The sequence below is a fragment of the Microcebus murinus genome, chromosome X (assembly GCF_040939455.1).
Source record: "Microcebus murinus isolate Inina chromosome X, M.murinus_Inina_mat1.0, whole genome shotgun sequence".
NCBI lineage: Eukaryota > Metazoa > Chordata > Mammalia > Primates > Cheirogaleidae > Microcebus > Microcebus murinus.
This window is the reverse complement of record NC_134136.1, coordinates 6297544-6585901: the sequence shown is the minus strand read 5'-3', so window position 1 is coordinate 6585901 and position 288358 is coordinate 6297544. Positions and strand designations below refer to the sequence as shown.

The 288358-nt window shown below is 40.6% G+C and overlaps 3 protein-coding genes and 1 non-coding gene across 6 annotated transcripts; 3 read left to right on the top strand and 1 right to left on the bottom strand.

Annotated features, from left to right (window-relative positions):
* The first annotated feature begins 3411 nt into the window (after window positions 1-3411).
* LOC142865840 (doublesex- and mab-3-related transcription factor C1-like) lies at window positions 3412-8495 on the top strand. The gene is made up of 7 exons (XM_075999253.1): window positions 3412-3758; window positions 3840-3997; window positions 4303-4361; window positions 4671-4807; window positions 5614-5674; window positions 5852-5999; window positions 6961-8495. Exons 1-7 carry the CDS (start codon window positions 3538-3540, stop codon window positions 7071-7073), a joined length of 897 nt encoding a protein of 298 aa, XP_075855368.1. The 5' UTR covers window positions 3412-3537; the 3' UTR covers window positions 7074-8495.
* Window positions 8496-74345: 65850 nt separating this feature from the next.
* On the bottom strand, window positions 74346-124654 carry LOC105882195 (doublesex- and mab-3-related transcription factor C1). 2 transcript variants are annotated; one of them, XM_075999232.1, is made up of 8 exons: window positions 124440-124654; window positions 78086-78310; window positions 77847-78004; window positions 77484-77542; window positions 77038-77174; window positions 76171-76231; window positions 75846-75993; window positions 74346-74884 (listed from the first exon to the last, which is right to left on the bottom strand). In XM_075999232.1, exons 2-8 carry the CDS (start codon window positions 78304-78306, stop codon window positions 74772-74774), a joined length of 897 nt encoding a protein of 298 aa, XP_075855347.1. In that variant the 5' UTR covers window positions 78307-78310; window positions 124440-124654; the 3' UTR covers window positions 74346-74771. The 2 variants fall into 2 exon arrangements, 1 of the variants encoding a protein (XP_075855347.1); XR_012915937.1 differs by lacking the exons at window positions 74346-74884; window positions 75846-75993; window positions 76171-76231; ... (2 more) ...; window positions 77847-78004; window positions 78086-78310 and adding an exon at window positions 122642-123766.
* A 40844-nt stretch (window positions 124655-165498) lies between these two features.
* Window positions 165499-286766, top strand: PHKA1 (phosphorylase kinase regulatory subunit alpha 1). 2 transcript variants are annotated; one of them, XM_012784356.3, is made up of 33 exons: window positions 165499-165969; window positions 167337-167495; window positions 171981-172028; window positions 174541-174709; window positions 191049-191131; window positions 194834-194914; window positions 204779-204877; window positions 205826-205972; window positions 210901-210954; window positions 212289-212411; window positions 214489-214584; window positions 215688-215795; window positions 217844-217922; window positions 224864-224998; window positions 227967-228076; window positions 233228-233372; window positions 240934-241012; window positions 245093-245259; window positions 247649-247825; window positions 249313-249404; window positions 250172-250311; window positions 258250-258406; window positions 259690-259769; window positions 263875-263953; window positions 264094-264223; window positions 266258-266359; window positions 267260-267375; window positions 267500-267538; window positions 270480-270530; window positions 277286-277456; window positions 279772-279825; window positions 282111-282311; window positions 284411-286766. In XM_012784356.3, exons 1-33 carry the CDS (start codon window positions 165892-165894, stop codon window positions 284582-284584), a joined length of 3723 nt encoding a protein of 1240 aa, XP_012639810.1. In that variant the 5' UTR covers window positions 165499-165891; the 3' UTR covers window positions 284585-286766. The 2 variants fall into 2 exon arrangements, with proteins under 2 accessions (XP_012639810.1, XP_012639812.1); XM_012784358.3 differs by lacking the exon at window positions 247649-247825 and having other exon boundaries at window positions 165518-165969.
* LOC142866115 (small nucleolar RNA SNORA1) lies at window positions 216799-216931 on the top strand. Its single transcript, XR_012916175.1, has one exon. It is a non-coding gene; the product is annotated as a small nucleolar RNA SNORA1 (small nucleolar RNA).
* Window positions 286767-288358: the final 1592 nt, after the last annotated feature.

The following is a 288358-nucleotide window of genomic DNA, read 5'->3' as shown; positions in this document are numbered from 1 at the left end:
TTCAACGTTGTGTGTTTTCAAAATAGAAAGCTAGGGAGAAAATGGATTTCTCATACTTTGGAATTACAAACTGAAATATTTACAAATCAAATAAGATCAATTAAGATGTACAAGTTTTGTACTTTTTTGATATTTGCTTGAAAATAATCTAGAGGTGGGGGAGGGAGAGGATATGTATAAACTGAGATTGGCCAGGAGTGGTTAACGGCCGCAGATGTATAATTCGGTGTTCCTTATGCGCTCCTCTCTTGTGCAGTGGTTCTCAAAGTGTGGTCCCTCCCTCCCACCAGCAGTGTCGGCATCATCAGGGAATTTGTTAGAAAAGCAAACTCTGGGTTCCACTTAAAATCCTGTAATCGGATATGGAGCTCAGCAGTCTGTGTTTCACCAAGCTCTCTGGGTGATTCTGATGCAACCTAATATTCCCGTGTACATTTGTACACCACTGTAATGTACACAAAGAACATGCCATGGCTAAGCTACCATTATCTCAGGAGAGGAACGCTGACTTAACATTAGAAAAAGTATAGGTGGAAGGGGGCATGAAAGAGGTTTTTGTGTTGCTAATATATTTTGTGGCTTGCTCTAGATGCTATCAATAATTGCATGTGTATGCTTAACTTTAAAAGAAAATCATTAATGATTTTTGTACCTCTTTGATTATAAGTTAAATTTTGGTAAAGGTTTTGGAAAAACCTATCCATGACAGCCATTGTATTCACAGATTAAATAAATACAGTCCTGATGATTTCCTTGTAGACAAAAAGGAAAATTCAACATCTATTCCCAATGTTTAAGGCAACATTTGAAATTAGGAATGTAAGGATACGTTTCTTAATCTGGTAAAGGGAAAGAAAGACAGGAAGGAAGGAAGGAAGGAAGGAAGGAAGGAAGGAAGGAAGGAAGGAAGGAAGGAAGGAAGGAAGGAAGGAAGGAAGGGAGGGAGGAAGGAAGGGAAAGGAAGGAAAGGGAAGGGAAGAGAAGGAGGGAAGGACAGGAAAACACAGGGAGACCATTGTAATAGGAAAACACTGGCGGCATTCTATTTACAATCAGGAACAACTCAAAGCAGTCCAATTTCGCCATCGCTATTAGATCTTGTGCTGGTTTTGCCAGCCAGCACAGTAAGAAACCCAGAGGTCTGATTCTATTTCCACTACTCATAGATTCACAGAAACCTCCAGAATGCCTACAGAAAATTTCTTAGGTATAACGAGACTTTAGTATGGTGGTGGACTTTAAGATCAACATACTTTTTAACACGTCAAATGCATTTGTGTAAATTAGACCCAAATAGAAACTGTCATTTTAAACAGACATCAAATACAAGAGCACCAACACTCTACATTGTCTTGGGATAAATACAAGAAATGATGTCCAAGATCTGACTGTACAGAAGATAAAACTAAAGCTAAACTGAACGATTAGAGAGTTAAAGAGCCTGGTAAATGGAGACATCCCAAGTTGGTAACCAGGAGGGCTGACTAGGGGGAGATAGTCAATTCTCCCCCCACTGATTCCTAGATTCAGCAAAGCGGCATTCCAAATCTGTTACAACTGAGTTTTCAGGAAACTTGACACTGCAGGCTCTAATATGTATATGGAAGGGCAAAAGGCAAAGAATAGCAAAGATATATTTGGAGATGATGGATAAGATGTAGGGACTTGACCTAGCAGACGTCACGATGTATTGTGAAGTGATGAAAATTCAGATAATGTAGTATTGGCCCAGGAATAGACAAATGTGTCTACGGAACATAACGGGGAGGTCAGAAACAGAGACACACAAATATGGACGAAAATGCCTCCAGACGTTGGCAAATGTCCCCTGGGGGTGCTAAGTCACCCCAATCGAGAATCCCTCCCACAGGAATACAGATCGATTTTAACAACACACACTGAATTTTTAAAAGGTAAATTACAGAATACCAAGAACATGACTGAAAAAGGCACGCACACGAAATATTTCACATCTAAAGAGGGACGAGTCCGGGAAACAAGCCGTGAGGAGCTGAAAGCTCAACTTCACTTGAGGTGCTCCTGGCGGGCCCAGGGACTCTCTTCACTGGCAGGCGGCACGGAGAGGCGAAGGGGGCGTGGCCAGAGCGCGAGGGCGTGAGGGCATCTCGAAGCTCATTGGTGGCCAGGCGCCGGCGGTGGGAGGTGGAAGGCAGCGCTGCAGCTGATTGGCCTTTGTCGGAGGGCGGGAAGGGGAGCCGAAGCGGGGTCTTCCCTCAGACCTCCAGTCTCAGCTGATTGATCCCAACCTGCTGAAGGCTGTGATAACCACAGGCTGGCGTCAGGAGTATGATCCTCATTTTCCATGCCTTTTATTTCCTCCCAGGCTCCGGCTCTGCCTCCCCAACCCCTTCCCCTCTCCTCCACCTCAGCAGGGTGCCGCCACCCGCCCCTGATGTCCCCTTCCACCCCAACCGCTCTCCTCCGAACCCCTGTCGGGAGGACCCCTGGCCCCAGGCCCCTGAGCTCCCGGCCTCTGGCCGCTGGACGGGACTGGTCCGCTTGCGTTTGATCCAGAAGTGGGCAGGTGGCGAGTGGGGGGTAGCGAAGGGTCCGGCTTCCTGGGGAACTGAGGCACTCAAGGTGGCGGGTGGGGGCTGTTGGTGACGGGAGGGGAGCGGGTGTGCTCGAGCACAATTGCGAGGTGTGGGGAGGAGTGTGGAAGCTTGTTGGGAGGCTGTGGAGGCCAAGCCGGGGTTCGTGAGGGCGACAGGGGCGGGCCAGGAGAAAGTCACAGCGCTGAGGAGGTGCGTGGTGGCTGGATGGGAGCCTGGCACCCACAGGGCGCTCAAGGAGTGTCTATCGGCCCAAGGAAGAATCCAGGGACTGAACGGCGGGATCCGTGAAAATAATAACTGAGAGGGCCGGGGATCGGGGGCCAATATGATTTCATGGGGCACAGGAGGGAAATCAGCTTAAAGGGGGAAAAGAGGATGACTAAACTAAAGCGGCGGGGGGGGGCGAGGAAACCCCGGAATGGGCCGTGAGGGGACTGAACGTAGGGCGTGGCCGCGACGAGTAACGGAGCCGGCGCAGGGAGCAGGGGCCGTGTGGGCCGTGGATGAACGCGGGAGGGGCGGGGGAGACGAGTGAGGGGGATTCCGGGAGTAACAGCTGGGTTGGGCAGGGTACGGGACGACACACAAGAAGGGGTGCGGTACTGTTGAAGCGGGCATGGGTGCGTGTGTGCGACTGAAAATGGGGTCTGTGGGGGGGGAAGGTAGCGAGGAGAGTGAGGAATGGACGGAGTGCGACCGGGCCCGCGACGCCGAGGTCTCCTGGGAGGGGCTGTGCGTGAGTGGGGCTTCCTGGGCAGGAGGCAGCTTGGGCGGGGAGGTCGGGGTGAAGGCTGGAGAAAGCCATGGGAGAGGAAGGGAGGGCCAATCTCATTCCAGCAGTGAGCAGGCTAGAGAAGAAGAACCCAGCCGCCCCAGACAGGGCTTTCCAAGGGCAGAGGAAGTACAGTTGGGGGCAGGGGATCATGTGGCCTTTCTGACCTCCGCTCCTGACCCTAGAACCATGGAACCCAAAGAAATACCTGCTGCGCCCTGCTGCCCCTCTGACTCCGAATGCACCACAGGGCGTGAGACTGGAGCCCCGTGGGGGATTGAACTTGGCCCCAGAAGAGCTATAGGTCGCTGTGACCGCTGCCACAACCATGGCATCACTACCCAAATCAGGGGCCACAAGCATTTCTGCCTCTTCCAGGCCTGCAAGTGTCACAATTGTACCCTCTTCTCGTGAGTATGGTGTCTCAGACGGGGAGGGGCCAGGCCTCCTCTAAATGTGACTAACCTTAGACGTGCAATCCCCCACTTTAGGGAGCACCGCAGGATCCTGCCTGCTGTGAGTGCCTTGAAGAGGGAGCAGCGGGCTCGGCTAAAGAGGCACCTGGCTCGAGGACTGATAAAGACTATGGCTGTCCCTGCCAGAGCTCACACCCGTGTCAAGAATTTGGCCGTGGAAGCAGGAGCCCTCAGTGAGTGTCCCTGGCCAGGGAGGGAGCCTGAGTTTGGGTGGAGGACGCATGGGTAGTTCTGTCACCAGTCCTGTCACCAAAGTTCGGTGCGGCCTGGGGCAAGTTACTCCCTGGACCTTAACTTGCCCAAGCATAAAACGTCGTCAATGTTATCCGCCAAGTGTTTGTCCGAAGGAGAGATCTGGGGGGTTGAGAAGGTTCACGGTGAGGTGAGACCTGAGACTAGGGGTGGGTAAAGTGGGGTGGGGCCTGTGGGAGGGACGGGGAAGGAAAGGCTCAGCAGAGCCGTCCCTGGTCTTTCACAGCTGGGAAGGAGAGCAACGTGCTGCAGCCTGAGGCCCACGCCCGCGAAACCCCGGAGCAGGTAAGTAGAGTCCGTGGCCAGCGGGGGAGGCTCCCACCATCCACTGCCCAGACCCCTTGCACTGTGCCCCCAAAAGACAGGGTTCCATCTGCGCCCCTACCACCAACTTGCCTTGTGATCTTGGGAAAAGACTCTTCCCCCTGGGCCTCAATTTCCCCAGTTGCAAAATGAAAGCTGAGACTGGCTGGTCTTCAACATCCTCAGACTCCAACGGCCTGGGCTCCTATCTTCATCCCAGAACCTGGCCACACCTTCTCTTTCCATGGATGGCCTGGTCGTGACTCCAACCTATGTTCTCTGCCTCTGCAGGAGAGCTCCCCAGGGGCTCTGCTGCTCGGCAAGCCCCCAGAACCTTTGTCTCTGCCCTGCACTCCGGCGACCTTGGAGCAGCAACTGATGGTTTCTTTTTCCGGGGAGCCCCACGGGCCCCCTGCCCAGCCCAGCACGTGAGTGGAGTGAGGACCATGGAACTGGCTGTGTCTTGGGTGCCCAACCTTGTGCTTGGTGCCATGGGAGACAGGAGGAGGAACAGGGGGGAGGAGAAGGAGGAGGAAAAAGGGAAGGAGAAGGCAGCTTCTAAGACTAATGGGCAATGACAGGGCTCTCCTAGCTTTGCCATTTCCTATTTGTGAGACTTTGGACAGGTGACTTTATGTGTCCGAACCTCCGTTTCCTTGTGGGTATACTGGGGGCAATATTCTATATCTATAGCACTGAAAAGAGGACTGACACAGGCCCGCCACATAGTAGGCCTCCAACAAATGAGAGCCGTCACTCCACATGAAGCAGACAGACAGGATAGAAGGCCCTGCTGACAAGTGGAGGCCATGATGGTGAAGGCCATTAGAGAAAGCTTCCTGGAGATGAGCCAGACTTGTCCTTCAAGACGCATGGGGATTGGGCAATATGGAGGCGAGAACCAGTCCCTGAACAGGGACAGTAATCACATCTCTCCAGGTGCTTTGCGGATTAAAACGCAGACACCTGTGGTTTCCCGTAATCTTCTCCATGGCCCTGGGAGGAAAATGCTGGCAGGAATATGTGTCTCGGGAAAGAAATAGAAATCAGAGGTATGGAAAAGAAAACAGGCCAACCAGGACAAGGGACTTGCCCTAGCTACAAGGAGTAATGGTCCAGCAGGCATTGGGATTTCGACATCCAGCTATTGCAAAATCCTGCCCCTCTCTGTCTACTGGTAGTATGTGTCTGTCAGAGGGTTTAATCCCCTGGCCTCTCCTCTCCTTGTTTCTAGATGCTCAACTCTGATCCTCCAGCCCTGTGCCACCCTTGACCCTCTTCTACTGCAGCCACAGGTCCTGGGAAAGTAGTGGGGTCCAGAACCCTGGGAGGGGCGGAGCTTAGCGGATGGGAAGAGCAGAAGGCCTTGGGGGGCGGGGGGCTCCAGGGAACTCAGGGCTGAAGGGGCACTTGTCACATTGGGAGGAGGTGTGGTTTCCAGTGCCCATTCTCTCACGCCCTTTGCTTTGCAGGCCCCCAAAGACTCGGACCAGGCTGCGCTCTCTGCCTCCTTAGAGTGGCAGCGGAAGCTGGAGGCCGCCGAGGCTCTGCTGACTCTGAGAGGCTCTTTCCAGGCCCCTTCTGACTCCATCTCCCTGCACCAGCCCTGTGTGCCACCAGGTAGCCTGCTCCTTGGAGGGAGAATGTGGGGCGGGGAGAATTGGGAACAGGGTGGCGGGGGCAGAGTGCCTCATGGTAAGCAGGTTCTAACAGGGAAATCAGGGGCAGTAGGTTCAACTTCCTTGGGGCCAGGCACCCAAGCTCCTCAGTCCGACTCTTGAAATGGCAGCTGAGGGCTGTTCAGTGAATCTGCAGTTTGTTGAGCTGTGTGCTGAACAGCAAATGTGCGGTGCCCTGATGTCAAGAAACAAGGAAACTGAGGTCCGGAGAGTGGCAGGGACTTGCCTTAGAGCATGCAGCATCTCAAGTGGAGGAACCAGGTGTGCTGACTCCCAGCCCAGGCTCTCCACCCAGACCCCTGCGGTCTGCTGCAGTCTGGGGGGCACATACAGAGGTGGTAAGGGTCTGGTCTGGAAGGAGGTCTGGTCCCTGTCTGCAGGGAGCTTCCAGTCTAGACGTGAAGCATGGATGCCTTGGCAAGCAAGCTGTGTTTTCTGGCTACATGTCCATGATGGAGGAGCTGGGAGGAGGGATAAACACCTGGGGAGGCTAAGAGGGAAGGCTAGGCATTCCCAGACCCAAATGATCTGTGAGTGAAGAACCAAGCCTGGAGGAAACACTGGGATAGAAGGGGACGAGGCTGGAGAGGCTACAAATCACAGAGGTCTGGCCGGCCAGGCTTAGGAGGCTAGACCAGCAATTGTGGGCAGTGAGCAGCCAGAGAACCTTCCAGAGCTAGGGAGGAGAATTTTCAGAGACCCTGGGCCTGACAGAAAGACAGGTGGTGGTTGTGATGGAGGGATGGGGGGACCCAGGCCTCAAGATGGGGAAATCAGAGAGGAAGAGGTCTGCACAGTAGTCCAGGTGACAATCTTTGGTTGGGTGGGACACACAGAAAAGGGGAGAGCCGGGAGGGGACATGGATGTGACCTGGCTCTGGCCCCTTCCTTTCTGTCTACAGCTCCTGCTGGAGATAAAGGACTCCAGCCTCCCAGCCCCTCTCTCCGCCCCAGGCCAGCCAGCTCCGTCTCGCTGCCTATTGGCCACCTGGGGTGCATCTCCCTCTTGAGCTAGGAGCCCAGAGGAGGAGGCCTCCATAGAGCACTGCCTATTTGGAATCCTGTTTCTGAATGTGCAAAATGGTTAATGTCCAAAATGCTTAACATCATTTTTTATGCCTTAAGTGTTTTATAAGCTTTCAGACCCTTTTTCTTATATAGGGCAATTCCTTGGCTGAAGGTGGATATTCTTGTACCTGTATCCCTTACTCCTTTGGATGCTGGGGCATTTTGATGTCTCCTATCATAGCAGGATTGTGCAATCTAAGTTGATCAGTCTCTAAATGGGGTTCTGTGTGAATTCATATGCCAGAGTTTTCATTTGTCTTGTGATTGCAGACACACCTGTGCACTCATGTACGTATCCATGCATTAGAATGTTTTCACTTTGTCTCTAGGTTTGTGTGCGTGAACAAATAATAAACCCTTGTTGTTGTAAGGCACTGTGATATATGGGTTGTTTGTTACCACGGTCTAACACAGTAAGACTATAGATTATCCTGACTCTAACGGACTTGTCCAATTCATGTCTCAAAGTGAGAATCACCCCACACAATAACTGAGATTTCTTGTTAACATGGCTAGAGAAGAAAATGGTAGAGAAAAAAGGGTAGAATATTTGTTCATTCAGTAATTAAGCACTTACCCTCTGCCTGGCATGGGCTGTTTTCAGTCGTCCAGAGGGCCACAAATTGCAACACCTACAGGATCAAACATGTCATGTAAACAAGTTGAGCAGGCCTCATGGGCTCTGGCCAAAGTGACAGTGCACACTCTACCTAAGGCGGCAGCTGGTGCTTGGCTCAGTTGTTGCCATGCAGGAATGTGGACTCACGGTTGCCAGATCGGCTGCCTTTTAGGAAGATGGCATTCCAGAACTCTATGTAAAATTATTCAACTTATAAACCTTGGCTCAGGTTCCTTTTTGAAGCCCCATACGTGGGCCAAAGCAAACGTCAATGAAGGATGATTCTGGTGAATGGAATGCCAGTTTTATTGTAGTCCAATGTGAACTTTACAGTGGCGGAAACTGAGACCAGTCAGGACAACAAGAATCAAAAAGAAGGGAGATAAATAAGGCTTAGATCTTACTTTGGAAGGACCCATGAAACATGAGGAAGGGTCACTACCTTTTATTTATTCAGTGTTCACCTACTGACACATACAGCCTCGCAGCAGCTCTGCAAGCTAAGCATTATCATTGCCATTTTACCTATGAGGAAATGCACTCAAGGCGTGAAAGTGACTTGCAAAAGTGTTTTGGGGAATATTTTAGCCAAAGATCAGGGAAAATTCCTTTGTCTTTACCAGGCCCTGAATTAGCTGATAATTAAATTTTTTATAAAACACTGAATAAAAGGTTTAAAACTCAAAGCACCAGACATCAGTCAGAAGGGTTTCTTTTCTTACTCAAGGTAGTGATCAATCAGATCTTTCTTACATGCACTGGTTTCTCAGTCCTCTGTTGATGTTTTAGACAAATGAAGACCTAGAGACCCTCAGCAGGCAGAGAGAGCTCAATTGTACATGCCTGGATATGGACTGCTTCTCATGCTGTCATCTCCCTCCTTCCTTCCTTCCTCCTTCCTTCCTTCCTCCTTCCTTCCCTTCCCTTCCCTTCCCTTCCCTTCCCTTCCCTTCCCTTCCCTTCCCTTCCCTTCCCTTCCCTTCCCTTCCCTTCCCTTCCCTTCCCTTCCCTTCTCTTCCCTTCCCTTCCCTTCCTCTCCCTTCCCCTCCCCTCCCCTCCCCTCCCCTCCCTCCCTTCCCTCCCTCCCTCCCTCCTTCCTTCCCTCCTTCCTTCCTTCCTTCCCTCCCTCTATTGTACCCAAGGTGATTGATTGTGATGACATCCAGTTACAAATTCTCATTTCTTTTTTGAGGTCATGAGAAGTTAGGGTTCTTATATTCCCAATCTGATGGCTGAGAGCAAGACTGAAGTCCATCTCATGCCTTCTTTCCTTCCCTGGCTTGGTACTTGAATAAATGGTTCCTCTTCTCCCAGTAACAGATGAACAAATCCACATATTCCTGGAGGTAGGAAGCAGGGGTACCTGGAAAGGGATTAATACCTTGCTATGCAATTGTTTCCTAGGCACACCACAGTCCCACAGCTGAGTTGGGTAAAAGAGGAAAAATATTTTGGTTAAGGATGCAGCATGACAGAGGGAGATAAAAAGAAATAAACTGACGGATGTTGGGGGAAGGAATGAGACCCTTTTCCCTGGGCCCTTTCATTTTCCTGATGCCCACTGCCATTTCCATGCAGGGCTTTTCAGACCTGACACTGGTGCCAGACACACACACATACACACACACACTCACATGCACACACACACACACACAAACAAATACATTGTCCTGTAAACTTTTTCAAAAGTCTCATAACGATTTATTTCGTGTCATATTAGGACATCTTTGTAAATGTTAAATATCAAACCTTTTTGTGTACTTCCCTTTGTCATGTACTACCTCAGTACACAGATTTAAAACATCATTGTATAGAGTACTGTGAGTTAGGTCTTGACTCTTGTATGTTATGTAACAAGATTGATCAGATCTGAGCATATGCACCACATCAGAGCATCTGTAGAGTGGATCCATTTCCACCAGTAGTGTGCAGCTAAAGGTATAACTGGATCTCGGGGTGGGGTTGGGGAGGGAGTTTGGAAGAAATGCCCCAAGTTGTCACATTTGCTGATTTCTAGATACCAACCTAACATCAATGCATGCAGAGTTGGGAAAAGGTGTGTTTTCACCATTCAGGTACAATAAATGTCAATAACCACAAGAACATACATAACAGCAAAATTTGGAAAATTAATTAGGATTGATCACTTTTGAGCACGTGTTATATCTGTTTTCAATTTAATGAATGTGATTTTTAGTTTATGCAATGTAGTTTTCAGTAATGGCTGTATTTAACAACTGGCTCAAAGAAGCCCTGAAAATCTAACAGTCAGCCGTCATGCTCCAGTGAGTGCTGGCTCCAGCACCCCACTGCTTTCAGCCCTTGCCCAGAAAGGCCCCTCTTCCAAAGTAGATCCTGCTCATGCTGTGGGGCCATAATGGACTGCTACTGCTGGTTTCTGACGAAGAAGGGTCTAAAGTGTATGGAAAAGTGTTATTTTTCAATGAAGAATGGAAAGATCTGGGACAAGTATTGAGCAGAAAGAATAGTCAAAACCGTTTATGTGGTGATGTGCATTCTTGGAGGGGGCCAAGGCTGGTTAGAGGTGAGTGGTAGGGACGTCAGAATTAGCAGAGCCTATACAGAGCTGTATTTATCAGATTTCTTAAAGGCTAAAGGAATGTGCGCAACTGGCGTTACCTAGTCTTTGGACCTGTATCTCTCGTTAGGGAGATGGACACTCATTGTACTCTGTCCTCCTGCTTAGATACATGCTGCATAATCTACATAAACGTCTCCACCTTGCCTATTTTTAACCTAAAAATGTATCCTTAGGCTACTTGCTCACCAAGTTGAGGATGATGTTATTTCAGGGAATAGATGTAATGACCACACTATAATGTATCATAAAGCCACGTGTATAAAATGTTTCCAAAAGCACTACTTGCTCCCCATGTTGAGAACTCTGTTATTTTAGTGGAGGGATGTAGTAGCCACAATGTAATCTATGTAGCCGAATGGTTAAAGACACATAAATAAAATAAGTTACTAAAAGTGAAACAAAAAGTCCTTGAGATCACTCCATAGTGCTCTGTAGAGACATCCCTCATTCCTCTCCACCGCTAGAGAGTTCTGGGATGGACCTACCATACTTTGCTCAACCAGTCTTCTATTAATGGACACTTTGGTTGTTTCTATTCTTGCTCTTACAAATATGGCTGCAACGGCTAGGTGTGTGACATAGTCTTTGGTAATTTTTATCACTATGTCTTTGAGATTGATTCCTAGGGCATGCTAATGCTGCTTAAAAGGTAAAAACACAAGTTCTCTTGCTCATTACTGTCAAATCCCTCTTCCAAGCGCATGTACCATTTACCACGTACCATTTCCCTATGAATATCTGAGAGAGGAAGTTTCCGCAGAGTCTCACCAGGACTCTTACCGGATTGTTTAATTTTCCCATCTGATAGCTGATAAATGATATATTAGTGTATATTTTAAGTTGCATTTCCCTTGCTATGTGCAAGGTTGCACATCTTTTTCATATGGTTAAGAGCCTTTCCTGTTTTCTTTTCCTCTTATGTACTATTAGTTCATACTTTTGCCAAGTTTACACAGGGACTCTGGATTTTTTTCCCAAAAAGTTCTTTATATCTTAGGGATGTATTAGGAAATTTACCTGTTTCTTATGATATAAGTTGCAAATATTTTTTCCTGTTTGTCATGAATATTTGTACCTTGTTGATGAGGTATTTTTTCCATTGCTTTTGCCACACAAAAGCATTTTATATTTATTTAGTCAACAGAGACACAGAGCACTTCAGCAATGATAGCGAAATACACAATTTTCTCAAGTGCCCGTGGAACTTCGTCCAGAAATGACCATATATTGGGACAGAAGACAAGTCTTAACAAATTCACGGGGCTTTTTTTAAATTTCAGCATATTATGGGGGTACAGATGTCATGGTTACGTATATTGCCCTTGCTCCCCTTCGCTCCTGGAGTCAGAGCTTCAAGTGTGTCCATCCACTGATGGTGCTCATCACACTCATTATGTATGTAGATACCCATTCCCTCCTCCCTACTCCTACCTGCCCAACACCCGATGAATGTTATTCCTTTATGTCCATTTAAGTAGCTTTTCTGATCACAGTGGAATAAATCTAGAAAAACTTGAAACTTTGCAGAAATGTGAAAATTCAGCAACACATTCTCATACAACCTATATGGGTCAAAGAAGATGTTGCAAGGTAACTTACAAAATACTTTGAGACGAATGAAAATGAAAACATATGTAGACAAACGTATGGAATGCAGCAAAAGCCATGCTAAGGGGTAACTTTATAGCTACAAAAGCATACACAAAAATGGGAAACATTTTAAATCAATGAATTAACTTTACACTTCAAGAAAATAGATAAAGAAGGACAAACTAAATTGAAAACTATCGAAAGGAAGAAAATAACAGAGAATAGAGTTAAGAAAAATGAATCGTGGAATAGAAAAACAATAGCCAAAAACAACCTTGAAAGACAAGAACATATTTGGAGGACTCACACTTCCTCATTTTGAAACATATTATTATACAACGTCATAATAATGACAACAGTGTGGCACAGGTAGAAAGACAGAGAAATAGACCAAAGGAACAAAATAGACAGCTCAGAAATAAACCCTCACCTATAGGGTCAAATGATCTTTGACAAGGGTGGCAAGCCCACTTAATGGGGAAAGAACCATCTCTTCAACAGATGGCAGATGGTGTCGGGAAAACCAGATATCCACATGTATTAGAATGAAGATGGACCCTTACTTCATATCATATATAAAATCTTACTTCAAATGGGTTAAAGACCTAAACATAAATCCTAAAACATTAAAACTCCTATAAGAACACATAGGGGTAAATTGCAAGACATTGGACTTGGCAATGATTTCTTGGATATAAGACCAAAAGCGCAGGCAACGAAAGCAAAAATTGGCAAATGGGAGGGACTACGTCAAACTTCAAAACTTTTGTGCATCGAAGGATGCATGAACAGAGAGAAAAGGCAATGTACATAATGGGAGGAAATATTTGCAAATCATATAGCTGATAAGGGGTTAATATCCAGAAGACATAAAAACTCCTGAAACTCAACATCGAAAAATTTCTAACATGATTAAAAAAAAGGGAAAAGGAATTTCTCTCCAAAGATGGTATGCAAATGGCCAATAAATCCAGGAAGAGATGCTCCACACCACTAATCATCAGAGTTAAAGGATTGTACAGTAACTTTCCAAATCCCCTGTACCTTCTTGATGACATCACATACTAGTATGGCATTTGTGCCACAGTTACACCAATTTTGATACATTTACAGCTACAAGTTTTAATCACCCTGCTAGCAATCCTTGGATTTATTTCAAACTGTGAAGGACAAATCCACATTGTTTCCAAATGTAAGGACATTTTTTTAAATTATCATTTTGATACGTAATGAAAACAAAGAGTAACAAAGAGAATAATGTATGTAACACTACACTATGAGGGTTAAAATACACACATTTCAGAAAACAATGTCCATTTTGCAAGAACACATCCAAAAAAAGAAAATAAACAGTAGACATGAAACTCCTGAGACTGTTACAGATCTATGAGAGGAGAATAGTAATGTGAATAAAAGGGAACCAATGAATGGCTAAAATAACATAGGGACCTTGCAAAGATCAAAGATGACAATGCAGTACAAACCAAGGATTCTGTTTAATTCAGTCGTCAACTTTTGCAGCCATGGAATGATACCAAAAAAACAATAGAAAAATATTGAATTGGACTTCTTCCTCTAGCAATGGTGGATTATGTAATTTCCATTATCCTTCCCATTGAGACAACCTAGAAAATAGGTACACACGAAGGCAGCAAAATATCTCAAATTTCTACCCAGGTAGTGAAAACTTACCTGGGTGACACCATGGAGAGATCCAAACAGACTGGTGTTTTGGGAAGAGAAAGTTGGGTGCCAAACAGTTCTTCCCATGGCCTCCGGAGGCTAGGATGAGAAAGTAAAATCCAGAGCTGACCAAGGGTAATGGTCCTATACTCTAGGTGCAGCAGTGAACAGGAAGTAACATAGTCCACTCAAGAAATGTGGGTAAGCACTAGGGATTCTCAGAAGTCCATAAAGTCTTAATGTTTGCTATTGGATTAAGGTTATTACAGAATGATAATACCCTAAATCTTCAGGAAGTAGCAACGGAAAATCTTCCCTTGGAGAATATAAAAATAGCCACAACTTGAAATGATATTTACAAGTGATTTTCCAAGTAAAATACCTAACATACACTTGTGTAGATTTAAGAAGAGGTGAGAAAAGAATGAGAAAGATAAGTAATGACAGACCATAAACCCACAAAAGGTCCAGGTGTTGGAATTCGAGAATGTATGTATAACACACAAACACACAGATAAACGGGCAGACAGACAGAAAGACACACACACACACACACACACACCCATACATTTAAGTTTACTATTGCCAAGGACATAAAACAAAAGAATGACAATATTGACCGAAAACAAATTCATTAAAATGATGGAAGAAATTTGAAAAAGAACAAGCTACAAATTTTGGAACTGGAAAAATGGAATAGCAAATATCAGTAAATCCAAAGATAGATTGAACCGTAGACTAGCATGTACAAAGGAAATAACTATACATTCTTGTATTAGAGTTCTTCAAATAAACAGAACCAATTGTAGATAGGCAGATATAGATCATAGATAGGTATATAGATGATAGATAGATAGATAGATAGATAGATAGATAGATAGATAGATAGACGATTCCTTATAAGATATTGGCTCATGTGATTATGGAGAGTGAGAAGTCTTATGATCTGCCCTCTGAGAGCTGCAGACCTAGGAAAGATGGGGTGTAGGTGGAAGGCCTCAGAGCTGGAGAGTCAGAGGTACAGATTCCAGAGTCTGAAGGCCTGAGAACCAGCAGCACAGAAGGCAGGAGAAGACATACATTTCCAGCTCACACCATCAGGCAGAGAACAGGCAAATCCAACATCTCTCTACCTTGGCTTTTATCCATGTCCTCAAGGGATTGATTGGTTGATGCTCACCCACATTGGTGGGGAGATAATCTGCTTTACTTGTTCAACTCATTCAAATGCTAATCTCTTTTGGAAACACCCTCACGGACACCCCAAAATAATGTATTGCCAGATATCTGGGCAGCCAGTGATCTGGTCAGGTGGACACATGAAATGAACTCTCACAGTCCAGTGGACTAGAAAGTACAAAAGAGTGAAATTAACAACAGGCAAAATAAAACATCTGGAATGAAGCATGGAGACACAAAGGAAAGGAATAAACAGAAGGGAGGGTGGAGGATTCCAGTATAAGGTCTAACTTACAGTCATCAGTGTCTCATAAGGACAGGAGAGAGAGAAGCAATATTTGAAATCATAGTGGAGGAAGAATTTTCCAAAACTGATCAAAGTCATGAAGCCAAAAGTTTCAGAAGTTCTCTGAACTCTAGCAGGTTAAGAAAATCATGCCTGGGCATATCATCATGGGACCATAGAATATCAGAGACAAAGTGAAATCTGAAAAGCGACTAAGGAAAAAGGCACATCATCTTCAAAGAAGCAACAATTAGACCTATAGGGGACTTCTCGATAGAAGCTATGGAAACCAAAAAAATGGGACAATAGCATCATAGGGCTTAAAGGAACTGCTAGCTTAGATTTCTATATGGAGGAAAGTATTCTCAAAACTTAAAGTGCAATAAGAATATTTTCACTTCTGTGCCTCAAAGGACACTATCAATAGAGTGAAGAGGCAACCCACAGAATGGAAGAACATCCACTAGCAAATCATACATCTGATAAGGGATTGATGTCCAGAACATGCAAAGACCTCTTAAAACTCAACATCTGAAAGGTAAACAATCCAATTCAAAAATGGAAAAGGGACTTGAATAGACATTTTTTAAGAAAGCTACACAGATGTCTAATAAGTACATGAAAAGATGCTCAACAGCACTAGTCATTAGGAAAATGTAAATGAAAATTAAAATGGCTACTATTTCACACCACTTGGAATGACAATTATCAAAAATCCCAAACCCGAACCAAAAACCAAATGGAAAATAACAAGTGTTGGTGAGAATGTAGACAAATGGGAACCTTTGTACATTGCTGGTGGGAATGTAACAAGGTGCAGCCACTGTGAGGCATACTAGAGAAGACCCTGAAAAAACTAAATAGAGCTACCATACGATGCAGCAATTCCACTACCAGGTGTAGATAGCCCCAAAGACTTGAAAGCAAGGACTCAAGCAGATCGTTGTACAGCCATATTCAAGGCAGCATTATTCACAGCAGCCAAAAGGCGGAACGACGCCAATGTCCATTGACAAATGAGTGGATAAACAGACTGCGACATATACATTCAATGGAATATAAATTATTCAGCGTTAAAAAGGGATGAGCTCTGTAGAGGAATGAAATGGTTCAGGGGCCTACCCTAGTCTCAACTGCTTCTCTCCCTCTTCTCCTCATGTTCTTCCCCCAGTTTCTACACAACAGCTAGAGAAAACTCCTTAGCACCGCCCACATCCCATAAGAGATTCTGACCCTGCCTCCCTCAGCCACCTCACTTCCATTGCTACCCCCCTGTGCTCGTGTATTCTCCAGCCATGTGGTCTTTCTCCTATTCCTCGAATTCACTCAACCAGTTACTGCCTTGGGGAGCAAGTTTCTGCACTTGCTGCTCCTTTTTTCCAGAATGCTCCTCCTCTAGTCATTGCCATGACTGGCTTCTTCTCCCCTATCAGGATCCCCTCCAAGAGAGCTCCAGGACCATCCTACCTAAAGTATCCAACTGCAACCCTTTGTAGTCACTCTAACACAGTATCTTATTTTATCATCTTTCTAAAATTTATTTCTACTCTATTTTTTTTCTTGGTGTTTATCTGTCTCCCCTATATAGAAAGCAGCACAAAATCAGGGACCCTGTCTATCTTGTTCATCACTTACCTCAACACCTGGTACAATGCTTGGCACCTTAGGCAGGTGTTTAATAAATATTTGTTGAATCATGGGATGCATGCATGCATGAATCAAACACGTGCTGTTCTTGCTGGGCGTGGTAGCTCACACCTCTAATGCTAGCACTCTGGGAGGCCAAAGCAGGAGGATTGCTTGGGCTCAGAAGTTCAAGACCAGCCTGAGCAAGAGTGAGACCCCGTCTCTAAAAAATAAAATAAAGAAAGAAAACAAATTTTAAAAGAAGGGATGAACTCTTAACACATGCTGCAATATAGATCAATCTTGAAGACATTATGTTAATTGAAATAAGCCAATCAAGAAAGGACAAACATTATATTAATAGAATTCACTTATATGAGTTACACAGAATAGCCAAAGTCATACAGAACATAGAATGAATGTTAGATGCCAGAGGATGGGGAGTGGGAGGGATGCGGCCCACCTGGTTATCTGAATGAGTGCATGGAGCAATAACCTTCCCCTTCACTGTCTCTTGATAGACTGAGTAAGGAAGTCGCTAGTATTTCCCACTTTGGTTTCCAGGAGTACTCTGTATATTCTAACAGGAGTCCTTTTCCTATGTGTGTTTTCGTCGCTTCTCCTTGTTTAAAGTAAATGGTGGATTCTTTAATTCAGATGTGTATTCTTGCTGTTTTCTTAAATTCTCACAAAAGTTTCATGAGATTGGTCATAGCAACCCAACTCTGCAGTTTAAGCAACTGAAGCTCAAAGAGGTGAGTTGCCGCAGAATTCCAATGTGGGATCCTGGCCCAGATACGTAGGGCTGTAAAGCCAGTGGCATTTCTCTTGTTCCTCTTTGCAGGCAGGAGGGTGCTACTCCCCGGGGAGTGCAGACAGAGGGGCCTATTGGGCAATGAGAACAACTAAGAGTGTCTCTAGCACTGACTGCCTTGTGGAGACAGTGGAGTGTGACCTGTCCCTGAAGGCAGGGGCAGATTCCGTTCTTGCTCACCATGGTATTTCCCCAGCACCTAGAGCAGAGCCTGGCCCAGAGTAAGTATGTGCTCAGTGAAGCCCCGCTCAAGAGTTTGTGAAGTTCTCTTCCTGATGAGCAAGCACCTAGAAGGAGTCCCTGCTCTCAAGCATCCTTGGGTCACTGGGAGGGGAGCCCTGGAGACTGATCCTCACACTGGAGTCGTAGGGAAGCTCAGTCCCCAGTGTAAGCGGTGAAGGCGGGGGTGGGTCAGCCTCTTGTGGGCCTGGGTCCTCAGGAGTCTGCTCTCCCTGGGCAGACTTACAAAGTAGAGCCACCCTCCCTGTGAGGCTGAGGACCCCGCTTGGGCCCAGGGACCAGAACACGCCTCTGCCTCTCCTCCACAAAGTTGCAAAAATACAGTCGTATTGTGATTTTTTGGTGCGCCCAATGAAGTCCCCTCAGCTGTCATTCTGGTCTGAAAACCCACCGTGAGATCCACTCCTTTGGGTCTTACCAATAATCTGTCCTTCTCCTTCACAAACCCCACTATCATCTCAGAGACATGAAGGACCTGCCAAACCCTCAAAGTGCCTCTACATTTCGAATGAGAAAAGCCCCACTGCAGCATTATCTGTAATTGCACACCGTATTTCCCTTCTGTGCATTGGTTGAAGTAAAGAACAGCCACACTATTTATGCCCGAGGTAAAAACATTTTTGCCTCACAGAAACCTTGAGTTGTTTTGCTTCAGGTTAGTCTACTCAGGGAACAGCCTCGTGACTATCTCCTTGCCGTCTTGATAGACCAAGTGTCTATCACCGCCTATATGTCATGACCTGATTTAGGCTCCTCTAGTCCTTTTGTGAATTTAGCAGAATGCGATGAACTTCACTGTCCTAACTTCCGGGTCCCTTGGCTGGGAATATCCCAGTATTTGGATCCCATGTCTTCATTTACTCAGGGGAAACCAAGGCTCGTAAAAGGGAGAAAACTTGGCCAAGAGTCTCCATCAGATTGAGAGCACATGGATATTAATGTGGAAATAGTCAATTCTTTCCTCTCAAGTGAACTCTCGGATGCTGCAGAGTATATCTCGGCCAGGTAGAAAGTTTCTGATACTTGTGGTGCAATGTAAAGCTCTTGACATATTCCTCTTTCTCTCCTCCCCAGCCTGGGGCTCTGTGCTAGAAAACTGACAATTTGCAGCCAAACCACTTCCTTTGACCTTAGGGGAAACTGGGACCTGGAAAAGAAAAAGGGCTTGGCCAGGAATACACAAAGACATAATATCCACCCTAGGCTGAGGGAGGACGGATGTTTGTGGAGAAGCAATCAGTAGGGACCAGGGCTGGCAGCGAGGGCTTGTGCACTGGAAGTTGAGTATATACAGACCAGTGGCCAAATCAAGCAGAGCCTGAGGTGGGTGATGACTGCTAGCATCCAAATCAAGGGCGGAGATATTCCACTCAAGGGATATGGGGTGTGTGTGTGTGTGTGTGTGTGTGTGTGTGCTGTGTGTGTGTGTGTGTGTGCATGAAGAGAGGAGAGGAGAGGAAAGAAGAGGAGAGGAGAGGAGAGGAGAGGAGAGGAGAGGAGAGGAGAGGAGAGGAGAGGCGAGGCGAGGCGAGGCGAAGCAGACTGGAAGAGAATCACAGGCTGGTGAGTGGTAGACAGATAGGTCTAGACCTGGAGGACTGAGACAATGTGGAAGGCAGAGGGGAAAATCCTGGTCAGGAGTACCGTGAGGAGGAGTGAAGTCAATATTCCTGAGCAGCCCTGGTCTGTGTCCAGGGGTGAGGGCTCCTTGTTAGCAAGGCCTTCTCTATAGTTACCAAGTATTTACTGCGTGGAGGTCCCTGTGCTTGGGCATGAGAGGCCCTGATTAGGCCCCTAGCTGCTCCCAGTGTGGAGTCCTGGAGCATTTATTCCAGCACTGAGCCACTGCATCTGAAGCCAGAATTCCTGAAACATCAAAGAAAAAGTACTGAGCACTGACCAGGTGGCTCTGAGCACCCTCTCTGCAAAGCTTATCAACTACTCACTTGTCCACAGTAACCCCAGAGAGAGCCCTTATAGCCCCAGGGAGGGCTCTACCTCCACATCTCCCAGGCCTTGCTTTGCCTGGAGTGCAACTCTCCCATCTCCCGGACTCTCTCAACCAGAAAGCAGCTGGTTGAGATCTTTTCTGGTTGAGAACTAAATGAAGTTGATGACCAAAAGGACAGACAGGCCTAGGTACATACTCAAACCCTCAACAACTTGTTTCTTGCAATCCTCAGAGGTGCCTGTGAGAATATATAGTATGTCTTGGGATACCCAGTGAAGGGGCATGACCCTATGTGGCACTCCATCACCCTGAATGATTGAATAGGTGCCTCAATCAGTGGGGAAATGAGGTCAGGGTAAGACATGGACAGTGCTCCTGGTAACTATCCTGAGTGTGACCTTAGGGAAGCCCCCATGTTTTCCTGAGACGAACATCTAGGAGGTGATGCAGATGCTGTGGGTCCATCTTGTGAAGCAGAACTTCACTTATCAGAGCTAGAGGTCCTCAACAATAAAGCTTTTGTGCAGCAGAAGCACCTGGAATGATAGAGTGTTATTGAGATACTGTTCAGAGTTTACCTAAGGCTAGTTAAACTGTAATCCAGGGCTGAGATGTGGGTGCCTATGAAATGAGTGCAAATGGGATGCTTTAGGGTACCTGTGTAGGTGGATCAATGCTGGTGCTGGAGACATGCTCAGTGTAAGTAGAAGTGACAGCTAGCAAAAGCATCTATAACAATACCATGTCCCCTCTCAGGGAGAGCAGCCACTTCTGCTACGAGAAATGTATGAGGATGATTGGTCAGTTTATGTTTGCAGGGGTCTGTTAAAAGGGACCCAAACAAATGGACACTGGGATGGGGATTTATAAGAAGTGTAGGAGAAAGATTGTAGAGGAACATGTTTCCTGCTGTATTTTTATCCAATTCTACAACTGTTACATGGTGATTTAGCTTTCCACCCGATTACCTTAGATGCTATTGCAATGTTTTGTAACATTTTAATAGTCTGTTGTGTTGAGTTTGGAATATAAGTTAATCAGTGAAATTGGTCCAACAAATTTTAATTGTTTCCTCTATGAAATTAAGGATTAGAATATTTGCTGAGTTTTAAAAGATGCTGAGAAATTATGTACTTATTAACTATCAGTGACTTCTTGCACAGTATTGTAATTGATTGTTCCTTGAAAGCTTAGTGACCAAAAAAAAGGGGAAAGACAAGAAAAGAAAAACTGTTGGGCTTAGTTTTGTATTTAAGTCTGTCATTTACTTGGATTCATTGTGTACCTAAGAATATAGGAGAAAAGAAAGGCCTACAGCATGCTTGTCAACTTGTTTAACCCATGTACATTAAATTATGTGAATTGTCATGGGGCTTGGGGGCAGGAGGATGAAAAATACACATAGAGTCTGTTCTAGAGATGGGAGTGGGAGTGAACAGAGGGGCACTGGGGAAAGGCATGGAAGGTAACCAATTAGCAGTAATACTCCAGTATGTTGGGACTCGGGGTGGTTAGGGAAAAGCGAGATCCCTTGTTATAAGATGCAGTCAGAGACTGGAGGGGAAGTGTAAAGGATATTGGGGATATAGTGGGTCCAAAGCATAGAAACAAGCAAAAAGGCCCTGTTGGTGGACCAGCTTGGTATATCTGGAAATGAATTTTCTTCCTTGGGCCTGAAAGATAAAATAAGCAAAGATTACAGTGAAATATGCAGTTGTGGGAGGGGTGAGCAGGGGGCAGATCTTCACAGTATAAGTCTTAGGGAGGAGAGACTAAAACTTGGAATGGAAAAGAGCTCTAAGGTTAATCCCAGAAGTTATTTCTAGAGACGAAGCCAGAGAAGAAACTGTGAGTTTAACCAGATCCACAAATATTAATATAAAGAAACTCTTCCACTCATCAAGCTGACCAGCTTCCATCTTCATGAGGCAGTGAGTTAGCTGCAATAGAAGTATGTGTGCAAACAGAGGGATAGTGCAGTGGATAAGGTATGACTGGTACCACCTACCCATGAGAGTTATGGGCTCATGTGAAAGTTGGATGTGTTTGTGTATATTAAAGCCTCGGGCACAGATTAATGCCAGTATAGACAGGTTTTGCCAAATTCTCATAAGCTCCTCCAAGAAAGGAAAGGTGAGTGGCCATTGCTATTTTCTGAGCACTAACAACATAACTAGCTCTTATTTTTGTTTTTTCAACTGCTTTCAAAATTGTCTTACATATACAAATATTCTCTGCATGTAGTCTCACAGAAAACAATTTTAAAATATAGATAAAATAATAGCCTTCCATTGACCAACCCCTCCATCACTAGCCCTCCAGCCAGGGGGAAGCACAATTACCAGTTCGTCGGCATGTTTCCTTTAAGACTTTTGTCAATGTACTTTCATACATACATTCACACCTATAGAACCACATTTTTTTTGGTTTCAGAGTATTTCATAGCCTGTACCTATCATTTAGATGCATGGGAAAATGTGATTTGCTCACAATGTTTATGAGCTGACTGGAAACAATGGGGAAAGTTTTTCAAGGATAGTACAGACAGGGGGAAGAAAAATGGCAAAGTAAAGGCAACTTCCTGGATTCCTGCTCCCAGAATAAGAGGTGTAGATCTCAGTCTGCTACACATAAGTGGATTGCTCTCCTGCAAGAACAGCATTGTGAATTGGCAGAGAATCAGCGTGGGACACACAAAACAGGAAAAAAAAGGCAAACGGGAGATAGGATCACAAAATCTGGAGAGTGCGAGACAGCTGCACCTGCCTGGCCAGTGAGTGAAGTGGGATCAGACCCACAGGAGAACTTGATTCTCCACTGACCTCCACACCCACTCAGACAGGGACCCGCCTGCAGTCAGTGTAAAGTCACCACAGGAGACGTGGGGCTCTGTGGAGAGGAGACAATAGCAGGAAGCATCTTGAACTCCATGGAGCTCTGTGCCAGGACTGTGCCAGGCAGGGGAGGGACTGGTCTGAGCTACCACTGGAGGTAGTTAGGAGACAGGAAGCTTGCCTCTGGCACCCAGCGGCTCCAGATGAATGGAGGTGATCACTAAGTAGAGGACTCTGACTTGGAAACCACTGCAGGCAAATAGGCCCACTAAGGGTGAGTGAGTAAGAGCAAGGGCTCCTGCTGGACAGGCATGAGATTGTGGGAGGGCAACATAAAAGAGACAATGGTGCATCCTGATGACTCAGCTCCCCAATTCGGCACCTGCCAACTCCTGGACAGTCACCCACAGTACTAGCACTCTGCAGGCTGTTGGTGGCCATTTTGGGGATTCACAACCCAGCCGCTGGGGTGTGATACAGTGTCAGGCAGCTCCCTTCACCCAGCCAGGGGCCTCTTGCAACAAGTTCCACCCTTGCACGACATATAGTAAGCTAGCCAGCTTGTCTTGATGGGTGAATTCTGAATACTTCCCTAGTTGTGGGGGGCTAATGTCTGTAGGAGTTACAGGTGCTGCAGCACTAGTGGACTGGGGCACCACCTCCTCCCCCTAGCCAGCATTTTTCTCACAGAAAGTGATAGGCTCCACCCCTGGAGGTAGGGTGAGAAAAGAAAAGCCACTTTTGCTTAACAACAAGCATGAATCCATGGGGCCATGGTGCAGATCAATAGTTGACAGCCCAGTGACTTTGCTTGTCAGACCAGTTTAGGTCATCCAGTAGAATCATAACTCTGGGGCTGGATCTCTGCCCCTAGTCAACTGTCAACAGTGAGGTCCATGGTCAGGGAACAAAAATTTTGGCAAGAGGGCAAAACAGGCTCCCCAAGTAACCACTCCCATCAGGAGCAGCCTCCAAACTGTGGTAGAAGAATGCTGAACAACATATTACCGGCTCCCCTTAGAAACAATTCAAGCAACCATAGAAGTGCACACATCAAGGCTGGTAGGCAGCAGCTGTGATCTGCCTTGTTCCTATACCATCTACAAGAACAGGGCGTGTTACTTTCCAAATAAAAATTGAAAGGTGGGAAACAATGGCTGATCCAGATGGGAAGGACTCAGCAAAAGAATTCTGGAAGTATGAAGAATCAAAGGGAAAGCACACCCCCAAGGAGAAACATGAGCTCTCTAGCAATGCACAATTAACCAAATTAAGAACACTAAAATGACAGAAGAAGAATTTGAAACATGTCTTGTAAGAAAACTCAAAGATATGCAATAAAAATAGATAACCAACACAAAGAAATCACAAAAAAATCCAGGACTTGGAAGAAAAATTCACTAAAGAAATTGAATTATTAAAAAAAAAATCAAATCGAACTCCTGGAAATTAAGAATTTATTCAAGGAACTACAAAACACAGTAGAAAGCCTCAAGAACAGGGTAGATCAAACAGAGGAAAGAATCTCAGAGATTGAAGATAACACTTTCCAATTAAATAAGTCAGTCACAGAGATAGAACAGAGAAATAGGAGAAAAGATCAAAGCCTACACAAAATGTGGGATAATGTGAAGAAACCTAACGTGAGCCATATGGGCATTCCTGAAGGTGAAGAAGAAAATACGCAAGGGTTGGATAAGCTAATTGAAGATATAATAGAGTAAAATTTCCCAGGCCTTGCTAAAAATCTAGATATCCAGATAAAAGAAGCTCAAAGGACCTCTGGGAGATTCAATGCAAACAGGAAGACACCATGACATGCAATCATCAGACTGACCAAAATATCCACTAAAGAGGCACTTCTACAAGTTGTAAGGTGAAAGAAACAAGTAATATACAAAGGAAAGCCCATCCAAATAATGCCAGATTTCACAATTGAAACCTTACAAGCAAGAAGAGACTGGGGACCCATTCACACTCTTCTGAAACAGAATAATGCCCAGCCTAGAATTTGTACCCTGAAAAATGAAGTTTTGTATATGAAGGAGAAATAAAGACATTCTCAGATAAGAAAAGACTGAGGGAATTCACCAAGACAAGACCAGCCCTCCAAGAAGTAGTCAAAACAGTGCTATACACAGATCAACACAATAAACACTCACAAATGTAAAACTACTCAAAAGCTAAAGATCAAAGGCCAGTACCACAATGGCTCAAGAAATAAAACAAAGCAACAAAGCTCAACCCAACAGGATGAACAGAAATTTGCCTCACCCATCAGTTCTCTCAATAAGTGTGAATGGCTTGAACTCCCCACTCAAGAGACATAGACAGGCTGAATGGATAAAAAAAATACAAGTATCTGCTGTCTTCAGGAAACACATCTAACCAGAAAGGATACATGTAGACTAAAGGTAAAGGTGTGGAAAACAATATTTCAAGCAAATGGAAGCCAAAAGAAGGCCAGTGTAGCAGTTTTGATTTCAGATAACTTAGTTTTTAAATCAATAAAAGTAATGAAAGACAAAGAAGGTCACTATATAATAGTGAAGGGTACAGTTCAACAAGAAGACATAACCATTCTAAATATGTATGCACCCAACTCAGGTGCACCCAGATTCATAAATCAAACTCTAGTTGATCTAAACAAACTGATAAACAACAACACCGTAATAGCCAGAGACTTCAACACCCTGCTGACAGCACAGGACAGATCCTCCAAACAGAAAATTAACAAAGAAGTAATGGACTTAAACAGAACGCTAGAACAAATGGGCCTTACTGACATTTACAGGACATTCTACCCCAAAATCCACCAAATATACATTCTTCTCATCAGCTCATGGGACTTTCTCTATGACTGACCATATCCTAGGAAACAAAGCATGTCTCAAAAAATTTAAAAAAATAGAAATTATACCATGTATACTTTCAGATCACAGTGGAATAAAAGTAGAAATCAACCTTAACAGAAACTCTCATTTCTACACAAAGTCGTGGACACTAAACAACCTTCTGCTGAATGATTACTTCATAAATAAAGAAATCAAGATGGAAATCAAAAGATTCTTTGAACTAAATGACAAAGGAGACACAAGTTATCAAAGCCTGTGGGAAACAGCTAAAGCGGTCCTGAGAGGAAAATTTATTTCCCTAAATACCTATATCTAAAAGTAAGAAAGATGACAAATAGACAACCTAATTAATTTACTCAAAGAGCTGGAAAAGGAAGAACAGACTGACCCTAAACCCAGCACAAGTGAAATCAAAAAGATCAAATCAGAACTAAATGAAATTGACAACAGGGAAACTATACAGAAGATTAATAAAACAAAAAGTTGGTTCTTTGAAAAAATAAACAAAATTGACATGCCTTTGGCTAGACTAACAAAAAGCAGAAAAGAAAAATCTCTAATAGGGTCAGGGAAAAAAAAGGAGAAATTACAACCGATACCATGGAGTTAAAGATATAATTTATGAATACTATAAAAACCTTTATGCACACAAACTGGAAAATGTGGAGGAAATGTACAAATTCTTGGAAACACAGAGCCTCCCTAGGCTCAACCAGGAAGAAATAGAATTCCTGAACAGACCAATAATATCAAGTACTGAAATTGAAACAGCAATGAAAAACTTTCCCAAAACAAAAGTCCTGGATCAGATGGTTTCACACCCGAATTTTACCACACCTACAAAGAAGAACTGGTGCCTATCCTGCAGAAATTATTCCACAACATCAGGAAGGATGGAATCCTCCTCAACTCATTTTATGAATCCAACATAACCCTGATACCAAAACCAGGAAAGGACGTGAAAAAAAAAGAAAACTACAGACCAATGTGCCTTATGAATATAGATGTAAAAATTCTCAACAAAATCCTGGATAATAGAATCCAGCTGCTTATCAGGAAAATAATCCATCACAACCAAGTGGGCTTCAGCCCAGAGATGCAGGGATGGTTCAACATACACAAATCTATAAATGTAATCCACCACATAAACAGAAGCAAATACAAAGACCATATGATCCTCTCAATAGATGCAGAAAAAGCATTTGACAAAATTCAACACCATTTTATGATAAGAATGCTTAACAAAATAGGCATAGATGGGGCTAACCTAAAAATGATACAAACCATATATGACAAACCCATAGCCAACATCATACTGAATGGGGAAAAATTGAAAGTATTCCCACTTAGAACCGGAAAAAGGCAAGGTTGCCCACTATCTCCTCTTCTATTCAGCATAGTGCTGGAAGTCTTTGCTATAGCAGTCAGACAACAGAGTGGAATTAAGGGCATCCAAATGGGGATAGAAGAGATTGAATTCTCACTCTTTGCAGATGATATGATATTATATCTAGAAAACCCCAAGGATCAAACAATAGACTCCTTGAATTGATAAATGAATTCAGTAAAGTCTCAGGATACAAAATCAATACACACAAATCAGAGGCATTCATATATGCCAATAACAGCCAAACTGAGAATCAAATCAAAGTCTCAATTCCCTTCGAAAAGCAACAAACAAAATAAAGTACTTAGGAATATATCTAACTAAGCCAATAAAGACCTCTACAGGGAGAACTATGAAACACTGAGGAAGGAAGTAGGACAGCACATAAACAGGTGGAAGGCCATACTATGATCGTGGGTCGGCAGAAAGAACATTGTTAAAATGTCTGTGCTACCCAAAGTAATCTACAGAGTCAAATCAATCCCTATAAAAACACCATCATCATTCTTCACAGATATAGAAAAATAATTTTACACTTTTTATGGAACCAGAGAAGAAAGACCCCATGTAGCACAAGCAATCCTAGGCAATAAAAACAAAATGGGAGGTATCAAATTACCAGATTTCAATATATACTACAAGTCTATAATAATTAAGACAGCTTGAGACTGTCACAAGAACAGGGACATTGACCAGTGGAACAGAACAGAGAACTCAGGTATAACACCATCCTCATATACCCATCTAATCTTTGACAAAGCAGACAAAAACATATCCTGGGAAAAACAATTCTTATTCAATACATGGTGCTGGGAAAACTGGATAGCCACATGTAGAAGACTGAAACAGGATTGACACCTTTCACCTCTCACAAAAATCAACTCACGCTGGGTAACAGACTTGAACCTAAGGTGTGAAACTATTAGAATTCTAGAGGAAAACGTTGGAAATACTCTTTTAGACATTGGCATAGGCAAAGAATTTATGAAGAAGGCCCCATAGGCAATCACAGCATCAACAAAAATAAATAAATGTGACCTGATCAAATGAAAAAGCTTCTGCACAGCCAAGGAAACTCTCACGATAGCAAGCAGACAATCTACAGAATGGGAGAAAATTTTTGCATGCTACACATCTGATAAAGGGCTGATAACTAGAATCTATTTAGAACTGAGCAAAATCAGCAAGGAGAAATCAAACAACCCTATCAAAAATGGGCAAAGGACATGAACAGAAACTTTCCAAAAGAAGACAGAATAATGGCCAACAAACATATGAAAAAATGCTCAACATCTCTAATCATCAGGGAAATGCAAATCAAAACCACAATGAGATATCATTTATCTCCAGTGAGAATGGCCTTTATTAACAAGTCCCAAAACAATAAATGTTGGCGTGGATGTGGAGAGATAGGAACACCCCTACATTGCTGGTGGGACTGCAAATTAGTTCAGTCTCTGTGGAAAGCAATATGGAGATACCTTAAAGTGATACAAGTAGATGTACCATTGGATCCAGCAATCCCATTACTGGACATCTACCCAAAAGAACAAAAGATACTCTATAAAAACGATACCTGTACTCGAATGTTTATAGCAGCAGAATTCACAATTGCAAAGATGTGGAAACAACCCAAGTGCCCATCAGTACATGAGTGGATTAATAAAATGTGGTATATGTGTGCCATGGAGTACTATTCAGCTATAAAAAATACCAGTGATATGGCACCTCTTGTATTTTCCTGGATAGAGCTGGAACCCAATCTACTAAGTCAAGTATCCCAAGAATGGAAAAATAACCCCGCATGTACTCACCAGCAAATTGCCATTAACTAATCAACACCTAAATGGGCATATAGGAATAAGATTTATCGGGCATCGGGCAGATGGGAGGCGGGAGGAGGGTATGGTTATATACCTACATAATGAGCGCAATGTGCATCATCTAGGGGATGGACATGCTTGAAGCTCTGACTCTGGGGGCGAAAGGGAGAAAAGGAAACACACGTAACCTTAACATTTGTAACCCCATAATATGCTGAAATTTTAAAAAGTTAGTACAGACAGTTCCCATATACCTTTCTCCTGGCTTCCTCTAATGTTCACATATTATATAACCATAGTACACTTACCAAAATGAAGAAATTATCATTAGTACATTACTATTGACTAAACTGCAGGCCTTATTTGGACTGTCAGTTTTTCCACTATTCACTTATCCATTCTAGGATTCAATTCAGGACACCAAGGTACATTTAGTTTTTAGGGTTCCTTCATCTGGGACAGTTTCTCAGTGTTTCATTTTTATATATGTCATGTTTTTAAATAGCTGAATAGTGTTCTATAGATTCTGTAAGCCATAATTCATTAAACTCTTGTCCTACCAATAGATATTTAGGTTGTTTTCAATTATTTTAATTTTGCATATAGTGATGGAATCATCATCCTTGGGCACACTGTGTTCTTTGTAGTACATGCATTACCATGTAACAAATTCCTAGATAAGAAAATTGGAGTTGCAGTATATGTATGTTTAACATTTAATGACATTAGCAAGCAGCTGCCAATGACAGATGCATCAATTCACACTCCATAACACAGTTATCATATTTTTCATTTATTCTACCCTCACCATAACTTATTATTACTCTTTGTAATTTTGGCTAATTTGTTGTGTGATCAATATTATCTCTTTGTTGTTTTTATTATGTCAGGGTTACTTATTTCGGTTGAGTATGTTTTCATTTCTTCATTGGCCATTTATAATTCTACAAATCTCCTACTCATAATCTTTGCTGATTTTCTTTTTAATCTTTGTTATCATAAACTAAACCACGCATACAGAATAGATATTCTGTTAAGAATGTTTACCTCAAACTATTTTTCACAAATTGCATACTGGATTTACCACCATCTATGGTTAAGCTTGCCATCTAAGTCAGCCATAAACCCCCTCTAAACCCCCTGAAACCCATCTCCATCACTTCACCCACCTTAATAATAATGTTCATCACTATTCTGATATTTGGGGTAATCAGTTTCTTGCTCTTCTAAGTATACATTCCTAAACACTGTAGTCCTGATTTTTCTGTTAAGTGACTGTTAAAATAAAGCTAGTATGAACATATTTGCAAATGTTATTTTGTGCCTCTGTGCACACTTCTGCTGGTTATGTACCTAGGGGTAGAATTGCTATGTCATATGGTATAATATGTGTGTTTTCACCTGCAGTAGCTCTATTGCAAACTTTTTTAAAACTCTTTTCTAATTTACATTTTTACCAGCAGTGTATGTGTGTTTGCCTTGATCCACATCTACATAAACACATGTCATTCTGTTTAATTTTAGCTATTCCAATATTTGTGCAGTGGTATCTCCTAGAGATTTAAAAGTGTCATTCTTTCATTGATTATTAATGATATTGATCAACTTTTCATATGTTGGAGACAGCTGGAGACAGGTAGTTGAGGTTGGACTAGCAGCCTCAGCTCATGAAATTTGTGGGCTGTTCTCCATCCTAGACAAAGGAGACACCAAATCACAGAGGTGGTTCAGGATTACCTAGCTGTAGGAGGCCTGCTCTGTGGGCTCTCTGGACATGAACACCTACCCAGCCTCCCAATGCAGCCAGGCAGTACTCTTTGGAACTCCCTTATCCAGAATGGGCAGACCTGCAAACTTTTGCAAGGGTCACTACAAACCTGGGCTTAGGTTGCCACCTTGTGCTAAAAAAGAGGCAGTAATCTAGAACTACAAATGAATAAGCAAACTGCACAGAGCCTCTAAACACAGATAACCCAGAGAGACCAAATCAACTCAGATAGCAAAGACAGAAATAAATAACTAATCCTTCAATGCAAAGACAGATGTATGTCCATAAGAAGCAACAGAAAACAGGGAACTATGACCTACTTAAACAGACAAAGCAAGGAGACAGTGACTGACTCCAGTGAAATGGTGATATGTGATCTCTTAGATCAAGAATTCCAAATAGTAGTCCCAAGGAAACTCAATGAACTCTAAGATAACATAGAAAATCAATTCAGAAATTCGTCAGGGATATTTAACAAAAATATCAAAACAATAAAAATTATCAAACAGATATACAGGAACTGAGAAATACATTGGTGAACTGAAAAATGTATCAGATGGTCTCATCATTAGAGTCAATCAAGCAAAAGAAAGAATTAGTGAGTTTGAAGGCAGACTATTTGAAAAGACATAATCTGAGGAGTCATTCACCTTCAGAAGGGAGTTCAGAAAGAGCAATAAATAGGAAGGATATTTTTTTTTGTTTGACAATTTTTTTTTATTGCGGCATATTATGGGGGAACATATTTTAAGGTTTCAATAAATGCCCTCCCCCCCCACAAGTCTGAGTTTCCAGCATGACCATCCCCCAGATGGTGCACATCTCACTCCTTATGTATATATATATATCCGCCCCCCTCTCCCCTCCCACCTGCCCAATACCCTATTACTGTAGTGCCTATGTGTCCACTTAGGTGCTACTCAGTTAATACCAGTTTGCTGGAGAATATATCTGGTGCTTGTTTTTCCATTCTTGGGATATTTCACTTAGTAGTATGGGTTCCAGCTCTAACCAGGAAAATATAAGATGTGCTATATCACCATTGTTTCTTAGAGCTGAATAGTACTCCATGGTATACATATACCACATTTTATTAATCCATTCTTGGATTGATGGGCACTTGGGCTGTTTCCACAGCCTTGCAATTATGAATTGTGCTGCTATAAACATTCGAGTGCAGGTGTCTTTTTTGTAGAGTGTCATTGGATCATTTGGGTAGATGCCCAGCAATGGGATTGCTGGATCAAATGGTAGATTCACTTGTATCGCTTTAAGGTATCTCCATATTGCTTTCCACAGAGGTTGAACTAGTTTGCAGTCCCATTTAGGAAGAATATTTAAAGAAATAATAACAGAGAAATTTTCAAACCTAGAGACATATATAAATATCTTAGTACAGAAAGTCAAAAATGCCCAAACAGATTCAACCCAAATAAGACTATCCCAGGGTTTATTATTAATACAAACTCTGAAAGTCCAAAGACAAAGAGAGGATTCTAAAAATAGCAGGAGAAAAAAAGCAAATAACATCTAAAGGAGCAACAATTCATTGAGTAACAGATTTTCAGTGGAAATCATTAAAGGCCAGGAGGGAGTAGCATGACATGTTTTAAGTGCTGAAGGAAACAGCTGAAAACTGAGAATACTATACCTAGAAAATCTATCCTTCAAATATGAGGCAGAGAGAAAGAATTTGCTAGATAAACAAAAGGTGAGGGAATTCATCACCACTACTCCTATCTTACAAGAAATGCTAAAAGAAGTTCTTCAGTCTGAAAGAAAAGGATGCTAATGTGCAACAATCATCTGAAGGTATAAAACTTGTTGTTAAAAGTAAGCACGCAGATAAATTCAGAATACTGTAATTATAGTGTGTAAACCACTCACATCTTTAGAATGAAGATGAAAAGATAAATCTATCAAGAAATAATAAAGATACCAGCATAAATACATAAAACTCAGACTAAAAAATACAAAATATCAATTAAAATAAGACATTGAAAAGGGGAGGTTTGTAACTAATGAGAGCAAATAAAGTTAATAAAAATATAAATTCTAAAATATTTTGATTTTTCAAAGAGGTAAACAAAATCAACAAACCTTTAGCTAGACTAATTGAATGAAAGAGAGAAAACCTAAATAAATAAAATCATAAACAAAAAGGGAGACTTTATAATGAATAACACAGAAATGCAAAGGATGATTGGAGACAATTATGAACAACTATATACCAACAAATTTGAAAAGCTAGAATAAGTGGTTGAATTTCTGAATACACACAACCTAGCATGATTAACTATGAATATAGAAAACCTGAACAGAGCAATAAAGAATAATGAGATTGAAGCATTAATAGAAAGTCTCTAACCAATGAAAATCTCAGGACTTGATGGCTTTGGGAAGTGCTTTGGAGCTTCTTCTCAGTCCAACCACTGAGCTGGTCATCATCACAATCCAATCGAGAAATGGTTTGTTGTTGTTGCATACAGGAAGAGAAGACGACACTTCAAAATGATGGTGCTTTTGATTTTAGGTCAGCTCATGAGCCACCCACTTATTGAGGCTTTTCACCTTTCCAATTTGTTTCAAATGTTGAATGACCGTAGAATGGTCTACCTTGAGTTCTTCGCCAACTTCCCATGTAGTTGTAAGACGATCAGCTTCAATGATTGCTCTCAATTGATCGTTGTCAACTTCCAATGGCCGGCCACTGCACTCCTCACTTTTAAGACTCTCATCTCCTTTGCAAAATTTCTTGAATCACCACTGCACTGTAAGTGGATTAGCAGCAGAACCTAGGCCAAATGAGTTGTTCATGGTGCAAGTTGTCTTGGCTGCTTTACAATCCCTTTTGACCCCAAATAAGAAAATTGCTCAGATTTGCTTTTTGTCTAACACCATTTCCATATACTACTAAGTGAAGTTTCCCAAGAATGGAAAAACAAGCACCACATATACTCACCAGCAAACAGGTATTAATTGAGCAGCGCCTAAGTGGACACATAAGTACTACAGTAATAGGGTATTGGGCAGGTGGAAGGGGGGAGGGGGGCGGGTATATACATACATAATGAGTGAGATGTGCACCATCTGGGGGATGGTCATGCTGGAGACTCAGACTTGTGGGGGGAGGGGGGAATGGACATTTATTGAAACCTTAAAATCTGTACCCCCATAATATGCTGAAAAAAACAAATAAATAAAAAAAATAATTGAAAGAGAAAAAATAAATAAATAAAATAAATATAAAATAAACAGCAAGTAATAGGTCATTAGCCAAAAGACATAAAGTGAGAAATGTGCATTAAAATGATGTATATTGCTTTCCACAGAGGTTGCACTAACTTGCAGTCCCACTAGCAGTGTAGGAGTGTTCCTATCTCTCCACATCCACGCCAAAATTTATTGTTTTAGGACTTTTTAATAAATACCATTCTCACTGGAGATAAGTGATAGCTCATTGTGGTTTTGATTTGCATTTTCCTGATGATTAGAGATGTTGAGCATTTTTTCATATGTTCGTTAGCCATTATTCTGTTTTCTTTTGAAAAGTTTCTGTTCATGTCATTTGCCCACTTTTTGATAGGGTTGTTTGATTTTTTCTTGCTGATTTTCCTGTGGGCATCTACCCAAAAGAACAAAATACACTCTATAAAAAAGACATCTGCACTCGATGTCTTAGCAGCATGTTTATGCTGCTCAATGTTTATAGCAGCATAATTCACAATTGTAAAGACGTGGAAAAAACCCAAGTGTTCATCAATACATGAGTGGATTAATAAAATGTGGTATATGTGTACCATGAAGTACTATTCAGCTATAAGAAACAATGGTAATATAGCACCTCTTGTATTTTCCTGGATAGAGCTGGTACCCATTCTACTAATTGAAGTATCCCAAGAATGGAAAAATAAGCACCACATGTACTCACCAGCAAATTGGTATTAACTGATCAACACCTAAGTGGATATATAGGAATAACACTTATTGAGCATAAGGCAGATGGGAGGGGAGGGGAGAGGATGGGTATATATATGAGTGTGATGTACACCATCTGGGAAATGTACACACTTGAAGCTCTGACTCTGGGGGGAAGGGGAAAGGCAACACACGTAACCTAAACATTTATACCCCCATAATATGCTGAAATAAAAAAATGATGTATAACATAACCACATATATTTAAGAATGTATTCCAATATCAAACGGCAAATTTCAACAATGCTAAAACCACAATTACTTTTGCACCAATCTAATATATATATATATATATATATATATATATATATATATATACACACACACACACATACATACATACTAACAATGAACAATTTGAAAAAGAAATCAAGAGAACAATCCCACTTACAATAGCTACAGAAAAAATAAAACACCTAGGAATAAATTTAACCAAGGAGGTGAATGTTCTCTGCAATGGAAACTACAAATGATTGATGAAAGAAATTGGCATACACAAAAAAATGGAGCGACATCTCATGCTCATGGATTAGAAGAATTAATATTGTTAAAATAACCATACTATCTGAAGCAGTTTACAGATTCGATGCAATCCTTATCAAAATACCAATGACATTCGTCACAAGAATAGAAAAAAAAGAATCCTAAAATTTGTATGGAACCACAAAAGACTACAAATAGCCAAAGCAATCCTTAGTAAAAAGAACAAAGCTGGAGTCATCATCACACTATCTGAGTTCAAAATATACTATGACGCCATAGTAACCAAAACAGCATAGAACTGGCATAAAAGCAGACCCATATAACAATGGAACAGAATATGGAACCCATAATTAAATCCATGCAGTTTCTCTATATAGTCCACTCATTTTTGACAAAGCCACCAACATACATTGGGAAAACCACAGTCTCTTCAATCAATGGTGCTGGGAAAATTGGATATTCATATCCAGAAGAATGAAAGTAGACGTCTATCTCTCATCATACACAAAAATCAAATCAAAATGGATTAAAGACTTACATGTAAGACCTATAATTATAAAACCATGTTAAAAATAGGGAAATACTTCAAGACATTGGTCTGGGCAAGGATTTGGGGGTAAGAATTCTAAAGCTCAGACAACAAAAGAACAAATAAACAAATGACATATACCAAACTAAAAAACTTTTGCACAGCAAAGGAAATGATAAACAGAGTGAAGAAACAACCTACACAATGTGACAAAATATTTGCAAACTATCAATCTGACAGGGGATTAATAACCAGGATATATAAGGACCTCAAACAACTCAACAGTAAAAATAAATAAACAATTCCATTAAAAAATGGCAAATGATCTGAATAGACATTTCTCAAAAGAAGACATACAAAGGGCCAACAGGTATATGAAAAATGCTCAACATCACTAATCATGATGGAAATGCAAATAAAAATCATAATGCACCACATGTATTCACCAGCAAATTGGTTTCACTGATCAACACCTAAGTGGACATATGGGAATAACATTTATTGGGTGTCAGGCAGGTTGGGGGGAGGGGATGGGTATATGCACAAATAATGAGTGGGATGAGCACCATCTAGGGGATGGACATGCTTGAAGCTGTGACTCGGGGGAGGTGGGGCAAGGGCAATATACGTAACTAACATTTGTAAACCATAATATGCTGAAATAAAAAAAAATCAATGAATTCTAAAAAAAATCATAATGATATGTCATCTTACCCCATTGGCATGGCTTTTATCAAAAAACAAGATAAGTGTTTGTGAGGATATAGAGAAAGAGAAACTCTTATACACTGTTGATGGGTATGTACAGCCATTATGTAAAGCAGTATGGAGGTTTCTCAAAAATTAAAAATAAAGCTACCATATGATCCAGCAATTCCACTGCTGGGTATACCCAAAATTTAGGAAATCAGTGTATTGAAGAGATACCTTCAGTGTTATGTTTATTGCAGCACTATTCACAATATCCAAGATATGGGATCAACCTAAGTGCTTATCAACAGATGATTGGATAAAGAAAATGTGGAGTATATACAATGGATATTATTCAGCCATTAAAAGGAATGAAATCCTGTCATTTGCAGCAACATGGATGGAAATAGAGAACATTATGTTAAGTGAAATAAGTCAGACACAGAACGACAAATATCAGAAGTTCTCGGTGTGGGAGCTAACAGAAGTTGATCTTATGGAGGTAGAAGGTAGAATGTTGGTTATCAGAGGCTATAAATGGTAGGAGGGAGGATGGATGAAGAGAAGTTGGTTAATGGGTATAAAAATGCATTTAGAAGAAATAAGTTCTAATGTTCAACAGCAGAGTAGGGTGATTTTAGTTAATACTTTATTGTATATTTCAAAATAGACGACAAGATTTAGACCATTTCCCACAACAAGAAAGGATAAATGTTTGAGGTGGAAGACATCCTGAAATATCACGTGTACCCTAGAAATTTTTACAATCGTTATGTAGCAATAAAAAGTGAAATGTTTGTCTCCTGTACATTGGTATACCTGGGTCATTATGTTTGGAAATGACTTAGAGTTGTGATCCCCAACCCCACAGGCCATGGCCTGTTAGGAAAACAGGGTCGTGCATCACCACCTGAGCTCTACCTCCTCATCCTGTCCCTCCATCCCCACCCTCTCCCTGGAAAAATTGTCTTCCTTGAAACCGGTCCCTGACACTAGAAAGGTTGGGGACCACTGCCTTAGAGCCTCTACTAAATTCAGAAAAGACTTTTCACTTCAAGGACATCAAAGCACTTCCTGACTCCCAGTCAGGAGTCTCACTTCTGCAAGGATCCACATTCTATTTAATAGAAGAACTTCTTCAATAAACATCCCTGCAGCAAATAGTTCTTGAGCATACGTGACAAGGTCTGGAATGCAAAGCCTGGTAGGAAATTATCCCTGTGTGCAAAAGCCTTCCTGGTTTAAGACAAAGAGTGTAGAGAACTTCACATACTGTGTTAGCCAGAGGAGAGGGAGAGAGAAAAAGAGAGAATATTTTAGGAGAGTTTAAGCTCAATTTTCCTCGGCCTGCTGTGGATGGCAGTTTTCACAAGAATCATATTTGTCCTTGACAGATAATTTAGGTCTTGTAGTTCAAGCCTCTTGTACTGTTGGGAATTCTCATCATGAAAACTCCCTGTTTCCAGTGTCTATTTAAATATCCATCATGACTCACTTTCTTGTAGGCAACTGGTTTTCCTTTCATGTATATCTGAACTTTTATATAGTGTTTTTGTGTGCATATGTGTATGTGACCGTGTGTGTCTGCACATGCGTGTTGCGTTGAGTTAATGAACATTTGTGAGAGTGAGGTGGTGAACACAAAGATGATATGCAGACACGCCCCCTCAAACACACGCAGTGGGAATCAGGCAACTAACAGCTTTGTTTTCTTTCACAAGGATCAACTGAATAGGATGTCATGGAGTCTATTTTAGACATTAGAGCATGGGTAATGTCTGTTTGTTTTACAAAGTTGGTGAAATGCTTATTCCAAAAAGCATCAGAGGCAGCACACGAAATATGATAAATCAGCATCAGCATCATTCATAAAGCTGCATTATGAAGCTCATGCAAACATTTGTAGAAAAGGAACAAAACACTTTCAAGACAGAAAAGTGGAGTTAAACCTTTGGATATTGTCAGGTTCGAGTTCAGGTCATGTTCCCTGGTTCTTGGTTCCCAGTACCAAAGAATGGTTACTGGTACTGAGTTGACAAAAGAAATAAGCAAGACAAACAGCAAGATTTATTAAAGCACAGTATGTTCTGGAGTGGGAACAGGTTTAACTCTGTGAGTGGAGAAGACCCTGGATTTTTAACACATTTCTATGTTTATGTCTACATCTTATGGTATGCTAAATGGTGGGCAGAATATTCATTTTGATTTGGGGAGGAGGGGTGGAGATTTGCTAGAACCAGGGACCCTCCCTTAACTTGTCTTTACAGGGTAACTTCCAGGGTTTGCCATGACGTTTATAAACTATCATGGTGCTGATAGGTGTGATTTTTACTATGTTAATGAGGTAGTTCACCTCAGGTCACTGGCAGCTCAGTCTGTGTGCATGCCCCAAGATGTTTGTTTCCGTAGTTAGGGCATCTCTTCTGTTTGTGGTTTTCTTACCCTCCTTTAATTAGCCGGCAACAGTATCTCTCCTGAATCTCCCTCCTTGCCTCCTGGTCCCTACCTATCAGCAGCATGTGGGGAAAATTTTCTAGGCAATATGTTCTGTACCCCATTCTCTTCTACAACTTATCGCTGAAATAGTCTCTTTTACTGCCCATCCCTGAAGGCAAGAAGAAGAGCTTGCCTCAAACTGCTCTTGGGGACAGAGGAGCCGAGCCACTAGCACCTACATGGGCATTTGACTCTGGCTCTGGGTTCCTCATCTTGCCTGGTCTCATCATACTGAAATGGGAAAGCCATGGGATCTTTCCTGTGAATTTTGGCAACAAACTTCTGGATTTTTTAATCTTGACAGTTTCTAGGAATGTTTGGAACCCTCAGAGGAAGTCACACTCCTCAGGGTGGCTGTGGGACACTCGCCTATACTCAAGTTACTGCTGATCCACAGAATCTCTTGAGATGAGTTTCCGGGGTTGTCTAAAGGGAAAGCACTCTCTGTTGGGCTGCACAGAAAGTTCCAATCCACACAGAAATTCCCAGATATCTTGCTCTCCAATGCCATTGCCCTGCGTGGAGATCAGGCTCAGGATGATCATACAAAGTGCCATCGTGCCTGTGTCTGGGTCCTGGTCTCCTGAGAACTACGCATCACTTCATCAGGTGTCAAGGTGTTGACATGAATGTGGAAACATTCCTTGGCCTCCAGTTTCATGACTTGGTCTCCAGAGATGCACAGCAAGTGCTCACTGGCTTGAATGAAGACTTAGAGAAACAAGTGGCGATCTTGCTTTTTGACAGTGCACTGGACTTTGTAATAGTAGCTTCTTCTGGTCCCAAATCAGCACGAATAGTGCCACCTAGACCACCCTTATGTCTATAGGTGTCATGAGCTTCCTGCCTAGAGTGGCTGAGCTTACTAAGGGGCCTGGCTTTTCCCTTGGACTGCTCTGGGCCTGGAAGGTAGTAGAGGATACACTGAAGGTGTCAGGGAAGGCATTGCAAGCCTTCTGGGCATTGTTAGGGACGCATTCCAGGATGCTCCTGAGAGTGACAATGGTGATTGATGAGCTTAATGCTCAAGGTCATGGAAGTGATGGTTTTGAAGTCAGAGAAGACACTCAGGGTGTCAAAGCCTCGCTCCCAGGCTTGGAGGTTATGCTTAGCCACTCAAGAGGAGTCCTACTCTTAGGGTTTGGGGGACAGGAATGGAGGCAATAAGAGAGGCCTATGGCAGGTGGGAGAGCATGTCCTTTGACCCACCCTCTACCTCAGCATGATCACCTATCTATTACTCTGGGATAGTGGCTGGGCTATAAATTCTCACAACAAATGATTGCTTTGTTTGAGGATCTTGCAGTGTAGTGGGGGGAAGAGAAGAGAATGAACGCTGTCACAGTATTGTGTGAAACAGAATGAGCAATTAAGAAACTGCAGGTTTGGGCAGAGAGGTGGAAACATCAATTTTCAAAGATACATATTTTTTTTGAAACCAGCCACCCACTCGGGCCAAGGCAAATTTAGAATAGGAGACAGAATATCAGGGTCAAAGAGGAAGGGTCTTTTCCCTGTCTTGGATCCAGGATTCCTGACTCCCAAAGGAGATCTGTGAGGACAAAAGTAATCACCCTAGAGCAGACCATCATTCAAGGGCCCTATGCAGACTTTCCCTTTTGTCCTGCTGGTGTGCTGACTAAAGATGAGGTGTGGCAAGGAGAGTGTTGTGACAAAAGCCAGTAGTTCTCATACAGGAGCATGCTGGTGGAGTGGGGCTTTCAGATTTTATGTGAGAGTGGAGTGGAAAGGACTAGGCTGTTTTAACATGAACCATAATTAAAAGCAAAATCTGTGACCTAGAGTTTAAAAAAGCATTTTTCTTTCTGTTTATGTTTCTGTTTGTTATTATTTTAATTATAAAGATACTTTACAGAAAATCTGGTACATAGAAAAGAAAAAAAAAAACTCCACAATCTTACCACCATTAAACAGTCTTGTTTTTATTGATGCATAATATTTGTACATATTTATGGGGTCCATGTGATATTTTGTTATATGCATAAAATGTGTAATGATCAAGTCAGGGTATTTAAGGTATCCATCATTTTGATTATTTATCATTTCTATGTATTGGGAATATCTGAAGTCCTCTCTGGTAGCTATTTTGAAATGTATAATACATTGTTGTTAACTATAGTTACTCTATTCTGCTACGGAACATTAGAATTTGTTTCTTCTATCTAACTATATGTTTGTACCTCTTAATCAACCTCTCTTCATACTCCCACCCACCCACACACCTTTTCCAACATCTAGTATCTATCATTCTACTTTCTACAATTTTTAGCTCTCACATATGAGTGAAAGCATGTAATATTTGTCTTTCTGTGCCTGCATATTCCACTTTAACATAATGACCTCTAGTTTCATCTATGTTGCTATAAATGACATGATTTCACTCTTTTAAGTCTGAATAGTATTCTATTATGTATATATACCACATCTTGTTTATTCATTCATTCATTCATGGACACTTAGGTTGATTCCATGTCTTTGCTATTGTGAATAGTGCTTCAATAAACATAGAGGTGCAAGTAACCCTTTGGTATACTGATTTACTTTTTTTGGATAAAATACTCAGCAGTGGAATTGATATCTTATTCATTGTGGTTTTGATTTGCATTTTCCTGATGATTAGTGATGTTGAGCATTTTTTCAAATACCTGTTGGCCATTCTGTCTTCTTTTGAGAAATGTCTATTCATGTTCTATGCCCACTTTTTAAAGGATTATTATTATTTTTTACTGTTGAGTTCCTTGTATATTGTGGATATTAGTCCTATGTCAAATAAATACTTTGCAAATATTTTCTCCCGTTTAACAGGTTGTCCATTCAGTCTGTTGATTGTTTCCTTTGCTGTGCAGAAGACTTTCAGTTTAATATAGTCTCATTTGTCTATTTTTGTTCTAGCTGCCTGAGCTTTTCAGGTCTCAGCCATAAAATCTTTGCCTACACCAATGTCCTGAGGGTTTCCCTCTTCTTTTCTTCTAGTAGTTTTATAGTTATGAATCTTACACTTAAGTTTTTAATCCATCTTGAGTTGATTTTTGTATATGGTGAGATATGTAGGTCTAGTTTAATTCTTCTGCCTATGGATATCCAGTTTTCCCAGCTCCATTTATTGAAGAGGGTGTCCCTACTGTATGTTCAACAGTATGTCCCCACTGTATGGTCTTGGCCTTTGTTAAAAGTTAGTTGACTATAAATATGTGGATTTATTTCTGGGTTCTTTATTCTGTTCCATTGGTCTATGTGTCTATTTTTATATCAAATACCATGCTGTTTTGTTTACTGTAGCCTACTAAGATAATTTGAAGTCAGGGAGTGTGGTGCCTCCAGATTTTTTCTTTTTGCTCAGATTGCTTTGTCTATTCAGGCTCTTTTTTTGGTTCCAGATGAATTTTAGTATTATTTACTTTATTTCTGTGAAAAATGGCATTGATATTTTGATAGTGATTGCATTAAATCTGTACATTGGTTAGGTTGGTATGGGCATTCTAACAATATTAGTCCTTCCAATCCATGAGCATGGAATGTCTTTCCATTTGTCTGTGCCTTCTTTAATTTCTTTCATCACTGTTTTGTAATTTTCCTTGTAGATGTCTTTCTCCTCCTTGTTTAAATTTATTTGAGGTATTTTATTTTATTATAGCTATTATAAATTGGATTGCTTTCTTGGTTTCTTTCTCTGTTAGTTCATTATTGGTGTACAGAAATGGTATGATTTTTGTATGTTTGTCTCCTGAAACTTTACTGAATTTATTTATCATATCTAAGAGATTTTTGATGGAGACTCAAGATTCTTCTACAAAAAAGATCATGTCTTCTACAAAGAAGGAAAATTTCTTCTTGTTTCCAATTTAGAGGCCTTTTATTTCTTCCTTTTACTGGATTCCTCTGCCTAGGACTTCCAGTACTATGTCGAATAGGAGTGGTGAAAGTGGGCATCCTATCTTGTTCCAGTTCTTAGAGAAAAGGCTTTCAGCTCTTCCTCCTTCAGTATGATGTTAGCTGTGGGTTTCTCATATATGGCCTATATTATGCTGAGATATGTTCCTTCTATGTCTAGTTTGTTGAGAGTTTTTATTATGAAAGGGTGTTGGATTTTAGTAAATGCTTTTTCTGTGTCTACTGAGATGATGATATGGTTTTTGATCTTCATTCTGTTGGAGTGATGTATCATGTTTCTTGATTTGTGTATGTTGAACCATACTTTCATCCCTGGGATAAATCCCACCTAATCAAGGTGTATTATCTTTCTAACGTGATATTGGATTTAGTTTTCCAGTATTTTGTTGAGGACTTTTGCATCTATGTTCATTAGGCATATTGGCCTGTATTATTCTTTATTTGTTGGGTTCTTATCTGGTTTTGGTATCGGGGTAATGCTGTCCTTGTAAAATGAATTAGAGAGAACTCCCTCCTCTTTAATTTTTTGGAATAGTTTAGGGAGAATTGGTGTTAGTTCTTCTTTGTAAGTTTGGTAGAATTCAGCAGTGAATTTGGTCCTGGGCTTTTATTTGTTGGGAGACTTTTTATTACTGATTCCATCTCAATATTCAATATTGGGCTGTTAAAGTTTTCTTTCTTCCTGATTCAATATTGGGAGGTTGTATGTGTTCAGAAATTCATCCATTTCTTCTAGTTTTACTTTGTTGGTGTATAAACATTCATAATAGTCTCTGATGACCTTTTATTATTTCTGTGGCATCAGTTGTAATATCTTCTGTTTCATTTATGATTTTATTTCAGTCTTCTCCCTTTTTCCTTTGGTTAGTCTTGCTAGGAGTTTTTCAGTTTTTTTCATCTTTTCAAAAAACCAGCTTTTTCTTTTTGCTTATCTTTTGTATTGCTTTTGTAGTCTCTATTTCATTTATTTCTGCTCTGATCTTTATCATGTTGTTCCTCCTGCCAATTTAGGATTTAGTTTATTCTTGATTTTCTAGTTCTTTCCAGTGCATTATTAGATTATTTATTTAAAAATTTTATGCATTTTTGATGTAGATGTTTACTGCTATAAACTTCCCTCATATCACTGCTTTTGTTGTATCCCATAAGTTTTCATATGTTGTGTTTTGATTTTCATTTGTTTCAAAAATTTATTTGATTTTCTTCTTAATTTCTTCATTGATACGATCATCATTCAGGAACATGTTGTTTAATTTCCATGTACCTGTACAGTTTCCAAGTTTTCCTTATTTTCAATTTCCATTGTTTTTTGATAATATACTTGATATGATTTCAATGTTTTAAAAATTTGTAAAGACTTGTTTTGTGCCATATATATATATACTATCCTGGAGAATATTCCATGTGCTAATGAGAAGCATATGTATTCTGGAGCTGTTTGGTGAAGTGTTCTGTAAATGTTCGTTAGTTTCATTTAGTCTAAAGTTACAGTTTAAATCCAACAGTTCTTTGTTGATTTTCTGTCTGAATTATCTGGCTAATACTTAGATAGAGATATTAAAGTCCCCAACTATTATTGTATTGGAGTCCATCTCTCCCTTTAACATGTAATAATATTTGCTTTATATATTTGGGTGCTCCAGTGTTAGATGCATGTATATTTAGAATTGTTATATCTTCTTGCTGAATTGATCCCTTTGTCATTATATAATGACCTTCTTTATCTCTTTGTATAGTTTTTGAAATAAAGTCTGTTCTATCTGATACATGTAAAGCTACTCATTCATTTTGATTTCCATTTGCATGGAATATATTTCTATCCCTTTACTATATGTGTCTTTACAGATGAGATGAGTTTCTTATAGGCAGAATATAGTTGAATCATTTTTAAAAATCTATGTAGCAAATCTATACATTTTAAATGGGAAATTTAATTCATTTACATTCAAGATTGTTTTTGATATGTGAGGGTTTATTCCTGTCCTTTTATTAGTTATTAGTTGTTTTATGATTGTTTTGTACATTCTTTGTTCCTTTCTTTCTCTCTTATTGTTTATCATTATGGTTTGGTGATTTTCTGCACTAGTAAAATTTGAGTCCTTTCTCTTGATTATTTGTGTGTTTGCTGTACCACTGGGTTTTATGCTTTCATGGTATTTTCATGATTATACATATTGTCCTTTCATTTCCTGGGTTAGAACTCCCTTAAGCATTTCTTGTAGGGTTTGTATAGTGGCAATGAATTCCCTCAGCTTTTGCTTGTCTGAGAAAGACTTTATTTCTCCTTCATTTATAAAGGATAACTTTACTGCATTTAGTATTCTTGGGTAGAATTTTTTTTCTTTCAGCACTCTGAATATATCATTGCATTCTCTCCTGGTCTGTAAAGTTTCTGAGGACATATCTTCTGTAAGTCTAATGAGGACTCCCTTATATATGACTTGACACTTTTCTCTTGCTGTTTTTAGAATTCTGTCTTTGAGTTTGATAGTTTGACTATAATGTGTCATGCAGAAGACCTTTATGGGTTGTGTTTTTGAGGATCTCTGAGCTTCCTGAATCTGGATGTCTAAATCTCTTACTAGACTTGGGAAGTTTTCAGCTATTATTTTCTTAAATATTAATAGATATTATATCCCTTTGGTCTTGTCTTCACATTATGGAACAGTGAAATTTGAATATTTGGTCACCTTATGATGTCCCATATGTTATGTAGGCTTTGTTCATTCTTTTTTATTCTTGTTTATTTTTGTCTGACTGGCTTATTTCAAAAGACCTGTATTCAAGTTATGGAATTATTTCTTCTGCTTGATCTAGTCTATTGTTGAAGCTCTTGAATGTATTTTTATTTCATTCAATGAATTTTTCGGTTCCAGGATTTCTGTTTGATTCTTTTCTATGATATCTATCTCTTTGACAAATGTTCCATTCATATCCTGAATTTTTTCTAATTTCTTGTTATTGTTTATTTGTGTTCTCTTGTATCTCACTGAGCTTCTTTAGTATCATTATTTTGAATTCTTTTTCTTATATTGCCTTATTTTCTTTTTGATTTGGAGATGTTGCTGAGAAATTATTGTATTACTTTAAAGGTGTCATTTTCCTGCTTTTTTATGCTTCCTGTGTTTTTATGTTGATATCTTCACATCTGGTGTAACAGTCCCTTCTTCCAAAATTTTGGATTTGCTTTCATTGGGGAGGAATTTTTTCTGTAGTATATCAATGTTGTTGGTTGGGTAGAGCACTTTGGCTTTGATTCTGGGTGTGTATATTAGTGTATTCTCCTTATAATTTCTTCACCTTTAAACAGCATCAGTGGTGTCTGTGATTTATACAGTATCTTAGTGTGTGGTTGTTAGTGGATGCTGTGGTGAAGTTTTGCTGGGGACATTAATGCCAACTGGACCAGTCCTCATGCCTCAGTGGTGGCAGCAGCAGGCCAAGTATGTCTGTCCTTGGGTCTCAGAGTGGTGTACTCTGGCATTGTTAGTGGGTCCAGATTGGCCAATTCTTTGGCCTCTAGGTGGCTTGTTCAGGTCCAGACAGTGGCAGTGGTGGGCCATGTAAGTTGACTTGTCCTCAAGCCCCTGGATAGTGGAAGTGGTATGGGTAATGGCAGTGACAGTTATGGGACAACCCTCTGGCTCTCAAGCAGTTCATGCTGGCATTGGCAGTGGCTACAACAAGCTGGAAGGGTCAGTCCCCAGGCTCACAGATGGTGAATGTGGGTGGGTGCCACCTGTGGTGGTAGCAGCAGGCTGGATGGACCTGTCCTCAAGCCTCTGGGAGGAGTGCTCAGGTGTCAACAGTGGTGGATGAGGCAGAGTGATACCCAGGATCCCAGATGGTGTGCTTGAGGACTGAGTGGAACAGGGATAGGCTCGATATCCATTCCTCAGACTCTCCAAGTGCTATGTATGTGCAAGTGCTAGCTAAGGTGGGCATGGGCAGGGTGATGCTAAGGCCCTCAGTGGAGTGCTCAGGTGGGGGCAGAAGCCATAGTGGTAGGTAGGAGGAGTATGCTCTCAAGGCATGTACACATGCACTGTAACCCTGCTGCTGGGGAGGGTTTGGGTTGCTGTCAGTGGCAGTAGACATAGGCAGGCAGTTGGGGGAGTGCACACTTAAGCGCCAGGCAGCAGCTATTGGCAGGGGAGCCTGTCCTCAGGGTGCATGTAAATGAACAGCTGCCTGGTTGCTGGAGGTGCTGGGGTTACTGCCAGTGGTTTGTGATTCAGCCCTGATGGCAGCAGCCAGCAATAGTGGTGGCTGTGGGCAGGGGAGCCTCTATTCTGGGTGTATGGGAATAGTGACAGCCCCACTGCTGAGGTGTAAGGCCACTGCCAGTTCTTTGTCACCCAGTAGCAGCAGCCAGCAGCAGCGGATGTTGTGGGAGAGTGTGTTAGTCCATTTTGCATTGCTATAAAGGAATGCCCAAGGCTGGGTCATTTATTTAAAAAAAAGAGATTTATTGGGCTCATGGTTCTGCAGGCTGTGCAAGAATCACAGTGCCAGCATTTGCTTCTAGTGAGGGCTTCACAGAGCTTCTGATCAAGGCAGAAGGTGAAGGGAGAACAAGTATGTCACATTTGCGAGAGAGGGAGAAAGGGAGAGAGAGAGAAGGTGCCAGGCTCTTTTTAACAATCAGATCTCATGAGAACTAATAAAATGAGAACTCACTCATTACCACAGGGAGGGACGAAGTCATAAGGGATCTGCTCCCATGACCCAAACACCTGCCACTAGGCCCCACCTCCAACCTTGGGGATCAAATTTTAACATGAGATTTTTAGGGAACAAACATCCAAAACATATCAAATGGGGAGTCTGTCCTCATGCTGTGTGAAAATGAGTGGTGGCTCAGCTGCTGGAGTGGTGTGGTCACTGAGATCCCACTTTCACCCTGTGGATTATACTTTAATCCTGGCAGCAGCAGCCGTAGCCGTGACAGCTGCAGGCAGAGATGTCAATGGGGCTCTAGGGATGTGGAGATGCAGGGGCTCTTGAGTTCCAGGGCAGGATGCAGTCCGGTTGGGGCTATGCTCTCAAAAGGGTGCTATGCTGTAGCTACTTAGGACTCAGAGAGTGTGTAGGACCCAGCATGAGTTCCCTCTCTAGAGCAATGCTGTCACAGGATCTAAGGCAGCTGGGTCCTGTTAGTCTCGGCGTCCCTGAAGGTCAAGGAGCTCTCCTATGGCTAGGATTTCAGGAGTCCCTGGTGGGAATGTGGACCCCTAGGGATCTCTCACTTACCATTTACCTGCTCTGGGGAGCCACTCTGGGTGCCCCTTCCTTCACATAAATGGCTGGGATAACCATGGTTTCTGTTCTGGATGAAGAGGCGCATAGCCTTAAACACAGACTGCCTAAGACTAGCTTAGCTGGTTTGGCTAGTTGCCAGCAGCTGGATGCTAGAGGGAGATCTGCCAGATTAGGAGAGTGAGGGCTGAGGAGGCCCCACTGTCACCTGCTGGACTGTGGATTATGGACTATCCTCTCCCCCATGCAAGTTTTTTGGTGCAGAGGAAGTGCCTCTTCCCCTCTCTGGAAGCCTACCTCAGCGGCCTGGGGACTACTCTCTAACTCACATTGGGTCAGTGCTTCTGCTTACCTTTGAAGAGCATGGACGCAGGCTTACCTGACCCAGCCCTGCCTTGCTTTTACCCCACCATCCACCTCAGCAGTGGTGGAACACAGGACAGCACCCCTCCAGGAGTTCCAAGGCCCAGCCCATCACCTGGGATGTCTGAGTACTTCTCCTGATTAATTAAGGCTGAGCACAAATCGCACAAACAGCACTGCAGCTGGCTTTCTCCTGCAAGTACCACCTACAGGGAGGTCAATTTGTACAGCGCATTACACCATTTGCTGACACAATTGTACAGGGCTTGGCTTACTCTTAACCACAAGTGCCACCTATGGGCTTGGAGGCTAAACTAGATGTCTCAATATAATGCATACTGTTAGAAGTGCACAGTGTTATGGAACGAGATAATCTTCCAGAAAAGCCTCAAACTTTCCTTCTTGACAAGAGGCAGGGAACCTGCTCTCACAAATAGTAAACCACCACTACAACCTAGAAATAACTAGCATTTGTGAAAACCACCACATTAAGGCCATCTATAACCAAGAAATTCATTCAGAGCTTTGGACCCCTGAAAGCACCCACAAGCAAAGTCAAGGTTCCTTACTCAATATACACTATAGTCACATCCTTAATAGGGAAAAAAGCCCCATATAAATGAAAGTAAATTCAAAAATAAGAAGTAACAGCTTGTACAGATGAGAAGGAATTAGTGTAAGAATTCTGGCAATATGAAAAATAGAGTGGAACAACCCCCATCTCGAGGATCACACCAGCTCTCTACCAAGGGATGCCAAACAAAATGAAAATTCTGAAATAACAGATAAAAAATTCAAACTATGGATTGTCAGGGAGCTCAGTGAGATCCACGAGAAAGTTGAAAACCAACTGAAAGAAACCAGAAAAATAATTAAGATACTAAAGAGATAGATATATTTTTTAAAATGGAGCTTTTGGAAATGAAAAATTCATTTAGGGACATACAAAACACAGTGAAAAGTTTCTAAAATAGACTAGACTAAGCAGAATAAAGAATTTAAGAGCTGGAAGACAAGTCTTTCAAATTAACACAGACAAAAATAAAGAAAAAATAATTAAAACAATTGGACAAAGTCTTCAAGAAACATGGGATTATGTAAAATGCCTAACTCTAACCATCATAGGTATTCTCAAGGAAGAAGAAAAAACAAAAAGTTTGGAAAAATTAGTTGAAGGAATAATTGGGAAAAACTTCCCTGGTCTCACTAGAAATTTAGACATCCAGATGGAAGAAACCCAATAAACTCCTGGAAGATTCATTGCAAAATGAAAAAAAAAGGCACTGATAATTAACATCAAGATTAGAAAAGGAGATATGATTACAGAATTAGAGGGGATAAGCAAACTAATACAATTATGAAAAACTTCATGCCATAGTATTTCAAGATTTAGGTGAAAAAGAAATTTTCTTTGGTTAATAAGTCAAACTCTTTACAAAGTAAAAATAACTATAACTAACAGTTCAGTAGTAATAACCTACTCAGAGAAGGAACACTAGGCTGAGATGAATTTATAAGATTCTACTTCAAACTTTTAAGAATCTTTTTGTATATATTTATACATGTTAATATTTATATATGATATATATATAATATGAATACCATAAGAGGCATTATTACCCCAGTCTATTTTCCTAGGCTAGTATAACATGAAACCAAACCGGAATAGGTCACCATTAGAAAATATAACTACAGTCCAATCACATTTGTGAATATACATGTACAATTCATAAATAAAAATATTAACAATACAAACAATAAGCAAGAAGGCTGACTTGAGACATCGCTTGGCAGACCATCCTGGAGAGAAGGAAGCGTTTCAGACAGGGGAGACAAGAGAAGGGATACAGTATAGGTGATTTTCAGTGAGAGAAATGCCTGGATCTGCTGGAGATGTCATGGAGGAAAACTATGAAGCAGAGAAGGAAGAGGATAAAGGAAAAAATATATTGGCAAGGACAAAACCCAGGGAGGCTCAGAGCCCAGTGAAGGAGTAAGGAGGGATCCTTTTCTCCCTGTCACAATCCTTCAGTGATCAGTGGGCTACCGAGTGACTGGGAAGGTTTTCCACTCCCACAAACCCAAGCACTGTGGCAACCACCCAATTGTGGCCAGAACTTGTGTGATCCCAGAGCTTGGACAATCTGCGTGGGGTTTCCCTCCAAGAAGAGTGACCAAGAGGCCAGAGAGCAGGCTTTCTTCCATTGAGACTCATCTCTCTCCATACCTCCCCCACCCACTGCAACTGGGACAGCAGTTTGAGCTGAGAATTTGGTGAGTGGTCGCCTCCCTACACCTGGCACGTCCTGCAGTCTAAAGATTTACAGAGACTGGGGTCCATGTGCCTTCCATTGGGGATCTGCAGGGGACCTGGGGCACCTGATCTGGGAGCTCTCTGCCTACTGGCATTTTGCTGAGATGCATGCCAGTGGGTCAGACACACAGGCTGGATACCAGGCCCCTAGGACTCGAACCGGTCACTGGGGGACACATGGGGAAGGTTTATGAGCTGGACTTGGGAGGCAAGTGAGCCCACATGGGTGGAATTGATAGGAGAAAACTGTGGGGGTCCAAGATGTAGCAAACTGGGGAACTGTCCGTCCTCCCCACAGGAAAGCTGCACTGTTGGACACAAAAGACCCCAACCCATGGCATCATAGCAACCAAGTGCAGCATGTTCAGGGCCCGAGGGCAGGGACAATGCAAGAGGGGTGGAGCTTACTCCCCACAGCCAGTCTGGGAAATGCAGCCCTTCCCTCACTAGCAGCCTTTCCAGCTTGGAGAGCTGGACTCCATCCTTTTCCTATCGGCTCCCCATAGAGGGGAGGAAGATAACGTCTGAGCCCTGCCAAAGCTTTGCAAAGCCTTCCAGACTCACGCATCCTAAACGTGCCCAGCCTTGCCCCTCCACTCACCTCTGCTGTGGGGGAGATCAAGCAACACTCTAGGATCTACAAGGCCCCTCCTAAAGCCTGGGGGCACTCAAGTGCTCCACCTGAGGGACTAGAACTTATTATAGGCACAAAAGAACATCTCTGCAGTTGGCTTTCTCTTGCAAGCATCAACCACTGACAGGAAGAACAACTCTATAACTCATTACAGCATCTACCAACTCAATCAAACAGGGTGCAGCTGATTCTTACTCACAAGCATCACTCACCATCTCAGAGATTAAGTTGGGGGCCCCTGTAGAATTCACACTGACTTGAAGAGGGGAAGATAGTAGGATAGAAGCACCCTCACGGGTGGCTGCATTTTAGGAGAGAAACAAAAGTTACAGGCAGCTCGATCTGTAAGCAGTCTCCCTCCTCCACTGCAGACCTTTGGGATGATCAGGGAGCTCGTCAGAGTCTGTGCAGAGACATTCCACCAGAGAGCAGGTGCAGCAGAGAGCTGATGCCTGACAATCCCAGATTTCTGCAACTGACGCCATCCTGATCATTCTGGTGCATGAAGCCAGGTTTCCATGGGACCCAGCCTCTCAGCAATAGCCTTTGCATCACCTCTGCTGAATCAGAGAGAGAACAAACACTTCCCTTTATAGTGCTCTGTGACTGGGGGCTTAGCACGCCTCCTCCCCAGCATGTAAGCTGAGCAGAGCAGAAGCCCCACATGCCACAGGCACCACGTGGGAATCCTGGGGCAACTGCATCCGTGGGTTCTAGGTCTGGGGGTAGAACCGGGGCTGAACAGCAGCACTGGCCCACCTACATGGACCCTAGGCCATGAAGACTGCATGACAGGGTATCAGCAGTCCCCACGCTGATGGAACAGCCCCCATAAGGCTGGCTCTGCCCTTGAAATCTCCAGAGCCAGAGACAGCTCTGAAGCTCTCGCTGTGCCTGAATCCAAGGCTCTGCCTCTGGAGCTCTAGGGTCACTGCCAGGTGTGCGACTCCATCCCCGAGACTCCAGAATTGTGCCTGGACCCTAACACCCAACTACTGAGTCTCCACCACAACTTCTGGGCCAGCAAAACCTCCCCAAGGTCCAACACTTCTTTCATGACCCCCCAGCCCTGAGCAGTAGTCACTCCTAGCTAATAATCAGAATTTACAAAGAACTGAATCCTTGTCTGTTTTCTGTGATACTCAAAAAAAAAAAAAAAAAAAAGAAAGAAAGAAAAAGAAAAAACAAAGAACTCAAGCAATCAGCAAAAAAATGCAAACAAACCTATTAAAAAGTGGGCAAAAGACATGAACAGAAGCTTCTCAAAAGAAAAAAGACTAATGCCCAACAAACACATGAAAAAATGCTCAATGTTATTAATCATCAGGGAAATGCAAATTAAAACCACAATGAGATATTACCTTACCCAAGTTAGAATGGCATTTATCAAAATTTCCAAAAACAATAGATGCTGGAGTTGATGCAGGGAGAAAGGAATGCTTATACATTGTTGATGGGACAGCAAATTAGTACAACCTCTGTGGAAAATAGTATGGAGATTCCTCAAAGAATTCATAGCTGACCTACCATTCAGTTCAGCAATCCCACTATTGGGTATTTACCCAAAGGAAGAAAAGACATTCTATAAAAAAGGCATCTGCACTGGGATATTTATTGCAGCAAAATTCACAGTTGCAAAGATGTGGAATCAACCCAAGTGCTCATCAGTTCATGAGTAGATTAATAAAACGTGGTATATGCATACTATGGAGTACCACTCAGCCATAAAAAGATGAATTAATACCTTTTGCAGCAATTTGGATGGAACTGGAGACCATTCTCTTCAGTGAAGTGTCTCAAGAATGGAAAAACAAATACCACATGTCCTCACTATTAAATTGGAACTAACCGATGAGCACACACGTGCACAGAAGAAAGTAAAACAGAGTGGAAATCAACCAAGGGGGAGAGAGGGAAGGGGACGGGCAAAAACCTGCCCAACAGCAACTATGAACACTATTTGGGTGACAGGCACATATTTAGCTGGGACTCAGGCATTACAAAAATGATCCGTGTAGCCTAAAATATTTGTATCCCCTTAACATTTTGAAATGAAAAAAAAAAATATTAACAATCCCAAATGTGTCATGTAACTAAAAATACAATATGACCAGTTGGGTTTATTCCAAAAACGCAAAAACAACTTATCATTACAAGATTGATTAATGAAATGTACCACATTAATAGATTACAGTGGAAAAACAAGAAAAGATGGGAAAACCTGCACACATTTTAACCTAATAAAGGGGATTTTCCACCGTCTGGGGGATGAACACACTTGAAGCTCTGCTTCGGGTGTGTCAAGGACAATATACATAACCTAAACATTTGTACCCCCATAATATGCTGAAATAAAAAAATTTAAAAGAAATAAAATAAAATAAAGCAGTTGGAATAAAAAACACACTAAATAGCCCAATGGGTTAAAAAGAAAACCTCAAGAGAAATAAGAAACAGTATGCTAAAATAAATGAAAATGAAAATATAACACATTAAAACTTGTAGGACACAGTTAAAACAGTGCTGAAAGGAATTACATAGTGCTAAATGTTTTCATTAAAGAGAGGAAAGATTTCAGATCAGTAATTTAAGCTCCCATCTCAAGAATCTAGGAAAAAAAAACCTCAAAGAAAGAAGCAGGTAGAAGATAACAAACATAAGAGCAGAAATCAATGAAATTGAAAAAAGATAAACTGCAGAGAAAAATCAAGAAAATGAAGAGCTGACTCTGAAAACATCAATAAATTGACAATCCTCTAATGAAATTGACAAAGAAAAAAGAGAGAGGATACAAATTACCATTATGTGAAATAAACACAAGGGATATCACTACAGATCTTGAAGACATCAAAAAAATATAATAAGGACTTATTAAAAAAATTATCCACATTTAAATTTGACTATTTACATAAAATGATCCAATTTCTCAAGAGAAAAAATTATCTCTGAACATTTTCACATAAAAGAATGTTGATTGTAATTTCTCCTATTACATTTGAATTGGTCAATGGAATCCAAACCTGAACGGAAAAAATTCGACTAACTATCCCATATTTTAAAAAGAGAGTTGTTAATTCTTAGAGCTGATACTTCCTGAGATTATTAAAAGGTGGGCTGAGCCAGCTCAGCTTCCTCTGTCCTTGGCTCATTCATCCCCTCTCCTAACCTGTATTAGCAGACTAAGTAGGGGGATGGAAAGAATCTTAGGAATTGTAAGTAGGGGAGAAATATTTTTGACTTTTTCCATCTTTCTTCATGGGGGAGTGGAGAAGTCCTCCTCCCCCAAAACCAAGTGAGGAAAGCTCTAAGGAGAATAATAACTCATGCAAATTGGGGGTCCCAGACAAAAAGGAAAGACTGGCATCTCATCCCCTGGCTGAACATGTGCTTAGGCATCAGAATTGTTGTGCAGCCCTGGGCCTACATGAACAGGAAAAAGGGAAGAGGAGAGACATGTCAGAGTAGAAAGACAGATGGCAATGGAGCATCCTATCTATACACCCCCAAATGGTTGGGGCAAAAATCTGTGAATCCTCTATGAGTAAAATGTGCAACAAAGACAATATCTGAGCCTTAGTTCTTTTTGGGAGCACACTTGAAAAAATCATCAGTTTTTAACCCACTTATAAACCTTCTTTCTACTGTGTTTTACTGTATCACCAAGAGTGCTAATCATTGTCACAGTTTGTAAAAAGCTCCACATTGGGTTCATCTTAAAAATTCCAGAAGCACTTTTTTTTTTTTTTTTTTTTTGAGACAGAGTCTCACTTTGTTGTCCAGGCTAGAGTGAGTGCCGTGGCGTCAGCCTAGCTCACAGCAACCTCAAACTCCTGGGCTTGAGTGATCCTTCTGCCTCAGCCTCCCGAGTAGCTGGGAATACAGGCATGCGCCACCATGCCCGGCTAATTTTTTACATATATATATCAGTTGGCCAATTAATTTCTTTCTATTTATAGTAGAGACGGGGTCTCGCTCTTGCTCAGGCTGGTTTTGAACTCCTGACCTTGAGCAATCCGCCTGCCTCGGCCTCCCAAGAGCTAGGATTACAGGCGTGAGCCACAGCGCCCGGCCTTAGAAGCACTTTTAATTATTTTGAAGATTGCTACAAATTTGAGCAGAAGGGAGTAACTAAAATGTAATTATCACTTTAGAAATTAAAAGCTATTCTGAATATTTATAATTTTTCTCTTGTAAAATAGACTAAATTTTTTATATTTTAATATTTCCACATTTTAGTAAGATTTTAATAGTATGAAAATAAAACCATTATAAATGACAGTTAACATTCTCACTAATTGTACATGATTTGGGATTTCATATATACCAAAAAACTGCAGTATAGAAAGGGTTAAAGGATACAAAGCATTTTAATTAACAGCAACTATCCAAGCAAGAAAGGATGCAACTCAAATTTGCATCTTAATATCTCTAAATATATTAATAGAAATAAAAATATTTCTGTCAGTTAAACATGTCTGATTAAAATTGTCTTGAAATATAGCATTTCTTGAAACACTCTGTTTTCCCAGATTTAAAGATACTGAACCTCTCCTTGTCTAGTGTTTCAACAACTGAAAAAGTCCAGTTTAGACTCTATGCCTTCCTTGTGATTAAATATAAGCTTCCTTGTTTCAAACCGCAGATCTTAAATTTCCTTCTACTTCCTTTACTGTTTTGTGCATTTTAAATGTGTCACAGTAGCTTTCTCTTTGCCTAAATTCCTACAACTTCTGAATACAGGTTATTTTCATCAGCTGTTGAAACAATCCTGAGTTGAGTTATTTCTTATTTTTTTAAACTTCACTTTTATTTATTTAATTTTAATTTTTTAATTTTATTTCAGAATATTATGAGGGTACAAACTCTTTGGTTACATATATTGCCTTTGCACTACCAAAGTCAGAGCTACAAGTATGCCATCCCCCAAAAAGTGCACACTGTACCCATTAGGTGTGAATTTACCCATCCCTTCCTCTTCTCTCCCACCTGCCTGACACCTAATGAATGTTATTTTCATATGTGCACATAAGTGTGGATCAATTAATACCCATTTGATGGTGAGTACATGTGGTGCTTGTTTTTCCATTCTTGGGATATGTCACTTAGTAGAATGGGTTCCAGCTCTATCCAGGATAATACAAGAGGTGCTAGATCACCATTGTTTTTTTGTGGCTGAGGTGAACTCCATGGTATACATATACCACACTTTATTAATCCACCCATGTATTGATGAGCACTTGGGTTGTTTTCACATCTTTGCAGTTGTAAATTGTGTTGCTATAAACATTTGAGTGCAGGTGTCTTTTTTGTAGAATGTCTTTTTGTCCTTTGGGTAGATGCCCAGTGATGGGATTGATGGATCAAATAGTAGATCTACTTGTAGCTCTTTGAGGTATCTCCATATTGCTTTCCACAGAGGTTGCACCAGTTTGCAGTCCTACAAGCAGTGTAGGAGTGTTCCTATCTCTCTGCATCCACACCAACATTTATTATTTTGGGACTTTTTGATAAAGGCCATTCTCACTGGAGATAAGTGATATCTCATTGTGGTTTTGATTTGCATTTTCCTGATAATTAGAGATGTTGAGCATTTTTCAGATGTTTGTTGGCCATTAGTCTGTCTTCTTTTGAAAAGTTTCTGTTCATGTAAATTTTGTTTATAATTTTTCTCTTGTAAAAATAGACTTTGTGTTGGGGGGGGATGCCGAATTCAGATACATCTGAAATGATTAATCACAATTTGTGAACCATTCTTAATCTTCATGCTGGACATGCTTTATGACAACATAGGATCTACTAAATATTGTTTTACAACTCATGAGAAGCATGAAGGTTCACATTTTATATGCATAATAAAAGCTAATAGCAAAAAAAAAAAATAGTGCTAATCAGTACTTGCTAGTCTTGGAACAGTTCCATATCTCATCAGAACTTCTTAGTTTACTCACAGTTCCTTCTTCCCTGCTTACATTCACAAAAACATCTACATCTCCACACTTAATTCGCAGATATAACATAATTATGAAAAAATTATACAAACATGTATGTTCTTTAACTTAGTGAAATCATTAAAAATTATCCCTACCCTTTTATATTAATCATTTTTTTGCATGGAAGCTACTTTTTGTACTGTTTTGATTGCTTTTATGAACTCATGGCCTTTCAAACACTCCACTTGTTTCAATAACCAAATTGTTGCCCAAAGTGTTAAAAGTTGGCTAGTGGTAGTCCATTTCAGTTAGCTCTTATGTATTTTTATCACAATCTCTGACTTTCTTGAAAATATCTTTGTTTTCTGACACAAACAGAATGTTCCAGACCCATCCTAAGTTTTTTCATGTCCTTATGCTTCCCACCAACCTCAAGTGATACATCCTGAAATAAAACACAAAGGTACTTCCCAAGGAGTGTCACTGAGTGGAGTAGAGCACAAATCAAAACGTGGGTCATAGGTATTACCATGAGAGTTTTCTTAGGGAAGGAAATTGCTGCTAGTTTTTGCATCATAGCTGGAAAATAAATCCCGTGAAACTTTCTGAGTTCCTGTTGTTTCTTCCAATTGTACACACAATTAATCTTCTTTTCTAGAAGTTTAGGGTTTCATTGACCACCATGACTCTCATTTTCTCTGACAGTCCTCACTACACAGATGAGAAGGCTGAGGCTCAGAGACAAGTTATTTGTCCAGGCTACACAGCTGGTAAATGGGAAAGTCAAGACCTGATCCCTGGTCAATTTGATTCCAAAGCCTAAGCATTTTCTCCCATAGTATGAGGCATCTCTGCACTCAGGTCTCCTCTCCTCAGTGATATATGTGAGCTGCTCAAAAGCTTCCTGCATCATACTACAACCACAGTGAACCTCAATGAAGAGGGAGACAGATTGGTATAATGAAAAGAGCGTGGCATTTGAGGTCAGAAAAATAGGGCTTGCATTCTTGCCCTGCTAGTTTCTGACTGGGACATCCTGCCCCAATAATTGGGGAGGGGGCATTGTACTTAAGAATATATCTTAAACACATTTTAATGATCCAGACACTTCTTACCCCTCCCCCTGCTCTGCAAATTCAAAGTTTGTTGTTTTCATATTACTGGAATTCATATGTCTTCATAGCAGGCCCATTTTAGATAATAATATAGAAATAAAATCAAAGTCCTTACCTTGGCCTACAAGGCCCTGAATGATCCAAACCTCAGTTATCATATACTGTATTTCCTGCCACACTCCCCATTTCTCTCTGTCATTGTGGGTAGAAATGAAGTCATGAGAAATAAAGCTGATAGACTGTGAGACCCTCAAGTGCAACTATTTTGTCTAGCTTGCTCACTGCTGAATTTCTCCAGTGACTAGCACAGAGCCTGCCCCAGAGGAACAATAAAGGATTTGACTAATTACAAAGGGTCTTTTTTTTTTTACAAAGGGTCTTGAATACCAGACTATTATAGAATTTTAACAAAGGAATGGGGCCAGATTTATGTGTGAGAATGATGCTTTTTTTGGCTGTATCTGGAAAGGACCTGGGAAGTGGTGGGGTTGGAGAAAGACTTTATGGAGTCTGGTAGCCTTCATAAAGGATGAGCAAATGGACTGTTCCATGAGCAAGGTAAATTTCTAGGCAGCACGAAAGTCTTGGAGAGAGGAATTACACTCTGGGTGCAAAACTCATACCATCACAAATCTGCTTCTTTGTGCTCTTCAGCCATTTGTTTTGACTGCTGACCACTCCTTTTCTTTTTTTTTTTGAGACAGAGTCTCGCTTTGTTGCCCAGGCTAGAGTGAGTGCCGTGGCGTCAGCCTCGCTCACAGCAACCTCAAACTCCTGGCTCAAGCAATCCTCCTGCAGCAGCCTCCCAAGTAGCTGGGACTACAGGCATTCGCCACCATGCCCGGCTAATTTTTTGTATATATATTAGTTGGCCAATTAATTTCTTTCTATTTATAGTAGAGACGGGGTCTCGCTCTTGCTCAGGCTGGTTTCGAACTCCTGACCTCGAGCAATCCACCCGCCTCAGCCTCCCAGAGAGCTAGGATTACAGGCGTGAGCCACCGCGCCCGGCTGCTGACCACTCTTACTCATGGGAAAAAAATATTTGCAATATATGTAACAAATGGTTAAAAGACAAAGGACTTGTTTTTTTTTTTTTTTTTTTTTAGGACTTTCCACTTTTACTTTTCTTTGTATATGACAGTATTACAAACAACAGCATTATAGTTTCATAAGCATGAATGAGATTACCTAGTCATTGTTCATTTCCTAAAAGACCATTGAGAAAGAAGTTGGCTTAAAATATGATCAAATTTAGGTTGATGAAAAGGAAGAAGGCTCATAGCTTTCTTACAGGGAATAAGACAGAAATCTTTTGATGTTTTGAAAAATCAAGAGCAATGTATATAAAATTGCTTTGTAAATTCTGAGTTTACAACAAAAAGGAATACTGCACATTAACACAATATTATTAGACTAACAGCGGTAATTATCATACAGGCCTATTGTCTGCTATCCAGCACTTGCAGTAATCACAGAATTTCTTTGGTTGTGACTTCCAGTAGTCCGCCATGACTGCGCCGGCCGCTCCGCGCGTAGTCCGGGGTCCAACTCAGACTCGCGCTCTCCAAGCGAGGCGAGCCAGGCCCGGCCCGCCGTGAGGACCACTCGAACTCCTTCCAAGGCTGGACACCCAGGACTTGTTTTTTTGTGTGTCACAGAGCAAATTTTTTCAAATCTCCTTTTTTTCCTTTCTCCCTGTCCCAGTGGAACCCTATAAACTTCTCCTGCAACTTGCCTTTGAGTGTAGCTATTATAGGTTTTTGCTTTGTGGTTATCATGAAGCTTATGTGAAAACATTCCAAAGATGTAACTAGCAATTTAAAAAAGATGACGACTTAACGTTGATCACAAAGAAAAAACTATAAACGCTACATTTTAATTCCATTCTTCCCACATTTTGACTTTTTTGTTGTCTCAATTTACATCTTTTTATATTGCTTATCTCTTAACGAATTGGTGTGGTTATTGTTATTTTTGACAGATTTGTCAAAAATATACCTTCATACTGGAGATATGAGTGGTTTATACACCACAATTACAGTATAGAGTATTCTGAATTTCCCTGTATATTTACTTTTACCAGTGAGATTTATACCTTCAGATGTTTACTTGTTACATGTTAGTGTCTTTTTCTTTCAGATTGAAGAACTCACTTTAGTATTTATTGTAAGACAGGAGTTATTGTGTTAAATCCCCTCAACTTTTGTTTGTCTAGTAAATTCTTTCTCTCTCCTTCATGTTTGAAAGATAGCTTTGCTGGGTACAGTATTCCCAATTGGCAGTTGTTTTTCCTTCAGCACTTTGAATATGTCATCTCACTCCCTCTTGGCCTGTATGATTTCCTCTGAGAAGTTTGCTTCCAGACAAACCAGAGTTCCTTTAAATGCTATTTTCTTTTTTTCTATTGCTACTTTTAGGATTCTGTCTTTGTCCTTGACCTTTGAGAGTCTGATTATTATACGCCTTGGGGTAGTCTTATTTGGGGTGAATATGTTTGGGAATTTTTGACTTTCCTGTACCTGGACATTAATATCTTTCTCTAGGTTTGGAAATTTTTCTGTTATTATTCCTTTGAATATGTATTCTATACCCTCCTCTTTCTAAATTCCCTCTTGCAAGCCAATGACTCTTCTATGTATTTTCAAATAGCCTGCCTTTGAGCTCACTAATTCTTTCTTCTGCTTGATCGATTTTACTGTTGAGACTCTCTGATGCATTTTTTTCTTTTTATTTATCTATTTATTATTTTAGCATATTATGGGGGTACAAGTGTTAAGGTTATGTATATTGCCCATGCCCCTCTACCCTCTCGAGTCAGAGCCTCAAGCGTGACCATAGCACAAATGTTGCACATCTCACTCATTGTGTTTGTATATACCCATCCCCTCCTCCCCCCTCCCACATGCTCGACACCCGATAAATGTTATTCCTATGTGTCCACTGAGGTGTTGATCCATTAATACCAATTTGCTGATGAGTACATGTATTGCTTGTTTTTCCATTTTTGAGATACTTCACTTAGTAGAATGGGTTCCAGCTCCATCCAGGAAAATACAAGGGGTGCTATATCACCATTGTTTCTTAAAGCTGAATAGTACTCCATGGATACATATACCACATTTTATTAATCCACTCATGAAATGATGAACACTTGGGTTGTTTCCACAACTTTGCAATTGTGAATTGTGCTGCTATAAACATTCGAGTGCAGGTGTCTTTTTCATAAAATGACTTTTGATCTTTTGGGTAGATCCTTCTGATGCATTTTTATGTTCAGCCAGTGTATTTCTCAGTTCCAGGATTTCTGTGTGATTATTATTTTTTATTATTTCAATCTCTTTGTTAAATTTCTGAATTGTTTTTTTTGTGTTATTTTAGAGTTCACTGAGTTTTCACAAGATTGCTATTTTGAATTCTTAACCTGAGAACTCACATATTGTCTTCTTACTGGGGTGAGCCACTGGCTCCTTGCTTTGTCCATTTGAGGAGGTAATGGTTCCCTGCCTGCTGTTTTTCCTTATGGACATATGTCTACATCTCCACATTGAAGGATTATTTATTTTAGTTTTTATTTTAGTTTTAGTCTGGGATGGTTTGGTCTCTCCTGTCTATGTGTATTTAGAGGCTTTGTGCAGTTTGCCTGTTTATTCCTTTAGCCCTAGTTGCTGCCTCCTTTTGGGCACCATATAGTGCCCTAAGCCCAGGTTTTCTATAGCTCTTGCCAAAGTCCAAAGCACTGTTCACCCTGCATTGGGGTCCCAAAGAGGATTCTCCAGCTGTGTGGGGAAACTGGCTTGGTGTTTGTGTTCAGAGAATATGAGGAGCATGATTCCTGCAATTGGTGCTGCTGAACTGCCTTTCTGATTTGGCAGCTTCTTTTTCTGAGATGGATAGCAGCCCATCAGTTTCATATACTTGCTCTGCTAGCCCCACCTCCTCTCTCTATCTCCAGCTGTTCTCAGGGGTCCCTCTCTCTACAAGTAATTATGATGCTTCCCATGAATTGAGGCAGGACCACCTTCCCTGTGTAGGAACCCAAGATGATGGGGAAGCTGGCTATCCACCTCAATCTCACTTTCTCCAGTGTAGAAACTGAGTTTGTGAAACATTTCTGCTTAATGACTTATGTTTGAGGATGAACACTGTGGATAGGGCAGTCAATTTGTCCTACCTCACACTGACTTCTTTGTGGTCCCAGGATTCATTACAACTTCAATTTTGAGTTTTGCGCTATTGGTGGTGCTAATTTTGGCATTGGATAGTTGGTTTTGGTTTTTTGCGGGGAAAGTGAAGCCAGATTGCTTCTAGTCTACTATTTTGGAGACACATCAGTCTCAACAATCCACTTTTTAAAACTGAGAAAAGATATGAGCAAGTATTCCATAAAGAGGATACCAAAAGAGTCGAAGAACATATGAAAAGTTACACAATCTCATTAGTATTCAAAGAAAGGATGGCACTTTTAAATCACTAAGAGATGCCACTGCACAAATACTGGAGTAGTAAAATTAAACAGAGTGACAAATGGTGGTGAGGCTGTGAATCAAGAATAACATCCATACACTACTGGTAGAAATGTAAATTGGCAAAGCAGTTTGTAAAAGAGTTTGTAATATGCTATAGATAAAAACAAACATACCATATGACCTAGCAATTCCACTGTTAGGAACATAACCAATAAAAATGTGTACACATGGGCAAAAACAGACATGAGCAAATATGTTCATTCAAGCTGTATTTGTAACAACTGCCAAGTAGAAACATCAGGAGTAAAATGGATAAAAATGTGGCATGTGCATAGAAGACAATACTAGAGTAACTGACGTGTACCAATTATATGCAACAGCATAGATGAATCTCACAAAAAGACTGCTTGGGAAAGAACTACAATACACTGACAGTGTGCATACTGAAGGAACTGATTTATCTAAATTCTGTAAGAAGGAGGCAGCAGTACAAGTAAACCATAGTGTTTAAAACAGGGATACAAACTTAGAAGGTCAAACTACAAAGAAGAGCAAGGAACGGATTACTGCAAATATGAGAATGATGGTGCCCATCATTATTAAGACAGGTGTAAGCATGGAGATGGGGTTTAATGTAAGTGGACAGGCATCCTGGTGGGAAGTCCTTCCACTCCTCATCTGCTAGCATCCACGATTCTATGTTCTTTCTATCTCTATGAATATCACTACTTTGTGTAACTCATATAGTAAATTCTACAATATTTATCCATTTTGACTGGCTCATTTCATTTGACATAATGTCTTCAAGGTTGATCAATATTGGAGCTGCCAAGGAGACAAAGCGCCAGTCATGAGACTTCTCCCTGAGTAGACTGACCTGAAGCTAAACAACTCAAGGTTTCTGTGAGGCAAAACTGTTCTTACCTCGGGCTTACATAGTGTGAATGTTCTTTATTTCAACCAATGCACAGAAGGGAAATACAGTGTGCAATAACAGATAATGCTGCAGAGGACTTTTCTCATTCAAAATGTAGAGACACTTTGAGGGTTTGGCAGGTCCTTCATGTCTCTGAGATGATAGTGGGGTTTGTGAAGGAGAAGGACAGATTATTGGTAAGGCCCAAAGGAGTGGATCTCACGGTGGGTTGTCAGACCAGAATGACAGCTGAGGGGACTTCATTGGGCGCACCAAAAAATCACAATACGACTGTATTTTTGCAACTTTGTGGAGGAGAGGCAGAGGCGTGTTCTGGTCCCTGGGCCCAAGCGGGGTCCTCAGCCTCACAGGGAGTGTGGCTCTACTTTGTAAGTCTGCCCAGGGAGAGCAGACTCCTGAGGACCCAGGCCCACAAGAGGCTGACCCACCCCCCCCTTCACTGCTTACACTGGGGACTGAGCTTCCCTACGACTCCAGTGTGAGGATCAGTCTCCAGGGCTCCCCTCCCAGTGACCCAAGGATGCTTGAGAGCAGGGACTCCTTCTAAGTGCTTGCTCATCAGGAAGAGAACTTCACAGACTCTTGAGCGGGGCTTCACTGAGCACATACTTACTCTGGGCCAGGCTCTGCTCTAGGTGCTGGGGAAATACCATGGTGAGCAAGAACGGAATCTGCCCCTGCCTTCACGGACAGGTGACACTCCACTGTCTCCACAAGGCAGTCAGTGCTGGAGATACTCTTAGTCGTTCTCATTGCCCAATAGGCCCCTCTGTCTGCACTCCCCGGGGAGTAGCACCCTCCTGCCTGCAAAGAGGAACAAGAGAAATGCCACTGGCTTTACAGCCCTACGTATCTGGGCCAGGATCCCACATTGGAATTCTGCGGCAACTCACCTCTCTGAGCTTCAGTTGCTTAAACTGCAGAGTTGGGTTGCTATGACCAATCTCATGAAACTTTTGTGAGAATTTAAGAAAACAGCAAGAATACACATCTGAATTAAAGAATCCACCATTTACTTAAAACAAGAAGCGAGAGAAGGGGCGAAAACACACATAGGAAAAGGACTCCTGTTAGAATATACAGAGTACTCCTGGAAACCAAAGTGGGAAATACTAGCTACTTCCTTACTCAGTCTATCAAGAGACAGTGATGGGGAAGGTTATTGCTCCATGCACTCATTCAGATAACCAGGTGGGCCGCATCCCTCCCACTCCCCATCCTCTGGCATCTAACATTCATTCTATGTTCTGTATGACTTTGGCTATTCTGTGTAACTCATATAAGTGAATTCTATTAATATAACGTTTGTCCTTTCTTGACTGGCTTATTTCAATTAACATAATGTCTTCAAGATTGATCTATATTGCAGCATGTGTCAAGAGCTCATCCCTTCTTTTAAAATTCGTTTTCTTTCTTTATTTTATTTTTTAGAGACGGGGTCTCACTCTTGCTCAGGCTGGTCTTGAACTTCTGAGCTCAAGCAATCCTCCTGCTTTGGCCTCCCAGAGTGCTAGCATTAAAGGTGTGAGCTACCACGCCCAGCAAGAACAGCACGTGTTTGATTCATGCATGCATGCATCCCATGATTCAACAAATATTTATTAAACACCTGCCTAAGGTGCCAAGCATTGTACCAGGTGTTGAGGTAAGTGATGAACAAGATAGACAGGGTCCCTGATTTTGTGCTGCTTTCTATATAGGGGAGACAGATAAACACCAAGAAAAAAAATAGAGTAGAAATAAATTTTAGAAAGATGATAAAATAAGATACTGTGTTAGAGTGACTACAAAGGGTTGGAGTTGGATACTTTAGGTAGGATGGTCCTGGAGCTCTCTTGGAGGGGATCCTGATAGGGGAGAAGAAGCCAGTCATGGCAATGACTAGAGGAGGAGCATTCTGGAAAAAAGGAGCAGCAAGTGCAGAAACTTGCTCCCCAAGGCAGTAACTGGTTGAGTGAATTCGAGGAATAGGAGAAAGACCACATGGCTGGAGAATACACGAGCACAGGGGGGTAGCAATGGAAGTGAGGTGGCTGAGGGAGGCAGGGTCAGAATCTCTTATGGGATGTGGGCGGTGCTAAGGAGTTTTCTCTAGCTGTTGTGTAGAAACTGGGGGAAGAACATGAGGAGAAGAGGGAGAGAAGCAGTTGAGAGTAGGGTAGGCCCCTGAACCATTTCATTCTTCTACAGAGCTCATCCCTTTTTAACGCTGAGTAATTTATATTCCATTGAATGTATATTTCGCAGTTTGTTTATCCACTCATTTGTCAATGGACATTGGCGTCGTTCCGCCTTTTGGCTGCTGTGAATAATGCTGCCTTGAATATGGCTGTACAACGATCTGCTTGAGTCCTTGCTTTCAAGTCTTTGGGGCTATCTACACCTGGTAGTGGAATTGCTGCATCGTATGGTAGCTCTATTTAGTTTTCTCAGGGTCTTCTCTAGTATGCCTCACAGTGGCTGCACCTTGTTACATTCCCACCAGCAATGTACAAAGGTTCCCATTTGTCTACATTCTCAGCAACACTTGTTATTTCCCATTTGGTTTTTGGTTTGGATTTGGGATTTTTGATAATTGTCATTCCAAGTGGTGTGAAATAGTAGCCATTTTAATTTTCATTTACATTTTCCTAATGACTAGTGCTGTTGAGCATCTTTTCATGTACTTATTAGACATCTGTGTAGCTTTCTTAAAAAATGTCTATTCAAGTCCCTTTTCCATTTTTGAATTGGATTGTTTACCTTTTTGGTGTTGAGTTTTAAGAGGTCTTTGCATGTTCTGGACATCAATCCCTTATCAGATGTAAGATTTGTTAGTGGATGTTCTTCCATTCTGTGGGTTGCCTCTTCACTCTATTGATAGTGTCCTTTGAGGCACAGAAGTGAAAATATTCTTATTGCACTTTAAGTTTTGAGAATACTTTCCTCCATATAGAAATCTAAGCTAGCAGTTCCTTTAAGCCCTACGATGCTATTTTCCCATTTTTTTGGTTTCCATAGCTTCTATCGAGAAGTCCCCTATAGGTCTAATTGTTGCTTCTTTGAAGATGATGTGCCTTTTTCCTTAGTCGCTTTTCAGATTTCACTTTGTCTCTGATATTCTATGGTCCCATGATGATATGCCCAGGCATGATTTTCTTAACCTGCTAGAGTTCAGAGAACTTCTGAAACTTTTGGCTTCATGACTTTGATCAGTTTTGGAAAATTCTTCCTCCACTATGATTTCAAATATTGCTTCTCTCTCTCCTGTCCTTATGAGACACTGATGACTGTAAGTTAGACCTTATACTGGAATCCTCCACCCTCCCTTCTGTTTATTCCTTTCCTTTGTGTCTCCATGCTTCATTCCAGATGTTTTATTTTGCCTGTTGTTAATTTCACTCTTTTGTACTTTCTAGTCCACTGGACTGTGAGAGTTCATTTCATGTGTCCACCTGACCAGATCACTGGCTGCCCAGATATCTGGCAATACAATATTTTGGGGTGTCCGTGAGGGTGTTTCCAAAAGAGATTAGCATTTGAATCAGTTGAACAAGTAAAGCAGATTATCTCCCCACCAATGTGGGTGAGCATCAACCAATCAATCCCTTGAGGACATGGATAAAAGCCAAGGTAGAGAGATGTTGGATTTGCCTGTTCTCTGCCTGATGGTGTGACTTGGAAATGTATGTCTTCTCCTGCCCTCTGTGCTGCTGGTTCTCAGGCCTTCAGACTCTGGAATCTGTACCACTGACTCTCCAGCTCTGAGGCCTTCCACCTACACCCCATCTTTCCTAGGTCTGCAGCTCTCAGAGGGCAGATCATAGACTTCTCACTCTCCATAATCACATGAGCCAATATCTTATAAGGAATCGTCTATCTATCTATCTATCTATCTATCTATCTATCTATCTATCTATCATCTATCTACCTATCTATGATCTATACCTGCCTATCTACAATTGGTTCTGTTTATTTGAAGAACTCTAATACAAGAATGTATAGTTATTTCCTTTGTACATGCTAGTCTACGGTTCAATCTATCTTTGGATTTACTGATATTTGCTATTCCATTTTTCCAGTTCCAAAATTTGTAGCTTGTTCTTTTTCAAATTTCTTCCATCATTTTAATGAATTTGTTTTCGGTCAATATTGTCATTCTTTTGTTTTATGTCCTTGGCAATAGTAAACTTAAATGTATGGGTGTGTGTGTGTGTGTGTGTGTGTGTGTCTTTCTGTCTGTCTGCCCGTTTATCTGTGTGTTTGTGTGTTATACATACATTCTCGAATTCCAACACCTGGACCTTTTGTGGGTTTATGGTCTGTCATTACTTATCTTTCTCATTCTTTTCTCACCTCTTCTTAAATCTACACAAGTGTATGTTAGGTATTTTACTTGGAAAATCACTTGTAAATATCATTTCAAGTTGTGGCTATTTTTATATTCTCCAAGGGAAGATTTTCCGTTGCTACTTCCTGAAGATTTAGGGTATTATCATTCTGTAATAACCTTAATCCAATAGCAAACATTAAGACTTTATGGACTTCTGAGAATCCCTAGTGCTTACCCACATTTCTTGAGTGGACTATGTTACTTCCTGTTCACTGCTGCGCCTAGAGTATAGGACCATTACCCTTGGTCAGCTCTGGATTTTACTTTCTCATCCTAGCCTCCGGAGGCCATGGGAAGAACTGTTTGGCACCCAACTTTCTCTTCCCAAAACACCAGTCTGTTTGGATCTCTCCATGGTGTCACCCAGGTAAGTTTTCACTACCTGGGTAGAAATTTGAGATATTTTGCTGCCTTCGTGTGTACCTATTTTCTAGGTTGTCTCAATGGGAAGGATAATGGAAATTACATAATCCACCATTGCTAGAGGAAGAAGTCCAATTCAATATTTTTCTATTGTTTTGTTGGTATCATTCCATGGCTGCAAAAGTTGAGGACTGAATTAAACAGAATCCTTGGTTTGTACTGCATTGTCATCTTTGATCTTTGCAAGGTCCCTATGTTATTTTAGCCATTCATTGGTTCCCTTTTATTCACATTACTATTCTCCTCTCACACATCTGTAACAGTCTCAGGAGTTTCATGTCTACTGTTTCTTTTCTTTTTTTGGATGTGTTCTTGCAAAATGGACATTGTTTTCTGAAATGTGTGTATTTTAACCCTCATAGTGTAGTGTTACATACATTATTCTCTTTGTTACTCATTGTTTTCATTACGTATCAAAATGATAATTTAAAAAAATGTCCTTACATTTGGAAACAATGTGGATTTGTCCTTCACAGTTTGAAATAAATCCAAGGATTGCTAGCAGGGTGATTAAAACTTGTAGCTGTAAATGTATCAAAATTGGTGTAACTGTGGCACAAATGCCATACTAGTGTGTGATGTCATCAAGAAGGTACAGGGGATTTGGAAAGTTACTGTACCATCCTTTAACTCTGATGATTAGTGGTGTGGAGCATCTCTTCCTGGATTTATTGGCCATTTGCATACCATCTTTGGAGAGAAATTCCTTTTCCCTTTTTTTTAATCATGTTAGAAATTTTTCGATGTTGAGTTTCAGGAGTTTTTATGTCTTCTGGATATTAACCCCTTATCAGCTATATGATTTGCAAATATTTCCTCCCATTATGTACATTGCCTTTTCTCTCTGTTCATGCATCCTTCGATGCACAAAAGTTTTGAAGTTTGACGTAGTCCCTCCCATTTGCCAATTTTTGCTTTCGTTGCCTGCGCTTTTGGTCTTATATCCAAGAAATCATTGCCAAGTCCAATGTCTTGCAATTTACCCCTATGTGTTCTTATAGGAGTTTTAATGTTTTAGGATTTATGTTTAGGTCTTTAACCCATTTGAAGTAAGATTTTATATATGGTATGAAGTAAGGGTCCATCTTCATTCTAATACATGTGGATATCTGGTTTTCCCGACACCATCTGCCATCTGTTGAAGAGATAGTTCTTTCCCCATTAAGTGGGCTTGGCACCCTTGTCAAAGATCATTTGACCCTATAGGTGAGGGTTTATTTCTGAGCTGTCTATTTTGTTCCTTTGGTCTATTTCTCTGTCTTTCTACCTGTGCCACACTGTTGTCATTATTATGATGTTGTATAATAATATGTTTCAAAATGAGGAAGTGTGAGTCCTCCAAATATGTTCTTGTCTTTCAAGGTTGTTTTTGGCTATTGTTTTTCTATTCCACGATTCATTTTTCTTAACTCTATTCTCTGTTATTTTCTTCCTTTCGATAGTTTTCAATTTAGTTTGTCCTTCTTTATCTATTTTCTTGAAGTGTAAAATTAATTCATTGATTTCAAATGTTTTCCATTTTTGTGTATGCTTTTGTAGCTATAAAGTTACCCCTTAGCATGGCTTTTGCTGCATTCCATACGTTTGTCTACATATGTTTTCATTTTCATTCGTCTCAAAGTATTTTGTAAGTTACCTTGCAACATCTTCTTTGACCCATATAGGTTGTATGAGAATGTGTTGCTGAATTTTCACATTTCTGCAAAGTTTCAAGTTTTTCTAGATTTATTCCACTGTGATCAGAAAAGCTACTTAAGTGGACATAAAGGAATAACATTCATCGGGTGTTGGGCAGGTAGGAGTGGGGAGGAGGCAATGGGTATCTACATACATAATGAGTGTGATGTGCACCATCTGCGGATGGACACACTTGAAGCTCTGACTCCAGGAGCGAAGAGGAACAAGGGCAATATACGTAACCATGACATCTGTACCCCCATAATATGCTGAAATTTTTTAAAAGCCCCATGAATTTGTTAAGACTTGTCTTCTGTCCCAATATGTGGTCATTTCTGGGCAAAGTTCCACAGGCACTTGAGAAAATTGTGTATTTCGCTATCATTGCTGAAGTGCTCTGTGTCTGTGTTGACTAAATAAATATAAAATGCTTTTGTGTGGCAAAAACAATGGAAAAAATACCTCATCGACAAGGTACAAATATTCATGACAAACAGGAAAAAATATTTGCAGCTTATATCATAAGAAACAGGTAAATTTCCTAATACATCCCTAAGATATAAAGAACTTTTTGGGAAAAAATGTCCAGAGTCCCTGTGTAAACTTGGCAAAAGTATGAACTAATAGTACATAAGAGGAAAAGAAAACAGGCAAGGCTCTTAACCATATGAAAAAGATGTGCAACCTTGCACATATCAAGGGAAATGCAACTTAAAATATACACTAATATATCATTTATCAGCTATCAGATGGGAAAATTAAACAATCTGGTAAGAGTCCTGGTGAGACTCTGCGGAAACTTCCTCTCTCAGATATTCGTATGGAAATGGTACATGGTAAATGGTACATGCGCTTGGAAGAGGGATTTGACAGTAATGAGCAAGAGAACTTGTGTTTTTACCTTTTAAGCAGCATTAGCATGCCCTAGGAATCAATCTCAAAGACATAGTGATAAAAATTACCAAAGACTATGTCACACACCTAGTCGTTGCAGCCATATTTGTAACAGCAAGAATAGAAACAATCAAAGTGTCCATTAATAGAAGACTGGTTGAGCAAAGTATGGTAGGTCCATCCCAGAACTCTCTAGCTGTGGAGAGGAATGAGGGATGTCTCTACAGAGCACTATGGAGTGATCTCAAGGACTTTTTGTTTCACTTTTAGTAACTTATTTTATTCATGTGTCTTTAACCATTCGGCTACATAGATTACATTGTGGCTACTACATCCCTCCACTGAAATAACAGAGTTCTCAACATGGGGAGCAAGTAGTGCTTTTGGAAACATTTTATACACGTGGCTTTATGAGATACATTATAGTGTGGTCATTACATCTATTCCCTGAAATAACATCATCCTCAACTTGGTGAGCAAGTAGCCTAAGGATACATTTTTAGGTTAAAAATAGTCAAGGTGGAGACGTTTATGTAGATTATGCAGCATGTATCTAAGCAGGAGGACAGAGTACAATGAGTGTCCATCTCCCTAACGAGAGATACAGGTCCAAAGACTAGGTAACGCCAGTTGCGCACATTCCTTTAGCCTTTAAGAAATCTGATAAATACAGCTCTGTATAGGCTCTGCTAATTCTGACGTCCCTACCACTCACCTCTAACCAGCCTTGGCCCCTTCCAAGAATGCACATCGCCACATAAATGGTTTTGACTATTCTTTCTGCTCAATACTTGTCCCAGATCTTTCCATTCTTCATTGAAAAATAACACTTTTCCATACACTTTAGACCCTTCTTCATCAGAAACCAGCAGTAGCAGTCCATTATGGCCCCACAGCATGAGCAGGATCTACTTTGGAAGAGGGGCCTTTCTGGGCAAGGGCTGAAAGCAGTGGGGTGCTGGAGCCAGCACTCACTGGAGCATGACGGCTGACTGTTAGATTTTCAGGGCTTCTTTGAGCCAGTTGTTAAATACAGCCATTACTGAAAACTACATTACATAAACTAAAAATCACATTCATTAAATTGAAAACAGATATAACACGTGCTCAAAAGTGATCAATACTAATTAATTTTCCAAATTTTGCTGTTATGTATGTTCTTGTGGTTATTGACATTTATTGTACCTGAATGGTGAAAACACACCTTTTCCCAACTCTGCATGCATTGATGTTAGGTTGGTATCTAGAAATCAGCAAATGTGACAACTTGAGGCATTTCTTCCAAACTCCCTCCCCAACCCCATCCCGAGATCCAGTTATACCTTTAGCTGCACACTACTGGTGGAAAGGGATCCACTCTACAGATGCTCTGATGTGGTGCATATGCTCAGATCTGATCAATCTTGTTACATAACATACAAGAGTCAAGACCTAACTCACAGTACTCTATACAATGATGTTTTAAATCTGTGTACTGAGGTAGTACATGACAAAGGGAAGTACACAAAAAGGTTTGATATTTAACATTTACAAAGATGTCCTAATACGACATGAAATAAATCGTTATGAGACTTTTGAAAAAGTTTACAGGACAATGTATTTGTTTGTGTGTGTGTGTGTGTGCATGTGAGTGTGTGTGTGTATGTGTGTGTGTCTGGCACCAGCGTCAGGTCTGAAAAGCCCTGCATGGAAATGGCAGTGGGCATCAGGAAAATGAAAGGGCCCAGGGAAAAGGGTCTCATTCCTTCCCCCAACATCCGTCAGTTTATTTCTTTTTATCTCCCTCTGTCATGCTGCATCCTTAACCAAAATATTTTTCCTCTTTTACCCAACTCAGCTGTGGGACTGTGGTGTGCCTAGGAAACAATTGCATAGCAAGGTATTAATCCCTTTCCAGGTACCCCTGCTTCCTACCTCCAGGAATATGTGGATTTGTTCATCTGTTACTGGGAGAAGAGGAACCATTTATTCAAGTACCAAGCCAGGGAAGGAAAGAAGGCATGAGATGGACTTCAGTCTTGCTCTCAGCCATCAGATTGGGAATATAAGAACCCTAACTTCTCATGACCTCAAAAAAGAAATGACAATTTGTAACTGGATGTCATCACAATCAATCACCTTGGGTACAATAGAGGGAGGGAAGGAAGGAAGGAAGGAAGGAAGGAAGGAAGGAAGGAAGGAAGGAAGGAAGGAAGGAAGGAAGGAAGGAGGGAGGGAGGGAAGGAAGGAGGGAGGGAGGGAGGGAAGGGAGGGGAGGGCAGGGGAGGGGAGGGGAAGGGAAGGGAAGGGAAGGGAAGGGAAGGGAAGGGAAGGGAAGGGAAGGGAAGGGAAGGGAAGGGAAGGAGGAAGGAAGGAAGGAAGGAGGGAGATGACAGCATGAGAAGCAGTCCATATCCAGGCATGTACAATTGAGCTCTCTCTGCCTGCTGAGGGTCTCCAGGTCTTCATTTGTCTAAAACATCAACAGAGGACTGAGAAACCAGTGCATGTAAGAAAGATCTGATTGATCACTACCTTGAGTAAGAAAAGAAACCCTTCTGACTGATGTCTGGTGCTTTGAGTTTTAAACCTTTTATTCAGTGTTTTATAAAAAAATTAATTATCAGCTAATTCAGGGCCTGGTAAAGACAAAGGAATTTTCCCTGATCTTTGGCTAAAATATTCCCCAAAACACTTTTGCAAGTCGCTTTCACGCCTTGAGTGCATTTCCTCATAGGTAAAATGGCAATGATAATGCTTAGCTTGCAGAGCTGCTGCGAGGCTGTATGTGTCAGTAGGTGAACACTGAATAAATAAAAGGTAGTGACCCTTCCTCATGTTTCATGGGTCCTTCCAAAGTAAGATCTAAGCCTTATTTATCTCCCTTCTTTTTTATTCTTGTTGTCCTGACTGGTCTCAGTTTCCGCCACTGTAAAGTTCACATTGGACTACAATAAAACTGGCATTCCATTCACCAGAATCATCCTTCATTGACGTTTGCTTTGGCCCACGTATGGGGCTTCAAAAAGGAACCTGAGCCAAGGTTTATAAGTTGAATAACTTTACATAGAGTTCTGGAATGCCATCTTCCTAAAAGGCAGCCTATATGGCAACCGTGAGTCCACATTCCTGCATGGCAACAACTGAGCCAAGCACCAGCTGCTGCCTTAGGTAGAGTGTGCACTGTCACTTTGGCCAGAGCCCATCAGGCCTGCTCAACTTGTTTACATGACATGTTTGATCCTGTAGGTGTTGCAATTTGTGGCCCTCTGGACGACTGAAAACAGCCCATGCCAGGCAGAGGGTAAGTGCTTAATTACTGAATGAACAAATATTCTACCCTTTTTTCTCTACCATTTTCTTCTCTAGCCATGTTAACAAGAAATCTCAGTTATTGTGTGGGGTGATTCTCACTTTGAGACATGAATTGGACAAGTCTGTTAGAGTCAGGATAATCTATAGTCTTACTGTGTTAGACCGTGGTAACAAACAACCCATATATCACAGTGCCTTACAACAACAAGGGTTTATTATTTGTTCACGCACACAAACCTAGAGACAAAGTGAAAACATTCTTATGCATGGATACGTACATGAGTGCACAGGTGTGTCTGCAATCACAAGACAAATGAAAACTCTGGCATATGAATTCACACAGAACCCCATTTAGAGACTGATCAACTTAGATTGCACAATCCTGCTATGATAGGAGACATCAAAATGCCCCAGCATCCAAAGGAGTAAGGGATACAGGTACAAGAATATCCACCTTCAGCCAAGGAATTGCCCTATATAAGAAAAAGGGTCTGAAAGCTTATAAAACACTTAAGGCATAAAAAATGATGTTAAGCATTTTGGACATTAACCATTTTGCACATTCAGAAACAGGATTCCAAATAGGCAGTGCTCTATGGAGGCCTCCTCCTCTGGGCTCCTAGCTCAAGAGGGAGATGCATCCCAGGTGGCCAATAGGCAGCGAGACGGAGCTGGCTGGCCTGGGGCGGAGAGAGGGGCTGGGAGGCTGGAGTCCTTTATCTCCAGCAGGAGCTGTAGACAGAAAGGAAGGGGCCAGAGCCAGGTCACATCCATGTCCCCTCCCAGCTCTCCCCTTTTCTGTGTGTCCCACCCAACCAAAGTTTGTCACCTGGACTACTGTGCAGACCTCTTCCTCTCTGATTTCCCCATCTTGAGGCCTGGGTCCCCCCATCCCTCCATCACAACCACCACCTGTCTTTCTGTCAGGCCCAGGGTCTCTGAAAATTCTCCTCCCTAGCTCTGGAAGGTTCTCTGGCTGCTCACTGCCCACAATTGCTGGTCTAGCCTCCTAAGCCTGGCCGGCCAGACCTCTGTGATCTGTAGCCTCTCCAGCCTCGTCCCCTTCTATCCCAGTGTTTCCTCCAGGCTTGGTTCTTCACTCACAGACCATTTGGGTCTGGGAATGCCTAGCCTTCCCTCTTAGCCTCCCCAGGTGTTTATCCCTCCTCCCAGCTCCTCCATCATGGACATGTAGCCAGAAAACACAGCTTGCTTGCCAAGGCATCCATGCTTCACGTCTAGACTGGAAGCTCCCTGCAGACAGGGACCAGACCTCCTTCCAGACCAGACCCTTACCACCTCTGTATGTGCCCCCCAGACTGCAGCAGACCGCAGGGGTCTGGGTGGAGAGCCTGGGCTGGGAGTCAGCACACCTGGTTCCTCCACTTGAGATGCTGCATGCTCTAAGGCAAGTCCCTGCCACTCTCTGGACCTCAGTTTCCTTGTTTCTTGACATCAGGGCACCGCACATTTGCTGTTCAGCACAAAGCTCAACAAACTGCAGATTCACTGAACAGCCCTCAGCTGCCATTTCAAGAGTCGGACTGAGGAGCTTGGGTGCCTGGCCCCAAGGAAGTTGAACCTACTGACCCTGATTTCCCTGTTAGAACCTGCTTACCATGAGGCACTCTGCCCCTGCCACCCTGTTCCCAATTCTCCCCGCCCCACATTCTCCCTCCAAGGAGCAGGCTACCTGGTGGCACACAGGGCTGGTGCAGGGAGATGCAGTCAGAAGGGGCCTGGAAAGAGCCTCTCAGAGTCAGCAGAGCCTCGGCGGCCTCCAGCTTCCGCTGCCACTCTAAGGAGGCAGAAAGCGCAGCCTGGTCCGAGTCTTTGGGGGCCTGCAAAGCAAAGGGCGTGAGAGAATGGGCACTGGAAACCACACCTCCTCCCAATGTGACAAGTGCCCCTTCAGCCCTGAGTTCCCTGGAGCCCCCCGCCCCCCAAGGCCTTCTGCTCTTCCCATCCGCTAAGCTCCGCCCCTCCCAGGGTTCTGGACCCCACTACTTTCCCAGGACCTGTGGCTGCAGTAGAAGAGGGTCAAGGGTGGCACAGGGCTGGAGGATCAGAGTTGAGCATCTAGAAACAAGGAGAGGAGAGGCCAGGGGATTAAACCCTCTGACAGACACATACTACCAGTAGACAGAGAGGGGCAGGATTTTGCAATAGCTGGATGTCGAAATCCCAATGCCTGCTGGACCATTACTCCTTGTAGCTAGGGCAAGTCCCTTGTCCTGGTTGGCCTGTTTTCTTTTCCATACCTCTGATTTCTATTTCTTTCCCGAGACACATATTCCTGCCAGCATTTTCCTCCCAGGGCCATGGAGAAGATTACGGGAAACCACAGGTGTCTGCGTTTTAATCCGCAAAGCACCTGGAGAGATGTGATTACTGTCCCTGTTCAGGGACTGGTTCTCGCCTCCATATTGCCCAATCCCCATGCGTCTTGAAGGACAAGTCTGGCTCATCTCCAGGAAGCTTTCTCTAATGGCCTTCACCATCATGGCCTCCACTTGTCAGCAGGGCCTTCTATCCTGTCTGTCTGCTTCATGTGGAGTGACAGCTCTCATTTCTTGGAGGCCTACTATGTGGCGGGCCTGTGTCAGTCCTCTTTTCAGTGCTATAGGTATAGAATATTGCCCCCAGTATACCCACAAGGAAACGGAGGTTCGGACGCATAAAGTCACCTGTCCAAAGTCTCACAAATAGGAAATGGCAAAGCTGGGAGAGCCCTGTCATTGCCCATTAGTCTTAGAAGCTGCCTTCTCCTTCCCTTTTTCCTCCTCCTTCTCCTCCCCCCTGTTCCTCCTCCTGTCTCCCATGGCACCAAGCACAAGGTTGGGCACCCAAGACACAGCCAGTTCCATGGTCCTCACTCCACTCACGTGCTGGGCTGGGCAGGGGGCCCGTGGGGCTCCCCGGAAAAAGAAACCATCAGTTGCTGCTCCAAGGTCGCCGGAGTGCAGGGCAGAGACAAAGGTTCTGGGGGCTTGCCGAGCAGCAGAGCCCCTGGGGAGCTCTCCTGCAGAGGCAGAGAACATAGGTTGGAGTCACGACCAGGCCATCCATGGAAAGAGAAGGTGTGGCCAGGTTCTGGGATGAAGATAGGAGCCCAGGCCGTTGGAGTCTGAGGATGTTGAAGACCAGCCAGTCTCAGCTTTCATTTTGCAACTGGGGAAATTGAGGCCCAGGGGGAAGAGTCTTTTCCCAAGATCACAAGGCAAGTTGGTGGTAGGGGCGCAGATGGAACCCTGTCTTTTGGGGGCACAGTGCAAGGGGTCTGGGCAGTGGATGGTGGGAGCCTCCCCCGCTGGCCACGGACTCTACTTACCTGCTCCGGGGTTTCGCGGGCGTGGGCCTCAGGCTGCAGCACGTTGCTCTCCTTCCCAGCTGTGAAAGACCAGGGACGGCTCTGCTGAGCCTTTCCTTCCCGTCCCTCCCACAGGCCCCACCCCACTTTACCCACCCCTAGTCTCAGGTCTCACCTCACCGTGAACCTTCTCAACCCCCCAGATCTCTCCTTCGGACAAACACTTGGCGGATAACATTGACGACGTTTTATACTTGGGCAAGTTAAGGTCCAGGGAGTAACTTGCCCCAGGCCGCACCGAACTTTGGTGACAGGACTGGTGACAGAACTACCCATGCGTCCTCCACCCAAACTCAGGCTCCCTCCCTGGCCAGGGACACTCACTGAGGGCTCCTGCTTCCATGGCCAAATTCTTGACACGGGTGTGAGCTCTGGCAGGGACAGCCATAGTCTTTATCAGTCCTCGAGCCAGGTGCCTCTTTAGCCGAGCCCGCTGCTCCCTCTTCAAGGCACTCACAGCAGGCAGGATCCTGCGGTGCTCCCTAAAGTGGGGGATTGCACGTCTAAGGTTAGTCACATTTAGAGGAGGCCTGGCCCCTCCCCGTCTGAGACACCATACTCACGAGAAGAGGGTACAATTGTGACACTTGCAGGCCTGGAAGAGGCAGAAATGCTTGTGGCCCCTGATTTGGGTAGTGATGCCATGGTTGTGGCAGCGGTCACAGCGACCTATAGCTCTTCTGGGGCCAAGTTCAATCCCCCACGGGGCTCCAGTCTCACGCCCTGTGGTGCATTCGGAGTCAGAGGGGCAGCAGGGCGCAGCAGGTATTTCTTTGGGTTCCATGGTTCTAGGGTCAGGAGCGGAGGTCAGAAAGGCCACATGATCCCCTGCCCCCAACTGTACTTCCTCTGCCCTTGGAAAGCCCTGTCTGGGGCGGCTGGGTTCTTCTTCTCTAGCCTGCTCACTGCTGGAATGAGATTGGCCCTCCCTTCCTCTCCCATGGCTTTCTCCAGCCTTCACCCCGACCTCCCCGCCCAAGCTGCCTCCTGCCCAGGAAGCCCCACTCACGCACAGCCCCTCCCAGGAGACCTCGGCGTCGTGGGCCCGGTCGCACTCCGTCCATTCCTCACTCTCCTCGCTACCTTCCCCCCCACAGACCCCATTTTCAGTCGCACACACGCACCCATGCCCGCTTCAACAGTACCGCACCCCTTCTTGTGTGTCGTCCCGTACCCTGCCCAACCCAGCTGTTACTCCCGGAATCCCCCTCACTCGTCTCCCCCGCCCCTCCCGCGTTCATCCACGGCCCACACGGCCCCTGCTCCCTGCGCCGGCTCCGTTACTCGTCGCGGCCACGCCCTACGTTCAGTCCCCTCACGGCCCATTCCGGGGTTTCCTCGCCCCCCCCCGCCGCTTTAGTTTAGTCATCCTCTTTTCCCCCTTTAAGCTGATTTCCCTCCTGTGCCCCATGAAATCATATTGGCCCCCGATCCCCGGCCCTCTCAGTTATTATTTTCACGGATCCCGCCGTTCAGTCCCTGGATTCTTCCTTGGGCCGATAGACACTCCTTGAGCGCCCTGTGGGTGCCAGGCTCCCATCCAGCCACCACGCACCTCCTCAGCGCTGTGACTTTCTCCCGGCCCGCCCCTGGCGCCCTCACGAACCCCGGCTTGGCCTCCACAGCCTCCCAACAAGCTTCCACACTCCTCCCCACACCTCGCAATTGTGCTCGAGCACACCCGCTCCCCTCCCGTCACCAACAGCCCCCACCCGCCACCTTGAGTGCCTCAGTTCCCCAGGAAGCCGGACCCTTCGCTACCCCCCACTCGCCACCTGCCCACTTCTGGATCAAACGCAGGCGGACCAGTCCCGTCCAGCGGCCAGAGGCCGGGAGCTCAGGGGCCTGGGGCCAGGGGTCCTCCCGACAGGGGTTCGGAGGAGAGCGGTTGGGGTGGAAGGGGACATCAGAGGCGGGTGGCGGCACCCTGCTGAGGTGGAGGAGAGGGGAAGGGGTTGGGGAGGCAGAGCCGGAGCCTGGGAGGAAATAAAAGGCATGGAAAATGAGGATCATACTCCTGACGCCAGCCTGTGGTTATCACAGCCTTCAGCAGGTTGGGATCAATCAGCTGAGACTGGAGGTCTGAGGGAAGACCCCGCTTCGGCTCCTTCCCGCCCTCCGACAAAGGCCAATCAGCTGCAGCGCTGCCTTCCACCTCCCACCGCCGGCGCCTGGCGACCAATGAGCTTCGAGATGCCCTCACGCCCTCGCGCTCTGGCCACGCCCCCTTCGCCTCTCCGTGCCGCCTGCCAGTGAAGAGAGTCCCTGGGCCCGCCAGGAGCACCTCAAGTGAAGTTGAGCTTTCAGCTCCTCACGGCTTGTTTCCCGGACTCGTCCCTTTTAGATGTGAAATATTTCGTGTGCGTGCCTTTTTCAGTCATGTTCTTGGTATTCTGTAATTTACCTTTTAAAAATTCAGTGTGTGTTGTTAAAATCGATCTGTATTCCTGTGGGAGGGATTCTCGATTGGGGTGACTTAGCACCCCCAGGGGACATTTGCCAACGTCTGGAGGCATTTTCGTCCATATTTGTGTGTCTCTGTTTCTGACCTCCCCGTTATGTTCCGTAGACACATTTGTCTATTCCTGGGCCAATACTACATTATCTGAATTTTCATCACTTCACAATACATCGTGACGTCTGCTAGGTCAAGTCCCTACATCTTATCCATCATCTCCAAATATATCTTTGCTATTCTTTGCCTTTTGCCCTTCCATATACATATTAGAGCCTGCAGTGTCAAGTTTCCTGAAAACTCAGTTGTAACAGATTTGGAATGCCGCTTTGCTGAATCTATAAATCAGTGAGGAGAGAATTGACTATCTCCCCCTAGTCAGCCCTCCTGGTTACCAACTTGGGATGTCTCCATTTACCAGGCTCTTTAACTCTCTAATCGTTCAGTTTAGCTTTAGTTTTATCTTCTGTACAGTCAGATCTTGGACATCATTTCTTGTATTTATCCCAAGACAATGTAGAGTGTTGGTGCTCTTGTATTTGATGTCTGTTTAAAATGACAGTTTCTATTTGGGTCTAATTTACACAAATGCATTTGACGTGTTAAAAAGTATGTTGATCTTAAAGTCCACCACCATACTAAAGTCTCGTTATACCTAAGAAATTTTCTGTAGGCATTCTGGAGGTTTCTGTGAATCTATGAGTAGTGGAAATAGAATCAGACCTCTGGGTTTCTTACTGTGCTGGCTGGCAAAACCAGCACAAGATCTAATAGCGATGGCGAAATTGGACTGCTTTGAGTTGTTCCTGATTGTAAATAGAATGCCGCCAGTGTTTTCCTATTACAATGGTCTCCCTGTGTTTTCCTGTCCTTCCCTCCTTCTCTTCCCTTCCCTTTCCTTCCTTTCCCTTCCTTCCTCCCTTCCTCCCTTCCTTCCTTCCTTCCTTCCTTCCTTCCTTCCTTCCTTCCTTCCTTCCTTCCTTCCTTCCTTCCTTCCTTCCTTCCTTCCTTCCTTCCTGTCTTTCTTTCCCTTTACCAGATTAAGAAACGTATCCTTACATTCCTAATTTCAAATGTTGCCTTAAACATTGGGAATAGATGTTGAATTTTCCTTTTTGTCTACAAGGAAATCATCAGGACTGTATTTATTTAATCTGTGAATACAATGGCTGTCATGGATAGGTTTTTCCAAAACCTTTACCAAAATTTAACTTATAATCAAAGAGGTACAAAAATCATTAATGATTTTCTTTTAAAGTTAAGCATACACATGCAATTATTGACAGCATCTAGAGCAAGCCACAAAATATATTAGCAACACAAAAACCTCTTTCATGCCCCCTTCCACCTATACTTTTTCTAATGTTAAGTCAGCGTTCCTCTCCTGAGATAATGGTAGCTTAGCCATGGCATGTTCTTTGTGTACATTACAGTGGTGTACAAATGTACACTGGAATATTAGCTTGCATCAGAATCACCCAGAGAGCTTGGTGAAACACAGACTGCTGAGCTCCATATCCGATTACAGGATTTTAAGTGGAACCCAGAGTTTGCTTTTCTAACAAATTCCCTGATGATGCCGACACTGCTGGTGGGAGGGAGGGGACCACACTTTGAGAACCACTGCACAAGAGAGGAGCGCATAAGGAACACCGAATTATACATCTGCAGCCGTTAACCACTCCTGGCCAATCTCAGTTTATACATATCCTCTCCCTCCCCCTCCTCCAGATTATTTTCAAGCAAATATCAAAAAAGTACAAAACTTGTACATCTTAATTTATCTTATTTGATTTGTAAATATTTCAGTTTGTAATTCCAAAGTATGAGAAACCCATTTTCTCCCTAGCTTTTTATTTTGAAAACACACAACGTTGAAGGGGTAATAGAAATGAACAATCTTTTGCCTAGATTCACATTTCCCCATCGCTTTATCTCTCTCTATTTTTTTTTCTTGCTTAACCATTCAACAGTTCTGAACACTTCACCCACTTACTTCGGCATGTATCTCCTAAACGCTAGGGTGTCTTCCTATGCAACCAGAGTACCATTACCGCCTTGAAGAAATTTAACAATGATATGGTAATATTATCTACGTCCATATACAGTCCATATTTAAATGTTCCCAATTGTCCCAGAACTATCCTTTTGAGAGGTTTCTTGGGACATCCACAATCCAATCAACCATCAAACACTGCATACAGTTGTCATGTGTCTTTAGTGTCCACTAATCATAAACAGTGCCCCAAACAATTTTTTAAATCTTCCATGGCAATTACATTTATCCACCGCCTAGGCCTGTTGTCTAGGGCAGTGTCCCACCATACGGGTTTCCCCGATCGTTGCCTCTTGTTTAGATTTATGTTGAACATTTGGGGTATGAATATTAAGTAGGTGATGAGGAGTTCACATTGTATCACATCTGCAGGCTCCTCAGGCCAGTTGGTCTAGTTATCGGTGATGCCATTGGTACTAATCAGTGAAATCGCTTGCTTAAGGTGCTGGTCAGACAGATTACTCCATTGTGAAGGTATCTCTGTCCCTTCGCAATTAATAAGCAGCCTGTGGCATGATAGTTTGATACCATTTGGATATTCTGTTCTCCAACCAAATTTCACCTCTTGGCTTTAATATCCATTCGGGGCTTTTGCCTGATGTGGTTATTACTTTGTGGGTTTGAAAGTGGTGATTTTTAATTGTATCATCCATTTCTGCTTCTGTTGGTGGGCACTTTGCTGTAAAAGAGACCATCTAATTCCCATCCGCCCTCCACCTTGCTGTTGTTTTTCATGGTGTATTTGCTGCAGCAGAACACAAAAAGCTATTTATTTGCTATTGGAAAGAAATATAAAGAGAATAAAGTGAACAATAGTAAGCGAAATGTAAGCAAAAACATGATGAGTTTGAGAAGAACTTCCCCTCTACCAGTCTAAACAGATTGACAAAATCAGTTGCCTGAGATTAGAATTAACTGGCCAGATTGACCTCAGTTGCCTGAGATTAGAATTACCTGGCCAGCAAAAACAAAGAAGCGGTTTTTGTTAATTACTAAGAGGATCTGAGGTTGTTAATTTGGCCAGCTAGGAAATGGCATGGATCTCTAGACACACACACACACACACACACACACACACACACACACACACACACACCCCACACACACATTTTAGACAAAGGCATGGTAAAAAGAAATTGTTATTTCAATTACAGAATGTATGTTAGACAATTGTGAGGCCATATATAATATTTTGCAGAAAGCAGAAGACCTTCAACTAGGTCGCCAAGCAAATGCCACTATAATACACGACCTTCCTAACAATATGAAACAATAATTGATTCAAAATCTGAAAAACCTCAGACGTTTTGTCTCCAAGAACTTTCCAATTTGCAAAGACATGGTTGCAACATAAAAAAATTGAACTCGTGGCACAGATATTCTGGAATTATTCCTATCCCTTAGAAAAAGAATTGAGCTAATTATGAAAGATACTACAAAAACTAGTTCCTCTGATGAAAGACAGGCATCTGGCTGTTAGGTCAAAAACTGAATTTCATTGTCATTTAAATCAAGAGTCTGATGCTTCTCTTATTGCTTCTTTCCACTGTATGATTCCTGCTGAAAACAGAGGGGGTTAGCTTCCTAAAGTAGGCCACATGAAAAGTTTCATGAATATAGTTATGAAACTCATTCAGTAAGTATGTGCAAATGCAGGAAATCATCACAGGTTTATTTTGTCAGTCATGGTTGAGATGTGTAAGTTTTATTGATCTTCTTTTTTAAAAATCTTGATTTTCGTTTTATTGATTTCTCTATTGTTTTTCTATTTTCCATTTCCTGGATTATTGTACTTCTCTTTCATATGCCCTTCCTTCCCCTGGCTTAGGGTTTCTTTCGCTCTTCTCTTTTCTAGTTTATTGAGGTGACAGCTTAGATTACTGCTTTGATATTTTTCTTTTTGTCTGATGCAAGAGCTTAATGGTATACATTTTCCTTTCAACAATGCTTTAGCTTTGCCCCACAAACTTTGATCTGTTTCATAACCATTTCTATCCAGTTCAATTCACTTCTTGATGTCCTGGAAGACTTTCCCTTTACTAGTCTGTCTTTTTAAATTGACAAATACAATATAATTTAATATAATAAAATATATTTATATAATAAAATATATTTATGATGTACGATATCTTCATATAAGTATGATGATGTTTTCATATAAGTATAAATTGAGAAATGGCTAAATCAAGCTAATTAACATATGCATTACCTCACATGCTTATCTTTTCCTGTGGTGAGAACACTTAAAATCTAATCTCCTGGCAAATTTCAAGTACACAACATATTGTTATCATCTAGAGTCACCATGGGGTACAATAGACCTCTTGAATTTATTCCTCCTGTCTAACTGAAATTTTGACAAATGTTGACCAACACCTCCCCAAAGCCCCCAACCTCCAGCCTCTAGTAACCACCATTCTACTCTCTACTTCTATGACATCGACACTTTGGATTCGACAGTGAGTGAGATCATGAGTATGGAAGGCCACACTCCCCACTAGACCTCTAGACCTTTGCTGGCATGAGTGGGCATTGGGCCATAAGGTTTTCGCAGGTGTTTGGCTGCAGTAGAGCAGTCACTGTGAAAACATTTTCTGTCTTATTAGGCTGCCCCTTTCTGTAAGTTAGGCTAGAGGGAACAGGCTTTTGTGAGGTTTTTTTGTTCGTTCCTTGGCTTGCATTTTTCATTTTGTTTTGTTTGTCTGCCTTTGCCTTTTGGCATTTCCAGTAGCTAGTTTCTTCAGCTCCAAGTCTGGGATACATCTGACAGAAACAAACCCGGGGCAACTTAACCACAATGTCCCTCTGAGGTCCCTAGTTGATCTGCTTTCTTCTCTCCACTTTTCAGAGTCTTATGTTTGTTTTATATGTACTGTCAAGGATTTTAAGTTGTACTCACTGCGAAGAATAGGGACATGTATGTCTACACCATCTTCCTAGAAGCAACAGTCCATAAATTTAATTTTTTATTTTAAAAAAGTGTAATTGGCAAACAATAATTGTATCTATTTATGGGGTGTGATGTGATGTTTTGATATATGTACACGATGTGGAGTGATTACCTCAAGGTAATTAACCCTCCCCTCATCTCACCTTACCTATCCTTGTGTGTGTGTGTGTGTGTGTGTGTGTGTGTGTGTGTGTGTGCCTGTGCTGAGAACATGCTAAATCTACTCTTTTAGCAATTTCAAAATATGCATTACATTATTTTTAACTAACGAGGCTGTGGACTAGATCGCTAAAACTTGCTGTTCCCGTCTAACTGGAACTTTGTACCCTTTGACCAACATCTCCCTTTTCCCCATCCCCCCACCCTCAGCCTCTGGTAGGCCCCATTCTACTTTCTGCACCTATGAGATGGACTTTTCTGGATTCCCCATATGAGAGAGGTCTTGCAGCGTGTGTCTTCTTTTGCCTTTTATTTTTAGTTGACAGGTGGTAATTGTACATCTTTATTGGGTGCAGGGTGATATTTGGATACATGTGTACCATGTGTGATGATGAAATCAGAATAAGTAGGATATCCATCACTTCATTTATCATTTCTTTGTGTTGACAACATTCAAAGTCCTCTCTTCTAGCTTTTGAACATATGAAATAAATTATTGTTACCCATATTCACCCTACAGTGCTATGGAACACTCGAACGTATTCCTCCTATCTAGCCGTAATTTAGTATCGGTTAGCCAGACTCTCCCGTATCCTCAACTCCCCTCTAACACTTCCCAGCCTCTACTAACGGCAATTCTACTCTCTACTTCTATGGGCCCATCTCATTTAGCTCCCACATATGCGTGCGAAGGCATGGTATTTATCTTTCGTCTCTGAATTATTTCACTTAACGTAACATCCTCCAGGTTTATCCATGTAGACTCGATGACAGGGTTTCATTCTCTTTCATTGTTGAATACTATTCTATTGTGTATATATACACCGCATTTTCTTTATCCAATCATGTGTTGAGAGATACTTAGGTTGATACTTAGGAATAACATGGATCTGGTGTTGGGCAGATGGGAGGGAGGGAGGGATGGGCATATACACACATAATGAGTGCGATGTGCACCATCTGTGGGATGGACACACTTGAAGCTCTGACTCAGGTGGGGAAGGGTGGCAAGGGCAATATATGTAACCTAAACATTTGTTCCTCCATAATATGCTGAAATAAAAAAAAAAGATGAGAAATAAAAATGTAAATCTCTATTAGCATATGGCATTGTCTTGTAAGTATAAAATCCTAAGGAATCCACTAAAATACCTTAAAAATAATAATTGAATTGAGTGAAGTAGAAGGATACAATGTCAATACAGAAAAGTAATTTCCATTTCCATAGAGTAGTAAAAAGAACATCAAATATGAAATTAAGAAAACAATTCCATTTGCAGTAGCATCAAAAATAATAGAATACATAGGAATAAATTTAACAGAAACTTATGAAAACACAAAACATTGTGGAAAGAAATGAAAGGACATAAAAAATGGAAAGACGTTCTAATCCCTGTGCATTCCTGGTAGGAATGTGAAGAGGTGCAGCCACCTGGGAAAACAGAGCCACCTTTCCTCAAAACACTAAATACAGAACGACCATATGGTCCAGCAATTCCACCTCTGGGTATATATCCCTCCCAAAATGAATACCAGACTCAAAAAGACATTTTACATCCATGTTCACAGCAGCACTATTCACAATAGCCAAAAGGTAGACACAACCCGAGTACCCACTGATGAAAAGATGGATAAACAAGAGGTGGTATATCCATGCAATGGAATATTATTCCGCCTTAAAAAGGAAGGAAATTCTGACACGGTGCATCATGCGGTAAACGTTAAAGACATTATGCTAAGCGAATAAGCTGGTCACAAAAGGATAAATGTTGCATGATTACCACTTACACGAGGTTCCTAGAAATAGTCAAAATCATAGAGACAGAACCTAGTATGGTAGTTCCCAGAGCCTGACAGTGGATGAGGAGTGCAGAGTTCATGTTTAATGGGTATGGAGTTTCATTTGGGGAAAATGAAAAAGTTCTGGAGGCGATTGGTGGTGAAAGTTGCACAACAATGTGAATTTCTTAATGCCGCAGAGTTGTACACTTAAAAATGGTTATAATGGTAAATTTTATGTTGTGTGTATTTGATCATGATTTATAACAAGAAAAACTTGACATGGCATGAATAAACCTTGGAAACATCATTGTAAGTTAAAGAAGAAAATCACAAAATACCACACACAGTGCGATTCCGTTTATACAAAATGTCCAGAATAGGCAATTGGGAAAGTAGATTACTGGTTGCTTAGGGCTCAGGTGAGGTGGCTGTGGGGGAATGGGAGGTGGCAGGCAACAGGTATAGAGTATCTTGGGGACCTGATGAAAATATTCTAAAGTTGATTGTAGTGATGGCTGCTCAGCTCCTTGAATATGCTGAAATGAACTGAATTATAAAGTTTAGATAGGTTAGGGGAATAGTATGTGAATTTTGCCTTGATCAACTGTTCTAAAAACAGGTGGATTGAACCCCTTTAAGAACAAAGAATATTGAGTGAGTCGGCAACAGCAGACCTTCACAAAAGGAAACGTTAAATGAAGTTCTCCAGGCAGAAGTAAATTGATATCACATGGAAACTTGGAATGGCCAAAAGGAATGAGTGAAACCTATGGCTATATATAAAAGATAGCTTTTTCTCATTTTACAAAATGTATAAATGATAACAGATTGCTTAAAATAAATTAACATAAATGTGGAGCGATGATTATAACACATGTATGTTATATGTAGAAGTAAAATGTGTAACAGCAACTCTGCAAAAAAGCAGAGGAGAAAAACTAAGGTATATACTCTAGTGAGGTTCATACATTATATGTGAAATGGTATAGTATTACCTGAAGATAGAGTGTGATGAGTTAAGCTTGTATATTGTAAGCCCTAGAGCAATTGTTTAAGTAAAATGAAATGCATATAGCTAATAAGACAGTAGTGAAGATAAAATGGAATCCTAAAACACCCAACCAAATTATGAGATGAATAAAGGGATGAGAGGAACAAAGAAAAAATGGGACCAGTTGAAAACAAATGTTGAGTTTGTAGATTCAAACAAAATATATTGATTTCCATTAAATATGTTTTTTGTCTCAAGGAAATAGGAAAAGAAGAAAAACTAAGCCCCAAGTTAGCAGAAGGAAGGACATAATTAGGAAAGATTAGGGCAGAAATATACTAAATAGAGAACAGAAAACCAAAGGAAAACAATCAATGAAAGGAGGAGTTGGCTTTCTGAAAAGATAAACAAAATTAACAAACCTTTAGCTAGACTAAGAAGAAAAGAGAGAAGACTCAAAGGAAGAAAATCAGCAATGAAACAGGAGACATCAATCCTGATGCCACAAATATAAAAAGGAACATAAAAGACTGCGATGAACAATTATGCGACAGCAAATTGGACAACCTGGGAGTGGATAAATTCATAGAAACATACAACCCACCAAGGCTGCATCATGAAGAAACTGAAAATCTGAACAGACCAATAAGGGAGTAAGAAGAGTGAATCAGTAATTAAAAACCTCTCACTAAAGAAAAGTGCCGGACCAGATAGATGGCTTCACTGGTGAATTCGAACAAACACTTTTAGAAAATTAACACCAATCTTTCTCCGATTCTTCCCAAAAACTGAAGAAGAGCGAATACTTCCCAGCTCATTCTATGAGGCAAACATCACCCGGATACCAAAGCCAGACAAAGACACCTCAAGAAGAGAAAATGACAGGACAGTGTCCCTGTTGAACATAGATGCAGAAATTCTCAACAAAATACTAGCACCCCCCATTCAACAGCACAGTAAAAAGGACCATATACCTCGAACAAGCGGGATTTATCCCTGACATGCAAAGATGGTTCAACATATACAAAGAAAATAGTGTGATGCACCACACTGGCAGGATAATTGCATTAGATTTAAAGGATCTAAAGACTGAGGAAATGATAAAGATTGCCAGAATCGAAGAAAATGCAGACCTAGCTATATGCTCTCTACATAAACTTACTTTGCATATAAAATCTGAGTAGGTTAAAAATAAATACATGGAAAAAATATATACCTAACAAACACCAATCAACTGAAAGCAGAGTCTATATATGAATAGCACATACTTCATAACAGAGAATATAACCAGAGACAAAATTGTGTATTTCATGAAGCCAGATGTAGTGCTGGGCCTTAAAACAAATCTCAATAAATTTAAAAGGGTTGATGTAGTCCCACTTTTTCATTTTTGCCTATGTCACCTAAGCCTTTGCTGTCATATCTGAAAACTGATTTTCCAAGGCCAATATCAAGGAGCTTTTTGCTCTAAGTTTTCTTCTTGAATGTTTATGGTTTTGGGTCTCATGTCTATGTCTTTAATCCATTTTGAGTTGATTTTGGTGTGTGGTGTTAGAGAAGGGTCCAATTTTATTCTTTCACATGTAGATATTACGTTTTCCCAGCATGGTTTATTGAAAAGACTATCCTTTCCCCCATTGTGTCCTCTTGGTGCCCTTGTCCAACATTACTTGACCATATATGATTGGCTTAATTTATGAGGTCTCTATTCTGTTACACTGGTTTGTGTGTCTGTGTTTATGCCAGTACCCATACTGCTTTGACAACTATAGCTTTGTGATATATTTTGGAATCAGGAAGAGGGACCTCCTCCACTTTTGGTCTTCCTTCTCAACATTGTTTTGGCTATTTGGGGTCTTCTGTGTTTCCATGTGGGTTTTAGAATTGTGCTTTCTATTTTGGTGAAAAATATCATTGGAATTTTGAGAGAGATTGCCTTGGATATGTACATCACTCTGGATAGTATGGACACATTAACAATACTAATTCTTCCAATCCATGAACACAGGATATCTTTCCATTTATTTGTGTTTTCTTCAATTTGTTTCATCAATTGCTTATATTTTTCAGTGCATAGACCTTTCACCTCTTGGGTTCAGTTTGTCCCTGAGTATTTATTCTTTTTGATGCTATTGTCATTAGGACTGTTTTCTCCATTTCCTCTTTGATAAACCATTGTCTGTGTAAAGAAATACAACCCATTTTTGTATATTCATTGCATATCCTGCAACTTTACTCAATGAGTATATTAGTTCTAAGAGTCTTTTGTGACGTCTTTGGGGTTTTCTGCATATAGGATCATGTCATCTACAAACAGAGATGATTCTACTACTTTCTTGCTGATTTGGATGCCTTTCATTTCTTTCTCTTGCCTGATTGCTCTTGCTAGTATTTCCAGTACTACATTGAATAGAAGTGGCATCTACAAAACCTCTGTACAGCAACGGAAACATCAACAAAATGAAAAAGCAACCTACAGGATGGGAGAAAATTTTTGCCACCCATATATCTGATAAGGGGTTAATATCCAAAACACATTAGAAACTCACACAAGTCAATAGTGAGAAGAGAGATAACCCAATTAAAAATTGAGCAAGGGACTTGAATAGACATTTTTCCAAAGAAGACATGTAAATGACCAATGGGTATATGAAAACGTGCTCAACAAGTAATCATCAGGGAAATACAAATTAAGAGACACAATGAGACATCACCTCACATCGGGTAGAATGGCTATTATTAAAAGATAGGAGATGATAAGTATTGGCAAGGGCATGGAGAAAAGGGAGCACTTGTGCACTGAATGTAAATTTGTATAGCCACTATGAAAATCAACACGCAGATTCCTTAAAAATAGAACTACCATATGGCCCAGAAATCCCATGTATGGTTGTATACTCAAAGAAAATGAAATCAGGGCCGGGCGCTGTGGCTCACGCCTGTAATCCTAGCTCTTGGGAGGCCGAGGCGGGCGGATTGCTCAAGGTCAGGAGTTCAAAACCAGCCTGAGCAAGAGCGAGACCCCGTCTCTACTATAAATAGAAAGAAATTAATTGGCCAACTGATATATATATAAAAAATTAGCCGGGCATGGTGGCGCATGCCTGTAGTCCCAGCTACTCGGGAGGCTGAGGCAGAAGGATAACTCAAGCCCAGGAGATTGAGGTTGCTGTGAGCTAGGTTGATGCCACGGCACTCACTCTAGCCTGGACAACAAAGTGAGACTCTGTCTCAAAAAAAAAAAAAAAAAAAGAAAATGAAATCAGTACCTTGAGGAAATATCTCTACCCCCATGTTCATTACAGCATTATTGACAATGGGCAAGATTTGGAAACAACTTACATGTCTGTCGATGGATGAATGGATAAAAAGAAGTGGTGTACATATGGAATGGAATATTATTCAGTCACAAAAGAGAAGGATTTCCTTCTGTGACATCCTGGATGAACCTGGAGGACCTTATACTAAGTGAAAGAAGCCAGACACAGAAAGACAAATATTGGATGATCTTACCGATATGTGGAATTAAAAATGCTGAACTTACAGAAGCAAAGTGCACAATGGTTATTGCCAGGGCCTGGGGGTGGGGGTGGGACAGAGTGAGCAGGGGGCATAAAGAGCATAAATAAATATAATCGAAAATAAATATAATCAAACTATAAAGAAAACTGTTGGTGAAAGGCTACAAAATTTCAGTATACGATGAATAAGTTCTGGGGATGTAATATACAGCATGGTGACTGTGCTGTACATTATATAAACATATATTAATATTTCATATAATATGTGATGTGTGATATATTACATAGAAATGGTACATGTATATATGTACGTAATACATGCACGCTTTGTATATACATGTAGTATGTAGTGTCTGTCGAGAGATAATGGATGTGCAAATTGTGGTATGTACAGACAACAGAGTGCTAGTCAGCCTTATAAAAGTAAAAGATTCTGCATTTGTGACAACAAGGATGTACCTGCAGGGCATGATGCTAAGTGAAATAAGCTAGACACACAAAGCCAAATACTGCATGATCTCACTTATAAGTGGAATCTAAGAAGGCCACATACATAGAAGCAGAGGATAGACTGGTGGTCACCAGGGGCGAGGATGTGGGGGAAAGAGATGTTGGTCAAAGCACACAGGGTTGCAGTCAACTGGGAAAAGTAAGTCTAGAGAGCTAACATACGGCATGACGACTATGGCTAATAATACTGTGTTGTATACTGGAAACAGTGTGAGAGAGTGATTTCAGGTGCTCACATCACACACACACACACACAAACATATACACACGCACACACACAAAGAGATCTTGGCAACCGTTTCAGCCATGTCAGTGATTTGCTGGGCATTTACTCACCTCCACTGAGCATGCGTTATGTGTCAGGCATTCTTCTAAATACCGAGGACACATGCATTTTTAAAAAGGTAAAAAGCAGGCAAGGTCTTTTCCCTTGTACAATACACATTCTAGTAAGGTATTGCCCGGGCTAGAGTGCCGTGTGGTCAGCCTAGCTCACAGCAACCTCAAATTCCTGGGCTCAAGAGATCCTGTTGCCTCAGCCTCCTGAGTAGCTGGGACTACAGCCATTTGCCACCATGCCCGGCTAATTGTTTCTATTTTGGGTAGAGATGGGGTCTTGCTCTTGCTCAAGCTGTTCTCGAACTCCTGAGCTCAAACAATCCGCCTGCCTCGGCCTCCCAGAGTGCTAGGATTACAGGTGTGAGCCAGCTCGCTGGGCCCAGGCATCTACATTTAATATAACAATAACCCTGTGAAGAAAGAACTGGTGTCACTTCCATTTTCCAGATGGAAACAGGGACAGGAAGGTTCAATCGCTTGCCCAATGAGCCCATGCAGGCTGACTCTGAGACCCCAAGCTAAACCGGTCACCAGACTGTTTCCTCATTGAAACTTCACAAAGTTAGTTCCAACCCCTAACACAGGCCTGGAACATAACTGATATTTAAGAACGCTGAATGAAGCAAAATGCTATTTGCAGATAAGTAATAAGCCACAGTGACATGAATGAACATTTAGTGTGTGAAAACAGTTTTACATTTTGTGACCATTTCGCCGAGAGAAGAGCACCTTATTCTGCCAAGCTAACACGCTCTCATTCTACCTCCCTTTACTTGCCTGGGATGTTCCCACAGGCACCATTTTCACTGAATGCATTGCTGCACAAATGTTGAAAGCACTCCATTCTTGCCTTAGGGAGCCAATAAAGCAACAAACATGTATTTGAAGGCAATCCAACACAGACTTTTCATTGAACGTAAAAAAGGCTTGAAATCATGCAGCGTATGTTCTCTGACCATGACAGATTTAAATCACAAACCAATAACTGAAATGCATCAGAAAATTGAAAAATACTTGGAAATTAAACAGGAAAATTCTGAGCATTCCACAGATCAAAGAAGAAGTCACAAAGCAAATTAGAAAATATTGTGAACTGACTGAAAATGGAAACACACATACCAAAATTTGTGAGATGCAGCTACAGCAGTAATGTAGAAATTAATTTCTTTAAATGCTTATATTATAAAAGAACAAAAGCTTGAATAATTATCTAAGATTGCACTTTAGAAAGGTAATAAAAAAAAGAAGAAGAAGATGAGCCAGGTAAAACCAAGGGGTGTAGAAAAAAAGAACTAAAAAGAGCAGAAATTGATATATAGAAAATGAACAAACTAAAGAGACTGTTGAAATAAATAACGGGTTCTCTGAAATGGTCACAACAATAGATCTGATAAAACTCCAGATAGACTGTCCAAAAATGAAGAAAGAAGACCCTCATTATCATAACTGAGAGTGTGAGTAGTATAACAGATCCTATAGACATTAAAAGGATAATAACAGGATACTTTGAGTAACTATATTCCAATAAATTCAAGAATCTTGGTGAAATGGACAGACTTCTTAACAGGCATAAAAGACCAAAACTGACTAAAGAAAAAATAGAATATATGTTCCTATATGTATTAAATACTGGGCATGTGATTATAAATGATATCAGCAAACTGGCAGACTAGGAAGCCCCAGACTCTTGTTCCCCTGTGGACATATCAAAGAGACAACCCAAGAGACTGGACAAAATAACCTTATAAAAGGTCTGAAAACCAAAGATCTACAACAACCAGAAGAACACCAAATCAACAAAAAGCCTCCTACACAATGATAGAAAATCCATGGAATTTTTACACACCCTTCCCTGTCCCCTCTCCTGCATGGCATGGAGCTGTTGGGAGGAAAAGGCCCAACTCCTGGTTCCTTCTCATAAGACAGAAGGGGAAAGTGGGGTTTGTTTGCAACATTCCGGCCTGTGTGAGGGCTGCAGTAGGGAATGTTTCTCTCTTTCCAGACTCAGACATCAAACAGGAAATGGGAGCATTGTGTGGATCTTGGGCTGGAAGCCATGGAAAGCGCAGGGTGCCCAGGTGTAGGAAAACTGCAGGCACTGCAGACCCATGGACACCTGGGGGCAAGAGATTATGTGCAGAATATATCTCTATGGTCCAAAAAGAAGACTACAAGAAACGTTTTGGGAAAATAAGACATTTAAAACCTGGGGAACTTTTTAAAAGGCATACTGCTGGACATGGTGAACATTGTGGGGGGAAATGTCACACCTCAAATCATGGTTTGGGTGTGGCAAAGTCATAACATGTACCCAAAATGTGTGTACCCCTATAATATCCTGAAATAAAAAGCGTGCTCTTCTAAACTACATATAATTCATTCTTGATCATCTCTAAAGAACTTGTTAGAGTAAAAAAGGTTATAAGATTTTACAATTGAATTTGTAATTCAAAATTTTCCCATAAAGAAAACGTTAGTCTTAGATAGACTTACTGGTGAACAGTGTCAAACATTAAAAACAAGAAATAGTAACAGTCCTGGAAGAACTTTTTCAGAAAATAGGGAGGGAACACTGCCCAAATTATTTTAGGAATCCAGCATTACTTCTATAGACAAAAATAGGAAAAGACCCTAGAAGAAAAAAAAATACTGCAAACCAATATTCCTAATGAACATACATGGAAATCTCCCTAATGGAATTTTAATCCAACTGTATATGGAAAATATAATCCATTACCAAGCACAATTTATTTTAGGAATGCAGGGGCATTTTTCCATTAAATATCCATCAACGCATTTCAACATATTAATGGAATAAAGGGAAAGAACACTTATTATCAAGATGTGGAACAGAAAAGTAATCTGATAATGTAAAACACCCATTCGTGAGCCCCCAAACACCCAATATACTTGATAAGACTGTAAAGGAACGTCCTTAACCTACGAAAGTGCTACTACAAAAACCCTGCGGCTGGCAACATACTCAATGGTCAAATACCGAATGCTTCCCCCATAAGATTAAAAATAAGGCAGAACGTCTCCCGCCATAGACTTTAAGCATATGTATACAATTACACTTGAGATCCTCGTCAGTGCAACAAGGCAAGAAAAAGAAAGAAGAGCCATTCAGATTGAAAAGAAAGAAAGAGGCCAGGCTTGGTGGCTCATGGTTGTAATCCTAGCACTCTGGGAGGCCGAGGTGGGAGGATCATTCAAGGTCAAGAGTTCGAAACCAGCCTGAGCAAGAGCAAGACCCTGTGTCTACTAAAAATAGAAAGAACTTAATTGGCCAACTAAAAATATATGGAAAAAATGAGCCGGGCATGGTGGCTCATGCCTGTAGTCTCAGCTACTTGGGAGGGTGAGGCAGGAGGATCGCCTGAGCCCAGGAGTTTGAGGTTGCTCTGAGTTAGGCTGATGCCATGACACTCTAGCCCCGGCAACAGAGCAAAAAAGAAAGAAAGAAAGAAAAAAAAAACCAAAAACTCTTCATTTACAAATTGAATGTCAGTCTACATAGAAAATACTAAGTAATTGAGGACAAAAAGATCTCCTAGTATAATGTGTGATTTAACAAGGTCACAGGATAGAAACTCAATATACAAAAATCCACTGTATTTCAATATACCAGGGGCAAATAACTGGAGATGAAAATTTTTTACAATATCATCTACAATTGCAGTCAAAGCAATGAAGTACCTATGAAGTATTTTCATGTAATACGTGGTAGACCTTCATGCAGACAGCTATCAAATATTGCTGAGGGAAATGAAAGACCAAAATGAATGGAGATATATTATGTTCATTGATCAGAAGACTCAGGTGAAGGTGTCAGTTCTCTAGTAATTGATCTATAGATTCACCATAATCATGAATAAAATGAAGAGGCTATTTCTCAAACTTGTATGGAGCTGCAAAAGGACATAGAATAGCCAAAGCCTGCCATGTTCCAAAAGGAGAGGAACAGAGATGCAGTACTTACATCACCAAACTCTCTGATTTCGTATAAGGATATGGTAAACATGACAGCATAGTCTTATCAGGAGAAGAGGCATATGGATCAATGGATAAAATAGAAAGCCTAGAAATAGAACTAGAGATGTATAGTAAGGTGGTTTCTAACAAAGGCTTTAAGATAATTAAATTAACTAATATTTAACTAATGGTGCTGGAAAAAATGGATCTCCCTATGGGGGGGAAAAAAACAACTTAAACACTTCAGACTGTAAACAAACATTAAGTCAAAATGAATCCTAGATCTAAGTGTAATCTGTTAAATATTAAAACCTACAAAAAACAGATGAGAACATCTCTGTCGTGATATCTTAGGTAGGACAAGGATATCTTAGGTAGGACACAAAATGCATGAATCACAATGGAAACATAATCAATGGACTGCTACCAAAATTTTTTCAAAAACAAAAACTCTTGCTTCTCAAACACAAGGAGGGCTCAGTGTCTCCGTGAGGCGCAGTTGTCTAAGCCCGACTGGGACCTCGTCACTGACCTTGACTGCTATTAAACGCTGGAACAGAAAACTTGGCCTACCTATTTCCCGTTGCAGAAACTCACGATACTTTCTGGGGCTTCTGGTAGTGACGGTCTCTCGTTTCTCTATTTTTTGGCCAATTTCTTTCTTCACTCCTTCCAGGCATGCCTCCTGCAGGAAATCTTCACCCACTGTGTTCCAACTCCCGAGGCTGGGTGACTGCCCCTGCTCAGGCCTCCGAAGCCCCAAAAACTTACTTCCCTCCATCACTGTCTGCTGCAGTCTTGCTTTCTTGGCTTCTCCCTCACAGAACGGCCTGAAGCAGCAGCTGAGTCTCATGCAGGGCGCGGCCCACGATCGGCTCACAAAGGTCAGCCCTGTGTCCTCCCGGTAATGGAAGAGATGCTTTCTCTAACAGCAGTACCATTTCAGAAACCAAATAGAAGACTGCGGGCCACCTACTTCCACTTCCCCTTCAGAATACTGTTAGCAGGGAGGTCCCTGAAGACACAGGGCTGGACCTCACAGACCTGGTTGGCAATAGGGGCACAAATTGCCAGCATTGCTTGGACCCCAGGGTCAAAGATGGATTTTGACCCAGTAGGACTAGGCAATGATGAGCTTTCTCCTCTGCTCTTCTGCTTCCAACATAGCCCAGCCGAGGCCTTCCCCTGTCTCCTTCACATTTTTCAAGCCCTCCAGGCCCCAAATCACCTGCCCAACATTCGCCAGATACTCAGTGTGCCACAGACACGGCACTTCACATAACCCTCTCAAGGAAAACCTCTGCTGTTCATTTAGAGTCTAGACGCCATCAGCAGGCTCACCATCCTGGCTGTGACGACCCATTTGGACCCAAACACCTACCCAGGGCCTCCAGGTACACAATCGTGTGAATGGAATGAAGGGGGGGGCCCACGAGGACGCCACTGTCCCAGATATCCCAGGCAAAGGACAACTCACCATCTCCCTGATCACCTCTATTTTCTCTGCTCAGCAGGCCGAAAGCTGCTGGAGGCTGCTGGGAGGGCATGGGAAAGAACAGGAGGAGGGAGCCACTGCAGGGGTGGGAGGACGAGGCAGCGGAACAGAGGGGACGTGACCTACCAGAAATGTATCCACTGCTGCTGGAACACCCTGCACTGGGCCCTGGGCCGAGGGACAGAGGAAGGACGGGCAGCGGGCGGAAGAGGGGCTGAAGGGGCGTGGAGGGGCAGGCCCTTGGTCTCCTTGTGACCGAGCGGCAGAGAGAGGAACTTCGCTGGGCTCTCCAAGGAGGTCCTGTTGGTCCACACCGGCCACCACACGCTCCTGGAGACATGATCTTCACTCCCTTCCTTCCCCCTGCTGACCTGGTGAGTGTCACGGCCCTCCCCTGGCGGGCAGTGTCCTCGGGAGACGGAGGTGGGTCCCTGCAGTCCTCTGCTGCGCCCCCTCCCCGGGGACAGGGCCTGGGGTGCACATGATGGTGGCCCAATGAGCCAAGGGAGGCCAGGGGTGGGAGGCACCCTTCGGAGAAGGCTGCTACTCCCCTTGCAGATTGTGAAGGGGCCGCGGAAGGGCCCTGCGGAACGTGCTGTCCTGGCTGACAACACGGAGAGCCCGTCGGGCCGCAGGGGCGCGCCCAGGGCGTCTGCTCTCCTGCCAGGGCCTTGGAGGCGCCGGTTCCGGAGAGCCCTGGCATGCTTCACCAGGTCCTTCAGGTGGGAGCTCAGGGCGCCCTCCGCCTCCCTCTCTCTCTGCCGCCCTGTCCCGCGCCCAGCCGAGCACACCTGCCTCCCCTTCCTCTTCCCCCAGGGAACCCCAGGCCAGGCCTCGGTTCCCCAGGGCTCCCGGAGCCCACTCCTCACTCCTTCCTCTCTAGGGGAGGATACCAGAGGCTGGAGAACTGAGACCACGGAGGAGCCGCAGTCACGAGCCATGAACGCCGAGCAAGCCCTCGCTGCAGCCTCACGCCGCTGCTTTCCCCGCTGTCTCTGTGGGGCCTGAAATAAACGCTGGCTTGCTTGACCCGTTGTGCTTCGTGGCATCTGTTGTGACTCTCCACACTGAGCCCAGCGTCCTCCGGCGAACTGGGGATGGTCAGCATTGGCGGTGGTTGGGTGGAGGGAGGGATCTTCCAGCATCTTCCTCAGCCCTCCTGGGCTGTCCGGCCTCCTCCTTGGGGCTGTGCTGCTTGTCCCCAGTCCTGGGTGCGAGGGCCGTGGCCACCCACACTGAGTTTCCCACAGCTGTCAGCTCCCACCATCATGGCGCGCCGATGTGCAGGAGTGAGGAAGGGGCAATGGCACCTCTCCCCTCCCAGCCCCAGCCCTGCACACGGCCTTCATGTCTGACACTAACAGAGCCCTGTCTACATGGGGGGCCGACGGTCACGTGCGAGAAGAACCTGTGGGTTTTAAAGAAAGGTCTTCGACCCCTGACCTAATAGACAGCTCCCAAGCACCCATGGCACCCCAAGTCAGAACCCTTCCACAGACCAGCTGGGCTCCAGCTGCACACTGTCCTTCTCATGCGATAAGGGCTTTCCTTTCCTTTGTTCTGCATTGCTAAGGCGACCTTGACATGCACTGCGACAGAATAGCTGCAGGAGAAGTGGATGTGGAGGGGTTGGAGTATATTTGTCCCTTTAACCTCACATGGTGGAGGGACCCTGCTAGAAACTGCAACACCAAGCATCACCAGAACAAGGGACAATGATACAGGATGTGCCTTTTATTTATTTTGTATTTGTTGGCTTAAAACAATACAAATTTATTCTCTCACAGTTCCAGAGGCCCGAAGTTCATCATCAATTTCCTTGGGCCGACCTCAAAATGGCACCAGGACTACACTGCCCCCAAACGTTCAGTGAGAGAATTTCTTCCCCTCTTCCAGCTTGTTGTGGCTGCTGGCATCCCTTTGCTTGTGGCCGCATCGCTCCAACGTATGCTTCCGTTTTCACTTTGTCTTGTCCTCTTCTGTCAGGGCGGGCCTTTTCAGATCAAAAAGACTAACTAGGGCACAGGAACACCCAAATAGTCTCTCCTTCCTCCTGCAACTTGCGTAGCCCTCTACATAAAGACAAGAGAGGGGACGGCGCTGGGCAGGGCCTGCTGTGTGAATTAACCACCCTTAGTTGCTCAGAGGTCCACTCTCTTTTGAGCACCAGTGAAACCCAGGCGGGGTAGGGGTCCGGTAGGCAGCAGCGTTTCAAAGTCCCATCGCTCTCCTCCCATATCCCCGGAGAACAGGAAGGTGGGACCCGTAGGCACAGAACAGATGAAGCTATTAATCGTAGAGTGATGGAGTCTTCAGATCGGGCGTGTCTGTAGGTTTTTGATGGCGAGGTACTACCGGTCTCCTCACCACCCTTGTCCTCCAGAGCTGGGCCTTAACTCCGTGAGGAAGCTCAGCTCCGTGTTGCTGCTTCTCCAAAAGGGGCTGCGACTTCACATCGTGGGGTTCGGCATGTCCAGAAGAGAAGCGGGGTGGCAACTCGCTGGGGCTGGAGGGCCTGTGCAGTGTCTGTTCCTTTGTATTACAGCTGTTGTCCCGACCGCGACCCCAGCCATCGCATTCATATGAGGGGATGTCAGAGAGTGTCAGAGCATGCATGGGCATGGCTGTGCTTGTACTTGTGTGTGCGCCTGTGCTGCTGCGCGTTTGCAATGCGAATATTTGCTGAAACAAGAAATGAAGTGCAGAAACCCGGTGAATAAACACAGGGCACAGCCCAGCAGTCACACTTGCAACGCAAGCGGCAGAGACGGGATTGGACGTAGCGGGACTTGGCGACAAGGAGCCCGAGCCCTGCTCCCCTCCCCTGGTGCAGCCCCACCATGGCTGGGGGGCTCCAGTCTGGCCCTGCGCTGCCCACGTCCTCTTTGCCCAGAACCACCTGCCACTGCCCACCAGACGCCGACTGGCACCCACACACAGCACTGCGCGTGGCCTCCGGAAAGGAACGCCTCTGCCGCAGATTTCCCCTCTGCCTGTCATCGTCCACTCCGGCGCTCTTGGCTCTGGGGGGCCGCGAGGACTTCCCCGCCTCCCCCTCACACAGGCCTGTGGGCTCCGCAGCCGCACAGCAGAAGGTGCTTCCCTCTGCCAGCCCACATGCACGCGGACTCGCTGTGCACCTGCCACGCACTCCTTGTTCTAACCACCTAGGGGACCTTGAGCTAGGGGACCTGCCTGGTCCAGGGAAGTCCTTTCCTGGCTTGGGCACTGCACTCGCAGAGTAGGTGCCGGGGTTTCCAGGAAGTCACGTGCTGCTGCTGTGCAGGGTTCCCCCGCCCTTCTCCCCAGCCTTCTTGAGGTATAATTAACACATAAAAATCATATATATTGGCGGTTTACCATACGACGATTTGATATAAGTGTACACTATGACATGACTGCCACGATCAAGCTAATCAACACATCCATCACCTCATCTCACAGAGTCAGCATGTGTGTGTGTGTGTGTGTGTGTGTGAGTGTGTGTGTGTGCATACATATGTTACATTCTCTTTATCCATTCATGCATTGGTGGGCACTTTGGTTGTTTTCATGTCTTGGCTATTGTGAATAATGCTGCGATGAACATGGGAGTGCAGATACCTCTTCAAGGTACTGATTTCATTCCCTTTGGGATATACCCAGACGAGGGATTGCTGCATCACATGGTAGTTCTAGTTTCAATTTTTAAGGAACCTCCGTACTGTTTTCCATAATGGGTGTGCCAGTTTACCTCCCCATCAGCAGTGCGCAGGGCTCCCTTTTCTACAAACATTTGCCAATACCTACCTCTTATCTTTTTGTTAATAGTCATCCTCAGTGGTGTGAGATGCTATCTCATTGTGGTTTGGATTTGTGTTTCCCTGGATTTGTGTTTTGATTAGTTCTTGAGCACCTTTTCATATACCTGTTGACCAGTTGTATGTATTCTTTGAAAAAAAAGTCTGTTCCGTCCTTTGCCCATTTTAAACATTGCGTTATTTGAGGGGTTTTTTTTGCCCTTGAGTTCCTTATATATTTTAGGACACTAGGACCTTATCAGATATATGGGGGGACAAATATTTTCTCCCATTCCACAGTGTGATGGTTAATTTGGGGTGTCAACTTGTCTAGATTTAGGAATACCTAGACACCTGGGAAAGCCTTATTTTGGGGTGTGTGTGCAAGGTGGTTTCCAGAAGAGACTGGCATTTGAGTCTGAGTGGACTAGGTGGCAAAGATCCACCCCGAATGTGCGGGCGAGCACCATCCCATCTGCTGGGGCCTTAGAGAACACACACAGAGAAAAGGCAAACATTTTGGTCTATCTGCTGGAGCTGCGACACTCACTTCCTCTTCTGTCCTTGGACAACAACTCCAGACTGCCTGGCCTTTGCACTTCAGGGCTTAGGCCGGTCGGTGGCGCCCAGGATTGCAGGCACTTGGTCTCGGAATGAGGTTACACCATTGGCTCCCCCAGTTCCGAGGCCTTCACGCTGGGACTGAGCCACACTATCAGCACCCCAAGGTCTTCAGCTTGCAGACTGATATGGCCTCTTGTGGGGCTTCTCAGCTTCCATCACTGTGTGAGCCAACTGCTCTCGTAAATCCTCTCATCCATCTATCTGCCGACCCCTCCATCTGTGTCCTTCTGGTTCTGTCTGTCTGGACGACCCTGACTCCCACACCGCTGCTGTTTCCGTTTGTGGACCGTTTCCTCGCTGTGCGGAGGCTTCTTAGTTTGATGTAGTCCCTCTCGTTTGATTTCGCTGTAGCTGCCTGTGCTTTCCGTGTCATATTCAAAACCTCATTGCCAAGATCTTAAGCCTCCTGATCCGTGTCTGGGTGTAGAGGTCTCTGACTCAGCTAAAAGTGCCCAACATGCCTCCCCTCACTGTCGGCCATGAGTCGAAACAAGTGAACTTGTTGTGATAGTTTGGATATACTCTGTCCCCCCCAAATTTATGTTCAACCTTGATCCCCGACACGGTGGTGTTGGGAGGCCAGGCCTAGTGGGAGGGTGTGAGGGAGACAAGGGCTCTGCCGTGTGAGACACTGGTGCCCTCTCAGGGTGGTGAGTGAGTCCTCACCCCGGCGAGACCGGACTAGTCATCATGGGAACAAGTCAATTCACAAGAGAGTAGGTAGTTAGGAAGCCAGGATGCTCCTGGGGTTTCTCTCTTTGCATGTGTCCGCTTCCCCTTTGACCTTCTGCACCACGTGATGACACAGCACGGAAGCCCTTGCCAGAAGCCAGAGCCATGCCCTGGAGCTTCCCAGCCTGCAGACCCATGCTCCAAATAAGCGTCTTTTGTTTGTAAATGACCCAGCCTCGTGCACTCTGTTATTGCCACACAGAACAGAAGGAGACCCGTGCGCACCTCAAGAACCAGCCTCGTCATTGCACGACGACTGTCTGAGCAGACAGGGCAGCCACATGCAGGAAGAGGACAGGCAGGGCAGCAGTAGGGAAAAGCATGGGTCATGGCCTTGCACCTTCGTTTCTGAAATAGGACTCTGCCCAAATTCTGAGCTCTCCTCCTCTGCTCACACCTCCACCTCCTCTGCCAACCACATCGCCCGACGACCCCTGCGCCTGCGGGTGTCTCAGGGATGTGAGCAAAGTGGGCAGTGCCGCAGCAGCGGGTGCAGGGGCAGCAAGTTCCCCACCCCCAGCGTCACCCGGCACTGCTGGTGAGTAGGTCACTGGAGTTTGCGAGTGAGCAAGAGATTTAGCCAGTTTTTCTGCTTTGGCCACCCTCTGTGTCTCTGGTGCCGTATTCCCATGAGTCTTGGGCAACCTTAGGAAGGTACCAACATTTGTCCTCACCTCTGCCAAACCTTACACTGTCCACTGTCTTACAGGGGCTTCACACTTTTTTGTTTTTGTCTCCCATCATCCCGATCAAGGTGACTGTTGAGATCTCCATCCTGAGGTCACACCAACAGCACAGGACAGAGCCAGCACCCAGTGCCTGGTTGATCTGAGGCAAGGTCCCTTCCATGACATGGATGCAATCTAAGAGCCACTGGCCTGAGTAGAAATCTGGGGGTTTCTGTTCTACTGTGTGTCAGACACAGCCCGTGCTCTTAGGGATGGGGGCACTGCACTTGCACTTCCACATGCAAAAAGCTACAACATTGCAGGTGTCAAGGTTCCCAGGTGACGGGGCACCTGCGGACAGTTCCCACCACAAACTGTGCATTCTCCTCTCACGCTGCACCTAAGTGGAGGGTTGTATCCACTGATAAAATGATGGTCTAACCCAATGGGGCAAAAACTGCATCTGGAGGGGGGTGGCAGAGCAAGATGAATAGCATAGAAACCTCCAGTGATCGTCCCTCTGCATCAACACCAAATGCAACAACTATCCATGCAAGCAAGCACCTTCAGAACAAACAATAATTGGGTGAGCAAACATCCTACCTGCCTTTTTTTTTTTTTTTTTTTTTTTTGGAGACAGAGTCTCACTCTGTTGCCTGGGCTAGAGTCCCATGACATCAGCCTAGCTCACAGCAACCTCAAACTCCTGGGCTCAAGCGATCCTCCTGCCTCAGCCTCCCGAGTAGCTGGGACTATAAGCATGTACCACCATGCCTCGCTAATTTTTTTCTGTATATTTTTAGTTGGCCAATTAATTTCTTTCTATTTTTAGTAGAGAATGGGTCTTGCTCTTGCTCAGGCTGGTTTCAAACTCCTGACCTCAAGTGATCTGCCCGCCTCGGCCTCCCAGAGTGCTAGGATTACAGGCGTGAGCCACCGCGCCTGGCCACTACCTGGTTTTAACATTACATCAAGGAAAGAGGCAGTGAAGAGGGCAGAAAAGACAGTCTTGCATTGCCTATGCCACCCCTCCCCAGTCAACCTCACGGTGCCATTACCATATTGGGGAAAGGGTAGTCTCTTTAATAAACTGTGCTGGGAAAACTGGATATTCACACACAGAAGGATGAAACTAGACCCTTACCTCTCACCCTATACAAATATGAGCTCAGCATGGTTTAAAGACCTGTGCATAAGACCTGAGACTATGAAAGTACTGGAATAAAACATAAGAAAAATGCTTCATGGTATTGGTCTGGGCAACCATTTTTTAAATAAGAGACCTCAAAAGTATAGACAACAAAAGCACAAATAGACAAATGGGATTACATCAAAGTACAAAGCTTCTGCACAGCAAAGGAAACAATCAATACAGTGAAGAGAGAACACAGAATGAGAGAAAGTATTTCTCAATTATGCATCTGACAAGGGTTTAATATCTGGAATATATAAGGAACTCAAAGAACTCAGTAACAAAAGGAGGAGGAGGAGAGGAGCAGGAGGAAGAGGAAGAGAAGAAGAAGAGGAGGAGGAGGAAGAAGAGAAGAAGAAGAAGAGGAGCAGGAGGAAGAGGAAGACACAAAGAAGAGAAGAAGAAGAAGAGAAGGAGCAGGAAGAACAGGAAGAGAAGAAGAAGAGGAGGAGGAGGAGGAGGTAATAGAGGAGACTGATTTTAAAATGGGAAAAAGACCTGAATAGACATTTCTCAAAACAAGACACACAAATAGCCAACAGGTATATGGAAAAAAAACACCTCAATGTCACTAATCATCAGGGAAATGCAAATCAAAACCACAGGGAGACATCACTTCACCCCAGTTAGAATGGCTGGTATCATAAGAGAAAAATTAACAAAAGCCGTAGAGGATGTGGAGAAAAGGGAACACTTACAAATTGTTGGTGGGAATGAAAATTGGAACAGTCATTACAGAAAACAGTGTAGAGTTTCCTTCAAAATCAAAGCTGGCACGACTATATAGTTCAGCCACCCCATTACTGGATATATGTCCAAAATAATTGAAATCAGCATGTCACAGAGACGTCTGCGCTCCCACGGTTATTACAGCACTGTGCACAGCAGCTCAGATATGGAATCCATCTAAAAGCCCGTCTGCAGATGAATGAATAAGAAAATGTGGTACATGTGCGTGTGTGTGTATGTGTGTAGACACACGTACACACACACATAAACTGGAATACTATCCAGCCATAAAAGAGAGTGAAATCCTGTCGTTTGAGGCAACATGGATGAACCTGGAGGACATTACGTTAAGTGAAAGAATCCAGGCACAGAAAGTAAAACACCACATGATCTTGTCGTATGCAGAATCTTAAAAAGTTGATTTCATAGAAGTAGAGAGAACAACAGAGGTCAGCAGAGGCTGGGGAGCGTAGGGCGGTGGAGGAATGGGAGGAGTTGGTCAAAGGGTACAAAGTTACAGTTAGACAGGAAGAGTAAGCTCTGGTGTTCCATAACAGGGTAGCGTGACCATAGCAAATAACAATGTAGTGTCTATTTCAAGATAGCTAGAAAAGACGATTTTGAATGTTACCACTACAAGGAAATGATAAATGTTTAAAGTGACGGATATGGTAATCACGGTAATTAATGATCACGCACTGTATATGTGCACTGAAGCATCACACTATGCTGAATAAATATGTCCCATTATTACGCATAAGTTGTAGATTAAAAAGTAATGCACATGGGAGGCCGAGGCGGGCGGATTGCTCAAGGTCAGGAGTTCAAAACCAGCCTGAGCAAGAGCGAGACCCCGTCTCTACTATAAATAGAAAGAAATTAATTGGCCAACTGATATATATATAAAAAAAAAATTAGCCGGGCATGGTGGTGCATGCCTGTAGTCCCAGCTACCCGGGAGGCTGAGGCAGAAGGATCACTCGAGCCCAGGAGTTTGAGGTTGCTGTGAGCTAGGCTGACGCCTCGGCACTCACTCTAGCCTGGGCAACAAAGCGAGACTCTGTCTCAAAAAAAAAAAAAAAAAAGTAATGCACAAAGAAGAAAAAATGTCAAGAGTGTGGCTGTGGTGGGAATGAAAATTGTTACGGTCGTTACAGACAGCAGATGGAAAGCTCTGTAAGGGCAGAACTCACTTCGTGTCTCTAGCTGTCAGTGTGGTCTCCGCCCATGGAACTATGGTGATTCCTTCCCCAGGATGTAGAGAATCTCTGACCCGTGAATCAGTAAACATTTGTTAAATGTGAAAACAACCCAACAAACGCAAAGAAAACTGGGGTAACAATGTTCCCAACCTCACATGGTTGTGGTGAAGACTGGATGAAGCAGCCAGCATGCACACCCCAAGTAAAAGCGTCCATGCGAGAAGACACAGAAAGCAAAATGCAAATAGAAGTGACAGATGGGAGCAAACTTGTTCTTCAATTATAGCAACTAAAGAATCATATTTGCAATATACGGAGAGCTCTGATGAGACAACTCAAGAAACACAAGCAAGAACAAACAACAATAGAGAAGCTAACAGAGAATTTGAGCAGGCCATTTATAGAAATACAAATGGCCAGTATGAAAGGAATAGGAGCTCCACATCACAAATAGTAAGTTATCGAAATAAAATAATGGTCAGATTCCACTTTTCAAACTGCAAATCGACAAACATTTAATGATGCCAATCGGGCATCATATACTGAGGTTCTGATGTTGGTAGTGCGAGTCGGTGTAGATTCTTTGGAGTGCCGTCCAGCAGGGATCGCTTGACTTTAAAATATTTACCCTCCTGTGCATCTCCAAATTCTTTCTTCCTCCTGATACCAATCAGAATTAGAACCAGGGTGGGAAAACTGATGCTTTCTAGATCAGAGCCCTGGGGGCTCAGGTGTCACTGTCTCAAAGTCCATCACAGGGTTATAGAGAGCCTGTTTGGAGAACTGGACACACCCTTGGGCATCGTCAAGGTCAGGACCTAGGAGGGTTCCCCGGGACCGAGCCTGAGCCTTGGCTGAGTAGCCTGGATCTCAGAAATTACAGCTTAAGGACTCAGGGTCTCCATAGTAGATTTCTACACCTGTGCTTCCCTCAAGTGCCCTACCCTGGCTTCCACTGACACGTTGGAGAGAAACCTGGGGTTTGATTGGGGATCCCCAGCAAAGCTGGGGCTCTACTCATTGGGAATTAGGGGTAGTTTGGGGATCTGTCAGAGCCTCCCTGTCTACTCATCCAGTTTCTTGACATGAGGATGGAGCTGGTGCAGAGGAAGTTGCTACTGGCAAGTGCCAGGGCTAGAATTTCAGTAAAGCTTAAAGCTAACGATGTCCAACTAGATCTGTCCTTCAGTCTTCGGGCTTACCTGTTCATGAACAGAGTAATGTAAAAACTAGGGGCCATCATTTTCAATTAGTCACTTGGTGCTCTACATTGTTAGAGTGGAGGGGTGGGGCTGGAAGCCTGTGAGAGTGAGTTCAAGGGAGAGTGGGGGAGAGGGGAGGGAAACAATGGTGTTGGTCAATGAGGCATGTCAGGACTCAAGGCATGGTGACAATGTATCAACTGCTTGGACAGAGCCAGCTCATCTACAGGAGGGGACGGTGGAAATCCAGGCCAGGGACGTGGGGATGGAGTTTCATGGCGGGCACAGGCCTTAGACTCTTGACACCCAGCAGGACGAGGAGCTCTGCTGGCCTCTGACAGTAAGTCCTTTCAGACACCACGTGCACATCACGCTCCCCGGAAACCGTGATTTTCACGGGCATCCTGCTGTGCCTGACTCCTGGCCCGACTGTATGAGGAAAGCTGCGTCTCCCTGGGACTCCCAGAGTGGGGCCCTCAACTGTGCAGGGTGCCCAGCTCCATTGTCCAGCCTTCCCAAGGGACAGCAAACTCTGTAGGCCCCCTGAGACTGATTCTCTCCAGTGTGACAGACTGCCAGCCCCAGGAAGCCTGGGATCTGGATCTCTGGGGTTCACTGCTGGGTCCCTGCCTCCTAGACCTCAGCCTGGTGTGCAGACAGCAGGCCCGCAACACACACTTGATGAATGAAGGAGGCAATGTCAGTGTTAGCAAGGATGGTGTTTCTCCATTTCCCAGAGCAGGACAGGCCCGGCCAAAATACAGTGCTCTTCATGTATGTGACAATGCCCCAGAGAGCCCATCCGGTGGCACAGGCCCGCCAAGGGAGCCTGCTCTTCCGTGAGGGTCTGGGAGGAGCCGGTTCCAGGCAGCCCTGGCATGTTTCCAGGTGAGAGCTTGGAGCCAGCCTCCGCTTCTCTGTCTCTTCCATCTCTTTCTCTCTCTCTCCCAAGCAACCCCGACTGACTCCCCTTCCTGCTCCACCAAGAGAACCCCAGGCCAGACCTGAGTTCCCCAGGGCTCCTCAGGGCCCAATCATCACTCTGCCATCCCCCCTAGGGGACGGGAGGATACTGGGCACTCAAACACTGAGACCACGGAGCTGCAGACACAGAGCCGTGAATCCTGGTCAAGGCCCCTCTGCTGCCCCTGCCCAGGCTGTCCCCAGCGTCTCTGCCACTGGGCCTGAAACAACTTCTGGCATGCTTGATTCTTTGGGCTTGGTGACATTCGTGGTCCCTTTCCACATGAATATCCACCTCCTGTGGTTTATGCCTTGTCTCTTGAGGCGAGGGCAGGGGGAGTTCCCACAGTTCTTAGCCGCATGTGGGATTCCCTGTGCCTTGGAGCAGCGTAGTTTGTTCCTCAGTCCCTGGAGGGATAGCACTGTGGTTGGTGGGCAGTGACATCGATGCGGAAAATGTGGGGCGCCGGGACGGGGCCGCTTGCCGCCTCCCTGTAGCTCCACATCTCTGAGGGCCAGCGCTGCCCGTGGCCAGTTGGAGGGCACGCTGCTGGGGCCGGGCCCGGAGGCCCAGAGCCACCCAGAGCCCCCTCGTGCTGGAATGCTCCGAGGCCCACATGCCGGTGCATCTTTCTGGCCATGCTGCTTGCGTGATCCTGATTGAGTAATTTTTGAATCCCACTGTTTTTGATTGGATGTTAAAGCTTGTTGTTGATTGGATGTTAAAGCTTGTTGTTGATTGGATGCTAAAGCTTATAGTTGATTGGACGCTTCTTGAGCCCCACCAAGGGTATAAAAGCAGGGGCAGCAGGGCAGGAGAGGGGCAGAGGGTTGGAAGATGAGAAGAGAGCTGTAACACTAGGTGTGCAGAGCCTGCTGTAGAAGAATAAAGGCTGTTCTCCGACTCTTCCTGTGCCGCTCAGTTCTTTCCCCGTCAAACGAATAAGAGCTGTGACGAGCTGTAATGCTAGCTGTACACACACTGCAGCAACAACATGCTACTGGCCTCAAACTCTTCATACAGGGTGGCTCATGGGCAGTGACTGAGTGGTAGCCGAGGGGCCAGTGAAGAGGGTTGTGGGTTGAGGGACGGGGAGTTGAGGTCAGAGCAGGGAAGGTGTCGCAAAACCCCAGGAAGGGGTTTAGAGGAATTAGCTTATACTTTGAGCCCTTGGAGAGAGGCCCTCAGCACATGGCCTCATCCATCCCCTCAGGTGGCTTATCTTTTATCAGGATGCCGTGTCTCACTGTAAGCTGCTCTTGCGATGTCCTGCAAGAAAACAGCAGCGGGGGAAGAGCTGAGGCTGCTGGGTGCTTCCCAGGAATGGGAAAGCCTGGGCTTGTCCGAGACAGGTCTGCTCCTGGCTGAGGCTCCTCCGGGAAGTCCAGTCCCCTGCAGACTGGGCCACCCCGAGGCCCGACGGAACCGGGGGGCTCCCAGGAGACTCCAATCCACCATGCCGCTGGACTCGACGCGCTGGGTTTTGGGAAACACCTGGGAAATGCAGCCTGCAGGAGTCCTGAGAGCCCCTCCTTCTCTCCTGTTTCCCGCTTTTAGACTCGTTTTCTACCATAATGCTTCAAACCTGCCGCAAAACAGATGGAATAACACAGCAGGCGCCACCACTACGTAAAAGCGCTTTGCTATATGTGCTTCAGCTCGCCCTCTCTGTCTCCCTCTGAATTAAACTCTATGGAGACAGAAAGCACCCCCAGACTACACTCACTCCTCTCCTCCCTAGAGTAGCTCCTCCACCCTGGGTGTCTGAATACTCCTGGGTCCCCATGTGGTCTGAGAGCAGCTCTGGCCCTGGCGTGGGCGCCTCTCATCGCCTGAGCGATATTGCCCTGATGTGTCCCCGTGAACATGGGCGGATTCCACCCAGAATCCCAACCCAGAGGGCAAAAGCGAGAACATCTCAGCAGCTTTCACGGATAAGCCAGGCCCCAGCCCCTCCCACCTGGAGCCTTGTCCTCCTGAGGCGGCCCTGTCTCAGTGGGGCAGCTGAGCTCATCATGTCCCTTGTGCCAGGAGAGGCCTGGAGCACTAGCCTGGGCCCCAGCCCCACCCAAGCACTGAGAGCCTTTCACCCACACAGGGGCTGCACTCTTGTCCCCTGCTGTCACGTCCCACGGACTCTGTGACCAGGCATGGCTGGTGGGGATGGGGAGGAAGACAGGGCCAGGAGACCCGAGTCCTGGGGAGTCCCAATCAGTGGGCCTGCAGGAAGAGGGGTGGGATCAGCACACCACACAGCACGGTCCCAGGTGGCCCGTCATCCATGCACCCGGTCAAGGCGCTGGGTGCCCAGAGGGGCTCCCTGGGTGCAGGAGCAGGAATGGTGGGCAGCCCTCTGCTATCGCGACCAAAGATGCCCCTCCGGGCACTCACACCCCACGTAATTCCCTCCCCTTGAGGGTGGGCTGGACCTGGTGACTCGCTTATACCCAACAGGATTTGGCAAAGGCAATGCCGTGTCATTTTCAAGCTTAAGCTACAAGCGCTGTGACTTCCGACTTGCTGGCATTCCTTCTCTCTCTTGGGCTCGTCTTGCGTGTGTGCTGGCCCTGACAGGGTGGGGGGCATGGGGGACAGTTGGCAGGAGCTGACGGAAGTCTCTGGCCATCAGCCAGAAAGGCATCGAGGCCCTCAGGCCATCGACCCGTGAGGACAAGCATCCTGACAGTGACCATGTGAGTGAGTTTGGAAGTGGATCCTGCCCCAGTTGCACCTACAGAAGAGGCCGCTGTCCCCGGCCGGACACCTTGATGACAGCCTAGTGAGAGACCGGGAGGTAGAGGGCCCAGTTGAGCCATGCCCAGGTGCGTGATCCACAGAACCCCGAGAGAAGAACGGTTGACTCTTTTCAGCCTCTATGTTTTGGGCAATTTGCTACACAGCAATCAACAATAATTACAACCACAGGAATCTTGGGGGCAGAGGACGAACACAAGACGAAAAAGGCCTGACCAGGGCTGGAGGGCTTCTCAGGTGCAGGGTGGAGCAGGTGTGCCCACGTTGTAGTCAGTCCCCGGGGGCAAGTCCCAGCGTTGTCGCTGATCATCTGTGTGACCTTGGGCAAGTCACCTGAAGGCTCTGGCCTCAGTTTATTGTTCTGTGGTATTTGACCGACATTCAACATCAGGACCATTGGAAAGTCAAGTGTCGATTTATGGGCCTCACTTGACAAGAGTGTCTGACACCTAGTAGGCCCTCAGCAAATGGCAGCCATGACTATTAACACAGTTGCCTGGGGCCCTGGGTCCTCTTGGGAGCCCCCCGGTGACTCAGGAGGGTCCCGGTGCAGGCGACTCATCTTCCCGGCTAGTAGCGCAGGAGCATTTTGTTCTCCAGGAAGAGAGGCGCATCAGAGCCGAGACTGTTCTTAGACGTTCCGCTGTGTGGGAGGCAGCCCCGGCAGGAGGCAGTTCAGAGACCATATCTCTTTTGCAGAGGACCAAATGCTCTCGGCCCTCCCTCCCTCCCTTCCTGCTCCCGGCCCCGGACCCTTCTTCGCCCCCTCCCTGCCTTCCTCTCTCTCACGTGCCTGATTCCAAGTTCCCACCCCCACGAATCTGCCTCTTTGCACTAATTTCAATTTCAGCCCTCCCGGAAACCCAGCCCTTCTCTATCTCGTCCTGGGTTTTGCTAGATAAAGCCATACCGATGGCCTCATTCTGCAGCGGCCATTCCGGCTCCCCCAGGCCGCAGAGGGTGGAAGCTGGGTCGCTGGCTTCCGGGGAGCAGCTGAGGTGGGCACCACTCTGCCCTCCGCATTATTCCTCAGAGGTGGGCGCATCTGAAGGCCCAGTGTGTGCGCTGTAGAAAACTAACTGCACCGGGACGGGAGCCCGGGACACATTCCGGACCAGCAGTGGAGACGTCCCTCTGCATGACCCGGCTCCAAATCAGATGATTCTGAAAGGGCCCCTCCCCAGCCAGGACTTTGTCTCTCATCCCTGAGACCTTGCACCTGAACCTCTCAACTCTGCTCCCCACTATAGCCTCACCTTTCTGCAAAGCATAGCTGAAATCTGCCTTCCGTCCCCCCAGATCTTTCAACTGGGCCCTGCCTCAGGGCCTTTGCACTTACGGCTCTCCTCTGGAGCCACCATTTCCCTACTCAGCCTTTCACTTGGCCCATTGGGCTCTGATGCTCCCACCCCTGGAAGGAGCCCTTCCTTCTTCCCAGATCACCCAGCCCTGGTGACACGTTCCCCCTCCGCTGGGCACACACAAACATACCGTGTACTCTTCTCCATCATAGCATTTTGCATGCTGAACTGTCACCTCTGCTGGGTTAATTTGCATGACTGTCCCCTCCCAGACTCTCATCTCTGGGACAGGAGCTCTGCCTTGCTGGTCCTAGAACAGCCAGTACCTGGACAGGGCGCTTCACATACAGCATGGTCCCAATAGATATTTCTTGAAAAAGATGACTCAATTAGCATGCGTCCACGGAGGCTTTGTTGCACCTAGAGTCTCTGATCTGGGGCAAGGGGAGCAGCATGCTTTTCCCTTCCCCAGGCTTGGAGCCCAGAGCCGCCTCACCCAGCAGGCGCGGGATGTTTCCAGCGTCTGGGCTGGGAGCAGTCTTCTCGGAGGGGCCGACGGCTTTTCTGCATTCCAGAATTGAATCTGGGCTGGCCGACGGTACGTAGGACTAGGGCTGTGAGACTGCATGGAACACAGAGATGGACAAAACCGCCGCCACTGCTTAAGAGGCCCAGGACCAGGGGACACGATTTGGAGGACACCTTGCTCCCTCCTTCCCTTCCAGACAGCGCTCAGAGCGAGGGCCCTGGATGCCACGCCACCGCCCTCCACCCATCCCGCGGGCGAGCAGGGCCGAAACTTGGCAAACGGCCGTGGAAACCCAGGTGGCAATGGTGGGATTCAATGGACGGGGCTTGGTGACAAGGGGACCTCACCTGTAGCCCTCACATCCATCCACAGCCCCCGCATGCCCACACGCACACAGCCCACGCCCTGAGCCCCTGCGCACCACCCCCCAGAGGCTGCCTTGTGCACCGACACAGGCTCCCACGTGACGCCCTCGAGGCCCACCACTGCTGCTGATTTGGACGCTGGCCACCATGACCCTCCTCAGCCGCCCCCTGCTGTGATCACCCACTTGCACAGGCCCTGCGCCTCCTGGGCCCTCTCAGCTCCAGGGAAGGTAATTTCATCCCTCAGTCCCAGCCCCGGTGTCCTCACTCGGCGGTCTCACCATAGTCATACATTTTCTCTCTGTGTTACCTTGGGCAAGTTGCTATGCCTTTCTGGGCTTCCATGTCCCGATCTACACAATGAAATCATGTCTAAGTGACCTGCACATTCCTGTTCTTCATGCACATTCAGTCGCCCCATAGCTTAGGGGATGCGATACTCACAGCTACCAGCTGCACCAGCCAGTCGCCTGGTGCCAGGCCCCTGAGAGCACTGCTGCCCTGGGGGTGGGGCCCGGCCTCCCATGGGCCCCTGGGGCTCCATCCCCTAAGACTCTGCCTGGCCCCACTGCCCTCTCCTCCTGCCCACGCTTGTCTCCTTTCCCAGCCCAGAGCTGCAAAATGGGTAGGCTGACTAGAGTCTCCTAGGCCAGTCCCCTTAGGGGGCTGCCTTAAGTCTCACGACAGACTTTAGAATCTAGCCAGGGCCTCCACACCACCTGGAAGATGGTGGGAGACCGTGGGCTGCCCCTGGGGCTCAGGCTGGGCCCTGACTGAGCACCTCCCTCTAGGGAACTGCCGCAGAGGAAGCCAGCTCCCTGTGGGACGCACCTGTGCAATCTTGCACTGCCTCCCGGTAGCCAGTGTTCACTTCTACAAATGCACACGACAGACACCGGGATCTGCTTATTTGCAGTTTCACAAAATCCCTTCGGTTGCCTGGTCTTGCGCTCCAAGTGCTCCTCCTTCTCACCCTTTCCCTGTCTAGCTTGTTTCCTCACTCCTTTCAGGCGTCTACTCCTCCAGGAAGCCTCCACGGCCTCCATTACAACCCCCAGGGCTAGGTGGGCGCCATGCTGAGCCTCCTCATGGCCGCCTAAACTTCCTCCCATCGCTCTCTGTCGTCCTCGCACCTTTCCTGGCCTCTTGGCGCCAGACCCACTGGAAGTGACATCTGAGCGTACGCAGGCTTGGCCAGCCCTGGGCTCTAGCCGTTCCTGTAAGGGGTGCCTTTTCTCAACACCTCTCATGTTTCAACCAGCAAGCTGGCAAATATTTGAAGGTGGGAATGCCATCGAGAGTGAAGGTGGGCCAGGCGCGGTGGCTCACGCCTGTAATCCTAGCACTCTGGGAGGCCGAGGCGGGAGGATCGCTCAAGATCAGGAGTTCGAAACCAGCCGGAGCAAGAGCGAGACCCTGTCGCTACTAAAAATAAAAAATAATTGGCCAACTAAAAATATGTAGAAAAAATTAGCCGGGCATGGTGGCGCATGCGTGTAGTCCCAGCTACTTGGGAGTTTGAGACACAAAGATTTCTTGAGCCCAGGAGTTTGAGGTTGCCGTGACCTGGGCTGTCGCCACGGCACTCTAGCTTGGGCAACAGAGTGAGACTCTGTCTCAAAAAAAGGGGTGAAGGTGAAGGACCGGGAGTGCTGTCCTGCACTGCTCCTGGGAGGATAAATTGGTGCCGCGTCTTTGCAGATCCGTCTATCAATGGTTATTGCACGTTTAAATGCATGTAGGGGTTTGGCCCAGTATTCCGTTTCTGTGTATCTTTTCTAGGCAGGCACGTCCTCTGTGAACAGGGATATTGCAGAAATGTTTCAGGACATTAAAAGTTGGGGGAACACCCGAAGGTCCCCGTGTGTGCAAATGGGGAAGGAGTTGAAGCGCATGACTTAGAACACTGTGCGGAAGGTGAGAATGATGAGATAGTTCTCCATGAACTGACAGGAAAAGCTCACCAACACTCACTGGGAAAAGCAAAAATCAAGTGCCACAAGTACATGCATCATGATCCAGTATGTATTTTCTGGTCCCATCACAGAGAAGCGTGTGTTCTGTTATGGAAGGGCATGCGCATGTGTGCAAACGCATTCATGGAGGAATTCCTGGGGAACACACTAAGCTGTGGGTGCGGAGCTTGTAATGGAGTAGGGTGGGCAAGGGAGGCTATTGTTTTATCGTGTTGTTTTAGTGCACAGAAGTGTGTGCAAGGATTATTTGTGTAAGACAACATTTTAAACAGCTAAGATACCTGTACCTACTATGTGTTTAATGAAAAGGAACTGCTATTATTTGAAAACATAAGAATCACTTCCCCTCTTGTAGGAGCTTCTGAGAAACTGGCTTGCAAGTCAACAAAATTTTATTGAGATCCTCCTATGTACCCAGCACTTGCACACGTTTACCTGTAATGCATCCAGTTCCGTCTCCGGGCTGAAGAATCCAGCTGACCCTTCCTCCCTGTAACGTCCAATCCAAGTAGAAAGCTCAGCTTCTCCTTGAGTGCCTGCCCGCTTGTTAATCCCAGCACCTGAGGAATCTGGGGGCCAACGTGGTCACACTTCTGGATATGAACCCCATCTTCAGCGTGCGGGTCTTGTCAACTTCACTCCCAGAGCGTCTCTGGTTCTCCATAAAATTCTGGGTCCATTCAAGCCAGTTGCATGGAGGCACCCTACTTTCTCCAAGGAGATCCAGAAAGAAAAGAAAATCCTACCAGGCTGGGCAGGGTTGTCAGGCTCACCCTGCACCAGGCTCCGGGGAGTGAGCAGCCTGGCCTCCCTTACCAGCCTGGGACTCATTTCTTAGAAAGATCTCAAGGTTCGTGTATTAGTCTGCTCGGACAGCCACAGCAGAATACCTCCGGCTGGGTGGCTTAAACAACACAAATTTATTTGCTCATGGTTCTTCAGGCTGGGAAGTCCAAGATCAAGTTGCTGGCGGATTTTGTGGCTGGTGAGGGCTGTCCTCACGGTTAGCTGTCTTCTTGCTAGGTCCTCACATGGCCTTTCCTGGGCAAGTGCATGCAGAGAGGAAGAGAGCGAGCCCTGTGGTGTCTTTTCTCAGAACACTAATCCTACTGGCTCGGGGCTCCACCGTTATGACCTCCTTTCACTTTAATCGCCTCCTGAAGCCTCTAGCTCCAAAAACAGTCACCTTGGGGGTTGGGGCTTCAGCATATGAATTTGTGGGAGGCACAGCTCAGTCCATGACAGCTGGCAGGTGTTTGTGTTGCTGACCCTGACTTTCTGGCATCCCCCCTTCCCTGCTGTCCAAATGTCCCTGTGCAATCACAGATGTCACTGCATGAGATACTGACAGATACAACCGGCCCCTCATCCTGCCCACAGCGGCCTCCTGCCACATCCCAGGCTTACTGATGGGGAGGGGGACTGAGCCCCCACCCAGGGCACTGCTGACACGTGTCACTGCCACTGCCTTAAGCATCACCACAGACTTCAGAGACCCCGGACCGGGTCCCGGCACACCTGGCACGTCTCAGATAGAGGGCAGGATGTGGAGCTGGGTCCCCAGGACTGATCGTGGCCCCTGAGCAAAACTCACTGCAAAACTGCGGAGGAAGGGGCTCAGCGGGCGAAGCGGGCTCAGGGGGCGCAGGGGGCTCAGGGGGCGCAGCGGGCTCAGGGGGCGCAGCGGGCTCAGGGGGCTCAGGGGGTGCAGCGGGCTCAGGGGGTGCCGTGGCAGACATATTTCTAGTCTTGTTCTGCCTCCTGGCCGCAGGTCATGGCATCAACAGGGGCACAGATAGAAACCTGGAGTTTTACTATGGATACTGGACAAGCCTTGGGCCTCTTTCCCTGGAAATTTCCAGAGTCCTTTCTGGGAATTTGGAAGAACCTTCCTACCCAGGAAATGAGTTTCTTTATATGAGGATGGAAGTTGTGCAGGGAAGTGATGGTGTATTAATCATTATTTCAGTCTTCATTTGTATTCATTCATTGAAGTTAGCAATTTAAACCCAGCTTTTATTAAGTATTTAACCACCACTTATGAGTCTGGCTTATGTGTACAGCTAGTCATATACACAAATAAGAAACATTATTTTCACTTGCTCATAGGTTCACGTTCAGTTAACTCCTAAGTTTCAGCAGAGTGGTGTAGGAGAAAACCTAATTGGAGTGGATTTGAGGAGAGGAAAGGGAGATAGTGAGGACAGACAATGAGACCTGCTCACTGCTTGGAGGAGTTTCTCAGAACTTGGCATAAGTTGCCTGGGAATTCACTAGATTTTGGTAAGGATTTTTGTGAAAATGAGAAGTAACTGTGTGCATGAAAGCTAAGGGCTCATTCCCTCCGACGTGCACAAGGATCCTACGAATGTAGAGCTGTCTGGAACCAGTGGAACCCGGCTCTCTGCAGCATACCGTAAGGTGACCACTCGGCTCTGTTTCGGCACCTGCAACGTCGCCCATCTCATTACCTCACACCGCCAGTGCCGACCTCACTGGTGGGGAGGGTGTCTTCATGTGAATCCCGTCTGCTCTGTCTGGGGCTTGTTAACCTTGTTCCCAGCTCCTTCCCCTGACCCTGCCTCTGCAATTCTGGGTCCCTTCCATGTAGCACTGTGGGGTGATACCCCACGAGCAGATGTGGTGGTGGGAATCCAGTCATAGGTTTTTAGTGCATATATACTCAGGGGTCAAACAAATAATGCTGCATTTACCTCCACGCTATGACGATAAAAAAAAGTTTCAATACGCACACACTGCTCATAAAAGCATACGTCTTACATATAAGGATGCCTCTATGAGGTTCAACTGTTAAACTCGGGAAACCAAAGAACAGTAATATGAGCACAGTGTCCACATGAATGAAGGAGGGTGACCAACTGTCGCAGTTTGCCTGGGGCTGATAGGTTTTCCAGGCCATGTGACTTTCAGATTTAAAACTGACATGCTACCAGGCAAGCTGGGACCATGAGTGACCCGAATATGCACCGGATCATTCATTATCGAATAAACTGAGCCAGCCCTAGACGTCTGCTCATCATGTCATCACGGAGGGGACCCTCAGCGCTGCTATGCTCAGCAGGCCCAAAGCTGCTGGAGGCTGCTGGGAGGGCATGGGAAAGAACAGGAGGAGGGAGCCACTGGAGGGGTGGGAGGACGAGGCAGCGGAACAGAGGGGACGTGACCTACCAGAAATGTATCCACTGCTGCTGGAACACCCTGCACTGGGCCCTGGGCCGAGGGAGGGAGGAAGGACGGGCAGCGGCCGGAAGAGGGGCTGAAGGGGCGTGGAGGGGCAGGCCCTTGGTCCCCTTGTGACCGAGCGGCAGAGAGAGGAACTTCGCTGGGCTCTCCAAGGAGGTCCTGTTGGTCCCCAGCAGCCACCAAACGCTCCTGGAGACATGATCTTCACTCCCTTCCTTCCCCCTGCTGACCTGGTGAGTGTCACGGCCCTCCCCTGGCGGGCAGTGTCCTCGGGAGACGGAGGTGGGTCCGTGCAGTCCTCTGCTGCGCCCCCTCCCCGGGGACAGGGCCTGGGGTGCACATGATGGTGGCCCAATGAGCCAAGGGAGGCCAGGGGTGGGAGGCACCCTTCGGAGAAGGCTGCTACTCCCCTTGCAGATTGTGAAGGGGCCGCGGAAGGGCCCTGCGGAACGTGCTGTCCTGGCTGACAACACGGAGAGCCCGTCGGGCCGCAGGGGCGCGCCCAGGGCGTCTGCTCTCCTGCCAGGGCCTTGGAGGCGCCGGTTCCGGAGAGCCCTGGCATGCTTCACCAGGTCCTTCAGGTGGGAGCTCAGGGCGCCCTCCGCCTCCCTCTCTCTCTGCCGCCCTGTCCCGCGCCCAGCCGAGCACACCTGCCTCCCCTTCCTCTTCCCCCAGGGAACCCCAGGCCAGGCCTCGGTTCCCCAGGGCTCCCGGAGCCCACTCCTCACTCCTTCCTCTCTAGGGGAGGATACCAGAGGCTGGAGAACTGAGACCACGGAGGAGCCGCAGTCACGAGCCATGAACGCCGAGCAAGCCCTCGCTGCAGCCTCACGCCGCTGCTTTCCCCGCTGTCTCTGTGGGGCCTGAAATAAACGCTGGCTTGCTTGACCCGTTGTGCTTCGTGGCATCTGTTGTGACTCTCCACACTGAGCCCAGCGTCCTCCGGCGAACTGGGGATGGTCAGCATTGGCGGTGGTTGGGTGGATGGAGGGATCTTCCAGCATCTTCCTCAGCCCTCCTGGGCTGTCTGGCCTCCTCCTTGGGGCTGTGCTGCTTGTCCCCAGTCCTGGGTGCGAGGGCCGCGGCCACCCACACTGAGTTTCCCGCAGCTGCCAGCTCCCACCCTCATGGCGCGCCGATGTGCAGGAGTGAGGAAGGGGCAACGGCACCTCTCCCCTCCCAGCCTCAGCCCTGCACACGGCCTTCATGTCTGACACTAACAGAGCCCTGTCTGCATGGGGGGCCGACGGTCACGTGCGAGAAGAACCTGTGGGTTTTAAAGAAAGGTCTTCGACCCCTGACCTAATAGACAGCTCCCAAGCACCCATGGCACCCCAAGTCAGAACCCTTCCACAGACCAGCTGGGCTCCAGCTGCACACTGTCCTTCTCATGCGATAAGGGCTTTCCTTTCCTTTGTTCTGCATTGCTAAGGCGACCTTGACATGCACTGCGACAGAATAGCTGCAGGAGAAGTGGATGTGGAGGGGTTGGAGTATATTTGTCCCTTTAACCTCACAATCTGGGGGCGCCCAGTTAGGAACTGCATCACCGGGAATCCCCCAGGCCCATGCAGAAGCGGAGGCTTTTCAGATACACAGTACGGGCAAAGGGGGCCTCATAGGGGCCCCCTAAATCACATTGATCTCCTTCTTTCCGGAAGGAGGAGCAGAAGGTCACTGGGGCCCCTAGCCTCAGGCCCTCAGCTTTGTAGGGTTGGTGGCTCCAGGTCTCAGCCTGCATGCGGGACAGCGACACAAGAGCCATCCTCCCTTGCCGCCTTCTCTCTTGCTGGTTCTCACTTCTCACTCGGGACAGCGACACAAGAGCCATCCTCCCTTGCCGCCTTCTCTCTTGCTGGTTCTCACTTCTCTCTCATTAAGACTGAAACAAATCTGGAAGGCTTTGGTGGTTGTACGTGCCAATATCCTTCTTACACCTCTTTGGAAAGATATTCACTCAGTTGGGATGGCGCTGGCGGTTGAGGCGGGGAGGAGATTAGGACATACCCACATATCTGGCCCACGTGCTTGGTCCTGGTCACGGGACAGCATTGCTCGTCCCTAAGGACCTGGTAGGACCGTGGCCTAGAAACAGTGATGTTTCCCCAGTATCTTGTTCTGATCTCGAGGAGGGCAATTGGGTGTAACCATGGGGACACATATGATCTCTCCCTGGGCACACACACACCCTTCCTATCTGACAAGGGTGGTGGGCTTCACCCGGGGAGCGGGTGGCTCGGGACTTTGAGGAAAAGCCTTAGATTGAGGAGCGCAGAATCGGCTCCCCCCAGCCCCGCCCCAAAGGGAGGCAGAGCCCTTAGCACGCTCCCCCATTCGCCTCAGACCGCCAATTCCCTTATTATGGTCCCCCACGCCACCGTCAGCCTTTCCTTCCCGCAGCCCGGAAAGCCAGGGGCTAACAAGGAGCCGCCTCTGGCCCACGCACCCTAGGGTAGGGCCCGCCACAGCTGCGCCAGGATCCCCGGCGGCCCGTGCGTCTACGGGGCCACAAAAAGGCTTCCCGAGGCCAACAGGCAGGGCTGAAGCGTGTGCCTGTGAATCTCTGAGGAATGAAGGTAATTTTAGGCTGAGTATTATGGCCGTTATACCCACAGCGCCACTCTAAGGCGTGGAGGATACCGGTCCTTTATAAGCCACAAGCTGTGGCCGCTGTCAGTCGGCCAGGGTTGTGCTTCCTTCCTCAGATCCCTCCCTGTTCAAAACACCCCACCCCACTCCAGCTTCCCGGGCCACCCAGATTAGGCCTGGCTCCTTAGTCTGGCCAGCAGGGCTCTTCTGGGCTTCGCCCCAGGCTGGTTGAGGCTTCTCTCTCATCCCTGAAAACAGTTTTCCCTCTACATAACCGGAAAACACGCATTCGCACATCTGTGCCTTTGCTTCCTGAAAAGACCTAACTAACCGCGGGACGCGCTGAGCTGGGGCTCTGCAGGCCACGGGGGCGTCTGCTCAGAGGCCTCTGGGAGTCAGCCCCAGTGAGGCCAGCCTCGCCCGCGCCGTCACGCCTTAGCGACGGGAACGCGCAGCCCGGTGCGCGCACTGCGCGGACGCGAGGGCAGCTCTGCGTCCAGGCCTGCCCCAGGTGGAGTCTTCTCTATGGCTCATCTGGGAGCCAAGAGCAGCTGCTTTCCAAACAGCCATTTCCACTCTGGGTTTTTAGCTCTCAGCCCTGAGTCCACCAACTGAGGACCCTGGCTGCTGGACTTGTCCCCACCCCCACATCATCATCGCTGCCCAGTTTCCCCAAATGTTAACCTTCCGGTTCCACTGAAAAACATGGGACTCTCCGGATGCCCAGGGTGCCCTGCCTCAGGGCCTTTGAACGTACTGCTCCCCTAGTGCTTCCTGCTCAGGCGGCATCTCTCGACAAGGAAGCCCGCCTTGCTCTCGGACGCCCACCACCCAGGGGCAGTTGTCTCTCCTCTAGGCTCCCACACCGCCTGCTTCTTATCTCCATCCCAGCTATTAATATACCCAACTGCCACATCTGGCTGATTTACTTACATGACAGCCCCGTCTACACTCCCAGATGTGGGGCAGAGGCTGAGTCTGGTGTGTTCTTGTATCTCCAGGGCCCGGCACGGTGCCTCGCATATAGCAGGTGGTCAGTAAGTGTATGTTGAATAAATGAGTCAATGAGCAAGGTGTCTAATTCATTAATTTTTATTTTTCCCTACATTCTGGAGAACTAAGGAAATACAAGTAAATATCAGCTGTATTTTTGTGCAACAGACACTGACCAATGTTTGTGTCTTATGTTTTTATATTTGGAAAGGGAGATCATTGTACCGGTGAAGTCTTTCAAGCTTTGAAAAAACAGCGTATTCAAAGCTATAATATGTTCCAGACACACAATGATAGAGTGTCCCAATTTCTTTTATGAAACAGCAAATCTCTCCTTCTAAAACCAAAACAAAGAACAATGAAACATTTGACCAATGGCATTCACAAACCCAGACGCTCGGCTTCAATACTTAATCGAATGTCTACACAACCAAGGATTTTGAAAACATGGTTAGGTACGGCTTTTGTTTCAGCCTCGATATAATACTGTCATCATTTAGTTTTAACCATTTATTTCCTGCAAATTATTTGTCATTAGAGAAAAGTCCATTAAAGCAAACAAAACTTTGCAATGTTCGCGTTGAAAGCTAAATCGCCAGAAACACGAGGGAGAAGTGGAGCACCATACCACGCGTGGTCCCTTCTCCCTGAGCCCACTCTATGCCCCTCGACTCTTCAACAGTCACAGCCCCAGCGCCCACTGCCACGGGGCCCCTTCGACTACCCACAACAAAACAAAGTGAGGACTCAGCCTCAGCCTTCACCGGTGGCAGGAGGAGCCCCTGACACTAGCCTGGGATTGGAACCAGCACTGGCACCGTCCCCGGTCCCGGTCATTGCTCCAGCCATGGCTCTAGCCCTGGCACTGGCTCTTGCATTGGTACGGGTGCTGATGCTCGCTTCAGCCATGGCATAGGCCCTGGGACTGGAACTGGCACTAACACTGGCACTCGTCACGTCACCAACAGCAGCTGCATCTCGGGCACGGGGTATTTCCTCCTCTTCTTTCAATGCCTCATTTACTGCCACGGAAAGGATCTGGGGTGGGTGTCATTCACTCTGGCCACAAACTCCGGGACTTCCATCTGTCTTGCTTCCTCTGCGAGCCCCACAAGAATACCTAGGGCGGGGGACCGCTGCTGGACTCCTACTTGTGCACCAGATACTTCTGTTGCACACAAGCTTGGGTGATGCGCTTCACGGGCTCCCTAAAGATGAAACGCTTTTTAGACGGATGTACCTCCAACAAGCACCCTCAGCACCTCCCAGACCACCTCCTCAGGGGCACAGCTGGCCTGCACGAAGATCCAGTCCAGAGTACTCAACGGGAGCCCAGTCTTTGGCGTGCCCTGGTCGCCTGCCAGGCCCCAAACCAGGGCAGGATGGAGTTTCCTGCTCAGGACACGGGAGTGCTCGGTTGGGTCAAGTTCCTTCACCTAGAACCCAAAGACTAACTCGGGCAGGTCAGAGGCGCTCTTGGCAATCTCGGGCAGGAAGCTCCTGTCCCTTCTGATGACACACTTCAGCATGTCTGCCCTTTCCATGGGCACCGTCTTCCGGTTCTTAACCAGCAGGTGCTGCACCGGCTCAGCTACTCTCTAGCTCACAGGTCTCTGGGCATGCGCGTCAGGGATGTGGGGGCCCGCGGGGTACCGGGGGAGCCCCTAGGGGTGGCCGGGGTCCGCAAAGGAACTTGCAGAAGCACCTGAGCAGGGGCCCGGTGCCTCGGAAGAAGTGCTCCCGGGGCTCCGGGGAGCACTTGGTGTCCCCGCTGTGGGCGGCCCGTGGGGGGTTCTTGGGCACAGGAGGAGAGAAGGAGGCGGCCACGGGGCCTCGGAGCCCCGCAGGCCCTGGTGTCACCTCTACCGCGGACGTGCTCACCTGCGGCTCTGGGCGGCCCGGGAAGCAGGAGCTCTGGGGGGAGACGCGCGTCCGCGGGCATTCGGCGGCCACCGCGCCGTGTGCGAGGCCGCGAGGACGGTGACGTCGCCGCGGCTGCGGCGGCGGCTGCTGGGAAGACCCGCAGCCCCAGGGTCTCGAGGCGGAGGCCGCCGCCCTCAGACCCGGACGAGGAGGAGGAGGAGGAGGAAGCGGGAGGGGAGGGGAGGGGAGGGGAGGGCAGGGGAGGGGGCTGAGGCTCCGCCGCCCGGGTCTTCCCAGAGCTGCGGGGACGCGCGGGTGCCGCCACGCAGCGCCCCTTCTGGTAGGGGACGGTACCGCAGGTGGGGCCTGGGGCTGCGGGGGCGCTGCTGCTCGCAGGGGTGGGGCCTCTCGCGTGAGAGAGGCTGCGAAGAGGCCGGGAGCCTGGAGGCCAGGCCCTGGGCCAAGCCTTGCCGCGTCACTGCTCCCCGTCACTGTGAAGAATGGATCATCCTGGAGTATCTTCGTCCCCCTTCCCCGCGTGCAGGGGAGACCTCCGGGCAGAGGTCTCTGTTCCTGCCTGTGGCATTTACCCAGCAGCTGCCCCTGCGGCTTCTTGTGCAGGTAATCTGCCCGCAGCTGCTTTGCCAGAGCCTGACCCGGAGAAAGCACTTAGGGAACGTTCCTTCGTGTCCTTTCCTCATTCCGCGACACCTAACCTCCTGCCTGCATTGCTCCTCCCCTGTGGCCATCCAGATGTGGAGGAAGGACCGGGGAGCAGGTGACCTCCGTGCAGAACCGGAGGTGTAGTTCCTCTTCCTTGCGGTCGGCGCATCGGAGGAGCGAAACATCCACTCTCTGGTGTGTCGTCATACACTGCTCTACCGGACAGCCCAGAAAGTTACTGTTAACTATAAGCTAGCTTTCCAAATCCCCACTCCTAATGGCGTCTCTTGTTACTGCACTCACTTCCGTGTCACTGGGCCTCATTCTTCCTCTACAAACTGCTTCCTCCCATTTCACCTCTCATCTGAGGTTCAGGGGCCCTCAGTAAACTCCCGCTCTGAGGTCAGCCCCCAGGAAGCCCACAGAAAAATAACAAGAACATTCCCCCACCCGGCGGCGAGTGCATTCTTTATTGCATCATGTGGTACAATTTAGCACGCCTTTCCCCCACCTCACCTTTCCAGGCAGTAACCAGTGTAGCCTTCCTTCTTGCACATAGCAAAACTGTCTATTTTCTAGAGCAATGTTTATATCTCACTACAGCATTGACTTAATTTCCGTATAATTTCCACACTTCTGCTTCAGGGCTTTAGAGTTTCTTCTGTTGATCTAAATTATGTTGCTGCCAATTCGACTATATAGATTTAGAAGATGTGTTTATTGTCTGGGTAGAACAAGTTCCCCCTCCCATTTCTTCCTATTCAAAACTTCTTCAAATGTTTTGAAAACTGTTGTCCTCTATAAGAACTTCAGGATTACACTTTTCCAGTTAGAAGAAAATCCGCAGCTTCAATCTTAATTAGAAATTCTTAGGAGGTGTAGTTCACTATGAGAAGAATTAAAATCTTTAAAACATGAAGTCTTCTCATCCATAAAATAGAGTACGTTCCTCCATCCATTCCAGGTTTAATCAGCTTGCTGCAGTGACCTTTCATAGCTTGCCTTGTGTAGCTTTTGCATATTGCTTGTTTGTCCCTGGCAGGAGTTTTTAGTTTCATCGCTGCTACAAATTGAATATTTCCCATTATATCTTCTAATTGCTTACTTCTGATACATATAGGAAGCCTAGTGGTTTTGTATGGTTTATCTGGCATACCGGTACCTAAGAATACACTTAGCCATGGAGGTGAAAGATCTCTACAAGGAGAACTACAAAACACCGATGAAGGAAATCGTACATGACACAAACAAATGGAAAAATGCCCCATATTCATGGATTGAAAGAATCAATATTGTTGAAATGTCCATACTGCCCAAAGTGAGTTACAGATTCAATGCACTCCCATCAAAATACCAATATCATTTTTCACAGGGCTAGAAACAACAATCCTAAATTTCATATAGGATCAAAAGAGAGCCCACATAGCCAGGGCAGGCTGAGGCAAAAAGAACAGATCTGAAGACATCACGTTACCAGACTTCAAATCATACTAGAAGGCTATATTAACCAAAACAGCATGGGGTTGGTATAAATGTAGACACATAGACCAATGGGACAGAATAGATAACCCAGAAATAAAAGCATAAAGCCACAAACATCTCACTTTCAACAAAGCAGAAAAAAACATGCCCTGGGGAAAGGATGCCCTGGTCAGTAATAAATGGTGCAGGGAAAACTGCATAGCCACATGCAGAGGAATGAAAGTGGATCCCTAGCTCTTACTATATACAAAAATTAACCCAAGATGGATTAAAGACTTAAATGTAAGACCTGAAACTATAAAAATTCTAGAAGAAAACATAAGAAAAATTCCTCTGGAGATTGGCCTAGGCACAGGATTTATGACTAAGACCTTAAAGGCAAATGCAGCAGGAACAAAAATAAATGTCACTTAATTAAACTAAAACGTTTCTGCGAAGAAAAGGAATAATCAATAGATTAAACAGACAACCTACATAATGGCAGGAGATAGTCTCAAACTATTCATCTCACAAAGGACTAACATTCAGAATCTACAAAGAACTTAAACAAATTCTCAAGAAAAAACAAATAACCCTGTTACAAACTGGGTAAAAGACACGAACAGATTTTTTTTAGAAGAATGTATATAAATGACCAACAAACATATAAAAAAGTGCTCAACATCACTAATTACCTGGGAAATGCACATTAGAACCACAATGAGATAGCACCTAACCCCTGTCAGAATGGTTATTACAAATAAGTCAAAAAGAAAAGATGTTGGCACCGATGTGGTGTAAAGGGAATGCTTATAGACTCTTGGTGGGAATGTAAACTAGCACAGCCTCTACGGAAAACAGTATGGAGCGTCCTCAAAGAACTAAAAGTAGACCTACCATTCAATCCAGCAATCCCACTACTAGGTATCTATCTACCCAAAGGAAAATAAATCATTACATCAAAAAGATACCTGCACCTGAATATTTATCACAGCACAATTCACAATTTCAAAGAAATGGAATCAAACTAAGTGTGCATCAACTAATGACTGGATAAAGCAAATGTGGTATGTATATATATCAAACATATACTACACACACATATGCTGTGGCATACTACTCAGCCATAAAAAGGATTGAAATAATGCTTTTTGCAGCAACTTGGATGGAGCTGAGACCATTATCCTAAGTGAAGTATCTCTGGAACTGAAAACCAAATGCCACATGTCCTCACTTATAGGTGGGACTCTGAACAATGGGTATATATGGTCATGAAGTGTTGTAATGGACAGTGGAAACTAAGAAAGGGGCACAATGAGTGGGGGATGAGGGATAAAAAATTACCTGTCGGGTGCAAGGGACACTATTCTGGTGATGGGTCCACTAAAAGCCCTCATTCAGCATTATTCAATTTATCCATGTAAAAAAAAAAAAAAACACGTGTAGCCTCTAAGTCTTTTATTGAAATAAAAACAATAACATTTATAATAGCTCCAAGAAATGAAATACTTAGGTACACATCTAGCAAAACATGTTTAGGATTTGTATGCTGGAAGACTTAAATAAATGGAGAGACATATTGTGTTTGTGTATTGGAAGACACAATACAATTACAAAGTCAAGTTTCTCTAAATTTACCTACCGATATAATGACAGAGTTTTTGTAGATATTCACAAGCTGATTCTAAATGTATACACAAATGCAAGGGAAACAAAAGAACCAACACTTTTGTAAAGGAATGGTTAACAAAGGAATCACACTACTTGATTGTAAGAGTTAGTATAAAGCTACGGTAAGCAAGAAAATGTGGTATTAGCAAAAGAATAGACACATAGATCAATGGAAAAGAGTAAAGAGTCCAGAAATTGATCCACAAAAATATGGTCAATCAATTGTTTACAAAGATGCTAAAGCAATTTAATAAAGAAAAATAGTTCATTCAATAATAGTGTTGAAACAATTGGATAGCTGTGCATATGCGAAAATGAGCTTTGCATGTTATACAAAAAATAATCAGAGGGTCATAGAGCTAAATGTAAAACCAGAAACTATAAAATTCATAGAAGAAAATATAGGAGACAATCTTTGTAACAATGGGTTAGGCAAAAAATTCTCATATCCGACACCAAAAGCATAAAGAAAGGAAAAAACCATTTTAAAAAGTTATAAATTGGGTTTTGTCAAAATTAAAAACTTGCTCTTGAAAGACCCTGTTAAGGGAGTGAAAAGACAAGCCACACACTGGGAAAACATATTTTTAAGGCATATATTTGATAAGGGATTTGTGCCTGGAATTCTCAAAACTCAATAATAAGAAAACAAGCCATTTAACAATGAGCAATTATTTAAATGCATAATTCACTAAAGAAGATATACGGATGTCAGGGAAGCACACAAGTAGCCACTTATTAAGTAAATGCTAATTTAAACAATGGAATTCTAGGAGGAGGAGGAGGAGCTCAAGCTGTCATATGCTGCTGGTGGGTATGTAAAATGGTACAGCCACTTTAGACAACAGCTTGGCCATTTTGTAAAGAGTTAGGCATAAACCTACCCAGATGTATGATTCAGTAATTCTATTTCTAGATATTTACCCAAGAGAACTGAAAACTGTATGCATACAATGACTTATACACGAATATTCACAACTGCTTTATTTGTAATAGCTCAAACCTGGAAACAACCTCTTGCTGAGATGCCCCACAGTGTTCCACAGTGGATAGTCTCCTTTATTGCAACTGGCAATAAACCAACTTTGTTCAAAACTATGGGTGTCTTCCCACTTATTTTGGTCTGGCAGGTATTTACATAAATGGAGCTTCCAGCAGGCTTCAGCTGAAGTCTTCACTGTGTTAGACTTGAACCCTGAGTTCAGTGATAGTGTGCACATCTGAGATCCCTTGTGTCCCCACCTGTTCAAGGCATCAACTTACCCAAGGCTGGCAGAAATTCAGGCTGAATTAAGCTTTGATGTTTTGTTGAATCCCTTCATTATTAGGTTTATTTTATTTTCCTAGGAATAAGGTCTCTCAGGATTTGTTCAATTATCTGATCAGATTTGTGTTGTTCCCTGGTGCAATTCTTTCCTGGCCTAACAGCTGCTCTTATGGTCCGTCTGCTCTCCTAGCATCTTAAGTGCCATTGTCTACAAATAATTAGTCAATGGGGGACGACGGGCACAAACTCAGTCAGTGTGTCCTCCAGCCAGTCCCCGAGACTGAGGGGCTCAGATGGACTCCTGAGACATGTGTTCTTTAGACATGTGTTGCCTCAAGTCACCACATCAAAACGCTATGAGGACTTCTTCCTCAATCTTGTCTCTGAGTCCCTAAAAATTGCTTTTTTAGTTTCACTTGCCCAGAATCAGTTTGCATTGTCTGGTCCCCAGATGGATGACAACTGACCTTTCACCAAATCCTACAGACACCAAGTTACATATGCACCATCCTTGCACACTGTTGCTCTCGTGCGGTCATTCTTCCTAAAACTGCATTTCTTCCAGGCCAAATACCTGTTTCCTTCATATTTTCCCATTATAATGATAGCATGTGTACTTGTCCCTAACTGGCACAAATTCACCAGGGCCAATTTTAAATTGCAGTGGCCTTTTGTGGGACAGTTTTACATGAAACTGATTTTTCAATTGAGAGGTACCTTGAAACAAGAAATGAATAAGGCCGGGCGCTGTGGCTCACGCCTGTAATCCTAGCTCTTGGGAGGCCGAGGCGGGCGGATTGCTCAAGGTCAGGAGTTCAAAACCAGCCTGAGCAAGAGCGAGACCCCGTCTCTACTATAAATAGAAAGAAATTAATTGGCCAACTGATATATATATATAAAAAAAAAAATTAGCCGGGCATGGTGGCGCATGCCTGTAGTCCCAGCTACCCGGGAGGCTGAGGCAGAAGGATCGCTGGAGCCCAGGAGTTTGAGGTTGCTGTGAGCTAGGCTGACGCCATGGCACTCACTCTAGCCTGGGCAACAAAGCGAGACTCTGTCTCAAAAAAAAAAAAAAAAAAAAAGAAATGAATAAATCCCATGAGGAGATCATTTTTCCTGAGAGATGTAAATAAGAAATCATTTTGTTTATTATAGGAGGCAGCCCCCACTTCGTTTCCATCACTTGGGGGCCTAATAAATCCTGGCTTTTATTCACGTGGCTTGATAACATTGTCAAGGGCTTGAGTCCTGTAAACCAGCCATACTGCCATTCTCTTTAGTGGCTATGTTTATCAAAATGCTTCCCTACATCTACAGATGTAGGAGAGAGTTTTTCCTCTCCTTACAGGAACTCCAGTGAAGTGAATGTAAAATTTTGTAACCTTGAGATGTTTTGCATGCACCTTAAGGGAATGGCCACAATAAAAGGGGAGTTTAACAGAAAAAAATGCTTCATGATATTTCTCACAATAGCAGAGATAAATTGGTCATGATGTTCAACCAACATTGGTTGAGTGATTTCAAAGATATTGCCAAGAATGTTTCCAATGCATGTCCTATATGCCAATGACACAACCCTGGTGAGACTATAAAGCACAGACATGGATGGGAACCAAAGCTTCACTGTCTCTTTGAACACCTCCACATGGATTTTATATAAATGCCTCCACCAACCACCCATAAATATGTTCTGGTTATTATGTTTCTTTCTTAGGGTGGGCACACTCTCTTACTTGGAGAGTTATGGTTGATTTTTAAAATTAGTATTTATTCCAAATTAGAGAATCTCACTTATTTCTTCAGTAACATGGACACATATTTTACTAGAACTATTTTGAAAGGATAATTTAACACCATTTACTCAGAAGACAACTGTCTTTATCATTGACAGACTTCAGCAAAAGTCATGAGAGCTAGTTGAATTTTCAAACTATAATTATCAAAACTCTCAGATATCCTCAGACTTCCAAGCACCAAACTATTGCAATTGGCCTTAATGACAATAAGAGAAATTGTGAGGGATCCCTTAGCACCCACTAGTTCTCTTCTCCTGAGTTAAAAACAGACTGCCTCACACACTTTGAAATTATTTCCAGTCCTACTTTCTGACATACTATAGGCTAACATGTCTGAGCATAAGAGATCATATGATGCTTTCGGATGTATAACCAACAAGTACAAGCTTCATTTCCAAAATCCCTCTTAAGCAATTTCTGCATCATCTGCAGCCTGAAGATTTAGTCTTCTGGAAATGACATAAAAGAAAAACTGCTCTTGAACATCAATGAAAAAGATCTTATCTGGTACTGCTAATAACTGTCATCAGGACCAGATGGGTTCACAGCAAAATTTAATTTGACTTGTAAGGACAGCTAATCCTAACTGGACATGACTGCTAATTGGTATTGGGCTTTTTTGGAGGGTGAGAGAAATGTCCTGAAATTAGATCGTGTTGATGGTTGTACAACATTTTGAATATACTAAAAACCACTGAATTGTATACTTTAAATGTCAATTTTAGATTATGTGAATTTTATCTCAATAAAAATGGTGAATTTTATGTTATGTGAATATTATAACAACTTTATACCTCAATAAAGCTGTTAAGATTCAACTGTATTAAATAACAATATTTGGTAAAATTAATGTTTATTTTAAAATAAAACACATAAAAATCAATAGCTTTCTTCTTCTAGCAGTAAGCATTTAAAAATAGAAATTCAAAAAGTGTTCCATTCAAATAATGACAAAACCTTTAAACTACTTAGAAATACATTTAACAAGAAAGACACAGGACTTATATAAAGAAAAGATAATCTAATTAAAGAAATATACTCTGATTAAAGAAAACAAAACAAGATCTGAAAAAAGGGAAATATATGCCATGCTCTTAGATCAGAAAACTTGATAACATAAAACACTAATTCTCCAAAAATTTACATATAATTTCAATACAACACCAATGAGAATCATAACTAGATATTTTTTCATCTTTCATGACAAATTCTATAAAACAATGAAAAAGAGGTACATTGGGGAAGAAGGTGTGCTTACCAGAAATGATTATGGTATTGGTATAGGAGTAGTCAAACAGACCAGTAATTCAGAATTGAGAATCTAGAAATAGATGTAGATCCAAGCATCACTCGGAAAAAGAGGGTTTATTAATAAATGATGTTTGAATGACTAGTTATTCATGTGAAGAAAAATGAAAGTAAGGACCTTATCTTACAGCATACACTGAAATAAATTCCAGCTGAATTAAAGATTATTTGTTAAAAAAATGCAAATCATGCTTCAAATTTTATAGACCATTTTTACAATCTAGGGGTGGGGCAATTTTTTTAACCAAGATTGGAGATCCAAAAGCTAGCTCTCTATCTACCTATCTAAATGACATTTGACCACATTTTTAAAATATATCATTTTGTTTGGCAAAAGACACCACAAATAAAGTCTGTAGACAAGTACTAAAACTGGACAAAATATCCATAACACATATCACTAAGGGTTAATATTTTAAAATAAAGAGTGAGCAATTGACAAATTTACTAAAAGACAAGCAAGCAATTAGGAAAATGGACAAAGCATAAATTGATCTTTCAAAGAGGAGCAAATTCAAATTGCCAAAGACCTGTGAAAATATATCTTGTTTGTGGAGGCAAGGAGGGAGGTGAGAAGATGCCATACTGCTTCACCCGTTATAATTAAAGTAGTAACCTTATAACTTTGTGCTCATCCAGATTGGCCAAAATCAAAGAACATTATAATACCCCATTATTGGAGGTAACCTGAGGAAAAGGATATTTTCATACTTTGCAGGTGGAAAAATGACGTGTTCAGGCCTCTTTGGAAAAAATCTGTCAACGCCTAATAAAAATAAAAAGCCAGATATCCTCACACCAGCAATCCATTCCTTAGACTCTAAGCTATGGAAATAAAATCACACGTTCATATGTGTAAGAAAGTCTATTATCTCATTTTCACAGTGGAAAAAAAGAAAGAAAGGAAAAGAAAGTGCCCATTAGTAGGGACTTCTAAACTATTATTAGGTGGGAATAGTAAGATGCAGCAAAGTAAGTATAATATGATCTTATTTATATAAAACAATGACCAAATTTCTTATATATGCATAGATATGTACATATATGTGCTCATATATGAGTAAAACATGGAAAATACATATCAGGATGGGTGAGAGAACTGATATTGGAAGGGATAGAAAAGGGAGAGGGGGAAGTTGAGCAAAAAGACTGCACTTTTTAAAAATGTGTATATCACCTTTATGCATTTATGTAACATCATATATAGATAGATATGAGGGTATATGCATATAAATAAATAAATCACATTTTTAAGAAAGGAAAATGGATCCAGAAAAGAGAATAAAAGGGCCTAAGGAAGAAAAGAGGTAGAGGAGCACCAATTGTATAGCCTTAGAACTCAGAAACAAACATGTGCTCCCTTCCAGGAACTCAGTAGTCTTCTTTGTCCTACAATTTATCTGCCCAGCAGACGCACAATAAACATATTAGAATTTGGTCTATGAGGAGCAGTGATTTTGGACTATTTCTGAAACTATTTCTCAGCCCGTCTCTCATTATGAGCCTAGAGCATTTAATGTAGCTCTATCTTCCTGCAAGCCTGCAAGGTATTCAACTTTTTCTTCTTTGGAGCTGCTAACATTGAATGTGTGGTTATATTTAAACTTGGAATGACTATGGAGTAGGGATGCATTTCTTTTAACTCCCAAACAAGCACACAGACCCTTTTGTTCTAATGGTTCATCTTCTAAATCACTATACCATGCAGAACAGCATAATTTTGACAAATAAATGTAACTATTCTACTTTATAATGCCTTCCTTGATTCTCTTCTTTGTAATCTTTGGTGACTTCTTAGTGCTTCATTTCCCCTTTTTTTATACATCCCTCATTTCTCCAGCCATTCAACTACTCATTGCAGGGACCCCAGCCTTAGGGAACAGATCAGATGACAACTGTTGGATGCAGGAGATATAGCTCCTAAATAGTTCCAGAGAGAGCTCCCTGAACACAAGTTTTATTTCCTATGATCAACTGAAGGAAACCTAAAACTAAAAAAGTACAATAGGGGCAACACTTCTTAACTTATTTAATGAGGCCAGTATTATCCTGATACCAAAGCCAGAAAAAGACATTACAAGATAATAAAATTACAGACCAATATCCCTTAAATATACATACAAAACCCCTCAACAAAACACTAGCAAGCCAAATCCAACTACATATTAAAAGGAATATATACCATGACCAACTGTGATTTAACCCAGGTATGTAAAGGGTGGTTCAACATAAGAAAGTCAATCGATGTAATATATCACATAAACAGAACAAAGGGAAGAAATCCACATGATCATGTAAATTGATGCAGAAAAGACATTTGACAAAATTCAACACTTTTTCGTGATTAAAAAAAATTCAGAAAACTAAGAATACAAGGGAACTTCCTCACCATGATAAAAAGCATTTAGGAAAATCCCACTCTTAACATTACACTCAATGGTGAAAGACTAAAAGCTTTCCCCCTAAGATTAAGAAGAAGGCAAGGATGCCACTGCTTTTACCACTGCTATTCAACATTGTACAAGAAGTTGTACAGAGCAATTAGACAAGAAAAAGACACAAAAGGCAGCTGCTACCTTGGAAAAGAAGAAATAAAATTATCTCTATTTGTAGATGACATGATCCTATATACTAAAAAAATCCCAAAGAATCCACAGAAAGCTAATAAAGAAATTCACCAAAGTGACAAGATATATGATAACTTACAAAAAGCAATTATTTTTCTATACAGTTTCAATGTACAATCCAATAACGAAATTAAGAAAGTCTAATTCCATTTATAATAGCATCTAAAAGAATAAAATAACTGGGGATAAATTTTACCAAAGAGATGAAAGACTTGTGTACTGAAAACTATAAAACATTACTGAAAGAAATTAAAGGAGATACCTCAAAGACCTACAAGAACTACCATTTGATCCATCAATAGTTCTATTAGGCATCTACTCAAAAGAACAAAAGACATTCTATAATAAAGACATCTGCACTCAAATGTTTATGGTTGCACAATTCATAATTGCGAAAATGTGGAAACAACCCAAGTGCCCATCAATCCATGAGTGGATTGTTTGGATCCTCCAAACAGAAAATTAATAAACAAATAATGAACTTAAACAAAACTCTGGAACCATTGGTTCTGACTGACATCTACAAGACATTCTACCCAAAATCCACTGAATATATGTTCTTCTCATCAGCACACGGGACATTCTCTAACATTGACCATATCCTAGGAAACAAAGTAAATCTCAAGAAATTTAAAAAAATAGAAATCATACCATGTACTTTCTCAGATCACATGGAATAAAAGTAGAAATCAACCCTAACAGAAACTCACATTTCTACACAAAAACGTGGAAATTAAACAACCTCCTACTAAATGATTACTTCATAAATGAAGAAATCAAGATGGAAATAAAAAAATTCTATGAAGAAAACAACAATGGAGAGACAAGTTATCAAATCCTCTGGGACACAGCTAAAGCAGTTCTGAGAGGAAAGTTTATCTCCATAAATGCTTATAACCAAAAGACAAAAAGATCACAAATAGACAATCTAACGAAACGACTCAAAGAGCTGGAAAAAGAAGAACAGACCAACCCCAAACCCACCAGAAGAAGTGAAATCAACAAGATCAAATCAGAACTAAATGAAATTGAAAACAGGGAAGCTATTCAGGAGATTAATAAAACAAAAGTTGGTTCTTTGAAAAAATAAACAAAATCGACACACCATTGGCTAAGCTAACGAAAAGCAGAAAAGAGAAATCTCTAATAAGCTCCATCAGGAACAAAACAGGAGATATCACAACTGATCCCAAAGAGATACAAGATATAATTTATGAGTACTACAAAAATCTTTATGCACACAAACTGGAAAATGTGGAGGAAATGGACAAATTTCTAGAAACACACAGCCTCCCTAGGCTCAACCAGGAAGAAATAGATTCCCTGAACAGACCAATCTCAACAGCTGAAATAGAAACAGCAATTAAAAATCTCCCTAAAAAGAAAAGTCCCGGTCCAGATGGTTTCACACCCGAATTTTACCACACTTACAAAGAAGAACTAGTACCTATCTTGCAGAAACTATTCCACAACATCAAGAAGAATGGAAACCTCCCCGACACCTTTTATGAAGCGAATATTAATCTGATACCAAAACCAGGAAAGGATGCAACAAAAAAAGAAAACTACAGACCAATATCCCTAATGAATATAGATGCAAAAATTTTCAACAAAATCTTAGCTAAGCGAATCCAGATGCTTATCAAAAAAATAATCCATCATGACCAAGTGGGCTTCATCCCAGGGATGCAGGGATGGTTCAACATACGTAAATCTATAAATGCAATTCACCACATAAACAGAAGCAAAAACAAAGACCACATGATTCTTTCAATAGATGCAGAAAAAGCTTTTGACAAAATTCAACACCCTTTCATGATACGAACACTTAAGAAAATAGGCATAGAAGGGACATACCTAATAATGATACAAGCCATATATGACAGACCCATAGCCAACATCATACTGATTGGGGAAAAATTGAAATCATTCCCACTTAGAACTGGAACCAGACAAGGCTGCCCACTATCTCCACTTCTGTTCAACATAGTGCTGGAAGTCTTGGATACAGCAATCAGACAGGAAAATGGAATTAAAGGTATCCAAATAGGGGCAGAAGAGATCAAACTTTCACTGTTTGCTGATGATATGATATTGTATCTAGAAAACCCCAAAGATTCAACCAAGAAACTCCTGGAACTGATCAATGAATTTAGTAAACTCTCAGGATACAAAATCAATACACAGAAATCAGAGGCATTCATATACGCCAACAACAATCTAATTGAGAAACAAATCAAAGACTCAATTCCCTTCACAATAGCAACAAAGAAATTAAAGTACCTAGGAATTTACTTAACCAAGGACGTAAAAGACCTCTACAGGGAGAACTATGAAACACTGAGGAAGGAAATAGCAGAGGATGTAAACAGATGGAAATCCATACCATGCTCGTGGATCGGCAGACTCAATATCATCAAAATGTCTATACTACCCAAACTGATCTACAGATTCAATGCAATACCTATTAAAATCCCATCAGCATTCTTCACAGATATTGAAAAAATAATTTTACGCTTCGTATGGAACCAAAGAAGACCCCGAATATCAAGAGCAATTCTAGGCAACAAAAACAAAATGGGAGGCATTAATATGCCAGATATCAACCTATACTACAAAGCTGTAGTAATTAAAACAATATGGTATTGGCACAAAAACAGGAATATTGACCAGTGGAACAGATGTGAGAATCCTGATATAAAACCATCCTCATATAGCCATCTAATCTTTGACAAAGCAGACAAAAACATACGCTGGGGAAAAGAATCCCTCTTCAATAAATGGTGCTGGGAAAACTGGATAGCCACCTGTAGAAGGCTAAAACAGGACCCACACCTTTCACCTCTCACAAAAACCAACTCACGCTGGATAACAGACTTAAACCTAAGATATGAAACTATTAGAACTCTAGAGGAAAAAGTTGGAAACACTCTTCTAGACATTGGCCTGGGCAAAGAGTTTATGAAGAAGTCCCCAAAGGCAATCACAGCAGCAACAAAAATAAATAAATGGGACATGATCAAACTACAAAGCTTCTGCACAGCCAAAGAAATAGTCATGAAAGTAAACAGACAACCTACAGAATGGGAGAAAATTTTTGCATCCTATGCATCCGATAAGGGACTGATAACTAGAATATACTTAGAACTCACGAAAATTAGGAAGAAAAAATCAAATAACCCCATTAAAAAGTGGGCAAAGGACTTGAACAGAAATTTTTCTAAAGAAGACAGAAGAATGGCCAACAAACATATGAAGAAATGCTCAACATCTCTAATCATCAGGGAAATGCAAATCAAAACCACAATGAGATATGGCCCCAGTGAGAATGGCCTTTATCAAAAAATCTCCAAACAATAAATGCTGGCATGGTTGCGGAGAGAGAGGAACACTCCTACACTGCTGGTGGGACTGCAAACTAGTTCAACCTCTGTGGAAAGCAATATGGAGATACCTTAAAGCGATACAAGTGAATCTACCATTTGATCCAGCAATCCCATTGCTGGGCATCTACCCAAATGATCCAGTGACACTCTACAAAAAAGACACCTGCACTCGAATGTTTATAGCAGCACAATTCATAATTGCAAGGCTGTGGAAACAGCCCAAGTGCCCATCCATCCAAGAATGGATTAATAAAATGTGGTATATGTATACCATGGAGTACTATTCAGCTCTAAGAAACAATGGTGATATAGCACATCTTATATTGTCCTGGTTAGAGCTGGAACCCATACTACTAAGTGAAGTATCCCAAGAATGGAAAAACAAGCACCAGATATATTCTCCAGCAAACTGGTATTAACTGAGTAGCACCTAAGTGGACACATAGGTGCTACAGTAATAGGGTATTGGGCAGGTGGGAGGGGGGCGGGTATATACATACATAATGAGTGAGATGTGCACCATCTGGGGGATGGTCATGATGGAGACTCAGACTTTTGGGGGGAGGGGAGGAAATGGGCATTTATTGAAACCTTAAAATCTGTACCCCCATAATATGCCAAAATAAAAAAAAAGACTCAATTCCCTTCACAATAGCAACAAAGAAATTAAAGTACCTAGGAATATACTTAACCAAGGACGTAAAAGACCTCTACAGGGAGAACTATGAAAAACACTGAGGAGGGAAATAGCAGAGGATGTAAACAGATGGAAATCCATACCATGCTCGTGGATCGGCAGACTCAACATCATCAAAATGTCTATGCTACCCAAACTGATCTACAGATTCAATGCAATACCTATTAAAATCCCATCAGCATTCTTCACAGATATAGAAAAAATAATTTTACGCTTCGTATGGAACCAAAGAAGACCCCGAATATCAAGAGCAATTCTAGGCAACAAAAACATAATGGGAGGCCTTAATATGCCAGATATCAAACTATACTACAAAGCTGTAGTAATTAAATCAATATGGTATTGGCACAAAAATAGGAATATGGACCAGTGGAACAGATGTGAGAATCCTGATATAAAGCCATCCTCATATAGCCATCTAATCTTTGACAAAGCAGACAAAAACATACGCTGGGGAAAAGAATCCCTTTTCAATAAATGGTGCTGGGAAAACTGGATAGCCACCTGTAGAAGGCTAAAACAGGACCCACACCTTTCACCTCTCACAAAAACCAACTCATGCTGGATAACAGACTTAAACCTAAGGTATGAAATTATTAGAACTCTAGAGGATAAAGTTGGAAACACTCTCCTAGACATTGGCCTGGGCAAAGACTTTATGAAGTCCCCAAAGGCAATCACAGCAGCAACAAAAATAAATAAATCGGACATGATCAAACTACAAAGCTTCTGCACAGCCAAAGAAATAGTCATGAAAGTACACAGACAACCTACAAAATGGGAGAAAATTTTTGCATCCTATGCATCCGATAAGGGACTGATAACTAGAATATACTTAGAACTCACGAAAAATAGGAAGAAAAAATCAAATAACCCTATTAAAAAGTGGGCAAAGGACTTGAACAGAAACTTTTCTAAAGAAGACAGAAGAATGGCCAACAAACATATGAAAAAATGCTCAACATCTCTAATCATCAGGGAAATGCAAATCAAAACCACAATGAGATATCACTTAACTCCGGTGAGAATGGCCTTTATCAAAAAGTCTCCAAACAATAAATGCTGGCATGGTTGCGGAGGGAGAGGAACACTCCTACACTGCTGGTGGGAAGTGCAAACTAGTTCAACCTCTGTGGAAAGCAATATGGAGATACCTTAAAGCGATACAAGTGAATCTACCATTTGATCCAGCAATCCCATTGCTAGACATCTACCCAAATGATCCAATGACACTCTACAAAAAAGACACCTGCACTCGAATGTTTATAGCAGCACAATTCATAATCGCAAGGCTGTGGAAACAGCCCAAGTGCCCATCAATCCAAGAATGGATTAATAAAATGTGGTATATGTATACCATGGAGTACTATTCAGCTCTAAGAAACAATGGTGATATAGCACATCTTATATTTTCCTGGTTAGAGCTGGAACCCATACTATTAAGTGAAGTTTCCCAAGAATGGAAAAACAAGCATCACATATACTCACCAGCAAATTGGTATTAACTGAACAGCACCTAAGTGGTCACATAGGTACTACAGTAATAGGGTATTGGGCAGGTGGGAGGGGGGAGGGGGGTGGGTATATACATATATAATGAGTGAGATGTGCACCATCTGGGGGATGGTCATGATGGAGACTCAGACTTGTGGGGGGAGGGGGGGAAATGGGCATTTATTGAAACCTTAAAATCTGTACCCCCATAATATGCTGAAATAAAAAAAAAAGACAAAGCACTCAACTTCTTGACTTCAAAATTTACTACTAAACTACAACACTCAAACAGTATGGTACTGGTAAAGAATAAAACTTTTAGAAACAATAAAATAAAATTGAACATTACAGAAATAAACCAATATAGTTATGGATAATTCATTTTTGACAAAAGCACCAAATTTATTCAGTGGGGAAAGAATGGTCTTTTCAATAAATGGTTGCATGATACTGCGACAGCTGGATTTCCACATGCAAAAAAAAAATCAATTTGGGTCTCTACCTTATGCCATATATAAAATTTACTTAAAATGGATCAATGACCAAAATATAAAAGCTAATAGAATAAAACTCTTTGAAGAAAACACAGAGGTAAACCTTCATAACCTTCAATTTGGCAATGGATTTTTAGATATGCCACAAAAAGCATGCACAGCAAAAGAAAAAAATAGGTAGATTGAACTTCATTAAAATTCAAAACACTTGTCCATAAGGAACAGTATCAAGAAAGTAAAAGAACATTCTACAGAATGATAGAAAATATTTACAAATCACACATCTGATAAAGGTTTACTATCCAGAAACTGTTACAACTCAACTATAAAAAGAGAAACAACCCAATTCATTTTAAAAATGAGCAAAGGACTTAAAGAGACATTTCTCCAAAGAAGATATATGATGTCTCATAACCCTATGAAGAGATGTTCAACATCATTAGTCATTAAGGAAATGCTTACTATGGAAACTATAGTAAGCTATCACTAATACCACTCCACATCTACATCTATACTTTTTTAAAAAATTACATGAAAATAACAAGCATTGGTAAGGATGTGGAGAAATTCGAATTCTTGAGCATTGCTGATGGGAATGTAAAATGGTGCACCTCTGTGGAAAATATTTTGCCATTCCTCAAAAAGTTATTTCTATAATGTATACAAAGATCAAAACATCACATTGTACCACATAAATATGCACACCTACTATTTGTCAATTAAAACTAAATTTCAAAAAAAGTTAAACATAGAATACCATAAGACCCAGCAATTCCAGTCCTAGGTATATAACCCCCAAAATTGAAAATAGAATCAGAAACAGACATTTTTATGCCAATGTTCATTGCAGCATTATTCACAATAGCCAAAAGGTGGGAATAACCCAAGGATCCATCAACAGATGAATGGATAAATTAAATGTGACACACACACACACACGCACACGCACATACACGCACTCAATAGAACATTATTCAGCTGTGGAAAGGAATGAAGTTATGGTATATGGTACAATGTGTATGAACCTTGAAAACATTATGCTAAGGGAAATAAGCCAGACACAAATGGACAAATACTGTATGTTCAACTTATATGAAATAGGAAAATTCATGGAGACATCAAGTAGATTAGAGGTTACCAGGGCATGGGGGCAGGAGGGAATGGGGAGTTATTGACTAATGGGTACAGAGTTTCTGTTTGGAGTGATGAAAAGGATTTGGAAATAGAAGTAGTGATAGTTGCACAGTGTTGTGAATATAATTAATGCCACTGAACTGTACACTTAAAATGATTAAATTAGCAAATGGCAAATTCTATGCTACATATATATCACCACAATAGAAAATTTTCCAAAAAAAAAGAATAAGGAAAAAAATACAGGACTATAGAAGGCACAATCTGTACTCCACACCTCCTCTACCCCCATCTTTTATAACATCACAAACCGAACCCAGGAGAGTACTGGAAAACCCTAAGCCACAATTCATAAACAACACTTGGCAGCAATCTTCTTTCAGTAACATCATAACAGCTACCTCTGAGGCAGCTGCTATCTTTCTTCTCCCTCCTCTACTTCTTGGATTACAACTTTACTCAACAACCTCTCTTTCCCACTCAGCCAGAATACTGAATGTTTCTTACCAATAATTTCTTCCAATGCACTCCCCTGGTGAAAATCCTTTGCCTATATTTATACTTATATCTCACTGACCAACCTATGGTCTAGAAAAGGACTCTTAACACTGTGTCACTTTAGGTCATACCTCCAGATTGACAAGACTGTTTGGATAGTCAGTTTGGAAAATGCTAATTGACTCATACAAGAACACTTAATATTAAGCCTATATTTCGCCTTTATAGTGGTTTTACATGTGTTCATAGGCAAAATACTACTCTGAGCTCAATATTCTCATTGATAAGATAGAAATAGCATCCTCTTCCTCCAAGGGTTTTTTTTAGGATTAAATAAGATTAACATGTGGAATGTATCTAGTACATAAATAGAATCTAAATAAACTTTAATTACCTTCACCTTCTCAATAACATGTTATTAAGAGAAATTGTGATGGTAGGGTAGGGATGGCCTGCATTTCTAGGATTTTGAGAATGATATCAGGTCAGATGTACAAACTTACCTTGAGTCACGCTAATATCTATGCCTCTGCCAAGCACTAATTTTAGGAGGGAGGATGAGTTTGTCTTATTATAGCAACCTTCTGTTCTTTTGCACTAAATGTCCTTGCTATTTAGAAAAATGGTCTTATGAATAATTTTGTAAGTTAACTACTTTACAGTTTTAAAGCAAACCATTATATCTTTTGAGTAAAGTTTAGTTTTCATATATTTTACATATTAAACTTGCTTAGAGCAAGACACAGCTCTGTAATAGAGGAGTACAGTATTAAGAAAGTGGAATGACCTTTCTTCCAAAGAGTCATTCATTTATACATGTATCCATTCCACATTTATTATGTGCCACTATAAGCCATCCTTGCGGATATAGAGACTAAAAAATCATAGCTCCTGCCCTCAAAGGAGCTCGCAGTCTAGTGAGGGAGACAGACAAGTAATTCAACAATTAAAATATAGTGTGCTAAGTGCTGTGATTGAGGGGAATTTTGAGAACACTTTGATAGGAAACGACACTTGAGTTGTCTTGAAGTTCATGTGTAAGATATAAAAATACACTTATTGCTATCATTATTTTTCGAGGATTGTGTATATGTATATAAATTCACAGAAAAACATCTAGAAGGACCACACCAAACTAAACATTATTATTCAACAAATTTCTTGAATGCCTACCATGTGCCAGGTGCTGCTCTAAGGCAGTTGGGATCTATCGCTGAACATAACAGATCCCTGCTCTAGTTGGGGCTTGTATTTTAGCAGAGGGAGGCACACAATAAAAAATAACTTAAGTAAAATATATATCACATATTATAAGGTGATAGGTGCTAAAGAAGAAAAAATTAAAAGTCTAGTAGAGATGAGGAGTGCTTGAGGAAAGGTAGTCAGGTTGCAGTGTTAAATAGGTTGATCACGGTTGACCTTATTGAGAAAGTACAGAGTAAAGACTGGAAGTAGGTGAGGAAATTAGCCAGTGAATAACTGGGGAAAAAGTGTTCCAGACAGACGGAAGAATTAGAGAATGGCCCTACAGCGGACGTGTGGTTGACATGTTGGAGAAATGGCAAAGTCGTTTCTGCTGGAGCTGAGTGAATGAGGGATAGAAGAGAAGGAGGTGAGGTTAGAGAGCTAAGAGGGAAGGGAAGCTGATTAGGTGTATCTTCTAAGATATTATAATAATTGTGTGTTTTACTCTGAATGACTAGGGGTAGGAGGTGTTGCAGGATTTTGAGAAGAGAAATGATGTTTTATCTAATGTTTTAATACGATATGATGTAATGTTTTATCACTTCTGGCTTAGGGGAAGGAGACAAGGGTGGAATCAGGAAAATCACTTTAGAGGTTTTAAAGTAATCCAAGAGAGAGATGACATTGGTTCAAACGAAGGTGATATCATGAAAAACGGTAGGATTCTGAATATATTTTGAAGATAGAATCAGTTGAATTTCCTAAGAGTTTGGGTGAGGTAAAAAGAGAGGAGTTAAAAAATGACTCCAGAGATTTTGGCTTTAATAACTGGAAGAATGAAGTTGCCATAAGATCAGATGGCAACACTGTGGATAGGGTAGTTTGGGGCAGAATAGATGAGGAGTTCAATTTTGAACATATGAAACTTGAGATGTGTATTTGACATTGAAGAGAAGACAAGTAGGAAGCTGGATATATGAATCTGGAATTTAAGGGATAGGTCTGTTCTGGATTAATACATTAGGGAGTCATTGCCATATGGATGGTATCTAAAGCCTAAAACTGATGAGAGCACCAAATGACTATTCAAGTTAGAGAGGAAAAGAGTGATTCAAGAAGTGAGCCCTGGGATATTTCAATATTACTAGGTTGGGGAGAAGAGGAGAGACCAGCACAGGAAAATAAGAAAGGGAAACTGCTATGCAATAGAAGGAAAATCAGGAGTGTTTGGTATTCTGGAAGCTGAGTGAAGAAAATTAATAAAGGAGACAGCAAGTAAGTCAGTCAAATGCTGCTGATACATTAAGTAAGATGAGGAATGAGAATTGATCACTAGATCTAGCAAATTAAAAAAAAAAAAAAGGTAAAGGGAAGTCTTCCAGGCAGAGAGAATAGCATAGTTGTTAGAGAATGGACAGTGATTTCAGGCAACTTCAAATAATTCAATACATTTAAAGCATAGGGATATAACAAGGAATGGGGGGAAATGCAGCTGGATGAATACACACAACCTGGGTCACAATGTCATGCTAAAGATTTTGTATTTATCCTAAAGGTTATGAGAATCCACAGGAAAATGCTAAGAATAACAGAGCCAGATTTGCATTTAATAGATCAATTTGTCAGTAGTATGAAAAAATGGGGAACAAATCTGAAGGCAAGGAGACCAATTTAGCAGCTGTTAACAATTCTCTGGGGAGATAATAAGGCAGTAACAGTTGGGACCAAGATGAGAGGATGGATCAGATAAATATTTAGGAAGTAGAATCTATAGGACTTGAAGACAATTTGACATGTAGGAAGGAGGTGTTAGAAAGAGGAAGGAGTCAAGAATGACTCAGGTTCTGGTTTGGCCAAGTGGGTAGAGAGAGGTGCCATTCATTACAGGAACACAGGAGAAAGAGCAAGATTGGCAAAAAAAAAAAAAAAAAAAAAAAAAAAAAAAAAAAAAAAAAAAAAAAAAAAATCACACGCTCACAAAGTGCAGAAAGCAGCATGGCATCTTAGACTTAGACAGTATATCATACATACTTTCTCATTTAATCCTGGAAGATGAAAATACAGGCTCACAGAGATTAGATAAGTTGCCCAAAGTTACACAGCCAGAAAAGGAGAATCCAGACTAGAACCCAGTTCCTGACTCCAAGCCCACCATTCATTCCACTTCTCCAAAGCTGTTGTGCCAAAGAATTTGGGACAAGGAGAAAGAATATTTTTTAAAATGAGTAGAAGGCCAGTAAGTGGAGAAAAGAGAGGGCTGTCAGCTTTTTACAACAGGTTTCCTCAATATATTTTTTCTTTAAATTTGCCTGTATGGAAGACAGAGACTATAAAAATATTTATTAGCAACTTATTTGGTTTATTAAGTTGAATGGTTTGTAATGGAAAGTAGGGAAGACAACAACGTGGTACTTTTTTTGGAAACTCTCAATGTCTTCTTGACTTGTCTTCATCATCCTAGGGGTGTCCCCAGTAACTAACTACTGATGGGTAGAGGGCTAGTGCTGAATGATCCATGCTCTAGTGATGTTCACAGTCTAGTGAGAGAGATAAACACATAATTATAGTAGAGGGTATTCATAAAGTTTAGCAACATAGGTTTTGAAAATAAACTTTTTATTCTGGAATAATGTCAGACTCACAGAAAAGTTACAAAGGTAGTACAGAGAACTACCTCACCTCATATACTCCTCTCCCAATTTAAGTCCCTCCTAATGTCATCATCTTACAGCATGATATTGTACTTATCAAAACTAAGAAACCAACATTGATATGTTACTATTAACTAAACCCCAGACTTTATTTGGACCTCAGCAGTTTTTCCGTTAATGTTCTTTTTCTGGTTTAGAGTCCAATTCAATGTTCTCTATTGCATATTAGTTATCATGCCTCTTTAGTCTCCTCTTATCTGTGCAGTTTCTTGTCTTTCCTAGTTTTCCTGGAAACACAGAACTTTAAAAATATTGCATATGGCAGACATATTATATTACATATATATTTTACAGATTGAACTCCCTCAATTACCTTTGCTGGGGTATGCTATAGGCGCAAGTTTATTCAGTGAAAATCAGACACAAAACGTTTGAGGTAATATATCACAGACATATTGTGCAAGGATTGCTGGTAATGCTGCATTAATGCACTATGTGCACTGCAGTTTTGCAAAGGACATTGAACTATGCATTACCAATAAGAAATAAACATTAAGTACATCATGTATTACAGTGTAATGCCAACAAATCATTACTATATGTAGTTTCCTATGTTTGTGAAATTTATTGCTATCCTGTACAATGTTGTAGTTTGTAAATTCAACATTATATCAATGAAAATATCCACACAGGATTTTTTAAACTAGACAAGCTGATTTTAAGTTCATATGAAAAAATAAATTAGCAAAAATGACCAGGAAATACTTAAAAGGAAGAATAGTGGAGGGTAGTTCTACCAGATACTAAAATATTTTAAAGCTTCAATATGTCCTAGAATTTGATAAAAAACCAACAATCCAATAGAAAAATGGGCAAACCTCATGAACAGGCAAATGATAGAAAAAGAAATGTAAGTAAAATAAGTGGCCCTCAAAGATGCTTGTCCTGTCTCTTAATAAGAAATTTACCTGTTGAGTACCATGAACACTCTTCTGGTGATGAGCATACCAAAAGTTTTGACTCAAGCGTCATACAAGATATCCACATAATAAAAACATTTGTACCCCTTAATTAATATTTTGAAATGAAAAAAGAGAAATGCAAAATATAACTACTATGTTTCCCAGAAAATAAGACAGGGTCTTATATTTATTTTTCCTCAAGAAGACACCCTAAGACTTATTTTTAGGGGATGTTATTTTCCCCTCAAAGCCTCAACTTGCAGCATGCACAGGATGGCTGGGACCTGACAGGGGGAGCTGACCTTGTTGGTGGGGCTGCCCACACCTTTCTGGTCACCTCTGGGATAGTAGCTGTCATGATGGGGCAGATGAGAAGGGCTGCTCGTCTTCTTTACCTCTCCACAGCGAAATGCATGGGTTGTGCAGATATGCTGTGTAGCCACGCCCCTCACCAGGTCTTATTTTTGGGGTGGGGCTTATATTGTGCAAATGCTTAGAAATCCTGCTAGGGCTTATTTTATGGGTAGATCTTATTTTGGGGGTAACATGGTATTAAGATTGGCAACCACTCTCCAAATTGATAACATATTTTATTAGCAAGGCTGTGGGAAACTAAACATTTTCACATATTCCTGGTGGGAAGACAAATTGATACTACTTTGATAAAGGTCAATTTGACAATATATACCAAAATTATAAATACATTTTCCATTGAAGCAGCAATCCAATTTCTGGGTGTTTACCTATATATGTGAACACATAAAATATGTACAATGTTCTTAGTTTCAACTTTTTTATAATAGCAAAGTATTAGAAACAATCCAAATATCCATTAACCAGGTACTAGTTAGATAAATCAAGGATCATCCACACAACGGAATATTATCACATATAAAAGAATGAGGAAGCTCTATTTGTACTGATATGGAAAGATCTTGAGGATACATTACTAAGTATAAAAAAATAAAGGTGTCAAACTTAGTATACTACATTATATAAGAAAGGAGGTAAAATAAGAGTATATTTTCATGGTTGCGTAAAGAATCTGGGAAAAACATGTATTTATTGGAATTAACTGATGGGGAGGTAGAGTGAGTGGAAAAGATGGGAGAGAAGTAGGAGCAAGACTTTTCACTATATGCCTTTAATTTTTGTTTGGATTTTTGAATATGTGAAGGTATTGCCTATTTAAGAATAGGTAAACTAAAATAAAAGATGAAACTAAAATTCCAGGCAACATTAACTAGATGAAAAAAGAGGAGTTGCTCAATGAGTCAATAAAGTATACTACAAACCATGGCATGTTTGAAAGAAGAATAGAAACACTGGGTTGTTTTAGATGTAATAAAACATTTTACAACGTTTGAGGGATGGTCATGCTTGAAGCTCTGACTCGAGGGGGGAGGGGGGCATGAGCAATATATGTAACCTTAACATTTGTACCCCCATAATATGCTGAAATTTAAAAAAACATTTTATAGTTAACTGTACAAATTAGAAACTGAGGGCAACCACCAAAAAAACAGGAATGCAAACTGTAGTTTCTAAGCTAGTATAGGGAACAAAAGGGAATATAGAAAGAATTATCATTCCCACAGAAGGAAGCTAAGGAAAAAAGTGAAAAAATGGTAAATATAAAATGCCTGTGTTAGTATGTTTATTGCAGCACTATTCACAAAAGCAAAGATATAGAATCAACCTAAGTGTCCATCAACAGATAATTGGATAAAGATAATGTGGTATATAAACATGATGGAGTACTATTGAGTCATAAAAAGGAAGGAAATCATATCTTTTCTAGCAACATGAATGGATCTGAAGGCTATTATTTTAAGTGAAATAACTCAGAAACAGGAAGACAAATACTGTATTTTCTCACTTATAAGTGGGAGCTAAATAATGTACGCACATGGATATAGAGTATGGAATGATAGACAATGGAGACTTGATGAGAAATTACTTAATGGGTACAGTGTATGTTATTCAGGTGATAGATACACTAAAATCCATGTAACAAAATTGCATTTGTACCTCATAAATTTATACAATTAATATAAAAAAGAAAATACAAAACAAGATGATAGAAACAACTCTCCAAATATGGCAATTGTAATACATATAAACAGATAGAATCTATCATTTAAAAGACAGATTCTCAGAATAGATGACATATGCACAAGGCTATTTGTTGCAGCTTTATTTATAATAGCAAAAGGCTAGTAACAACTCAAATGTTCCATCAATAGAGGTCCAGTGCATTCACAAAATGAAGTGCTATGCAACTTTGAAAAGGAATGAAGAATATTCATTCATTCAGAGTATATTCTATATACTCTGATGGAGTGATCTCCAGGATCGTTATAGTTTGAATATTTGGTCCCTAAACCTTATGTTAAAATTTGATCCCCAAGGTTGGAGGTAGGGCCTAGTGGAAGGTGTTTGGATTATGGGGGCAGATCACTCATGAATAGATTAATGCACTGGCTGGGGGGGGGGCGGTGTGCGTGAATGAGTTCTCTGTTAGTTCCCGCAAGAGCTACTTGTTAAACACAGCCTGGCACCTCCTTCCTCCTTCCCTTCCCTTCCCTTCCCTTCCCTTCCCTTCCCTTCCCTTCCGTTCTCTCTCTCTCTCTCTCTCTCTCTCTCTCTCTCTCTCTCTCTCTCTCTCTCTTCCTCTCTCACCATGTGATCTCTGCACATGCTACCTGCCCTTTGCCTTCCACCATAAGTGGAAGCAGCCTGAGCCCCTCACCAGATGCCCAGTCTTGAACATTCCAGCCAGCAGAACCAAGAGCTAAATAAACCTCTTTTCCTTATAAATTACCCAGTCTCAGGTATTCCTTTATAGCAACAAATGGACTAAGACAATGATATACTGCTCATTTTTTAAAAAAAGATGGAGAAAAGTGTGTATATGTGATATTACCTACATAAGGGAAGAGATAGATAAACATACATACATATTTGTTTATACTTAAAAGGGAAAGATAAACCATAAAATAAAGATCCTCTATAGGTAGTGGGAAGAAATTGCATTAAAGCAAGGAGAAAAGCTAGACTTCCTTGTTTTATAGATTTGACTTTGGAACTATGTAAATATATAACAGCAATTATAAAATAATTTTTTTAAAAAAAATCAATTCTTCAAAGTGAGACTCTGTCTCAAAAAAAAATCAATTCTTGACATGCTGAGGGGGCGGAGCAAGATGGCGAACGAATAACACCTCTAGACAGAGTGTCTCTGCAGAAAAGACAGATTCTAGCAGAAATTAGAGGAAAGAAGCAAGAAGATGAGCATACAGCGGACAAGGGCTGGAAGGAGGGGTACCTGAGAACCCGGGAGACTCCACGGGAGGAGGCTGCGGAGGAGAACTGGAGGCTGAGACCACCGGAGCAGCCCGGAGACCAGCGGCAAGGGTAGGTGGATTTGCTGTTTCCCCTCCCCTGCATTCGGGACTGCTGGTGGGCTCCCCAGCGGGTGGAGAGACCTGCGGACAACAGCCCAGAGACCGCCACCGCCAGCCAGCGGTGAGCCTGTAGCAGACGTGGCACCAGGTTCCCAACTTCCTCCGGGCACCTCTGTGTGCACAGACCCGAGCCACGCGGCAGGCGCCATATTGCCTCCTCCTCCCCTCCGCCGACCCTACCCGCGGCTGCCCAGAGAGACAATACAGCCACCAGCCGGAAGCACCTCCAGGGAACGGGACCTTCCCGTTTGGGACCCTACACCTGACTCAGGGGAACTCAGACTATGAGCTCCCTACCCGCCCGCCCTCCCAGGTGCTGCTGGCACCGTGTTCCCAGGAGACCGATGCCGACTCAGAGGCTGAGAGACATAGACCCAGCTTGGGCTCCCTGTGGGTGAACTGGGACCGGAAATCCTCTACCTGGTGGGGATACAGTTTGAACTCTGGGACCCAGAGGTCGGACCTGCAGACCAGATCCCCTGAACTGAGCTCTAGCATTGCCCGGGGCATAGAAGGGTTATACGTGAACAGCCTACTGAGGTGTGTGTGCCTCCAGGGGCTGATCGGCGTCCTAGAGGGCAACCCTCCTCCCAGGAGGAGGCCGTGCACCCAACCCAGGTGGCGTTCCTGTGCAGGGAACCTCCCCGACGGCATCACAGTCTGGGGAGGCCTGGTGGCTTGTGCTCTGGCCTGCTGGCAGAGGCCCAGGAGTAGCTGCGGAGTTGAGGAGGGTGGAAAGAAGTGAGGCCCGCTCAAGACTGCGGGTCTCAGACAGCCCCACCCCCACACACAGCCTTTCTGGCTGAGTGGGACCATTCCAGCCCCGCCCTGACAGCTTTCCCTGGAAGTAGAGAACAGAATTTTGACCCCTGCTAATGGCCTGAGGGCAGGCTTACCCAACCCAGCTCCGCCCAGAACAAGAGCTGTTAACAGGACACAAAATCAACAGTATAGCCTGTTCCTCCAAGCAAACGCCACCTACTGACAGGGAAGGCATCTTGCACAGCCTTTCCACGGCACCCACTGACTCAATATACAGGGAGTGGCCCAATTTCACCCACAGACACCACCTAACGCCTCAGAAACTAAACAAGGTGTGTGAATACCCAAACAATAACCTAAGGAAAGAAACAACAACTGATCGACATGGGAAGAAATCACCGAAAGAACTCGGGAAATATGAAGAACCAAACGGAAAACACACCCCCAAAGAGGAGCACCAGCCCCCTAGAAACGGACACCAACCAAAATCAGGCAACCAATATAACAAAAGAGGAATTTCGTATGTGGATCATAAGAACACTCACCCAGCGGCAACAACAACTCAATAACCAACACAAAGAAACCACAAAAAGTCTCCAGGATATGGGAAAAGAAATAGACACAATGAAGAAAAGTATAACCAAACTCCTGGAAATGAAGAATCAATTCAAGGAACTACAAAATACAGTGGAAAGTCTCAAGAACAGGGTAGATCAAACAGAAGAAAGAACCTCAGAGTTTGAAGATAACACCCTCCAATTAAATAAATCAGTCACAGAAATAGAGCAGAGAAACAAGAAAAAAGAGCAAAGCCTACAAGAGATGTGGGATTATGTGAAGAAACTTAATGTGAGGGTCATAGGGTTACAAGAAGGGGAAGAAGACAACACTCAAGGGTTGGACAAGCTGTTGGAAGATATAATAGAGGAAAATTTCCCAGGCCTTGCTCAAAATCTTGATATACAAGTTCAAGAAGCTCAGAGGACCCCTGGGAGATTCAACGCAAACAGGAAGACGTCACGACATGCAGTCATCAGACTGACCAAAGTATCAACTAAAGAGGCCCTTCTAAGAGCTATAAGACAAAAGAAGCAAGTAACATAAAAGGGAAAGCCAATTCAAATAACATCAGACTTCTCTAATGAGACTTTACAAGCAAGGAGAGACTGGGGCCCCATTCTCACTCTTTTGAAACAAAACAATACCCAGCCTAGAATCTTATTCCCTGCAAAACTAAGCTTCCTACATGAAGGAGAAATAAAAACATTCTCAGACAAGCAAAGGCTCAGAGAATTCACCAAGACAAGACCAGCCCTACAAGAAGTACTTAAAACAGCGTTACGCACGGAACATCATAATAATAACCCACGAATATAAAAACAACCAAAACCCAAAGATATTAAAGACCAGATATTACAATGGCTCAAGAAGGAAATCATAGCAACAACATCCAACCCAACAGAATGATCAGTAATCTACCTTACGTATCAGTTCTCTCAATAAATGTGAATGACTTAAACTCTCCACTCAAGAGACATAGGCTGGCTGAATGGATAAGAAAATACAGGCCAAGTATATGCTGTCTTCAGGAAACACATCTAACCTGCAAGGATGCATATAGACTAAAAACAAAAGGGTGGAGATCAATATTCCAAGCAAATAGAAGCCAAAAGAAGGCTGGTGTGGCAGTTCTAATTTCAGATGATTTAGTTTTTAAACCAACAAAAGTAGTGGAAGACAAAGAGGGTCATTATATAATGGTGAAGGGCACAGTCCAACAAGAAGAGATAACAATTTTAAATATATATGCACCCAACTTAGGTGCACCCAGATTCATAAAGCAAACCTTACTGGAGCTAAGCAAATGGATTAATAGCAACTCCATAATCGCCGGAGATTTCAACACCCCACTGATGGGACGAGACAGATCCTCCAAACAGAAAATGAATAAAAAATAATGGACTTAAACAAACCTCTAGAACAATTGGGTCTGACAGACATCTACAGAACATTCTACCCAAAATCCACTGAATATACGTTATTCTCATAAGCTCATGGGACATTCTCTAACATTGACCATATCCTAGGACACAAAGAAAATCTCAAGAAATTAAAAAAAATAGAAATCATACCATGTACCTTCTCAGATCACAGTGGAATAAAACTAGAAATCAACCCTAACAGAAACTCACATTTCTACACAAAAACGTGGAAATTAAACAACCTCCTACTAAATGATTACTTCGTAAATGAAGAAATCAAGACGGAAATAAAAAAGTTCTATGAAGAAAACGACAATGGAGAGACAAGTTATTAACTCCTCTGGGAAACAGCTAAAGCAGTTCTGAGAGGAAAGTTTATCTCCATAAATGCCTATAACCAAAAGACAAGAAGATCACAAATAGACAATCTAATGAAACGACTCAAAGAGCTGGAAAAAGAAGAACAGACCAACCCCAAACCCAGCAGAAGAAGTGAAATCAACAAGATTAAATCAGAACTAAATGAAATTGAAAACAGGGAAGCTATTCAGGAGATTAATAAAACAAAAAGTTGGTTCTTTGAAAAAATAAACAAAATTGATACACCATTGGCTAAGTAACGAAAAGCAGAAAAGAGAAATCTCTAATAAGCTCCATCAGGAATAAAAAAGGAGATATCACAACTGATCCCAAAGAGATACAAGATACAATTTATGAATACTACAAAAATCTTTATGCACACAAACTGGAAAATGTGGAGGAAATGGACAAATTTCTAGAAACACACAGCCTCCCTAGGCTCAACCAGGAAGAAATAGATTCCCTGAACAGACCAATCTCAACAGCTGAAATAGAAACAGCAATTAAAAATCTCCCTAAAAAGAAAAGTCCCGGTCCAGATGGCTTCATACCTGAATTTTACCATACTTACAAAGAAGAACTAGTACCTATCTTGCAGAAACTATTCCACAACATAGAGAAGAACGGAAACCTCCCTGACACCTTTTATGAAGCGAATATTACTCTGATACCAAAACCAGGAAAGGATGCAACAAAAAAAGAAAACTACAGACCAATATCCCTAATGAATATAGATGGAAAAATTTTCAACAAAATCTTAGCTACCCGAATCCAGACACTTATCAAAAAATAATCCACCACGACCAAGTGGGCTTCATCCCAGGGATGCAGGGATGGTTCAACATACGTAAATCTATAAATGCAATTCACCACATAAACAGAAGCAAAAACAAAGACCACATGATTCTTTCAATAGATGCAGAAAAAGCTTTTGACAAAATTCAACACCCTTTCATGATACGAACACTTAAGAAAATAGGCATAGAAGGGACATACCTAATAATGATACAAGCCATATATGACAGACCCATAGCCAACATCATACTGATTGGGGAAAAATTGAAATCATTCCCACTTAGAACTGGAACCAGACAAGGCTGCCCACTATCTCCACTTCTGTTCAACATAGTACTGGAAGTCTTGGCTACAGCAATCAGACAGGAAAATGGAATCAAAGGTATCCAAATAGGGGCAGAAGAGATCAAACTTTCACTGTTTGCTGATGATATGATATTGTATCTAGAAAACCCCAAAGATTCAACCAAGAAACTCCTGGAACTGATCAATGAATTTAGTAACGTCTCAGGATACAAAATCAATACACAGAAATCAGAGGCATTCATATACGCCAACAACAATCTAATTGAGAAACAAATCAAAGACTCAATTCCCTTCACAATAGTAACAAAGAAATTAAAGTACCTAGGAATATACTTAACCAAGGACGTAAAAGACCTCTACAGGGAGAACTATGAAACACTGAGGAAGGAAATAGCAGAGGATGTAAACAGATGGAAATCCATACCATGCTCGTGGATCGGCAGACTCAATATCATCAAAATGTCTATACTACCCAAACTGATCTACAGATTCAATGCAATACCTATTAAAATCCCATCAGCATTCTTCACAGATATTGAAAAAATAATTTTACGCTTCGTATGGAACCAAAGAAGACCCCGAATATCAAGAGCAATTCTAGGCAACAAAAACAAAATGGGAGGCATTAATATGCCAGATATCAAACTATACTACAAAGCTGTAGTAATTAAATCAATATGGTATTGGCACAAAAATAGGAATATTGACCATTGTAACAGATGTGAGAATCCTGATATAAAACCATCCTCATATAGCCATCTAATCTTTGACAAAGCAGACAAAAACATACGCTGGGGAAAAGAATCCCTCTTCAATAAATGGTGCTGGGAAAACTGGATAGCCACCTGTGGAAGGCTAAAACAGGACCCACACCTTTCACCTCTCACAAAAACCAACTCACGCTGGATAACAGACTTAAACCTAAGGTATGAAACTATTAGAACTCTAGAGGAAAAAGTTGGAAACACTCTCCTAGACATCGGCCTGGGCAAAGAGTTTATGAAGAAGTCCCCAAAGGCAATCACAGCAGCAACAAAAATAAATAAATGGGACATGATCAAACTACAAAGCTTCTGCACAGCCAAAGAAATAGTCATGAAAGTACACAGACAACCTACAGAATGGGAGAAAATTTTTGCATCCTACGCATCCGATAAGGGACTGATAACTAGAATATACTTAGAACTCACGAAAATTAGGAAGAAAAAATCAAATAACCCCATTAAAAAGTGGGCAAAGGACTTGAACATAAATTTTTCTAAAGAAGACAGAAGAATGGCCAACAAACATATGAAAAAATGCTCAACATCTCTAATCATCAGGGAAATGCAAATCAATACCACAATGAGATATCACTTAACCCCAGTGAGAATGGCCTTTATCAAAAAAATCTCCAAACAATAAATGCTGGCATGGTTGCGGAGAGAGAGGAACACTCCTACACTGCTGGTGGGACTGCAAACTAGTTCAACCTCTGTGGAGAGCAATATGGAGATACCTTAAAGCGATACAAGTGAATCTACCATTTGATCCAGCAATCCCATTGCTGGGCATCTACCCAAATGATCCAATGACACTCTACAAAAAAGACACCTGCACTCGAATGTTTATAGCAGCACAATTCATAATTGCATGGCTGTGGAAACAGCCTAAGTGCCCATCCATCCAAGAATGGATTAATAAAATGTGGTATATGTATACCATGGAGTACTATTCAGCTCTAAGAAACAATGGTGATATAGCACATCTTATATTTTCCTGGTTAGAGCTGGAACCCATACAACTAAGTGAAGTATCCCAAGAATGGAAAAACAAGCACCAGATATATTCTCCAGCAAACTGGTATTAACTGAGTAGCACCTAAGTGGTCACATAGGTACTACAGTAATAGGGTATTGGGCAGGTGGGAGGGGGGAGGGGGGCGGGTATATACATACATAATGAGTGAGATGTGCACCATCTGGGGGATGGTCATGATGGAGACTCAGACTTTTGGGGGTAGGGGGGAAATGGGCATTTATTGAAACCTTAAAATCTGTACCCCCATAATATGCCGAAATAAAAAGAAATCAATTCTTAAAAGTCAAAAGCACACTCTGGAATGCCGAGGTGGGGGGAACACTTGAGGTCAGGAGTTCAAGACCAGCCTGAGGAAGAGCAAGACCCCATCTTTACTAAAAATAGAAAGAAATTAGCTGGACAACTAAAAATATATAGAGAAAAAATTAGCAGAGCATGGTGGCACATGCCTGTAGTCCCAGCTACTTGGGAGGCTGAGGCAGGAGGATTGTTTGAGCCCAGGAGTTTGACGTTGTTGTGAGCTAGGCTGATGCCACGGCACTCTAGCTGGGGCAACAGAGTAAGACTCTGTCTCAAAGAAAAAAAAAAAAGTCAAAAGCAAAATGAAAGAAATTAACCTGTGTATCCAGATGCTGACGTAATCACACATAAAGTGACTTTAAAACACAGCAACATAATGTGTATTCTAACAGTATACATCCTAAGATAAGGACAAAAATATTTTCAAAAGACTCCTAAACTCTTTGTAGCAATCATAGTTCTGGTGGTATAGCACTGGTAATGGGAGCCTGAAACTGCTCTCTGTATATTGTGGGATAAAGTAAATGAATGATTGTATGTTGTTGTCTTGAGAACCAGGATTTTAGTTGTGGGTAAAAGGAGATAAAGATTGTTGAGGTTAAGTAAAACTCCCAGAATTCTTACTTTGATTTGGAGGAATCATAATGACCAGGGTCCAGATTTTTATTTCCAAACACCATTTTACACTAATAGGAACCAGGGCTTCTAGGAGAAATGGCTGACTTCTAGTCTGGGGTGGGATAAGTAGAGCCTCCAACAACTTCAATTCTCAGAAATCAAAGAAGCTATCACAAACCACTAGGACTGTGTCAAAAGGACACAGGAGCCAGTGTATAGAGGCTCTCACTGGCCAAAGATAAGACAATTTGAGTATCAATAAGGAAAATAACTGTAATGGATTGAAATACCTCAAATGTTTAAATCCACATGTTTATGATAATACTGAAAAATGGTCACATTTGAAAGGTGATAGGGAACCAACTCATTATTTTGAAAACCAGTAAATAAAGGGAAAGAATTAAGCACTTACCCTGCCTGTCCTACGCAAACTGTATACCAAATAGTAGATGAAGGGAAATTTTCTTTATGAAAAATTTCAGCTAATAAATGAATGTGGAGTGATAGGCTATCATTATTTTACAACTTTTAATGAATTAAGGTATCTAGTCATCGAGGGACAACCACACATGTTGTGCCTCCTGATGGAAGAACTCCATGTAACCTTTGAGCAGTCTAGCCAAGGAAATTGAACCTGCATCTAATAGAGCCTCTAAAGTAAAGCACCAGTTCATAGGAAATAAAGAAGACAGAGAATATGTTAAATGATGCCATAGGAATGCAATTGACAAAGTTCAATTGGAGAAACCCTACTGGACAAACAACTTGATTTCTTCTTCAACAAATTGTTAAGAATAAAAGGAGAGATAAGAGGGGAAACCTATGGGAGACTTAAAGACTTAAGAGACATACCCAACAAATGCAATGCATGGACCTTATTTGGTTCTGATTCTTACAAACTATAAATATCTCTCTCTCTCTCTCTCTCTCTCTCTCTCACACACACACACACACACACACACACGCACACACAGGCATTTATGAAACAGCTGGGAAATTTGAACAAAGAAAGGATATTTGATAATATTAAGAAATTGTATTTTTACGTGTAATAATGGTAGTGTGGTTATATTTAATAAAGCTTTCTTAACTTTTATAGGTATATAATATTTATGGATGGAAGAATATTAAATATGGGATTTGCATCAGAATAATATGGAGGAGGACAGGTGAGAGTGTAAATGAAAGAAACAAGATTGGCTATAAGTTGATAATTGTTGAAGCTAGGCGATGGGGTTCATTGTATTTTACATTCTATTTTTGTAATAAAGTATTTTTAAATTTTAAAATGTATTCACTTAGGTCATAATGGATTAGAAACATAAAGATATAATTGATTGCCAACACTAACAGCTGGTCTGTGAAATTACTAATAAAATACACAAATTTCTTGGCATGTTCATCTTATAAAGAAAGAAGGCACAAATAAAGTACATCAAGAATACAAAAGCAGATATGATTCAGATTTAGACGAAACCTAAAAGTTTAATGCAAAATTTTATAGATTATACTGCCAAATTTTGACCTCCACAGGATATTTTTCAGTATCTGGAAACATTTTGGTTGTCGCAAATGGGAGGTGGGGTGTTACTGACCAGGGATGTTGCTAAACATTCTACAATGCACAGGACAGCTTCCCACAACCAAGAATCATCCAGCTCAAAATGTCAATAATGCTGAGATTGAGAAACCCTGAACTAGATTAAATTGGTAAGCTTCTAGGAAAATATTAATTATCAAAATTGACCCAACAAGAAATTGAAAATCTGGATAATGCAAAAACTAGAGAAGAAATTGAAATGCTTTTCACAAGTCTACCTGTTCACAAAAAGGCACCAAGTGAGTGAGTTCTCCCAGATGAGTTCCATCAAGACTTCAAGTAACACATAATATTCATTTCATATAAATAGTTTTAGAGAATAGGAAAAGATGGGAAACTACCAAACTCATTTTACAACCAATCATAATCTTGATACTGAAACCAAACAAGGACGTCATAATAATAGAAAGCATAGGCCAATATAATTCAAAAACAAAGATACAAAAATCCTAAATAAAATATTAGTACATTGAATCTAGTGTGCATTAAAGAATAGTTCATCATAACTAAGTGTGGTTTATCTTAAGAATGAAAATATGTTTCACCATAAGCAAGGCTATTGATGTAATTCACACAGGAAGCAAGTAAAGGAATAAAACTATATGATTTTTTCAATAGATGCAGAAAAATAATCCAATAAAATTCAATTCAATAATAAAGTTTTAAGAATCGAAGGAGATAAACTATTTTAAAGTGATAACGGTATCTTCTGGAAACCTGCTGCAGACATATTTAATTGTGAAATATTAGACCCAGTCCCAATAAAGTCAGAAGCAAGAAGTGATAATCACTAGCTCTGCTATAACAATCATTGAGATTTGAAAGACAAAGATGCAATTGTTACCATTGGTAAATAAAATGACTATCCATCTAGAATATCCAAAAATATCACCTTAAAACCACTGAATCTAACGTAAGAGTTTAACATAGTGTGGGTATAAAACAAACATACACAAATTATTTTCTTATACACAATAATAATGAATTAAAATATAATAGGGCCAAGTGTGGTGGCTCATACCTGTAATCCTAGTACTTTGGGAGACCGACTTGGGAGGATGCTTGAGGCCAGGAGTTTGAGACCAGCCGAACAACATATAGAGCCTCCGTCTCTACAAAAAAATACAAAAATTAGCCAGGTATGTTGACACATACCTGTAGTCCCAGCTACCCGGGAGGCTGAGGCAGGAGGATCGCTTGAGCCCAGGAGTTTGAGTCTGCAGTGAGCTATGATGATATGAAGATGCCATACTTCCAAGCCTGGGCAACAGAGCAAGACTCTCTCTTTCTTCACCCCCTAAGCCCATGTGTGTGTGTGTTTGTGTGTGTTTTTGTATGTATATATATAGAGAAAAAAAAGATCTTATTCATAATAGCAACAAAAACTGTAAAATACTAAGAAATAAACCTAAAGAAAAAAATGCAAGACTTTCATGGAGAAAACTATAAAGTTTAATGAGAGAAACAGAGGAAGCTCTGAAGAAATAAATATACATGTTTTATAGACAGGAAAGTATTATCAACATGTCAATTCTTACCAAACAAATCTATAAATTCAATGCAATCACAATAAACATCAGAATTTTTCTTAGAACCTGACCTTGGAGTTTTATAATTCTAAAATTCCAAGTCACTGCAATATTGGTGGAAGAAGAGAAAAACAGATTAATGGAACAGATCCATGGGTATGCTCAAAATAGCATTTTGAATCAATGGGAAAAGAATAACTCAATGATATTAGCACAATTAGCTAACCATTTAGAAAAATATTAAATTAAATTTCTATCTAATCCAATTTATTAAAATATAAAGGAATTAAAAGTTACAGAATAAAAAGCACAACAATAAAAATATTAGAAAAATGATATTGTATTGACAATCTTAGGAGCAGGAAGGCTTTGTCAGTTTCTTAGGGCTACTGCAATAAATTGTCACAAACTGAGTGGCTTAAAACAATAGAAATTTATTCTTTCACAGTCTGGAGGCCAGAAGTCCTAAATCAAGGTGTCAGCAGGGTTGATTCCTTCTGGAAGCTCTGAGGGACAATCCATTCCATGCCTTTCTCCTAGCTTCTGATAGCTGCTGGCAAACCCTGGTGTTCATTGGCTTGTAAATGTGTCACTCTTGTCTCTCCTTGGGTCTTCACATGGCTGCCTTCCTTCTCTCTATATATGTTGTCTCCTCTTCCTATAGGGACACTTGTCGTTAGATTTAGGGTCCAGTCGGGAAATCTGACTGGATCTCATCTCCACATCCTTAATTACATCTGCAAAGATCTTTTTTCCAAATAAGGTCACATTTACAGTTTCCAGGTGGACATATCTTCTTTTGAGGGGGCACTGATCAACCCACTACAAAAGTCTTCTAAATTAAGATAAAAGGGAAAAGACTCATACATTTGACTTCATTAAAAATAAAAGGTATATGAAAAAAAGACATCATAAATAATTTTAATAGACAAACCACTTATGAAAAAACGTGTAATATTCTTTTAGACAAAATTAAAATCCAGAATATATAATTTTTAAAAATTTCTATAACTCAATAAGAAAAAGACAACTCAGTAGAGAAATCACTAAGTATATGAACAGTTATGAACCAGAAAAGGAAATAAAACAAATAAACGATATAAATAAACACAAATTAAATAAAACAAACTTAAAAAGATGCTCAATGATATTAGTATTCAGGGAAATTAAAATAAAAATATAATATCATTTTGCATCCATAAGATTGATTAAAATTAAAGTTTAATAATATCAAGTACTGATAAGGATGGGGGAAATGGGGACATTCATATACTGCTGGTTGGTGCAAATAGTTTCAATGGCTTTTTGGCTATATCAAAATTTTAAATGCCTATTTCCAAAACCTGTATGTATTCACAAGAAAACATATATGTATGTCCACTGAAGTACTATTGTCAAGAGCTCTAACCTGGAGACAAACTAAATGCTCATCAATAGAGAAATGCCTACTTATAAGCCATGGTGTATGAGAGATCTCATGTAATAACAGAACTAGATCTCCATGACATTGTTTAGGATGGACAAAGCAATTTGCAAAACTGTAGGTACTGTATAATAATAATATAGTTTATATTAAAAGAATACACAGAAAAGGACACTTCATATTTTATATGCATTTCTACATATACATGTAAATTCATTAAAAAAATTCTGGAAGGATACAAACCAATTCAGTAATGGTTTGTTTACCCCCCTTTGGAAGGGAAATAGAGGGGACTGTCATAGAAGGTGATAGACACATGGAACTTTATCTGTAATATTTTAACTTTGTTCATGGAAAATCCATTCATATATTATTGTATACTTTAAAAAAATAATGTTTAGAGAGAGTTAATGGGAAATGATGGAAAGGCAATAGTCTATGAGCTATTTTCTTCAAGAAATGAAATAAAAGAATTATTAATAATAAGAGAACAGCTAGGAAACTATGAGATATCTACTAGCGAGAAGATTAATGTAGGTATTAATATAAAACATAAAACCATGAAAAATACTTATCCAATGTGAGCTTTTAGAATTTTTGGATTTTTAAAAATTAGTATGATTAAAACCTCCAGGTAATTTAAAGGGGCAACAATAAAATGCTCCCAGGAACTTGGAAGTAAAATTTTATTTGAGAGTTAAACAATAACTCTCAAATAAATGTACAATGAATGTAAAATGAATCAAATAGAAAAATCACCTTCAAGAAATATAATGGCTTCCAGACTGACAAGACTTGCCTATAATGTGGCTGACAATTTTGATATTTCTAAAGAAAGAATGTGTCAGTGAGCCATGGAGACATAGATAAGTGAGTCAGTGGAGCCAACATGGGCAGAGCAGACTCATCAGTTACTTAATTTTCATGTGCCCTAGTTTCTCCATCTCTAAAATGGAGTTAATAATATTGTCTACTTCATAGGACTATTGTATAAAACAAAATAGCACCTAGTAAGTAATGAGGCTCACACATTATTAAAGGGAGGGAATGTGGTAGTCAGGTCAATATAAACTGTGTCACAGTTCTTTTTCTCTTATCAATCAGCATTCTGGTTTTCATACATGAGGCTCGTATGAAGTAATCAACAGGAATCAGCCTCCTAAGTCTGACCAGTTCTTGGACACTGAGATCAAGTTTCTGAGACTGCAAAACTGAGAGCTCAGACTGAACTAAGGTTAAGAGCACCAAGGCAATGCCATCCAGCAAGGCCTCTTGATAGCCTGCCAGCTATCTTTGCTAGTAACAGCCTACTTCTGGCATATTTAATCTAGTCATACTTCCAAACAACTTGGGGAGGGAGGGGAAGGTCTCTGCAGAAGGAATAAAAAGACTAGAAAAAAAATTAATTAAAATAGTAACAGGTGGCTGTTTAAAGAAATTTATGGGGTGATTTTAATATTTTCTTTGTTTTATTTTCTATACTTTTTAAATTTTCTTCAGTGATCGTTTATCACTTTAATACTTTGTAAACATGTTTAAATGATGGTGAGGTGAAAAAAAGAGGGCAGTAGCTTGAAGGGTACAAGGGTAGAGAAAAGGCTTCTGAGGCTACAGGCTGAGGGGAAAGATGTCAGGGAGTTGGGGCAGAGCAGGAATGATCAAGTGCCTTTTCCTCCAAAATGAACTTGCTTTCTCTGGTAACCCGTTTCTCCCCCTGTACGACAAGGTCTTGAAGTTATTTGCTAGTCATTGTATTTGTGTAACTAATGACTGCAATGGAAAGTATTCTCTAGAGAATTCTAAGTGTGTCACTGTATCCCTTACTGGCTTTTGAAACTGAAAGTCCAGGATCTGAGTTCTTGAGCATTCCTCCTTCTTCATCATCATCATCACCACCGAGTTTACTATTCAGCTCCTAGGTGCCTGGCTCTGTGCTAAAGTGAGCGGAGTGGGGGTGGGGGTGGGGGGAAGGACCGGGAGTGGTGGAACGGAGGGAGCTTATGAGGAGAGATAAAAGAAAATGCAAAATCACGGTGGCCTGGGTGAGATGGCTAGGGAAGGCTTAGAACTTGAAAGGTCAATCGGTCTAACTCTCTTATCCCGTGATTCAGAGAGTAGGTGGTATGTAAGCTGAGCCTTGAGAGGAGAGCAGGGGTTTGAACAAGCAGAGAGCAAGAGGTGGGGGTAGGGGGGACAGTCGATGGAGGGAGCAAAGGCACTGGGGCTGGAGCCACCTCGCGGGCTGCGACCTGAAGCTAGTGATAAGCTTCTTTTCCAGCCTCCTTTCCCCTTTATTTTAAGCTGAGTCTTTTTTGCCTCAGCCTTGTGACCTACGTGCACATGAGGGAGGCTTTCTAAAGCCATTACAGGATCTCCTCCTGCTCAAGTCCTGCCAAGGCCGCCCTCAAGTGCTGGGACACTGGCTTCCTGGGAGCGCACCGCTGCCTCCTCCTTCCCAAGCCCCTGACTCGCCAGTTTCTAAGGAATAAAGTACCTGAGGGAGTTTGTCCTTGCTTGGTTTGAGTGGGGTGAGGCGTTTCATCTGAGCTTTTAATCAAAATCTAAAATATAAAATATAATTAAGACTCGGAAATCCAATTCTTTAAACCTTAAACGCAAACGCGTCTTTCCTTTCAGTTTTGAAGTTGACCATGGCTCCCTAAAACTAGTCCCGCAGAAAAGAGAACAGCCTCTTCCACATCCCGTGTGCACAGCAAGTGTAGAAAACCTAGTCATTTGAGGTGTCTCAAAAATAAACCTCGGAAAGCACTTTGCCTACGGCGACACATTCTCGGCCGCGGGGCCCAGCGCGCAGCTGCCAGGACCCGGCGCGCCCGCCCCGCCTCCCGCTCGCGTCTCCTGGCAAGGTGGAGGCGGCGCCGCGGCCGGTGACCTGTTGGCGGCTGCCGTTCGGAGGGTCTGGGCCGCAGCGGTCTCCGGGAGTTGAGCCGGAGGATGCAGGAGCCACACGCGGAAGCTGGACCGGACTAAGGGGGGCACCGAGCGGTGACGGGGGCGCTGCGGCGGGGCCCTAGACCTCGAGAGGCTCGGGCCCGCGCCGGCGTGTGGTGGGCCCCGGAGGCCGCTGGGGCCGCGAGCGGTGGCAGGGCTCTGCCGGGCCTGGCGCTCCGGCCTCTCTCACAAGCGAGGGTGGAGCTGCGTTGGAGCCTCGTTTCTCAGGCACTGAGGGCGGCACCGGGGCTGTTTCTCTGAGGGGATTAGAAACGCGGCGCGATGAGGAGCCGGAGTAACTCGGGAGTCCGGCTGGACGGCTATGCTCGCCTGGTACATCAGACCATCCTGTGCCACCAGGTAAGTGTAGGGGTGTCGCCTGTAATCGCCAAGGATGGAGTGTGATATCCTGGACGGAAACCCTGGGCGAACTCCCGAGTGTGTGTGTGTGTGTGTGTGTGTGTCTGTCTGTAGCAGGTTCTCCCACCCCCTAGCTGGGGAGGCCCTACGGGACCCTGAAGGAAAGGTTGAGTCTGGAACACAACCAGAGTCAGTCACTGTTAGCCCTGAACCCCTTAGCCATGGCTTCGGTGCGCCCCCCCTCCCACCCTCGCCCCTGCCAGCTGGGTTCCGGTGACAAAGTTGCAAGATGTGTTGACACTTGTTTATTAACACCCCCGCACCACGAATTTAGGAGTCTTCTCCTTCCCCTCCCTCCGCAAAAAGAGGTAGGGGACCATTTATCTTACGCCTAGACTATTGTGAAGATCGGAGGCCCTTTGTATGCACCGTTAATTATATTTTTTCTACTCCTTTACTGCTGGTTTTTCATTAATAGTTCATTTTTCTAAGTGGAAAGTTAACACTTTCTTTTAATAATACCCTTTAATTTAATTTAATTTAATAATACCTTTAATTTAATTTAATAATACCTTTAACACATTGACTGCCACACTAGGAAAAAAAATTTTTCCTTGGGGCCACGATGTTTTATTACAAAAATAGAATAAAAACTTCAAAAACAAAACGATCCTAATTTAATGAAAAATTTGTTTTTTTATTGTTTTCTGTGTGTGAGTTATATGCAGCTTGAAAAATAGTTCTCGAGGCTCCCAAGGTGAAGAGACATGAGTTGCATGTGATTCACGAGACCCTGGGTTCAAAACTAGTGTGAGTTAAATACAACTCACATGGCAGTTAATGTGTTAATAATGCCTCTTAGTAATACCCACATTTCTGTCTTGTAAGGTTTCAGCCACCTTTCCCCTTATTCAAGCTAGCATATGCAAAGGGTACAAACTTGCCATTATAAGATGAGTAAGTTCTGGTGATCTAATGTACAGCAGCATGGTGACTGTAGTTAATATTGTATTGTATACTTGAAATTTGCAAGAGAGAATATATCAGGTATTCTCACCACAAAAGAAAGGGTAACTATGTGAGATGGTGGATGTATTAAATAACTTGATTGTAGTAATCATTTCACAATGAATACATATATCAACTTATCATGTTGTACTCCTTAAATATATACAGCTTTTATTTGTTGATTGTACCACAATAAAGCTGGGGGATGGGGTGGGGAAGATAGCATTAGTCTGCAATTGGTCAGAAGAAGAGGAGGTTATAAAACTCAAAAAAGTCCCTAAGAAACTTATTCAGTGGACAGTTTCCTAATATTAACACCCCATGATTACCTGCCTGTCTTCTTTTTCTTGGCCTTGCAGAATCCAGTGACTGGCTTGCTTCCAGCCAGCTATGATCAGAAAGATGCCTGGGTCCGAGATAACGTGTACAGCATCTTGGCTGTGTGGGGTTTGGGCCTGGCCTATCGGAAGAATGCAGACCGGGATGAGGATAAGGCAAAGGCCTATGAACTGGAGCAGGTACTCAGAATAAAAATACAAAGAGATCTGGAGCTGTGTGTTGTTGGGGGTTGGGAGAAAAGCAGGGATTGAAGGAAATGTAACCCACAGAAGCCAAGAGAATTATATTTTGCCTTTCCCTCTTTGTCTTCATCTTCTTGAAATTACATCTCAAAAGGATTTCCTGTATTGTACTGGTGTTTTGTTTGTTTGTTTGTTTGTGTTTTTTTGCAGTGGAAACTTGAAACTTGCTGATTCAGGGGGAGAGGGCACAGTCTGTTCTAATGCAGTGGAAAATTCTATCCTGGAATCATTCCTAAAATTTATAACCCTCTTTCTAAGTAAATGTATTCTACAGTCTCTACTATGTTTATTCTCATTGAGAAAAATGTTTGGGGACAGGTATCTATGATTTTACTTTATTTTTAAAAATGATTCGTGGTATTTGTGTGAGGGTAACTGGCACAAATAAGCAGACCTTCTTGACTAAACACAAGTAAAGACTTTATTTGTTGGTTTTAAGGGGCCACTGTTTCAGAGTCTGTATCTCCCTGCCCTGGCAAAATGAGGCCAGAGACAACAGATGCCTTTAAGCTTTAAGGAACTTCCCTTCAGTAAATAGACATCCTTTATAGAACTGTTCAGACACACAGAGAGCCACATCCTCTTGAATGACCAAGAATACAATATTCTGTGCTACATGGGATTTTTAATGTTGAAGTATTCAGCTGTCAGTGAATGCTTTTCCATTAGTGGGAAAGATTCTCTTTATACCAGCTGTTTTCTCCAGTGGTCTCCCTCAGATTTAGGCAATCTGAACTCCAGTCTTCATCCATAAATCAGATTATTGAGATTTGATCATATTGCAGGGTTGCAATTCTTGGCATTAAGAAGGTCCCACTGTGTTGTCCTTAGCAACAGCAGACATTTGTTGTTCCTCCACCAAAAAAAAAGTTGTTGGAATTTTTGCTGTAGCCCACGTAGTACAGATCAATATTTTCATGACTTTTGTAAAAATATACCATTGTAGAAATTTGGAAAATATAGAATAATGTTAAAAAATCACCTGTAATCCTACCCATCCCCCAAATTCTACATCCTATTCTTTTTTTTTTTTTTTTTTGAGACAGAGTCTCGCTTTGTTGTCCAGGCTAGAGTGAGTGCCCGTGGCGTCAGCCTCGCTCACAGCAACCTCAAACTCCTGGGCTCGAGCGATCCTTCTGACTCAGCCTCCCAAGTAGCTGGGACTACAGGCATGCGCCACCATGCCCGGCTAATTTTTTTTTTATATACATATCAGTTGGCCAATTAATTTCTTTCTATTTATAGTAGAGACGGGGTCTCGCTCTTGCTCAGGCTGGTTTTGAACTCCTGACCTTGAGCAATCCGCCCGCCTCGGCCTCCCAGAGAGCTAGGATTACAGGCATGAGCCACCGCGCCAGGCCTACATCCTATTCTTAATGATGTTTTGCTATTTTGATCTCAGTATTTTGTTTATTGTTTTGTTTGGCTAGAAATTAATATCAATAGAACTGGAATTCCATAAATGGTACAATTTGACCATTTTTTCAATGCCATTAGAAGAAATCTGTTGTCTCCCTGTTTGTCAATAATTCTGCAAAGTTGACATTTTTCCTTATTTGGCCCAGGTAGAAAGAATTTAACAGAGGAAGGGGGGAAAAGTAGGGAAACACTGACTTGCCCATTCTAAAATGTTTTAATGTTCCATTAAATAACTTTTCATGTAGCCCAAAAATATTTTTCATACCACCTCAATAATAACTTTAAAATGTTTCAAAACATTATAGCAATAGAAAACATCTTTCAAAACGAAAAGTTTCTGTGGGAATTCTAAAATTTCTATGAACTTGCATTACAACTTAAAATATATTTTTATTATGTCTCATTAACTTTTTTCCTTAAACCTGATAAAGCATTAATCTAGGCCAGGGGTCAGAAAACTGTTTCTCTAAAGGGCCAGATAGTAAATATTTTACATTTTGTAGATCATATGTGGTCTCTGCCCAACCACTCAGCTCTGTGGTTGTTGTACAAATGCAGCCAGAGGCAATATATAAACAATGAACATGATTGTGTTCTAATACAACTTTATTATAAAAATAGCAGTGGACTGAGTTTGTTCCTGTTCTAGATGAGTGGTTCTAGACTCAGATGTTCAATAAATACCTGGATATACATAAACCTGGAGAGAGACAGATTTATACAGATATGGTTGTATACAGGTATATATTCTTATATAATCAGTTCACAGATATATAGATCCGTATCTTCAGAAGAGTAGGTGAGAGGGACTATCACTTGGTTTGGGTAGAAGCGGAATGTATGTGTATAATTAATGCCAGCTAATGTACCTGAATTAAAAAACAGCCAGTTTAGGAGAACACAAAGTACAGATACCTTCTGTCATTCCCACCTCCCTATGCTTCCTATTAATTTTATCCTGACTTAGAAGCTGGAACTTGAGGACAGAAATGGCTGATAAGGCCATTCCAGGAAGACAAAAATAGATAGCAATCAAGAATCCTCCACTGGGTCCTCAATTCCCCAGGTTATCTGTTTAAGTTAAAATTTTGATGGGAGTAGCAGAGCTGTATGGTAACAAGGGTTGATGGGTAGGCAAGAAAGTGACTAAGGCAGTAAAACAGCAAAGAAGAGAATGAAATGAGCTGAGAATGGTATAAAAGTTGAGTCCTGGCCAGGCATAGTGGCTCACGCCTATAATCCTAGCACTCTGGGAGGCCAAGGCAGGAGAATTGCTTGAGGCTAGGAGATTGAGACCAGCCAGAGCAAGAGCAAGACTCTGTCTCTACAAAAAACAAAAATTAGTGGGTGTGGTGGCGTGCACCTGGGCTCCCAGCTACTCTGGAGGCTGAGGCAAGAGGATAGCTTGGAGGCCCTCCATGTTTTTAAAATGAGTTCCTTTGAGCCACTTATTTAAAGAGAAGACTGTTCAAGCCCCTGCCTCTGCTTCCCACTCTAATTCATTGAATGTTGGAAAAGAATGTAGCAGAAACCTTTGAGTATGTGTGACATTTGTCATAATTGAATAAAGTCTCCCCACAAAGGAGGCTATGTTAAATGTTTTCTGTAACAGGATGTATTAAAGGGATGGTCTCTTTCATTTGGAGCGAAGTAATGATAGAGATTTTCTTGTAGGAGTTACAGTTTCATTACTTTATAATCAATGCTTCAGGCTTTAAAATGTGACAAGATCATGCACTGTCCATTCTTTTTATTTTTAGAAAATTTCTTCTTTTGATCTGTAAGGAGAGGGAACCATATATAGATAGGAATGAATTAAGGAAGGGGATTCTCCCAAAGAAGCAATTTTTATTAATATTTTTCCCTCAATAAAAGGCTTTGTAAAGAGTTGGAACATACGTTAATAGGTACTTATCTTTATCATGACTGTTGCTTACAGTTCCATTTGAATATGTTTTGAAAAAATAACAGAATTATATGACTTCCAAGGAGCAGATTAGTTTTCAGAAGTGTCCTGAAGCCACCTCTGAGCCAGCATTCCTGTAGTAACCTGGTTGGATTTCTTCTGAACTGTGAAACAGAAAGCTTCTTAGAGAAATAGACCAGTTGTTTAGTACTGTGTTCTTCCAAAACATATTGCCTACCCATGCCACTCTGGATGGGCCCTTCTAATGACATGTAGCATATAGTTGGTGGTCAGAATTTTGAAGTGTTATGATTGGAAAATAAACTGCTTTAGAAATTGTCAAAGCCTAGTAAGAGAAATAGTGATGACTTCAAACTTAAGAATCTGTGTCTTTTTTTTTTTCATGGAGAAAAGGTTGAATCATACTAACAATTCCTCTTTTATATTTATTTGAATTGAAATTTATTCTTTAGGGTAAATGTCTAGATAAATATTTCTATGAACTCTTGAAGTCTTGGCTAGTTTAGAAAAAAATAAAAGTAATGCTGTGGTGAAGCCTTACTAGGCCATAGGATGTATTTTATTTTATTTTATTTATTTCAAAGTATTATGGGGCTACAAGTGTTTTTAGATACATGGATCACTTTTGTAATGCTTGAGTCTAGGTTTAAAGTGTGCCCGTCTCCCAGATAGTGTTCATTGTACCCATTAGATAGGTTTTCACCCATCCCTTTCTCCCCTCTACTCCCCATAGGATGTATTTTAGAATATCCTCAGAGCCTTATGATTTTTAAGCTGATTTGCCCCTCTTCTCCAGGTAGAATGTCCTCTACTAGGGTGGTTGGCTTATTTTTACATAAACCTGTTAGAGCTTGGATTATTTTTTTTAACTTGATGGAATCACAAACTGTAGCTTTTGATTCCACTTTTAGCAGCAATCTGCTCTTCTGTGTACCTATAAAGTAAATGCCATGTAACTAGGAACACAGGATAGAGTTACTTGTTCTCAAAAGGTCATGTACCAACTGTGGTTGCTGAGTAAGTGTTCCTGCATCTAGGGATGTTTATAACTGTCTTGTTTCCATTTATTTCTGCAGAGTGTAGTGAAGCTGATGAGGGGGTTGCTGCACTGCATGATCAGACAGGTATGGCATTGGTAACAGCTTCCTCTCTAATAAAAGCACATTGTAATAGTATCTCTACCCCTTAGGGTATGTTTATAGCTTATACATTTTTTTCAATTTCACAAGTAGTATACACTAATTTTAGAAAATTTGGAAAATTGGGGAAAAGTCAACCATAATCTCACCATCCAGTCACCACCAAACTGTTTCCTTCGTCTTTTTTTCCCCTCTACAAATGGTTTTTTAAATGTTTCTCATCATTACTATACATACAATTATGTATATTGGGTAAAAGATGATATAAGTCTAAAAACCCTCATTCGAAACCCTTGGGACCAGATCAACTTTAGAATTAAGAATTTTTCAGAGTTTAAAACGGTAATACATTGCATATACCATATATTATCTTATGCCATCATTGGGTATAGGACAGCATTCTGTAATCAAAAACATTAATATCTCTGTAGGGAAATATGTATTTTTGCACTAAGTAGAATAAATAAAGCCAGCCCTATGTCAATTTGAATCTGGCATTGCCACCAAATGAATTTTGATGCAAAGCTTAGGGGGATAAAACGTTTTCAAAGTGTTTTAGATATTAGGATTGGAGATAAGGGACCTTGGACTTGTATCTCCTTGCAATAATAATTTGCATTTTCCTGGCCTTGAGTGAAGTTGAACTTCCTTTCATGTGTAGATTAAAAATTTACATTTCCTCTTGGGTGAATTGTCTGGTAGGTCCTTTGCCTATTTTTCTTTTTAGTTGTTTCCTTGTCGTTTGAGGAGTTTTTATAAATTATGAAAATGAATCTTTTGTCACAGGCATTGCAGTCTATCATTTATCTTTTGAGTTTATGATATTTTTCCATACAAAAGTATTTTTAATTAAAAATTGGTTTTATCCTAGGAGATCTTAAAGCATGTTACACACATTGAATCTGACCTGACTTTCTGATGATCAAGATTAAGTTTTATTAGAAGAAGAAATTGGGGCCTAGGTTAATAAAATGACTGCCCACAGGCACAAAACAAATCTAAAGTAGAAAGAAAGAAACTCCAGACTCCTGAACTTCTTTATAAGTGAAGCTCTAACTGTTGGGCTATCTCACATCTATCATTTCCCTTTTTTCCCTATATTTGCTACTTTTTTGTATTTTAGATATTTGCACTTTCTACCTTACCAAATAGATTTAAAGTCACTAATTGCATGAACCATATTTAAGGTGTAATGGTTACTTCTTGTTAACTGAAGAAAATGGTGAGATTCATAATTTGGAAAGGAGTATTTCTCATAAAGGGTTGCAGCCTGTAGGTGGCCATTCCAGCAGTCTGGAAAGCCAAGCCCCTGGCCATAGGCTGGGAACACGTGCTTCCAGGGATGGACAATGGGAAACTGGAATTTATGCTGAGCAGTGTGGACAAATATACATATTTAACAAGCTGTAGGAGGAGTCATGATTATTTATGAAAGGAAAAACATGCATGTGTGCAATTGAGCTTCATGCCCATTCATCGGTTGCATGTATAAAAATAGAAGCATTAGCATGATCCAAGGGTGGAGTTTTCGGCTCTCTGATGTCAAAAGGTGAAACAGAGGACATGAAAACCCTTATTGTGCATAATCTCTAGTCTGCTTAGAACCACTCCATGGTTGGTAGCCCCTGATCAGGAAAAAATGCTGGTCAGTTGTGCCAGAAAACGCACAAAGGAGGGAGCAGCATTAGGCCATTAGGCAGTTGATTGAAATCAGGGGTGGAGCAAGTCTTTCTGAAGGGCTGGTTCTGTTTTAGCCCTTAGGGAAGAAAGCCTAATGGTGGTTAACAAGGGAAAGGGTACGAGATGTGTCTGACTTCCCATCCTGTCCTGGCTTGGAACTCAGTTTTAAGGTTTCTCTGGGGTCCACTTGGCCAAGAGGGGGTCCATTCAGTGGGTGGGGTGGGGTGGGGCTTAGGATTTTATTTTCATTTCTCACTATCATGCATCAGAGGCATACATAATCAAATCTAAGTTTCAGGAACTAAGTCTGTCAGTTGTTCCTTGCACAATATTTCCCTTCTGACCTCTGGTTTCAGCCTTCTGTCATATCTTTTCTCAGTCACTCTGTGTGTCTATCACCAGCTCTTTTCGTTATTCCTTCAAAATGTGTCCTTTTGTTCTAATTTCCCTCAAAATTCCTACCTCAGTTTCAGGAACAAATACATCTTTTCACATTTATTTCTTACTAAGCTGTTCTCACTCAAACACTCTGAATCTCAGTTTATATATACAGTGCGGTAAAGCAACTGTCTGAAGAGTGAAAGAAAGGCAATGAATAGGAAATAACTGGCTTTAACTATTTGGTATCATTTTCTAATTAAACTGATTAAATTGAAAAACAACAATAACAGACTTTCCCGGTTGCATTATGTAAGGAAAAAGATAACACTGCATTTAGTATCTTTATATTGCAATGATATATGTTAAAGTACTACAGAAGTGTGGCATATGGATTGATTTTTCTGCATATCCTTCTTTTAATGTTTTTTTTTTCCAGGTGGATAAAGTAGAATCCTTCAAATATAGTCAGAGTACTAAGGATAGCCTCCATGCCAAGTACAACACCAAAACTTGTGCCACTGTAGTGGGTGATGACCAGTGGGGACACCTGCAGCTGGATGCTACCTCGGTGTATCTGCTCTTCTTAGCTCAAATGACTGCCTCAGGTCAGTACAAGGAGAGAAGTACTGGGAGCCCCTGAGCATGGAGCACTTGCTCTGGCACACATGGCTTCTCCAAAGGTATTAGCCAGAAAACCACATAGCTATTTGCATTGCTGAAAGAAGCACATTGGAAACATTTTGCAGATTTTATACAGAAAAACAATTTTTTGAGGTCTAGTTAATATTCTTCTGCACTGAGAAACAAGTCTATGGTACCAATTAATATTATTTTAAATTGAGAACCAGGAAGTCTGCAGCAGATCTTATTTAGATAGGTATTTTTATTGTTAATCCTCAGATAACATGAGATGGGAAAAAAGGCCTAGAGTTTATTGCTGTTCTCATGCTGTACACTGACAAGCCTGCCAGTTAGTATAAATATAAATTGAATCACCTACTTTATACTACTCTTTATGAATATATTATAAACAAGGCATCTGTATATATGCATCTAAATTATATTAAGGAAATTAGGAATCAGAATCCAAATGTTTATTTTTTATTATTGAATAATATATCCTTTTTATCCTTTGGGATGCTTTCCCTAAAAAATGAAAATGTATTATTTCTCCTAAATTAGGGTGAGAAAGATAATGTATCTGATTATATCTAGTTTATAAATTTAATGGGACCTTTGCCAGATCTTCCTGAGTAAGTTAATGTACTTCCCAAAATACCACATTTTTGACATTTCCATTTATTTATCTTACCATCTGGTTACAGAGCTCCTTGATACTAAGGGCATCCAGGATGGGAATTCCTTCAGAATACTTTTCTTCTCTTTTTCTTACAGAAATATTTGGTGATAAGCCCCCCTTTTCCCCACTAGAACACACAGCCCAGAATCTAAATAAACTTTTCTCAAAATTATGAGCTGGCCACCCAGATACTCCTTCCTTTTGCAGGGGAGGTTTCTCCCTGAATACATATACTTTTAGGCTTTATTTATTTAAATAGAATAACAGCTACAACTCCATTTCTAACACTATTTTAATATCAACTCTGGGATTTTTTCCTATCAAGCAAACAGTGTCTAAATATCCTTTATGGTTTTTTATTTTGAGCCTAGAATAGAAAAAAAATACCAAAGAGGCTCATAAGAGACATATTCATTGATTCAACAAATGTTTATTGATTCCTGACTTAACATTTAATTTTCAACTCAATTAGCTGACTTTGATAGCTGCTTGAAATAAGGTGGAAAATCAGGCCTTTGAAGGAATAAGTAGGAATAAGTAGAAATTCACAAGTCGGAAAAAGGAAGGGAGTAGCATGAGTGTAGCACAGAAGTTTGAAAGGTATTGGTTATCAAGGTAAGGCTGAGTATCTTCTATGGTTAGAGTATAAGATTCATCTGGAAAAATGGCAAATATGAGGCTAGAAATTTGGGGCTAGCTCTTTGAGGGCCTGTGTACCATGCTAAATAGTTTGGAGTTTAGTCTGTAATCAGTAGCCATTCAAGGTAGTTAATCAAGGAAGTTTCAGATCATTCACTCCATTAGTAGGAGAATAGAGTGCATGGAAGAGAAAATTAAGATGGCAGACTCCTTAGGAGGTTAGTGAAATATTTTATGTAAGGCAGTTACTTTGAAAATAAAAAGGGCAGATGTGAGATATAATTGGTAGATAGAGTGTAAAAGATCTTCGTAGAATATTTAGCAGTGTTCCGCATGGTTTTGAATACTTGAAAATCTCAACCTTGGTTAAAAGGCCTAAATAGAAGCTGACTATAATTTATAGAATGGTAGCATGAAGAGCTCTGCAGACCCTCCCCTAGGAAAACAATCATAAATACTGAAAATTATTTTTAACCCTAACAATATTTGTACCTCCATAATATGATGAAATAAAAGAAAAAAAATAAAAAACCAACCATTTAAAGTTATTAGAAATTGTCTGAAGGACAAAGCAAGTAGAGAAACATTTATTCCAGAAATCTTCTTAATCTTGGTAAGAACAGTAAAGGATTGTGGCATTTGAGTCTCAACCTACTCCCTCCTCCACCCCAACTCAGAGTGATAGAAACACTATTCAAGGTGAGTACAGCTGAGAGTACAACTCTCCCCCCTCCCCAGCTTCCAGTATAGGGATACTGTATCTCCCCAAGAGAGGTAGGTTGCCATCCTTTCTCATTCACCCCAGCTCCATATTGCAGAAGCTTTAGTCCAGGCAAGCACAGTTGACAGGCCTAGAGCTCCCTTCTTCCCCATTCCCAGCCCCATTCGTGGAGTGGAAACTTTACCCCAGGCAAGGCAGGGTGAGAATGCTAAGCCCTGATTGTCCTGGGACCACCTCTCTAGTAGGGTGGAGGTTCCACACTGGGAGAGGCAAGCTAAGGAGATCAGAGGCTACCATCTCTGCCCAGCACTCAGTTTGTAAGGCAGGGTTGTCACACCAAAAGAAATAGGCCACTGTTCTCAACATCAGCTCTGGAGTGCTGGCACAGAAATTTTGCTGGGGTGAGAGAGGCTGTAAGAATACAAAGCTCCATAGCTCTTCCCAAGAAAATTGACTGAAACAGATTATGGGAAAGTTCAAGACTAAGAGTATTCTCAGAATACAACAGAGATTTTGGTTCTAAGCAATTAAGAGGAGGCTAGTAGCCTAATAAGAGCAAGAAGCTAAGCTATAGATTAGCTAGAAGTTTTTTTTTTTTTTTTTTTTTGAGACAGAGTCTCGCTTTGTTGCCCAGGCTAGAGTGAGTGCTGTGGCGTCAGCCTAGCTCACAGCAACCTCAAACTCCTGGGCTCGAGTGATCCTTCTGCCTCAGCCTCCCGGGTAGCTGGGACTACAGGCATGCGCCACCATGCCCGGCTAATTTTTTATATATATATCAGTTGGCCAATTAATTTCTTTCTATTTATAGTAGAGACGGGGTCTCGCTCTTGCTCAGGCTGGTTTTGAACTCCTGACCTTGAGCAATCCGCCCGCCTCGGCCTCCCAAGAGCTAGGATTACAGGCGTGAGCCACAGCGCCCGGCCCTAGCTAGAAGTTTTAATAGTGAGAATCAAGCAAAGAGATAGCTAAAAAGAACCTTCCTAGTGTTGGAACAAATCTCAAAGACTTGCCACAAAGACCACATGAAAAGGGGACTGAATTTAATTGGATGAGTCTGTGGAGCAATTTGTGCCTCAGGGCATTACACAAAATAGTAGAGCAAATAGATGGAAATTCGTGCGGCAAGCATCTGAGTATGATGCCAACAGAGGTAGACACTTAACAGATCAGGCAAGAGATAGTCTATGAGGTCTCTGCTAAAATGCTGTCTTCCCAGGGTGACAGTGTACCTACCCAAGGCTACACTCTCTGAGGAACATCAGAGGCTGCATACTGAGGGGAAAATAGACTTCACTGAAATAGTCCAGCCAAGTCACTAAATAAACAAAAACAAGCCCAGGAGAGGAGGGTATCAGTATCTAGAGTTCTTACAACATACTGTCTAAAATATCCAGATTTCAACAAAAATTTGTGAGGCATGTAAAGAAACAGGAAGGTATAAGACATACATAAGAAAAAAAGCAGGTAACAGAAACTGCCTTTGAAAGGGCCCATATGTTCAACTTAGGAGACAAAGACTTCAAAATAGTTACTATAAAATGTCCAAAAATCTAAAGGAAACCATGCTTAAAAAAATAAAGGAAGGATGATACGATGAATGTACCTCATCAGATAGACAATAAAAAGATTTTTAAAAAATCAAATGGAAATTCTAGAGCTAAAAACATAGTAACCAAAATGAAAAAAAAGAAAAAATACTAGAGAGGCTTATAATAGACATGAGTTGGCAGAAGAAAGAATCGGAATATGTGAAGGTAAATCAATAGAGCAGGGGTCCTCAAACTTTTTAAACAGGGGGCCAGTTCACTGTCCCTCAGACCATTGGAGAGTGCGCACTGTGGGCCTGGGACAAGTCGGCTGCTAAGCTGCAGCAAAAACAACTGGTGGACTGGATAAATGTCCTAGGCGAGCGGCACGTGGCCTGCGAGCCTTAGTTTGAGGACGCCTGCAATAGAGAATATTCAATCTCAAGGACATAGAGAAAAAATAATAAAGAAAAATGAACAGAACCTTGGAGAAATATAGAAAACCATTTAGCACACCACCACACATGTAATGAGAGCACCAGAAATAAGTAAGAAGCAGAAAATATATTGTAAGAAATAATGACTGAAGGCCGGGCGCTGTGGCTCACGCCTGTAATCCTAGCTCTTGGGAGGCCGAGGCGGGCGGATTGCTCAAGGTCAGGAGTTCAAAACCAGCCTGAGCAAGAGCGAGACCCCGTCTCTACTATAAATAGAAAGAAATTAATTGGCCAACTGATATATATATAAAAAATTAGCCGGGCATGGTGGCGCATGCCTGTAGTCCCAGCTACCCGGGAGGCTGAGGCAGAAGGATCACTCGAGCCCAGGAGTTTGAGGTTGCTGTGAGCTAGGCTGACGCCACGGCACTCACTCTAGCCTGGGCAACAAAGCGAGACTCTGTCTCCAAAAAAAAAAAAAAAAAAAAAAGAAATAATGACTGAAAAGATCCCAGATTTGATGAGAAACATTAATTTACACACCCAAAAATCTCAATAATCTTCCAAGTAGGATAATCACAGAGATCCACACAAAGAAACATTACAGTAAAAATGTTAAAAGCCAAAACAAAGAGAAAATCTTAAAAGTAATACGAGGAAAATGACTTGTCATGCACAAGGGAACCTCAATAAGATTATCAGCTGACTTCTCATGAGAAAAAAATAGAGGCTTCTGAGCCAGTTGGATAATGTATTCAAAGGGCTGGAGAAAAGAACTGTCACCCAAGAAGATAGTATCCAGGAAAACTATCTTTCAGAAATGGAGTGAAATAAAGACATTTCTAGATAAACAAAAACTGAGAGAATTTTTTGCTAGTATGCCAGCCTACCTTAGAAGAAATACTAAAAGTTCTTTAGACTGGAAGCAGGTGAACCCAAACAGTAATTCAAATCCATGTAAAAAAGCAGACCCCAGGTAAAATTGATTATTAATACAATATAATTACATATTTCTTCATTTTTCTTTCAATTGATCTAAAAAAGCAGCTATACAAAACAATATTTTTACAGTTGTATTGTTGGGCCTATAACAAATGTAACATATTTGACAATCATATAACAAAGGAAGTGGGTAAAAACAAAGCTATATTGAAGTAAGGGAATGATACCAGATGGTAATTCCAATCTACAGGAACATATAAAAAAAAACTAGACATGATAAATTAGAAGGTTAATATAACAAACTATAAATATATAATTTTTCCTCAGCTTCTTTAAAAGATATAAAATTATATCAATTTAACAACAATTAGAGACTTTAATACCTCACTTTCAATAATGCATAGAATAAGCATAAAATCAACAAGAAAAAACTTAAATTGACTAGACCTAACACACATCTCTAGAATACTCCATCCAAAAACAGCAGAATACATATTCTTCTCATGGACCAATCTCCAGGATAGACTATATGGTAGGCCATAAAATAAGCCTCAATAAATTTGAAAGATTTCAGAATCACAGAAAGTATGTACTATGACCAAAATGAAATAAAGTTAGAAATCAGGAACAGAAAGAAATTTAAGAAACTCGCAACTATTTGGAAATTACATAACACACTCCTAAATAACCAAAGAGTCACATAAGAATGACTAGGGAAATAGAAGATACTTTCAGCTGAATGAAAAGGAAAACGCAGCATATCAAAACTTACAGGAAACAGTGAAAGCAGTGCTCAGAGGGAAATTTATAGCTGTAAACACCAATATAAACAAAGAAGAAAGACTCAAATCAGTAACCTAACATTCCACCTTAAGACACTGGAAAAAGAAGAGCAAACTAAACCCAAAGCAAGCAGAAGAAATGAATTAATAAATATTATAGCATAAATTAATGAATTAGGACATAGAAAAACAATAGAGAAAATCAATAAAAGCAAAAGTTAATTCTTTAAGATCAACAAAATTAACAAACCTTTAGCTAGTCTGAGCACAAGAAAAAGAAGACTCAAATTACTAAAATCAGGAATAAAAGAGGGGACATCACTACAACCTTACAAAAATATAAAGAATGAAAAGGAAATTTTTTTTTTATTTCGGCATATTATGGGGGTATAGATTTTAAGGTTTGAATAAATGCCCACTTCCCCCCCTCCCCCCACAAGTCTGAGTCTCCAGCATGACCATCCCCCAGATGGTGCACATCTCACTCATTATATATGTATATACCCACCCCCCTCCCCCCTGCCCAATACCCTATTACTGCAGTACCTATGTGACCACTTAGGTGCTGTTCAGTTAATACCAATTTGCTGGTGAGTATATGTGGTGCTTGTTTTTCCATTCTTGGGAAACTTCACTTAATAGTATGGGTTCCAGGTCTAACCAGGAAAATATAAGATGTGCTATATCACCATTGTTTCTTAGAGCTGAATAGTACTCCATGGTATACATACACCCCATTTTATTAATCCATTCTTGGATTGATGGGCACTTGGGCTATTTCCACAGCCTTGCAATTATGAATTGTGCTGCTATAAACATTCGAGTGCAGGTGTCTTTTTTGTAGAGTGTCATTGGATCTTCTGGGTAGATGCCCAGCAATGGGATTGCTGGATCAAATGGTACATTCACTTGTATCGCTTTAAGGTATCTCCATATTGTTTTCCACAGAGGTTGAACTAATTTGCAGTCCCACCAGCAGTGTAGAAGTATAGAATTTTTTTATTTCCATCTTGATTTCTTCATTTATGAAGTAATCATTTAGTAGGAAGTTGTTTAATTTCCACGTTTTTGTGTAGAAATGTGAGTTTCTGTTAGGGTTGATTTCTACTTTTATTCCACTGTGATCTGAGAAGGTACATGGTATGATTTCTGTTTTTTTAAATTTCTTGACATTTACTTTGTGTCCTAGGATACGGTCAATCTTAGAGAATGTCCCGTGAGCTGATGAGAAGAATGTATATTCAGTGGATTTTGGGTAGAATGTCCTGTAGATGTCAGTCAGACCCAGTTGTTCCAAGGTTTTGTTTAAGTCCATTATTTCTTTATTAATTTTCTGTTTGGAGGATGTGTCTTGTGCCTTTAGTGGGGTGTTGAAATCTCTGGTGATTATGGAGTTGCTATTAATCCATTGGCTTAGATCCAGTAAGGCTTGCCTTATGAGACTGGGTGCCCCTAAGTTAGGTGCATATATATTTAAAATTGTTATCTCTTCTTGTTGAAGTGTGCCCTTCACCATTATATAATGACCTTCTTTGTCTTTCACTACTTTTGTTGGTTTAAAAACTAAATCATCTGAAATTAGAACTGCCACGCCAGCCTTCTTTTGGCTTCCACTTGCCTGGAATACTGATCTCCACCCTTTTAGTTTTAGTCTACATGCATCCTTGCAGGTTAGATGTGTTTCCTGAAGACAGCATGTACTTGGCCTGTATTTTCTTATCCATTCAGCCAGCCTATGTCTCTTGAGTGGAGAGTTTAAGCCATTCACATTTATTGAGAGAACTGATAGGTAAGGTAGATTACTGTTCATTCTGTTGGGTTGTTATGTTGTTGCTTTGATTTCTCTCTGGAGCCATTGTAATATCTGGCCTTTAATCTTTGGGTTTTGGTTGTTTTTATATTCGTGAGTTTTTATTATGGTGTTCCGTGTATAACACTGTTTTGAGTACTTCTTGTAGGGCTGGTCTTGTCTTGGTGAATTCTCTGAGCCTTTGCTTGTCTGAGAATGTCTTTATTTCTCCTTCATATATGAAGCTTAGTTTTTCAGGGAATAAGATTCTAGGCTGGGTATTGTTTTGTTTCAGAAGAGTGAGAATGGGACCCCAGTCCCTCCTTGCTTGTAAAGTCTCATTAGAGAAGTCTGATGTTATTCGAATTGGCTTTCCCTTGTATGTCACTTGCTTCTTTCATCTTACAGCTCTTAGAAGGGCCTCTTTAGTTGATATTTTGGTCAGTTTGATGACTGCATGTCGTGACGTCTTCCTGTTTGCATTGAATTTCCCAGGGGTCCTCTGAGCTTCTTGAACTTGTATATCGAGATTTTGAGCAAGGCCTGGGAAATTTTCCTCTATTATATCTTCAAATAGCTTGTCCAACCCTTGAGTGTTGTCCTCTTCCCCTTCTGGTAACCCTATGACCTTCACATTAGGTTTCTTCACATAATCCCACATCTCTTGTAGGCTTTGCTCTTTTCTCTTGTTTCTCTGCTCTATCTCTGTGATGGTTTTATTTAGTTGGAGGGTGTTATCTTCAATCTCTGAGATTCTTTCTTCTGTTTGATCTACCCTGTTCTTGAGACTTTCCACTGTATTTTGTAGTTCCCTGAATTGATTCTTCATTTCCAAGAGTTCAGTTAAACTTTTCTTCATTGTGTCTATTTCTTTAGTGAACTTTTGTTCTAGATCCTGGAGGCTTTTTGTGGTTTCTTTGTGTTGGTTATTGAGTTGTTGTTGCACGTCGGTGAGTGTTCTTATGATCCACATATGAAATTCCTCTTCTGTCATTTTGGTTGCCTGATTTGGGTTGGTGTCCATTTCTAGGGGGCTGGTGCTCCTCTTTGGGGGTGTTTTTCCCGTTTGGTTCTTCATATTTCCCGAGTTCTTTCGGTGATTTCTTCCCATGTCGATCAGTTGTTGTTTCTTTCCTTTAGGTTTTTGTTTGGGTATTCACACGCCTTGTTTAGTTTCTGAGCTGTTAGGTGGTGTCTGTGGGTGAGATTCGACCACTCCCTGTATAATGAGTCAGTGGGTGCCGTGAAAAGGCTGTGCAGGATGCCGTCCCTTTCAGTAGGTGGCGCTTGCTTGGAGAAACAGGCTATGCTGTTGTTTTTGTGTCCTGTTATCAGCTCTTGTTCTGGGCAGAGCTGGGTGGGTAAGCCTGCCCTCAGGCACCACCAATGCCGTTAGCAGGGGTCAAAGTTCTGTTCTCTGCTTCCAGGAAAAGCTGTCAGGGCAGGGCTGGAATGGTCTCGCTCAGCCAGAAAGTCTGTGTGTGGGGGTGGGGCTGTCTGAGACCCGCAGTCTGGAGCGGGCCTTGCTTCTTTCCACCCTCCCCAACTCCGCAGCTACTCCTGGGCCTCTGCCAGCAGGCCAGAGTACACGCCACCAGGCCACCCCGGATTGTGATGCCGGCGGGGAGGTTCCCTGCGCAAGAATGCCACCTGGGCTGGGCGCACGGCCTCCCTTTGGGGGGAGGGTTGCCCTCTAGGACGCTGATCAGCCCCTGGAGGCACACACACCTCAGCAGGCTGTTCACAAATATCCCTTCTGTGCCCCGGGCAATGCTAGACCTTGGTGCATGGGATCTGGTCTGCAGGTCTGACCTCTGGGTCCCAGAGTTCAAACTGTATCCCCACCAGGGAGAGGAGTTCCGGTCCCTATTCACCCACAGGGAGCCCAAGCTGTGTCTGTGTCTCTCAGCCTCTGAGTTGGCACCGTTCTCCTGGGAACACCGTGCCAGCAGCACCTGGGAGGGCTGGCGGGTAGGGAGCTCACAGTCTGAATTCCCCTTAATCAGCTGTAGGGTCCCAAAAGGGAAGGTCTCGTTCCCTGGAGGTGCCTCCGGCTGGTGGCTATATTGTCTCTCTGGGCAGCCGAGGGTAGGGTCGGCGGAGGGGAGGAGGAGGCAATATGGCGCCTGCCGCGCGGCTCGGGTCTGTGCACACGGAGGTGCCCCGAGGGATTTGGGAGTCTGGTGCCGTGTCCGCTACAGGCTCACCGCTAGCTGGCGGCCACCATCTCTGGGCTGGTGTCCGCAGGTCTCTCCACCCGCTGGGGAGCCCACCAGCAGTCCCAAATGCAGGGGAGGGGAAACGGCACATCCACCTACCCTTCCCGCTGGTCTCCGGGCTGCTCCGGCGGTCTCAGCTTCCAGTTTTCCTCCACAGCCTCCTCCCGTGGAGTTTCCCAGGTTCTCAGGTACCCCTCCTTTCGGCCCTCGTCTGCTGTATGCTCGCTTTCTTGCTTCTTTTTTCTAATTTCTGCAAGAATATGTCTTTTCTCCAGAGACACTCTGTCTGGTGGTGTTCCTCGTCCGCCATCTTGATCCTCCCACTGGAAATATTTTTTTAAGAATTAAAAGGGAATGCTATGGACAACTGGTTACCAACAAATTAGACAATGTTGATGAAATAGATAAATTTCTAGAAAAATACAAACTACTGAATCTGACTCAAGAAGCAGAGCAAATCTGGATAGACCTATCACAACCAAAGAGAATTAATAACAAATAATTTCCCACAAAGAAAATATTTGGCCCAGATAGCTTCAGTGATAAATTCTACCAAATATTTAACGAATAAGTACCAATTCTTTTACAGTGCTTCTAAAAAATAGTAGAGGAGGTAACACTTGAAAACTCATTCTGTGAGGCCAGTATTACTCTGATTTTGTCTTGGGTGTGTATATATATACATGTACTGAGAGAAATTAAAACATGTTCACTCAAAAACTTACACATGAAGTTCATAGCAGCATTATTTATAATAGCCCAAAGTAAAAACAACCCATATCAGTTTATGGGTTGTTTTTATCAAACTGATGATTTGATAAAATGTGACTATCTGCACAATGGAATATGTTTGGCAATAAAAAGTGAAGTTAGGGGTACATGTGATAACAAATGAACCTTGAAAGTATGCTATGTGAAAGGACCCAGACATATTAGGTCATTAAATATGAAATGTCCAACTTCTAATCACTTCTAAAGTATAGTTTGTTCTATCTCAAACAAGAAGCAGTATAATTAAAGTATGTGCCTAAACTATCGACACAGTTTTGCCATGTTAATGGTAGCAGCACAAAAGCCTGGAGAGCATGTGGCAATGAAATCATGAAAGGCATTTTCCACAGCTTGTTGAGTATTGACTATTTTTTCTTGCAAGAAGTAGTCCAAAGCCTGGAAGAAGTGGTATTCAGATGATGCAAGGTCTGGTGAATATGATTGATGACAGAGTGTTTCTAAGTCCAGCCTCTGTAGTTTGAGCAGCATTGTTTGTGTGACATGTGGTTGAGCGTTTTCTTGCAAGAGGATTGGCCTGTCTCTGTTGACCGATCTTGGCTGCTTAATTGCAAGCATCCTCATAATTTTGTCCAATTGGTTGCAGTAGAACTCCACTCTAATGAATTGACCAGGTTTCTTGAAGCTGTAGTGGATAATACCAGCGCTGGGCCACCAAATAAACCATTAGGTTTTTTTTTTATGAATGTTTGGTTTTGGACTGTGTTTCAGCACTTCTTCTTTATCCAACCATTGTGCCGAACACTTAGGATTGTCAAAAAGGATCCATTTTTCATCACACATAACAATATGGTGTAAAAATTGTTTGCCTTTATGTCGTGACAGCAAAGAAAGGCAAGCGTTGAGATGATTTCTCTTCTGATGTTTGCTAAATTCATGTGGTACTATCCAGCTTCTTTTCCTTGCCCACTTGTTTCAAATGATCCAGTATTGTTTGAATTGGAATGTCAAACCTTGCTGCTAATTCCTATGTAGGTTGAGATGAATTCACTTCCACTACAGCTTTTAGCTCCTCATTATTCACCTTGGTCTCAGGTCGCCCACATGGCTCATTTCAAGATATAAATCACCAGAATGGAACTTCTCAAACCATTGACATACTGTGTGTTCATTCGCCACATCCTTCCCAAACACTTAGTTGATATTTCAAGCTGTCTGTGCTGCACTGGTTCCACGATCGAGCTCGTATTTGAAAATAACATGAATTTTTGACTTATCCATCGTTTTACAAAATTGCCCTTTAAAAATATTTGAAAGCCAAAATGTGTGTGTTTGAAAGACTGAGAATGTACTTTCACAATAAAAATAAAACAAGAAATGTCAAAGTGAAATGTCAGAGAGATCAATTGTCAAACTTAGTACTTAAGGAAATTGGACATTTCATACTTAATAAGCTAATACAAGGCCATGTATTGTATGATTCCATATATACGAGTGTCGAGCAAGGCAAATCTATAGAGACAGAAAGCGATTACTTAGGCTGGGAGGCAAGTATAGAAGGAAATGGGGAGTGACTGCTAATGGATACAAGGTTTCTTTTTGGGTGTAAAAATGTTCCAAAATCAGTTGTGATGGTGGTTACACAACTGTACATACACTAAAAACCATTGAATTATATATAATTTTAATCTATCAATAAATTTGTTTTTAAAATGAGAGAGAAAGAGGTTTAATGTTAGACAGGTGAGTACAAAATCTAATTGGAGTAGACCACTAAATCAGCTCTATTTCTGGAGCCCCGCATTCTTTAGTATGCTTTATGTAATACTGTCACCTTTGGCCTAACCCAGCCCTACCTCATTTTATGTGTATTTACCTCTACATTTTCTGTTCAACAAGCAATGTCTTAGCTCTACAGAAGGGACAGGATTCAGAAGTTCTGTACCTATGGTTTTGCCTCAAGACACTGGTTCTTTTCCTGTGGTTAACAGTGTTGTTTAAAATCATTAAATAATTTTTTAAAACATCTACTGTTCAATACTATTTAATATCATTCACAATACTATGTGAGATAGTATTAGGAGATGTAAATATAAATACAATGTTTCTTTTCTTAAAACTCAGGTACACATTTATCTATAATACAGAGTAAAAAAATAAGTTCATAAGAGCAAGAAAAATAAAATTCTGTGAAGCACAGAAGAGAGGAATCAATGACAACATTATAGATGAGGTAGCATTTGAGCTGGGTCTTGAAAGAACAGTGGGATTTCAAGATACGGAGAGGAGGGGAAAGTCATTTGAACAGAGAATACCATGAACAAAAGGACATATGGTAGAAATGTGTGGCGTTTATATGGTATAGTGATTAGTCAGCTGTGATAAAAGTCTAAGAGATGGACAACACCAGCTTCACACCTGCCTTCTCTTGGTCTTGGCTCAATCATGTCAGCACACAAGGATGACAAGATAAAGCTAAGAAGCTGATGTCCAATGTTACTATTCCTCTACTCTGTTTTTCACTTTATCCAAGAAGTCAAAGTCATTACAGCTACAGGAAAGACCCTTTGCTGTTGCAGATTCCCTGTGTTTATGGTTGCTATTTTCACAGAGCCATGGATCAGGAAGAGTTTGTAATCTGATAATACTGATCGTATAGTCCTTTCTAATTCAAAAATTACACCGTTCCATGATTTTTTTTTTTTTTTTTTGAGACAGAGTCTCACTTTGTTGTCCAGGCTAGAGTGAGTGCCGTGGCGTCAGCCTAGCTCACAGCAACCTCAAACTCCTGGGCTCGAGTGATCCTTCTGCCTCAGCCTCCCGAGTAGCTGGGACTACAGGCATGTGCCACCATGCCCGGCTCATTTTTTTATATATATATATCAGTTGGCCAATTAATTTCTTTCTGTTTATAGTAGAGACGGGGTCTCGCTCTTGCTCAGGCTGGTTTTGAACTCCTGACCTTGAGCAATCCGCCCGCCTCGGCCTCCCAAGAGCTAGGATTACAGGCGTGAGCCACAGCGCCCGGCCACCGTTCCATGATTTAAAATATCTGTCAATAGATCAAAGCTACAAAAAAAGATGCAAAAAAAGAACTCATAAAAATTCCAGAAATGTTTGTGGGATAAAACTATTTTATAAATGTTTCTGAGAAGAAAAATACACTATAAACAAAGTCAAAATTCAATCAAACTAGGAAAAACACTTGCAACACATATGATGGGCAAAAGGCTAATTTCCTTAATATTTATTAAAATGTCAATAACAGAAAAAGTTTAGTGCTGAGCAAAATATATGTATGTGTATGTATGTGTGGGGGTATGTGTGAGTATATATGTATAAATATATATGTGTGTAAATGTACATGTGTATATATATTAAACAGAAAGATCAATTCAATAGAAATCTGTAAAGGACACAACCAAACAGTTCATAGGAAAAGAAATGCAGGTGGCTCATAAATACATGCAATAAAATGACTCGCAACCTTACTCATAATAAAAGAACTGCAAATTAAACTACAAGGAGATTCTATTTCTTACTCATTAAAGTGGGGCAAAGATCAAAAACTTTTATTAAATCCTGTGTTTGTAAGAGTATAGGGAAATAGTATTGGTTGGTATATAAACTTGTAGAACTTCTTTGCAGAATAGCTTGGTGATGATTACAAAAATTTAATATACATGAAATATTCAGAGGGAAGTATACTGTTATCTGCAACTTACTCTGAAATGCATCAAAAAATAAGATGGTTAGATAGGTGATGAAAAAGGTATGGTAAAATGTTAATGATAGAGTCCAGATGGTGGGTATACAGGTGTCCTCTGTAAAACTCTTTCATTTTTTCTGTTTGAAAATGGTCATAATAAAATATTATAAAATGATATGCATAAGTCTTTCTCCTCAGCAATTCTAAGAATTTTCCCTGATATACTGGCACATGTATACAATGATACATATACACAGATATTCATTGAAACATTGATTGTGATGAAAGATTAGATACAACCTAAACATCTTTCAATAGAGAACTGTTTACATGGTAGCTATTCAGTGGAATTCTATGTAGCTATTAAAAAAATGATGCAGATATAGTTGAAATTATCTCTAAGGTATGAAAAATGCAAGGTGCATTATAAAGTACTAACATTTGTGTAATATTTGTGTATGTCTAGATTTGGCAGGGGTGGAGGTGATGTGGTTCTGGGTAAGAGGAAGACTCACTGTATACACTTTGGTACAGTTTGAATTTTTTCATGAAAGAGTATTACCAAGTGCTGACTTACAAAGGGCATGTTTGTTTTCAGAATTGTTTATGCACCAGAATGAGTGTTATCCAGGACATTTACAGAGGGGTTCATTTGAAAGCTGACATTAAGAAACATTTGACAACTACTTTGTATCATGCTTCTAAGAATGTCAGAGGACTTTTTCTGTTCCTAAGCCCTTTTAAAGAAGCTTTTCCCCTCTAGATGTAATTGCTGTGGATATGCCCACTGCTCAGCAAACTGGAAGTTCTTGGCCTTTTCTGGCTATAATACAACTGCATAGCTGGCATATATAATCATTTCCATTAAACCAACATACCTGTTTTTGTGATAAATGTGGTTATAACATTTTTTTGTTTAAATAGAATAGCTTCCTCCATGAAAACATGAGAAGCTTAAAGGTTTAGTCTATAGTTAACTTGATCTTCACTTTTTCTTCCTCGTTTATAGACTGGAAAAGAATAACAAACTTTGTGATTTTTCAATTCTAAAATGATTTCTTAGTTTGATTGAATCAAATAGTCTAAACAAAGTATTTAGATAATGTACACAGTAATAACTAACTGTTGTTTCAGAAGAGGGGGCAGGGGGGCATGGGCAATATGCGTAACCTTAACACTTATACCCCCATAATACGCTAAAATAAAAGAAAAAGAAAAAAAGAAGTTAATTGCTGGCCGGGCGCAGTGGCTTACGCCTATAATCCAAGCACTCTGGAAGGCCGAGGCGGGAGGATTGTTTGAGCTCAGGAGTTCGAGGCCAGCCTGAGCAAGAGCAAGACCCTGTCTCTACTAAAAATAGAAAGAAATTAGCTGGACAACTAAAAATATATATACATAAAAAATTAGCCAGGCATGGTGGTGCATGCCTGCAGTCCCAGCTGCTCTGGAGGCTGAGGCAGGAGGATCGCTTGAACCCAGGAGTTTGAGGTTGCTGTGAGCTAGGCTGATGCTACAGCACTCTAGCCTAGGCAACAGAGTGAGACTCTGTCTCAAAAAAAAAAAAAAAAGACATTAAAAAAAGTTAATTGCTTAGTAAATTTTATATGTATGAGAAGTTTTAGTGCTTAGGATTTAATAATTTTGTGTGAAATTTTGTGAAATGTATCCTGAAGTTTTCTGCTTTATTTAATATAATTTTTCGATAACTTTTTAAATTACAAAAGTTGTACCTGTTCATTGTAGAATACTGTAAAATTGCCAAGATGTCCCAAAAAAGAAGAAAATAAAGCTACCTTAAACCTTACCACTAAAGATAACTACTAACATCCTCCTTTTTTTCCATGTGCCTAGGTTTGTACATTTAAACACATTATAAATTAGTTACTATAGAACCAGGAGTCTGAGCCTATCTATTAAAACCTATAAATAACAGTTGAAATTCTTCTGTGTTAAAATATACTCATATCTCACTTATTTGGAGAGTAGCCTAGGACTGATTTGTGGTATAGTTAAGGAATCAAAGTACCTCCATTGTTCCTAAGGAGGAATAGGATTACTTGGGAATAGTGAGGTCACTTAGTCACTATGGCTACCTATAAAGCTTATAATGATAATTGACCAGTTCTGTATCTTCATTCCCCTTTTCCTTAGGACTCCATATCATCCACAGCCTAGACGAGGTCAATTTCATACAGAACCTTGTGTTTTACATTGAAGCGGCATATAAAACTGCTGTAAGTACTCATTTTGGAATGGATTTGAAACATATAATTTTTAAAACAAATACTGGGTAAGCCAATCTTTTAATGCTGCCCCTCATAGGGAACGAAGGCTTCTGGCAGAAATTGTCTTCAGTCTCTTCCTTTACTAACATCTGTCATCCTCTGTTTGCCTTTTCCCCAAGGGGGTTACAGAGAGGGTCAAGATGCTATGCTTTCTTTCCTTTCAAACTCTGTGATATCTCATGGTATGTATTTGACAATCTGGGGCTAAATTGTGATCTTATTTTAAGGGTTTAAGGTCTTATACATGAGTAGGATGGCTAAGGAGTATTGTGAGTCAGTTAGCTACATAGAAATAAAATTTAGTCATGTGTTTAATATTATCTGTAGGCATTGATTCAGCACTTACTATACAAAAAAGATTGTTTTTCTTTACAACTACCACATGAGGTAGGTTTATATTAAATCATAATATATTTAACATATTCTCTGTAAAAAAAATTTAAGTTAGATACTGTATAAGAATGCAACTTTTTCTTCATCAAGCTAACATAGTTTTTTGTTGTTCATTGAAGCTTTATTCATAATTTCCAAAATTGGAAATAGATTCCCATCAACAAGTAAATGGATAAATAAATTGCAGTATATCCATAAAATGAAATATTGCTCATCAATAGAAAGGAATGAACTATTGATCCATATATCAACATGGATGAACCTCAAAGGCATTATGCTCAGTGAAAGAAGCCAATTGATCTATTTGTCTCATTATTGGGTGTTTTCCTGCTCCTTTGCATCCCAGTAATTTTTTATTGGATGCTAGATATCATGAATCTTACCTTGTTGCATCCTGGATATTTTTGTATTCCTATCAATATGCTCAAGTTTTGTTCAGGTATCCGGTTAAGCTAGGTGGAACCAGTTTGATCCTTTATTGCTTTTAAGATCCATTATCTGGGTCTGGAGTGAAGTCTAGTCTAGGACTAATTACTCCCACTACTTAGACAAGACTCTTCTGAATACTCCACCCAACGTCCCCTGAATTATGAGGTTTTCTAGCATTGCTGGTTGGAATAGGTACTATGTATGATCCTGTGTGAGCACTAGGTATTTTTCCCTCTAATTATTTTGGGTGTTTTTTCCCCCAGCCTCAAGTAGTTTTTTTACATACATGCACTGATCATTATTCTGGTGAATACTCAATGATGACCCTCTGCAGATTTCTGGGGTTCTCTGTGTAGCTCTCTCTTCTCCATTAATCTGTCCTGCAAATTATAGGTACCTTGGTGTCTCTGTACTCTCAGCTCCATTTCCTCAACTTGAGGAGTCTGCCAGGCTCTGCTTGGGTTTCCCCTCCCTGCACCGTGGCCTGGAAACTCTTAAAACAGTAAGCTGGGCAATCATAGAGCTCGTCCTATTTGTTTCCTCCTCTCATGTGTCACTGTCCTTCACTGCATGACTTTCATGTTTATTGTATTGGAAACCATTATGTCATAAATAGTTCTTTAGTTGTTTCAGATGGGAGGGTAAATCTGGAACCTCTTACTCCATATCCTGTCAGAAGCACAAGTCTAACACAGAAAGTTTTGATGCAAACAGACATTATTTGTTGTCTGATCGCTTTGCTTTCTGATACCACAGGTCAGCTGTGGTCCAATGTAGAAGTTAGGCTTCTTTGGCCTCTACATTGTATCCAATGGTTGTAGCAGTAGAATTGATGATATTTGTGCCTTCTTATACTCTAGTATTTGCTGCATAAACTAGGATGGAGCTGAATTTGGGGCAGGTGAGGCCAGGCATGGGTTCAACATGGCTCACCTTCCTGAAACTTCACTTTAAGTCAGAGATTTGACATGCCAAGTAATTAAAAGTAGATACAGAAATAAATATAGATGTTTGTGGGTATGCATATGTCTGTTTGCAAGTTCCATTCAATGAGAGGGCCTAGAAGGAATGACACCCCAGTGACAATGAGCATACCTAGTACCCAGGCCTTAAATTCCATTATTTTCTAATAAAATAAACCAGGTATTCTTATGGATGTGTTTGATTCTAGGGCTGGAGCAGGGAAAATACAAGATGAGATTAGAGCATCTTATAGTGCCAGAAATTGAAGAAATGCTCAAAAAGGAATGGGGGAGCATGTCAAAATGGCAGAGGAACCAACCTGAAAGAATATCCACTAGCTAAATCTGGAACAATTCAAACAACAAAATAATGATAGTATTTTATTATAAGCCAGAGAAAAACCTAAATATCTATAAGTTCATAGTGATATAAATAACTGAATAAATAAATAAATGGGGGAGAAAGGACAGCTCTTCCTTAGAGAAGAATTGCAATTAATGACTATAGAAGTAATGAAGAAACTAGAAAAATCACCATTAAAGCACCACTGTAATAATTGTTGCAGGCAAGATCCACCAATGGATGCATTAGTGGATGAATGAGGAGAAACAAGATGTTTGCATAGTCCTAAAGAATCTCTCTCAAGATATTTATTAATTACAAAGGGAAAAATATTAACAGTAGAATGGAGAAACCTGGCAGACATATGAATGAAGTGATGAAGGTTAACATCACCAGTAATAAGACATATCAGCATCATATAACCCTGCTATGATACACTGAGGACACAGTATAATGCCTGTAATATGTATTCTTGCCAAAAATGCTTAACCTCAATGTAATCACAAGAAAACATCAAGTAAACCCAGATTGACGGAAATCTACAAAATACTTGATCACTAGTATTTTGTGAAAAGTACCAAGGTCATGAAAGACAAGACTTGAGGAACTATCATTGAGTGGAAGAGACTAAGGAGACATGAAAAATGCAGCATGAAATTCTGGATTGGATCCTAGAATGCAAAAAGGCCATTAGTGGAAAAACTAGTGAAATCTAAATAAAGTCCAGATTTGGTTAATAGAATTGTACCTATGTTAATTTCTTAGCTTTGACAATTGTATTATGGTTATGTTACATGTTAACATTAGGGGAAGCTTAGTGAAAGGTATATGGAAACTCCTCATACTATTTGCAGCTTTTCTGTAAGTCTAAAGTTATTTCAAAATAAAAAGTTTAAAAAAATATAAGTTATCTTTATATTATTGGGGGGATGTATAGAACTATGGCTAAGAGAGTAGGCTTTGGGGTGAGATTACTTGGAGTCTGATCCTGGCTCTGTCACTTGTTAGCTATGTGACCTTGAGTGAGTTACTTATACTCTCTTTGCACCTCAGTTTCATCATCTATAAAATGTAAGCATTAAGGAAGATAATAATGTATAATGCATAGGTTAGTGCATGGTACATTGACAGTGTCGATAAACAGTAAAATTAGAATAGATGTTTAAGATAAAATACTGGGCTGCTGTTTAGGCTCCATCTCATAGATCCCCTGGGTATTTGCTCTGATGAAAAGTTTTGAGAAGCACCTCTTTAGATGGACAGAGTTATAGTTTTTAGCCCTCCCGATTAACTGTTGAGAAGTCTTCTAACTTCTTGGAGGCTCCAATAAGAATTTAAAGCTTTTGGGAAAGCAGCTGCAGGGGCCATCTAACTCAATGGTATCTCCTGAATAAGCATTGTAGGTGTACCTATGTATAGCAAATTAGGTACTAGTGGTGTCTTTTATTCAAGGGTTGTGCATCTAGTGAGTGTTTAGTATTATAGTTATGACTTGCTAATGATATATTGGTTATTTTACACCAGGACTTTGGAATATGGGAACGTGGAGACAAGACCAACCAAGGGATCTCAGAATTGAATGCCAGTTCAGTTGGAATGGCAAAGGTAATTTTCCTTTCTTGTTTGTACCAAGTATGGGATAAGGAAGTCTGGTGCACTTTTGCCATACATAAAAACTTAATGTGAATGTGGATCATTACCAAATTATTCTTTTAAACCACAGGCAAGATTCAGATTCTTTCATAGAACTGTGGATATATAGATGAAAACTTCTGCAAGCTCCAGATTTGCTGTCTCACTATCTTTGTGACATGTCTCTGCTTAAACTATATCCCACAAAGACTTCAAAGAACATATCTTAAACTAAACTCATCATCTCTATCATTGCAAAAACAAAAGGAGACTCTTATCCCTTCCATATACCAGCTGACCATTCTTGATATCAGGGAACCATCTCTCAGTCCTCCATCCCCTTTATGCTTCTCCATCTGCCCTCCCACCACCAACACCAACACCATCATCATCATCATCATTACCTTTCCAATAAGCCCTATCTTTTGATCCTACCTGCTCTTATCTTATCTGGAAACAGCAATAAGGAATAACATAGGATAGCAGAAATAGGATAAAACATGTCCATAATGATAAATATACATGATTTATTCTCTCCTACTAAAATACAAAGACACAGATTGATTTATAAAAGAAGAAAGCAAATCTAATATATACTGCCTATAAGAGCTCTAATATAACAAAAAGATATAGAAAGATTAAAAACAGAAGGATGGGCAAAGTAAAGTCTGACAAACGTAAACAAAAATGAATGGAGATGACTATGTGAACGTCAGATGAAGTCGAATTCAAAACAGAGTATTATATGGAACAAAGGGTACAGAAAGGGTCATGATAGAATTTTAAAAGGTGCAATCAGGCGGGGTGCTGTGGCTCATGCCTGTAAACCTAGCACTCTGGGAGGCCGAGGCGGGAGGATTGCTCAAGGTCAGGAGTTCGAAACCAGCCTGAGCAAGAGCGAGACCCCGTCTCTACTATAAATAGAAAGAAATTAATTGGCCAACTAATATATATAGAAAAAATTAGCCAGGCATGGTGGCACATGCCTGTAGTCCCAGCTACTCGGGAGGCTGAGGCAGGAGGATCGCTTGAGCCCAGGAGTTGGAAGTTGCTGTGAGCTAGGCTGATGCCATGGCACTCACTCTAGCCTGGGCAACAAAGCAAGACTCTGTCTCAAAAAAAAAAAAAAAAAAAAGGTGCAATCTATCTCTTAGTTCGTTTTTGTGTCACTATAAGGGAATACTGAAGGCTGGGTATTTATAAAGAAAAAGGTTTATTTGGCTCACAGTTCTGAGGACTGTTAAGCATGGCATCAGCATCTGCTTCTGGTGAGGGCCTCGTACCACTTCTACTCATGGCAGGAGGTGAAAGGAGCTGATGTATCACATGGCAAGAAAGGGAGGAAGCAAGAGAGAAAGGGAAGGGAGGTGTCAGGCTCTTTTTAATAATCAGTTCTCATGGGAATTCACTACTGGGAGGACGGCACCAAGCCATTCATGAGGGTCCACTTCCATGACCCAAATACTTCCCACTAGGCCCCACCCCCAATATTAGATATCAAATATCAACATGAGATTTGGAGGGGACAAATATCTGAACTATATCAACCTATAATGAGAAGGTCTGGTCTAGAATGTAGTTTTTTTTTTTATTTTTTTATCTCAGCATATTATGGGGGTACAGATTTTAAGGTTTCAATAAATGCCCTTTCCCTCCTCCCCCCACAAGTCTGATTCTCCAGCATGACCATCCCTCAGATGGTGCACATGTCACTCATTATGTATGTATATACCCGCCCCCCTCTTTCCTCCCCCCTCCCCAATACCCTGTTACTGTAGTACCTATGTGTCCACTTAGGTGCTACTCAGCTAATACCAGTTTGCTGGTGAGTATATGTGGTGCTTGTTTTTCCATTTTTGGGAAACTTCACTTAATAGTATGGGTTCCAGCTCTAACCAGGAAAATATAAGATGTGCTATATCACCGTTGTTTCTTAGAGCTGAATAGTACTCCATGGTATACATATACCACATTTTATTAATCCATTCTTGGATTGATGGGCACTTGGGCTATTTCCACAGCCTTGCAATTATGAATTGTGCTGCTATAAACATTCGAGTGCAGGTGTCTTTTTTGTAGAGTGTCATTGGATCTTTTGGGTAGATGCCCAGCAATGGGATTGCTAGATCAAATGGTAGATTCACTTGTATCGCTTTAAGGTATCTCCATATTGCTTTCCACAGAGGTTGGACTAGTTTACAGTCCCACCAGCAGTGTAGGAGTATTCCTCTCTCTCCACATCCACGCCAGCATTTATTATTTGGAGACTTTTTGATAAAGGCCATTCTCACTGGAGTTAAGTGATATCTCATTGTAGTTTTGATTTGCATTTCCCTGATGATTAGAGATGATGAGCATTTTTTCATATGTTTGTTGGCCATTCTTCTGTCTTCTTTAGAAAAGTTTCTGTTCAAGTCCTTTGCCCACTTTTTAATAGGGTTATTTGATTTTTTCTTACTGATTTTCGTGAGTTCTAAGTATATTCTAGTTATCAGCCCTTTATCGGATACGTAGGATGCAAAAATTTTCTCCCATTCTGTAGGTTGTCTGTTTACTTTCATGACTGTTTCTTTGGCTGTGATATAAAACCATCCTCATATAGCCATCTAATATTTGACAAATCAGACAAAAACATACACTGGGGAAAAGAATCCCTTTTCAATAAATGGTGCTGGGAAAACTGGATAGCCACTTTTAGAAGGCTAAAACAGGACCCACACCTTTCACCTCTCACAAAAATCAACTCACGCTGGATAACAGACTTAAACCTAAGGTATGAAACCATTAGAATTCTAGAGGAAAATGTTGGAAACAGTCTCCTAGACATCGGCCTAGGCAAAGAGTTTATGAAGAAGTCCCCAAAGGCAATCAAAGCAGCAACAAAAATAAAGAAATGGGACATGATGAAACTAAAAAGCTTCTGCACAGCCAAAGAAACAGTCATGAAAGTAAATAGAATATAGTTTTAATTAATAAAGAACAAAAGATATTAGAAATACAAGGTAAAATGAAACAATTATAAGAAAATAATCTCACAAAAAACATTGCCAGGCTATGATACATGCAGTAAACCAAAAATAAGATCATGGAAAATTTGAATTATATAATTTATGCAATTGAATTAATGAATATATGTGGAATTTTATACCTATAAAATATTTATCCCCTGGGTAAATTTTTTCTTTTTAATGTATTTTCAAATTGCTAACGTGGTATAGATATGACACTTATTTTTTAAAATGAGATCCTACTATACCTACTTCTGTATAACAAGATTTTTTTCATTTAACAATCTCATATTTTACTAAAGAACATAACCAAACATTCCTCCATATCATTTTATGCAGATAAATCTAGTTCATTCCTTTCAGTTGTTGTATAGTATTTAATAATTGCTCTATTGGTGAAGTTTCACAAATATTTCTGTAGGAAAGATTCCTAAAAGTGGAACCCTTGGGCTAAGGAATATACACTTTTTAAAATTATCCTTCAAAAAAATTTCCACTAGTTTATGTTTTCCCTATCCATATATGATGGATATATGCCATTATATACCATATATGCCATTTTTCTCAAATGCTCACTCTGGATATTATCAATATTTTTTGATATTAGACTTTAAAAATTTTTAATCACTAAAACTTTTAATTTTTTATTTTGAAATCATTTAAGACTTAGAGAAAAGTTGCAAGAATTATATAAAGTTCCCATATACCCTTCACCCAAGTTCCCCACTTGTTAACATTTGCTTTCTTTCTCTTTCTCTCTGTTTATACACACACACACACACACACACACACACACACACACACACACACACAATCATTTTTTCTGAACCAGTTGAAGGTACATTGCAGATAGCATGCCCCATTACTCCTAAATACTTCAGTGTGAATTTCCTCAAAAACTCTTCCCTAACCATGGTGCAATCATCAAAATCAGGAAATGGACACTGACATTATTCTAACACTTAATCAACATACCCCATTCAAATTTCTTTAATTGTCTCAATAATGTCATTTATGACCAAAAACATCCTAGTGATCCAGGATCCAATCCAGAATAACGTGTTACATTTAGTTATAATGTCTTTTTAGGCTCCTTCAATCTGCATCAGTGCTTCAGTCTTTACTTATCTTTCATGACCTTGACATTTTTTAACAGTACAAGCCACAGCTGCCCCCGCTGTGGCTCAAGCAGCCACACATGTAGCTTGTGCCACCGTTCCAAAAGGTACAAGCCAACCTTGGAGGCATACATGTGGTGTTGATTCTTCAGGCCCACAGAATGCAAGAGGTATGGAAGCATGACAGCTTCCACCTAGATTTCAAAGAATAACAGTACAGGCCAGTTATTTCATAGAATGTCCCTCAATTTTTATTTCATGTAACATTTCCTCATGATTAAATTCAGGCTGTGATTTTGGCAAGATTATCACAGAGGTGATGCTGTGTCCTCAGCCATGTGCATCAGGAAACACATGATACGAATTTGTCTCATTACGGTTGATGTTATCTTTTATCACTTCATTAAGGTGGTATCTGCCAGGTTTCTCCACTGTAAATTTGCTGTTTTTCCCTTTGTAATTGCTATGGTTTAAATGTTTGTCCCCTCCAAAACTCATGTTGAAAGTTAATCCCCAATGTAGCAGTATTATGTGCTTGGGTCTTTAAGAGGTGACTGGGTGAGGAGGGCTCAGCCTTCATGAATCAATTAATCCATTCATGGATTATTGGATTAATAGGTTAATGGATTAATGTTATCATGGGAATGGGACTGGTGGCTTTATGAGAAAAGGAAGAGAGACCTGAGCTAACATGCTCAGCCCCCTCACCACGTGGTGCCCCACACTGCCTCGTGACTCTGCAGAGTCCCCACCAGCAAGAAGGCCCTCACTAGATGCAGTCCCTCAGTGTTGGACTTCTCAACTTCCATAACCATAAGAAATAAATTTCTTTTCTTTATAAATTACCCAGTCCCAGGTATTCTGTTATAAGCAACAGAAAATGGCTACAATAGAAAATTGGTACTGAGAAGTGGTATGTTACTGATGACAAACACATGAAAATGTAGAAGCGGCTTTGGAACTGGGTAATGGGTAGAGGCTGGAAGAATTGGGAGGAGCAGGCTAGAAAAAGCTTAGATTCTGGTGAGGCTTTAGAACACAAGAACACTAGGGAAAGTTTGGAATTCCTTAGAGATTGGTTAATTGGCCATGACCAGAATGCTGATAAAAATACGGACACTAAAGGCCATCCTAATGAGGTTTCAGATGGAACCAAGGAACAAGATATTGGAAACTAGAGTAAGGTCATCTTTATTATAAATTGACAAAGAACTTGGCTGAACTGTGTCTATGCTTAAGGGCTTTGTGGAAGGCCAGACTCGAGAGTGATGAAGTAGGGTGTCTAGCAGAAGAAATATATTTCTAAGCAAAATATAGAAGGAGCTGCATGGTTACTTTTAGCTGTTTATGCTGACATTCAGAAACAATGGAATAATTTAAAGGCAGAATTTATAATTAAAATGAAAGAGGAGCAGAAAGATTTGAAAAAGTCTTAGCCTGGCCACATAAAGAGTGATAAAAGTGTGTTCTGGTATATGTATACCATGGAGTACTATTCAGCTCTAAGAAACAATGGTGATATAGCACATCTTATATTTTCCTGGTTAGAGCTGGAACCCATACTACTAAGTGAAGTATCCCAAGAATGGAAAAACAAGCACCAGATATATTCTCCAGCAAACTGGTATTAACTGAGTAGCACCTAAGTGGACACATAGGTGCTACAGTAATAGGGTATTGGGGAGGTGGGAGGGGGGAGGGGGGCGGGTATATACATACATAATGAGTGAGATGTGCACCATCTAGGGGATGGTCATGATGGAGACTCAGACTTTTGGGGGGAGGGGGGGAAATGGGCATTTATTGAAACCTTAAAATCTGTACCCCCATAATATGCCAAAATAAAAAAAAAATTAAAAAAGAAAAAAAAAAAAGACAAGTATACAAACATAAAATTAAAAAAAAAAAAAAAGTGTGTTCTGGAGAGGAAACGTAGGGGGTAGCCCCGCAACCATTTGCTAAAGAGATTACCATGGATAAAAAAGAACCAGGTGCTGTTCCTCAAGACAGTGGAAGAAAGGCCTCAAAGAGATTTCAGAAATCTTCAGGACTGTCCTGCTCATCACAGGCCCAGAGGCCTAGGAGAGCAGAATGGTTTCAAGAGACAAGCCTGAAGTGTTCTTCATGGGCTTGCTGCCCAGGACTACTCCAGACTTTGCTCCCTGCACTCCAGTGCAGCTGTTAGGCAGCTGCCCCCACTGTGGCTCAAGCAGCCACACATGTAGCTTGTGCCACCGTTCCAAAAGGTACAAGCCAACCTTGGAGGCATACATGTGGTGTTGATTCTGCAGGCCCACAGAATGCAAGAGGTATGGAAGCATGACAGCTTCCATCTAGATTTCAAAGAATGTATCAACAGCTTGAGGGCACAGGCAGAAACTTTCCCAGGGACAGAGACAGAGATTCTTGAAAGTAGATAACTTGTTTTGATTTTTCAGGCTCACAGATTAGGCTTTGGACTTTTGAGTTTTATTCTTGGTGCTGGAATGAGTTAAGACTTTGGGGCTATGGTGTTGGAATGAATGTATTTGTATGTGAGAAGGACATGAGTTTGGGGGGAACAAGGGGTACAATACTAAGAAGGTAATTAGTGAGTATTTTGTGCCTGGCCAACTTCTACTTCAACCCTATAGGTCTCAGTTTTGATGTCATTTCTTTAGTAAAGCTTTCCAGAACTGCCTTTTACCCCCAAGACTAGGTCAGATCTGCTTCATAATTGTGGAACTGTAGATAATTAATAAATATTTGAAATAATATTCAACCTGCTTAGCAATTTAATGCAAGTAAATGCAACAGATACATCATTTTTATCAAATTAGGAAAAAAATTTGAGATAATACATGCATTAAGGAAGGTACTGCTAGTGATAGTTATATTAGTACAACTTGCATGAAAAGCAATTTAGCATTATGTCTTAAAAATTATTCATACCCTTTGGCCCAGTGATTCTACTTTAAGAAGCTGAAGCTTATGAAATAACTCCAAATGAAAACAAAGAATTATTTTGTTAGTTTAAGAACATTTATTGAGAGCCTACTGTATGCCATGCTGCGTGCTAGAAATTGGTGAAGACACGTCCCTGACCTCAAGGAATTTATAATTTAGCAAAAGATGTGTATCAAAACTCTGTTTCTAATAGCACGAAATTAAAATGAACCTAAATTTCCAACAATTGGCAAATGGCTAAATATACTTTATTATAGCCATATGAGAGAATATTATGCCAAAATAAAGAGTTTTTGTAGTATGGGAAAATACTTGTGCTATATTATTAATTGTACAATGTAGGATACCAAATGTGATCTCAACTATATACAAATATGCATAGAAAAAACTAATAAGATTAATGTCAAAAATGTTAACAGTGGTCGTTTTGGGTAATTTTTGCCATCTCTGTACTTTACTATGTTTTCAAAATATTCTATAAGGAATATATTTTACTTTTATGATCAGAAAAACATATATATTTAGAAACATGTATTTCAAAAAACAAGAAATTAATAAATAAGTTCTATTTTTCTTTGAGATTGGGTCTTGCTCTGTGGGCCAGGCTGGAGTACAGTAGGATGATCATAGCTCACTGCAGCTTCAAATTCCTGGGCTCAAGTGATCCTCCTGCTTCAGTCTCCCAAGTAGCTAGGACTACAGGCACACGCCACCACATTCGGCCAATTTTTAAAAAAATATTTGTAGAGAACTCATGAAAATCAGTAAGAAAAAATCAAATAACCCTATTAAAAAGTGGGCAAAGGACTTGAACAGAAACTTTTCTAAAGAAGACAGAAGAATAGCCAACAAACATATGAAAAAATGCTCATCATCTCTAATCATCAGGGAAATGCAAATCAAAACTACAATGAGATATCACTTAACTCCAGTGAGAATGGCCTTTATCAAAAAGTCTCCAAATAATAAATGCTGGCGTGGATGTGGAGAGAGAGGAACACTCCTACACTGCTGGTGGGACTGCAAACTAGTTCAACCTCTGTGGAAAGCAATATGGGGATACCTTAAAGCGATACAAGTGAATCTACCATTTGATCCAGCAATCCCATTGCTGGGCACCTACCCAAAAGATCCAATGACACTCTACAAAAAAGACACCTGCACTCGAATGTTTATAGCAGCACAATTCATAATTGCAAGGCTGTGGAAACAGCCCAAGTGCCCATCAATCCAAGAATGGATTAAAAAAATGTGGTATATGTATACCATGGAGTACTATTCAGCTCTAAGAAACAACGGTGATATAGCACATCTTATATATTCCTGGTTAGAGCTGGAACCCATACTATTAAGTGAAGTATCCCAAGAATGGAAAAACAAGCACCACATATACTCACCAACAAACTGGTATTAACTGAGTAGCACCTAAGTGGACACATAGGTACTACAGTAATAGGGTATTGGGGAGGGGGGAGGAGAGAGGGGGGCAGGTATATACATACATAATGAGTGACATGTGCACCATCTGAGGGATGGTCATGCTGGAAACTCAGACTTGTGGGGGGAGGGGAGGAAAGGGCATTTATTGAAACCTTAAAATCTGTACCCCTATAATATGCTGAAATAAAAAAAAAAATTTGTAGAGATGGGGTCTCACTATGTTGCCCAGGCTGGTCTTGAGCTCCTGGCCTCAAGCAATTCTACCACCTTGGCCTCCCAAAGTGCTAGGATTACAGGTGTGAGCCATTGTGCCCAGCCAATAAATTCTATTTTTTAAGAAAACATTATATATCCCAAGAATGGAAAAACAAGCACCACATATACTCACCAGCAAACTGGTATTAACTGAGCAGCACCTAAGTGGACACATAGATACTACAGTAATAGGGTATTGGGCAAGTGGGGGGGAGGGGGGCGGGTATATACATACATAATGAGAGAGATAAGCACCATCTTGGGGGATGGTCATGCTGGAGACTCAGACTTGTGGGGGGAGGGGGGAAAGGGCATTTATTGAAACCTTAAATTCTGTACCCCGATAATATGCCAAAATAAAAAATATATATATATTGGAAAAAAAAAGAAAACATTATGATCTCACTTATATTTAGAATCTAAAAATGTCAAACTCATGGAAGTAGAAAGTACAATGATGGTTACCAGAGGCTGGGGGGTAGAGGAAGGGAAAGAATGGGGAGTTGTTTATCAAAGGGTACAAATTTCAGATAGGAGGAGTAAGTGTTGAGATCTGTTGCATAGCTAAGTGACTATAAGTCAGTAAAAATGTATTGAATATTTTAAAAAAACATATAAACTCCTCCTTTGCCTTGGTGACTAGTAACTTTCATCTTTAAGTCAAATATAATATTTTTCTAAGGCATTCAATTCTCTATGGAAACTCAGCTATGTGGCAATACCTATCTTATAGCCACACAACTTCCAGCATTTCTTATGTGCTGGTGTCTTATTTGGAGTTCCTCTGCCAAAGGAATGATTTACCATAAATTCATCTGTCATGTTTTTTAAAGTGTGATGTTTGACTTGAGGTAGTGCTAAACACCCTATCTTCACTTTCACTAGGACAATATGGAAGGCAAAGAAAAGCTCAGAAGTCACTGAGAATAAAGAATTTTACTGTATTTTCTGTTTTGTCAAACATATTCAAAAGTAACATTGTGTACATTAATAAAATACTGGGGTATAGTAAAAAGAAATACATATCTTTCTAATGCAGAAGTTGGCCTTTTATTCTTTGTTCCTCATAGGCAGCCCTAGAAGCATTAGATGAACTGGACCTATTTGGTGTGAAAGGTGGGCCCCAATCAGTTATCCATGTTCTGGCTGATGAAGTGCAACACTGCCAGGTAAGGGATTGTGGAAAATGGAAATAGCAAATTTTATTCTTGCTGAGACTCAGACTTAGCATGAGCTTTCGATTAAGGAGAGCTGATTGAGATTACATAATCTAATTTATTACCATGTGTCAAAAAATGTCTTTATCAAGCATCCTATACTGAGATAAGCCTGATACAACATGGGCTATAAAGTAGATCAGAGTCCCATTCTCTCACACAAGGTTATAAAGGGATCCCACCATAGTATTTTAAATTATCCACTGCTGTCATATTAAGGGTCTCTCTTCCTGAGTATTTTCTTTTCTAAATATGCAAAGAGAATAAGAGACAATAGATTCTGAGGGGTTTTGATAATGGCTCTGAAATGTTCTCTTGTTCCTGGTTGGCTCTAGGGTTAGATATTTGGAGATTAGATTATTTAAGTCTTCAGTTTTGTGTAGGCTTACTCTCTGTATTGAAAGATTTAGGTCCTTCTTGTTGGCATGAGGAATTTTCTTCTTTTCCTCAAATCCTGATTAGGTATGCATGGTGTCCTCCTAAATATAAAATCACCTTTCAATTTTAAAAACACAAAATTTTCCAGGGCAAAATATATTTCAGAGATACAGGATCTGAGCCTTCCTTCCCTATCCTGCTTCTTAGCAGCTACATTTTTCTTAACTTTATTCTTAAATAGTTGCTAATGAAGCAGTAGGGCTATGAGTAGGGTAATAGCATTAGAATATTCTTTATCCATGGGCAGCTGGTTAAGAATCAGGATGGGGAAACACTGAGAGCAGGACTAAGACATAGGATGACTTACAGAAACAGCTATTTTTCCAAGTGCTCACTATTGAATAACGTTCAGGGTTTCTTCTGAATGATGCTCTTCCACATAAATCTTTTGAAACCAAAGCTGTTGGTTTTACATTGCCAAAGTATTTATTAATGTGCAACATTTAACTTCCTTTCTCTTAGTCTATCCTTAATTCACTACTGCCCCGTGCTTCAACATCCAAAGAGGTTGATGCTAGTCTACTTTCAGTGGTTTCCTTCCCAGCCTTTGCAATAGAAGATAGCCAGTTGGTGGAGCTCACAAAACAGGAAATCATCACCAAGCTTCAGGTATGTCCATATGTGCCTTTCTTTTCTTTAAGGCTGTGACGTTAAAGAGAAATTAGTGACTTTGAGGACCTAGAGTATTATCTGTATCTGTGATTTCAAGAAACTTTTAATTTTTCTGAGTTGTCCTTTTATAAGTAGTTTCTTTATAAGGCTGTTAAAGCTTCTATAGCCATTGCTGGTGGGAGTGTAGGTATATCCACTCAGAAAAAATGTTTGACAGTTTCTTATAAGTTTAAACATATACTCATCCTATGAGCCAACAATCTCACCTCCTAAAAATCTACCCTACATATATGAAAACTTATGCTCACAAAAATATCTGTACTCAAATGTTTCTAGCAGCTTCATTTGTAACTTCCCAAAACTGGAAATGACCTTCAATAGAGGAAGGGATAAACAAATTACATTACATCCATACAGTGGAATACTAATCACCAATAAAAAGAAACAAGGCACTGATTTGATCCCACTTGACCATGGTGTATAATATTTTTGATATACTGTTGGATTTGATTTGCTGGCATTTTGTTGAGGATTTTTGCATTTATTAATACATTCATCAAGGATCTTGGTCTGTGGTTTCTTTTCTTGTTGTGTCCTCATCTGATTTTGGTATCAAAGTAATGCTGGCCTTGTAGAATGAGTTTGGAAGAATTTCCTTCCCTTCAGTTTATTGAAACAGTTTGAGAAGAATTGGTATTAGTCTTTCTTTTAAAGTTTGCTAGAATTCAGCAGTGAAGCCATCTGGTCCTAAAGTTTCCTTCATTGAGGGACTTTTTATTACTGATATAATCTCATTATTTATTTTTGTTCTGTTCAAGTTTTCTATTTCTTCTTGATTCAGTTTTGGTAGGTTGTATGTGTCCAGGAGTTTATCCATTTTCTCTGGGTTTTCCAACTTGTTGGCATATAGTTGTCTCTTAATTGTATTTTTTGTTTTATTCATTGAATTCTTGAGCTCCAAGATTTCTGTATGTTTTTTAATCATACCTCTCTTTGTTTAATTTCTTATTCAGGTCATGAATTGTTTTTCTGATTTTATGGAATTGTTTATCTGTATTCTTTTGTATCTTGCTGAATTTCCTTAAGATCATTATTTTGAATTTCTTTTCTGGCATTTCACACATTTCCTTGTCTTCAAGGTCTGTCGATAGGGAATTATTATGTTCCTTTGGAAGTTTCATGTTGCTTTTCCTGTTTGTTGTCCCTGCATTGATATTCTGCACATCTGGTGGAACAGGCAACTCTTCCAATATATGAAGTTGCTTTCATAGGGAAAGACTTTTTCCTGGAGATGGGTCCTAGGGTATTGGTTTCTGTAAGCACATTGGCTTTGGTTCTGAGTGGACAATAGTGTAGTCCCTATGCAGTTTTCTTCAGCTGGAATCCACATTAGTGACATTTGCGAGTGCCTCCGTGGCCTCGGTTGTGAGAGTTTGTGGCTGCACTAGTGCTGCTTTGCCAGTGGTAAGTGCAACAGATTGGTTCTCAGGCTTGAGGCATGTGCTACTGGACTGTTTTTCCAGCCAGGGGCACATGCATGCAGGTCAGCTGGCTCAGGGACTGGCTCACCAGGGGCAGGATGCTGGGCTGTTTCTCTGGCTGGAGGTGCAGGCCTAGGGGACTAGCTTGCCAGGAGCAGGTCCACTGGGCTGTTTCTCTGGCTGGGGTCTCTATAGGGGGAGCTCACCAGGGGTGGGTCCATCAGCCTGTTTGTTTTGGCTGTCCCAAGGTTGGTTTCCCCACTGTGCAGAACCAGAATCACAGCTATTCCTGGGGCCGGGCTCCAAGCAGCCAAGGTCATGACATTACAGTCACCTGTGTGGGGTTGGTGAAATGATGACAAAACCCAAGGCTAGAGAGGTACAATGGCTACTGGCCCCAGCAGTCATTTCAGTTTCAAAATGGTGCTGTGCTATAGCAGCTTGGACCATAAAGGATGGGGAATGCACAGCAGGTGTTCCTACTGTGGAGTAATACAGTAACATGAATTCTGGGCAGTTGCCCAAACTGGGCTCAGTGCTTATGAAGACTATGGGATTCTCTTGTAGCAAGGACTGCAGATGTCTGTGGTGGCAATGGGGGATACTGGAGACCTTCTGCTTACATTTTCCCTGCAAGGGGAAGCCCTTCCTGGCGCCAAGCCAATCCCAACAGGGGACACTGGGCAGCAGATACAGGGTACCTTGCTTCCCTCTCTATGCTGCTATCCTGGGTTTCTGGGCTTCACAGGTATTTCATCAGTCCCTTGCTGCATCCCAGCACTCTCCTTGAGACACTCCAGCCAAATTTTAATTGTTCCTTTGTTGTTTTGGTCCTTTTGTGTGGGAAAGACAAGCACCAGACACCTCTAGTCGGCCATTTTGCTTGATAGATGATTCTTTATATTTTTTAATTATTTTAAAATTTTTGTTGAAACAGGCTCTTACTCCATTGTCTGGGATAGAGTGCAGTGGTGGCATCATAGCTCACTGCAACCTCAAATTCTTGGGTTCAAGCAATCTTCCTGCCTTAGCCTCCTGAGTAGCTGAGACTACAGGTGTGCACCACCACACCCAGTTCATTGTTTTAAGATTTTTTTTTTTTATAGATATAAGTTCTTGCTATGTTGCTCAGGCTGGTCTCGAACTCCTAGGCTCAAGTGATCCTCCTGCCTCAGCCACCCAAATTGCTGGGCTTAGCACTGGAGAATTTTGAGGGTGATGGAATGGTTTTCTATGGACCTGTGCTGGTGGATATATGACTCTATATGTTTGTCAAAACTCAAGGAATTATATGCCACAAAAAGTAAATTTAACAAATCGACCAGAGTATGTCAACAAAAATGGAATGCAAACTGAAAAATGAGTTTAATTATATTACAAAGAATACATAACCGCACTGAAAAGTGTACCTAAGTCTTGGAAAACAGTGTTTGACTGGATACTATAAGCCTACAGACAAAAATATTTGTATACAAACACTGTATTCTAATTCAGGGGTCAGCATACTACCACCTATGGGCTAGTCATCTGTTTTTATAAGTAAAATTTTATTAGAACACAGCCATGCCATGTTTACATATTGTCTATGGCTGCTTTCAAAGTACAGCAGCAGAGGTGAGTAGTTGAAACAGAGATCATATGACCTGCAAAACCTAGAATATTTACTATCTGGCCCTTTAAGAAAAAGTTTGCCAACCTCTGCGATAGTTGATAAATTTGTTTCTCAAAGGAATATGGGTTAGCAATTCTGAAACTACTTTATAGGGTTGAGCTAATAAGTAATATACAGTAAACATAGTAGATAAAGGTTTTCTCACTGTTGAAGAAATGTTACAAATAGAGAACAGAATGAACCTTATGATGCTGAATTGGAGCAGGTGGGATCAGTATGAACATGTTTAATATAGGGTTATGTGTCTACTTACATGTGTTTCCTAACTTTGTCTACTGAAAGGGCCCAGAGACAATGAGCACACCTAGTGTCCACATTTTGATTTCTAAATATCATTGTCAATAAAATGAGGCTCCTTGGAGAAGTGGGTTGACTTAGGACTGGGGCAGGAAAGATGCAAAAGGAGCCTGGAGTTTCTTATGGTCCCAGAAAGTAAAGAGGTACTCAGAAAAGGATGAAACATGTCAGAGAGACACAAGAACGAACTGGAAAGTGCTCCTGATGGCCAAAGCAGGAACAATTTGAGCAACAAAATAACTATCATAGTATTGGATTATAACCCAAAGAATAAATGAAATATCCATGAGTCTATACTGGTTTAAATGAATAACTAAAAAATGAATAACTAAAAAATGAATAAATAAAAAAATGAATAAATAGAGAAGAGACAAATCTTCCTTATAGGAGAATTTCAATTAATAAATGTTGAAGAAATGAAGGAAATACAAAGTTACCATTAGACAACACCACAATAATAATTGTTTCAGGAGAGATCTATTGATGGATGTTAAAATCAGTGGATGAAAATTTAAGCTGAAAAAGGATATTTTCATAGTCTCAAAGTGTCTCCCCTCAAATATTTAATAGTTACAAGGGGAAAATTACAGTGAATAAATTCAGCAGACACCACCTTAACCAAGTGAACAGAGTTAACATCACCAGCAATAGAACATAGTGACATCATGTACCTTCTCATACAATACACTGAGAAGGGTACTTTACCTTTGTGGTACCCTTCCCAATATGCCTCAGTCTCATCAAGAGAAAACATCACATGAAACCAAATTGAAGGACATTCTATAAAATAACTGATGAACACTCTTCAAAAGTGTTCTGAGGAACTGTCATGGATTAGAGGAGACTAAGAAGACATGATGACTAAGCGCAATGTGGGATTCAGAATTGGGTCCTGGAACAGAAAAAAGGACAACTGGTGAACTCCAAATAAGTCATGTGCTTTCATTAATGGTATTTTACCAAGGTCAATTTTTTTAGTTTTGGTAAATGTCCTATGGTTGTATAAGATGTTAATGTAAGGTGATAGTGGTTGATGGGTATCTGGGACTCTCTATTGGTTTTGTCCCTCTTCTGTAAATTTAAAATTATATCAAAAATTTTTAAATATGTGCTTTTTTTTAAAAAAAAAAAAAGCCTATGGTATCTTATGAACTATGTGTGTCTTATGAGCAGGACCACATAGATTAGTAATTAGGCTGTCACAGACTTAACCTTATGGTGGACAGCCATAGAGAGGATGCTTTTAGGAACACTGTGCTAGGGAAGCGCCTGTAGCTTAGCCTCCACTTGAAATTACATTGCTGAAATCAGTTAATGCTGCTGGAATGATTTCAGGTTTTTTTGCTTTGTTTTTAGGTATTGCATCTTTATTGGTGATAGGTTGGTAAATGTAGATGTTGCAAGGATGTATGTCTGATTAATTACATGGCTGTACCAGTGTACAAGCTTCTGACCTTTATTCTCTGCATTACCAGGGTCGTTATGGTTGCTGTCGCTTTCTAAGAGATGGATATAAAACTCCTAAAGAGGTAAGTTTCTTTTCTCTAAAATGAACCCAAGGTAGAATGGTCACTGCTATCTGCAGCCTCATTCAAAGAAAATACTTAAACTCATTGATGGTACTTATATAGATCACTAAATAGGATAATAATAACTGATGTTTGCTATATTTGTTGGGCCTGGCTGCCAAATTCTCAATTTGTAGGCCTTTCTGGAGTAAGTAAAATGAAGGAAGGTACAGTCCTTCCACCTCTTGCAGTTGGTTAGCTTCAGGAAAGAACTACTGATGGATGCTAAAATCAGTGGGTGAAAGATTAAGCAGAAACAGTATTTGCATTGTCTCATAGTATCTCCAAGTACTTAATAATTACAAAGGGAAAAATATTTCCATCAGTAGATCTTTCTCTTCCATCTTTTGCAGTTGGTTAATTCTAAACAGTACTTAAGCTTGAAAATGTAAGTTACTTTTGTTCTACTGGTCAAAAGTTCTTGGAAATATCAGTGGGGAAATTAAGTATTATTAAAGGGATTGAATGGTCAATATGAAGTACTTTCATTGGTAATGCAGATGTTTAAGGCTTAGGTATGCTAATCAAGAGCCATTATGGTATTTTTAATCATCAAGCTCAAATTCTTCTGGTCTATTTCCTCTCTTCCACTTCATTCTTTAGCCCTGAATTTGACTTCTGCCCCTACCAATCTACTAAAATTATGCTCTAAAACATTATCATAAGCTCCTAGATGACCAATCCAATAGCCTTTTCTCAATCCTTATTCTCCTTGACTTCTTTGTAGTACATCGCTGTTACCTACCCTTAAGTTTTCTTGAAATTTTTTTCCTATTTTAATTTCTACAACACTACACTATCCTGAATCTTCTCTTTCTGTACTTCCCCCGTAGCATTCTAAGGATTACCAAGATTCCATTCTTGGGCAGTTTGCTCATTTTATATAGTAATATTTCACAAACCTCATCTATAACTTTGATTTCATATGTACCTCTATGAAGATGATTCCCAAACCCTCATGTTTAGAAGCTGTCCTTCTAAACATTTCTATCTGTATGTCCTACTACTACCTCAATCTTAACAGGTATGAAACCAAACTCGACTTTATTGCAGTCCAATCTTCCTTCTTCACACACCCTCTTGTGATGTCATTATTATCCCAATTCTGCTATTTAGAAGTCACTTGATAGAGTATTTGTGAAGTGAGGGAAATATGTACATGCTCTGCCTTCCTGACCACCTTCTCTGAAATAAACTATCAGTAGTGAAAGGCCATATTATAATACTTCTGAACTAAAGATGTACATCTAACATCTGAGTGATAAGACAGACTTTGTTTATTGTGTTTTTATCAGGATCCCAATCGTCTGTACTATGAACCAGCTGAGCTGAAACTATTTGAAAACATTGAGTGTGAATGGCCATTGTTCTGGACATACTTTATCCTAGATGGGATCTTCAGTGGCAATGCAGAACAGGTAATGATCTAGGGAGTGTTTTTCAGCAGGATGTTCTTGTTTTGTCTTCTTTCAGTTAATGGCTATATCAACCCTGTGTCCAAATGGAAGTCTTCCTGTTAGGGAAGAGATAGAGTTGTCTCTTAGAGACTAGTAGCTGAGGGTACTAAGTTAAGAGTTAGAAGACCTGGATTCTTTCTTCTTCGTAGTCGTCGTCTTCTTCTTCTTTTTTTTTTTTTTTTTTTTTTTTTTTTTTTTTTTGCTTCACTCCTGACCATTGAGTAGCGCAAGTTTCTCTATACATAAGATAAAAATAGTTTTTATCTGCTATTGAAGAGGATATCCCTTTAGTTCTTTAAATTTCACAGATAAAAACATGTTATAAATGCAAGATACAGTCAGGTCTGTTACAATGAGACATATATTCTTTAAAAATCACCATGCAGAGAAAGGGGGTGGGGAGTGAAAAAAAATCACCATGCTATGCATATTTAAGAAATAAAAATTTCAGAGCTTATGGGAAAATGGGGTAAGGGGCACAGCACGTAAAAGGTAACACATACAGAATGACAGGAACCTAATAAAAACAGTATCACAGCTTTATATGTTAAGTAGTTAATAAATGCATAAATACCACAATAGTTATAGTTCTTTTTTTCTCTTCTCTATATTTTTTTTATTTCAGCATATTATGGGGGTATAAATGTTTAGGTTACGTATATTGCCCTTACCCCCCATTCCCCCACCCCCCAAGTCAGAGCTTCGAGTGTGTCCATCCCCCAGACGGTACGCATCGCACTCATTATGTATATATATACCCATCCCCTCCTCCCCCATCCCACCTGCCTGATGCCCAATAAATGTTATTCCTATATGTGCACTTAGGTGTTGATCAGTGAAACCAATTTGCTGGTGAGTACATGTGGTGCTTATTTTTCCATTCTTGGGATACTTCATTTAGTAGAATGGGTTCCTGCACCTCTTGTATTTTCCTGGATAGAGTTATGGTTCTTTTACCTTGAAAAAAATCCTGAATTTTGCTTGTGGAAGTGTATGCGCATGTTCCCACCAGCTGATCCACCTGGCTCTCATGCCTGCCACCCTGTGTGCAAGAGGAAAAGAACAAAAGAGAAGGGGAAAAAAGTGAGAGAAAAATAGAGGGGAAAAAGACATAGAGCAGAGAGGAAAAATAAAAAGACAGGCTGAGAGGAAAGAGAGGAGAAATTTAAAAAAGCACATAGCTGTGTAGCCAGCGTGGCTATCAGAAGGTTGCAGCTTGTGAGTTATGAAGTGGTGAAATGAGCATTATCTGAAATTGGACAGAAAGTTGTAACAACAGATGTGGATGGCTATGTTTCATTGTCCTCCTGAGATGTATGCATGTGTGTATGTTTTGTGTATTCTTACATGGCTCAATTCAGCTGAGTACATTCTCAGTATGAAATTGTACAAACGTAAAATTCATGTTATACTCAAGTTTTCCCTAATATATCAAATGTACTGGAACAAACTTGTGTTTTTAAAACAAGTGTTATAGCAGAACTGACTGTATATTTTTCCACCATAAATTATGGTTTTGTTTTGATTTTGATTTTTTACATTTTATGTATTGCTAAGCTTCAGCAAATTGTTAAGCAAAGAACATAAACTTGACCATAATAGAAACCTACTTAGCAGGTAAGAATGCAGTTTTAAAGCCAATACATCCTAAAGTCAAGAAGCTTTACTTAAGGTCTACATAGTGGATCAAAACAGGCCTATGGAGGAACTGGGCTATATTCTGGACTCAACCATGTACATGCTCTGTGATCTTCCACAAGTTCACAACCCCTTGAGCCTTAATGTCCCCGTTAAAGGGCTTTAATTACACAAACCTCCTGGGAAGGTTATTAAAATTAAATGCATTAAAGTATGCAAAACTCCTAGCATAACATTTGGCCTATAACAAACATTTAGTAAATGCTATTTCCCTTTCCTTTCCCTTTTACTAGATGAATAAGCTTCTTTGCAATAGGACCTTCTTTGGCCACAAACTTCTCCTAGGTCCCCAAGGGAACTTTCTATAAGTTTTTTTTTCCTGCCTTTCTTTGATCTGTAGGTTCAAGAGTATAGAGAGGCTCTGGAAGCAGTCCTCATCAAGGGCAAAAATGGAGTACCACTTCTGCCAGAGCTGTACAGTGTTCCTCCTGACAGGGTGAGTTGGACAGTGCTATAACATATAGCTGATAGAAGAGGAGCAATACCTTGATAGGACTGCCTCATTTGAGTCAAATAATTTTTAATCTTCTGATTTTAATGTTGTCTTTATGTATAAGAAAACAGAAATATGATTTTTTTTCCTTTAAAAATAAATTCTAGGCTGGGCGCGGTGGCTCACGCCTGTAATGCTAGCACTCTGGGAGGCTGAGGCGGGCGGATTGCTCGAGGTCAGGAGTTCAAAACCAGCCTGAGCAAGACCCCGTCTCTACTAAAAATAGAAAGAAATTAATTGGACAACTAAAAATATATATACAAAAAATTAGCCGGGCATGGTGGCGCATGCCTGTAGTCCCAGCTACTTGGGAGGCTGAGACAGGAGGATCACCTGAGCCCAGGAGTTTGAGGTTGCTGTGAGCTATGCTGACGCCACGGCACTCACTCTAGCCTGGGCAACAAAGTGAGACTCTGTCTCAAAAAAAAAAAATAAAAAAAAAAATAAATTCTAAAGCAGCCTCAGTTATGGCACTGTTGCACAGCAAGACAAGGAAAAGACCAAAATGTAATTTTGAGAATGATGTAGAGATCAGTAGGTAGAACTAGAGTGATGTTCTGTGTGAGCTCTCAGGATTTGGTGCTCTCTGCTTTGAGGCCAGCAATCCAGGATTATTTAAATAGATCAAATTTGGAAAATTAAGCATGTCCTGTCCTCATTTTCCCAAAATGACAGTTGGGTGTACCATTGTTCCTTTTCTCCATTGCAAAAGATCATTAGATATGGGAGAGATACAGTCTTCCTTTCTTGTGGGGATGGCTATAATAAGCTCTTAGCAACATTAGCAGCGTTAGAGCTTGTTAGAAATAGGTTTCAGGCCTTACTTCATACCTACTCAATCAGAATCTGCATTTTAACTAGATCCTCAGGTGATGTGTATGCACCTAACAGTCTGAGGAGCACTGCCCTAGACTATAGTTATAGTGCTTGACTTTTCAGTGCATTACATATGGAATACGAATCACAATCCAGACTCAGCCTTTTTATTATCTAGTATCTTAAGCCTTCTATTACTCCTCATCTGGCCTCTTCATCTTTTCTTTTAGGTTGATGAAGAATATCAAAATCCTCACACTGTGGACCGAGTCCCCATGGGGAAGTTGCCTCATATGTGGGGTCAGTCTCTATACATTTTAGGAAGCTTGATGGCAGAGGTAAGGGGAAACTTAAAGGCTATCCCACTTTTTTTCTCCCTTAGTCACCATAATAATCAGATTCACGAGATGCTCATTAAAGCTGAAGGATGTCTTTTGCCTTTTGCACTTTGCCTTAATTATAGTTTTTCCTATAGGTCGTCAGAGTGGGGAGCATGGCCAACCCTCGACAAAAGTCCTTTGCCCTCTGCAACTATGTCCCTCATGCTGCCTGGGACTCCCTACTTTGGCAGTGTACTTGGAGCTGCTCAGGAATCAGGCCCCAGATCATTCCCTTTCAAAACTCTCTTCAATGCCTTGCGTGGTGTTGAATGCAATTGTGCTTAGCTAGTTAATTACTGATAATGGATTAAATACTAACCTTTCCAAGAAACATAATGATTCATTCTTTAATTGAATTAACTGGTAATTTTAGGTGCCATGAGAAGTGATTAGGAACATCATGGTTTTGTTTGTTTGTTTGGGCATTTTTTGTTTGTTTGTTTGTTTGTTCAAGTGTTCTCTAAATGATCCTTATATTAAATTCTGTTGAGATGGCTCTTAATGAAGCACTGGGGAATTTCTGACTTGGTGTCCAGCTTCTTTGTGACATTTTGAGCTTAAACAGAAAGGTTCTTTTTCTCAAAAGTTTTTCAGATTTGCCGGCAAATCTGTTTCCCCAGTGTAGGTTATTTTGATAAGATATAACCTAGCTCCTAGAGGATTGAAAGTGGGACTTAGCTATCCTTTCTGAGCCAGACTCTTTGACCTGTTATATATGATCATTGATTTTCTGCAGCTGCTTTGTTCTTTGTTTTTTTTCTCCTTATGGCTGCAGATGTTTGATTATCTTTAGTTGATATTACTAAATGAACCTAGCAATAATGGACAGAACATTGTGTTTAAAATAATCCTTACCTGGTAACTTTCTCATTCAATAGAATAAATTAAATGCATTGAGAAAAGATATTCTTAAAGATATTCATAAAGAACAGAAACTCAAGTCAAACGATTTCTGCTGAAAAGCTTCATTCTAGATGAGAATGGACACTGTTGATCATAGTGTCCAAAAATTGTAAATGTGACTAAATTGACACAGGTTATGCTTTCATCACAGTACATGTATTGCAGTGGTGACAATGAGACCTGTAATATTTTGCAAAAAAAACAAAAAAAAAAGATTTCTGCTGAGCAGAAGGCACAGCAAACACATCAACAAATGAGAAAACAGCAGGACTAATGGCTTAAATTACTGATAAACATTGAGGTCTGATCATCTAATCATATGTATTAATATATCCAGAAAAGATAGAAGAATAACTAGAAAACTTTATTTATTTATACTTCACCTATTTCTAAAAAAGGAATTTGTGGCTGCCAATAGAAATTATCTTCAGATAAAAATAATTTGGATGTGAATTCACAGAGTTCAAACACTTTTATACAGTGAAGGTATTTGTTTCCTTTCTATACCTGCCTCTCAAATATTATGGTATAGGGCTATGGGCATAGGAATGCTGTTTCTTCTCAAACATTAGGTTTTGTTTTATTTTGTTTTTCTGAGTCTTAACAATCCATCTTTTTTATTATTTTTATTTTTTTTATTTCAAGATATTATGGGGTACAAACATTTTGGTTATAAGTAATGACTTTGCCTCGCCCAACCAAGAGTTAGTGGCATGCCCTTCCCCCATACAGCATGCACCACATCCATTAGTTGTGAGTTTACCAACCCACACTCCCACCTGACTGACACCCAAGGAATATTACTGCCATGTGAACGTCTTAGTGTTGATCAGTTAGTACCAACTTGATGGTGAGTACATATGGTGCTTATTCCATTCTTGTGATATCTATTAAGACATCTGCACTCAAATGTTTGTGACAGCACAATTCACAATTGCAAAGATGTGGAAACAACTCAAGCTGCCCTTCAGTACATGCATGGATTAATAAAATTTGGTATATGTATACTATGGAATATTACTCAATTACAAAAAACAATGGTGATCTATCACCTCTTATATTATCCTGCCTGAATAATCCATCTTTTTATGGTTTTTCTTTAGGGATTTTTAGCTCCTGGAGAAATTGATCCCCTGAATCGTAGGTTTTCCACTGTACCAAAGCCAGATGTTGTGGTTCAAGGTATGTATTCTTATTCCGAGCAGCAGAAGCTTTATATTAAAGGTATGGTTAGGGGCAGAGATTTTTAGACCAGTAAATTATGACTTTATTTTTCAGTTGACATTTTATTAGACTTCAAAAAGTATATAATAAACCTAGTTCAATTTCATTTCAAAATTACTGTTAATCATAAATGAATAATATGTCGGAGCACTCCAAAATATTATTTGACATCTTAACCATTCCTTATTTCTGGAAACTTTTTTCTTTTAACTGTTATGACATTTTAGCCTCCTGGTTATCTCTGCTTTCTCTCTGACCACTCCTTTGCTTTCTCTGCTAGTATTCCTTTTTTCCCATATCTTCCTGATGGTTCTGTACTTAACTCTTTGACTTTGTCTTTCTGTATTTATACCCTGTATTAGTTTGCTAGGCATGCCTCCCTCATAATAAATTTGCTTCCGTGGCTCCAAGTATTACCTCGTTAGAGAGTACTACAGGCCTTTATTTTTGTTCCTAACAATTAACTTAAATTTAGGGACATCTACTGTATGCAAAAAACTGGGTTGAGTTCTATAAACATTTTAATAACTAATCTGGTAGGGTAGATGGCCTGAGGTGATTTTGAATCTCCAACATTATCCAATACAGTATTAAGTCCTGCTGTGAAGCTCCTTTGAAATGTCTCCAGTCACTTGACTTTGGAGTTGGTTCTATATGGAAAATAATCCCATGTATTTTGTAAACCTTCTTATACTTGGTATCCCATATGGTTATACAGGTAGTTCTTGCTTATCAGTGTATATAGCAAACATTATATAAAGATCATTATTCTTCCCCTTCCATGAGAAAGCTTCTTGAGGTTTATGCCATCTGGCTATATTGATCTCCTAGTTGCTCTAATTCATTCACTGAAGATTTTGAGGCTTGGTTCACAGCTTCCTCTTCCTCCCCAAATCCTGTTGTCGAGCTAGAAGCAAATCTATTTCTCCAGTGTAGGTTATTTCAATATATTTTCAGCATTGGTGTAGGTGCCATCTAACATTTTAGCCTCAAAATTTTTGGCTATCCATTACTCTAGTGACCTTTCCTTCTATCTCTACTTTAGCTGCCCATTCCAAGGACCAAACTTTAGGACTCTTCTACCTCAGAAGCCTATATTCCAATATTCTACTCTCTGATCATAGCCATATATTATTTCAGCTTTCTTTTTCTTCCCATTATGTTCATCTCTATTTTCTCCTAGTCTTCCCTTCCCTGCCTCATGGTTGATTAAATCTCTTAATCACCAATGCACCATATTTCTACTACATTCACCCAAAAAATCATAGTCCCAGAACAATCTTACAGTTGTATTTGCTGATCCTATACCTGGCTTGCTAATAGCTACTGGAAAAAAAATCACCCAAATGAGCAGAGTAGTGACACTGAATCCATGGTCTCCAACTCAGCTAGGTCTACAGTGCCTCCTGTTAATCTGTTCTTATCATTAGCATTTTCATACTTCTCAACCACTATTCCAAACCATCTCTGTTTTCAACCCCACCCCTTGTTTTCAGCCTTGTTCTTGGCCTGCTTCTTAATGCCTGTTAATATTCTGATCGACATCAATTCCCCAGCCTTCCCTGCCCCTATGATCCTTGGCTCCTTTTCTCCAATCCTTGCCTCCTTTTCTCCAATCTCAGAAAAAAAAAAATTCTTCTCCAAAGCCAAGTATTCCTTCTGGTGCTTGATTCTGACATCTTCCCCAGCCTTCTCTAGAAACTTTGTCTTTCCTGGAATCTTTAAACTCTCCTGCTCTGTTGATTCTGTTTTTTTAGACTACTGACATCTTCATCTCCCTCTATAACTATGCGTCATAGCTTCTTCCTTTTTCATTCAAACTTCTGCTTCTTTATATACTATTTATTCTGTAGTCCTTTATAGTTGGGCTTAAATGCTCATGCTCATGCTTAAGTTACCAGTGAACTTTGTATTGCCAAATTTGGTAGATATTTTTCAATCTGTATCTTAGTGGATCTTTCTGTTCCATTTATCGTTTATCTTTCTGGAAATTCTTAACTCCCATGTCTTCTATGATGCTATACTCTCTTGGATCTCCTTCAACCTAGATTAAATACTTTTCTGTCTAATTCTGGGCTTCCTCTTATTTTTGTCTCTTAACCATTGGTGTTTCTGAGGGTTCTGTCATTAGCCCACTGTCCTTCTTACTCTTAATATTTGTTTCTCTCATCCTCCTCCTATTGGAAAACTTTTCTATTTTCCCACCTTCTTACTTCTTCCCTCACTCTCAAAAGATGACCTCACCTCTTATACCATAGACAAAATATAAACCATGAGACAAGAACTTCCCCACCACACCCAAGGCTTTACTTCATCTGCCCATTCCTTGTACGTTGGAATTTCTCAAGGATATATTCTAGGTCAGGCGTCCTCAAACTACAGCCCGTGGGCCACGTGTAGGTGTTTTTGCCCGTTTGTTTTTTTACTTCAAAATAAGATATTTGCAGTGTGTATAGGAATTTGTTCATAGTTTTTTTAAAACTATAGTCCGGCCCTCCAACCGTCTGAGGGACAGTGAACTGGCCCCCTGTTTGAAAAGTTTGAGGACCCCTGCTCTAGGTCCTCTTCTCCTCTTTTCTGTATTTTCTCCTTGACCCATCTCATCTATGCTAATGTCTCCTGAATGTGTATCAGCTTCTTTTAACCTCCTTGGATGTCTCACATGCACTGTAAATTGATTCATCATGTCTAAAATTAATCAGGTGCACCCTCCTAGTATTATACCACTCATGCCTGCTTTTCCTCCTATGTGCCTGTGTCATTAAATGACACACTGTCTTCTCGGTTACACAAATAAACACCCAGAGAATCCTTCTCAATATCTCCCTCTTTCTCACATCCTACATTCAATCAGTTAATAGGTTCTGGCTTCTTTACTTCCTAAATAATTCTGAAATCCATCCAGTTTTCTTCAGTACCAATATCATGATCCCAATGTAGATAATCAACATCTCTCCCTTGTATTACTGCAATAACTTTTTTTTTTTTTTTTTTTTGAGACAGAGTCTCACTCTGTTGCCTGGGCTTTTTGCTCACAGCAACCTCAAACTGCTGGGCTCAAGCGATCTTCCTGCCTCAGCCTCCAGAGTAGCTGGGACTACAGGCACGTGCCACCATGCCCAACTAATTTTTTCTGTATATGTTTAATTGTCCAGCTAATTTCTTTCTATTTTTGGTAGAGACAGGGTCTTGCTCTTGCTCAGGCTGGTCTCAAACTCCTGAGCTCAAACGATCCACCCACCTCAGCCTCCCAGAATGCTAGGATTATAGGTGTGAGCCACCACACTGGCCCTGCAATAACTTTTTTTTTAATTATTTCTGATTTATTGTATGGTCCTCATATAGACATATAAAATTAAAAGTCAACACAGAGTCACTCAAATTATAATAAAGGTAACAGTGGAACTTCTTTTTTTTATTATTTCAGCATATTATAGGGGTACAAATGTTAAGATTACGGATATTGCCAGTGCCCCTCCTCCCCCCTCAAGTCAGACCTTCAAGCGTGACCATACCCCAAACGTTGCACATCTCACTCATTGTGTTTGTATATACCCATCCCCTCCTACCCCCTCCCACCTGCCCGACACCCGATACTTGTTATTCCTATATGTCCACTTAGGTGTTGATCCGTTAATACCAATTTGCTGGTGAGTACATGTGGTGCTTGTTTTGGGGGAGGGATATATGTGGGAAGAGATGGGGATGATACTTCTCTAGACTCAGAGCCTGCCAAGCCTAGACAGCTCCCTTTTCTTCCCACTCATGTTACTGAAGTGGTTACGCCTACCCACAAGGGAGAAGACCAGACTAGCTCCCTGATTCTTCTTTTCACTTTCCCTCTATGGGACAGATACCTGGTTGGGAGCCAGTAACCCAAGTGAGGCTTTAGCTGGCTAGACGATAAGCACCAGAAGCAAACATGCCCTCTTCTCCTGCTCCTCTAGTGCTGGTAGATGTGTTGGATTGTTCACAGGAAAAAGAATATACCATGTGGCTCACTCCAGCTTACCAATATCTTCTGTTGAGTTTTGGGGGCAAAAGGTTAGTTAACAAAGTACTACTTTGCTTTCCTTTGCCATTATCCTTTGTGTTTTTTTCTGTCTTGGGAACCCTCAAGCTAATAGATTGAGTAGCTAATAGATTAAGTATCTTGAGATACTTCACTTAGTAGAATGGGTTCCAGCTCTATCCAGGAAAATACAAGAGGTGCTATATCACCATTGTTTCTTATAGCTGAATAGTACTCCATGGTATACATATATGTATACCATGAATACCACATTTTATGAATCCACTCATGAATTGATGGGCACTTGGGTTGTTTCCACAGCTTTGCAATTGTGAATTGTGCTACTATAAACATTCAAGTGCAGGTGTTTTTTTCATAAAGTGACTTTTGATCTTTTGGGTAGATGCCCGGTAGTGGAATTGCTGGATCAAATGGTAGATCTATTTGTATCGCTTTGAGGTATCTCCATATTGCTTTCCACAGAGGTTGAACTAGTTTGCAGTCCCACCAGCAGTGTAGGAGTGTTCCTATCTCTCTGCATAATAACTTTTTAACTGTTCTCTCTGTCTTCAGTCTAGGCCCACTACAGTATCAGTTTATTCTTTTAGTATCAACTGAAAAATATTCTTTTTAAGATGCAGGTATGGATATGTTATTCATCTGATTATAACTCTGCAGGAACTTCCCCTTTGGCAGTCTCCTTAATATGGCTCTGTATGATCTGGCTCGTGACCCTATCTCTAGCTTCATTCTCATCACTACCTCTTTATACTCCTCCTGATATAAAGAACTTTTTATAAATCCTAGATCTGCCTTGTTTTCTTTTTCCTTGAGCCTTTGTCCATGATATTTCTTCTGTCTGGAATAATTTCTCCCTTACTTTTACCATCACCTGTACCAGATTAACTCCTATTGAGCCCTCCAGCAGGACTCAGTATCATATCATTTTCTCCATGTGGGGATCATATATGTTTATATATATGCCCCACCCTTTGGCAGTGTCTAAGAGGCATTAAATAAGAATTTTCCAAATATTTCATAAAATATAAACAAAAAACTGAGTTACTTAGGTTGAAAGTACTCCTGGTACCCCAGAGTGTTGTTCACTTTACCCTCCTTCAGTCTCCTATATTCTAACTACAAATTACATTGCCCCCTGTAGGACCCTGGGGCTCAGTAGAATGAAGTTTGGAAAGCATTGCCCAAGGATAAAATAGAAAATCCTTAAAGTGACACATATACCCTCCATGATGACCTAGCTCCTGTCTTCCTTTCCAGATTTATTTCTGTGGCCACTATGCAATACACCTCATGCTCCACATGTAGCCACACTCTTTTTCATCTCATTAAGTTCATTTTGGACCCTCTACCTAGAATGGCTATCTCCTTCCTATCTTCTTCTTTCTTTTGGCTAATTTATTCATTCTTTCAAACTCAAGTTTAGGCATCAACTCTTTTAGGAGGTGTTTTCTGAAACCACCCCTCCCAACCCCAGACCAGATAGGTGTCACTTCTGGGTGATCTCATAATGTTTTGTGCATGTCTCTGCTTACCTAGCAGGTTATTTTATAATCAGTTTATGTGTGTGCCACTTCTATTACACTGTGAGCTCCTTGAGGAAGAGACTAATTTACTCATCTTTATTCATTCTATCCCTAAGCATAGAATGAATTCGGTGCCTAAGCATAGTACCTCATACATTTAGGTACTTAATATTTATCAGTGAGTCAGCAAATGACCACATGTGTTTCCCTAGACTGTTCTCAAGCTACTGTCATGCTTCGTCTGTACATTTTCCCTGAAGAATCTCTTTCATTTTCATGTTTTCAGTTAGAGGTAATCAAGATAGATAGTGTTATATTCAGGGGACTCTGAAATTACTATATTCTGCATATCCTGGCCCAGACCACAGCAATCTATTAGCTTGAGGGTTCCCAAGACAGAAAAAAACACAAAGGATAATGGCAAAGGAAAGCAAAGTAGTACTTTGTTAACTAACCTTTTGCCCCCAAAACTCAACAGAAGATATTGGTAAGCTGGAGTGAGCCACATGGTATATTCTTTTTCCTGTGAACAATCCAACACATCTACCAGCACTAGAGGAGCAGGAGAAGAGGGCATGTTTGCTTCTGGTGCTTATCGTCTAGCCAGCTAAAGCCTCACTTGGGTTACTGGCTCCCAACCAGGTATCTGTCCCATAGAGGGAAAGTGAAAAGAAGAATCAGGGAGCTAGTCTGGTCTTCTCCCTTGTGGGTAGGCGTAACCACTTCAGTAACATGAGTGGGAAGAAAAGGGAGCTGTCTAGGCTTGGCAGGCTCTGAGTCTAGAGAAGTATCATCCCCATCTCTTCCCACATATATCCCTCCCCCAAAATATACAGTTTTAAGTGTAATACCGTCTTATGTTGATGCCTCAAATCTTTATCCCCAATTCACTCTGCCCTCTACCATTTTCTAGCTATGGGGCAACTCTTGTCTTTAGGGTGTTGTTTATTACCCTCACATTTCTGGGGCTGACCTAAAGTGTACTGATATGAAGGAGCTGGGGAAATCAATTTTTATAAAAGCTGTAACAAACCTCATGATAGATTTTTTTTCCTGTTTGTACATGGAATATCAGATATAAAGAGAATATAGCATTCTCTAGGAGCACATGGGTACTTAGCCAGAAAGCATAATCTTGAGTCATGAGATCTTTCTTCTTTTCCATTTAGATAATATTGTTAAGTACCTGGCATGATACTGTTTCATCAAAGTTCCTCAGTAACTGTTAATTTCCTCTGCTTTCCTTTTTTTTCCCTTCAAAAGAAATTTTGTGGTTTGAGAGATTTTTAGGTTCCTCTTAAGATAAAATTTTCTGTTGACCTCATCTTCTTTCTTTCCTTTAGTCTCCATTCTAGCTGAAACAGAAGAAATAAAGGCCATTTTAAAGGACAAGGGAATTGATGTGGAGACCATTGCTGAGGTATACCCCATCAGAGTACAGCCAGCTCGTATTCTCAGCCACATTTATTCCAGCCTAGGTAAGGAGATGCGCCAATCTGCTAGAAGCAAAGCATTATTCGATGCAGACTGATTTTCTTCCTTTTTTTCTTCTCCTTGATCTTGTATTGCTTTGCCATATTGGATCTGAGAAGGAATTTAGAGTCACTGGAATCCAGATTTCTAATCATATCTATTCTGAGCAGGCTTGATAATTTTAGGTATGTTTTATGAACTTTTGGGTACATACGGTATGACTATCAGCCAATATTATATCTTTATTCCAAGTGTGTGATTATATAACATTTCCAAGAAAGATTTGTTTCCTTCCTTCATTCATTCTTAAGCACTTATTGCTCACATATTAGTACCAGGCACTGAGCTAAATGCTGTGGGAGACATAGACATGCAACGAAATAATCATAGTATGGTCTTATAAATGGTATAATAATGGTGTTACGTACAAAGTACAAGAGAAAGAGGATAGTTTAGTGAGGAAGTCAGGAAAAGCATGAAAGAAGAGGCAACACTTGATAACTTATCAGTCAAATGAGTGACTCTTCAAAATTCTATTATTGCAACAATTTCACAGTAACAAAATTGCTTTAAGTATACATTGAATGACAGTCATAATTCCACAAAGGAAAAAGGGATATTTCTTTACCATGTGTATTCATATATATACATTAACTAAATGGAGTTTGTTGCCTTAACTCAAATATTCAGTATTTGATGGTCAGTTCCATAATCTTTTATTTTTTTAATAATGAGGTAAATCAACTTTATGAATATAAGAACTTAATAAATATTAAACTCAAATCCTTATATAGTCCTAATTATTTTCTAATCTGTTAGTACACATAGATACATTTTTATACTTATGTTTTTCTTTTGTATTTATTTATTTTATTTCAGCATATTATGAGGATACAAATGTTTAGGTTACATACATTGCCTTTGCCTTACCCGAGTCAGAGCTTCAAAGGTATACATCACCCAGCTGGTGTACACAACACCCATTAGGTGTAAATATACCCATCCCCTCCTCCTCCTCCCACCTGATGGATGTTACTACTATATGTGCACATAAGTGTTGCTCAGGGCTTAATATCCAGAATATATAAAGAAGAACTACAACTCAGTAAGAAAAAACAACCAGATTCAGAAATGGGCAAAGGACTTGAATAGATATTTCTTCAAAGAAGATGTGCAAATGAACACTTGGGAGATGAAAGGATGCTCAATATCACTAATAACTCGGGAAATGTAAATCAAAACCTCAATGAGATACCACTTAGCACTCATTATGATGACTGTCATAAAAAAAGTAGAAAGTAAGAAGTGTTGGTGAGGATGTGGAGAAATGAAAACCCTTGTGCACTGTTGGTGGGAATGTAAAATGGCATAGGCACTATGGAAAACAGTATGGTGGTTCCTCAAAAAAATAAACAGAATAACTATATGATCCAGCAACTGCACATCTGGGTATACTCCCAAAAGAAGTAAAAGCAGGAATTCAAACATATTTTCTACACCATTGTACAGCATTGCTCACAACAGCACAAAGGTGGAAGCAACCAAAATGTCCATCTGTAGATGAATGGATAAACAACATGTCATGTATAGATAGAATGGAATATTATTCAGTCTGAAAAAGGAAGAAAATTCTGACATATGCTATTAATTTAACACAGATGAACCTGGAAGACATTATACTAAGTGAAATAGGCCAACACAAAAGAACAAATATTGTATGATTCCACTTATATGAGATACCAAGAGTAGTCAAATTCATAGAGACATATAGAATGGTAGTTGCAAGAGGCTGGGAGGTTGGGGATATGGGAAGTTACTGTTTAAATGGGTACAGTTTCAGTTTGGGAAGATGAAAAAGTTCTGGAGATGGATGGTGGTGCTATTGGTACAATGATGTGAATGTACTTAGTGCCACTGAAATGTACACTTAAGAATTATTAGGGCCGGGCGCTGTGGCTCACGCCTGTAATCCTAGCTCTTGGGAGGCCGAGGCGGGCGGATTGTTCAAGGTCAGGAGTTCAAAACCAGCCTGAGCAAGAGCGAGACCCTGTCTCTACTATAAATAGAAAGAAATTAATTGGCCAACTGATATATATATATATATAAAATTAGCCGGGCATGGTGGTGCATGCCTGTAGTCCCAGCTACCCGGGAGGCTGAGGCAGAAGGATCACTCGAGCCCAGGAGTTTGAGGTTGCTGTGAGCTAGGCTGACGCCACGGCACTCACTCTAGCCTGGGCAACAAAGCGAGACTCTGTCTCCAAAAAAAAAAAAAAAAAAAAGAATTATTAAAATGGCAAATTTTATGTATATATTACTGTAATAAAAATAGAAACAAACAGAAAGGAAGGAGCTATGAATAAACTTGGTTGTAATATCTATCTCAGGTAAAATGTATGTTTTACTGAATGGACCCTGAAATATGACCAAGGCTTTCACAGGAGTCTGGTTCTAGCCCCACCTAGAGTAAAGCAACACTAAAAACATGTTATATTTGATAAATATAACACTTAGGATAAAGTAGGGGCAAAAAATAAAATCCCCAGGAAAAATATGTTCTAGCCAAAAAACGTAGTAGTTCTGTCAGTACCTACATGAGAGGATATTAAATAAGTATTTTGGGGGAAAAAATTTCAGAACAATATGTATAATGACATTCTATGTTATAAAAGAAAAATATGTGTGTTAATAAATTAACTATTTCCTTATTGCAAGAGATACTGATTTAATAACTGCCTTTTGGAACACAAAAAGATACTTAACTACATTTAACATAGACATCAATTATAAGATGGATTCCAATTTCTGAGTGCTAAACTGTAAAAAGAAGACAACTTAAACTTAAAGAAATAAGGTGGATGTGTGTGTCTATTTGTATGTACATACATTATGTGTGTATCTATATGTAAAAAATATTTGCTGATTTCATTTGTGCACTAAAAATATCTTCACCATTTCTCAATTCTTTGTCAGGATGCAATAGTAGAATGAATCTCAGTGGACGACCCTACAGACACATGGGAGTGCTTGGAACTTCAAAACTGTATGACATTCGGAAAACTATCTTTACTTTCACTCCACAGGTAGGTGGAACACACTGAAACATACGTGGAGATGAGTAGAAATAAAAGAGAAACATTACAGAAATAAAGCATTTATTGGAGTTGGGATAAGTGTCAAAGAATACCGTGGGACTTTGCACATATTAAGTTGCTCAGTAAATATTTATTGAGTTGAACTGAATTGAACTTACAGCACAGAGTTATAATAAGTGATTGTGACTACCAAGAGTTGTCCTGGGTGTTGCAGAAACAGTGACTAGAGATTGTACAAATGTTAGAATACTTACAAAAGTACCCCTTACTTTTAAAAGTTAAAATAAAACTATATTTGTCCTTTATAAACAAAGTACAATCTTTTTTATTCAGCTATTGAATTAAGTATTTTCATTGTTTGGAGGAGGGGCTGTTTTTACGTGCATGGAGAACTTCAATATCCTTTTTTTCCCAGTTTTTAAATTTTAGAATATTACAGGGGTGTATAAATCTTTTGGTTACATGGATTGCTTTTCTACTGCTTGAGTCAAAGTTGTAAGTGTGCCCATCACCCAGATAGTGTACATTGTACCCATTAGGTATGATATCATCCATCCCCTCCTCCCCACTCCCACTTGGATGATTTCCATTGAGTTTTACTTCCATCTGTGCACATGAGTGCTGATCAGTAGTTCCAATTTAATAATGAAAATGTGGTGTTTGTTTTTCCATTCTTGCTATACTTCATTTAGGAGGATGGTCTCCAGTTCTATCCAGATTTGTTGCAAAAGGTATTAATGCATTTTTTATGGCTGAGTAGTATTCCATGGTATATATACACATTTTATTAATTCACTAATGAACTGATGGGCACTTGGGTTGATTCCACATCTTTGCAATTGTGAACTCTGCTGCAATGAACATTCAAGTGCAAGTATCTTTTTGATAGAAAAACTTCTTTTCCTTTGGGTAAATACCCAGTAGTGGGATTGCTGAATCAAATGGTATGTCTACTTTTAGTTCTTTGCGAAATCTCCATATTGTTTTCTATAGAGATTGCACTAATTTGCAGTCCCACCAATAGTGTATAAATGCTCCATTCACTTCACATCCATGCCAGCATCTATTGTTTTGGGACTTTTTGATAAGAAGCCATTCTCACTGGGATTAGGTGATATCTCATTGTGGTTTTGATTTGCATTTCTCTGATGATTAGAGACATTGAGCATTTTTTCATATGTTTGTTGGCCATTAGTCTATCTTCTTTTGAAAAGTTTCTGTTCATGTCTTTTACCCACTTTTTAATGGGGTTGTTTGATTTTTTTTTCTTGCTGATTTGCTTGAGTTCTTTGTAGATTCTGGTTATTAGCCCTTTTTTCTCCCATTCTATAGGCTGTCTGTTTGCTCTGGTAACTGTCTACTTAGCTGTGCAGAAGATTTTTAATTTAATCAAGTCCCATTTTTGGGGAGGGTTGTTATTGTTGTGATTGCCCTTTGGGTCTTCTTCATAAATTCTTGGCCTAGACTGATATCTAGAAGAGTTTTTCCAACATTTTCTTGTAGAATTCTTTTGGTTTCATGTCTTAGGTTTAAGTCTGTTATCCATCTTGAATTAATTTTTTATGAGTGGTGAGAGAGATGGATCCTGTTTCAATCTTCTACATGTGACTATCCCAGCACCATTTATTGACTAGGGATTCTTTTGAATAGTGTATACTGGCTGTTGAATAGTGTATACTGCCATCTGCTTTGTCAAAGATCAGATGGCAATATGAGGATGGTTTTATATCTGGGTTCTCTCTTCTGTTCCATTGGTCTATGTCTCTATTTTTGTGCCAGTACCATGCTGTTTTAGTTACTATAGCCTTGTAGTATAGCTTAAAGTCTGATAAAGTAATGCCTCCAGATTTTTTCATTTTGCTTAAGGTTGCTTTGGCTATTTAGCCTTTTTTTATAGTTCCAAATGAAGTGTAGAATTATTTTTCTAGATCTGCAAAAAATGACATTGGTATTTTAATGGGATTGCATTGAATCTGTAAATCACTTTGTGTAGGATGGACATTTAAACAATGTTGATTCTATCAATCCATGAGCATGTTTTTCCATTTGTTTACATCATCTGCAGTTTTCTTCCTCAGTAATTCATAGCTCTCTTTGTAGAGATTTTTGACCTCCTTTGTTAAATATATTCAAGCAAACACTGAGAGAATTTGTCAAGACCAGACTTGCCATGCAAGAAGTACTGAGATCTGCATTATACATCGATCAGCACAATAGAAACCCACCAATGTAATATCACCCCAAAGCTAAAGTTCAGACCCATGTAAAATAATGCCTCATGAGGTAAAACAAAGCAATAAGGTTCTACCCACCAGTATGAACAGAAATGCATCCCACTTATCAATTCTTTTAATAAACATGAATGGCTTGAATTCTCTACTCAAGAGACATAGTCTGGCTGAATGGATAAAACAAATACAAGCAAATTATCTGCTATCTCCAGGAACCTCATCTAACTCACAAGTATTCATTTGAACTCAAAGTGAATAGATGGAAAAAAATATTCCATGTAAATGGAAATCAAAAGAAAGCAGGTGTAGCCATTTTCATATCTGATAACATAGACTTCAAATCAACAATAGTAAAGAAAGACAAATCTTTCTTTACTATTATATATTATTATAATAGTAAAGGGAACAATTCATAAAGAAAACTTAACAATTCTAAATATTTATGTACCCAACACAAGTGCACCCAGATTCATAAAGCAAACCCTACTAGATCTAAACAAAGTGATAAACAGCAACTTCATAATTGCTGGGAACTTCAACATCCCACTAACAGAACTGGACAGATCCTCCAAGGAGAAAATAAATAAAGAAACACTGGACTTAAATAGGATTCTAGAGCAAATGGGGCTAACAGATATTTACAGAACATTCTACCCCAAAACTACTCAACACACATTCTTCTCATCAGCACATGGAACATTCTTTAAGATTGATCACGTCTTAGGCCACAAAACATGTCTCAACAAATTCAAAGAAATAGCAATTATACCATGTATCTTCTCAGACCACAGTAGAATAAAATTAGAAGTTAACTCCAAGAGAAGCAGGTCTACACAAAGTCATGGAAATTAAACAACTTACTGCCAAATGATTATTGGGTCAAGGAGGAAATTAAGGTGTAAAACAAAAGAGTCCTTGAAGTAAATGAAAAAGGGGACACAAGTTATCAAAATCTGTAGGATTCAGCAAAAGCAGTCCTAAGGGGAAATTCATAGCCTTAAATGCCTATGTCCAAAAGACAGAAAGATCACAAATTAACAATGTAATGAATCATCTCAAGGAAGTAGAAAAGGAAGAGCAAACAAATCCCAAACCCAGCAGAAGAAAGGAAATGACTAAAGTCAGAGCAGCAATAAATGAAATCAAAAACAAAAAAAATAATACAGAAGCTTAATGAAACAAAGAGTTGGCTTTTGGGAAAGATAAACAACATTAATAGACCTCTTGCTAGATTAACCAGAAATAGAAAAGAGAGGACCCAAATAAGCTCAATCAGAAATGAAAAAGGAGATTTTACAACTGATACCACAGAAATACAAAAAATCATCTCTGAATACTATAAAAATCTCTATGGACATAAACTAGAAAAGGAGGAAATGAACAAATTTCAGGAAACACACAATCTCTCAAGGCTCAATCAGGAAGAAATAGAACTCCTGAACAGATCAATTACGAGCAGTGAAATTGAAGTAGCAATAAAAAATCTTCCAACAAGAAAAGTCCCAGATCAGATGGTTTCACAGCCAAATTTTATCATACCTACAAAGAAGAATTGGTACCCATACTGCAGAAATTATTTTATAACATTGAGAAGGAAGGAATCCTGTCCAACTCATTCTACAAAGCCATGAAAGGACACAAGAAAAAAGAAAACTACAGACCAATATCCTTTATGAATATAGATGCAAAAATCCTCAATAAAGTTCTAGTAAACCGAATTCAGCAGCACAAAATAATCCACCACAATCAAGTGACCAGGGGGATGCAAGGATGGCTCAACATACATAAATGTGATTCACCACGTAAACAGAAGCAAAAACAAAGATCATATGATCTTCTCAATAGATTCAGAAAAAGCATTTGACAAAATTTAGCCCCCTTTTAGGATAAAAACTCTTAACAATATAGGCATAGATGGAATATACCTCAAAATGATAAAAGCCATATATGCCAAACCCACAGCCAACATCATACTGAATGGGAAAATTTTTAAAGCATTCCCACTCAGAACTGTAGCAAGACAAGGATGCCCACTGTCATCACTTCTGTTCAACATAGTGCTGGAAGTCCTAGTCAGAGCAATCAGGCAAGAGAAGGAAATTAAGGGTATCCAATTGGGGAAAGAGGAGGTGAAACTATCACTCTTTGCTGATGATCTGATCTTTTATCTAGAAAACTCCAAAGATTCTGCCAAGAGATTCCTGGAATTGATAAATAAATTCAGCAAAGTATCAGGTTACAAAATCAATGTACACAAATCAGTAGCATTCTGATACACCAACAACAGTCTAGCTGAGAATCACATCAGAGATTCAATACTTTTCACAATAGCTACAAAGAAAATTCAATATCCTCTTCTAAACCAAAATGCCAGTACTGTTTTAGCTGTGATTATACACATCGTTAGCCTGATGTTTATTAGCTACATTATAATTGCAAGCTTGATTATATGTGTGTATGGCAGGAGAAATTATTTTCTGGAAAGAAAGTGTAAACTCTTCATTTATCGTCTTACATCAGAAATAGTGCAGCTGAGATAGGTATAGACAAAAGTAATGGACAGTAGATTCTTTTTCTGACTTTGCCATTTGCTAGCCATATGACTTTGCTAATCCACATATCATCTCTTAGCCTTATTTTTCATCTAAGAAGAAAAGCACTCATTGGGTAGTTACAGGGTTGAATAAAATTATGTATTTGAAAATAGTTTGTAAACTGTAGCACAGTATAAAATGTCAGAAATTATATGTACCGATTGACCATCAGATACTTTTGTAAGTATTAGGCATTAAATTTGAGGATATTGCCTCTGGGACATCTTGAATACCCTTTTGAATATGGAAGTATTTAAAAATGTTAATTGATATAATAGTACATTATTCTGAGCTATTATTTTTCTTTTTCTCAGTTTATAGACCAGCAACAGTTCTACCTGGCTCTGGACAATAAGATGATAGTGGAAATGCTTAGAACAGACCTCTCCTACCTCTGTAGCCGTTGGCGGATGACAGGGCAGCCCACCATCACCTTCCCCGTCTCACACACCATGCTTGGTAAGGGCTGTGTGCAGCAAGGAATGAATATATTTTTGAAATAAGTCATGGTTTTTGCTCTTCAACATCTTCGTGTTACTGGAGAGCTACATCTTATGATTTATTCTTTCAACAGTATTTATTAACTCCTATTTTGTGCCAGGCACATGGAGTGAATAAGGTAGATGAAGTTTCAGATTCCATGGAGCTTTTGCTTAATAAGGTGAAGACAGACTATAAATATGTAATAAATAAATCAATACACAAGAATATGACTGATGGTTTGAGGGCTTTAATTCAAAAAATATAGCAGAGAATAACTTGATTGGGGACTACTTTATTAACTAGGTCAATTTTATTAACTTCATTCATATAATTATTTTTAAAGACAGTAATACCACATTCTGCATCTGTCAAACTCTAGTGGGCATCAAGGTTTTATAGATAAGTTCTCAGGTTTCTCCTTCCAAAGGCTGGCTAGCTGAAGAAGTAAAATCTAACAGAGAAAAAGTGAAAAAGCTTTTGGCTTAAATTTTGTTTTATTTATTTATTTTTATTTATTTATTGTTTTGGTTGGACTCCTGACATTGCTTACTTGAAACTGGGTGAAAGGCTTTATTGTTCTATTCATTCCTGGAGCCTATACTGAAGCAACTGCTTTCTTTTTGTGTCTCTGCTGTCGCTTCCAAAGGCCTATTTGTACTGCCAAAGGACACAGAATTCCCTTTCATTAAAGAAGAATCTCCTACCATAAGTCATTCAAAATCCAGACAAGCTATTAAGGATTTTGGGCACATCTCAAAAATGCTTCAAAATGTTGAGGAAGTAGAATAGCCTAGTCTTTCTTCTTTACTTAAGAACAGTTAACAAGTACCCATTTAATAACTACTATATTCCAAAAATTGTCTTCAGAAAGTATAAAGTTTAATTGGAGAGGCAAAGCTAATACACAAAAATGATAGAAAACAATCCAAGACAGTATATAAAAAAGTACTAAACCTTAGGTTAATATTTCACAGTGAAGGAAATCAAGTTGTCAGAGAAAACTTCTCAACTGAGACTTATTCCAATCCTTTTGGAAAGGATTGTATTCAGATGAGAAGAGGGAAGAGGGAAGAGGGAAAGGTACTTTAAGTGAGGGGGAAAATACCATCAGTGAGGCCTGGAGGAAGGAATGAGCTTGACTTATGAGAGGACAGTGAAGAGACCAACCTGAATAGAGTGGGTTTTGCAAGTTAGAGTATAATTATAAACAGAATTGGATAAGTAAGGTAGAGTCAGATTCTGAAAACCTTGAAAATAAGCAAATATTTAAAACAGATTTTCTCAGAAGTCTATAATTATCAAAAGTTTTTGAACAAGGAGTGAGATGATGAAAATGATAAGTAGGGAATATTGGCTGGTAACATTACACATTGTAGTGAGGAGAGACTGATGTCAAGGAAACTAATCTGCATGAAATGTAGAGATATATACTGGATTGGTACTAGTAAAAGTAGAGTGGGAAAGAAGGATACAAGAGTTATTTTAAGCAACACCTATAAGTCAGGTATTGGCTAACTAGATATAAGAGACAAATTAAGATAACAACAGGGTCTAGAGACTAGATATCTTAGTCTATTTGTGCCACTATAACAAAATACCACCAACTTGGTAAATTATAAACAATAGACATTTATTCCTTACAGTTCTGGAGGCTGGGAAATTCAAGATCAAGGTGCCAGCAGGTTGAGTTCCTGGGGAGGGCCTGGTATCTCAACTTCTAAGGTGGCACCTTGTTGCTGAATCCTCTGGAGGGGACAAATGTGTGTCCTCACATGGTGGTAAGGACAGAAAAGGGGCAAACTCACTCCCTCAGGTTCTTTTAAAGGACCCTAAAGGCCCCACCTCTTAATACTATCTCACATTGGTGATTAAGTTTCAACATGTGAATTTTGGAGGACATTCAGGCCACAGCACTAGGTAAATAATGCTGCCATTGATAGAAGCAGAGATATCGTATAAGAAGATGCCAGCTATAAAGGGACATGTTTAGTTTGTGGTGACAAAAAGAGATTTCAAAATTGAGATTCCTAATAGTTGGGATGAGATACACAGCCACAGCTTGGGAAGTAGAATCAAACTAAAGATCTAGATTTATGGCCAGGTGCGATGGCTCACGCCTGTAATCCTAGCACTCTGGCAGGCCAAGGCGGACGGATTGCTTGAGGTCAGGAGTTCGAAACCAGCCTGAGCAAGAGCGAGACCCTGTCTCTACTAAAAATAGAAAAAGATTAATTGGCCAACTAACATATATATAGAAAAAATTAGCCAGGCATGGTGGCGCATGCCTGTAGTCCCAGCTACTCGGGAGGCTGAGGCAGAAGGATTGCTTGAGCCCAGGAGTTTGAGGTTGCTGTGAGCTAGGCTGACGCCACGGCACTCACTCTAGCCTGGGCAACAAAGCGAGACTCTATCTCTAAATAAATAAATAAATATCTAGATTTAAATCGGTTTTGATAATTGACATGTGGTCACACAACAAAAATAACAGTAACAATAGCAGTAATAACTATATTTATTGAACAGTTTCTCTGTGCCAGGCTCTGAGCTAAGTGCTTTCAATAAATTATTTTGAAATCTCTATAACAATCTTATTCATGTAGGTACTATTAATAGCCCTATTTTATAGATGAGGAAGGTGACTCATTGTCCAAAGTTACAAAGCTGATAAGTGACATAACCCGATCTCAAACCAGGTCTCTCAATCTCTGAAGTTCACATTACCAACAGTAGTGTGTTTTTGCCAGTGAATATTCTATGCTGGTGAAATGAGAACAAATATATTAGTGATCACATTGAAATGTGGGTTAGTTAAATTCTCATATCAAAGACAAAGGTCTTCAGAATATGTAAAAGAACAAAATCTAGCTGGATGCTATTTACAAAAGATAACCCTAATGTAAAATTATATGGAAAGATGGAACATAAAGGAATGTGCAAAGATATATCATGTAAATGCTAACAACTGAAAGCAGTGGTGGCAAAATTAATATCAAGAATAGTAAATAAAATCCAAGGGAAAAATCAGTAAATGGGACAAGAATGATATTTTATATTGATAAAATATTATAGTATACCAATATGATAAAACATTTGTAAACTTTTATCTATTGAATAATGTCAATGTGTGTAAAGGCAGTATTTAGGAAAACTTAGGGACAATATGACAAAACTATCATACATTCATAGTGGGAAACTATACCATACTTTTATCATAATATCACAGATCAATGATACAAAAATAAGAGATGGAGGAGTAACAAACCTGATTTTTATATTTATGAGTGTATATATAACTGTACTGAAAAAGATTACACGAAGGATGTTTATTTTTTATAAGTATTATAGTAATCATACAGGAGGGGAGGGAGGGGAGGGAAGGGCAGGAGGGAAGAGAAAAAGGAAAAAGGAAGGAAGGAAGGAAGGATCCAGACCAAAAGGACCCACAAAAAATCTGCTTTCTCTAACCAAAGGAACAGGAAAGGAGCAACCTAGCCAGACAGAAAACTTTTTTTTTTTTTTTTTTTTTTTGAGACAGAGTCTCACTCTGTTGCCCAGGCTAGAGTGAGTGCTGTGGTGTCAGCCTAGCTCACAACAACCTCAACTCCTGGGCTCAAGTGATCCTTCTGCCTCAGCCTCCCAAGTAGCTGGGACTACAGGCATGCGCCACCATACCTGGCTCATTTTTTCTATATATATTAGTTGGCCAATTAATTTCTTTCTATTTTTATAGTAGAGACGGGGTCTCGCTCTTGCTCAGGCTGGTTTGAACTCCTGACCTTGAGCAATCCGCCTCGGCCTCCCAGAGTGCTAGGATTACAGGGGTGAGCCACCATGCCCGGCCCAGACAGAGAACTTTTAGACAGTAACTATTCTACTCTAGCAAAATACCACAGAAAAGAACTTTGGCCCCACTTTCTTATCTCTGTCAACAGAGGCTAAGTGAGGACCCTAGACTTTTACCCTCACACAGCTGTAATAGGCACCTTTTTCTCTCTTAGCAGTAGTGTCAGAGAAATCCTAGTGGGGAGCTTAGACTTTTATCCCTGCACAACAGTAGAGGAACTCCTCCCTCTTCAGTGGTGTCAGTGGAGGCCCACTGGAGAGCCCTGGACTTTGGCAGTAACAAGACAGTGCCTCTTCCCTGATGGCACAGTATCATAGAAAACCTGCTAAATCAGAAAATTTAATAAGATCCAGAATCTCATTACGTGATTCCCTAAATTTCCAGAATACAATAGAAAATCATTCATACTAAGGTCCAAGAAGATCTCAACATCAGTGAGAAAAGATGATCAACAGGCACTAACACCAAGATGGCATAGATGTTGGAGATATTTGACAAAGATTTTAAGGCAGTTATCACAAAAATACTTTTAACACACAACTACAACCACACTTTAAATAAATGACAAAGCAGGATACCTCAGCAAAGAAACTGAAGATATAAATAACAAAATGAAAGTTTTACGGCTGAAAAATGTAATAACTGAAATGAAAAACTCACTGGACAGGCTCAACAGCAGAATGAAGACAACAGAATGAGCTTGAAGATAGAACTAAAATGACCCATTCTGAACAACACAGTAAAAATAGAGTGAGAAAATGTGAACAGAGCCTCGGGGACCTGTGGGGCTAATATCAAAAGATCCAATGTTCATGTTACAAGCATATCAGGAGAGGAGAAAGAGTTTAGGAGAAAAAGAAAAAGCATTACAGTGGCTTACAGTGGCTAAAAAATTGGCAAAAAAAATTAACCTACAGATTGAAAAAGCTGAGAATCCCTAAACTTGATAAACCCAAAGAAACCCATGCCAAAACACATAATGATCAAGCTCCTGAAAATTCAAGAAGAAAAATCTTGAAAGCAGCAAGTGAGAAACAATACCTTTCCCATAAGGAATTAACAATTAGAATGACAGCAAATCCCATCAGAAACCATGAAGACCAGAGGGAAATGACACATTTTTCAAGTACTGAAAGAAAACAATTATAACCCAAAACTTTTGCTATATCCAGTGAAAATGTACTTCAAGAATAAAGGGAAAAAAAGACATAGAACAATAGAGTGTGAAAGTATGGGTAAATACAATAGTCTTTCTCCACTTTAGTTTTCTAAATTATATTTGACAACTAAAAATCATAGTAGTTGTCAAAGTATGTAGAGAAAATATTTAAGGCACTTATATTATAAATGGGGGAAAGTAAGGGACTTAAAGGGAGATAAGGTTCTAACCAGCACTTTAACTAGTATAATGTTGACAGTAGTAACAGTGATATATGTGTCATGTATCTATGCATAATGTAATAACTAGGGTAACCACTAAGAAGTCTATAGAAGGAGATACAGTCAAAACCACTACAAATAAATCAAATGGAATTCTAAAAAATGTAAAAGTAACTCACAAGAAGGTAGGAAGAAGAAAATAGAGAACAGAGGTAACAGAAAACCATAAATGGCAGACTTAACCTTAACACATCAATAAGTACATTAAATGTAAATATTCCAAGTATACCAATTAAGAGATTAAAAGATAACAATTAAAGATACCAATTAAAAGATTAGCAGGCCGGGCGTGGTGGCTCACGCCTGTAATCCTAGCACTTTGGGAGGCTGAGGCGGGCGGATTGCTCAAGGTCAGGAGTTCGTAACCAGCCTGAGCGAGACCCCGTCTCTACCAAAAATAGAAATAAATTAATTGACCAACTAAAAATATATATACAAAAAATTAGGCGGGCATGGTGGCGCATGCCTGTAGTCCCAGCTACTCGGGAGGCTGAGGCAGTAGGATCCCTGAGCCCCGGAGATTGAGGTTGCTGTGAGCCAGGCTGACGCCACGGCACTCACTCTAGCCTGGGCAACAAAGTGAGACTCTGTCTAAAAAAAAAAAAAAAAAAAAAAAGATTAGCAGAGTGGATTAAAAAATGACCCAACCTGTATACTGCTGTCTTTAAGAAATTCACTCCACATATAATAATATAGGTAGACTGAAGTGAAAAGGAGGGAAAAAGATACACCATGTAAATATTAATTAAAAAATCAGAAGTGGCTACATTAATATCTGGTAAAATGAACTTCAGAGTAAAGAAAAAAACAGATAATAAAAACGTTAGGAATGAGAAAAGAGATATAGCAACAGTAACAGAGGAGACTTTTAAAATTGTAAAAGAATACTACGTGCAATTTTGTAAATCTAGGTAAAATTGACACATTTTCTAGAAAGTAAATAATATAAGCTTAATAAGAAATGTTTGTAAAATTATATGAGAAAAATTATATAACTATTGAAGAGCATAAAAGATCTTAATTAGTAGAGAGACATTATCATATTCTGAGATAGAAATAAATAGTTAATGTTGAGGGTATCCATTCTTATCAAATGAATCTATCAATTCAGCATAATTCCAAATAAAAATAAAAACAAATTTTTATGAACAAGCTGAACCTAAAAGTCCTATAGAAAAGAAAATATATAAGAATAACCAAGTTTTTTTTATTTTAGCATATTATGGGGGTACAAGTGTTAAGGTTACATATATTGCCTGTGCCCCCTCCCACCTCGAGTAAGAGCTTCATGTGTGTCTATCCTCCAAACGTTGCACATCTTACTCATTGTAAGAATAACCAAGTTTTTAAGAAAAGAAAATGGGATGGGACATGAGCAGGCAATTCATAAAAGAAATACAAATACCCAGTAAATACATAAAAACATGCTCAGTCTTATTGGCAATAGAATTAAAACAATGTCTCCTTATTTACCTATCAGATTAAGAAAGATTTTTGCCCATTGTTGTTAAAAGTATGGGAAAATAGTCACTTTATATACTGTTGGTGGAAATATTGGCACAACTCTTTCAGTGGGTAATTTAGCAGTTTCTATAAATCTTTTTAGTAAGTGTTCGCTTTGTCCTAAGTTCTACTTGTAAGAATTTAAGGAAATAATAGAGTGAGTGCATAAAGATACAGGTAATGATCTTCATTACAATATTGATTATAATATAAAACAATCTAAATATTTGCTATGGAATCATTTTTAGCTATTACAAAGGCTGTTAGAAAAAATGGGTCACAAAGGAGTATTTGTAGTATAATTCCTTCCACATAAAATCAGATAATTGTTAGCTTTCTACATATTTTATGCCCATATGCACACATGTAAATCAAGGCTCATTATATGAGACAATGATATAGAATGTTTAGCCTCGTGCTTGGCACATAACATTCAACAAATAGTTGCTGTTATTATTGTCAGCATTCAGTAGTCATTAAGCATTCTGCCATCAGGCACTGTGCTAAGTACTTATGATAAATAAGATAATACCTTTGAGGAACTCTGTCTACTGGTCATTGTCTCTTGCCATTTGCCCATTCTGCAGTGTTATTGGTTCTCAGATGAATTGTTGAAATACAGGGTAGTCAACGAAGACTGTCTCACTTGTACCATCACCACCAAAATGTTGATTTGAAATACTTGAAAGATTTCCCCCTAATTCAAAGTTAAAACCACAAAGATTGTTTTACAATTCTCTTCATTTCAAGATGAAGATGGGACCAGCTTGAATTCAAGTATCCTGGCAGCACTCCGAAAAATGCAGGATGGCTATTTTGGTGGGGCAAGGTAAGTGACCTGTACATATTCTTTAGTGAAATGAAATGAAATTTGGAAGCTGGGTATAGTAATGGCAGACTTGTAATGCCTTTCTGTGTACAGAAGTCCCTTTTATCCATGATTTTGCTTCCTGAAGTTTCAGTTACTGTGGTCAACTTTGTTCCAAAAATAATTAAGTATGGTAAAATAAGATATTTTGAGAGAGAGTGTGTGGTAGAGCGAGAATGAGTGCATATACAGTCATGTAACTTTTATTATAGTATATTGTTATAATTGTTCTATTTTATTGTTTAATCTCTTACTGTAACTAATTTATAAATTATACTTTATCATAGCTATGTATGTATAAGAAAAACATAGTATATATAGGGTTTGTTACTATCCACAGTTTCAGGCATCCACTGGGGTCTTGGAATGTATTGCCCAAGGATAAGGGGGAACTGCTGTATTTTCAACAACATAATTCCATCCTACTCAGAAGAGCTAGTGTTTGATAGATTGAATCAAGGAATTTAATGTTGTAGAGGAAGGTTGGAAATTTTTCCTACCCTGTTCTTTGCCTGTATCTCAGAGGATCAGAAAACTTATTCTTAAAAATAAAAGGCTACTAAATTATTTGATTCTGCCTGCTTTTCTTTTCTTTTTTTCTAAGTTTTTATTTTGAAAAATCTCAAGCTTGCAGAAATTTGCAAGAATACCAATGACCACCTCTATACCCTTTCTCATGATTCACCTGTTTTTAACATTTGTCCCAGTGTGCATTCTTTCTTCCTCTCTTCCCTTCCTTCCTACCTTTCCTTCCTCACCTCCTCCCTACTCCTTCCCTCACACATATATACTCACATACACACATATATATAATATATAATATATATGCACATATACGCATGCTTTTTTGCTAAGAGAGTTAGCCATAGACATCATGACTCTTTAACCCTAAATACTACAGTTTCTGTTGTTTACTTAAAGTGCATTCTCATATATAACTATAATATAATAATATAATATATATTAATATATAATATATATAATAATATAATAATCACACTTAGGAAATTTAATATTGATATACTACCTAATATCTGATATAGGGTACATATTCAGAATTATGCAATTGTTCCAGTAATGTTTATCCATAGCTCTTTTTCCCCCAATCCAGGATCCAACCAAAGATCACATGTTAGCATTTAGTTGTTATATCTCTTTGGTTTCTTTTAACACAGAACAGTTCTTTGGCCTTTTGTTAATCTTTCATGACAGTGTTCATTACATTTTTGAAGAATACAAACCAGTCATTTTGCAGGATGTCTTTCAATTTGGATTTGTCTGGTGGTTTCCTCATGATTAGACTCAGGCTGTATACTTTTGGCAGCGATGCTACCTGTGTGATGTTGGGTCCTTGTTTTAATTTAGGATCTGTAAGATGGAGAATGCCCCTTCAATGATTAGAAGAGACATGAGATGGAAATTAAAGATTTTATTACTTATAGGTTCTGGGGGCAGGAGTGATGGTGGTGGTACAGAGCATGCCCGGAAGCCATACACATGTAGGTCAGGGAACAAACGGAGAGAGAAAAAGAGAGACCCATGGGCCAATACCTTTACTGGAGTCCAAGACATTATCCAAACAGATTTCCTGCAAGGAGTTTTAATTGGTAGATATAAAACCAAGCAGGCATGCATTCCAGGAGATCATTGTGGCATATCGGCACGGTTCACGTGGGATGTGGGGATCAGTGAGGCCAGAATATAGGTTGTATCCAGGGAGATGGTGACTAGGAGGAAGTTGGGTAAGGCAGATATCTGGATTGATTACATTGAGGAACTGAGGGAGATATACAACTGGAAACTGTGTCAAGGATGACAGAGCCTGCTTCTGGTAGGAGAAAGTTAAACTTATATTCGTAAAGGATGCCTGAGAAACATAAAATTATAAGAATTTACTGTAATCCTTCTCAGTGCATCATATCAGGAAGCATATTAGATTGGTTTGTCACATTATTGATGATGTTAACTGTGATAACTTGGTTTTCCAGGTTTCTCCATATTCTTTCCCTGACAGTCTTTAACCAAATGTTGTTAGCTTCTGTTGATTCATGCGTGAATCAGTTATTACTAATGGCATTATAAAATGGTGTTTCTGTTATTCTGTGTACATTTATAATATTTAGGTCATTAAATATGAAATGTCCAATTTTGAATCAAAAGCATAGTTTATTATATCTCAAACAAGAAGCAGTATAATTAGTCAAAGTATGCGCCTAAACTGTCAACACAGTTTTGCCACCTTAACAGTAGCTTGTTTATGCAGCAGCAAAGAAGCCTGGAGAACAAGTGGCGATGAAATCACAAAAGGTATTTTCCACAGCTTGTTGAGAATTGAATATTTTTCCTTGCAAGAAGTGGTCCAAATCCTGGAAGAAGTGGTAGTCTGTTGACGCAAGGTTTGGAGAATACAGTGGATGACAGAGAGTTTCCGAGTCCAGCTTCTGTAGTTTGAGCAGTGGTGTTTGTGCCGCATGTGGTTGAGCATTGTCTTGCAGGAGGATTGGACTGTCTCTATTGACTGATCTTGGCTGCTTAATTCCAAGTATCCTCATCATTTTGTGCAATTGGTTGCAGTAGAAATGCACTCTAATGGATTGACTAGGTTTCATGAAGCTGTAGTGGATACTATCAGCGCTGAACCACCAAACAAACTATTAGCTTTTTTGATGAATATTCGGTTTTGGACTATGTTTCGGCACTTCATCTTTATTCAACCATTGTGCCGAACACTTGTGATTGCCAAAAAGAATCCATTTTCGTCACATGTAACAATACTGTGTAGAAATGATTTGTCTTTATGTCATGATAGCAAAGAAAGGCAAGCTTCAAGACTATTTCTCTTCTGATGCTTGTTTAATTCATGCGGAACCCATCTATCCGGCTTCTTTACCTTGCTCATTTGTTTCAAATGATCCAATATTGTTGGAATAGTATATCAAACCTTGCTGCTACTTCCCGCGTAGGTTGAGATGGATTCACTTCCACTATAGCTTTCAGCTTATCATTATTCACTTTAGTCTCAGGTCACTCATGTGGTTCACTTTCAAGATTAAAATCACCAGAATGGAATTTCTCAAACCATCGACATACTGTCCGTTCATTCGCCACATCCTTTCCAAACACTACATTGATATTTCAAGCTGTCTGCATTGCATTGGTTCCACGATGGAGCTCATATTTGAAAATAACACATGGTTTCACGAAATTGCTATAAAAATACATTTGAAAGATAGTTACAAGCAAAAACATGTGTTTGAAAGACTAAGGATGTCCCTTCACAATAAAAATAAAATAAGTGTCAAAGTGAAATGTCAGCGATATCAACTGTCAAACTTAGTACTTAAGGAAATCAGAAATTTCATACTTAATAACCTAATAATAGTTGAGAACTTTCCCTTCCCCCCTTTTATTTTGTAGTTTAGTATCAGTATAGATTCATAGATTCTTTTATTCAATGTCATGATCAGTTTATTTTAGTATTCAAATTATTCAGGGTCTGGCCATTGGTAGCCCCTTCAAGCTGGCTTCTTCAGAAAATTAGTACTGCTGACTTACCTTTTGAGTTTTGTAATTGGCTTCATGAGTAAGGAGTAAATGGCTTACAATCTAATATGATTTATAAAATTTTCAAGTACCTACCATCTTTTCTGTTCAAAATGGTCCTTGGGGTATTTTTTTAATGATATGATAAATATTTATCTTCATTCTCTCGTGGCTTCTCTACTGGCCAATGCAAATGTTTGCCAGATGTTTATCATAGTTAGCAACATAGGATATGGCAGTGGAAGAGAGCAAAACTGATCTGCTGGTAAAATGTTAACCTATAATTGTAGCCTTTATTAACACAGTTCCCTAACAATTTAAGCTGTACACTATGCCTAGGAGTGCTGTAAATTTTTACTTTTATAAAATTTATATTAATGTATGAACGTTAGTAATTCCCCAACATAACACGCTAGGAATCCTCTTATCACTAAGATTGTGTTGTTTTTTAAAGGATCTCCCAATTTTTCCATTTTCTATCTACCCTCTAATTGTCAGGATTCAAACAGGTAAATTGTCAGAGTTTTTGACAACATCTTGCTGCACACATTTGAGCTTCATGGACCCTGGACCTGAGGGTAAGCTGTACAGTGAAGATTATGATGACAACTATGATGAACTGGAATCTGACAATTGGATAAATGAGTGTGATTCAACCTATAATGGTAAGGAAGCTTCAGAAAGCACTGGCCTGGCTGGACAAAAATACAAAATATTGTTTAGCATCATCCTTAATAATTCATGCTGCCAGTAATCTCACAGTGTACTATCCTCACTCCTGTTTAATACACCTAGATTTCTACTTTTGTTTGGCTTTACTTTTCATCCCTCTACTTACCTTCAGTTTCTGGTCTAATATCCCTGTGGTGACTGTGGAGTATGGAGTTGGACTGTTCTTTACTAAGGTTAGGGAAGATTTCTCTCCCAGGCATTTAAAGTGGCTGATGATTTTGAAATGGAAAGAAGCAGTGGTGAGTGACAGATATTTATTCAAGTATGTAGTAAGAAAATTATGTACATACAGGACTACTTTTTGACATTAAAAAGCATAAAAATATAAAATTTAACTAGAGTGCTTTTTATGTAATAGTAGAGAGGCATACCTGAATCTCTGAGGATTTCTGTGTAGTTTGAAAAAACCTATTTGGTATGTCTGTTGCTTTCATATTACAAAATAGGCAAAGCACAACAAAGTCAAAATCTAATTGGCTGCTAGGAATACAAAGATGATATAGTGAGAAAGCATTGAAGGGGCATGGATTGAAAATGGCTGAGAAACACTGCCCTGCAGTGTTAAAATACTGACCTAGGCAAGGCAAGTCTTACGTTGTTTGAATCCCAGACAAAGAAGGGCCAATAAGAGAGAATTACTCTTCTAGCTATCTGAAACATAGTTTGCCTGCTTTCATGGTCTGGGTATTTGACTATTAATCTATATCTTAAGGCAGCCAATTCTTTATCTTAAGAGTAGTGTGTTGCAGAAAAGAAAAAAGTAAATTTGCTTTCCTTAGTGAAGTAGCAAGCATAATCTCATGTACAATAGACTAACACATTAGCAATCAGAAGGGCCATTTCCCTATTTGGCATTTACTCACTAAGTACCACTTCATTCACTCTGTATTTGTTTTTCTAAGATCTAAAATAGTTTTCTTTGTTTGAAAAGTACATTAAATATAAGGCTATTTATTGTTATCAATAATAACCAAAGTCATGATGTCCATTTAGACAAAAAATGCTTTGAAAATTAGACAAGAATGATCATACATTAAGTTTGTTGTGATTTTCATCTATAGCACTCATTCCCTTGGATTACTTTCTAAAATCTGTCTTTCTGATGACATGTATTACTAAATTTGATATTACAGCATTCTGAGTCACTTTCCCATCCCTGGGTTTACTCATCAGTAGTCTCACATGGGCTTGCTTATTGCTTGCCAGGCCTTCTGTGGGTAGAGAGCTTTTCTCCATATTCTTCATAATCCTCCACTCAAGTATATAGATTGTATTCAAGTTTAAAATCTTTGTCATTAGGCTGTCACTGAACATGAGTTCCATTCTTACAGCTCTGCTAGTTCCCATTAGTCACAGGAGAGCACAGAAAGACATCTGGAGAAATCAGTGAAGGATCGTCAAAAACCAGATGACTCATGACTGACTTAGCAGACTCTGGTATTGATCCACATAATATGCTTTTCCAAATGTAAACACTGTGAATATTCATATAAAGCATAAATTATGAAGCATTCACAGGGTATATGTATATGTTTTGTTTCCATTACCCATATTCAGAGATCATGTTATAGAAGGTGTGTAGGGAAGGGGGAACCCAAGAGGATAGAGATCAGTATCTATCTTCTTCACCACTGAAACTTCAGCACCTAGTACACTACCTGGTACATAGCAGCCAATAAATATTTGGTGAATAAACAAATGAGGTGACTAAAAAGACCAGTGTATGGCCAGTAGTCCTTTCTATACCCATGCCACCATAAAGATTGTTTTTTTCATTAATAATTGTAGCTGCTATTTTGTAAAATCTATCTATCTATAGCTAAGCTCAATGTTTGGTGGAAAACTTTTGCTGTTCCCCAGCCCTTCCTCATAAAAGTCTTCTCATACTTGAAGGTTCCTGTTCTAATTCTCCTCTACCACCGGCACTACCAGTGCCACCACTACCATGACATGCACACACACACATACACAGATTATTAAATGCTTGCTCCACCTGTTCTCAAATAAGTCCATACTGCTTTCAGGAACCCTAATGTTATCTCAGCAAAGTTGAAGAACAGGTAGGTCCTGGTAAATGGCCATAGTCTCTAAATCCTTTTTTTATTGTTATTCCTCTTCTCCTCCCTCCATAGTCTCTAAATCTTAATGCTATGAGGTTATGTAATGATCACAAGCTTTTTTTCTCCCATGTGCTAAAAACAACCTACTTCTGGTGCTGCATTGTGGGCACAGGAGCCAGTCATTCTGTTTGCTGGGGTAAAATTGTAAAATGACTAAAATATTCATTTTTTTCTCTTCCCCCTCCCCCTACTAACCTTGCAGCTCGCTGTGGTGATGAAGTTGCTCGTTATTTAGATCACCTTTTGGCACACACTGCTCCCCATCCTAAACTAGCCCCTACCTCACAGAAGGGAGGGCTAGATCGATTCCGAGCTGCTGTGCAAACAACCTGCGACTTAATGTCCTTAGTGACCAAGGCCAAGGAGCTGCATGTACAGAGTGAGTAATGACATGACTCACTAGAGTCAGGCACAGGATGATGTGAGCCCAGGATGTGGGTGGGGCATTGATTAAAATGTAAGCAGGAACTTTGTTTTGTTCACTGCTTTATCCTCAGCTCTGACAGTACCTAGAACATAGTATATATTTGTAAAATTAGTGAATTGGGTATAGTTTTGCTGTGGCTGTAGTCTAGTTTAGCCAGTGACATAGTAAGAAGAGGCAGAACAAGACACATGGAGCATATTCAATTTTAACATACAGTTAAAATTGGCAAAAAGGGAAGTAATTTTGTTTAAAGAGAATGCATTGCAAAAACTATTTACAAGATACCCATGTAATGGAGAAGGGAGATAGTCTCCCTTAAGTAACCTACATTTGGTTCCCTTAAGCCAGCTGTCAATTTTACAGTCAGTCATTCCAGCCATGTAGACTTGTGTTTGTCAAATTCAGTATTCATTCTTAACAACTTTGCCATTCTCTTCTCCATGACCTCTACCCTCCTTCAGTTGTATTTACAGTGGAGGATATTTTCTACCATACATTGCCAGGAGTAGTCATGGTTCCTAAGAGCGTTCAATGGCCCTATGGTGGCTGGATGTGAAGGGAGAGAATGGCTCCTTGGCCATACCTAGAAGATCTGAATTTAACATTTTACAGATGATTAGAATGATTGAGATGCATGCTCTTGTTGTCTAAAACTTTATTGACCATTACTAACCAAAGATATTAAACATGGATACTGGAGAGTCATTTAACATTATAACAGGGTAAACCTTAGTATACCCTTTGAGTATGCTCCCTTGAGAAGGGCTTATATGAAAAGGTGAACTTTATTAAGTTATACTTCTCAATTATGAATCGGGAAACTTGAGCTTAATTCACAGCTCTGCTACTTACTTGCTTGAACAGTTATTTGAGCTCCGTGTCTCTTTCTGTGTCTATAAAATGGTGAAAATGACAAGAGGGTATCTCCTTAGAGGTTATGGTAAGTATTTCAACAATGGACTGTAAGTAAAAAAAAACTCTTAGGAATATCTCAAAGTTGATCAGCCGCTATATTTTTTTGAGTCCCTAAATAGGATCATCCATTCATCTATTCTCAGGGAAATCCACCACAAACAGCCAGATATTTTCCTAGGAAAGTTAAAACATAACTGGGTTCTTTCTGTTATATATGCTCTTCTATCCAAGTGTCGGTGATAACACCATTGTGGTCTTAATTACATTAGTACCTTTAATATATTGTATGTCCAGCTACTGCTACAATTCTAGAAATTCAATTCAAAATATATTTATTGATTAATTAGTCTTTAAAGTATCTAATATTCATATTTATGTTCTTTGATATTACCAAGGAAGGAGAAATTTCTCATTCCTGTTCTATAAAGACTGACTCATATGTGACCTCATTGTTGAGGTAAGCTGTGCGTTTTTATTAGTCTCCTAATTATCTAACCTTTCCCATAAATGTCAACCTCTTGCAGATGTTCACATGTATCTTCCTACGAAGTTATTACAGGCTTCCCGGCCTTCATTCAACTTACTTGACCCACCTCATCCCCAACAGGAGGACCAGGTAAACCTGCACTTGAGGTATTTATATCAGCATTTTGCAAAACTGCCATCTTTATGAAAAATAATAGAACTAGATATTATGGTACCTGTTAGTAACTACCATGTTTCCCAGAAAATAAGACCTACCCATAAAATCAGCCCTAGCAGGATTTCTAAGCATTTGCGCAATAGAAGCCCTACCCCAAAAATAAGCCCTAGTGATGGGTGTGGCTACACAGCACATCTGCACAACCCATGCATTTCGTCACAGATCAGTAAAGAAGACGAGCAGCCTTTCTCATCTGCCCCATCATGACAGCTACTATCCCAGAGGTGACCGCAAAGGTGCGGGCAGCCCCACCAACAAGGTTGGCTCCCCCCGTCAGGTCCTGGCCATCCTGTGCATGCTGCAAGCTGAGTCTTTGAGAGAAAAATAACACATCCCCTGAAAATAAGCCCTAGGGTGTCTTCCTGAGGAAAAATAAATATAAGACCCTGTCTTATTTTCAGGGAAACACGGTAGTGGTAGGCAAAGTGCTATTCTGGTGAAGATACATGTCCTTTTCAGTTCACCTGTAAAGTGAGCAAATTTTTCTAGTCAAGCTTTAAGAAAATTAGATTGCTGTATCATAGGTCTTGAAGGTTTTATTATTTCTGCTTTTCTTTTCATTAACATTTAGAAAGTTCTTATGGAAACGTTTATAGGTAAAAAGATAACTCATTTCTAGGTCATTATTTAAGTTGTGCACTTACGTGTTTGATTTCTTTTTATCATTTCTCAAAATAAAGGTTCCCTCTGTTCGTGTGGAAATACATCTTCCTAGAGACCAGTCCGGGGAGGTGGACTTCAAAGCACTGGCTTTGCAGTTGAAGGAGACCTCAAGCTTACAGGAACAAGCTGATATCCTCTACATGCTGTATACTATGAAGTAAGTGATAGCTATTATCAGTCTAGTTTAATTTATAGAGAGAGAAAGTATAGCATAGTAATAAAGTACAGCTTTGGAGTTTCATTGATGTGGATTTGAATATAATTTAGCAGGCTACCCATTATGTGACTTCAAAACTTCCATTGTCTTTATTTATAAAATGTGGATTATACCTACCTCATAGAGTTATTGTAAAGGTTAACCACTATATAGTATCTATAAATTCTCTAATACAATGCCTGGCACATAGTAGGTGATTAATAACTGATAAGTATTATCATTATTATGGTTATTGTAAAGCCTCCATTATTTGGTAAAATCTACAGATAAATTCTTAACTCAAAAGAAGGAAGAATGTAGAGGCTTATAGAAAAATGAAGCTAACATTTTTTAGTGTTTGCTATGTGTCAGGTACCCAGCTAGGTACTTTGTACCTAGGTACCTCAAATTCAATATGTCTAAATTGAACTTTTCTTTCCTTCCTCTCATGCCCCGACACAAAAATATTTTGTTTTTCCTCCTTTTTCATGTTGTGGTCACCATGAAGAGGCAAGATGGACCCCTTTCCCCTAAATTTGGTTTGGATATTGAGACTGATGATGCCATCTTCTACCAACAAGATGTAGAATATTTATTACTCACATAATGAGGCTTTCTAGGGAGAGCAGAGAAGGTTCTCAAGTTGCTCCTCAAAAAGCTTGAGAAAGCAGGGAAAGGAGACTAGATTTAATGTTTTATTATGATTAGGGAGTGAGAGTTCTGACTGGCACCAAAGGAAGGAGCACTTGGACTCTTATCACCTTCCCAGATATGGAGGAAAAAGGAAAGGGTAGTGGTGGGACTGAAAAGCTGTCAGCAGTCAAACATCGAAATGGAGTCAGACTCTTTTAAATTCTTTATCTCCATTATTGGAGCCAACACGTACCTAATCATCAGGCTACCACCTGCATCCAGCTAATCACCAAGTCTTGCCAGTTTTATCTCTAAATACTTTTCTTTTGCATCCCTAGTATTACTGCCTTCATTCAGGCATTTGTCTCTCATTAGGACTATTGTTAAAATTTCTTAATAGTCTTTCTACTTCCATCTTTTTCTCCTCAAGCCCATAATACACAGAGGAGGGAAAGTAACTTTTCCTTTTTACTTTTTATGATAGAAATGTTTAAACTTAAGCAAAAGTAGAATAGTATAATAAATGCTTATAGAACCATCACCCTGCCTAAACAGTTATTAACATGTGGCTAATATTGTTACATCTATATTCTCACTCCGTCTTTCCCCTGGATTATTTTGAAGAAGGTATCAGATATTATTTTATTCCTAAATATTTCAGTATTATCTGTAAAAGATAAGCAGTCTCTTAAAACATAACCACAATGAGACTTCTGGTTCTAGATAAGATAAAGTAGAAGCATTTCTAAATAGATGCTAAGTACAGGAGAACATGTATAAAACAATCATAATAAATCTCTGAAAGGTAGAGAGAAGGCAGACCAGCCAAGGATCTCAGGATCCGAGGACCAACATGGTGATGAGGTTGCTGGGTTTTCTTTTTGCCTCATACATCCTATATTGACTCCTGGAGAAGTCAGCAACCTAAGAAATACCAATGTGCATAGACAACAAAAGCCCCAAGGAAAAAAAACCTGTTCCTTCTAGGCAAAAGACTAGGAAGGGGGCAGCCTTGTCTTTTTTGTCCTGTAGAGTTTTCCACATTCTGCATTTTGCATATTATATCTTAATGATGTTGTTTAACATGTACCTCTCTCCTTCGTATTACCTATTAAATTGATAGCAAGATCTATAGGCCTGATAGATCCAGGTTCAATTTTTTTCGGCAAGACAACTTCATAGGTGGTGCTCTGTACTTTCTATTTTTTTTTTTTTTTTTTTTTTGAGACAGAGTCTTGCTTTGTTGCCCAGGGTAGAGTGAGTGCTGTGGTGTCAGCCTAGCTCACAGCAACTTCAAACTCCTGGGCTCAAGCGATCCTGCTGCCTCAGCCTCCCAAGTAGCTGGGACTACACGCATGTGCCACCATGCCCAGCTAATTTTTTCTATATATATATTAGTTGGCCAATTAATTTCTTTCTCTTTATAGTAGAGATGGGGTCTCGCTCTTGCTCAGGCTGGTTTTGAACTCCTGACCTCAAGCAATCCGCCCACCTCGGCCTCCCAGAGTGCTAGGATTACAGGTGTGAGCCACTGCACCCGGCCTTGTGCTTTCTATTATATCACATCTGGAGGCATATCATGCCTGGTTATTGCTCTTTTTGTCATGTTAAGATCAATCAGGCATTATTAGCCTGATCTATCCATTTTTAATTAAGTTCCTCATTAGCTTTTCTCCTAATGATTTTAACAGCCATTGGTGGTCATTACCTGGATCCATTATTTCATTAGAGGTTGCCAAATCTTGGTGTTCTAATTCTATAAAATAATATTTTAATATACTTATCTTACCAAATCTCTTCCCTATTTAAAATTTTTCAATTTGCTTCCTTTAAACAGAGGCAAAAGTTTGAGATCCTTAATATGTCATTTAAGAACCTCCATGATAAAGTTCCTGCCTACCCTCTAGACTCCTCTTTCACCATTTTCTGACCTAAAATTGATATTCTAGAAACACTAAAGTACTCACAGTTTTCCACCAACGTTATGCTGTTTCTCATTTCTGTGCCTTTGTTCATGTTATTATCTCTGCATGGAACTCTCTTCCTCCTCTTCTTCACCAGGCTGAGTTTTGCTCCTCCAATAAAACTCAGCTCATAACATATCCTCCAAGAAGTAATCTGTGAAACCTTTCCCTCCTATACCCTCTGCTCCTTATGTATCCCTTTATAATGCACTGTACAAACTGCTAATACTATATTTCCATGTTATTTTTTGTATATATCTCACTCCACTAGACTAAGCTCCTCAAGATCATTGAGTATGTTTTATTTTTCTTTCTAGCCTCAGAACATAACCCACTGCTTGCCTTATAGTGTGTCCTCAATATAGATTGGTCAAATGAATGAACTTCTTTATTTAATCCTTATACTTTTTCTATGAAGTAGTTGGTACCTACATTTTTTTAAAGCTGGGAATACCAGCTCAGAGAGATTGTACAGCTTCCTCAGGGTCACACAACTAGGGAAAGAGACAAGATTAAAAATCTTGGTCTCTCTGACTCTAAAGCCCACACTGTTTCCATCAAATTATGCTATTTAACGAGTAAGTGAAAAAGACATGAGTCTTCCTGTTAGCTGAAAAGCCCTTCAGCACCAGAGTAAAATTTTATAATCCAATTGTTTTAAAAATAACCCAAATAAATTTTTAGCCATTTAGGGCCTGTCTGCTTTGTATATTCCTTAAAACTCCACCCTATGTCTACTAGTAATAGATAAAACCCAAGCCATGAATACCCCAAACCACTGCTGCCCTTCAAAGCTCACTAACCCAGACATTCCTTGTAGTGCTGCTGAGGGACATCACCTAGATATGTAACTTCTCTCCAGCTTTTCCTTTTCCTCAGTAAATTCCCTTGTCCTTCTTCACTTCCAGATGGTCACTACTGTTCAAGAGGTAGTCGAGAGAGAATGATGGGTAGAAAGCTTATTTAAAGAAATAACAGAAAATTTTCCAAACTTGGAGAAAGATATAAATATCCAGGTACAGGAAGGTCAAAGATCTCCAGTCAGATTCAGTCCAAATAAGACTACCCCATAACATATTATAATCAAAATGTCAAGGATCAAAGGCAAAGAGAGGGTCCTGAAAGCAGTCAGAAAAAAAGAAACAAGTAACATGTAAGGGAGTCCCAATAAGGCTAACAGCAGACCTCAGCGGAAACCTTACAGGCTAGGAAAGATTAGGATGCTGTTTTCAAAGTGCTGAAGGAAATAAACTGCCACCTGAGACTACTATACCCACCAAATCTGTTCTTTATAAATGGAGAGATAAAGACTTTTCCAGAAAAACAAAAGCTGAGGAAATTCATCACCACCAGACCTGTCTTATAAGAAATACTAAAATGAGTTATAAGAAATACCAAAATGAGGCCGGGCGCGGTGGCTCATGCCTGTAATCCTAGCTCTCTGGGAGGCGGAGGTAGGCGGATCGTTTGAGCTCAGGAGTTCGAAACCAACCTGAGCAAGAGTGAGACCCCGTCTCTACTATAAATAGAAAGAAATTAATTGGTCAACCAATATATATAGAAAAAATTAGCCAGGCATGGTGGCACATGCCTGTAGTCCCAGCTACTCGGGAGGCTGAGGCAGCAGGATCGCTTGAGCCCAGGAGTTTGAGGTTGCTGTGAGCTAGGCTGACGCCACGGCACTCACTCTAGCCTGGGCAACAAAGTGAGACTCTGTCCCAAAAAAAAAAAAAAAAGAAAGAAAGAAATACCAAAACGAGTTATTCAAGACAAAAGACATTAATGAGAAACACAAAACATCTGAAAGTATATAACTCACTGATAAATATAAGTACATAGTCAAATTCTGAATACTCTATCAATGTAATGGTGGCATGTAAATTGCTTATATCTTTAGCATGAGGGTTAAAAGAAAACAATTAAAGTCCAAAAACAACAAATGCTGGCATGCATGCAGAGAGAAAGGAACGCTGATACACTGTTGGTAGGACTGCAAATTAGTACAACCTCTATGGAAAACAATATGGAGATTCCTCAAAGAACTAAAAATAGACCTACCATTCAATCCAGCAATCCCACTACTAGGTATCTACCCAAAGGAAAAGAAGTCTTTCAATCAAAAAGACCGCTGCACTCAAATGTTTATTGCAGCACAGTTCACAATTGCAAAGTGCCCATCAATTTATGAGTGGATTAATACCCAAGTGCCCATCAATTCATGAGTGGATTAATAAAATGTGGTATATGTATACCATAGAGTACTACTCAGCCATAAAAAAGAATCAATTAATGCCTTTTGCAACAATTTGGATGGAACTAGAGACCATTCTCCTAAGTAAAGTATCTCAGGATTGGAAAAACAAACACATGTACTCATTATTAAATTGGACCTAACTGATGAGCACACATGTTCACAGAGAGAAGTAAAACTCAGTGGAAATCAAGCAGGGGGGAGGGGAAGGGCAAAATCCCACCTAATGGGTACAATGAACATTACCTGGGTGATGGGCACAACTATAGCCATGACTCAAGCATTACAAAAGCAATCCATGTAACCAAAAACATTTGTACTCCCTTAATATTTTGAAATATAAAATAAAATAATAATAATAATAGCTACAATAGTCTGTTGAGCAATATGGAGTATAAAAATGTGGCATCAAAAATTTTAGATCTTGGGTGAGTGGAGTTAAGGAGAGGGGTATTTTTTCCCTTTTCTTTCTTATTGCAATGCTAGTTACATTATTATCAGCTTAAAAGATCCTTTATAACTATAAAATGTGTTTTGTAAACCTGATAATCAAAAAGCAAAAACATATAATAGATACACTAAAAACAAAAAGCAAGGAATCAAAATATACTACTAAGGAAAATCACTTAACTACAAAGGAAGACAGGAAAAGAGAAAGAAAGGTACTACAAAAGAACTAGAAAACAATTTTTAAAATGGCAGTAGTAAGCCCTCACCTATCAATAATGATCTTGAATATAAATGGATTAAATTCTCCAGTCAAAAGACATAGAGTAGCTGAATGGATTAAAAAAATGAGCCAACTGTATGCTGTTACGAAAAACTCACTTTACTTCTGAGTTCACACATAGACTAAAAGTGATGGGATGGAAAAAGATATTTTATGCAGATGGAACCCCAAAGAGAGCAGAAGTAGCTATTTTATATCAGATAAAATAGACTTTAAGTCAAAAACTATAAAAAGTGACAAAGAAGGTTATTTTATAATGATGAAGTGGTCAATTCAGCAAGCAGATGTAACAATTGTCAACGTATATGCATCCCACATCAGAGGACTTATATATATAAAGCAAACATTAATAGATCTAACCTTCAACAATCCACTTGCAGCAATGGACAGACCATCCAGACAGAAAATCAACACAGAAACATTGGATTTAAATTGTACACTAAACCAAATGGACCTAACTGATATTTGCTGATATTCCATCCAACAGCTATAGAATACACATTCTTCTCAACTTCCCATGGAACATTCTTCAGGATAGATTATATATTAGGACACAAAACAAGTCTTAATAAATTTAAGATCAAAATCATACCAAGTATTTTTTCTGACCACAGTGGTAGAACTCAGTAACAGGGAAAACCTCAGAAACTTCACAATTATATGGAAATTGAACAACATGCTCCTAAATAACCAATAGATTGTTGTTGAACTGAAGAGGAAACAAACATACCAAAACTTATGAGATACAATAAAAGGGGAATGTTTATAGCAATAAGATGCTTGCGATTAAGTAGCCAAGATTGGTGAATAGAAACAGGCCAATCCTTTTGCAAGACAACGCTCGACCACATATCACACAAACACCACTGCTCAAAGTACAGCAGCTGGACTCGTAAACTCTCTGTCATCCACTGTATTCTCCAAACCTTGCGTCAACAGACTACCGCTTCTTCCAGGCTTTGGACCACTTCTTGCAAGGAAAAATATTCAATTCTCAACAAGCTGTGGAAAACACCTTTTGTGATTTCATTGCCACTTGTTCTCCAGGCTTCTTTGCTGCTGCATAAACAAGCTACTGTTAAGGTGGCAAAACTGTGTAGATAGTTTAGGCATTTACTTTGATTAATTGTACTGCTTCTTGTTTGAGATATAATAAACTAAACTTTTGGTTAGAAATTAGACATTTCATATTTAATGACCTCCTAATACTCCAGGTGATATCAAACCACTGGAGTAGATTGTGTATTATGTGTGCTTTGTGGCTTTTAATACACTTGGAATTCTGTCTTATACGTACCCTGTGGACTTAAGAGTAGAAGAATGGAAGGTTCAATTTCGTATGTTTTTTGGTGAGTATTCCTTCTGTGAATTGTTTGTTCATAACCTTGGTTTATTTCTCTATGGGATTATTTATATTTTTCTTATTGATATTAGATATTACCCTTTTGTTATAGTTGTTGCAGATATTTTGTCCGAAGAATTTGCTTTCTAACTTTGTTTATATGCCTTTCTCTATGTAAAAGTTTAGTTTTTAATATAGCCTAATCTATTGATCTTTTCCTTTTTGACTTCTGGGTTTCTTGTCATGTATAGGGGACCTTCTTCCCTCCTTGAATTTAAAAATATTGTAAATACCTTCAATAATTTTTGAAGAATTTTTGGGTCTTTAATCTGCCTAGAATTTATTTTTATATATGTCTTCCTATTCAACATGTCTAAAATCAAATTCATTTTCTTTACCAGAAACCTACTATTTCTGTCTTTCCTAACCCTATTCATGGTATCATCATTACTTCAAGTCACCCAGACTGAAATTGCATCATCATCAATTCCTCCTTGTCCTCTGCCTCTCCCTACAGCATCACTACTATTATACAGAGTTGTTGGTCAAATCTACATCCTCTGTGGTCTGACTTTCAACCTTTATCTACCATTGCTACCTCACAATGTGAATGCTGTCACTGAAACAGTCTACTTATCATACCCAAAACATAGCCTATAGATGTCTACCTTCATACCTTTCTAAACTTTCAGTACGTTAAATCTTTGTCTTTAATGTCAGCTATGTTGAAGTACACAAAGAGGTAAAAGAATACCATTTTGTCAAAGTACAGCTGAAACTAAGACTTATTCTTTTCTAGATGTTTGGTTTTCAAGGCTGACTGTTAACCATGGTTTTACAAGGACTCTTAGTAAATCACATTAGGTTCTTAATCAGGGAGATCTGTCAAAAACAGGTATATCCATTATAACACTAAAAGAAAAGATTGTTGCCAGAGGCTTTGCTTATAATTAATATAGTATTGTCTTTAAAATTCCAGAGGACCTGACTGGGACACTGAATTGTATGATGAAGGGGGTGCTACAGTCAGAGAGCTTCTTACTGAATTATACAGCAAAGTTGGAGAAATTCGTCACTGGGGCCTGATCCGATACATCTCTGGGATTTTAAGGAAGAAAGTAGAAGCACTCGATGAGGTACTATAAATGCTACTTGAATTTATGCCAAATCTAAATGGGGGGTGCTTTTTAAAAATTGATTTCTCTAATTGTTTTTTAAGGCAACCATAGCCTCTAATCATTTCAGATGTTGTCTGGACCACATAAAGTTTCTGATAGTCAGTTAGCTTTTTGTTTGTGAATGATAAATATACATTAATAAACCATAAGAATTATAGACTTGTAGAGGTATTATAAACTATAAGAATTTATACTAGGCTAAAAGTTCCTACCTCCTAGAAAGGAGAATGATTGTACACTGTTGGTAAGAATTGGAAAACAATATGGAAGTTCCTCAAAAGATTAAAAATAGAACTACCATATGATCCAGCAATCCCACTGCTGGGTATATATCCAAAAGAAATGGAGTCAGCATATGGAAGAACCATCTGCACTCCCCTGTTTACTGCAGTACTATTCATAATTGCCGTGATATGGAATCAACCTAAGGGTCCATCAATGTATGAATAGATAAAGAAAATGTGGTACATATACACACTGAAATACTATTCAGCCATAAAAAAGAATGAAATCTTGTCACTTACAGCAACATGGATAGAACTGGAGGATATTATGTTAAGTGAAATAAGCCAGGCACAGAAAGACAAATGCCACATGTTCTCACTCATATGTGGAAACTAAAAAAAGTTGATCTCATGGAGATAGAAAGTAGAATGGTAGATACTGGAGGCTGAGAAGGGTATGGAGGACAGGGAATAAAGAGAGGTTGATTAATGGGTACTACAAAAGCATAGTTAGATAGAAAGAATAAGATCTAGTGTTTAGTAGCACAGTAGGGCAACTATAGTTAACAATAATTTATTATATATTTCAAAATAACTAGAAGAGTAGATTTGGAATGTTCCCAATATAAAGAAATGATAAATGTTTGAGGTGATGGATGTCTCAGTTACCCAGATTTGATTATTACACATTATGTGCTTCTATCAAAATGTCATATGTACCTCATAAATATGTACAGCTATATGTATCATAAAAATTAAAAGATTTTTAGAATTTTTTAAAAGAAAGACAAAAACCAAACAAACAAAAAAGTTCCTACCTCCTTGGAAATGAAAAGATCTCACTGTTCCTTCCTGGAAATTCTTCTTTTCTGATCTTCATAGTATTTAATATTTCCTCAGGAAGAGAGTTTGGTATGTCATTAAGTTAAGAGGGAGCAAAGATTTCTGTGCTAAGAGCAATGTTTGTGTAAACCTGAGGTGTTATGGAAAGTATAATGTTATGCTATCTCTTTTTAGGCCTGCACAGACCTTCTCTCCCACCAGAAACATTTGACAGTTGGGCTCCCTCCAGAACCTCGAGAAAAGACTATCTCTGCGTGAGTATGGTTGGGTTTGATCAATTTTCTCTGCGCCTTTAGAAAGCTGTGTGGACTTACCACAATTCTCTTGCCCTAATCTGTCGATGAATGACAAAGTCCTATATGTGTGTACTTCTATCAGAAACACTTAGTGGAAGAATGTTGGTAATGACAGGGTGTGAGTGAGTGAAAGAAAAAACTCATAGGAACTAGTACTCAAACTTTTTTTATATATTGGGTTTTTCCAAACTTCCCATTCAAAAAACAAAACAAACAGGGCACCTGAAATTAGCACCGACAAGATGTCAGCCATACTCTGGAAAGAGGAGGTGGAAGAAAGTGTCTGGCTGGAGCGCAGGGCTGATGATGAAACCCCATGTTGCTCAAGAAGGAATGAAGGCAGCTGGAGTCATAGTCAAAGGGGAAAAATGGGTACTTACAGAGCATAGTGAGGTAGCACCCCTTCCAGAAAACTGTAATCAGCTTGTCATTGTCTCAGGTCTGCCACAGCTTACAGTTGGAAACAGTGCCCTAAGACAGCGGTCCCCAAACTTTTTGGCATCAGGGACTGGTTTCATGGAAGACACTTTTTCCACAGACAGCAGGGGAGGGGATGGTTTCAGGATGATTCAAGTGCATTACATTTACTGTGCAGGCAAACCTTTCTGCTAATGACAATCTGTATTTGCAGCTGCTCCCCAGCGCTAGCATCACCACCTCAGCTCCACCTCAGATCATCAGGCACTAGATTCTCATAAGGAACGTGTGACTAGATCCCCCATATGCACAGTTTACAGTAGGGTTCACGCTTCTATGAGAATCTAATGCCTTTGCTGATCTGACAGGAGGTAAAGGTTATGCAGCAATGCAAATGATTAGAAGTGGCTGTAAATACAGATGAAGCTTCATTGGCTGGCCCACCTGCTGTGCGGCCCAGTTCCTAACAGACCACAGACCAGTACTGGTCCGCAGCCCAGGGCTTGAAGACCACAGCCCTAGGATAAGCTTGGGCTGGAGGGGAGGGGGAGTCAAGTGACAAGCTAGGATGTAAAGTTTAATTCTTATGCATTGGTCTTCCTTTTGCCACTAGCCCTACCAGTAAAACTCATCCACAGTAAATCTGTTTAGTCTCATGTCAGGCCAGTGCCAAAATTTAAATCTGCAAACACGCTGTATTTCCAAGAAATATTTTTAGAGGGATTCTAACTGCATTCGTAAGTGAGCAAAAAAAAAAAAAAAAATGTGTTTTTCTACTAAGGAGTAATTTAAAACAAGGTATTCCCCCTGCCTGCCAGTTCTACTTCTGTAGCCAGTGTAGTAAAAAGCTTATTTTCTAAATAAAACATGTTCTAGATAGAGAGCTTAATCAGGAAGAAATGAGGGAGAAGTAAGCAGGGATACCTTTGCTGATGTCTGTATGCCGCCATGGTTTATGTCCATGATTTCTGTTACCCCTAAGATCCAGTTCAAACTCCTATACGGGCTGGGCGTGGTAGCTTATGCCTGTAATACTAGCACTCTGGGAGGCCAAGGCAGGAGGATCACTCAAAGTCAGGAGTTCGAAACCAGCCTGAGCAAGAGCGAGATCCTGTCTCTACTAAAATAGAAAGAAATTAATTGGCCAACTAAAAATATATAGAAAAAATTAGCCGGGCATGGTGGTGCATGCCTGTAGTCCCTGCTACTCGGGAGGCTGAGGCAGGAAGATTGCTTGAGCCTAGAAGTTTGAGGTTGCTGTGAGCTAGGCTGACACCATGGCACTCTAGCCTTGGTAACAGAGTAAGACTCTGACTCAAACAAACAAACAAACAAACAAACTCCTATACGAAGGCTCAGAGAGACATGTCATAGGACCATGCATCATAGGTTCAATATGTAAAGTCTCAGTTATACTTTCAGAAAAATAGTCCTAACCTTGTGTGTGAGTTTGCTTGGGCTGCCATAACAAAGTGTAGCACAAACTAGTTGGCTTAAACAACAAAAATTTATTCTCTCACAGTTTTGGAAGCTAGAAGTCCAAATGAGGGTGTCAACAGGGTTGGTCTCTTCTGAAGGTTGGAAGAGACTTTGTTCTAGGCCTCTGTCTTTGGTATGTATCTTGGCTTGTGGGACCTTTTGTTATTCGCGGGGGTCAAGGGGGACCATGCCTGAAAGAGATGAGCGAGAAAAAGGAACGAGACCAAGCAAAGGGTTGTCAAGGTCTGCTTTACTAGGTTTTTCGTTGGTTTTATAAGCATACAGAAACAAAGAAGTAGGGAGGGGCAGCGGGGGGTTAGGGTTGATCAGTCAAGAACAGTTTAGGGTCAATCAATTACAAACTTCCTAGGGTTTATCAATCACAGAAAGCCTCTGGCGCCAAGCCTTAAGTGTTTATCAGTCGCGAACAGCCTCTGGCGCCAAGCCTGGGATATCTTGCGATATCCGAATGGCCATCAAACACCTTTTTTTTTTTTTTTTTTTTTAATTTTTTTTTTTATTTTGGCATATTATGGGGGTACAGATTTTAAGGTTTCAATAAATGCCACATCAAACACCTTTTGACAGCTCAGGGTATTTATGGGCTAAGACCCTCAAAGGTCTCGGTTCCTAACAGGTATGTAGATGGCTGTCTTTTCCCTGTGTCTCTTCATGTTCTTTCTATGCATGTCTGTGTGTTCAAATTTTCCGTCTTTATAAGGACACTGGTCATATCGAATTAGGTCCCGCTCTAATAACTTCACTTTAACTTAATTACCTCTGTAAATACCCTATCTCCACATAAGGTCACATTCCAAAGTACTAAGGGTTAGAATTTCAGTATAAGAATTCTGGGGGACACAATTCAACTTCACTCCTGGCATACAACTTAAAACTTCGCTCCTGGCAAACAACTTTTTATCACAAATCAGATCAATTTTGTGACACTGTAGGTAATACAAAAGAAGATGGCATAGTCTATGCCCCCAGAGTGCTTTGTGTCGATGGAAGAATCAGAAGTGTGGGAGAATGTGTGTATATCTGTGTGTGAGTGTGTATGTGAGTGTTTGTATGTGTGAACTGATGAAACTATAGAAAATCAATACAACTCTGTAAGGAGTGATTGTAACGTAATAAAATGGTTTCCAAAAGGCACAGCTTTTAATGGCTGAATAATATTTCATTATGTAGGGAGGAGATGAAGAGAGGTTGGTTAATGGGTGCAAATATACAATTAGAAGGAATAAGTTCTTATGTTTGATAGCAGAATAGGACTATAGTTAACAACAATGTACTGTATATTTCTACATAGATAGAAAAGAGGACTTGAAATGTTCCCAACACCTCGCTTAATACTCAAGGTGATGTATGCCCTAAATACCCTGACTTGATCGTTACATATTCTGTGCGTGTAACAATATATCACATGTACCACATAAATATGTACAAATATTATGTATCCATAAAAAAGGCACAGCTTAAAATTAGTTTATTACTTTGTAACCATGAAAATTACCTGTCGAGAACTAACCATGACCAGGCACGGTGGCTCACGCCTGTAATCCTAGCACTCTGGGAGGCTGAGGTGGGTGGATTGCTCGAGGTCAGGAGTTCGAAACCAGCCTGAGCAAGAGCAAGACCCCGTCTCTACTATAAATAGAAAAAAAATAATTGGCCAACTAATATATATAGAAAAAATTAGCTGGGCATGGTGGTGCATGCCTGTAGTCCCAGCTACTCAGGAGGCTGAGGCAGTAGGATTGCTTGAGCCCAGGAGTTTGAGGTTGCTGTGAGCCAGGCTGACACCATGGCACTCACTCTAGCCTGGGCAACAAAGCGAGACTCTGTCTCAAAAAAAAAAAAAAAAAAGAACTAACCATGGAAGACTAGTCTAGAAGGATATCATGGGGTGTTTTAAGTAATATTTTGAAGGATTATTTAATCCAGGTTTAGAGAGGAGAGCACAGAGCTCTTCTGAGTTGATATGGGCCAGGGTGGTTTGAAGAGGCAATGAGCTTTGAAGACTGAAAGAACCAGAATGCCTACTGTTAATGATGAAATGCTGAGGAAACAATTTGGACTTAGGAATAGCTTTTTTTATTTTTGCAACATATTTAGGTTTAAGTGGTTGTAGAATTTTGTCTGTCTTCACTGTCTTCTTCCTTAGACCTCTGCCCTATGAGGCACTTACTGAGCTGATAGATGAAGCCAGTGAAGGGGACATGAGCATTTCAATCCTTACACAGGTGAGCAGAATTATAAAGCTTAATCTGGTGATTGATATTTTAAAGTTTGTTTTGAATTCATCTGGCAGTTTCCAAAGATGAATAAATAGGCATTATGAAACCTGGGCCATAATTTTTGTCTATATTCATTCTGTGTGCAGGAAATAATGGTATATCTGGCCATGTATATGCGAACCCAGCCTGGCCTCTTTGCTGAAATGTTTCGACTTCGAATTGGCCTGATCATACAAGTTATGGCAACAGAACTAGCCCACTCCCTTCGATGCTCAGGTACTCAATTTAGTAACTATTTTAGATGGAATTTGCTTTTAATATATATAGGTCTATGGAGTTTTGGATCAGGGAGGAAAGAAAGCTAAAACATTTGTATTCATAGTTCAGAGGCTGCATATGGCAATCTTGTTCCAATGTTAAGACTACTTATACAAATCAAGGGGCTGATATGATGACCCATTTGTATATTAGTTCCACAACTTTAAAATGCCACATCTTGGGGTCTCTGTGCTCCAAATTCCGCTTAACCGATTATTCTTAGCTACCTTCATTTCTCCTAACTCCTCGAGTGCTCTGGAGAGTACTTGAGTGTGACAAACCAAGTTGGGTTCAGATTTAGGCAGTGGAGCTTCTGGATACCAAGATTGAGTCCTCACGTTAGTAGATCATAATGTCAGTATTCTGTTTAGTCAGCATCATGATTGAATAAAGGAAGACTATTTTATTAATGTTTATTTGACAAGACTGTCTTTAAAATGAACTCTAGGTGTATTTGGCAAGATAAAAGTTTTAGTTTAAAAAATAGTTGGTGTCTGTGGAAGCTGTAGATCAGAAATATATGAAAGTGTGAAGGGGAAAAAAAGGACCCCTATGGCATGACTCTTTTTTTCCATTGGTATTTGTTTGATTCCATAAGATGGATAGGGATGGCATAGAAAAGTAAAATCACAGTTGTAAAACTCAATTTTTAGCCATTCTTGTAGTTAAATTTTCCCAAAAGGCTTTTATTGAGCTTTTAACAAGAAGCTAAATATATTGGTTTGAGTCAGACCTAAATCAAACAAATGAGACAATTTATATTTAAATAACCCTTTGAAGGAAAAGAGCTAACAATTATTTTATACCTACCATATGCCAGACACTGTACTTTTTCTTTATATTTACATACATTGTCTCATTTGATCCTTGCAACAATCCTGGAGAAGGTGTTATTGTCCCACTTTTACCAATAAGCTCAGAGAGGTTAAGTAACTTACCCAAAGTAACATCAAGCTAGTAAATAGTGGAATTTAAGTCCAAGTCTTTCTGATTTCAAATGATTTCCAGTTCAGCACATTGTTATAGATAAGCATATTATATAGTATTCTTTAGTTGTGGTATCAAGGGATGTTTTATGAGAGGGTGTGATTGATCATTAATAAACCTCAATGAGTGAACGTTCTTCACTTTTCCTCTTATGGATTTTTGCATTCCTATGGATTCATCAAAACCATGGCTCTTTTTTCCCTATAGATAAAGTCAAAAATCCCTGAGTCTGATATTCAACACCCTCAATAGTCTGGCTTCTACCTCCTACTTTAACAGTATTTCCCGATATTTGTCAATGCCCATCCTTGAAGTATGATGTCTCCTCTGATTTCAAAAGCATTTATTGTATATACCTCTCATTTCACATATAGTACATGCAATGGTTTCTTATTGCTTATCTTGTTTACATGTTCCATCTCTCTCAAATAGATGGTCAGCCTCTCAAGGTCAGGTACCATGTCATACTCGTTTATACTAACATTACTTAAAATCATGACCTACCTGTAGTAAATTCTTAATAAGTGTCTGATGTTGATGAACAAGTTCAAGTTATCCTCTCAATATTCTTTATCATTTCATGGATTCATATCTATTCTCCTTTAAGTCTCTATATTTCTAGACTGAGAAGTTTTAAGTATTCCAGTCCATCTGCATACATATACATTCATTGCCTTTTCTAAATGGCCTCCAATTCCATTGTTCTTTTATTCTTACCACTTTCAAATAAAGATTCTACTGAGTACCCTAATGGTGTGGAGGAGGGTGGTGAAGAAGCAATCACTGACCTGGCTAATCCACAAACTGGATAGTCAGTTCTTAAATAATTAAAAATTTATTACAGTATGAATATCTAAGCAATATGGTACTAGCAATTTTATTTTGTAATTCAATCCTTCTAATCGAGTGACTCAAATTCTAAATAAGTAAGGAAATAGAGAAAAAATAGGGAGGGAATGGCAGGCAAATTAGAAGTCCTTCTGTTCTAATGTTTCTGCTGACTAGCTGAGGAAGCCACAGAGGGCCTGATGAATCTCAGTCCTTCAGCCATGAAGAATCTCCTGCATCACATTCTCAGTGGCAAGGAGTTTGGAGTGGAAAGAAGTGGTAAGATTAAATAACTGAATTTCCATTTCTGACTGTTTGGTTTAAGTGTCTTATTCATTTTTAAATGTTTTTTCTTTCATCACAGAAGCCTTCTGCCACAAATAAATAGAACCTCAATATATAAAACAGTTAAAAGCAAAGCTGTCTTCTGAAACAAGATTAGGAAACTACTATGTATCTCATTTTTTTCCTTAAACGATACATGAACTAAGTGGATTGCTTACAATCGTGTTTTATTTTTAAGTTTTTTATTCATTTCCTTACATTACCTTATGTCTCTACTTTAGGACAACTAGCAACCCATATCTTCTGAAACTGTCTTGCATTCTAATTGCCAGTAATTCAGTAGCGCTTGCAGTGTTGTATATGTGTGTACATGTGTAGCTGCTTGCAGCGCATCTAATGTATATTTTCAACTTTAGATTTATATATATCTAGGAGTCCATCACAAACTAATCTTCCACCTGCATTTGTGGTTTAGGCAGTATTTGGTGTCACATACCTAAAGCAGCAGAGCAAATGAAAGGGGGTTATCTCTCATGCTCAACTTTCAGGCTTAGGATAAATTGATATTTAAGGTCAGATGGATGGATGTCAGACCTTAGAGTGGTAAAAAAGAAGGGGAGGGTATAATGCAGTATTCCTTAATCTGGGGATGTTGCTAAAATGCAGATTCTGACTTAGTAAGTCTGGAGTGGGACCTGAGATTCTACTAACAAACTCCTAGGTGGTACAGATGCTACTGGTCCATGGACCACCCTTTAAATAGCAAGGTTATAATTAGTTTTTAAAATTAAGTTAAAAATAAGGACATAGATCTAAGTCTTTTTAACATGGTAGAGGAAAAATTATATTTTATTATCCTCTCTCTTTCTCTTGAATCCTTCATGCTATATATAGTTCGTCCCACTGATTCAAATGTCAGTCCTGCTATTTCTATCCACGAGGTTGGTGCTGTTGGAGCAACCAAAACAGAACGAACTGGGATCATGCAGTTAAAAAGTGAGATAAAGCAGGTAAGATACTACTTGAGAGATTAGCTGGGATATTGGTATGTTTAAGAATATTCTTTTGGAATCAAACTTTGTTGGGATCAATTATTTCATATCCTGAGTTTAATTTGAGCCATTTATTTTTCAGGTGGAATTTCGTAGACTGTCTATCTCAGCTGAAAGCCAGGTGAAATAACTAGAGATCCTCTAACATAGTTTAGCTTGCCTTTAGTTCTAGATAACATGCATGAGCTCGTGGCCTTTTTACAAATAAGGTAACAAGCCATGGAGTAGCATGTTTGAATCTCCTTTATAACAATCATTTTTTAACTAGCTTTCATTTTTCTGGAACTACTTTGCTAATTGTAGAAGGAAAGCAACTTGCACTTGATAGCAAGAAATTGAAATCCTGAGTTTCTGTTGTTAGGACTGACATGCATTTTGGGAATTTAATTTTCTTTATAAAACTAGACTTAGACTTCTTATTTTTAAGAATAGCTACTAGAGAGAACATGAGATTAGGTGAGGACCTTATTTTTTAAATTTGTTTTCAGGTATTATCTCCAAATTTGACTTTTATCATTGCCTTGACAAAGAGTCTTTGTTTAGCCAAACTTCAGTCAGGCTTCTGAACCTTCTCCTAAGTCCATCTGTGCACTTCCTTGTAAAATCTCATTTTAGCAAAAGAACCCGGGTAAGTCATTTTACCCAGAACTCTCTATCCTCAGTGTTTGATTATCCTTGATGCCTGATCATCCTCGATATCTGATCAGGTTCCTTATCCTCCACCACCTCCCAGGTAATATCTGATCACCCTGATCTATCTTTAACAAGAATCCTGTTAGGTCAGTTTAATCAAAGTCTGTCTTACCCCAGTATTTTCTGTGGTTACTAATTTTCCATCCACACTGCCCCTTGGCTATAAATTCCTGCTTTCCCATGTTATATTTGGAGTTGAGCCTAATCTCTCTCCTCTACTTCAAGACCCCAACTGCAGTGGTCCCTATACCTACCACAGTGGTCCTAAATAAAGTCTTCCTTACCATGCTTTAACAAGTGTCACTGAATAATTTTTCTTTAACAAGTTATACAAAAAGTGTTGAGGACAAATAGAGGAGAAGCACCTAAATCATTCTAGGAGTCACTGGGAGTCACTAAACACGATATTATTATAGTCTCTTACTTTTTCCTACAGATGAAAATAGATGGAGTTGTTACATCCTACAAGGAAGTAGTTGACACAGATTTCTATACCTTTTTTTAAAAAATCCTATCATATGGTTTCAAGATCTCGAAATTGAGAACATACTCATTTGGTCTCTCCTAGAAGCCCTTTTTATGAAAAGCTTAAAACCAGTCCTCCTACTTTCAAAATAGAATTATGATAGCTTACAGTATTAAAACACCTTCAGAAGGAGAGAGATGAAATGGAGATTTGGAAGGGGGGTTGGGTTTGTTTGTTAGAGATGGGATCTCACTATGTTGGCCAGGCTGGAGTACAGTGGCTATTCACAGATGTAATCATAACACACCACAGCCTCAAACTCCTGGGCTCAAGTGATCCTCCTGCCTCAGCCTTCCAAGTACCTTGGACTACAAGCATGTGCCACCATGCTCGGCTATTTGGTTTCTTTCTTTCTTTTTTTTTTTTAATTTTTTTAAAGAGATGGGTCTCACTATGTAGCCCAGGCTGGAGCGCAGTGGCTATTCACAGGCGCAATCCCACTACTAATCAGCTAGGCCAGTTAACCCCTCCTTATGTAATCTAGTGGTTCCCCATTCCTGGGAGGTCACCATATTGATGCCAAACTTAGTGTGGACACCCGATTAGTATAGCGCACTACAGCCAGAACTCCTAGACTCAAGTGATCCTCCTGCCTCAGCCTCCTGAGTAGCTGGGACTACAGGCGTGCACCACTGTGCCCAGCTGTTTGTTTTTTTAAAAAAGGAATCAGAAACCATTTCAGAGGAAAATGAGCCAATGCTTAAAGCTTAATTTGAAATAAACTTGAATACACTCATCAGATACCCTTTGACATTTGTATTTATGGAAGGGCAAGAATGGAATGGAATAAGAACAGGCATTGTGGTTTTTTTTTTTTTTAAGTGTTCACTTTACAATTTTTTCCCAGATAATTTGAGTAATCTGGACATTTTCCTCTTTGAAAGGTGAAAGAATTATACATTGAATATTGAATAAACTAATGTTATTAGTAAATCATCCTTGTTTTGGTTGAGAGTGATTTGGCTAAACACTTTATAGTTGTTTATAGTCACAGAATATTACTTACAAGTTCATTATATATTTGGAACTCAAAGTGCATGTTCCCAGCTAGATTAATATGATAATTAAGACTTCACTTACTGGCCAGGTATGATGGCTAATGCCTATAATCCCAGTGCTTTGGGAGGCCGAGGTGGGAGGATCCCTTGAGGCCAGGAGTTTGAGACCAGCCTGAGCAATGTAGCAAGACCCCACCTCTACAAAAAAAATACAACAAGTTAGCTGATGTGGTGGTACATACCCGTAGTCCTAGCTACTAGAGAGGCTGAGGCTGGAGGGTCAGTTGAGCCTGGGAGTTTGAGGTTATACTGAGCTGTGATTGTGCCACTGCACTCCAGCCTGGATGATAGAGTGAGACCCTGTCTCTTGTAAAAAAAGAAAAAAAAGAGAAAAAAGGAAAAAAAAAGACTTGACCTACCCAGCTATCTCATTTAGGCTTTTTTCTACATGTTTGCTATAGGTCTTCAAGGGAGCCAAAATCATTAGGACTATAATTTAGAGAATTCAGAGCTCTAAATTTTTGTTATTTTCTTATTTTTAAATATTGATTTCCATCCTCACCTGCCTGTCTGGCATTTTGTATTGTTCTAAGCCCTTTTCTCTATCACTCACCAATGCCTTCTTTTCTGATTATGGAAAAAACATTTTTGAGGTAGTTTTATTTATTTTACCCTTTACCATTACTTCTAGAGTAAGGCATTTCATTAGCTTTTTAATGATATCATGCTGGCTAGTTACTTAAATAGTGTGTACTTTCATTCTACTGACAACTTTTAGAAACACAAGTAACAGTTGCCTTGCCTCATGCCTTTTAAAATTTTCTTTTCTCAATTTTTTTTCATAGTCCAATGGTGGTCATCCCCTGGGTATAGATTTGATGTCACCGCCTTTTCTGGTAACTGTTGTTATTTTGTTGTTGTTATTTATATGCCATTCACAAGTGCTTTGAAAACATGTTGTATAAATCATGACAAATACTGGTTGACTAAAAAGTAAAACAAAATTAATTAAGAACTAAGCTAAGTATAAAGCACTTTCATATATGTGGGTGACGTGTTTCCATTTCTTTCCCAATAAGGCAGGGAAGGGAGTTCAATTCCAACCTCTTTTCCATTTGAGAAAACAAAATTAAATTTAATAAGTATTTGTATATTCATTTATTTCAATTAATATAATTTATTACATGCCTACTATGCACCAGGTACTGTACTAGAAAGCATCAACATTGCTTGGGAACTTACTCAAAATGCAAATTTTGGGTCCTTACCCTAGGCATACTGGCCCAGCAATCTGTGTTTTAATAAGCTCTTTAGGTGATTCTGATGTATTTTAAGACTAAAAACCACTAAGTTAGCTGTTCTTCTGATTATTAATTCATTTAGTAAATTTTAATTGAGTGCTAATTTTGTGCCAGGCACTGGAGATACAATAGTGAACAAAACAGATGGGGTCCTTGCCCTCATGAAGCTTACAGTTTAGGAAGACTGATCTCTGATTAAATTTCTTTGGTTTAAATCAATGGTTCATAATGGCCTATAATTTCAGATTGCTCAGGCTAAAGAGATTTAGGCCAGGTGACAACCAAACAAAAAATGGAAAACCATTGAAAGTAATATTAGGATTTTGGTTAACTTTAACCAAATACCTTATAATGAATTAAGAATTGCCCAAGTCTGTCATATCTACATTAATAGATGACAGAGATATAGAAGAAAATGTAATGTAAAAAACTCAAAATTATTGTTATTTGGTTTGAAAAATGGTCTGAATTGTACTCTATCAGACCCATACCCTTTCTGGTTTGACCCCACTATCAACAGCCTAGGATCTCGGTGGTAGAGACAAGACAATGAAGATGAATTAATGGCAATTTGTCTACTTGACAGTTCAGTGTATGTGATAATCACTTGCCAATGGAAATGTTTGGGGATACTTTTCTCTTTTACATTGTAATGGTTTGTGATTTAGACATTTGGCCCAAAATAAAATATGAATTCTTGTCTCAGAAAATATTTCTATTGTCTTCTATTTTATATTAATTTCTGAATCTAAACTGTCAAATAACCACCTTCCCCAGTGGTTTATCCTTTACTTCACAAAATTTTTTCAAAGTTCATTATGCTATAGCATGTTTCAGTACTTTATTCCTTTCCATTGTTTAATAGTATCATTATTATATTGATCATATTTTATTTATCTATTCATCTGTTGATGGACACCTAGATTGTTTCTACTTTTTGGCTTCTATGAATAATGCTGATATGAACCTTTGTGTACAAGTTTTTGTATGAACTTATATTTTCATTTCTCTTGGATATATATTTAGGAGTCGAAGTGCTAGGTCATATGGTAACTATGTTTAGCATTCTGAGGAACTGCCAACCTTCGCCAAAGGGACTGTACTATTTTACATTCCTACCAGTAACATAGGAGGATTCCAATTTCTTCACTTCCTCGCCAACCCTTATTTATAATTGTCTGTCTTTTTGATTCTAGACATCCTAGTGGGTATGAAATGGTATCTCATTGTGGTTTTGATTTGCATTTCCCTGAGGGCTAATGATATTGAGCATCTTTTCATGTGCTTATGGGCCATTTGTTTATCTTCTTTGGAGAAATGTCAATTCAGAACCTTTGCCCATTTATAATTGTGGGTGTTTTTTGTTGTTGGTTTTTGTTTTTGTTTTTGTATTTTTGTCTTTTTATTGTTGAGTTGCAAGGATTCTTTATATATTCTGGATATAAGTCCCTTATTGGATATATAATTTGCAAATAAATATTTTCTCCCATTCTATGGTTTTTTTCACTCTTAATGGTGTTCTTTTTTTTTCATTTATTTATTTATTTATTTATTTTTCGGCATATTATGGGGGTACAGATTTTAAGGTTTCAATAAATGCCCATTTCCCCCCCCCACTCTTAATGGTGTTCTTTGAGGAATAAAAGTTTTTAACTTTGACAAAATCCAATTTATCTATTTTCTTCTTCTGTTGCTCATGATTTTGGTGTCATATCTTTGCATAACCCAAAGTCACAAAGATTTATTCTTATTTTTTGTTCTAAGAGTTTTATAGTTTTAGCTGCTACATGTAGGTCTATGTTGAAGGGTGTCCCCAAGACCACTCCCAGGTTTGATGATTCACTGGGAGGACTCACAGGACTCAATATATAGTCATAGCCACAGCTATGCAGTGAAAGGATACTAAGTAAAATCAGCAAGGGAACAACATGCATTGGGCAAAATCCAGAGAAAACAGGCGCAAGATTCCAGAGTACTATCCCAGTGGAGTCACACAGAATACATTTAATTCCTCCTGCAACAAGCTGTGACATATGTGAAATATTGCCAGCCAGGGAAGCTTGTTAAAGATTCAGCACCCAGGGTTTTTATTGGAGGCTGGTCATGTGAATAGCCTCTGTCTGGGCACGTACCAAAACTCCAGACTCCCAGAAAGAAAGCAGGTGTTCAACATGAACCATAGTGTTTGTACAAACAGTTTAGGTACACTAAGCTACTGTTATCAGTTCTGGGAATGGTGGGAACCCTCCCAAAATCCGAGTTTCTATATGCCAGCCAAGGGCCAATCTTGTAAGCAGGCCTTTCTAAGAATAGCAGTTTTGGCCTGCTGTGTTAAGTCTTTTCTGCACAATGATCCATTTGGACTTAATTTTTGTGTACAGTGTAAGGTAGACGATCCAACTTTATTCTTCTGTATGTGTATATCCATCGTTCCAGCACTATTTGTTGAATATCTTTCCTTTGGCCAGGCGCAGTGGCTCACGCCTGTAATCCTAGCACTCTGGGAGGCCGAGGCGGGCAGATTGCTCGAGGTCAGGAGTTCGAAACCAGCCTGAGCAAGAGCGAGACCCCATCTCTACTATAAATAGAAAGAAATTAATTGGCCAACTAATATATGTAGAAAAAATTAGCCAGGCATGGTGGCGCATGCCTGTAGTCCCAGCTACTCGGGAGGCTGAGGCAGGAGGATCGCTGGAGCCCAGGAGTCTGAGGTTGCTGTGAGCTAGGCTGACTCCATGACACTCACTCTAGCCTGAGCAACAAAGTGAGACTCTGTCTCAAAAAAAAAAAAAAAGAATATCTTTCCTTCATTTAATTCTCTTGGTATCCTTGTTGAAAATTAATTGACCAAAATATAATGGTTTATTTCTAAACTCCCAATTCTGTTTCATTGATCTAGATGTGTATCCTATGTCAGTATGACAGTTTTGATTATTGTAGCTTTATAGTAAATTTTGAAATTAGAAAATATGAATCTTCTAACTTCCGTCTTCTAAGATTGTATTAGCTATCATGTATCCCTTGAATTTCTATATAAATGTTAGGATCAGCTTATTAATTTCTGCAAAGAATCCAGCTGGGATTTTAATAGAGAATGTGTTCAATCTATAGATCAATTTGGGAAGTATTGCCCTCTTAACAATATTAAGTCTTCTGATCCATGAAAATGGGATTTCTTTTCATTTACTTAGGTCTTTAATTTCTTTTAACATATTTTATAGTTTTCAGAATATGTTTTGTACTTCTTTTGTTAGGTTTATTACTATGTACTTTATTCCCTTTGATGCTATTTTAAATGGAATTGTTTTCTTAATTTCATTTTCAGATTGCTAATTGCTGCTGATTAGAAAGAAAATTGAGTTTGTTATTATAGTAAGAATATTTAACATGAGATCTGCCCTTTAAAAAAAGTTTTAAGTTTATAATACAGTATCATTATAGGCATGATGTTGTACAGTAGATCTCTAGAACTTATTCATCCTGCATAACTGAAACTTTATACTCATTGTAGCAAGTTCTCAGCCCAGGCAACCACCATTCTACTGTTTGCTTCGATGAGTTTGGCTATTTTAGATACATCACATAACTGGAATCATACAATATATGTCCTTCTGTGACTCGCTGATTTCACTTAGCATAATGTCCTCCAGGTTCATCCATGTTGTAATATATTCCAATCTTTCTTTCTTTTTTTAAGGCTGAAAAATATTTCATTGTACGTATATGTCACTTTTTTTTAACAATTCAACTGTCCATAGACATTTAGGTTATTTTCATATCTTGGCTATTGTAAATAATGCTGCATTGAGCATGGGAGTGCAAATCTCCATAAGATCTTGATTTCAGGTCTTTTAGATAAATACCCAGATGTCTGTATCATATATATGGTAATTCTATTTCTAATTTTTTTTTTTTTGAGACAGGGTCTTGCTCTGTTGCCCAGGGTGGAGCACAGTGGTATGATCATAGCTCACTACAGCCTCAAATTCCTGGGCTCAAGCAATCCTCCGGCCTCAGCCTCCCAAATAGCTGGGACTACAGGCATGTACCATGATGCCCAGCTATTTTTTCTATTTTTTACAGAGACAGAGTCTTGCTATGTAGCTCAGGGTAGTCTCAAACTCCTAGCATCAAGCGATCCTCCTGCTTGGCCTCCCAAAGTGCTAGGATTACAGGTGTGAGCCACTGCACCTATTCTATTTTTAATTTTTTGAGGAACCACCATATTGTTTTCCATAGTAGCTGTGTCATTTTACATTCCTACCAACAGTTTACAAGGGTTCCACTTTCTTTACATCCTCACTGACACTTACCATTTGTTTTTTCATAATGACCATCCTAATAGGTATGAAGTGATATCTCATTTTGATTTGATTTGCATTTCCATGATGATATTGACCATCTTTCATATACCTGTTGGCCGTTTATGTATCTTCTTTGATGAAATGTCTATTCAAGTAAAATATAATTTATTTTTGTTATTGAGCTTATATCATACAACTTTACTGAATTCATTAATTATTTGTAGTTGTTTTTTAGTGAATGCCTTAGTATTTTCTATATACAAGATCATGTCATCTACAAATAGAGATATTAATAGTTCTATTTCTTCCTTTCCAATCTGTATGTCTTTTATTTCTCTTCTTGCTTAGTTGCCCTGACTAAAACCTCCAGTACAAAGTCAAATGGAAGTGATGAGAGTGGGCATCCTTGTCTTCTTCTGATTTGGGGGAAAAATAATCAGTCTTTAACTGATGGTGTTGGCTATGGATTTTTGTAGGAAAATATCTAACCTTTTACTAGATTGAGGAAGTTCCCTTCTGTTCCTAGTTTGTTGAGTAATTTTATCATGAAGGTGTGTTGAATTTCGTTAAGTGCTTTTTTGCATCTATTAAGATGATGTATTTTTTTACTGTTTATTCTATTGATATGGTGTATTATAATAATTAATGTTCAGATAGTAAAACAACCTTTAATGCCTGAAATAAATCCCACTGTATCATGTTGTATAATCCTTTTAGTATATTGTTGAATTTGATTTGCTAGTATTTTGTTGAGAATTTTTGTATCTATATTCATAAAGGATATCAGACTGTAGTTTTCTTGTGAAATCTTTGTATGATTTTGTTATTGGGGTAATATTGGCATCATAGAATAAGTTGGGAAGTGTTCCTTCTTCCTTTTTTTGGAAGAGATTGCAAAGAACTAGTGTTAATTCTTCTATAAATATTTTGTAGAATTAACCAGGGAAGACATCTGTACATGGACTTTTCTTGGTGGGAAATTTTGTACTTACTAATTTGATCTCTATTTGTTAAAGGTCTTTTCATATTTTCTGTTTCTTTTTTAATCAATTTGGAGTTTGGGTAGTTTGTGTCTTTCTAGGAATTTGTCTATATCATCTAGGTTATATATGTTGTTAGCATATGGCAGCTGATGGTATGGCCTTATAATCCTTTTTATTTTTGTAAAGTCAGAATTAATGTATTTCTTCCTTTTTTTCTTGGTCTATTTAGCTAAAGAGTGGTCTATTTTGTTATAGTTTCATGGAAAGAAATTTTGGTTGAATTCATTTTTTCTATTATTTTTCTATTCTCTATTTCATTTCTTTCCTCTCTAATCTTTATTATTATTTCCTTTCTTCTACTTGCTTTTGGTTTCATTTGCTCTTCTTTTTTTCCTTGTCTTAAGATGAAGGTTTGGTTATTAATTTGAGGTCTTTATTCTTTTTTAATACAGGCATTTATAAAATAAATTTCCTCTTTAAGCATTACTTTAGCTGTATCCCATAAGTTTTGGTATGTTGTATTTTTGTTTTCATTCATCTCAGAATATTTTCTAATTTTCCTTGTGATTTATTTTCCTTAATGCATTGGTTATTTAGGAGTATATTGTTGAAATTTCATGTATTTGTAAATTCCCTAAATTTCCTTCTGTTCCTGACTTCTAATTTAATACCATTGTGGAATTAAACATACTTTGTATGGTTTTGATTCTTTTAGATTTATTATGGCTTGTATTAGGCCCATAAGATCAACAAGTTAAGCCATAGACCAGCTAGAAGTTTAACAAAGATAACCAGTTAAAGAGACAGCTAAGAATGTTCAATGCCATCAATATTTTTATGGTTCTTCTTATGTATCACTGGATTACTTTATAAAAGGATTTTGCCAGTTTATACCACATATAAGGCTACTAGCTTCACTGTAACCTCTTTATCTTGGCTATTTCACTTAATATGTCATTTATAATTCTATAGAGAGTATTTATTATTCACTTTGCTATAATACTTTATCATAGAAACAGAGATAACTTTGTTTCTTTGTTCTTTCCTTTCCTGTTCTCCCAAGTCACCTGGAACCTCTATGACTCAAATTAGTGGATCCTTTCCTAGTACACATGATTATCAGTCATCTAAAGATAGTCGTCAAGGTCAGTGGCAACGCCGAAGAAGGCTAGATGGAGCACTGAATAGAGTCCCGGTTGGATTTTATCAAAAAGTATGGAAAGTTTTGCAGAAGGTGAGCATAATACATTGTTGATATCTCTTTATTTTTCCCCCTTGAAATTCTCAGTCTCCTTGGCTGAGATATGACATAACTGTAACATCCCCATAATTATGTAAAAATCATTTAGTCAGATGGACAAAACCAAGAAGAAAACATAAAAATAAAAATGGAGGTAAAAGTCAGAGACAAGATGGCTGACCTCAGCAGTCAGATTGTCTCAGAAGGAAGGAAAAGTTTTAAATGAAAAAAAAACAAACAAACATAGATCTGGTATAATTCTGAGGGAAAAGTGCTAGAACCTACCAGAGATTCCATGGGAAGAAGTTGCATAGCAGAACAAGAAGGAGCAAGATACCAGCAGAGATTAACACCTGAGAGGTATGAAGTCCAATGACAAGGGTAGGTGAGGTGGTTTGTTTCTTCCTCCTTCTCCTCTCTAGCAGTCAGCAGGCTCCCGAGCTGCTGGAGAGCCTTTTTACTCTCATGAGCCCAAAAGCTGCTGCCACCAGTAAACTGGGAGCTTCTTGAAGACAAAGCACCAGCAGACTGCCAGTCCTCCTTGGGGTTGCTTCCTGTCACCACAGACCTGAGTTGAGACGGCAGGCGCCATATTGCTTCACCCACTGTGCACCTTTGTCCTCCCCAGGAAGTCCCTCAGTTTTTGTCTCACTCATTCCCACACAAACATTTCCCAACACTGGCCCAGACTGCAGGAGCCACAGGGTGTAGTGGATCCCAGAGGATCTGTGTGACCCCAGAGCCTGGACATTATGGGCAGCCAGGCTGCCTTCCGGAGAGAGGGACAAAGGCAACCAGAGTGCTAGCTGTCCTCTATTCAAACTCTTTTCCTCCTCTGCCCCTACCCTGCCCGCAGCTGCTGAGAGAGAAAATGGAACTGGGGCTCTCAGGAGTGGCTGTTTCCCCTCTGTTGGTGTATCCACCACACCAAGGCTTCCACAGAGAATGGGGCTCAAACCTTTGACCTGCAGCAGATTAAGGGATGCTCAGACTGTGAGCTCCCTGCTCATGGCCCCTCTCTGGTGCTGCTTGCTCCATTACTTCATCAGAGTAGGGCACACCCCACGGCAGAGGGACATCAAACCTGCTTGAGCACCCCATAGGCAACTCAAAACCAGCACACTTCTACCTGGCACAGTCAGAGATTGATCTTCAGAGAACTGGAGACAGGCTCACAGGCCTAACCTAAGAGGCAAAACATATGCCCTCTGTTTTTTTCATTCTATTCCTTTCTGAGTATTAATGTAACATAATCTTTGCACATATGTTTGGAGGCTTGCAATTCTCTGTAAAAAGACATTTGTCATATGGGACATGGGCTGGAAGAGTCTAATAGAGTCAGTAAACCTATTGGATTACAATCTTTATATATGGTTGTTTAATATATAATCTATTTAAAATCTAAAATGGCAAGTCATCAATTTCCATTTTAATAATTGAGTTGACATTGAGGGGGAAGATAAAATATCATTCATTTATATATTTGTTGAGCATTTACTGTGCACCAGGCAATGTTCTACAAGCTCATGCAGCAAAGAACAAAACAGAAAACAATATAACCTATATTGTGTGTATATATGACAATATAATGCAATTTATATTCTACTAGGAGAAACAAACAATAGTAAACATAGTAAATAAGTAAAGTATATAGAATTTTATACTGAAAGACTTTAGCATTATAGCGTGTATCCATGTAACAAAAGCTCTTGTATCCCGTTAATATTTTGGAATAAAAAAATAATATTGCAAAAGTATACATAATGGCTTGGGGATATACTTACCATATAATAAGTGGGGAAAAACAATAAAACAGTAAAACAAATTACAATAAAAGAAATGGAAAAAGTAGAGCAGCATAAGAATACTTATGGGGGAATGAGATGCTTAACTGGAAAATATAGTAATGGTACATGTCTGATAAATTCATGTCTTGAGTTTTTTTCCTATAGCCTAAAAATCTTTCTGAAGGCCTATTTGTGATAGCTCTGGGATCTAGCATGATATCTTCCCAGGTGGTTTCCAAATATTTGGGGCTAGCCTATTACCAGAAGGTAGATCTACCCTACCCTTTGCACTCCCCTAAGTAGAGGATGAACCTTGGTCTCTTGTAGTCCAGCCCTGCATCTTGGCACTTAGGAATCACAACCCCATGGCAAGGGCACTTGGGCTGCAGAGCCTCTCACTGATCTGTGATTACTCAGCATATGTCCCATGAAGCACACTTAGAAATACAAAGTGTCTCCTTACAGCTTCCCAGTTATTGGCCTATCCTTGGTGACAACATGTTCTTTTTTTCTGTTTTGCAGTGTCATGGACTTTCTGTGGAAGGTTTTGTTCTTCCTTCTTCAACCACTAGAGAGGTAAGGTTCTGTGGCTTTCACATTTATGTGACTGATAACTTGCCTGACTGAAGTATTTCCATGACCACTTCTCAAAGTAACAGACCTATGCTTTTATAAATCAACTGTACATGAAATACATTTGAAGAAAAGAGGGAATGTTTTTTTGTTTGTTTTATTTTTTTCCAGCATATTGTGGGGGTACAAATGTTAAGGTTACATATATTGCCCTTGCCTCCCCACCCTGAGTCAGAGCTTCAAGCCTGTCCATCCCCTAGTTGGTGCACATCACATTCATTATGTATGTATATACCCATCCCCTCCCCCCCACCCGTTTTTTAAAAATCGAATGGAGCATGCCTGTAATCCCAGCTACTCAGGAGGCTGAGGCGAGAGGATCACTTGAGCCTAGGAGTTTGAGACCAGCCTGAGAAATATAGAAAGACCCTGTCTCAAAAAAATTGAATTTGAACACTAGAGAATAATTATATATTGCATTAATTATGTAAAGCCAGCTTCTTTTAATGTTTGATTAAGTTAGGCTAGTTTATGTGAGAGTTGGAAAGGGCAAAAGGGAAGGAAATCTAGGAATGAATGACTTTTCATGTCCCTCCATCCTTCTCATTCCCACTTTTCTCTAGTAGGATGCTTATAGACCATTAGATCCTAAAACAGTAGTTGTTAGCTCTAACTATATGTTGAACTAACCTGGGCTCCCATCTCCAACTTAGTGGATTAGAGTCTCCAGGGATGGGACCTGAGCCTCTGTATTTTTTTAAAAATCTATAGAATGATTCTGATATATAACCATGGTTAGAAAATACTACCACAAATCACAGACATAGACTCTCAGATGCTTTTTTTGTCCAAATTACACAGAAATGATAAAGAACTAGCCTTATACAGAATCAACAAAGGAGCTAGTATTAGAAAGCTAGGAGAGATCGAGCAGTAGAAAATTCTCAAATACACTGGGGTTGTTGTAGATAGTAGCTAGGGGGATAGGTACAGAAAGCTAATGCTGTGCTTCAGGGCTTCACTCTTGCCACCAGGCCTTTTCTCTAATAAAGAACATTATGTCCCCTCTTTGTCTTTTTTCTGCCTTTAAGCAAGATTGAAATTTCATAGAATTAATAATAATACATACCTGAATAGTACCTTTGAGAGTCTTCAAAGTACTTTCATATTAATTTTATCTTCAGCACAAGTATGTGATATAGGTGAGATGGGTTAAAAAAGGGGGCAGGGGGATTGTCATTCCTAATTTATAGATAAGGAAACAATTTTAAAATAATATCTAAGGTTGTATAGTAACTGACAAAGATAAGACTTGAATCCAGGTCTTTAGACTCCAAATCTACATTGCCTCCCTAGAGGATCTAGTCAATACAAGTTTACTAAAACGTATTTCTCAATCCCCTTTACCCTAAAATAACTTTACATTTCTTTTTTTTTTTAAGACAGAGTCTCACTGTGTTGCCCAGGCTAGAGTGCTGTGGTGTCAGCCTAGCTTACAGCAACCTCAAACTCCTGGGCTCAGGAGATCCTTCGGCCTCAGCCTCCCCGAGTAGCTGGGACTACAGGCATGCGCCACCATGCCCAGCTAATTTTTTCTATATATATTAGTTGGCCAATTAATTTCTTTCTATTTATAGTAGAGACAGGGTCTCGCTCTTGCTCAGTCTGGTTTCGAACTCCTGACCTTGAGCGATCCACCTGCCTCAGCCTCCCAGAGTGCTGGGATTACAGGTGTGAGCCACCGCGCCCGGCCAACTTTACATTTCTTAATGCCCATTTTAATCTAGCAGTATGTAGATGTTTTTCATAATTCTAATCATCATGTACATACAATTTTAAGTTTTACTTAAATTTTTCCTTTATTCACAGTCATCTGTTTATTCTTTTAAATGGCTCTATAAAAACTTAGGAAGTCGCTATGCCATGATAGGCCATTATTTATACAACTATTCTCATGTTTAAGTTACTTCTAGTTTTACACTTGTGACTAATTCTGCTATAAATACTCTTGCATATAGAGCTTTTTTTCCTCTTTTGAATTACTTCCTTAGGATGAACTCTCAGAAATAGTATTATGGGTTACAGGGAATTGATACTTTATGACTTTTGTTATGCATTGCCAGACTTCTTTCCAAAAAGATTGAACCAGTTTACTCACTCAATTACTTTAAAAGGGTCTGAAGCAGTGCTCCTGGCTACAGTGTTTTTATTGCCTTTCAGAGCAAGTGATTAATGTCTCCTGGATGTCGGGCTCTTAGGAAGTGATTTTCTTTTTCTCTATCACACAGATGACTCCAGGAGAAATTAAATTCTCTGTTCATGTGGAGTCTGTCCTGAATCGTGTACCTCAGCCAGAGTACCGCCAGCTTCTGGTTGAAGCCATCCTTGTTCTCACCATGCTGGCAGATATTGAAATTCATAGCATTGGAAGCATCATTGCTGTGGAAAAAATAGTGCACATTGCTAACGAATTGTTCCTTCAAGAACAGGTAGGTAAACCTGTTGTTTTCTCAAGGGAGAAATGTTTTGACTCTAACCTGATTATATTCAGAGCTCTTTGTGGAGCCAGGGTCACTGTCTTGTGCCCTCTTCTTCCTTGTAGCTCTTTTCTGGGCTGCCTTTGTTGTGGCTTTGAGCTCTGTTTGCAAAAGAAGTATGCTGCAGGATGACCTGTCTTCCACCATGTATTTTGTGATTTGTATTAGGTGGTTAAGTTGCCTGGACTCAGGAAGTTGTATACTGTTCCCTGAAATTCCCTGAAGCATAGCATCAGCATCATATTTCAAATTCCTGATGGCAATGTTTATTATTATAGGACTTAATAAGAAATTATTGGATAGCATGTCCTTTCTAGACTATTAAGGAAAATAGAAGATTTGGTTTTGCTTTTGCTTTGCTTTCTTTTTGCTTTTACTACTTACCTATAGGAAAATATTAAAGTGAAACTTTTCTATATTTTTCTTATTTTATTAATAAATATTCTTCCAGGAAATTAACCACATTCAAAAATACAAACTAGTGGCTGGGCGCGGTGGCTGACGCCTGTAATCCTAGCACTCTGGGAGGCCAAGGCGGGAGGATTGCTCAAGGTCAGGAGTTCAAAACCGGCCTGAGCAAGAGTGAGACCCCATCTCTACTATAAATAAAAAGAAATTAATTGGCCAACTAATATATATAGAAAAAAATTAGCCAGGCATGGTGGCACATGCCTGTAGTCCCAGCTACTCGGGAGGCTGAGGCAGCAAGATTACTTGAGCTCAGGAGTTTGAGGTTGCTGTGAGCTAGGCTGATGCCATGGCACTCACTCTAGCCTGGGCAACAAAGCGAGACTCTGTATCAAAAAAAAAATACAAACTAGCTATTAAAAGTTTTCCAAATGTTGCCTATTTGAGCCTGATGGAGTGGCTCATGCCTATAATTCTAGCACTCTGGGAGGCTGAGGCAGGAGGATCGCTCAAGGTCAGGAGTTCAAGACCAGCCTGAGTAAGAGCAAGACTCCTGTCTCTACTAAAAAAAAAAAAAAAAAAAATAGAAAGAAATTACTCAGGCAACTAAAATGTTGCCTTTTTAAGAGTAGAAGCAGCCGGGCGCGGTGGCTCACGCCTGTAATCCTAGCACTCTGGGAGGCCGAGGCGGGCGGATTGCTCAAGGTCAGGAGTTCAAAACCAGCCTGAGCGAGACCCCGTCTCTACCATAAAAATAGAAAGAAATTAATTGGCCAACTAATATATATAATATAAAATCAGCCGGGCATGGTGGCTCGTGCCTGTAGTCCCAGCTACTCGGGAGGCTGAGGCAGGAGGATTGCTTGAGCCCAGGAGTCTGAGGTTGCTGTGAGCGAGGCTGACGCCACGGCACTCACTCTAGCCTGGGCAAGAAAGCGAGACTCTGTCTCAAAAAAAAAAAAAAAAAAAAAAAAAAAGAGTAGAAGCACATAAGGTGAAGGACAGGTACTGTATTCAGTAGGAAATTTTCCAAAATAAATAATAGGTACTTCATTCCATCAGCCACTGTGAGGGGACACAAAAGAAAAATATCCAGGATTTTCTAGGACAGTTTTAATTTTAAATATTCTGGATCACTGTCAGTCCATGTATCAGAAAATGTGATCCCTTTTAGGCATGGACTCTAGCTTCAGAATTATTATAGTCTATTTTAATTAAGTTGGCTTAGAAAGAAATAATGATCAAATGCAAGATAAAAAAGTACAAGTTGAAATCAGTAGTACTTAGAAGAAGTCAGACCAAAGTACTATTAAGGTGATTTATAGTGTTAAAATTTGTCTCTTAACAGGTATGACTCATTTAGTTAACTATTTAACTTTCAAAGATTTTTTGCAATTGGAAAAATTCTAAACAATAATTTAAAAATAGTTTGCATGATTTGAGGATCTAATGAAAAACATATATATAGAAACTCATATTCACCCTTTTGTGCATAACCCTGATCTCTTCCTGGCTAAACAGCCTAGGCCCCAACTAATTGGTTTTGGGGAAGAGACTCTGAATTATACAAATAAGGACTTCACTTAGTAGAATTAGTAATTTTTCCTTTCCCCTGTGTTCTCTCACCCTTATAAACCAAACAGAAAACCCTCGGCGCAGATGATATCATGTTGGCAAAGGATCCTGCATCTGGCATCTGTACTCTCCTGTATGACAGTGCACCCAGTGGCAGGTTTGGCACCATGACCTACCTCTCGAAGGCAGCTGCCACCTACGTGCAGGAGTTTCTGCCCCACAGCCTCTGTGCCATGCAATGAGGGCTTTAGGTCTTGGATGCTGAGAGCCTTTTGACAGCTGGTCCCTGCCTCAGTTGATTGTGCATGGAACTGAACTGTTATCGCCTAATCACTTTCACTCCACCCTTTCTATCCCATCCCTTCCAAGAAGAGAGAACTTTTCCCATACACTGCTCTAGAAGAAGCGAACCCTTACCTGGAGGCTCACCTCCAGTGTGCATATGCTCAACCACGCCTGTCATTATTGGCTTTAATTCTTTCACGGTTCATAGAAGTTTGCATGTGTTTTTATTCCCTAGATCTGTTACCAACATAGTTTTCTAACTCCTGTTTGGGGAGCAGGTATTAATAATAACTTACTCCTAAAGTTTGGTTTTTCTTATTGTGGTTTTATTGTGTACATGAGTGGTGGGTGCTTTGGGACATTATTTCAAGTGAGTAAACCCTAAATTATTGGATTTTTTCTGCTATAAATTGGAAATATCCATTCTAAGTGCCTTTTCTTGGGAAAAGAGAGTACCAGATCATAGTTTCCTTTTTTATTCACAGGTTGCCTCACACTGAATGATGAAGTAGTTCCTCTGTAGAATCATTGTCTCTACTGTTGCCCTCTCTGTAGCTGCACACATAATGCCTACTCTCACTTGGGTAAAATATCAAGAAATGCAAGCACAAGCACATGTATATTTAAGGATTTTTGTGTTAACACTTCAAATCACATTTTATGAAGATTGTTGGTACTCAGATGTATTTGCAGCAGAAAATGCAGAATAACCCAGAGAAATGGAGCCAGGAGCCCAATTCCAGAGAGGAAGGAAAAGAAGAGAAGATACCTGGCAGTGTCTTACGCATAGGGAACAGAGAGGGAATCAAAGGTAGGTTAGTTCGCTGAAGACAGCCTTGTGCACCTAATCCTTGCCTTTGAAAAGTGGGCTAACACACAACACAGAGATAAATTGAAGCCTTTGACTTTGGCAAGGAGAAATCCAGTAGTCCAGTCCATAGCTGCTCTACCAAGCATTGTTTTCTTGTGCTCTTGATCTGTATCTCAGTCACCTCTGCACTTTCTACCACATCCAACCCCCCAACTCCCTCAACTCCCTGCCCTTCCCCCATCTATTCTTAAACTCTGTCACATATATTTTGACTTCCTAATTGTAGTGTACATATCCCTGTATATCTTGGTATCTGTGGGCATATGTCTGTTTCTTACAAATGCACATGTTTGTGTGTATGTGTGTGTGTGTGTGTATGTGTCTAAGCATACATGGGCATATTTCTGAATATACATAGTTTTGATATGTCTGTGTATCGATCTGTATCCACATTTGATAGACTAAGTATGTAAATATGAATGTTGCATGTGAGAAGAGGGGATGTGACTGCAGCCTCAGATTAACACACAAAAGGTAGTGGAAAATGCCTTTAGTCCTCTTCCCTGGTCCCATGTTTAGGTTGACAAATGTTTGACAAATGTTTGCTTGACAAGTGTTTCCCCTAACTTTCCTTCTCCCAAATTGGGTGTAGAGACTCTGCTGATTTCCAAGAGGGGATTGAGTCACTCAGATAACTTCCTACTTCAGTCCCCTCCTTTGACTCAGATTGTTAAGGTTTTTCTCTAAGAACAGGCATGGGAAGGGTTGGGACAAGATACCTTCTAAATAATTCTTATAGAACCAGTGACAAACTTATAAGTACACTGAATAAGTAAGTACAGTAGGGTAATAAAATACAGGTGGTAGAAACAAAGAGAAGATGGGCACCCTTTTAAGTACCTCTTTCAGAGCAAATGGAAACACACAGTAAGTAGCTTTCTGATTAGATGATTTTCTGGTTACCATATAAATACTCTGTAAAGAAAAATTTACAACCTTTTCTGAAACTGTCATTTTCATCAGCTGTAAGTGTATACCAGTCACAGGAAGTACATCTGAAGGGCCACAGGTGAAAGCCACCACTCCTTTCTATATTCATTTGCCTGAACTGACACTGATGGCTGTATTTCTCTGGATTTACTAAATTGTTTGTCACTATGATCCCCATACAGCGGTATATTTAACTTTTAAAGCAACTTTTTAGAAAACTCTACTTGTATTTTGTTCATTTTAAGTGTGTGATACTAAAAAGACATGTTAGACTTTTTTTAAAAAAAAAAAAAGCACTTATGTTTCGAAAACAGAATAAATAAGAATTTCCAATTAAACCATGTCTGGTGCCAATATTCAAAATTTTATATGCATTTCTGTGATTGGAGTTCATTTCATGGCTTTATTTTACATATTCTGTTTAATTATATAGTACAGTCAAAGCTCATTAATTGGGTCAAAGTAGAATAATACTAATATTAACACATATATATTATACATAATATGATATGTTAGATAATATATGTAAATAAATGCAGTTTTATCATTCAAATATGTAACCACTCAACCTAGGGTCACTAAATTCAAATGAGCATATTGACATCTGTGAAGAACCTGTTCTGATGAATGAGTAAGACATTTTTACTCAGAATTTCAACTGTATACAAATAGTGCTTCTCCCCTACTGGAGGGTACTTAAAAACAATTAGTTCTTCTAAGTATTATAAATATTTAGCAGAATCTTGTTTATAATAATACTATTCATTAGTCTTTTCTAGAACAAGGATGAACAGTGTCTATATAGTCCCATCCTGGTTAATTAAGTTTTACTACATTCTGGGAATCTTATGCAACTGGTAGGGCAAAAGTTGTCATTCTTAGCCACAGCTCATAAAACAACTACCATCCCTTTTTGCACTTATCTGTACTAATCCAGTGGAAATAAATATAGCACTTTCCACATTTAGTCTTCATTTTCTATTTGACTTGAGTGGCCCCAGGTCTTGGTTTGTCCAGGACAGCCCCCATTTCTGCCTGTTTTCCTGGCATAATTATTAATAGACCATAATTATTAATATTTTGTCACTCTCAAAAGTATCCCAGTTTGGAGTTTGGATGATATGGTCACACTATATTTAGCAGAAGTCTGATTCTTTTTTTTTTTTTTTTTTTTTTTTTTTTTTTTTTTTTTGAGACAGAGTCTCACTCTATTACCTGGGCTAGAGTGCTGTGGCATCAGCCTAGCTCACGGCAACCTCAAACTCCTGGGCTCAAGCGATCCTCCTGCCTCAGCCTCAAGTAGCTGGGACTACGGGCATGTGCCACCACGCCCAGCTAACTTTTTCTATATATTTTTCATTGTCCAACTAATTTCTTTTTATTTTTAGTAGAGACAGGGTCTCACTCTTGCTCCGGATGGTCTTGAACTCCTGATCTTGAACGATCCTCCCACCTCAGCCTCCCAGAGTGCTAGGATTACAGGCACTGCGCCCGGCCAGTCTGATTTCTTTTAAGGCTATGCCTGCTAGTGGTATGGGAGTAAGGATAACAGTGTGGGAGACTTTCCCCCCAAAATTTAGGAGTATTTGGCATAAAATAACCAAAATATTTGAGTGCTTACCAAGTGCCAGAATTTGTTATATAAGCACTTGGCATGGACCATCTTATTTTCACAATTGCCATGTGAGGTAAATATTATTGGCATCTCCATTTTACAGATAAGGAACTAAGCCACTGAGAGGTTAAACAAATTACCCAAAGTCAATCAGCTAGTAAGTGGCAGAGCTGGAATTGGAACCCATGCACTCTGACTCTAGAGTTCACATTCTTAACAACTACACTCTCTGAGGAAAAGATGTTAGGGGTGGTGTGAAAATAAGGGTGAGTATGTTGAATACAGTTGAAGCATCAATGGACAGATTGTGAATTG

Excerpts from the sequence above, each read along its gene's own strand:
- LOC142865840 (XM_075999253.1), top strand. The coding sequence starts at position 3,538 with ATGGAACCCAAAGAAATACCTGCTGCGCCCTGCTGCCCCTCTGACTCC. Across the intron at positions 3,759-3,839 it reads CACAATTGTACCCTCTTCTC|GGAGCACCGCAGGATCCTGC; the intron begins GTGAGTATGGTG and ends CCCCCACTTTAG. Across the intron at positions 5,675-5,851 it reads CTCTTCTACTGCAGCCACAG|GCCCCCAAAGACTCGGACCA; the intron begins GTCCTGGGAAAG and ends TTTGCTTTGCAG.
- PHKA1 (XM_012784356.3), top strand. The coding sequence starts at position 165,892 with ATGAGGAGCCGGAGTAACTCGGGAGTCCGGCTGGACGGCTATGCTCGC. Across the intron at positions 212,412-214,488 it reads TCAGTGGCAATGCAGAACAG|GTTCAAGAGTATAGAGAGGC; the intron begins GTAATGATCTAG and ends TTTGATCTGTAG. Across the intron at positions 215,796-217,843 it reads TAGGAAGCTTGATGGCAGAG|GGATTTTTAGCTCCTGGAGA; the intron begins GTAAGGGGAAAC and ends GTTTTTCTTTAG.
- LOC105882195 (XM_075999232.1), bottom strand. The coding sequence starts at position 78,306 with ATGGAACCCAAAGAAATACCTGCTGCGCCCTGCTGCCCCTCTGACTCC. Across the intron at positions 76,232-77,037 it reads CCCCCTGCCCAGCCCAGCAC|ATGCTCAACTCTGATCCTCC; the intron begins GTGAGTGGAGTG and ends CCTTGTTTCTAG. Across the intron at positions 74,885-75,845 it reads CCAGCCCTGTGTGCCACCAG|CTCCTGCTGGAGATAAAGGA; the intron begins GTAGCCTGCTCC and ends TTCTGTCTACAG.